The sequence below is a fragment of the Tachypleus tridentatus genome, chromosome 13, assembly GCF_004210375.1.
Source record: "Tachypleus tridentatus isolate NWPU-2018 chromosome 13, ASM421037v1, whole genome shotgun sequence".
Classification (NCBI taxonomy): Eukaryota; Metazoa; Arthropoda; class Merostomata; order Xiphosura; family Limulidae; genus Tachypleus; species Tachypleus tridentatus.
Window position 1 is genome coordinate 54512063 of NC_134837.1, and position 227561 is coordinate 54739623.

The 227561-nt window shown below is 31.7% G+C and overlaps 3 protein-coding genes and 1 long non-coding RNA gene across 11 annotated transcripts; 3 read left to right on the forward strand and 1 right to left on the reverse strand.

Moving 5' to 3' along the window:
• Nucleotides 1–1178: 1178 nt before the first annotated feature.
• On the forward strand, nucleotides 1179–11458 carry LOC143240223 (uncharacterized). 2 transcript variants are annotated; one of them, XR_013021641.1, is made up of 4 exons: nucleotides 1179–1327; nucleotides 2257–2339; nucleotides 4156–4243; nucleotides 11111–11458. It is a non-coding gene; the product is annotated as an uncharacterized LOC143240223 (long non-coding RNA). The 2 variants fall into 2 exon arrangements; XR_013021640.1 differs by lacking the exon at nucleotides 4156–4243 and adding an exon at nucleotides 7586–7721.
• On the reverse strand, nucleotides 11202–18735 carry LOC143240224 (ATP synthase F(0) complex subunit k, mitochondrial-like). 3 transcript variants are annotated; one of them, XM_076482345.1, is made up of 4 exons: nucleotides 18580–18630; nucleotides 15730–15838; nucleotides 12246–12342; nucleotides 11202–11482 (listed from the first exon to the last, which is right to left on the reverse strand). In XM_076482345.1, the coding sequence occupies exons 3-4, from the start codon at nucleotides 12330–12332 to the stop codon at nucleotides 11390–11392; spliced, it is 180 nt and encodes a 59-aa protein (XP_076338460.1). In that variant the 5' UTR covers nucleotides 12333–12342; nucleotides 15730–15838; nucleotides 18580–18630; the 3' UTR covers nucleotides 11202–11389. The 3 variants fall into 3 exon arrangements, with proteins under 3 accessions (XP_076338460.1, XP_076338457.1, XP_076338459.1); XM_076482342.1 differs by lacking the exon at nucleotides 15730–15838 and having other exon boundaries at nucleotides 18580–18735; XM_076482344.1 differs by lacking the exon at nucleotides 15730–15838 and having other exon boundaries at nucleotides 18589–18727.
• A 9434-nt stretch (nucleotides 18736–28169) lies between these two features.
• Nucleotides 28170–116727, forward strand: LOC143240221 (uncharacterized). Of its 3 annotated transcripts, XM_076482339.1 has the most exons (17): nucleotides 28170–28589; nucleotides 34956–35032; nucleotides 43272–43404; nucleotides 43677–43759; nucleotides 57394–57532; nucleotides 58203–58346; nucleotides 74234–76778; nucleotides 84508–84961; nucleotides 89194–90082; nucleotides 92910–93206; nucleotides 100750–100914; nucleotides 104132–104170; nucleotides 105144–105370; nucleotides 105900–106079; nucleotides 107709–107906; nucleotides 108565–109621; nucleotides 114088–116727. In XM_076482339.1, exons 1-17 carry the CDS (start codon nucleotides 28397–28399, stop codon nucleotides 114357–114359), a joined length of 7092 nt encoding a protein of 2363 aa, XP_076338454.1. In that variant the 5' UTR covers nucleotides 28170–28396; the 3' UTR covers nucleotides 114360–116727. The 3 variants fall into 3 exon arrangements, with proteins under 3 accessions (XP_076338454.1, XP_076338456.1, XP_076338455.1); XM_076482341.1 differs by lacking the exon at nucleotides 107709–107906; XM_076482340.1 differs by lacking the exon at nucleotides 105900–106079.
• A 27861-nt stretch (nucleotides 116728–144588) lies between these two features.
• Nucleotides 144589–227148, forward strand: LOC143236948 (AP-5 complex subunit beta-1-like). Of its 3 annotated transcripts, XM_076475663.1 has the most exons (25): nucleotides 144589–144967; nucleotides 147118–147212; nucleotides 148896–149019; nucleotides 149570–149710; nucleotides 157646–157788; nucleotides 158304–158334; nucleotides 160712–160870; nucleotides 163974–164048; nucleotides 165229–165372; nucleotides 171530–171659; nucleotides 178352–178505; nucleotides 178633–178722; nucleotides 179421–179562; nucleotides 179971–180106; nucleotides 180846–180952; nucleotides 182020–182089; nucleotides 189676–189742; nucleotides 191228–191295; nucleotides 197012–197091; nucleotides 200108–200186; nucleotides 205578–205622; nucleotides 205840–205896; nucleotides 212435–212498; nucleotides 224587–224751; nucleotides 225180–225617. In XM_076475663.1, the coding sequence occupies exons 1-25, from the start codon at nucleotides 144827–144829 to the stop codon at nucleotides 225469–225471; spliced, it is 2799 nt and encodes a 932-aa protein (XP_076331778.1). In that variant the 5' UTR covers nucleotides 144589–144826; the 3' UTR covers nucleotides 225472–225617. The 3 variants fall into 3 exon arrangements, with proteins under 3 accessions (XP_076331778.1, XP_076331779.1, XP_076331780.1); XM_076475664.1 differs by lacking the exon at nucleotides 205840–205896 and having other exon boundaries at nucleotides 225180–227148; XM_076475665.1 differs by lacking the exon at nucleotides 179421–179562 and having other exon boundaries at nucleotides 179973–180106.
• The last annotated feature ends 413 nt before the right edge of the window (nucleotides 227149–227561 follow it).

Here is a 227561-nt window from a genome sequence, read left to right on the forward strand (position 1 = left end):
TTTTCACTTACCAATGTGAAAAACACTTCCTGATTATTTTAATAAATATGTCCTGCTTTGCTGAAGCTTTACAAGAAGTAACATACCACACTTTTATTCAGAGAATGGCATTCATTATAGTACTAGTGCATAACTGAACTTTACAGAAGCTAACGATCTTATTATAAATGAAAACCATTTCATTCCAAAGAAAAAACATCACTGACAATTTTGGGTATGGAGCATGAATGTTGCAATAATGTTTATGTTCTCATGATGTAAAGTAAATTAATTGTAATTTTGCAAAAATATGCTAATATTTGCTGTTTACTTAGAGAAAAAAGAATATATCTTCCAACAAGATGGATGATTAACACTTTAAGATAATTTCAGTTTTTAATTTATCCTTATTATCAAAAAGGAACTAAAAAGTATCTTTAAGGATAGATAACTTTTGTCATATAATTTGTTCAAGGTAAAAAACAATATTTATCATCAAGTTACCAATAGTTTATACAGTCCAATGCAACTGATGTACAAGTGTTGTACTGAATAAGTTTATATTTTTCTTTGTTACAACTATCACTGTAAATAACTGACAAAACAAGATTCACTCACTTTCTATATAAATGACATTAGATAATTCAGTAAGTATGATTAATTGCACAATTGAAAGTGTTTTGGCTAATTATTAATGTATTTTTTGAGGTTTGATGAATACATTATTTGAAATCTTTAGCCAGGAAGGTCACAAAACCATAAACTGGAACATAAATATGATAGTTTAGATAATGTATTCAAAATATTCATGGATTCAAGTATATCTATTTCATAATTCTAGGATTAAGCTAGGGAAAATTATATTTAAAATTCATTGTATGTTTTATATTAACAACAATGATTACTTGTTGGTTCTTTCATGCCCTAAGAATTTCTCTTGATAAGAAATTTAAATTGGTTTTATACGTTTTGTATTTCTTAATTGGATTATAAGGTATTCATAACTAATACTGTAATCCCAGTTTTGAGGACAAGCAAAAACAATGTTTTATTCTCTGTCGGAAGGAGGAAGATTGTTTAGTGATAATCAGTTGTTATAAGATAAGTTCTTGTATTTGTTGTTGGGGTCATATTCTAACCTTACGTTTGACCATATTTTGGCCAAAAATGTGCTGAAGATTGTTCTATCATGTATAGGCATCAGTTGCTTGAGAAGAAATACTATGTTATTGGGACTTTTCTGGGTACATGTACACAAATTTAGCCACTATCTGTGAAAGAGCAGGACGAGTAGAGGGATGAAATTGATTTATCACCCAAATTCCTCTTCTAATTATGCCAAAAGATGGTAATGTAATATTAATTTGTGGAAATTTCTTTGATTTTTAAGTATGCATAAACCATTTTACCATTTCAATAATTTTTAACACAAAGATAATTTTAAAAGGAGAACCCACACAGAGGTGGAATACTCTTTACTCTATTTTAAAAGCCTAACAAGTAAAATGAAATTCAAATTTATAAACTAGGAGAAAATATGGGTACTGAAGCCTAAAGTGTCCTATATCTAAAACAGAAATTTTGAAGAAGTGCAAAAGAAAACAATAAAACAGTATAATGGAAAAGTTTGTCAAAAATAAACCATTGGAGATTGTAATAACTACTCATGTAAATTTGATATCACAGTTCCCATAAAGGTTACTTATCAGATGAAACAGCACATGTTATACAACATGACAATTTCTACATATATACTTGTAAGTAAATAAGGATAATCAGAATCTACACTTTTAACATTTGTAACATAGTACATTATTCAGCCTTCTAATTGTTGTATTTTTGTATATGTACTATCAAGAGTTCATGATTGAGCTAAGTTTTTATATTAACATTTTCATAGTATAAAAAAAAGGTCTTAACCTAAAATACAGCATAAAATATTTTAAGTGTCTTATTGGGATCATGAGTAATATTTGATTTCATATTTGTCTTTGCTAAAACATACTTATAAGATTATGATGTGTTCAGTGTATAACACTCTTCAGATTAATTGTTCCTGTCATATTTAGATTTTGAGCTAAGTGTATTTATTGGTAATGCAGATTTACTGAGCCAGTCATTGTAAAGATAATATTCAGTTTATAAACAAATAAGCATACAGTGTTGTGAAAGTATTACGTACTGTCTCAGTTTGAAAGTATAAATAATATATGCTGTAATCCTGTAATGTGACAGTCAAGTCTCATTAAAAACTTTGGTACTGACTTTTATTTTCAGACATCACCCACCCTATACCTGAATCGACTGGCTACATTACAGAGGGTCAAATTTATATTCACTGCAAACTTCATAACTGTCAGGTTAGTGACAGCTTAAGCATATTTTAAATTAGGTTAAGTTTTGTTAAATTCAAACTTTATTCTCTATGGCCAGATTTTTTTTTTTACTCACAGTTGTTTTTAGTTTGATAGTCAACTTTTTAGTTTCAACTGTTGTAACATAGTCTTTCTCTGTATATATTTTATTTTAATTTTATCTGGTGAAAATAATTGAATGTCTGATCCAATAACAGTTACAAATTAATTTTTGTACTCCTTTAACATTGTTACAAGCCTGAACACTGTTGTAACATAGATGTAAGCCTAAGTTTACAGCCATGCCAACTTTATTACACAACAATTAACTTAGATGTACAACTTAAAGCAGTAGCAAACACTGATAAAGTCTTTCTTTTCTGAAATAACTCTCTTTTATCTTAACTAATTCTACTTATACTAACTCTGGAGGCTCCAGTGACACATTCGTGTAATTTAAAGTCTCATTCTAGATAATTCTAGACAACATGGACTTAACATCACATTAAATCATCTTGGCCTTTGAAGACGTTTAAGGTTTTTAAAGCCTTTCTCTCGTAGATGCCGCCTTATTGTTCTTGAGCTGCATTCTGCATCCATAAGGGCCTTAATCTGGCTTGATGATCGGCTGATATCTTGCTGGACAACCCTTTGAATTCTCCTGCTCAATGCTGGTGAAATTTTCTTGGGCCAACTACTTGAAATTCTCGTTCCGTATCCCTCAGGGTCTTATAAGAAATTTGCAACAGCATGTTTACTATGCCCAATCTCACCAGCGATGGCACATTGAGAGAGACCTTGCTTTTGCAGCTTGACAATTCTGCCACGTTCAAACTCTGTCAACTTTTAGCCTTTGCCATGTTTTTACCCAATGTAACACAGGAGATGTCAGTGGAAAATGTTGACAATACTAATGCTTGAACAAAAATGACTAAATTTCGTTACGTGTTTACCGATTAACGTTTTGTTTCAGTATGGTCTTAAACTATTGACCAGCTAGTATTTAGGCTAATTTCATAGGGTTCACATTTTCCCTATTAAATGCTAAAAAAGTTTTTTATTTTTATTTTCCCTTTTCTTATTGTCATCTTTCAAAGCTCCACTCAAATAAGTGGTTGAGTCTAACAATGCAAAATGCATATTTTTTCTTTATGTTCATTGGCCTTAAGATTTTGGCCAGCAGTGTATAGTACGTTATCTTCCCTCACTCAGATAACTATTTTTGGTCAATGTTGCCATCTGTATGCAAAATGTTTTTGCATGCTACAATGCTTGAGCCTCTATGTACCTTATGATCAACTGGTTCAACTATGCTTTGCATGTAAATTATCATGTAACAACCCAACACTAATAAAAGTGCAAAACACTTTCCTGATGCACGTGACTCCTTCTTTTTGACTCTACCAAACTGTTACTTCTCGTTTGACAATACTTGTGTCAAAATGTTTTTATAGTGTTCTTCAGTTGTGTTTTTTTTTCAACTTCATAATTTTTAAAAATATTATCCTGAAGTTGATTTTTTGTTTTTCAAAAGTTAACAATTTTTGGATAACTTATTTTCCAATTTTTTTTAATTCATCAAACGATTGTGTTTAATATTTTATTGTTACACAATGAATTGCAAAGTTCATATTACCACTTTGGAAGTAATAACTTCTAGGAGTGACTCATCATTGCTCTTTCCCATATGGATGTGCTTGTCCATTTTTCTGCTCATGTTTCCAATGCCTAATTCCACACTGGGCAAAGAGTATATCTAGTACAGATGTGGTGTAGTTTACACACACACACATATATATATGATCTTCTACTGTTCTTTTAGGTTGTTCTTTGGAAGCGTTTGAGGAGTGATTCTTTGTTTTTGCCTTGCACAGGTCCCTCCACCTATTCAATGTGGGATTCTAGAGGAGGTAATGTACCATATAAGAAGTTATAATTTTCTTCTACTGAAAATACATTTCTAATAGGTATACACCTCTTTTCACACTTCCAAGAGCAAACCAGTGCTCCCATTTTTTGCCAAAGCTAAAAGTAAAAAACTCAGTAGAATGGAATAGAAGGAGTCAGAAGTGTTAAGAGAGTGTCATGCTCTTATTGGTGGAGTGTTGTCCCATAATGACTTACATACAAAATGTAGTTGAACCAATTGATTGTAAGGTATATGGGAACTCAAGACTTGTGACATATGAAAACATTTTGCACATAAAGGACATCATTGAATGACTCTTGCTAGTTATGTGAGGGGAAATAAGTATCTATTTGAAATATATTTTCAGTAAGGGAAAAATATAATATCCCACAAAACTAAAAATATATAGCTTGTAATAATAATTAATATGAATGAGATGGTGCTGACACTTCACTATATGAAAATGATTTTATTAAATGCAATTTGATGGCCAATAATTTTCTAAAATATAACAGTATGTTCTGATGAAAAACATGTAGCTATATCTACTTTGCTATTTTGCTTTCATTATCTCGACTAATGAAATTAACCACAGAAGAAGGTGTGATCATGAAAGGCCATGTTGATGTCTCGAATCAGTTGGTATATGTTTGTTTTTGGTAGTTAAGATGTAATTACAATCTGAAGTTTACATAGGATATTTTCCTTTTTCTCCCTGTACCTATACACATCGCTTTATTGTGCAGTGCTAAAATGTATTTTGGTGTACAACGTCAAGGCCATAAAAATTATTTGTTTTCAGTATTTTTTTTGTTGCTCATCCTGTGAGCAGTTTTATATTTTAATTTCAGAGTATTTGGTAAAGTAGTTTGAATAGTTAGTCCTTAAAGAAATTCCTACTTCTAAGTTTTTCTATGTTTTGCTAAATTGTATGTTTATGATGAAGATCAAAGTGGATCATTAAAAAAGAAAGTCTATGCTTTCAAAACAATTAGAAACCAATTGTTGTTGTGTCTGAAAGGTTACAACACATTTTGGTTACATACTCCAATGGTATAAAGTGAAGTAGCACAAAAAATTAAATAGAAGTTTCATTTGTAGTTGTTTTGTTGCAACTACAATGCATGTAGGAATTATTCAATTGCCCAAAATATTTCACAACTGCCAAAACCTTGCAATCCTGGGATCAAGGCAAGGATTCACCCACTGAGGCTGAAAGCACTAATGTGCTAACAAGAACCATCTTTTGTAAGTCTTAAGAGCCACAATAGTAAAAAGGAATGAGCAACTTCTGTTAACAACGTAGTTCAAATATTTTTTGGTAACTGCAGGATTTATGCACTATTACTTAAGTGTTTTATGAAAACTTATACGAAACACCTATGAAATTCAAGATGGAGAAAACTGATCATTTTTACATTTCTTTAAAAAGGTGTAATTTACGATGTAGTTCATTAATAATTTAGTAGTATGTTTCTGTCAGTATGGTTAATGATAATTGCTTCACTAATTAGTATTTTTAACAGCAATATTAATTGTACAATCAATGGTACTATTGGCAGATTCAGTTAAGACATCAATATTTCAGTAATTGAATATGTTGTGTTCAGTGAATGTAAATGTACAATAAAAAGTGATCATTAAAGTATGTATACCACCAGAAGTTTTCATCATGTTCTTTATTACGTCTATAACAACAGTGCATTGGGATAGTTATGCACTTGCCAGAATGTATTGCTATTTTTTTATTCTTATCTTTTGACCACTCAGTTAAAATGTGTTATCATTTTAAAACAGCCAAAACCTTCAAAAATATTCATTTCTGCTTCTGGTCATTTTGGGAGAACTATAATACATTGTGGTTATTGTGGGTGCTCAAGACAGAAAAGTTTAGGCTCAAGAAAATATTGTACTATTTACTAATGTAATTCTGTAATACTTGAATATCTGGGTTATTTGGATAGTAATTGTTTTCTGTTTTGTTAAGTATTTATATCAATGAAAAGTGTAAAAACTTGTAATTTGAAAATAACCAAACTCAAAATAAGTTTTATTAGTAATAAATTGACATTCAGTAGTAAAATCAGTGGAAGCTGAAATTAGCAACAAAAGTTTTTTGTCTCTACTCCTATTTGGCTTAGAAATCTTAATAAATCTGTGAACTGTAACTTGTATCACTTTGCATGGGCCAGTATGCTTGTAATGCTATTGGAGAGAATGTCCAGGCTATCAAAGCTGTTGTTAGAGAAGAAGCCTTAAGCTCAGAAGATTTACTCTATCTGGAGTTTTTGGGAAAGTTTGAAAAGAACTATATTACTCAGGGTATGATAAGAAACTATACTGTGGTTCCTTGGTTCCAAGCAATAATATTTGGTCTGATTTTGTCCAAGTTAAAATATTTGAATGTTCTGTTTACATACTTTTGTTTCTGTAAATATAACATGTGAATTAAAGAAAATTATCCACATAATCAAAGGGTATTATTTTTAGATATGTCTATATACTTGTAAATTTATTCATACTAGTAAGTCAAAAATTACTAATCACTTTTGATGCAACATAGTAGAGGTGTCGAATCCTTACTAAATACAAGTCAAGGTAAAGTGAACTCGTGAATATATTTTTATTTCACTGAGTAAAACTTTAAGTTGCATCTCTGAACACAGTGGCATTAATTCCATTTGAAATAGAAATCCCTTATTCCAAATAAAAAGCCAAGTCTCCAGATTTTTATTCAGAGAACTTCATATGTTCAACTTTAAATGAAAGTTCACTCAAGTTAATGATAGTATTTTAATATGAAAATAATAAACATTCACATAAATTCATAATAATCTTTTGAATGTGAATTTCGACTTTCATTCTAATATCATGCTTCTATAACTTTATTTTTTATTGTGTAAAGAATTTTAGATTAGATGCTCTAAAACATTATAATCGTTTAAAAAATGTTAAAAAATACAATTGTTGTAAGATTAATTTGAAAACTTGGTATGAGGTGGAGAGTTACTAGAGTGAATTTTTTTATCTAAACGATCATGATAGTTTTTATTTTTCATTTATTTAGTTCTTTTTGTAGCAGAATTCTTAACATTTTGAGGCATTTGGATTTTCTAATTAAATTTCCTGTACTTCACGTATTTGTAAGACAGTTTAACTTAAAGAAAAGTTTTTGGTATCTCACTTAGATACATTTTTACAATTATATTCAGAATTTTATTCTACTCAGAATTTTTTGTTTGTATGATGTGTTCTTCTAGTCTTAAAGATTATCTTTGACTGTATAATTTTTCTGTTTCCATGAAATTATGAGAATAGGTCAGTTATGACTCCCTTGATATAGGTTGGTAGCTTTTGCAGATCATCCCAAAAAGAGATGTTAAAGAGAATTCCACAAAAAAAACACATCAAAAAAATTTCTGAATTTTATCCAAGAGATAGTTGCCACACTAGAGCAAGTGCAAGCAAAAATTAAGCAGGTACTTCTAGAAAGTTTGTGATATTTCTTTGAAGTTATTTAAAAAAACTAGTTTTATATTTATATAGAATCACACAAGATGGTGAAATTATAAAATTATATTTTTTCATAATATATTACAATTTTTTTAATTAGTTACTTATATAATGTTAAGATTCAAATTACAGTAGTCATACTACAGAGGTTTCAGCAGTATCATGCTCATTTAGTTCTGCTTGGTTATTAAAACAAAAAAAAGGATGAAAGTCTTATAAGAGAGAGGATGGTTAATGGCCTAATTTTCTTTCATATAGCCATTTCAAATATTTTGGTATTTTCAAATACTAATTGCATTTGTTTACTGTTTAGTGATTAAAACATAACCACTATATTCAACCATTAATTAAAAAAAAACTGAGCCAGGAATTTTTTTCAGTTTATATTTTTGATATTAACTGACAGATAACTTTTTTTTTTTTCAAATATCATATTGAACAGAGGTGAAAATCACATTTATACTGATCTCTTGAATAATTCTTGGCCCTAAGAGAAAATAGCAATACTCTTAACATCCAGTGTATAGTCAGAGACATATTTGGTGTATTGATTCCTAAACAAAAATGTTCAATACTATCTTTTGAGTTCTGAATAGAAATTTAAACTCCTTGCCACATCTGGAACTTGAACTGTCCACTAGCATAGCCAAGTTCACACTAGTTTCGACACTGTGAGGTAGCAAAACTAATGCTCCACACAAAACATGCCACTAGTCACATACATTATCAATATAAATCTGGTTCCTCAACTCTATAAAACTGTTTTGTCTGCAATTTTTACAAGTTCTGTTGATAGTGTGGCCAAGAAAGTACTGTAATATGTCTACTCTTTATTACAATGGTTTCTGCTAAAAGTTGCAGACAAATGCTTATCTAATTTTGGTTGTAGGAACTAGTCTGATGTGTGAAAGATGAGGTAACAGTAGTTGTAACAGAACAGTATGACTGGCATAGCAAAGGAGGAACAGACCAGTTAATGATTTTGTCTTTGTTTTAAACAAATCAGGATCTAATATTCAACTGGTTTGTACAAGCGGGACAAACTTCATAATTTATTTTGGAAAATGCTATTGAGAGATGAGTTCTTGATGTAAATGGTTTTTTCTTTGTCAGGTTTACATGTGGAGTATATACTGGAATACACTTCAGTTGCCCACCCAGTCTCTCAAATGTGACCCCACAGTCACAGACAGGGTATTAAAATGTGAAATATCTTGTATAAATATAAGGTGCAGATAAGACAAGGATTTTTTAATTGTTACAATGTTGAAATTGAATATGTCTTCATAACAACAAGTGGCTTTTCATAAAAAAGATAACTGGCTTCTAGTAATATAGAAAGAGCTTCAAATATGTTTTCCAATAGCAAAGAAAACATTTCTAACCATGATTATGTTGTAAAACCAAAATGTGGTAAGAGATTTTTTCTGTTACACTACTTCATAGTACCATATACTCCAGTCAAATATGTGCCGATGTAAAATCAAAATTCCCACACATCTTTCTGAGTATAAATTCAAAACTATCAAGCTTACATATTTCAACATTTTGGTAATAAATTTTGTAGTACTAATTTTAACTTGTGAAATGTTGGAAGCCTATGTTATTAAATAGACAGAATTTTATATGGTATCACATTATTATGACTTTTGTACCATCATGGGTAAAACCCACTGTTGATGTATAACTAATGTATCTGTAAAAATGTTAGTACCAATGGCTGTAAGAAAAATACATTATTAGTAACATGTTGCATGTTTTAGATCATGTTCTGCTTAAATTTAATCAACATATACAGATTAGTTTCATCAGGTTTATTACATCAAGCTCATGATTGACTTTATGTAGCTCATGTACATATATATTCAGTGTACCTTGGAAATGGGTGTATTCTTATTTTTGGTTAAAGTATATACGAGTACAATAGCCTATTCTTAAACTTTTATACAGAGTTAAACAATTACTTTCTAAGCAGAAATATTTTGGTCCAATTATATTAAGTGTTTCATATTTACTTTGTGTGTGAAATTTCAAAGTTTTATATATATAGTTACGCAAAACAAACTTTTGTGTACAAAATGTTAAAGAATTGTGGATGTTTTCATGCTTAAACATAGAAGGATGTGTCACACAGCTTTTGATTAGATATTGAATGAAACTACTTTTACATGAAAAACTGAAAAAATTGAGTTTTGAAGCTCTTGTGATAGCTGTATGATTCAAAGGCTCACTGAAAAAAACAACTATTACCACAATTTGTTTTTATAATACCTTAAAATATTTATGGGGTGGGATAGTTTTTTCCTAAAAATAAATATTTTTATTTATTTATGGTATTGAACAAAGTATGAAAATACAGCTTACTTATGAGCCCATAAATGCTCAGGAACTTGTCTGAGTTAAAATAAAGTTAATTAAACAGTGATGTAGAGAAAATGTTTTACAGAGAAATTTGCTTTGGCTTGACGATTAATATAACTTCTTGAATAGCATAATGAAAATTTAAACATGAAGTCCATTAAAAAAGAAAACAAATGGTTAGACTTGATATTCATGTAGTGACCATCTACAACTACAGTTTGGAGCTTGATGGTACGTTCCTCCTTGTCCTTGAGTACAGTATTATTACCTCTGCTAGTAAATTATGTTCTCTTTTACATGTACGAAGGCAAACGTTTTATGTTAAAGTGATATCACATTAATGTTTAAATTTCATGGCATTATAGATTATTTACTTGATTATAAATCATTTTCTTCTTCTTCTGGTAGGCTATTGCTATATCTAGAGAAGGCAATTTACTGTGTTAAATCAATGTTTATTTCTATACCTGGGGATATCTTTAGGTTCTGTTAATGGCATTTTACCACACATGGACATTTAAATGTGTAAGTAATGTTAGATGGCTTCTTATCTTGATAATTGCTGTGTGAATTTAGTTTTGTTAAATGAATTTTCCTGGCATGCAAATTTGTGTGTTGATATGAAGTTTTAATCATTGAGTCTATATTGTCTGATATGATCTCTTATGACATTAGAGCATTAATGTTAGTTTATATTTTGTGCTTATTTGTAGTTATATTTATGTTGTATTGAAACAATCCTTTATTAAATTTCTAAGTTACTCTTTACGAGTTATATTATGTTGTTTATACTGATGAAAGGAAGAAAGATGATTATCTTTTCTAAATAATTTAAAGTTATTTTTTCTAAATTCCTTACAAATTCCAAAGCACAACTGAGTCAGTAAATACTTACAGTAAAGTTGTAACTATTAAAAGTTAAGTTTGATTGTTAAGTAGTTACTGATTTATCTTCTGCAGATTATAATTATATTTTGGCTGATATTCTTTTCAGGGAAGGATTGTGTGGTATCCAGGATTTTTACCTAATGCATTTTAAATGAGAACTCTTACCTGTTTCAGTCAAATATGAGAAGCACATGTGATTTCACTGTTTATTTACATTTATTCTTGCTTTTTCATATTACCTATTTGCAGTGCTTAAACAGTTTCTTTTTTACACATCCAACTCTGTTTACATGAAAAAAACAGCCTAATAAACCTGATTTATATTTAATCAACTCTGTAAGCTATTCTAACATGTCATAAATGTGAAATTAATAAATCCTTCTTTTTATTTCTTGGGTGTTGGTTCTGCTTTCTTCTTTCGACCAGTCACCATATACAGAGTTAGTAGAGCAATTCCAGCATAAGTAGCCTTGGCAACCTGTTAATACGTTAAATTATTTTTCAAACAGCCGTTGTACTCATGTTCTTCAAATAAATATACTATCTATATATTGTAACATCATCATTAACTGTAGTTCTATCTTCATATTTTTGTCAGAGCTGCTATACCTAAATTTGAGCAATTGACCAGAGGTAAGGCAGCCATCAGTAACACTTTACTACTACTCCTAAAAGACTAATTGTCACTCTTAAAATGCACTCATAATATAAAGTACAGGAAATAGTTTGTGGTACAGTACAGATTTGAACCTGGCTAACCAGTTCCAAAACATAGAGCTCTACCACATGTCCAATTGATGCTCCCTCATCATTAATACATACTGTATATGTAAAAGAAATGGCTGGTATGGATAGAGGAACCACTATTTGTTTTACATATATAATTCTCTCTACAAGTGGGTTTTCTCATAATCATGGATTATTAATACATACTATGTGATCTCACACGGAAATATTATCAATACATTATTTGATGCCAGATTTGCAGATGGTTGAACTTAGATTTTATATTACCACTGGTTGTAATAAACTGCCTAGTGCTAGTTTTGTGAAACATTACTGTTTACCAGGTGACCTTTTTGTCCCCATTTTCTGAGTATATAGTATTTTGCAGTTTTTTTACAAATACTGTCACTGTAGTCTTAAGAAAAGACCATTTAATGATTCAAATAACATAAAAGGTAAATGTTTACATTTTAGTGAATTAACATATTAAATATATTGAAGTGGAAATAACTTACATTTGCTCGCCCTTTCATTGTCTGTGAATTAAAATACTTTGACAGACCTTTAAACTGGGATTTGTCGACATGAGCATCTCCAGCCATAACTACTTGACTATATCAATAAATAGATACAGATCATTATATACTAAAAGAAATGACACAGATACTGTTTTATAAAAACTATACTAACATCATAAAATAAAACAAAAGGTAATGCATCATCATAGATTAATAAATTTTAGACTCTCACTTTACTTTGTCTTATTTGTTTTATTAGGTGTTGTAAGCTGTAATACTTGTTGGAATAATTTAACTTTGATATTTTCTTTCAAAGTTTTTCAGCAGAAAGAATGTTTTTTTTTGTATTTTTGATTTTGACAGTTTGTTTGGGAGGAATGTTTTGTGTGTAATATCAATGATAATGTCGAGCTCATTAACAGGAAACAAAAAAAAAACACTTAAGAATAAGAAAACAAACACAAATTTTAGACTTAATGATCTTAACCCTCAAGTTTTAAAAGAAGTTATGCACTACATTTCTGAGGCACTTGTTTTCATTTTTGATTGTATATCAGGCAGATGCGAGAAGATTGGAGGATGACTAACATTACACCAATTTTCAAATGAGAAGATAAGAATTGTCCAGAAAATTTTAGGCCAAATTAGTCTTACTTTTAGAATTGGAAAAGCACGAGATGGTCTGCTCAAACATTTATTTGTAGGATCATTTACTGAAGTTCAAAATTTTGTCTGTCAACCAATATACCTTCAGAAGGAGAATATCTTTTCTTACTAACCCATACACCTTTTTCTGATCATGTTACTTCTTATATGAATGAGAGTACAGGAGTGAATTTCATATACTCAGATTTCTTTTCATAAAGTTTTTGATTATGTACCCCCCTCTGAAAGATTAATGATATACATCATCTCAGTTGGACAAAGGGTCAGGTTAGACTGATAGACTAAAGTTATTATTAATGGAGGCCAGTCTAATGGAATCAATGTTAAAAGCAGTGTGCTTCAGGGATCATTGCTATTCCTCATTTACATTAATGAAAACAATACAGGCATAGTTTAAAGGTATGTATAAACTTTCTGATTGTATAAAATATTTAGGTCAAGTGGGATGTAGGCAGATGATATGATTTTACAAACTCAATTTCTTAAATGAATAAACACATTGCAGATGGCAGTTATGATAAGTAAAAGGTTATACATGTTGATTATTATTAATTACACAAGTACTTTAGATTATTAATTATGTGTATGAAGAAAAGGATTTAAGGTAATAGCTGAAACAACTGTTAAACCTTTCATTCAGTGATATTTTTAAATCTAGTAAAGCTAATAGAATTTTGGATGGCATGATGAATATTAATTGCAATGCATAAGAGGCAGTTGTTTTACATATCAGTTAATAGTCAAGCCTCATTTATAGAACTGTATGCAGTTTAATGCCTTCATCTTAGAAAGAACATTGTGCTGGAGAAAATTCACAGGAAGTGCATTATTTTTCTGGGTGCAGATTGGATGTCAGATGGTTAAAGACAGTTCTTGGTTATGTTCTGTTTAACTTTTTTCTCCTGAAAAGAGAAGGATCTGGAATGCCATAATTAAAGTATTCAAACGTAATAAGGAATCAATAAAATTAGTACATCAAACATTTTGGTGTTGAATTCTGGAAGCAGTAGAACAAGAGCTCACAAATGTAAGGTCTGGAGAGGTCAAATGCATCTTGGGCAAGGTAGTATTATTTGCCAATTGGGATGGTAAACCTGTACAACAAACTGTGATCTAAAATGGTGAAGGCCATACTTTCACTGAAGTTTATGAAAAGGGTTGATGAATATTTAATGACTGCCATTAATTTAGCAATTATTTTTTGTTAAGGGAAATTGGGAGTAAAAATATTATTCATGTTCCATAATTCATAACTTTTCTGATCAAGTGTTAACCTTAAAAGAAAGATACATTTATTTCATTTAGAATAAAAGTGTTATACCTTAAGTTATATTATTACATAAGTGAGAAGGTGATAAAAATTGTTCCCTTCCTGTAAACATAATTGCATTAAGATACCACATGGTTCATAACATCAAAAGCAAATAAAAACAACATAATACCTAACCATAACACATTTTACAATTATCCTACTCAGATAAAGAAATGATAAATAAATTACTTAAATTTATCAATATTACAGTACTGAATCTGCTAACTGTAAAGAAGATAATTGTGCTTTATGAAATAATTTAGATCCTTTGGTGAGTTGGATAAATAACTGGCAGATGGCTTTAGTAATAATAAATGCAAAATAATGAATATAGGTTACCATAATTTAGATGGGAATAATCTCAACAGTATTATGTTAGAAAAGGATCTTGGTTATTAGAGATAAGGAAAAATAAATTTCTGAGTTGTCTTTACAAAAATAGTGAATACAAGCCTAAAGAGGTGATTTCATTATATAGATCACTGGATAAGCCTAATTTAGAGTATTATGTGTTTGGTGTTAGGATCCTTATCTTAAGAAGGTCATTAAAGTATTGAAAAGAGTTCAAAGAAGGGTTACTAAATTGGTACCTTGGATGGGAAGGTAACAACCACAAGTTCAGTTTTCTGACATTTTTTTCTTTTGAACAAAAACAATTGTAGAGGATCTAATAAGGTGTTAGAGATTGTTAAGGGAATTGAAAGTACTGATGCATAAAACTTTTTTGTATTTGATGTTGAGAGTGATAGAAAAATCGAGCACAAATATAAATTTTGGCAATGTGAGAGTCACCTTCAACTTAGTTTTACTTTTCTAATGGGATAGTTGGCCTTTGGATGTGGTGAATACAATAAGTTTAAGACAAGACTCGAGGCTGGATTCAAGTTTTATTCTTTTTGAATTTAGATAAGATTAAATAAGAATTAATGGGCAAAAGAAGTTGCAATAACATATTTCTATCCAAACTAGCCATTAAATAGTACTAAATGCAGCACATTAAATGCCATTTGATCACTTCAACTTCTTTTACAATAATCAGAGAAAAAAATTTTAAAACGTATTAGCTTTTCTGTAACATCAAAATGTTTTACCAGTATAAATCTATCCAACATAAAGCATTTAAGTAGTGCTTCTAAATGCCATACATCATGTCTCAATTACTCCAATTATTACCTACAATAATCGTAATTATCTCCAAAGCATTATAATTTTTTGTAATATTAAACTCTCCAGACCAGCATATATTTGCTTGATAAGGTCAGTTCCTGACACTGAATGACACATTATTCAAGTACTCCAATTCTCTTCTACAATAATCAGAGAATCAACTCTAACATTGTTTTAATTTTTCCTGTAACATCACAACCAATCAACCAAAACCCTACAATCTAGCACAGATGAGGCAGTTAATTAACATCAGAGCTGAATAATTAGAGGAATTTGATAACCAATTAATCATAATCCTCATTAATCAACAACATTCAAATAACTGATCATTCTTACCCAGGGATGTCTAGAGGTAGGTTGGGTCTGGGGGACAGTTATGTCCCCAGGCCCCTTTTTGAAGTCTTCATAAATTCATGGCACATTCATGGGCATATGAAATTTTTTTCTGGTGGGTAAAAGCCAAGTGTGTTGAAAATTTATATTTTTTGAGACAAAGCATTTTTCCACAGCACTGCAATATTTCCTTAAGTATATTATGAAAATAAGAATGCATTATTCTTTATCCCACATTTTTGTGAGCATAAGGAGTGTAGCCCCCCTTCTCATCAGGCCTGTTCTTACCAGATGGCTAAAAATAAAAGCTTAACAGCAAAAATCAAGCTTTGATAATAGCAGTGAACAGAGCACAGATAGTTCATTGTATCCTTTGTGTTTAATAAACATAACAGCAATATTCTTATTACTCGGATAGACAGAATAATCAAAAATATTAATAATCAGAAATCTTAATTTTAATTCTTTGGTTACTTCCTTAAGTCATGGTGCAAATGTTAAGCTAAATAAGCTTAAATTTATCAAAAATAATAATTAAAATTCACAATAGCAATATTTAGGTCACTGGATTGTTGGAATAATTGGACTCAGTACTTCTGACTAGTTTATTATTTTCATGATACTAATTACAATTTAATTACTGTATAGTTAAACAAGAACTTTACTTATCTGAAACACCAGGCTATTTTTTTTTAAATAACCAATTTAAACATAATTTTGATTAATCAATTATCTTAGAAGACAATAATGTAATTAATGCCCATTAGTGATTAACATTCTAGTTCTAACTTTAAATGACACTTCATTGTCACCAAATTACTCGTCCCTACATTAATTAGAAAAAAAATTATTTCCAAATCTATTGTAGTTCTTCTTTAATAATAATAATAAATTATCTGGGCCATCATATACATTTGCTTGGATAAGGCTGCTAACTAACAGTTGTACACAAAATATGGAAGAATACAGAACATAATTTTAAAGATACAATTTGAATATAACCCAATAACAAGTTATTGGAAATTACATTTTTTTTATAACATTGGTGTAAAACAACCAATACAATTATATTAATGATAATATATATATATATATATATATATATATATATATGTATTAATACACTTTTATATCATTACAGAAGAACCTGGTTAATGTTATCTCAGATCAGACACAGTCTTCACACAGTTCATTTGTAGAGATATTTGATACTTGTCCACTAACATAATTTTCAACAAAATTTTTCAAGTCATTGTTCCAGGTTCATTTATATAATTAAATTCAAGGCAGTAATAATACTGGGCATTTTCTAATTTCTTTAATTTACTTTTACATTTAACACCCATGAAACATCTAGATCACACCAATTTAAAATTCTCTTTAATTAAATTTAACTGTAAAATCACTGCTATTCAATTGTGTTGCTGAAAACACAAAATTTAGTTTCTTAGTTGAGTTTCAGTATTTATTTAAGATGTTTTGCTGGGTGTTTGATATAATTCAGGGACAATACACATCTCTGATAATTTAATGCATAAAACTGTAATCAATGTTTCAAGCAATCAAATGTAAAAAGGAGCTGTGAATACAATGCTTACACCTTAATATATTAATTCTGAGAAATACCTTTAAAAGCCATTTCCTGGATAAAATCTAACTAATTTTATTAAGTCATTTTAATTTTAGTTTATTAATATTTTTTTAAATATCAAAAGTCAGAACATTGTTGTGGAACAAATCACATGCTTTAAGGCCAGTATCAGTTGTTTGAGGAAAACAATTTACAAGTGAATTCAGTCTAGCCCTACTTTCAAGTTTTTATTATCCTATTCAATGTGAAAGCTCTCTAATAAAACAGTAAATTATAGAAGATTAAGTAATTATCTAAAAGTTATATTTCTCACAGTAATAAACTCATTTTTGTATGCATTATGATTATGATTCTTTTTTTTTAATCTGAAGTAAAAGCAGAAAAACAATTTTCATCTAAGAACAATTCCTTTTAATTTTTAAATTTTTGTCCAGGCAAAAGTATGCTTGTCTGCAGAAGATTATTTTTATGGTTATTTTTTAGTTACAGAGTAGTTCTGTTTGATCAATATAGAAGAAATGTCGCATGTAAGCAAGAATATGCTTGTCTGGCAAGGTTTGTCTATTTGTGGAAAAATGAAAATGGATTTAGAAATTATTTTTCATTACAGTAATTTACCAAGATAATTGTAGTAGATGAATGATATCTACCACAAGTCATTTGTTAATTAAAATAACACTGAATGCAAAATGTGCATAATTTAATCAATCCATTTCTTCCTCTCAGTAAAAAGAAAGTTATTTCCAAACCTGTTTTAGTTTTTCCTGTAACATACAAACGATAACTTAAAATTATTTACAAATATATGATAGTTTTTCTGTAAATGTTAACAGTTGGGTAAGCACGTATTTACACAGGTATGATAGGCGGTAAATTCTAACAACTAAAAATATCCCCATCTGATTTTTACTAATTTTAGTTTACCCATTCTTATATGGGACAGACTTTGTTCCTACCCTTAGGTCCAATGTTATCCCTTAAATGTCTTTTGTTGTTGAGAGATTAAGAGTTGGGACTCAAAGTAATTTATATACACATATCAAATAACTGAAACATCTCAACTTAAGAACAAAAGTTATTTCGCCTTTCTGTTTCAAGTTCCATACAACCGTAATTTCACCTTGAAATTAACTTCAATGTAATCTTATACCATGTACATTACAATTAAAATAACAAAATTTACTTCCTAAGCCTACATAATATTACTGTTCTGCAATCTTAAAATTATTCTTGTTTTTTAGAATGACAAAATAAATTACAACCTTATTTACTTAAAATTGAAGATCCGTTCAGATATCGAATTAGATTATGTACTGCTTCCCAAGCACCTTCATAAGTTTTTTACTGCCAGTAGGTGGCTATTAGATTGCAAAACATGGCACTCCAAAAGTATTTTTCTTAAGTGGTAAATCATACTAACAGTACTTTGGGGTTACTTATGATATTTAAATTTCATGATTCAATATTTTCATAAGTTAAACTCACGGCTTTTTTTGTTATTAAGTATAATATTTTCTAGACGATCATAACGATTTATATTTTTCAACAAATTATTAATTTTTTTTAAACTGACTGCAGATATATTATATTTATCACTTTCTTCTTTACAAGTCATTACACATTAAAAAAAGAAAAACAATGTAACAAACTAATCACAAATACTGTCATAAAAACAGGCACTACTTATTTTACACCAAATAGGCTTTCTTACTTGCACTGGACAACAATAAATTTGTCACTGAAGAAAACTTAAATGATTCGTAGTAGTTTGCTGGTGCTGATTTCAAAAATGTAGTCAGAATTCATCAGTGATCTCTAGATTTTGGCAATTGTAATATTTTAATATTTTATCAACACTTTGTGAAATATCATGGAATCAACTCAGCACAATATATTTTATTACGTGAAATTAAGTTTACTTGTACAGTCTAATGGGCGAAAGACATGCAGTTTTTATAACTTCAAACATAGACTGTATTGTATAAGTGTAAACTTACAAATACATTGTTCATATATGCTATTTGTTCTTGATATAATCGGAGCGAATTACACCACTTTTGCTTTATTGTAACACTCACATTTCCGCCAGGGAATCATGAAACCCTCATACACTTAATTTGTTCGAACATTCAAGAAGTTCCTCAACAGAAAAGGGGCGGAGTCAAGATGTCTCTTATTCACTCAGTTGGTCACTTCACCACTAATCTTTTTCTTCATATCATACCCGCGATGTAATGAAATTCTTTGAAACTTTAATTTTAAACTTCTAGGAACAATAATTTCAATTTACCAAAGTCGCCACCAGTATTGTTTCTCACTACAGCACGCAGTATACCATGTATTCTTGTTCAAATGTTGATAAACTATTGGAAGAATTTCATACTACACATTACTCTCAAGAATGGAAAATTTTATCAACTCATTTAAAACTAGTTTCAAAGCTGTACTTTTGTACGATTGGATCACTAAACCATCGATTCATGTTGGTTACGCTCTGAACATGAAAGAAAGTTATCAAAAGATACAGATTATACATTTTTAAACGCAATTTACAATGCATAAATAAAGTAATTAAATAAAACTTGTTTTCATGATGTATAACAATATTTTGAATAAATCTATCAAAACTCAAAAACTAGAGGTAATCAGTAATTTTTGAGATGGTTTGTCAATCAATATCGTTAAATTACTCAGAAACAGTTGGAATTTCTTAGTAGCAGGGAAAATGTTTTTTTGTTTTTGTTTCCAGTGTTATCCAGTTTAGCTTTTAGGCCAACACCACAGCATTTTTGCTTTATAAAGTATTTTTTACTAGTTTAGATATATATTTTGTAGCAGGCTCTTATAACTCTATTCTATTTTTATTACCACTAGTTTGGTTTTTCGAAGTGAAAAAAGGCATTTTGAATTATTCTATTTATAGTTTTTCTTCGGTGAATTCTATCCAGCTGATTTTTCATGTAATTGGGGTAAAATATTAGCAGAATGTTAGTTAACAATATCAAATATAGGCCGTTTGGAAAGAAAGGATTACGCACAGCATGGCCAGGTGGGTTAAGGCGTTCGACTCGTAATCCGGGGGTTGCGGGTTGAAATCACCGTCGCACCAAGCATGCTTGCCCTTTCACCCGTGGGGGCGTTATAATGTTATGGTCAATCCCACTATTCGTTGGTAAAAGAATAGCCCAAGAGTTGGCGGTGGGTGGTGATGACTAGTTGCCTTTCCTCTAGTCTTACACTGCTAAATGAGTGACGGCTAGCACAGATAGCCCTTGAGTAGCTTTGCGCGAAATTCAAAAACAAACAAACAGGAAAGGGTTTATGCTTATGTTTACTTAAGATATTTATGCAATGCTACACAAGGTCTATCTTCACTAGTTGTCCCTATTTCTGAACTAACTAAGTAATGGAGCTGATAGTACTGACTAATCTTGAGTAATAATAGTTGAATAGTGCAATTTACAGTCATGTTTTTAAAATACCCACTACCCCAAATTGGCGAGCGCTATTTTGCTACAAATGAAGGTGAACTATAAACCCTTGGTTAAGCGTGGCCATGTGAAATTTATTTTAATGGCAGTTTACCTTCAATAAAATAAGCAAGAAAAACTCTTAAAGTAGCAAACAATGCATTAAAGTTTAGGTTCACTAGTACAATGTATCTCAATATTCCATGTTTCCTTTCTAACATATACACACAAAATCATGATCAGAATACTTAAGTACAACAAGTACTGTGCTTGTACTCGTGAATACTAATATCAACTATTCCTTGAACTAATAATATCAACTACCTTCTATTTACAGAGAAACCACACACTGATGTTGAGGTGAACAGCTCTCCACTAGAGTCACTGCCATAGAATCAGACAAGTATGGACAGTTTTTTCACACAATCTAAGAAGTTTGCAGCAACCAATCCACGACAGCATCAGTCAAACGACGACTTCGTGCCATTTATTGCGAGTGATACTGTACTGTTCTCTGTAGTAAACAAATTATGCTTCAGGAAGTATATCTCGAATATGGAACTGCGTTTCCATATGATTAGCAGATGTCTTCAGTGCTTCTATTCAATGCAGATGACTCAATCTGCAATGATGTCAAGAGTAACCTTGAATCAGCAGATAGCGTATGTGTTACAATTGACATATGGACTAATAGACAAACATACAGCTCCATTGGGATCATTGGACATTGCATTACCGATTAGTGCATGCATTCGCTCATGTTAGCATGCAATCTATTCACTGGTCATCACACAGGGAAAATCATATTACAACATTATACAAAAGTGATTAACTCTTTTGGCATTTTGGACAAAAATTCTGTAATTTTTGCAGACAATATCTCCGAATAAAGCAGGCATTATTTCTTCCCTGATTTTTGGAGGAAAACTCTGGTCATGATGAAAATAGTGATTCTAATGACAATGATGACGAGGAAATGGAACATATAGAAGTTGATATACTATGTCGCCCTCTGCATACATCATGTATTGCCCACTCTCTACAATTTATGGTGAAAGACAATTCCAAGGCGGTTACACAGACAAAAAAAAAAAAACTGTCTTCAAAGCCTTTACCATAGTTAATCATTCTTAGAACGTAATAGTAGCCATAAAATAACTTGAAGGTGAAAACAACTTCAAGCTGCAAAAGCAATACAATGTAATTCACAATTAATGATGGTAATATTGCTGTTGTCCATCCCAAAGCAAACAAGCAGCTTTTCGACACAGTACAACTCAAAGCTTACGACAGTGATGGGGAGCCTATGGCAAGCAGTGCCGTGTCTTGATTATTTAAACCCTAACGCCAACCCATAATCAATAAATATATCTATGATGATTATTATCATTGCCAAATGAAGCGGCGAATGATTTCTTCCAACGCGGGAGCAGTGATAAATGTTCACAGGAGACGTCTCATATTCTCTTGGCGCCAGCTTTGCGGTTGCGGAAACATGTAACATCGAAGAACACGTTTTGAATTCCTTGCAGACCCAGTGTACTCATCAGTATTTGAGTAAAACTAAAAGTAAACTGTTGGCATTAGCTTCGCTTTGCTTTATTTTTCTTTTGATGTTTATGAGTGAATACTGGATATTTAGTGATAATACCGGTAAGTATGCATTTATTTTTTGCAGTAAATATATAAATTATATTGTTAAAATCATGTTATTAGACGTGACATGCGTCTACTTTTGATCAGTTAATTAATTATAAATTTATTTTTATATCAATGACATAAATTTTCACCTGCTGTTATGTTACAGTAAGTTAAATTATCATATTTAAGTTAACTGGTGAGATATTTTTAAATTGTATCTACCCTTTTCAGCTTGTTAGAATATCAGTTCAACCAGCAAAGAAACAAAAACGTTCGAATGGAAGTAACATCGGCAGAGATTTTCAAGAATCGTGGATTGAAAGATTTGGAATGATCAAAAAGGGTGATAAGGCATTATGTATCTTATGTTCTGAAACAGTGGTGTGCAGGACTTCCTCTGTAAAGTGGCATTATGAAACTGTTCATAAATGACTTTGTGATAAGAGTGAGCAAGAACAAAAAGAACACATTTCTTTAGGAGTCAGCAACAACAATATGCAGTCAAATGTTTTGATGAAATTTGCTTCAGGTAATTCCAACTCAGCTGCTGCTAATTTTGAGATTTCAAAGATTATTGTTCAACATGGAAAACCACTTAGTGATGGGAAGTATATTGAAGAATAATGGCTAGAATGTGCTCCTTTCCTTTTTGACGGTTTTCCAGAAGAAAAAAATATTCAGCGCATTAAGGAATTGCCAGTGAGTAGAAACATAGTAAAAAATAAAATATTAAAAATGGGAAAAAAACATAGCAGAACAGCTAACAAAAGATATTGGTTCATGTAAATTCCTTTCCATTTATCTTGATGAGAGCATTGATGTTACATCAGCTAGGATAGCCATTATTACTCAAATTTGTAGGGGTGATGAGATCTGCGAAGAACTGGTTAACTGGGCAACATTACCTGAACATACAATATGGGCTGAAATATGTAAGGCAGCAGTAAACGAATTATCTATTTGACAGTTGACCTTTTAAAAATAGATTTTGTTACAACTGATGGTGCATCCGGCATGATTGGCAAACAAGCAGGTTTCTGTAAATCTGTTTGCAGAATATGTTGGACATCCACTGGTAGGTTTTCATTGTATTATATGCGAGGAGGTTTTATGTGTAAAAGCTGGCCTTAAGGAGTTTGACAAAGTGATGAAAATTGTAACCAAAGTACTAAATTTTATTTCTGGACATGCTTTGAAAAAAAGACAATTTCAGAATGTACTGAGAAAGGCGAATTCGATGTACACAGGACTACTTATGTACGATAATGTTCGTTACCTGAGTAGAGGTTCTGTCCTTAAACAATTTGTTGAGTGTTTGGATGAAATTCGTCAGTTTTTGACAAATGAAAATTTTTCTTTTCAAGAATTATCTGATGTTGTGTGGATTTGTAGATTTATGTTTGTTTTTTTACATATTTCTCCGAATATTTAAATGACTTGAACATTAAATTGATGTTATATTTCATAACATAAAAGCTTTTGAAATCAAACTGAAAATTTTTAAACGTGATGTTTACAACGACACATAATATTTCCCAAACATAAAAAAAGAAAACACATGACATATCTTGAAATTCACGAGAAAATATACGTTCGGGGCTTGCAAATGCAGTTTTTAGGTGTCATTAATTCAAATTTTGAACAATTTTCTTTAAGATTTAATAAGTTCATGCTATTTGAAGAAACTTTGTGTTTGTTTTTAAATTTTGCGCAAAGCTGCACGAGGGTTGTCTGTCCCCAATTTAGCAGTGTAAAACTAAATGGAAGGTAGCTATTCATCATCACTCACCGCCAAGTCGTGGGCTACTCTTTTTTGATCCTACTATATGCCTGAGAAACCATTTGTGCATTTATGTGAAAGGATATTTCTGCAGCTCCAAATTAAGTCCTGCTTGTTATAAAACTTGGAGTCTCATGCCTTGGTTTTCAATTGCAATTTAGAACATCCGAACAAACATTAGAATATCATCGACATAACTCAAATACTGCTTTTCTACAAACCACAATTTGAGTTCCACCAGCTGCTAGAAAGTAACTGAATATAACAAATGCCTAATAGCATTTTCACTTAAAACTTCTTGTTTTAGCTTTTCTTTTCTTTGTCTACCTCAATTTCTTAGTAGCTAGAGGCAAATTCTATTGAACTAAACCAGCAGGATCTTTCCATTGCATAAAGACATTTATTTGTGCATGTCAAAAGTGATGCATTAAAATGCAATTCTGCATTCATCCACATGAATTTCACAAAGAACTCCAGAGCATCTCCTTTTGTTTGCATAAGCACAACCTTGTAAATATTAAATAATCACTACCTTCAACATCAATTCTATCTCAATGCTAGTTATACGAAAGCTCCAAGGAAGCTTGTATGGCAGTTGCTTTAAATATAGTGTATCTCCAATGACCACATGATGCCCGGTAGGGCTCATTCTTTCCGGCTGATTGTCTTTTCTAACATTCATGTTGGCAAAAATCTATCAGTAATTTTCAAATCTCTCAATGCTGATTTGAATTGAGATTATCTGTTCTATCTTTGATCAGCAGTCTCAAGTGAGCTATTAATCTTCTTCATGCAAGTAACCACTGTTATTTCTTCTGTAATTACAAACCATACCTAAAATATATTTTGTTATCAGGGATATAACTGTGACAGCAAGCACAGTTTGTTTTTCTGCAAAAATACAGAGTGTTTCAAGCATTTTTTGTCTTCTCTTCAAAACCTGTTGTCAATTGCTTAGCAAATTCTATGAGCATTTGATATCTTGTTTAGGTACAGGGAAGAAACATTTATGTCAAAACTGAACAAACTGTCCATATATTTCTCCATCTGCATCATTGGTGTAAACATCAGGAAAGGTATGAGATATTCTTGCCAATAATCTGGCAACCACTTGGGTCAAATCAAGTCACTGAATGTTATTTGATGTTGGTGCTATCTGTTGCAGTTTTCTGTAATGTGGAATAAGCTCACTTAAGTGTTATATTTCAGGCAGTCATTGCAAGGTTATTTGACTATGGTAACTTGGTTTATCTACTTATGCTGGTAAGTTACAATGCTTACGCAGTAAAGTGTACTTTCTCATTGTGGCATATGTTTTGTTGGTATGTCTGATATCACTTGGATGTAGACTTCGTGAATAAATGAAGCCATTTCCATGGGACCGACATTGTAACCATTTTGTGCTTGCTATAGTTTCATGTTTATGCTATCCCCATTCATCAAAGTGAAGTCAATATATATTACAAGAACTATCACTGTTCTGTCTGCTTTCGTATTAACAAACAACTTGTTCTCTTGGCTTTATACCCTCACAGGTATGAATCCAGATCCATTCAGCTCTGAGAGAACTGAATTGTCCATCGAATATTTTGTCACAACCTGTCTGCATTGCTTTTTAAATTCAGTGATGAAGCTCAGATTGGAGTATGTAAGTTTACTGGATGTGTGGCGGCAGTGTTTGCCACTTATTGTTGTTTCTTGTAGACCTGCAAAACTGTAAGTTAAAACCAATATTCTTGATCACCCTGCAGCTTGGCAAAGTATGGGCACTTCTGGTTCTCTGGCACCTTCTGAGCCATTACTAGGAACTGATAACCTTGCCTACTCGTCATAGTATGAGCTGTAATATTGCTAGTGACCTAACACATCACAGATAGAACAGGCTCTTTGATCTCCTAGAGATCGAAATAATTGGGTTTTTAGTCGTCCAAAATGACCGTATTTTGTCTGTAATGACCAATGTTTACCTTGAGGTCGTCTCAGTGAATGATCTAGCGTGGACCATTGTTTTTGAAATTATACTGTTACTAATTAACATGTATGTGGGGAATATTATCATTTGTATTAAAATATTTCTAACTATGTTTTCGCCAGTATTATAGATCACGGGAAACGTGGGAAAGATGTAAATGTTTGGTTCCGATGAAAGAAATCAGTCCACGAATGCAGTTCCGTACTTGCCACCATTATCGCTGGTCGGAAAAGCTTAGTACGCTCATTTTCTTTAAAAGTGTTTAAAGTCTTCAAAACACGTCTTGAACGATAGTTTGCCAAAAAATCAAACAAACAAACAAAACTGTTCAAATATAAATCCTAAAACTTACCTTAAAATATATCAGTATTTTTTCTTTGAATGTATAAATTTATATTGTTGATCATCTCTTCAAAACTTTAAAAGATAATAGTCTGTGTCGCAAAATATAACTAACAGACAATTTCCCGTTTTCTGCTACTTTCCTTGATTTTCGTTAAGGAAGACCCTCCTTGTCTTTGAGGTCAAATAAAAATAATGAAATAAAATGCTGTCAAAGTTTGACTTTACTATTCCTCAAAAATCAAATCAAATCCGAGAACAAATGTAAGGACACACGGACTCTTGAAAAATTAATTAATTTCAAGTAAGTCAGAGAAATTTGTTTCAACAATGAATCTTTTGCTGAAGTTGTGCTCACATATCTTAGTGCTATGCTTCAGGAAAATGACGTTACTGCACAGACAGTAATTACAAATGCGACAGCCCTTACACTGATACATAAAAATTTTGATGTGGAAGATGAAGTATCTGAGTAAATGAAAGAGAATAACATTGATGAGCCAGCTCCTGTTTTGCAAATTGTAACCATGGCAGAGTGAGGTACCATAGTGAGGAATTGTCCTGATGTTGAATCTAAGCATAAAGATGGCAAAATCTAGCTTAGTGAATAAACTGCTAGAGCAAATTAACAACGAATTTCAAAATTTAATTCAAAACTCAGCTGTTAGCAATTTCATAGTATTTTACTCCCACCCACTTATAGGCAATCTATGGGTCGTGAAATTGAAACCTGACCTGAAAGTCCTTGCTCTTACAACCTTAAGATGTCATCAAGTGACTATTAATCTCACTACTAATCGATAAAAAGTAGTTTAAGCGTTGACTTTCCCTCTGATTTATCATTTCAATAGTGTAAACGATTACTGCAAATAGTATTCAAGTAGCTTTACGCAAAATTTAGCAAACAAACTGAACGAATTATTTCCATAGTTGTCCCGCGCTGGTACAGAGGTAAGTCTACGGACTTACAACGCCAAAATCAGGGGTACAATTCCCCTCGGTAGATTCAGCAGATAGCTCGATATGGCTCTGTTATAAGAAAATACACACACACATAATTTATGTAATTATGAAACTTTTCGCGAATCATCCGAAGGAAGTATGCAATCTAGTGAGGGTTTGCAAACTACAAATTCAATACCACTGCTCTAAGTTGTTATGACGTATTAAAAATAAATTGTCAGTAGAATTGAAGCTTAGAAAAATCATGTTTAGGAATTGTAGAATATATATGTGATATTTTCTTTTAACTGAGATCTAGTGTGAAATAAAGTGTGTAAAAGTTTTAAAGTATATTGGTCAAACTTACATATTGTTTAAAAGTTTTATGAACAATATTGTTACTTACTTTTCTTATTGGTATTATGATGTAATAAATCACGTTTATGAAAGTGTTATTTTTTAAAAGTTATTTTTCTTAAATTTAGTTATAAGCATGTTACAACTTTGAAAGGATATTTTGAAAGTATAATAACAGTTAGACATGCAGATTAAATAAAATATTTATGTCTTTTAAAAACGGGTAAAATAGTTTTACCTAAATCAATTTCTGAGTGAAACAAAGTGGCAGTTAATGCCATTTTGAAGTTTTGCATGACAATATTAAGATTACAAAATTTTTTGGAACAGCGCGAAACTTGCCGACATAAAAAATGTCAGCACGTGATAAAGTTGACTGATATAGTCGGTCAGGTGCCGTGAAAAGTTATTGTGAACGTATCTGTTATGTTGATTAGTGTATGATAGTAAAAGTTTGTAAAGCGAATTTAGCTAAAGAAAACACGAAAGGCTTAGAAAAAATAAGGAAATAATGTGTGTGAGACTGAAACAAATGGAAATAAGATTAAGAAACAGTCAACAGGGAAAGGAGTAGCATGGAACAAACAATAATAGGATTAGAGCCCTCAATAAAACCAAATTTTGACAGTACCCCTAATTTTATAAATATTGTTTATAAAGATGATAAAACACCCAAAAATTACAACGAGAAAGATATACTACCTGAACAAGAGCGTATAGATTTCAGTGAAGAGAACAGAGAAAGTATTAGCCCCCAAGTCAAAGATGGTAGGTACGTCTAATTATGTGATGAGGGAGGTGTAATAGGATGCAAGTTGTAATTTAATCTAACGTGAGCCTATTATCACATCAGCTAACTCTAGTGTTACGTAACTGATAATTGTGTACATGAAACATCCTATAAATTTGTGTTGCAACATGTTTTCTTTTGCTGCTTAAAGTTATATTTATATAAAGCTATTTTAAAATGATAAATGGAGCGTGCTGTATCTGATGAACTCGTCGTACTCATTTACGTGAATGATCTATTCACATATGAGTCTTTGATAACACATTATACTGTAAGGCAAGTACTTTGCAACAAGTACACATGACTGTTTAACCTAAAACTGATATCTCTTACTAGAAATAACGATTGAGGTTATGTGTGTGTATACATTTCTGTAATAGCAAAACAAATAAAATAAAATAAATTTATAAAATGCATTTCTCAGTAATGTTGAGAAAACCCACTTGTAGGGAAAATATTTATGTAAAAACGGCTCGTTTCGGTTGAGAAAATTTTTTTACGTAGAGGAGCGAACAACGTTTCGACCTTCTTCGGTGACCCTTATATCTCCATAAACGTTTAAAAAATAACATGTATATTCGCTGACGGTCACCGAAGAAGGTCGAAACGTTGTTCGCTCCTCTACGTAAAAAATTTTCTCAACCGAAACGAGCCGTTTGTACATAAATAAAATGCATTTCTGTTTACTGTACTTAAAATATGTAATAACATAAGACATTAACATATTTGACCCACTTCAAAAGTAGTGGAAGTAAGACTAGTTAAGATCGAGTTTATAATATTTGAGCATTTACCTATATCTTGCAATGGAACAAATTTGAAATTTAGTATTACAATTTTGATAACTCTGTACATTATGTAGCAGGATATTTTATATTCTCAGCAGATTATACTTATTACTATATCTTTTATTAGACAATGTGCATATCACTGTGATATCTCGATTATAAATAATTTCTTTTTCTACAGTTATTAAATTCCTTCTGAATTCCATTCAAATATTTTCAAAGGTATAAATTTACATGTAAAATCACATATAATTTGTGAACTGTATGAACTGTCATGCATTATCACACAGACTTATTTCAATTGTAGTTAACAAGCAACTTGTAAAACCATGAGTATATGTATACAAGTACATTAGTCTAAAGTAATATCTTGTAGTCTGTTATTTAGACTACTTTGAAATCAGCATGAAACTAATAGCTTGCATTTAAAATATCTGTAGACATTTTACTGTGCTTCTTAGAACAAGTAAACTTCTTTCTGTTGTGGTTCAAAGAGCCATTAAAGATATTATGATAATTGTTTTTAAAAACTAAAGACTAAAGGTGTTTCTCTGGGTTCTGTTTATAGATAGTGGCTTAAAGTAAATTTTCTTTATATTTGTAAAAAAGGTTTAAATTATTATATATAAAAAGACGTTCAAAAATGATCAGGTGACAAAAGTATTTTTGATATGTTAATTATTTCTAAAACTGTGCAGCAACTAGATTTTACAGATCCAAAATAGTTTGTGTATAGGTAACAGTACAGGAGTGGCATCTTATAAGATTTAAAGAGATGTGCAGGATTGGAAGTGATTACAGAAATGTTGAGTTAAGAAAATCACAGAAGGTAAATGTCATACAAGTACCACCCTTTTATTATGTGAAAATGAACTGGAACAGAGTTCACTTACATTTTGGTAATTTAGAAATTAATTTTTATTCAACCAATAAGAAAGTGTCACACCAGTATAATGTCTATAAAAATACAGGCAGTAATACTATTTCCATCACACTGTGGTGATACATTCATGGCTCCTTGGTCTGAAATGAGGCATGAAAAATATGTAGAATCAAAGTTTTGATTCATCAGTAATTCTCCATACAAAAGCCTGTGGTAAAAATCTGTATTTCAGTAGGAACTGTGTACAGATTGTTGAAGTAGAATACTAAATACTATTCAAAAGTGATGTTAAGTATCTTTATTTATGAGATAGATGATAGTTGAGTATGGATATTGCTAAATACGAGTGTGAATGCTACTTCCAAAAATGCTAAGATACACTTAAGCAAATAGTCTCAATGGACATGTAGCTGCTTTAAACACCACATTGAGAAGAGATAACAAAATAAGACTGAAATAGGCATCAAACCATAAAATGTAGAAAGAGAAAAGTCAGAAATCTATATTTTTTACAGATGAATATAAGATTGAGTTTTCTGGCAGCAATTGATAGTTGTTTGTATTATGGTGGAGAACAAGAAACTATTGTAGTCAGTCTACAGTGAAGGCTAGTAAGGAGTGTGTGTATAGGATAGAATATCAGCCAATGATGTTGGTGATTTTAATTAGAATTGTTGGCTGTATAAAAATTAAGATTGTAAAAAAGGTAATCAAATATCATGCCTAAATTGTGGGAAATAATAGTGTATTTAGAGCAGTATTTCTTAATTGTAAAGTAATAAACTTAATGGCAGCATAGGGTTCACGTAATGTTCTTCATAAATCAGTAAATTTGCTCGCATATGAAGTAGTAATGTACTGCACAGTTTATTCATTTTTTTTTTCTGTGATAATATTTTGCATGTTTATTAGAACTACCTCTTAGTTTCCATTACTTATTGTATTTCCATTACTTATGTTGGTAACACTAGTGTTTTCATAATTACTTCTTTTATTTTATATTTGTTGTTTTTTAAACTAATTGTTTCCTTTCCATTACCTCAGGATTCTACCACATCTAGCTGTCTGAGGCAGTACAAAGTCTTCTTTCTCCAGAATGCCATTGAATCTCTAGTTCACCCTTCTCCAGGGTGTTTGTTATCATAAAAAAACTGGAGACTGGAGGCCTGTGATTGATCTGCCAAACCTCACTTGCTTCTTGGTGCTGCTTTGTTTTATCCATGGAGTCAACTCTCATCTTCAGATGGGTTTTTTCCTCCATATTTGTGAATGACCAAGGTCAATGTCTTGAATGCCTATTTTTGTATTCCCATGTTGCAGCAGTTGAAACATTACCTTTGATTTATTCATCACACAATAGCTTATAAATTTTATACTATTTCTTTTGGGCTTGGTATGGTCCATATGGCTTTTGCCAGACTTATGCATGCATGAGGGTTACACTTCCATAATTACATTGATGATTGTTTTCTGTTGGCTTATTCCAAATTAGAGTCTGCCTGACATAAGCTTCTGCTAATTTGGATGTAGTCTGGGTCAGTTGGTTGACCAAATTGGAGGGATCCTTTCTTGGTCTTGAAGAAGTTGGACTGACACTCTTCACTATATGGGCTTTGGCTGCATATCTGGTCTTTCCACACTTCTCCAGTATAGAGTTTGTATACTGAGTCTCATGAACCTCCTCTACACCTTTGCTGTTTATAACTGTTTTTACTGTATGCTTCAAAACTTTGTTCCTTACCACAGCATCCATCCTGTGATCGAGTTTTCCTTCTTCAGTGGGGTTTGCTTTTTCAGAATAAATGGTCTGCCATTGTTCCTTTTGGCCTTCATGCCCAATGTGATAACAAACTTTTCCACATAAAACCTTCTATTGGCTGTCTTGTTTCCATAAAGATCAGGAGGAGGAAGTTGTCCTAGCTTGGTGACAACTTTTTAACTCATTGTTTTCTTTTATCTGGGACTGATGTACCGATGTGTGGTGTGTGTTATACAAAAGTCACAATAGCCCAAATTTTGCTGTTGTGTCATCATTATGACTGTGAGTGACGGCACCATTTTAGACATGTTTGTACCATGGGTTTACCCCTTATGTTGGACAGTGTTAGTGGTGATGGTGACAATGTCCACCTTTTGATATTTTTTTTTAAGTGTCATTGACCTTTTTAATTACACTTAAGTTTTTATCTGATGTTGGGCCATTGTTTTTGTTTTAACTTAATTTTGCTTTACACTTCATAATACTTTTATTGTTATTTTCTTTTTGTTTTGAGTTGTTTGATGCAGATAGTCTAGTTACTTTGTGACATAAAATGCCAAACAACAATTTCCTGCAGATTTTACTGATTTATTTTCATTTATCTATTATATTAATACTCAGTTTTTGTCTCTCCTGAAAAATAGAGGGTCTCATTGAAGGATATTGTTTCAGCAACTGTTAAATTTGTTTGGCTACTGCTGGAAATTCTTGGTGAATTTTGCAGTGGTAATAAAAATCACATGCAGTCTAAATCCATTTATTTTATAACACAAAAATACAAAAAAGTTTTAATAAGATTATTTTTTGTTTTCTTCAAAAAAATAGCATTTGTGGAAGCATCAACATTAAAAGTTTTATCTTTTAGAGGTGATTGCTACTTCATTAAAAAGTTTTCTGAGATTGAAAATACCCACTTTCTGTTGAAGTTGGTTTAATTTGTTTTTATTTCATTTTTTGAGTTTCTGCAAGTTATGTTAGCTTTCCAGTCAACTTGTAAATTCCAGTCTTATTGTTTAAAAATATTATCTATAGTTAAGGCTTTAGTTCTGAAATAAATCCATTGGCAAAGTTAAATCTTAATATTTTAGAAATGAAATGTAAAGAATATAAACAGTTTTTGGGCAATTCCACCATTTGTTTGTCTAGATCTAGTTTGTGATCCAATTTGTCCACATCCAACACCTTTTGAAACACTTCTTCCCTGCCCTTTACAATGAATTTTGTTAGTTTCTAACATCTGAATTAAAATCATTATATCTAGTAAACTGTATCTAGCTAAAATTTGATGCTCTCTTTTATCATCAGTACCTCAACTTAATCCATTCATTTCTGTTTCTTTGCCATGATATTCCTCTTCAAATTTTTATTAATTATTTATATCTTTTAATGTAAAGACATAGAAGAAAAGTTATGGCTGTGACTTGTACTGGGCTTCATCATTTTGAAAAAAAAAAGCACTTTCTTCAATTCTATCATCTGCTCCCATAATTACAAATTTCCAATTCACACACATTTTCCATTGTGTAAAAATAGTGTTTTTGTTCAAAGACTGTTTTATTATTTGTTATTTTATGTTGGTATTTGTTTTTAAAATCATTAAACCCTTGTAAAAAATATTGCAAACATTAGTAACATTTTATGAATTCTCAAAGCCAATAAAGTTTTACAAAAACTTTTCACTGATCTGGGATCTAGAGATAGGAAATGTAGTGAAATTTCCAGGGAACTTCTGGGATATATTCTTTAGATATGAGCATACTTTAGTAGACATTTTATATAACAACATATGAAAAGCTTATTAGTTTTATTAAAAGGTCTAATGCTAGGTTGTGGAATAACTTTGCAAGTTTGTTTATTAATAGTGTTAAGTTTGGTAAAGTTTAACCCTTTGCAAACAAGTTAGTGTTAATTCATTTCTTTCTCTTTACCTTTATAACAGCTTAACTGATGTTACTTCTAAAACAATTGGACTTTACAGATTTTGGTGTCTGCAATTTAGAATTATCTTTTATTATTTTATAAATCATTTATTTAAAGAAGTATTTTATTGTTGCAATAATTATACTAATTTGATGACAAATGTTGTATTGGTCTCCTGTAATATGTACTGCATGGTGAGTGCCCTATCTCAACATATTTAAATTATCTGTTTGTTTACCTAGAAAATAGATGTACAAAAATTACCATATATTATTATTTTAATTTTATCTGTAACTAATGGTATCTTTAAAGCCATGGATATTCAAACATGTTTGAAACATAGGGCATTGGCTAGCTCAAAAAACTTATCGATATAATATTCTTTTTAACATAGATGAAACATATACCAGGTTTAATCATACTAGAAACTAAAGAAACATCCTAGAAGTTTGAATTGTGAAATACCACTATGATATGGCTTTATATATACATTTATTTATTTTTATTTTTTTGTCTTTGTTGTTGCATGCTTTCCCAAACTGTTTGTATAGTACAAGAGCAGCTTGTGGATTTTTTTATTCAGTGCATCATTTACTTTGTGAAAAGGTTTTTTAGTGTAGGTTACTCCATTTTTTTTTCCTGTTTTCATTGTCATTTTGTTCAGTGCTTAGACATACTGAAAAATAAGAAAGTATCTAAGTAAATTGCATGAGTAAATACATTGAATTTTTCCTGGGTGTTATATATTAATATTAAACTTTTTAATACATTTTCTCTTCATAAGTTCATTGATGTACTTTATTGTGTTGATTAAGTTTGTAGGAAAAAATATTAGAAATTATAAGTAAAATATTTTACAAAAGATTTAATCTTTCAAAATTTCTTAGTGTGAGGTTATTTGTACAACCTCTGTTTTTAAATATTAATGATGATTGATTGCCCATGAATTCTCTGTTTATTTAATGGTTTAGCTATAGCTAATTTCATTTTTCAGTTAAGAAGTATTCAGCATGCGGGAATCAAAAACAGTTGTATGTTGCAGATGGAACTTTGTGTTGTGTACCGCATAAGGTAAGAGGCATTGCCACAGCTAAGTGTAGTGATTAAGTAATGCATAAACAGGTTTTGAAGATAAATTGTTAACATTTGTGGTGACGTTTTAATTTTGTATTGAAATTGTTTGTAATTTGCAAGATAAAGTTTTATGGCAACTTGTTAAAGTATACAAAGTTGACAAACTTCTTTAATTTGTAATCAGTCAAAGTAGTAAACTTATCTTATGTGTAATATTGATACGGAACCATTTCACAAGAAATCTCCACAAACAGTGGAATGATGAATTAAGGTATTTTCTAGAACAGAAGAGTTATTTTAAAATGTAGTTGTTGCTTTTAGTCTTTTCTTATGAAAAGTAAAATTTGCAGCCTATCCATTTGAGAACTGACTGTTTTAGTTGTAAGACTTTGGTAATTATTAGACCTATGTTATTTAACAGTCAACAAAATGTAAAGGATAATTTAAGAAATGCAGCATTGGTTTTGGTTTGCAATTATCAATAATTATATTACCTATTTATGAAGACTACAAAGTGGCTTTTTTTCTTTTGGAATAAAATTTTTTTTAACCAGTATTTTAACTGGAAACTTTAGTTGCTAAATATCACTGCAGCTTTATATGTACGAGACCAGCCTATGGATTTTTTATTCAGTGTATTACTTTGTGTGAAAGCTTTTCAATGTGGGTTACTTCATTTTTCCTATTTTTGTTGCCATTTTTTACAGTATGTGGGTGTATTATTTTTTGATATTTAAAGCAGCAATGTATCAGCTAGCTTAGTTGTATGACTCTTGTTTACAGCAATTACTTTTTATTTCATGACCTTCAGATGAAAAGAGTACATTGATAATTCTTTGTAAGAAATTATGGATAATGTTTGAGGTATAGGATATCTTGAAGAAGCATAAATGTGATAGTGTGGCCAAATCTAATTTGTTAATTTACCTTGTGTTTGCAAACCTAATGACCTTGTGTTTGCAGAGGATTTTAGAAGTTATGAAACAACATAAATTGTTTTGATGAAAAACTTATATGATAATGCTACACACATAATTTTTTTTTAAAGTAAGTATAAAGATTAATGAGTGTTTCATCATGTGTGTCTAAGTGCACATGCCATAAACACTAAAGAATGTGGTTGAACATAGTAATATGTATTTGATATCAGATACCAACTCTTCATTTTACCCTACATTGGTGATTTAGCAGTAATTCAGATTGTCTGAGAGTAAAATGCTATGCACAGTATAGAAGGTTACTGAAAACTTTAAGTATTTGAATTAGAGCCTTTATGGTACAGATTCTTTGGAACATCTGATTTTTTCTGTACAACAGATTTGTATATTTTTCTAAAAACGTTTCAGATTTCATGTAGATGTTTGTGGTAAATTTGGAAGTAAAATCAACATTCCTTTTATAATATGGGATCAGTCCATTAGACTGACCCTTTGCACATTTGTTTAATGGATGAATTTTCTTTAACAATGTAGTTATAAATGATTTAGTTCCTGCACTTTATTTCCTATAAATACACTTGAGAAAATAAAGAATCATAAATATGATATACAATTTCAAAATGACACCTGCATTATTTGTAAAGTTATTAATAACAATTGGCAAGGACAGTGACCAAAAGTTGGTATCACAGTTAACATTCAAGTAGTATTCCATTGGAACACACAGAAGAAATAGAATTTTTGTTATGCCAAGTCTGTAGAAATGAGATCAACAGAAACAAAATGACAGACTCACATTTTGTCTATAGATGGTACTATTGTGTGCAACAAATATGTTTGCTCATGCAAACAAAAAGGTATTTTAGCATAGTTGACCACTCTAAGAGAATGCTGTGTACATTATAATCTTATTTGAACATTTTAATGTTTTCTTTAAAGCATTATTTCTGAAGAAAAATTTGAGAAAATAACAGAATATCCTCATAATTTACTACAAAGCCAAATTTAAAGTTTTCAATGCTCAAACTAGTTTTTAACAGTATTCATAGCATATAAAAATATCTAAGCAGTACAAGCTAAAGAGGTGTTGAAATATGGGTATCAAATGTTAAGAAACCAATGTGAGCGTATTTGAGCAATTCAGTAGAGTACTGTGAATATAATAGTAATTATAGAGAAAGTTTCACACTCTTGCAAATGGTATGGCACATAAAAGTGAAATTGCATAGAAGTACTAAGATTACCATGGGTATGCAAATTAGACAGTTGTCACATGTTGCTTCTAGGGTTGGAACTATATCCTGATAACTGATCTATGCCATCAACTGTTGAACATGTACTCTTCCATGATCCAGAATGAAATGCTTCTGTGTAACAATGGATTTTGCAGTAAACACCTATCTCATGTGGTACATTGTTCACTTCCCAGATTGTAGCATCTTTGAGGTCATAATTGTGTGAGAGTTCCTGTGGTGCTTTTGCAACTTCAGATACTCCAATCAAATCAGACTGGGTTTTGTCTGGTGAACAAGATGGCCATTCACAATAAAAACTGTGAAAAGATTCTGTCCTCGAAATGTATATGCATGAGCACTTTATCTGGTTACCATATTGTTGGGGAGACACCATCCTGCATGAAATTTGTAGTGATTAATGATCTCTTAAGTCATTTCTCACAGTAAAAAAAAACAACACAAACTCTTAATCTTAGTCATCTTTTGCAAATGGATGGATTGTCTGAATGTTAACTGGTCATTCCATGAGAAATTATAATCAGAGTTAAAAAGCTACAAATTTGAACCCCTCTTTAATCAACATTGGTTCATGTGGTTTTCATATAGTCTATGGGGCTCTTCATTCTGTTTTCAATACCTCTGATTAGGATTTAGGATCAATATTTAAATAATTTCAAAGATTCTCTAGTCATATGGGAAGACTTTGGGAAAATAATTGGGTTACTAAGGTTTGCACTGAAATTTTGTTCTACATGTTTGGTAGAGAATGCACCTTTTGTATGAATGGATATTGAAATTATTCTGAATTTCCAAACACATCAAAACAACCAAAGTCAAATCAAATCTTATATAGTATCAAAAAATGAATCATTTGATACTGTAAATTCTGCATCAAATGATTCTTTCCACAGCAGTTATAATCTTACTTTTGATATCTGAAGAAATTTCTCTCCATTTCTGATGAAATATCAGATTGATCACCCTGTACTACCATTTGTTAGTTGTGATCTTGAGTCTATAATCAGAAATCTTCTGAGACGTGTTGTAAAATGTGATGTGTTATCCAAAGCAGAGACTGCATTTTACATTTTAATTATTGGTTTGGTGAAATTCACCCAGCTTTTTACCATAAAGGTGTCCATGAAAGTAATTATACTATGATTTTTGATAATATATGCATATGTTTATAAAAGTTTGCAGGTTATTACTAAATATTACAAAGCTTTTTTAAAAAAAGGTTTTAAATTAAATAGTGAGATATTTTAATAAAGATTTTCTTGTAAAATTCTTCAGAATATTGACTAGGCAATGTGCAAAGTAATTTTCATTTTAAGATTAAATACAATTTTATGCATGAGAAAATGTTCACATTTCATGTGTGAAATATTTATAACTTCTAGATAATTACCAAATATTTTTAAGAAAAAGATTTCTATTTTATCTGTTATCTCCACTATCAAATTGAAGTCTCTGTACATGTTTGATAGATATGACCAATCTTGTAACCACCATAAAAATTGAAGTAAATATAAATTAAACTTTTTCTTTCCATAATGACTTCAGATTATAACTTGCAAACACAAATATTTAATTTAAGTAGTTTAAATGTCATAACATTATATTTATTATTTTTATCACACTGACTTTTCAGCAATTGCTGGCTAAATTAGGAGTTGCAATGACATGGTGCATGAGCACTGATGTTATCATATCCATGCGACCTGTTGAATGCATTTTAGTGGACTAGTATTTTGTGAAATAGAATCACATTTCAGTTATAATACATTATTACCATTTAGAAATACGATTTTAAACTTATTTTTCTTAAAACATAAAACCATAAACAAAGAAATAAAGCAAACAATTCTCTTTTACTTAGGATCTTGTCGTAGGTTGCTAAGCCTTCTAAAATTTTGTACATGGAGGATATGAAACAAACTAATTTTTTAGGTCTTTTTTGTACATTTGAATAACCAAAAAGTAATAAATCACTATATCGATACCATTAAAATTCATTTTAATTTATCTAGTGTAGTAACGAAGATGTATATGGGTTAAAAAAAAATCAAACTGGCTAAAAGATCCAAGTTGCCAGCAGTAAGAAAGTAAGAAACAATGCTGTTATATTTGAAAATGGCTGGGAAAATCACTTATGGGACATTCTAAGCTTTCAGTTGGTTATTCACATGTCATATATAGAAGTAAGTGTATATAATGGACCATTTCCAAAACTCTAAGGAGTTGAGCAAAAGATCACTGTGTGTGATTCAGTACAATAGTGATATCTCATTGTACAGAAAACATAGAAGGATTTTAATTTATATTCTGGCTATTAAATAATAGTAAGTTGAGTTCTTACTTCATAGAAAACTATAGACTTTATGTTTTGACATCACAAACATCCAAGTTGAACCAGTGCTGCATTTAACATACCACATGTTGCACAAAAATTGATGTTTGAGTGTGTTTTTTGTACTACTTACTTTTGAATTAAGAAATTATATAATGTATAACATGAAAATTTGAATTATAATCTACAGTTTGATACCAAACTTCATACATAAATGTATAAAATAGTAGTTGAATAAAATTTTGAATGCGAGTCGACAAACTTGACGACATGGCTGTTGACCTGTGACCTGTAATGATGAGGTTAAATTGTTGAAAATTTTGACTTAAGCAATATGGAAAATATCAAATTGGCTAAGCATGTCAGTTTCAGATTGTATCCAACAGAAAGTATGAAATTATTGATTGTTACAAGAGATGAGTTTACATTTTGCAATGAGTGTTTGTCTGATTTGATGTTTAATTTTGAAATTGCTAGTGAAGTCTGTTAAAATACTCATTTACTCATGATGTTGCCTCTTTTTATCCTCTAAAAATGTTTTCAGCTGCAATGGATAGTAAGGCTCATTTTTAGCATGTACTATCCACTCTTCCCAATTTTAAATGTCTCAAAGCAGAAAGATGTAATTTTCTAATCAAACAGTATAACTTGTTTTTTAGCTCAGATTGCAAAGCCAAATTTCTGCATCTTTAAGGATTTTTACCTCAAAATGGATAGACTTGATTGTATTTTATTCAAACACAATGGGCCAAACTACAAGTTACGAGTCCTTGTGGTGAGTGGTAAAACTCATTTTGATATCTTCTCATGGCCAAGCAACTGTTGAAAGGTGCTTTTTTGTGAATGAACAGTTAATGCTTCAAACAGTGAAAGGTGTCTCCTCATTTGGTTAGCAGTTTATGATTATGTGCAGTCATAGGTATTTTGGAAGTTCCTTTATGTAAGGAAATACTTAATGCTGCTCAAAATAGTAGACAAATATAAACAATACCTCAATCAGCAGTTAAGAGCCAGTTGAACTGAATGAAAAAATTTGAAAAAGGAAACTTTTCCTTAAGGATATTGCAAAATTTAAGTGATTAAAACTTAATTAGCATAAAAGCTCAAATTATACCTTTATAACATTACATTCATTGAAATATGTTAAGAGTAAAGTGGTTTAATTTAATTTTTAATATAATGCAGTACCATGTGCAGAAATGAACTTAAAATGACACTGTTAATGGAAGAATTAATGAAATATTTAGTGCAGTAGTATCATTAGTATAAAAAAAGTACGGTTAAGTTTCATTGCAGTTAATAACAGCAAAAGGAGAGAAGACCCAAGTAAGTATTATATTTCTTATTTTTCATGCAAATTATTTATTTATTATTGTAAAAGTATCTAAAATGTAAAAATGAGAAACTTTTAGGTTAGATAAGGTTTGATTAAGTAAGATAAAGAATAAAATTAAAAATTTTATTTGCAAGTATCCTGTTTGTTTTGTAATTCAAAAGGATAACCTGAGCTACAGGTTTGTCAAGTAATTTGCAATTTGTGTGCTGGAAAGGTCAATATTAGGTTAAAAATTGGCAAAGCACAAAACAAGATGGATAAGCTGTATTGTGATCAATGGACCCATTTTTACCCATAGAAGTAAAGGAAATACACCTCTGATTGTAACGTGACAGCCACCGTTTTGTCAGGGAGAAGATTATTGCTAGCTTTTGTTTGGTTTTACATTTTCCATCGATATTTTATAAACTTTATCACACTTCTTCAGCTTGTATGCTGGTTTAATTGAACTTTTATTTATTTTTTTAATATATTAGTTATTTGTATCTCCATGGTTTCATTGACATGCCTGTATTGTATTGTTTGAAAGTATAGTGCGTTGAACTGCAAAATATTTTTTATAATTGCCATGTATGTACAAGATGCAATTTGGACAAATTAGCTGTGGTGTCATGACATATGATTGTGGAATATTCTTGTTACATGTTATATAAGGTTATATGGGGCCACAAAGATACTGTGAATGGCCACTTCATTATTGAATTTGTCTTGGATGCTGTTTTTTTTTATGGGTAGATATTATTTAGTTGTTTTCTATGTTTGTAATTATAAATAATATAACACAAATTTTGCTATTGGATGTTTATGACATATACATAAAATACTATCTGTAAAATAGAAAAATATAAAGTCATTAATAAAAAAAAAAGAAGAAAAAAGCAAGACTAGTGCAATAATGAAGTGTTGTTCAGGATGACATTTATGATTGCAGTTGTATAAAATGTAACAAGACTAAAGCCATAAACATTGAAATATTTCTTATATAGTTCAGATTTACCTCTTACACTCATACTAATGTATTTTGCCACCAGTATTTCAGTCTCCCTTAAATTGGTTTTACTTGGATATTTTGATATGAAGTATTGTAAGATTGCTCAAACTCTTAAAACTCAGAATTCAGCATTTTGATAAATGATAAGGAAATGTTTTACTTTTTTCTGTAGTAGATTCTCTTTCATTGTTTTCATTTTTTAAAAAAATATACTGTAAAAAATTCAATCTGCAAATAATTTCATAATCTGCAAGAAGTTCTTTCGTACTTAGTGGTCATACCTGCTAAAATGACTTTTTATAATCATTTTGTATACAATTCTAAGTATGCACACCCTTTGAATAAAATGTAAATGTTCACTATTTTTTGGTGATCCCATCGACCTGATATTTGTGTCAAAAGATAATTTTGTTTTACTATATTTCAATGAATGATAACTCTGCTGTTTTTTATTATTGATCTTGCCACTTCTTTGTTCTCATCTAGTGCATGAAATACTAGTTTTACTGAATGTTTAATTTTATAAATCATTTGTCAAAGAAGTTGGATTTATCTAGTATGTTTGTGAGCATTATAACTATTTGCCAATTAAAGTCCATTTGAAATATTGAACTAAACGTTGAGAAGAAAAGCAAAAACTCCTTAGTCAGACTAACTAATGAATGATTGTTTTTTTGTTTGTTTGTTTGTTTTAGTGGTAGAGGAAAGATGAGCTGAAAAACTTTCTTCTATTACATTATTGCATTCTTAGAATAATTTTATCTTGAGGATAATCCATTAAATGCACAAGCCAAAGTTTGAATATGAAATATAAAACCAATTTGTTGGAAAATAACAAACTTTCAATTCATGCCTGCTGTTTTCCAACCATTCATCTTTATCCAAACTCTCAAGGTGGAAAGTGAAAACAGTACTAAAGTTTAAAAAAATATATACAGGGTGTTTGGAAAGTCACTGTGCACTTATATTTATTAATAGACAAAACTGCACAGTGACTTTCTGAACACCCTGTATTTTTGTAAGGGAGAAGTTTATTGCCTGCATCTATTTGTTTTACTTTTTCCGTGGGTATTTTACAAGCTTTCACACTTTTTCAGCTTGTATGCTGGACTAATTGAATATTTATTTATTTTTTAAATTTAAGATGTACACTTCTTTTTGTAGGTTTTTATACATAAAAGTAATTGATATTATTTTTGTCATGATAATTTCTTGATTGTATGTGCATATTGAATGTTAATTTTTCTAAAAGTTACCAACTTTTTATCATGTAATATTTTTAGATATTAAAAAGGTATGTAATAATTATTTATATTTTTTATTCATATAAACTTGACATGTTTTTGTGTTAGTAAGAAATACTTAGGTTATGATGTGTACTTTCAGAATAAATGGACCAATAATTGTAAAAGGGCAAACATCAGATGTACTCAGAACATACTGTGCAAAACATCTTTAAACAAAATTCCAAAATGTTTTGTGTGTCAAAAGAAGTATTTCCTGAAACACGAGTTTCAAGGTAAATCAGTAAATATTTTTGTAGTTTTAAAATTTAATATTATTCTAAAAATATGTATTATGTTAATATCTTATTTATGTGTGCATATGTATGTGTATACATATGAATTCACTCTCACTTTGAACAGTTAATTTCCCCTTTAGGTTATTGCATTAATATGTTTTTCTTTTATATTTCTAGTAAACATTTATTAATTGAGCTTTGTTTATTAACATATCAAAAAAAGAACATTAATTTTCTCAAAGATGATGATGAAATAAATTTTGCTATAGGATGTTCTTCTCCTTGCAAAATCTGTAACCTACGAAAGAGTCAAGTCAAGTTGTATGGGATAAAAGTCTGCTTCCAGTGTGAGGTAAGCTCTGGGTAGTTTATAAATAAAGTTAAAAAAGAGTAAGCAATTGAGATTTAAAATACAGTTTGTATATAATTTAAAATAGTTTTATATAGAATGGATGTTTATAAGACAAAAACACAATCTTAAATAATTATTCTAATGATTTAAACTTAAATATTTAGGCTATTTTAAAGGAATTTATTTATAGCTAACTTATACTGACAAAATCTACTGAGTCAAGTATTTTTGTATTTTACAATTGACAAAAAAGTTTATTTATTATAGTTTAATATCTTTCAGTTTTAAAGTGATTTTTAACACACACGTTTCTTGTACGGTTCATTATCTCTGCTATTATAAATATCCTTGTTCAATGTAGCCCTCTAGGTGAAAAAAATAAAATTATACACCCCACAAGCCTTCTGGTTCACTTTCATTGGAAATGACTCATCCAGTATGTGTGTCATGCAAATCATCTTGTTACAACCCTCCACCAATGAGAATGGCACATGCTCTCATTATGTATGTAACTCCCTCTATTGAATTCTATCAGACTGTCACATCTCATTTGGCAATACTCATGTTCTAACATATAGTTTGTGCTTATTTGAGACGTCTTATTTTAATGTTTTTCAATATCTATATTAATTTCTATCAACAAGTTTACTATTTATTATACAAATGATATTTATAACTTGTTGCATTACATTGAAGTGGAATTATTTTATATTTGTAACTGGTTACAGAACTTATTACTTTATTGCAATGAACTTTTATTGTGTCTACTGACACAATTGTGTTTGACTATTCATTGTGCAATTTATGAATTTTTCAGTACTACTTTGGAGATTGCCTGTTCTGTTATAGCACTTTATGTAAGTTTCAGGCCATGATACTCTGTAGGAATATTTTCAGCTTTACTTTGTTAGGAGATTGATTGTCCTGTGACCTGACCTTCATTAGGCCTTGTCTCAAGTTTGCATGAGAGATCACTACTTTAAAATGATACTATGTTACATTATTATGGTGTTTGTATGCTTTTATTCATAACATTATTATCTGTCATTACCTGTTGGGCTTAGATTGTGATTTGATTGGCATTTTCATCTTTGTATTCTTTTTCCCATCTTCACTTCTTGGTGTCTTCACTCCTCATCTGCACCTCCCTTTTTTTTCCCTGCATGTCTACAGTGTTATCAGTGGAAGGTATATCATCTGTTTGGGACTACATCTTGTATGTGCATTTCCAATTTTCTGCTTTCGGAAGCTATTTCTTTCTTATCAAGGTACAGTCATTTGCTGTTGCCATCCTCCTCTTTCATGAGACTGACTGGATAATTTACCCTTTCTTATATACACCTCTTCTTTTTTAGGGGCATGTTCTCTGTATGCTACTCTGTAGCAAGTGGTGCCTGATCAGGTATTCTTTAACTTTTAAAATCTGCACTGTTCATACTGTCACACTTCCCACAATTCTCCACTGAAAACAGGTGCTTTCATTTTCTGTCAAAACTTGAAATGATAATCTGGTAGAATTAAGTAGAGGAAGTTACATGCATGACAAGAGCATGTGGCACTTTCATTGTTGGAGGCTTGTTGCATGATGGTTTAAATGAGACACACATTGGAATGAGTTATTTCCATTAGAAGGGAAGTGTAAACTGTTTTGCATATAAAGAGCAGCACTGAACAAGAATAGCTCTATATAAGTATGTATTGGAGATACATCTTTAGTATGGGAAAATTATAGCATTTGTAAAGCTTTTTAACCTTAATTTGACTTTATTATTACTTTAACTTGTATTAACTACTTTTGATACAATTTTTTTATAAACATTTTAAATATAAAATGGATACTGTATAAACATTTTGCCTTTAACCTTGTGGATACAGGCAAGTCATGGGTCAAAGTGCACATCACGAACTTGTTTAGTTCATTTAAAATTTAGTTAAATAACTTTTGATATCAATACCATTAAACTTGGCATCAAAACGTAATTTATAATTCAACTTTTTATCTTGTATCAAATTTTGCATAGATGCACATTCTGTATCAAAAGTTATAGTGCAGATACTTATGATGTGCAAATGTGTAGACAAACTAATGTATACTATGCTGAGTTTGTAGTGAAAGGGTTAATATGGATTTCAGAGTGTCCTACCTATTAGAAACCCAATTTTACAGGCCATTATATGTGTATATTCTGCTTTGGTGATTTACTACAACATAAAATTTGTCACACTCATCTGAAAGACTCCTCGCATCTTATCGTAGGTTTCAAGATTCTTATCTTTGCCATGTATGCTATTTAGTTGACATATTTTAACAAATATAAAAAGCATTTTTCTTTGCAACAACGTATTTTTTTAGGTGTGTGTATGTGTGACATGTGAACAAGTAGTCAGATTTTTGTGCCTATGATACTTTTTGTTCAGCTCTGAACAGCTGATGGAAATTCTTTAACCTATTTATGTCTTAGATAGAAGGTTAGTTAAATTATAGTAGTTTCACAATGTTCTTTATTATTATTATTATTATTATTATTATATTATGTATATTTAAAAGCTGTATAAGTTATTTTTTTGGAAAATGAAATAGTGAGGAAAAGTGAATTATTGAATGCCAGCAGGCCTCACTGCCTAGAGTAAGTGCTAAATTCTTTGTTTTTTTTATCTGTTTTTTGTTCATTATGTATCTTTTAACAAAGGTTATTGAAGGTTAAAAAAATATAAAATTTTTAGGTAAAATAACAAAAATTAAATAATTAAAAAATTTGAGTTTTGCAGTTGAGCTTGCTAGCCTAAACTGTGTATAACTTGAATGGTTTGTGTACTTTAACTGTATTGAGACGGAGCATGTCATCATATTTGTAGATTTACATTCAACATTTTATTTAGCTATTATTTTATATATGTATGTCACTAAGTTTGGTATGAAATTGGAGATTATAATTCAAAATTTAGGATTATACATTAGCTAGTTTCTTAATTTGAAAGTAGATGTTTAAACCTAACAATAAATATAGAATTTTATGTGTTTCGTGGCCTTCTGGGTTTGATCAGATTACAATGATGCCCACAATATAATGTCTATAGTTCTGTACAAATTAAAAAAACTAAATGCTTGATTATTGGTAAGCTAAAATATAAAAATGAACTTCCTAACTTTTCTATTTGCTGAGATATGATATTTAGCAAACACACCAAATATTGGCTCTGCCACCACTTCATCATTTGAGAATACTTGGTTATCTACACCTACACAGTTTTATGTACCGATTACTTTATAATCAATTGAAAGCTATTTAGTTATTCTACATAATTCTGTCTCTCTTCTTAAGTTATTTACTAGAAAAATGCTCTTATATTATGGAAAATTTGCTATCAAAGCTATTTTGTGAAGAGAAATTATATTTTATAGACCCAAATACAATTCAGTTATGAAGCCTAATAAATTAGTTGATTTTTGGGGTATTGGTATAGTAATTTATAATTCTTTTGTATTCAAAAATGCTTATATAAAGTTTAAATTATTTTTCTATCCAAATTTTTGAATTTGGATGAGGCTTAGCAAGAGAATTGTTTTTCAAATATTTTTTTTATTTAGTGTTTTATGTTTGAAGAAAAATAACTAAGATTTAAGTGTTTATTTGAAAACGTTAGTTTAATGTATATACATATTTAATGTATGGTGGCCATTGTGTTACTGTATTTTACAAAGGATTTTATTATTTTTCTATTCATTTACCTTGAAGTAGAATAAAACCTGGAGACTTGGCAATTCAGGAAAAGTTTATTTATGTAATTTGCGAATGTCTAAGGAATAACTTTATCACTAATCATCAGATCTTAACACATGAAAAGGAACATCATTACATAAGTTTGTAGATCAAGGAAAATTTCCATAAAAATGATTCAACACAAAACCAATATTAGAAATGAGAAAATAAATTATACTTTAGAATGTAATAGTTTATTTTCAAATAAAAGGTAATCACGTATAAGGAGAACAATTTACATTCAAACAAAACTGTTAAAAAGGTTTAATAATTCAGAAAATAGTATTGTATATTCAAACAAAAAATACTTATGAGGAGAACAATCTACATAACTGTGACATAATGAAAATTAGTATAAATGCCAATAATACATGAAAAGGAATGTTATTACATTACATATAGGGAAACTTGTGCAAAATTATTTTAACGAAAACAAAAAATTAAATAAATAAAGGAAAAGGAAATTGCAGAAACTTTTAACTTCTTTCAAGAACAGCAGTAGTATGATATTTTTTGAAGTATTTGAGACAGTGAAACTATTTACAGAGTTTACATTTAATTTATATCTTGTTGTTTGTAAGACTGTTTGCATTTGTTTTTGGCCTTTTTCAACAAGTATGGAGTATTGTCATCCAACAGTTAATCTGAAAGTTGAAGAGTCTTAACAGTTTTTGAAAGTGGTATTCTAGAAGGATCTGGTCTGAAAAGTTGAGTCTGAAAACAGTTTTTTTTTTAAAGTGGTATTCCAGAAGGATCTGGTCTGCTGTGAAGTAGAGGCTGAATAAGCCAAGTGATCAAATCCATTCTGAAGACCTTCTGGAACATTATTGGCCAGTTTATCTGCATTTTGTAGAGTATTTAAGCATTTACAATTCTTAAGTCCAAAAATAAATAAAACAATTCTTTATACTACTTTGTCTTTTATTAACTAGAATAGTAGTTGGTCATTTAGGTCCATCCAACCCATGAACTTCTAGTCTACAGTCAACTGAGATTTCATAATCTCAACATTCCTCCCTCTTCTTGTTACAGTTTTATAGTACTAGAGTGAAAGGTAGAAGAGGTATAAACCTCTTATTTGTCAGTCCATTTTATAACTGTCAAACTTCCACACTAAAAAACAAAAACTCTCTTGCTTAAGTTCATAGCTAGCAATTCCTGTGGGAAATGCAGTCTATATTTCCTGCATGTCCCACAAGCATAGACTCCAACAGACAATAATATGTCAAATTAATGAGAGGAAGTGTAAAAATTGTCCACAAAACGCTAGTGTGTTGTATTTCTCTGTCAATTTTTTCAAAACATTGTTTGTTAAACATCTTGATGGGATTTCTCCTTCTTTACCTGTGTAGATTTTAAATTTATGAAAGTATCTACACACAGCTTCTGCCAGGACCCACAGATTAATATTCCATTTTTTCGTTTCTTGGGCATGTACTGAAGGAAACCAGTTCTATATTTTGTGCCTAACATTTGCTTTAGTATAAATAGTTCCCTGTAAAGAGAGTAGTGAGAAGCAAAGGATTTCAGAAGGTCTACAATAGGTCTTACTTTGAAAAGTTTATCATAGTATTAAGAGCAGTTTTAGGTAGAGCCATTAGTATTGTTATCAAAATATAAGAATTTATGAATAGCAAAAAACACTAGTCCCTAGATAAAGATTGTAAACCAAAGAGTATGAAAAAAAAAAGGATAAGAAGACCAGTAGTCAGAAAGAAAAGGAACAGGCTCGAAACCCATAACTATAGTGAGACGAAAGTGGGCTAAAACGTCTTGAATATTAACATCAATCCATTTGTCAGTATTTTTTGTTTTCTTAATTTACAGTTTCAGTCTCTAACATGTATATATTTGTTTCATTGGAAATAAACTTTTATTTCTGTTGTAAAGAAAAATTTTAAAAATCAGCAGAATTTATAGTAATCACAACATCTCTGAGAACAGGCTCACCTATGACAAATGTAGTTTGTTTGTTTTCATCTTCAATTATTTCTTTCCATCCCCATGTATCATTACAGGATAGAGGTCTTTCTTGCTTAGAAGGAACAGTTCTAATAGAGGCTGTATCTCTGCTCCTCCCTATCTAGACTCTTTTTTTTTTTGGTGGCATTGGTTCTTCAGGACCATCTTCTCTTAGTGAACTTGCACCAGCTACATCCTGATTTGTCCATGGGACAGATTCAAGAAGAGCCAGTTTCGTATTTTTGGCCATTGATTTTTGAAGAACTTTTGTCAGAGGCATTTCAAAAGATGAATCAATTTCAACGTTCTCTGACAGGCCTTCTCAGAAGAAAATGAAATATTTAGAAGGAAGTTAATTTCTTACAGTGTGAAGACTTCTTTTTCTTTGGTTTTTAGTTGAAGCAAGATTTCTAGAAGGAAAAAAATGTAAAGCTTTATTACACATTTTTTGTTGTTATTATTACATGTACGTTACACATTCTATATCATCACATTTCTATTGATGAGAGATTCTATGTATATTACAAATGCTGATTACCTACTTGAAGATAATACTTCAAAAACACCTAGTTGAACTTGCAGTTTGCTAATGAATAATTTGTTTCTAAAGTTACAGTTAAAAAAGCTAAGTCAAGAATACTAGCTCAACCAAAATGAGCTGTATTTATATTATTGTTGGAGACTACACATTTATTGGTTACTTTGTAAGCATGACAATAAAAGATAAAGATGTCTGTAAGCATATACACACACATACACCTATACCAACACTAAATCCCATCCACAAAGTAAGATAATTGGCACATTTACTGAATAAGATACAACTTTGTACAGACCCATATCACAAGTATTTCCTCCCACTTTTATAAAGTATTTTATATAATTCCTGTTGCAATCACTGTATTGCAAAGAAGCCAGCACATTCCGTTTCGTATTCTTGGAGCCTCGACTGGCCCGGCATGGCCAGGTGGGTTATGGTGTTCGACTCGTAATCTGAGGGTTGTGCATTTGAATCCCCATCATACCAAACATGCTTGCACTTTCAGCCATGGGGGGCATTATAATGTGACTGTCAATCCCACTATTTGTTGGTAAAAGAGTAGCCCAAGAGTTTGAGGTGGGTAGTGATGACTAGCTGTCTTCCTTTAGTCTTACACTGCTAAATTAAGGATGGCTAGCACAGATAGCCCTCATGTAGCTTTGCATGAAATTCAAAAATAAACAAACAGATCTTGGAGCCATGATCTACATACTTTCTGTAGGATACATTTGCTTTTTCACTTGGACTTTCTACAAATTCATGAACATTTTATAATACTTTAGACAATTGTCATTATAACATTTTTATACTGTTAAGTTGGTAAATCATATCCCATTGTGTTTTAAACCTGAGGAAATTTTAGGAATTGTGACACATTAATTTATTTGATATTGATGGTCTCAAGGTACAGTAATGCCTAAACAGGAATAGTAAATTATTGCCTAACCTTTGGCAGGTTTAAAAAGGATTAGAAGAAACTTTCAAGAGATTTACTTGGAATTTTGCTGTGTGTACTTAAAAGAACAAAATACTATTCATTTTGTTTCTTCTAGTTTCTAAGCTAACTGTGTTTGAAAAGGTGAGTGTAAACTTTTATTATAAGTATTTTTACATTCTTTTCCAGGTTGTAGGTAAGTAATAAAAAAATAAAGGTCACAAAATAAAATGAAGTATAATGTTACAGTATAAAAAATAACTATGTAAAGTTTTACTGAAAATAAAAATATTTGATATTTAATTATGAGGATATGAATGTTCCATTTGTTTTTACTGTTTATTATTGTAAAAGTAACTAAAATCATAAAATAATTATGATATTTAATAAAATATTTAATTATAAGGTTTGAATTTTTCATTTATTTTTACTGTTTATCATTACAAAAGTAATTAAAATAATAAGAATAGACAGTTGTTAGTTAAAACAATGAAAATATTCAAAAGTACGTGCACCAGAACCTTGTGCATTGGGCTCTTTGATATGGTAACATAAACTGTAGGTGTGCCCTGTAATTTTCAGCTTCTGTCAGGGTACTTTTAGTCGGACAGTTCAAAGGTCAGTAAATCGAAAATTAATAAATATAAATAGATTTATACATGTTTGAAATTTAAGCTATTTAGAATAAACATTTGTGGTTTTCTATTACAACTTGCAGTGATTCTAGAACAAAATGGTAATTGAAATTTATTTCTTTATTTATATGATGGTCATGAGGTTGGTCAAATAATAAAAATAAAATATAACTTAATATTGAAAAAATAAGTTTTTTAATGTAAACATTTAGTAAAAAAATGTTTAATGCTTATCTAGATGGATACAGAGATTATGTAAATAAACCCTATCCATTTCTCCCACTTTTACCTTTCCAGCTCTTCTTGTCCAAAATACATCTTTTTTGGCACTCCACCTGAGTTTTTTTAATACACTTTTTCTCAATACTTTTCATTGGCTATGTTGTCATTTTGTTCTTCACGCTTGATGTTGTTGCAGTTAGGATTTTATTGGAAAGGGCTCTTTTATTTACAAATTCATCTATCTTCCCATTATTCTTGTAACTTTCAGATGCTGCCTATTCATCATCTGTTTGTTTTTGGAGATCTTCCAGTCTTTGGTTTCGTGTGCAGACTCTGTGACTGGTCACCTTACCATTTTCTTCAAGTCTTGCCTCCAGGAACTATTGGAAGTAACTATTCAGTCAAGCATGTTGCCTCCACCTAATGTGTTCATCTTCTACTATTTTCCATGTTGGGTAGTGGGTGGAATATGAAGTTCTCCTGAATGTGTTAGCTTCCATTCATTAGAGAATAGAGCAGTGGTATTCTGCTAGTGTAGATGGCATGCAGTTTTCTAATCATGCACTCCACCTCCATGCAGTGGATTCCAGAGGTTGATGGTGCACCCAATTTCTGTGCAGCTCTGTCCAGAAGGTGAGGTTGATTATATTTTCTAGATGCAACCCACTTCCATGCAGTGGAACTCGGAGGGTGGTGTTGAACTCTAGTTTCTGTTTGGTCTTATCCAGATGATGATGTTGCACATATCCACAAATAAATATGCTCTACCTCCATGTAGTGGGTTCTAGATGTTGATGTTATATGCAGCTTCTGTGTGGTTCTATCTGAAGAGTGAGGTTGCTTGTATTTTAGAGATGTAATACACTTCTGTGCACTGGGATCTGGAGGTTACTATTATGCTGTCCGCATTTTATGTCTCACAAAATTCTTTTTTCTTCATTCTTAGTTGTGACAAATAAGGGAAGCTCGTTTAGTATTTGAAATTGCTATTTAGAATGTTATATTTTTAAGATGATTCAATTTTTTTATCATGGCAAGTGCTGATATTTTCATTTTTTTGAGTTGTTTTTTTTCAGTGCAGAAAGTTCTTCAGGTAGGAACTGTATGTATCGTAGTTTATATTAGTGATTAGAGGCTTAGAGCTCTGATTAGAATTATTTTTAGTGTAAATTGGCAATGATTTTAAGTTACAGGTCAAGTGCATTGAGGAAATTAGCAAATTTAAGTTTATAAGGTAGAATGGAAAAAGTTAAACCTTTAGTCAAGGCAGGTATACTAGAAAAAATTAATACCATTCAGTTTTATAAATTCTTGTTATACATACATTAACCTTATTACGTGGAATTGAGGTGTGTGAAATCAAACTGTAAGATGTTGCAGAAGTCTTCTGTTTTTTTTAAGTTTTTTGGAGAGTTGTCTTTTCCTTCAAAATTTCTCTTAAGGTTCTTCATCCAGTAAATACTTTTGACAGTTGCAGATATTTACATTGTATTAGGAATTGGGTGTCAAGGTTTTTACTTTCTTGGTTTTTATGTCCCATTTTGCTAGTACATACAAAATAAAGGTTGAAGCCATACTGGGACTTGCTGTCACACATCTGCGTGCCCTTTTCCTGTAACAACTTCTGTGAATAAATATATGGCATGGCAATGGTCTTATTGGAACCCACTTCTAATGTATTTCCCTGCTACTCTGTACACATGGTTTAAAAATTGCTTTACTGAATTCAAACCAGAATTATATCAAAGCCATGCTGAGGATATTTTAACACTCATTCACAATAAGAGTTTGTATATCTTTCTTAAATGTCTTTATGAACAAAATAATTGCATTAAAATTACATGTGGAACAAAATCTCACAGCATTCAGTCATGTCAAGACTTGTTTATACCAGGACTCTATTGGTTTCTATATTTTTATTTATCATGAAACATGGGAAGCAGGAAAATGTCAGTGAATTTTATACTTTCATTTTCTGGTTGGAAACATCACAAATTTCATTTTGTAGACAAATTGGAAGTCAGCAAATTTTGTTTGATTCCATGATTATTTTAGGACACAGACATTATTATTAGTGCCAAAAAGTTTCATTGAGGTTAATTGTAGCACATTTAATGTCAGTATGTATATCTTACTCATAAATGTTATATTGTATACATTTGATATTTTTGTTTATCATTAATTGTCATGGAGTATGAAGACAGCTATCATAAATTGAATAAACAGTAGTTAGGTTCCCACTTAAATGAAGTTTAAGGGCTGTGGACAAGGTTTTATCTCCTATTTCTAAACATCATGGAGGATTGTTTTGCTACAGCCTAAAATTTTGTAACAAATTACTATTTAAAGATAGGCTGTTCTCATAAAATAAGTTTTGTTCCTACAGAATTTTAATAAAACAGTTCCCATGTCAATAATAACTGAAGGAACATGATATACTATGTGTATTACATAATTTACATATTTGTGTAGGAAAAATTTGAAATACACTTCCTTGATACAGTTCAATCCTAGAAGTATGCTTTATAAATGATTTGACCATAAAATACTATCCAACTCACTGTTTCACATAATTTTGTGGTATTCATAACAGGTTTTGAGTAGTGGTATCTGTGTATCTTTGAAGTTGTGACTTCGATTTGATATTTTTGCTTAATTACTATGAAATAAGTGAATTAATTTTAATATATGGTATTAAACTATTAACTTAAAGCTATTTATTAATTTTACTTTTGCATTCTGTTCTGCATTACTTGGTGGCTACATTAAAATACATGTGTTGTGAGAATCTGTTATTTTTCAAGTTACATGAAATTTATTGAGTTCTAGATGTAAATGTTTTAAATATGTATGTTTGATATTTGTTTCATGTTTGTTTTAAAATTGTATTAATAACTGTAAACAAATATTAACAGTGAAGAAATTAGTTGAAACTGACGCATTCAATAAAAATGTTAGACATCAATAAAATGCATTGCATTGTCTTGCTATAAAAATGAAGTAATGAAGTTGGTTCATACTGTACCAGGGCTACTTAGTCTTATGTTGACAGCTTATAAAACTTTTGGAAAATTACTAACCTTGAGTGTAAAAAGAAAAAAAAAAAAGAAAATCTTTGAAAATGAGTATGAAACAGAATCTTGATGTGTTCTTTTTTTTTCCACTCCCAAAAAGACTTATTTCCATGAAAAACAAAATAGGGATCTTGGTATTGGTATTAGCACTCAGGAATTTTGTTTTAATTTTTTATAAAACTAGATATATATAACTGAGCATTGCATATAACACATGATTTAATGTGCCTAGTACAGCTTATGCAGGGGTCATTGACAGACAGTATCTCCAAGAGATGGGTAGGGTATCACAAGTGACGATTAAGAAAAACCTGTGTATAAACAAGATGCTAGGAACAAAAAAAATAAATACTGAATATAAGGATGAGCTTGTTTAGCTTGACAGAATTGGATTAATGGTTTTGGTGTTTCTTGGAAACTATGACCTTTCAGGCCATTACATGTTCTAAAGATTGAAATAATAATTATTATGGATATTATGTTGTGCTAGCATGGTAAGTGAAGACATAAAGTGTTCCTTTTTTTTGCAATCATACTCCGAGTTGAACAAAAATAAATGAACCCTGGCTAACTAAGGAGTGAATGTTTGCTGCAAAATTCTTTTAAGTGCTGTAAGTGTAACTACCAGTTTGGCCACCAGTTTTGATTTCATACCTGAAGTCATTTTCTCAATCCATTTTTGACTACCCTTTTTATTTAAACCTGAGGTGGATTTGAGTTGATATCATGATTTTTGTCAATACACAACAACAAATCACAGAAAGTAAGAAAGTGACACTCCAGTAACTAATATAAGCTTTAGGATCACAACCATACTATTCAGAATAGACCTACACGTTACGGAATGAACCAGAGTCTTTAAAATATATGGTGGTAGTTTTTCTTTGTAAAATAGTGTTAATAACATCTTTATAGTATCACAATAAAAATCAGGATAACAGTTTCTTGTTATCATCCATTTGCATTCAATACAGCCATATCAAGCACTATTACTTATGCTAAGTGCTTAAGTTAATGTCAAAGATAAACAGGAGAATTTCATAAAATTTGACATTAATTGAATGTTGTAAGGTTTTATTAGTGTACTAAATTTGTAAAAAATTCATGAAAGTTGTGTGTGTTTTTCTATGCTTTTAGTGGAAAGGAAAATGTTGGTCAAAATTAGAGGCTGTATATCTTTTGGATTCCATAATGGATTGATTGAAAGTTGATATATTGCTTTAATAAATATTTAACATTTGAGATGTGTATTGTTAAAGAATATTCTGTTTTACAGCCATAATCATGTCTATTACATGTATTAAAAGTGAAAAATTAGTAATAACAAATTCTAAAATTTATACTGTAATAAAAGATTTTGGATTTCTCTTAAAATTAATGAAATGTAATTGGTATGAGCTATTATAAACAAATGTATAAACTGTCTTTGTGTATGTATGTGCTGATAAAGTATCAGTAATTTGAGAATGAAATGAGTGAAAATATTAAACATTTTGTACATGGTATGGGAACAATGATAAAAAGAAAATGGTGTCTTTACTGAATAATAGTTTTAGTACATTATCTTATACAATACTTCAGGAAATTGCCTATCTAGAAAAGCCTACATATTATGCTGTATTTCATTTTCTCTCCATTTCAAAATTGTTATTAATTGAACTGCTCTTAAATACAATGGTTATTATTCTCAAAAACGTTTAGAAAAAGTATCTCAATTTCTATAATACAATTGCATATATCAATAAAATCATCCACTGATACAAAGCAAAGCATAATTTAAATAGTCAACTCTCTGAAGTTGATCTGAAAATAGTTTTCAAACTCTACTTGTAATTAAAAGTCCATTTTTTCCAACAAAGACAAATTACCAGTCTCTAATTGACCATAACTCTCATATCTATACATTTGTGGAGACTACTAAGTCTTCTGAATTAGCAAAACCAAACATTATCTTAAATTCAGGGCTTAAAAATATGTGAAATGGTTTATAAAAACTGTATTATTACTAATTAATCCATGCTTCTTTGCTATACATCAGTGTAGCAAAAACTATAGGACATGCAACCTCTCTCTCAGATTTCACGATCTTAAGTAGCTGAATCATGCACAGAACTCTTGATAAAAGAAACTATATATCAGAAAATGCCAACCTCTACTGAATAGAACCTAGTTTTCTTTGAGGTTATATTTATTTTGTTGTGGTAGTTTTCTGTACATTTGCTGTATACATTTATATCAATGTTATATGTACTACAAAATACTTAGTTTTTTTTATTTTGATATTGTAACCTTAATCTCTTTTTATTGAATGACTGTTTACTAGTTTATATAATTTCCTGTTTTTATTTATCTGCATTATTTTTAAGCATATGATATTAAAATAAAAAAAAGCAAAATGATTGACCAATGTTCACAAATTTTGAATATTAAGAAGCTTAAGCTATCAGAATTTAGCCTGACAAGAAAAAAATAGGTTTTAAAATCAGTGTTCTATTTTTTATACAGCATCAGTTTGGTAAGCTGGTAAAAACAGATCGTGTTTGTCAGGAAGACAACAACTGCAATGTCAACAGACATACAAGGAAACCTAGTTGTCCTATCTGCTTATTGTATTATTTTTTGGAGAGAGGATTAAAGCCTGCAAGTATGTATTTTTGTTCACTTGATGTTACATACTAATATAGGTTCTCTGGGATATATTAATTTCCTTCTGTTAACTGTTGGTTTTTTATAGCCTGTTTATTGTTGTTATAAACTTTCTTTTAGTTCCAATTATTTCAGTTATTGTAGTAGTACTCTTACAGAATTAAAATTATTCATAAGAGCTGAAATTTCTAGATAGATATCAGAATATCTATATTTTATATATATATAAAAAATAATTCAGTTTAAGTCATAGATAATTATACTTTAATGAAATTATATTTTCAACATGTAGATTTTTGTTTTCATAACTTACCAACAAAACTGGGAGTTTATGTAAAAAAACAATACAGAGTTTAATAAAGGTTGTAGAATATTGTCTATTTTTTGGATGAAGTGATTAGCTAGGTTTTTAAAGTTTGGAGGGGGAAATTACCAAAGAATTCCAGCAAAATTTTTGTTTGATATTAGCTATTTGAATGTTTGTTTAACAGGTTTTGATTTATTGGTTAATATACATTACATGAGTCATTTGAATACAAATTTGTACAGTTTTATATACTTTTATAAGTCAAAGCATTTATTTTTTTTCCCTTTTTAATTAGGAGGAAAGTTTGTGATTTCTTTTCTTAATATGTATAATAAATGCTACTATCTCTTATTGTTTACAGAACCAATTATGAAACAAATTGAACAGAAAGTACAGCTCTGCACTAGATCTTTAAGAAATAATACAATTTTGAGTGCCATTGGCATGGAAAAGCAAAATGTCAGGATAGAAGATAATGAAAACATTTTTATAAATTCTTCAATAAGTAAGTAGAGTAGGTTTTAAAATATGCAAAATTAATATCCTTTTGACCTTTAATAAGTAACAGGGAATTTCATTGTTTTAATACTTGAGTCATTTTACCTGTTTTGTTTACACTGTTGCTTTTGATGTAGTACTTTCTATTTCAAAATGTTTTTAAAACCATTACATGTTTGAAAATAATGAAATTTATGTCATACTATTTTATGATGGAACTTTTGCATGTTTTTTAACCCTTTCCTTGTAGGTCACAGGTTAAGGCCATATCATATTGCATTTGTTGATTTACATTAAAAAAATTTGAGTTACTATTTTGTGAATGTTTGTCATTAAGTTTGGTATCAAATTGCAGATAATAGTCTAAATTTTAGTATTCTATATTAGATAATTTTTTAATTGAACAGTAAATATTAAAAATAAATAATAAATATTGAATTCAGTGTGTAATGTGGTATGCTGAATGCAGCATTGGTTTAAATTAGATGTTTATGATGCTTAAATACAAATTTTGTAGTTTTTACAAATTAGGAACTCAGATTACCAATATTAAAAGGCCAAAATTTAAAATGAGAACCTCCTGTCTTTTCTGTTTGCTGAGATATCACCACATTTAGTGAATCAAACATAGTAGCCCAGCTCAACTTTTTTATTTTTGAAACTTGTTTATGTATATCTGCTTCTGTCTATATGTGAATTGTCAATGACAAACCCAATGTCCCCTAGTAGCTTTCTAAGCCAATCTGAAGTTTGTTCACCAAATTCTTTCTTTTTGTATAAAAAAAAATACAAGCAGTAAGGTAAGATTTTAATGAGTTCAAAAGTTCATATTTTTTTAGACCTAAATACAACTTAGTTACTAAGCTTGATAAACTTTAACAGAATTTTATGGTTTTAATGTAGTAATTTACGATGTTTTTAATTTCAGAATGTATGTAAAAAACCTAAAAAACTTGTTTAACATCTTTATATGTACACAGTTTGATAAGCCTTAGTAATCTATGGCAAGCAGCAAACGAATATGAAGTTCATAAATTGAAGAGGTAACTGTTTGCTATACTTTATTTAATGTTCTATATTTTATGAAAAATACATTTAAGAACTTATTTCTAAATAATAAAATGTATGTACATATATATTGCATTATAACAGAAATGTGACTGTATTTTACAAAATACTAGTGCACTAAAACATATCTAAGACAGGTTAGTGTGTAAAGGCCAGTTATATATTCTTTGGTATATATGGTAGCATGAGTGCACATGTGGCACATCAATATGACTTCTGTAATGTGAACCAGGCACAGCTGAATGGTCAATGTAATAAAAATAATAAATGTATATAAATGCATAATGTTATAAAATTTCTGGTACTTGTACTAAACATTTGTGTTTTCATGTTATAATGTGTAGTCATTCTAGAACAGAAAAGCATAATTTATTATTTATTTTCCATTTTATTATGGTGATTACATGGTCAGTCAAATCAACCCATTTTGTACAGAGAAACAGTAGTGAGAATAACAGATACAATTTAAAGTTTTTCTAAAAAACACATAACTATCATTTTAGGTTATAAAGATTTTTGCATATGAAATTTAAGAAGGTTCTGTTGCACAAAAATATTTTTAATTTGGTTGTTGCTATAGCATAAGACATGCATTTGTTCATTGTTGAAGAATAAGAATTGTAAAAAGTGGTTTTTATACGTTTGTTTTTTAGATAATGGTGTGTCTTCTTCTTACCCATTTAAAATGATTTAAATGAGAAGGAGGTATTTCAGCAGTCTGTGAATTTTTCAGTATTCTGTGTTAGAAGTTTAAAAATAATTGTTCAAGACTTCATGTTTGAATATCCTTGTCCAGTCAGGCCTCTCTTATGTTATACATTTGCAATTTAACTAGACACATTCAATCCTCTGCATTGGTACTCCATGAGAGGGTAATGCCCTCTAATTGTGTACAGTTGATGCCATTTGGTAGCTGAAAATGCTTTAGCAAGTACTTACTTCACCTCTGTCTTTACATCATTGTATAGTATGAGAGATATTGGTGGTAAGACACCATTTCTCCACATGGTATCTACTAACTTCAATAAGATTGAGCAACTCCTTAGGTTTTTATTTTATCTTAAACTTATTTAGGATTTTTATTTATTGTATGATCTGAGAGTTGTAATACCCATTTTTGGGTCTACCTGAATTATTTTTATTCTTCTTTGTTGGCCAGTGGTAAGTTTGTTCTTCTCAGTTTTAGGTGAAGGATTTTGTACAGTCAGGATCATGCCCAGTTATTGATCATTATTCATATTGTCCATTCATAATCTTCCATTATAAGTAAAGGGCAGTGCATTTTGACCACACCTCACAATACACATAGCTCCAGGTGTGTACATACCATCCCAAGCCATTTCATATAAAATGAAAAGTGTCTAAAATCATGAGGTGTCCTACTCCAGAGAATAATTTCCTTCTAAGTGTTCAAAATTTGGTCTAGTCTCTTATCAGCCTGGTCTGCTTTACATGATTCTCCCCTGAATCCAGTACATTGGATTTTTTTGACATGATTCTGAGTTTCTCTCAGTCTCTGCTTATTCGCTTCTTTCAGTTGTTATAGTCTACATTGTTACTGTGCTACCTAAGAGCCCAACTTTTGATAAACCCAGTGGTCCTTGTGATATTTTTCAGTTATTTTCTCCATCTCACTGTGGGGTTGCTTGGGTTTTAGTATTTCAGAAGCAAGCCAAACTGATTTGAATTTGACATTTCTAGATGTTAATTTAAATCAAGCAGTTACCTCTCAAATGTCACTAACTACCTAACCACAACTGGGAAAGTTATACAAGTTCATCATGACTGCAAACAAGAAGTCAGGTTCTGCTTTCCCACCAAGAGTCAATGTACTATGGTGATCCTTATTTTTTGTGTTAAGATTTACATTTCACCTGTTGAAAGTAATTCACATCAAATTTTATGTGTTGAAAAATGTGGTGGTTGCTTAAGGTAGTTGAAATTTTGATAGCATGGACAATAAATGCTATGTGGAGTAGGAACAGCAGATCTTGGATGAAAATTGTTGGAAATCAATGGCCTTTAAAACTAATCAGAGGGCAATAAGAAATCTTATCACTCCCAATTTAGAAGTAGTTATGAACAGAACAAAGTTGAGTGTCAGAAAAGCAACATTTGTTCTGACTGTCATAGCTTTGGTCATGATAATACACTTAACATTTTTTCATTTAGAAACTTGACGAAAACTTAAAGGTACAGTTCCAGCTAATAGTCTTATTGTAGTTCATTTGGATGACAAACTCTTTAATGGTCTCACAGGGAAGAATAAGTGGATCATCTGCCAAAGATCCTGTCTAGAGAGTAAGCTAACTTCTAGGTGTTTCAAAGCTGATTTCTAGTACTTGAGAGATTGATGCTTCTGTTCTGAAATATTTGCTGAAAGGGTGTGGAGTTATTGATCATGTAAAGGCAGTTTACTTTGACACAAAAGCAAACAACACTGTTAATGGAAATGAAGTATGTGTGCTATTAGAACAAAAAATTAAGCACAAATTTTCTGTATGTAGCATACCAGAACGTGTCTTAAAACATGTCCTGATGAGGTGTTTTTAAAATGTTTTCCTTTAGTTTAGATATTGCAATTTTTAATTGAATCTAGCAGTTTTGGGAATATGTGGATCAGCCCCACCATGAAACTGTAGATGATCATGATGAAGTAGCAAAAGCTATAGAAGTTAAGAAGAGTGTCACTGAGTTTTCTGCAGGAAACTTCAGGTCAGCCAACTTTTAATGATGGTTATTGAGAATATGAACTAGCCATACCCCTTTCTGGTGGCATCTCTCTCTTGTGGAGTGTGATTTATATCACCTGGAACATTGCATCTTGCATGATAGATGGCAAGGGTATTATATGCCCTCCAGATCTGGGAGTTTATAGGACAATTTAAGCCTTCTGGCTGTGAGGACTCTGGGCCATATGTATTGTCTTTGTCTGAGTCTGTCTTAGTGCATGATTCTCTGCTCTTAATGCCATTTCTGCTATTGGAAGTGATTTTAACTTTCTACAATGTCTTACATTTAAGAAGGTGAATTATGCTCTTTAAAAATATGGCCAACAAAATTTGCTGGAAATCTTATTGAGAAACTTATTGGTTTGGCATTCTTTGATTCAGCTGTATCTACAGTAACAAAATGAGCAATGATGAAATTACTGAAGGAGAAGAAAGGCATGGATAAATTTTCAAAGTGCATTCAGTTGAATATCAGGAAGTCTGAAGACATTCCAGTTGAATATTTCATCAGAAAAAATCTGTTAGACTTTTTCAAGTGCCTTCAAATGTTATCTGGATTTCTGGATTATAACAACCAGTTCAGCAATTGTATGTGGTAAACAGCAGTGCAGAAAGGAGTGTGGCCTTTACTGAAGAGTATAGTGCCATTGTAACAAAGAAGGGAGAACTGAAAGAGTTACTCTTTCAGTTGTGAAGGATCATATAAGACAATTTCCTTACAGCTAAAAGGAAAAATAACAAAGCAAAAGTGAATGACCACACCAAAGTCATATATAAATCATATAATTATGTATCAGTACTGCTGTACATGCAATAAAATAACACATCTTCAATAAATATTTTATAATGCTAAAATAATAGGTTTTTATATCACATAGCTCATGTGGTACCAGGCCACTTCCTTCTACAACTCCATTCTTATTGAGCAACCTTTAAATATAGGCCCAAATGGATGAAGTTTGACAATTTATATACATATACAGTAAAACAAAATTAGGGGATGAAAGCTTTAGAATTTTTAATGTGAAAATTTTACCTGTTAATAGGGATAACCATGCTATCTATTTTCTCATTACACTTCAAAATAAGTTGTGTGAGAGAGTGGAAGACTTTGGGTTGTTTAAAACTCTTAATGTAGGTAAATTAATATGCAGAATTATAAACAAACTTTTCTCTGTTAAAATACTTTTGTTGCTAGTATTTTTGGCCCTCTGCTGGAGCCTTCATTAGGCAATAGTGCACTGAGCCAAAATATTTGTTAAATTCTGGAACACTGCTTTACAATATGTATCTAGGCAGTAGTCATAATAATGACTATCATATGATATGTATAGAATTATGATAAATATAGGATGTAAATCAATTGCTTTGATATTATAAGCATAAGGAAAACAGTTATAGGTAATATATATAGAGAAATAAAAAAAATAATTAATTAATAAAATAACGGAATTTGTAAATTTTAAATAACACGTTGTAAAGTTAAAGGTTTAATTTTACTTCAAAACCACAACATATAATATGCTTTGTCTGTTACTGAAGTACATGCAGTATTGAATAGTTGTGGGCTATTGTTTTTGTTAACACCCACTAGTCGTTCACTGTCTTATGCTTGGGTAGTAGTAATGATCTAGAGTTGTTTACATTTGATATTTTCTTCTTTGTTTATTATTTTGTCATTTTTTATGTCACTAATATGGTCGTTTTTCTAACTATGAAGAGCTAAAGCTGATGTGTTTATAGCACATTTTTTGATCTCTTTGTTCTTTGTTTCCCCACTTTATTGTTTATTATACTTACACCTAGTGCTATAAAACCACACTTTTTGTAATAGCATTGGGAAGCAGGTATTTTATCTTTGTTATATTATTGCTTAGTGTAGGAGGACTTGAAAAATACACTGATGTTAAGTTTATTTGTTATTCTCTGAAGCTTTTCTCCAAAACTTTTTCTTTTTGTTGTGATTTTTCAGGTTGTGGTTCATTAGTAGCTGAGACAGACTGAACTGTATGACATATACTGAATTGTTTTATTTGGATAACTGTTATTCCCGTAAATCTTCTTAAGATGTTTAAGTTTTTCATCCAGGTAAAATGAGGAGTATATACTTGTAGTTCTAGATTTTTGTGTTTTGATAATCCCATTTTTACAGCTATTGTATTTATGGTGTGAGTAAAAATTCAGATATTTATTTATTTAAATATTCTACCAATAAATGATTGTAGTCAACTTCACACAAATTTATTTTATGGACCCACACAGAGGAAGAGCTCAAAAAATAAATGTGTTGTCAACATGTTACCCTTATATGAGGTTGATGAAGATATGATGTTAAAATGGTTCTTGATAACGAGAAAAACCCACTTCAAATAAAAATGTATCTCAGAACGGCTAATGTGGGTATCAACACTTTTATTGATAAGAAGAGAACAGTGTTTTGACCTTCCTAGGTCATCTTCAAGGTAACAAAGAGTTTGCAACTGACTGTTGCTGAACATATATTAGGGACTAGAGTATAAACAGGTACGGGATTGTAGGGGTGTTGCAGTTGGATTTAGGCTATTAATTAGTTTGGGTATAAAGGTGTTCCTTTACATTGGTTTAATGTTGGTTTTATTTGCTGTATAAGTAGGGCTTCTTTTGATATTTCATTTGTTTATATTTGTTTCTCTACTTAGTATCTATATACTGTGTAGTGTGTGTGTGTGTGTGTATGAAAGTATTCTTCTAAAGTAAGTTTAATTGGAAGGTCTATCAGACAATTGCAATCTTACAGATTTGCTTCTGAGCTCACTGTTTCACTTGGTTTAGCTTGTGTGCATTGCTAGGCCTGACCCACAGGATCACACTTGATGATCATAGGATGGTAAGCCCCTCAAAGTGGACTCCTGTATGTGGTGAAATTCTGTATTTTCAGCTTGCCTCCTCTGGGACCTGAACATCTACCTATGTGTGGTAATCCATGAAGGGGAGAAGAGGAACCTGGTAGTTGAGGGATTCTCCTCCTAATAATAAAAAAAAAATGGCTTGGTCATAAAACCAGAGGTTCTACACCTAAGTAAAAATGGCCACTTTGATACAGTGGAACTGTCAGTGTTTCCATTCTAATGTTGATGACATCAAGGCTTTGGCTGATTCCTATCATCTTGTGTTTGTTTTATGTTAAAAAACAATCTTCAAATCTGCCAATACAGTCCCATTTTAGGAGTTTTTTGTATTAGAATAACAGATTGTGTGATGGATGAGTGCATGGGGGATTGGCTCTGCTGGTTGACCAGCACATGCCCATCCTGTCTTTGCCACTTGATACACCCTTGGAGGCTGTAGATATCTGTATTTCCTTGGTTTTTACCACTGCTGTTTGTTCTTTCTGCCTGTATCATGGAAAGACTTGTGATCAATCAGACATTAATGTTCTCATTGAACAGTTGCCATCTTGATGGGAGGGGCTGTTCCATGGAGTGTATGCTCTCAGATCACAACCTTTCTGTTTTGAATACTGGTTCTTATGCTTATTTTCATGTACCTAATCAGTCTTTTACTGCCATTGATCTCTCTATCTGCTCTTTTTCACTTTTCTCTTGCTTATTTTTGAGGGTTAACAGTGACCCACAGGGCAGTGATCATTTTCTTGTCATTCTGAAGGAGATTTGCCATGGTCAGTGACCTTCAACCACTGTGTCTAGGTGGAAGTTGGACCAAGTCAACTGACTCCCTTTCACTACTGTTTTGGAAATTGATTTTGCCATTATTTGTTTGCCATAGATTGACGACTGTGTTGTAGCAATGACTGATTTTACCATCCAGGCAGCTACCCAGACTATTCCTAAGGCCTCAACACATTTTTTATGGTATCCTCATTCATGGTGGAGTCCTGTCTGCTGAGAGGCATAGTACGTTCGGAAATGGGCCATGGATACTTTCTGACAGTATCCTTCTCTTTCTAACAACAATTTTTATCAGCAGGCCTTTGTCCATGCCCAGCACTTTAGGCATCAGTGCCAAAAGGAATTTTGGCTTAGGTTTACAATTAGCATCTCTTCTACCAACAGCTCCAAAATTATGTGGGACATGATTTTTTAGGTCAATGGGAGGTATGCCTCCAATCCCCTTTCATCTTGCTCTTTAGTGGTCAGGAAGTTACTGATGTACCATCACAGGATGGTGAGTCCCTCAAAGTGGATTCATGTACATGATGAGGGGGACCTCCAAGGAAAGGTTTTGTATTTTCAGTTCACCTCCCTTGGGATCTGAACATCCATCCTTATGTTTAATGTGTATGGTGACTCATTGAGAGCTTTTCTTGTGCATCCTGCACTTCTTTCTTCCTACACCTTATTGGACATCAAGTCTTGGGAAAAGCAGTTTCCTTTTCTGTTTGTGCTGATTGTCTCAATGACTATAATCACCCGTTTATGGAACTCAAAATTGCTCTTCATTGGACATAATGATGTTTACTTTAAGGTGCTGCTCCATCTCTCTCCTGCCTCCCTTGTTATTCTTCTGGTCGTTTATAACTGGATCTGACTGATGAATGTTTCTTCTGATGCTTGGCACTTGGCTTTTATCCTCCCTTTCTCTTAATTATAGGAATGATCCCAAGATTCCTTTTAACTGTCATCCAACTGCTTTGACCAGCTCTCTCTGTAAGATCTTAGAGAAAATGATTAATGCTTGTTTTGTTTGGTTCCTCAAATCAAACAACCTCCTCTTGCCCACCCAGTATGGGTTCCATGTTTAGGAAGTTTCTCTGATCAACCTGATTCAAATTGAAAAGTTGATTAGAGAAGCTTTCTCAAGAGGGAACATCTTGTTTTGTCTTCTTTTACCCTGTGAAGGTTTACAACACTACATGGAGATACAACATTTTGCAGGACCTTCAGGAATTTCATGGCAATTTACCCATTTTTTGTCTGGAACTTTTTACAGGACAGATGATTTCATGTCCATGTAGATTTGACACTTTCCTGTTTGCTTCCACAGGAATTTGGAGTCCCTTATGATTTTTGTCTTGAGCATTACATTTTTCAGTTTCAAGATTAATGCTATCATCTTATCTTGTATTGGTAGTCAAACATGATGTTTATTGAGTGGCAGCTTGAGACTGCCCTCAATAGCTTGCTGAAATAGACCACAGCAAATAGTTTTATCTTTTCTTTCTCCAAAACTGTTTGTATGCACTTTTGTCACCAGTGAAGTATATTCTCTGATCCTGAGCTCCATCTTGGTAATTTTGTTCTTTTCATGGTCCCTGAGGTAAAGTTCTTGGAGCTTATCTTTGACTTTAAGCTGACTTTCTTTCTTCACAACAAGCAGCTATGTGTCATGTGTACAATGGCACTGAATATCCTCTGTGTCCTTTCTTCTGCCTCTTGGGGAGCAGATTGATGTTTTGTGCTCAGGATTTATCATGCCATATCTCATTAGCTCCACACTGGACTATGGGTCTCTGATCTCTGGCTCTGGTAGAACATCAACCTTGAAGATGTTTCACCATCATTGGCTTCAGCCCTGCATAGGGTCTTTCTGCACTTCTCCAGTCCATGATCCTCCTCTTCACCTCCACCTTTTGCAGCTTTCTTAGCAGTATGCCATTAAATTTTGATCCTTACCACAACATCCCATGTGGGTTTGTCTTTTTTTCCTTAGTGGGCTCTCCTCTCTCAAAATAGACAGTCTGCTGTTCTTGTTTTTAACCTTTGTTTCCAGGTGCAGCTGGCTAAGTTGGGTCTGTCATTGGATCACGTTGCTGTGTCCATTGATCAGCTCATCCTGCCATGGTTTATCACCATCTCAACCTATGATCTTTTTTTTTTTGAGTCATCTGAGGAAGGTGGATACTCCTGATTTGGAAGTACTGTCTTTGCTTTGTGGATTGTCTTTTGAACCATTCTTTCATTGTTATTTATACAGATGGTTTGAAATCAGGTGACTCTGTGGGATGTGCCATGGTTTGTTATGGTTTGATGATTGCTCACAGTATCTCCTCTACAGCTTCTGTGTTCACAATTGAATTATATTCCATTTCTATTGCCCTGGATCACGTAGAAGCTATGCAATTGTACTATTTACATTGGGTCTCTTAGCTCTGTGCTAGCCTTGGAATCACTTATGATTAGTTTTCATTGATATTCAGAATTGACTGACCCATTTTTCCATATCTTCTGTTTCTGTCCACTTTTACTGGATATCTGACCATGTTGGGATTTGTGGGAATGAGCTCACTGATACCATAGCTATGTCTGTCTGATCTGATGAAATCACAGCCCTGCCTATCCTATATGTGGACTACAGTCCTGTATCGACAGTTCAGTTTCTTGCCAATTGGCAAGTGACTTGCAGTGACCAAAATTGTAAGAAGTTTTTCCAGCTCAACCTTTCTGTTCTTTGGCCATCTTGTCTCTGCAAGGATTAGAAGGAGGAAACTGTGCTGGCTAGGACATGCATTGGTTAAATTTCTTTAATCCATCATTTTCTTTCATCGGGAACTGATTCACCAATGTGTTGCCTTTGTGACACTCAAGTCGCAAGTAGCCCACATTTAACTGTTGTGCTGTTGCTATGACTCTGAGAAACAGCACCATTTCAGACATGTCACTTCTGTGGGTTTATTCTTGACATTAGACAGTGCCATGGCCATTGGTGACACTATCCGGTTTTAAATGGGAAGATTTAAATATAAATACTAAGTGATGATGTATACAAAAAGTAGGTATTATAAACATCAAACCCCTACTAAAGAAACTTAGTTTTTAAAATAAAGTAAGAAGAAGAAGAGAAAAAAATCAGACTGAATTTTTTTGTAGTATAAAAATTAGAAATGTAATGTCTGAATTTATTTTCAAAACATTTAAAAAGTACAATAGTTAGAAAACCTAATTATCCACCACATATTGGCTGTCTTTAGTAGAAAGAAAGCTAATTTCTTTGAAGATTTCAACAAGTATACTACTCTGCAAAGTGCCTTCTACACAGATGAACTTTGCATTCCATGTAAGTCATCCTAATTACAATTGTACAGAGGTACAATGTGCACCTTTTCTTTTCCTAAACATTTACTGGGAGGTGCTTTCCAGATGAAATCTTTTAATGTGTGTCTGCCAGAACTGGTGATTAAATACTTAACAAGCAAAAAGACCCTCCTGTACTTTGAATCAGTTGTTTCACAAGGGATTCCATTAATTGTAAGTGAAAGTTATTATTTTGTACTTTTTTAATTACCTATTTTAAAAGTGTGAAAGCATTAACAATAGACAGTTCAACAAGTCTAAGGATAAGCATCTTATTACATTTTACTGTCTTACATGGAATGGAATAATAGCTGAGAAACTGATCATTAAGATCAACTTCTACCATAAAGTTGTTGTAATCCACTATTAGCTGAGACTTGCTAATCCTGTCAGTAATAGAGTATTACTGTGGCATTATGCATTGTCGAAAGAGCATAAACATATCTTTTATCATTTCACTTGCCCTTGGAATGTGTAAATCTAGTTTTACTAGAGTATACTGTGAAATGACAGCATCCAGTCATAGCTTCTGCTAGAACCCACAACTCAAGCCTCCACTTGGTTGACTTCTTAGGTAGGTGTTGTTTAAATGAAATTCTACCCTTTGTTCCCAACATTTGTTTATCAGTAGATAGGTCTTTAGAAGGATTTTGGTGAGCTGGGAAAGCTATTACTAGGTGAATTAGTGTGACCCTGATTTTGAAGAGTTAATCATGTGCAGCATCTGCTTTAGGTAAGTTATTAGTATTGCTATTGAAAGGTAGAAATAATTAGCGATTTTTCTCTGGAAAATATTGAAAGAAACCAGAGTAAATGAAATGGAGTCGAAGACCAGTAAACTGTAAAAGATGGTAAGCAGTATATATGTTTGCAGCAATAGATACACCAATATGAGATAAAAACTCTTTGGGAATAACAGCATTTCTTTTTCTTTCTGATATAAATGTTTAGGTGTTCTTGCTGGTCTGCAAATCTGTTTATTTCTTCAGCAATTTTGGTAACAATGCTGAGAGTGAAAGAAAAAGTTGGAAAAATGAAGAGAAGCCTGACACCTGCTTGCATGGTGAAAAACAGACTGTTTTTGAATGAAGTTATATATCAGTTTGGAATGCTAATCTTTGAGTGTTTCACATTTCCACTCTGGGCTACAGGTCAGAGATACTTGTTGTTTTTGGTCATTGTGGGAGGACCATCGATAGAATCCCCATGAGGAAAGTCATATTCTACCAATGAAATGTCAGGTTTCTCCTCCAGAATAAATTAACTAATATTGGTTCTTCTGTCTTCTTTTTTTTTCTTTGTTGTCATTATGGCTTCCTCCTCTGCCTCAGAATAAAAGAATCCCTTCTTCAGAGGAGAAAGGAAAAGAGTACCAGTGCTTCATCTACAGATAGATTACTCTTCTTAATATAACTCCCATTTTCTGGTATAAACAGTGGTGAAGATAGGAACACCAAAAGGCCTTTTCTTATTGTTTTAAAGAGTTGCAGTGATGAGTAGATCTATTCTTAAACAACCTACTTTACCTATCGATATCATGGTGATAATTTCTATTTTCATTCATTCCAATAATCTTCCTAAGTTGTATTTGTTTAGCCTACTATTTTGAAAATTGCACATACTGAAGTTTAAAAATGTTATAAGGTTTAATAAAGAACTTTGTTGTTGTGTAAAAGTATGTATTGTATCATAATCACACAACTGACTCAAAATATATTTCATAACTCTTCTACATTGGACATAGCTCCTAAACTTTGGGGCTGGCTCTTAGATCTGAAAATATTTGGTGAGGTCTGGTTTAGACTTAAAATATTTGATAATACATTTAGTAAATTCATTAACAATTATACTTTTACTGTTTGTACAGTTAAATATTTAGACAGGCTAAACAAAATATTCTTATTGATGCACATCATCTGTATTGTTCTAACAGACTATACATTACAACAGCATTTATTACATACATGTACTGTCTAATTATACATAAATTATAGTACCTAATGTATATAAAAAAAGAAATATCCATAATGGTTGGATGTTAACACTATAAAGCAAAAACAAATATATTTCACAAAATATAGAAGCTTTAGAAACTGAAAATAATCTTACCTTTACAGGACTTGGAAGATTTTGTCCAGTAAAAGAATAAAATAAAATGATGTTCTTTCTGTAGAGTAGAATATTGTATTAGTTACTGAGATTCTGGAGATTTCATAAACACAATTTTTTTTTGTGCGAGTGCCAGATAGAACTAGTACATATAAGTAACTTTTTCATTTTGCCCACAGCATTATAAGTGTTTCACGCGTTATATTATGTAAACATAAAATCATGAAATGCACCGAAAACAATTTTCAACGAAGTTAGATTGATTAATCTTGTTTAACTATTCATGATATTTAAGATAAAACATCCAAAAATATTTATAAAGAACTTGTGATTTGAATAAAAGCATTTATCTTATGTGAGATTCCCATGTTATGTGTTATATTTGCACAAATATAAATTCTTGTATGCCCAAACACTGACAATGCCCATCTTGAGTTTTTTTTTTAGTTTAATTTTGAGTTTTTGGTTAATTACTTGACCATAGTTTAATCAGTATATGTGGGATATGGTAGAAAGATACTTTTCTACAGGTTTCACACATTGACAAATAAAAGTAGTAGACTGGCTCATTTTTAGTAATTATAAGAGGGTCAAGATGTCAAACATTTTAATGTTTAATTACTCCATTGTATGTTGGTCAGTCTACATGAGGATTGGTACAGATACTTTTTGACAGATACCATACATGTACTTAAAAAAATTGTAATATTTCAATTTTTAGCTGTTTTAGGGTAGGGGAGGCAAATGGTTAAATAACTCATACTTTTATTGGTTTTGATCAGTTACTTAGTCTTATTTCAACCAGTTTACATGGAATTTGGTAGAAAGATGTTTTTCTAGAAGCAGCACAGTTTGACAAACTAAAATGCTGGACTTGACATGTTTTAGTAATTATGGGTCAGTGAAGATACCACATAAAGCACTATTTTGCATAGTTTTTGTTTTGATAATTAATCTGCCATATTTTGGCCAATTTACATTGTTTTTGATACAAAGATATTTTCTTACATGTCCAAAGCAAAGGTATAAAGAATTTTGGAATTTTTGTTTTTTTTATTCAACGTTTCAGGGAGGAGAGCACAATTTGGAAATTATGAACTATCCATGTGCTTGTCAACCAAACTGCATGGATTTGCTACAGAGATATCGTCTTGCTAATCCCAAGCAATTACAAATACAGTTTTTGATTTTTTCTTGTGTGTAAGTTGGTCATGTTGGAATTGTGTGTTGGAAAAGTGGTGCATTCTTATGTGAATGTTAGCCTAATTAAAGAATAGTTAAAATTGGAGTGTTCAAAATAAAATATCTTCACATGAAGCTTATGAAGTAATTAATTTTTATGTTGATTATTTTTATGATGTGAAATAGTTTTTTCACAAAAGAAAATATTATAAACCTGAAAATTGAGATAGCTATTACCTTGATTAGTAAGTTGGGGAAGAAAGTTTTAATTTCACTAATTTTAAGTTTTAACAATTTGTAAAAGAAAAAACAGTGCTTGCATATTTAATGCACAGTAAGAAAAAAAATGTATGTGGTATAACTGTGGTTTTCTAATAAAGGATTCACATTTTTACTATTATGAATAGTTTCTGAATAGAGATGACTGTAATTATAGGACTGATATTATTTTAACATAAAATGTAATAAAATTAATTTTTTTTTTATTTATTACAAGTTATTCTCCAGTTTTATATAATGTAGTTGTGTGTGTGTACTACAGTACATTTTGAAAAATAAATCATGACTGTAAATTAGGAGGAACATTTATAGTGGTATGTTTGTCAATGTAGAGACATTAAATTTATTCTTCAGTGAGAATAAAATTTTTGTTTTGAGTTTGTATTTTAGTAAGTAAAATTGCTGTTAAATTTTCTAAATAAAAGTAGTTTTGCTTTAGATGCTGATGTATGTTGCATGATGGAAAATGCTAATGTCCTACATCACTATTGCACAAATTCACACATCCATACTGGTAATGAAAAATTATTTTGAATTTAGCATACACAACTAACCAGATAAAGTCCATTGTGTAATGTGCTTTCATTATTTTAGTAATTCAAAATGTACTGTACTTGATGTAAAATTGTTTTTTTTGTATTAGTGCTGCATATCAAGCTTCAGATCTTTGTAGTACCTCACATTAAATAAGCAATGATAGATTAAAATTGATATCTGTATGGCAATAATAATCAGTGGTAAGGTTTTAATGATGCACAAAAATTATGACATCTTGGTATTTATGCTTCACCACAAATTATGATATATATATATATTTTTTTAATAAAACAGTTTTTAATTTTATTCAACCTGTGAATACAAAAGTGTGTGGGTGTGTATATTTAAGATTGTTATTAATTAACACTACAACATACTATGAAACATTGAAGCTCCAAAGTACCAGTTTCATATTTCTCTACACATCTAGTAATCATCATTTCCACTCATTTTGAAATATAATTATAAATACATTGAGGAGCTTATTGTGAAATTAGGTTACTCCTAAGTATTTTGACAGTAAAAGTGATATATCTATCAAATTGTCTATAAAGTAAAAGGTAAGAGATATTTAAACTGGCAATAGCATATTATTATTAGTGACTTGTAGAGTTACCATTAGATGTGATTAAAAACCAGTTTTTATTGGCTTCTGGCATGTGTAATGCATTGGTAATTATTTAAAGAAGAAAGTTTGGAAAATGGGTCTTGTGAAAATGGTCATGTTTGAATATTTGTTTTGGATTATTATGAGCACTTATTATTTATTGGTTGAAACATTGCTTATTCATATGCCTATTACTTCAAGGATAACTGAAGTAAATTAGTAGTAACATATAGTAGATATTTGTATATTTATGGGTATGTATAGTTTGTGTGTGTGTTTCTGTGTATATTTTTATTTATATACATAGTATATATATGTGTGTTTATTTTTGTATATTATCAACTTGCTGATCATCAAAAATTAATTTCAGACAGTACACCTGCTCAGGTGAGAGAGATAACTCCACACAAACCCTGCACAGTCACACTGGAATATCTTTCTCAGGAAAAACTACCTATGTGTACTTCATCTTCCCAAAGTGACTACAAAATAACATATAAAGGAAGTGATTTAAAAAAAAATACAGGCTATTCTAGTTTACATAATAGAATACCAACTCAAGAACAGCTCTCAACATTGCAACTAGAAAAAGTGATATCATCTTCCTCTGAAGTATCTGAGGGTGAGTATGATGAATTCAGAAGTGGTAAAGAAATTTACAGTGATGCTGACATTTCTAGTAACAACGGTGAAGAAATAGATAATATAAAGAAAATAGAGAGAGCTGATGTTCTAAGGAGAAAAGAAACGCCACTGTATTTCAGAAAACGTTCAGACGTTACTAAAGAATTTCCTGTTACCAATGGTCTTACTATTCAGCCAGATGCATCTTTGCATGATACTAAATGCTTTGGTAAGTTGCACTTTATTGATCATAAATTGTTTTTAGAATTTTTGGAATTCATGAAGACAAAACAAGGACAAAAGATATTCTCAGGTACTGCTGACAGCAGCAGTGTAACTACAGTTCACACAATGCAGGAAATAAGTAAAAGTATAAATGAACAGTGCCATAGTGTCAAGGAAAGCGAGAATATTGTTCATGTGAATAATGAATTTTCTCTTCAAAGTGGCATAATATTAGACTCAAGTGATGTCTGCGAAATATCATTAGTGTCTGAAAACTTGTTGAAATCAGCCATTAACAGTGAATATGTAAAAGATTTACAAAAACATTCCTCTCATGAAAGTCAGGGAACTTTTGTCAGTGATAAATGGAATTTATCAAGTATTACTCATGAAGGGTTGTGTTCTGAAGTTCAATGCACTGAAATGACAACCAACAAAGATAATTTATTAAAACTATTTAAAGAAAACCTGTCATCTGTAGAAAATCACATGCAGAATAGATTTCAAAATGGCCCTGAACTTTATTCAGATGCAGAACAAGCACCACATGACCTTAACTCAGAAAGTGAAGTTTTGACAAATATGTCTTGTGAAAAGACAAATAAATTATTATTTAGTGATGATGAAAATGAAAACTGTAATAATGATGATGCACAGCAGACTGCTAACTTTCTGAGGAAGTCGTCTACAATGGTGACAAATAAGTGTCAACTGGAAAATTCTTCAAATTTAGAATACTCTGAAAGAATCTCTAAAAACAGAGATATTTGTAAGAATTCTGAGCTTCTTAAAGGGTTATATACAACAGATGTTATGCCACAATATGAGTTAAAAAATATTTGTCAAAACCAGTATGGAGTTGGTACATCTTTTAATGTCAAAATGCTTAAAAATATAAACCTTTTTCCTGTTGTGAAGATTAAGCAACTTCCATTTTCCGTAATAAAGTCAATCACTGTAAAATCTGCAGACAAAATACAGAAGCCATCATTGAGCATTTCTGGTGGTAGCTCTACTAGTGGCAGTTTAAAGTCTGTTGACTCTGAAACAGAAAGTTGTTACTTTCCTGAAAAAGAGAGTAAAAGAGATTTGGATTTTAGTAGGAGTTATAGAAGTACAGATGATGTGCATCCGGCTGACAAAGATAATGTGCTTGATTCTTATTTATCCAAAACTTCACAAACAAGGCAAACCTATGATCATTTGTTGTCTTCTTCAATATTTAAAGAAAGACAAAGTAATGTTAGTGTTTTAAGTCAAAAATTATCATTTGCAGAAGAATTAATATCAGAAGATGTGAAGAAATGTCCAAGTCACTCCAAAAAATCAAAACCTAGTGTGTGTAATGTTAAGTCTTTAGACATACATAATATTAGAAACAACCAATGTGTAGAAGTTTCAGATATTAAAAATGAAAGTCTTGCAAAGTGCTGTGAAGATGATCTTCACAAAGAGGTCAAGCCAGTGTCACCTACAAGACTACCAATGAATAATGTGGGATCATTTTACCTTAATGATTTAGATACTGAAATACTTGATTATGAGCCAGAACCTCAAGATATAAGCTTAGAAATAGCTTCAGTCAAAACCTTAGAATTTGAAGATTTGATGATATCAGGAGTAGGTTCCCATAGAGAAAAATATAAAACTGCTGATCTGATTAATTCAGGAGCCCCTGAAGGTAAATTTCTTGAAACAGATATATCAGCCACAAACGATATTGAAAGATATATGAAAACTAACATAGATGATGGTACTGAGGCTCAGTCAAGCTCAGAAAGAATAGCAGTTGCAGATGAGCAAAATACAGATAATGAAAGTGGAATATTTCGATGGATAAAGAAAACTCGACAAAGAAATAATAATAAAACTGTTCTTAATACAAGACATTCTAATGATTTTATAAAAAACATTGATACACAAATGCTCTTAAAAGAAAATCACTCTGTGAATCTTCCGACTGATGATGTAGGTGTTAATGAGGAAGATACCCTTTCACTTTGTCCCTCTTCATCTTCAGTTTTAATGGAAGATTTGAGTAATAATGAAGAAGAACCTAATGACAGGTAAAATTGTGTTAATTGAATCATCAAAGCCAAAAGTGTTTTAAATAAAAACTTTAAAATTTGTTATATCTTCATTAATGATAATATTTTAATCAACTGTAAAATTCAAAATTGAAGCTATAAAAGTTATCTGAAATTTGTGTTAATCAAACTATAAATTAGTTTATTTCATACCTGAGTTGCATAATTATTTTTTTTTGTATATACATATAAGTTTACATATTAATTTTTTAACAAATTTGAAACATTATAATGGAGGTTCATCCAAATGGAATTTCTTTGAATTTATGCTTGTTTAAAAGTACATTTATTCATTCATTCTTGTGTTACTTACTGTTCAATACTTTTTGTACAGTGGGCTGAGAATTATAGGTATCTTAGATGAAAAATGATGTTGTAACAGTAGGACATTATATCTCCTAAATTTTTTAATGTATGAGGTGTTTGTGCACATTAGAATATTTAAATCCTTATAGTTTAGCTTTAAACAGTACATACAAATTGTGTAAAAATGGATGCTGTAAGAGTTTTTTAGCAGCACTCAAATAAAAAGAACGATAATGGAAATACCATACTTTTCTGAAAATATTTTTATTTCAGTGTCAATTTCTGAAAGCATGAATAAAATTGATTGAGTGTAAGGGTCAGTTGGAAGGTCAAACCTCAACATCCAAGGTCAAGAAACTTTGAAGGTTTATTCTTTAACATGAGTATTTCTATTCAAAGTATTTGTATGGTTTTGGATATTCAGGTGATTACAATCACTTGTATTCAAGTCCTTCTTGTTGCAGATAATTATTGTAAGGTGTCATGTTGTCACCTATTCATTGAGGTAAGTTCTTACTATGTAAAATAAATATAAAAACAATTTTATATATGAATGGGATGAGTTGGTCTATATGAATAATTTACACAAAATATCTTTTTTTGTACAGTATTTGTGACTGATTTTTCTAATTTTACTTTAACTATTAATACTGTGAAAGACTTAAGTTATTGTTATTATTTATATCAAAATTCTTACAAATGCTTAGATTGGAAAACTTTTATTAAGAACTTTTAAACAGACTTGCAAAGTTTTAACTTTATATATTAAGCTTTAACTTCCTGGTTGACCCTCACAATCTTTAATTGATTTTATTAGTGTCAGCAATTGACTTTGAGATATTAAAAAAAGATATTTTTCAACAAGTATGACGTTCCTATTTTGACTGTTTTGTTTTTGTAAGTTACTGGAAAAAAATTATCACAAAATCTGAGTTTTCACAATTTTGATGCATTGCATAAAGTAAAAATAGATTTGAGTGAATTCAACCAGTGTGTGTGTGTGTGTGTGTGTGTGTGTGACACCACTCCAATCATAACTAGTGCCTTCTCTCATCTTGCACATATTAATTACTTCATAATTGACAGTCCTACTGATTACAAGTGTTTTTACTTAATTTATTTTCTATTTTTGTTCTGTTGCAATAACTCTGGTCTTTTTTTTCAATTTTGGAGTTATGCATTTGCATCAGCAGAACTACCAACCACATCCAATTGGTCACAACCATGATTTTTGGCCCATGAAGTGACAACTCTGGTCTGTTGGGAGTTGACCAATGTCATGCATTAACCAGAACACTGATGATGTCGTAATAAGGTTATCAGTGATCCTTTAGTTTAAGATTTTTTACACCCTCCTGTATATGTCAAGTGTTGTTTTGAGGGATTTGATAAAATTTTTTTTCCCTTTGGTGGATTTGTTATTTATATATGGTGTGTTCTGTGTTTGTCTCCCATTTCCTGTATTTCACCTGTGCCCTTATTGATTATTTCAATCCTTTCATATCCTTTGCCAAGTGAGAGTTTTCTGAATGTAAATGACATATGCTGCCTCCATTTAGGTTCCTAAGTTCAGTTGTTTCTTCCATGACATCCTAACTTCTCCCACGATTTTTCCCATCATCCTTCTGGGTTGAATTGACTAGTTCATTTGCCTGGTGTTTTCTTCACTTTCTTCTGATGATTGTTGCTTTTTTTTCATGTTTACTTCCTATGAAATCTGTTATCATTGTGGGACATCAGTGCTGTAATTTTTTATCTGTGGTGATAAGTACTCCATTTTTCTTTGTAGGGGTCTTTATTGCATATTTTAATCCCACTTTGTGGTGTGTGTTGCCTAACCAGGTATACTTAGTCTTAAATTTGAACTGTATGACCTGTGAAGATGGTACTAGATGACTGTTGTGTTGGAACTTTTTCCACATACACCTGATGTACCATTTCAGGTGTTGCTACATGTTGGTTGTTCAACTCCATTCAGTATATTCTCTTTACATTCATATTAAATGTAGGAAAAAAAGAGACAACATGCCAAATGGCCATTTTATGCTCATTGTTAAGATGGGGTGTTATGCAGAACCTTTTACGGGTGTACCTTGCAGTTTTATGCTTCATAAAATGTTTGTCCTTGGACTAACACAAGTAATGCAGACATGGATCGTTGCTCAACCGACTAAAGATCTGATATAGAATTACAGATGTCATCAAGTATTGGATGATGCATTACATCAATGTACTTGATTTGGTTTTAGGTATAGGGTATCATGGTCACCTATTGCACTTTTCCCTGTGCTTTAATCCTTCAGACTCTCCAATACATTATTTCCCTTCTTTTCATAGTAAAGTGTGGGAGTCCTTGCCATTTTCCACTTCCTAAGTACTGGGGTAGTGGACCATGGAGGCCTAAATGGTAAATTCACAATAACACCAGATTTTGTACTGGAGATGGTACTTCAAACTTACAGCCCTTTTCTTACTGTATGCTGGATGTTGGTTTCCAGTGGATCTTGTGTTGATTGTAGCTGGACGAAACACACTACTTCCTGCTTGTGTAAAGCTTGGTACTGTCCTCTTCCCATAGATTTGATATCAAAACTTCTATTACTGCCAGATATTGGACCAGAGGTGAACACCTACTTGGGCTCTGCTTCTTCTTATCCTCTGACAGATGCTGGTTCCCTGTGGGTTTGTATTGATTCTTTGCAGATGTGGAAACGAGTTCTTGGTGAGGGAGCTTCACTTTTCTGCTGATACCTGTATCTGAGATGAAAAGTAAAGGACTTTCTTCATATCACTGACTTGATGTATAATACCAAATGCTGCTAGATGTTGGTTGAGGTTGAACTCCCATTTATGGACTTTTGTGAACAAGCCACTCTACATTAGAGAGGTCCCTTTATTTCAATATTTTTTGGAACTCCTCCCAATTACCACTCTAAATTTTGGAGACTCAACATTCAAGGACAAATAGTACACCAGGCCTCAGAAGTGGTATGGTCACCCACTGGGATGTTGTTTTTAATTACGTATCACTCCTCATGATCGTCCTAAAGGGCCATAATCTTCTCATTGGCCATCTGCCAGTTCAGTGTTAAGTAAGATATTGTATCAGAAGTTAACATTTTCCTAAACTGAAAGTGTATATTTGATAGATACTTACCTTCTCTTACATTTCTCATCTGCCCTCCCCACTTCTTGTATGATTTAGTTTGGTTAATTACAACCAGTCTTGGAGTGATTGACATGTGCATAATTAGATATAGTGCTAGTTATGGTAGGGGTAGTTTTGCACTCTTGTTGGTGGAGGATTTCTGCATACTCATATGCATATTAGTATGCAGTAATAAGTGTGGGAATAGCAAGGTTAGTGATTAGCAAAAATTTGTGATAAGAGAGCAGTACAAGTCAGAGTTTTTTTGTAAGCAGATGTAAGTCTGTTGGAAATATATTTTCAGTTTAGAAAAATGTTAACTTTCATGAATTTCTAACAAAGATATTTCATACATTGAACTTGGCTCAAGTAAGGTAATTAACTGAGGACACTAAAGATACAATGTTTTATTGAAACAGTGCCAATTCTAGTGAAAAAATGTATCCTTGTTATTCTTGGCCTAATGATCTAGGTAAAAGAATGTCAGAGGAGCTAATTAGTCGGTACAAAGGGTTGATAAAGGCATCTGAAGAGAAAGGCCATTAGTTAATTACATCAAAGATATACTGTTGAGAATTGTGGATCAAATTATGAATACATTGAAAAGTTTAGCATAGACAATGAGTATAGAAGTAGTTCTTAGGATAGGGTTAATTGTTACTGTTGCAATGCTAAAGTATAAGAAATAAACTGGATGACTTTAGAATGTTAGGAATAGAGAATGTTGGTATAATTGGAATAACTGAAATGTGGATGATTTTGATAACAATTTGTTTACAAAATGCAGGATTATAGGTCATTTAATAGTGATAGAGTGCTAAAGAGAAGGGAAGGAGTGGCTTTATATGTAAAATGTGAGCTATATTCTGTTGAAATTCAGGATATCAAAGATAATAGCAAGATTTTTAGTGGGAATTTGTTACAGACCACCACATGATACTGATGAAATTAGGAAAAAACTTTACAGTGAGATTGAGATTTTAGCTGTTATTGTGGTCATAATTATGGGTTGTTTTGATGTCAGATGTATAACTTGTGTAATTCTAGAGTCAAAATCATGAAGGAAAAGTTGTCTGGAAACTATTCAAGATGTTTTTTTCACCAGTTTGTCAAGGAATCTACTAGAAACAATGCTATTTTAGATTATTATTATTAACTTCAAATTTAAAAATTGTTGATAAGGTGGAAACTGTTACTTTATTAGTTTCATGTTTTACTGCATATGGAGATCGTGAATAAAGATATTTTGGTTACAGATTTTATTGAAGATATGTGACAAGCTTTATCTGTTGTGTATTGGGCAGTTGATTCATGTAAAATGTTGGAAATTTTTAAGTATTCCAGAAAAACATATTCCTTATAGAAAAAAAGGTGGCTATAAAAAACAGGTTGGTTCATTAAGAGTATGAGAAATAAAATTAAGGAATAGCATTGTACATTTAATAAGTTTAAACTGACTGGTAGGACAGAAAGTGAAGAAAGTTGGTCAAACAGGAAATTAGGGCATCAAATATGATACACTGAAAAAGTTGGAAGTGCAAAAATTAACAGAGAGGATTTCTTTAAATACATTAAGGGTAACAAAAGGAACCTTAAGGAATAATAAAGGAAAGCTTGTAGCTGATGATTACAAGGTGGCTAGGTTATTAAATTCTGCTTTTTCTTCAGATTTTTGTTTTACTGATGAAGATTTAAGCAATATTCATCATCTTTAACAATTGATAGATGAAAAAAAAAAGTTGAATAAGATTATTACATTACTTCTGAGCTTGTTAAGAAAAACTTGGGAACTGTAAAGAAAGATAAGGCTCCTAGGCCACATAATATTTCTCCAAGTTTTGAAGGAAGTTAAGGATTGGATATATGAGCCACTTGCTACTATTTTTGTATTGGAAGTTAGCAAGAGAGGTAATAAAAATTATTTTAGTACTTTTAAACTTATTTATGTTATGTCAGTTGCAGGAAAAGTTCTGGAATTTCTGATAAAAGATGCTTTGCAAATTCATTTAGCAAAGTTTGGAATGTTATTAAATAAGTCAACATGATTTTATTAAGGGAAAATCTTGACTTACAAGTCTTGTGACATTTTTGAATAGGTTACTGCTTGTGTATACGAGGATAAGGCTATAAATTTGATGTATATAGATAAAAGGCTTGTGAAATCATTTATTTTCATGGGTGTGGGGGATAAGAATTGGATAGAAGAGTGGGTGGGTGGAAGAAAGCAGAGGGTTGTTATAAATGGAATGTAGGCAAACTGAATTAATGTCACAAATGAATTATCTTAAGACTCAGTGTTAAGACTTATTTTGATTTACATCAATGATACTAGATGGAATAGATGTAGCAATGATCAGTGAATGGCTTAAAATTTGCTGATGATTTTGAGGTTTTGGGTGTTGATAGCTGTGAGAGGATGGTACTGCTTTATTAAAGGATTTAGGTATTTAATGAGCTGTGAAGTAAATGGAGGATGTTTTAATTATAATAAATGCAAGTTAAATCATGTAGATTATCATAATTTGGATTGGAATAACCTTAACAGTTTTATGAAAGAAATGGATCTTGGTGTAATAGTTAATCTATTAACTCATTCAAGCAGTGTGCTTTCTATAGTGATAGGACAAACAGGATTTTAGGTTGTATCTATAGAAATATTGAATGTGTCTAAATATTTTATAATTTCATTATGTAGGTCATTGGTTAGGCCAGATTTGAAGTATCATATTTAGTCTTGGGCTTCTTACAATTGGAAAGCATTGAATGGTTGGAAAGGGTTCCAAGGAGGAGCTATGAGAATGATGCTTGTGATGAAGGGTTTCATATGAGGAGAGGTTAAGATCTCAGAAAAAGTTAGAGGGGATACGTTTGGGGGTGTTTTAGATTGTGAAGAGAATCGATTATAGTGTTGATTCACCATTTTTTTTTTCATACTTAATGACAAGAATAATAGATATAGTGGACATAAATATAAATTTTGCCAAGGTTGGAGTCATCTTCAGTTTAGACATTTTCAATTTTCTAACAAGGTGGTTGGCTTCTGGAATGGCTAACCATCAGATGTTGTGGAGGCAGTAAGTTTAAGTGCATTTAAGAGAAAAATTTAACTATCTTAGTGATAAAGGCTGGATTTATGATGATTTCTGTCGATTTTTAATTTTATTTATTTTGTAGTTTTAGTTTTGTTTGGAATAGTGTTTCACAACAAGTGGTTTACAAACCACTTAAAGCTGATTTAAGTTTAAAATTTAATTTATTTTTATTTTCATGATAATTTTTATGAAATTGGCTGTGGGCTAGGTGATCCAACAAACTGTTGGATCAAAGTTTCATGACACTCCCTCTTCATGGTCCTCTTGGATCACTGTCACTAAAATCATAATGGGCAGATAGTAATCAAACTATTCTGACTGGTTAAATGCACTTTGGCTTTTATGATATTCTATCTCGAGAAATCAAGCATGATGTGACGCATATTAGCTTTTATATAGCTTTAATCTTAAAATATGAAAGAATACACCTACCTTTAAACTAGTGTTAATTCACAACTCAATTTTTACAGCTTAATGTCGATTTTTTTGTGCTCATAAAATCTTTAAATTTTACACTAAATCATTTTGTGCTTAATTTTGTTTTAAATAAGTAGATTTTGTGGTTTAAAATAGTTTATGAATATTGTATTCATTTAGAAAATATTAATAGTTTATGAATATTGTATTCATTTAGAAAATATTTCAATATCTGTTGCAAAATTTTATTTAACACTGGAATATGGGAAGAAACTTTTACAATGAAATAAAGATTTATGACTAATGACTCTATTCAGTAAAAAATAGATGCCAGCCTTAGAATTATTTGAGTAATATTTGTTAAAAACCTTCTGTTTATTAATAATTGGGCTTAGTTACAATCAGGGATTAGTCTTTGATGTAATTGATTTAGCATTTTTTAACAAATTGGCACTTTGAATGAAAATCAAGTGCAACTGGTTAATATTTAAGACAATTATGACAATAAAAGAAGTTTTTAATAATAATGGCAGTAATAATCACAATTTGTTATCCTGTTAGGAAGTTCTAAGTCTATAACTAAGTATCTCCTTGTTTACTAATAGGTCTGCTGTTAATTTGCACTTTAAAACCTTGGCATGGTGTTTTTGAAAAATCCTACATACCCATTTGAAAATTAATCTTGTCTTTCATGTAGCAGTGCTTATTTTGGTATACATAGTGTTCTTGAATTAAATAATTCTAGTGGTGCTGCTGAGAAATCAAGAATGAAGTTTTCTTCAGAAGAACCATTGTCTTCAAATAATTTTTCTTGTGTTGATCCCTATTTAACTTCAGAAAGATTGAAGAAGAAAATCCGACAAAGTGACAGAATTTTAAAGCAGGAAAGTAACAGCTCAAAATATATTATGAAGAAAATAGGATACAAAAACATTTTAAGAGATCTTGGTGAGAAAAATATGATAGTGACAAAATCACAAGGTAAAAGTCAAGGATCTAATATCTTCAGCAGTAAAAAACCTAGGAGGAGAAATAACACTATCAGAAGTACTATGTTTACTCCAGAAGGTTACTGTCGATCTTTCTGGTTGCATGGACAGTGTAATCGTAATCGGTGCAGATTTATTCATATTCTTGGTTTCGGGAAGGAGACCTTTGAATGTTATGGAAGGAGTGTGAAGAATTCATTGCGAAGCAAGGTATATGATATGCAACTTTTTTTTTCCTTAGTTGGGTTTTTTTCTAAACAAAATGGTGAACTTATATACTTATCAAAATAAAGGAATTTCATAACATTTCATAAAAAAAATTTTCACAGAGTTATGGTTATTATTCTACAATTGTTTAATAGGTAAAAAAAGTTATGGTATTAGAAGAACATTTTTGAGGCTTACTAAAAATTAGTAGTAAGTGATGGTAGCTTGACTACAGAAATGAGATTGGAACATTGAATTAACTACATATTTTAAAAGCACTGTATTTTTTTACTTGGTTCTTCCCTCTGGAAAGTGTAAAAAGTAATTCTTTGCTTATTTATTCAGCATATGTATATGAATTTATAAGTGTTTTTATTCATTTCACATTTCACTAGTTATTACACTTACTTTTCAATTCTGACAAAAGTTATCAGATTTGTCAGTAGGCTTACTTAAAATTTCTGAATATCAAACCTGTAGTTAAATACTGAAAATGTTACTACCATGGAAATTTCTTGGATGTAAGACATGGCAGTTTTTATTCAGGTCATCAAAGAGACCAATATTGTCATGCCTACATCCCCTAAATTCTGACACAGTGTAGTCAGGGTCAACCTGTTGCTGTCTCCTTTTAATGCTGGCAGCAAGTTATAATATAGACTGATGCCTTGCAGACATTCCATGAGACTGAATGGTCAGGATCAAGCAAAAGTTACTGTTATGAAGCATATACCTGTAAATCTTCAATATGGCATAAACCAGGGGTCTCCAATACAACATAACTAATTTATTTCTGTTAAGAATACATACTAAAAATATTTAAGATGTGCAATCATCTTTTTTATCATTAGTGAGAAACTTGAAACTGGTGTTTTTCTGACAAAATTAAACGTAATTGAGGTTTAAAGTTAGTGCTCCCTATCATCAAAAGTGATTGCAAATATACATCAGATAAAGCTGATCTGTAACTAGATATCATAGTGCCAAAAACTGCAATTAATCCATAAGCAAAGTTTTTAAAATGAACATATTGATCACTTGAAAGGCATTTATAGAACTCTGTCAGTTTCCATTCTTTGTATTTATCCTTCAGCATGTTTTTGGATTACAGACAATCATCTACATTTGAACTTTAAGTGGCAGTTCATCAGTAGCACAATCAAAGGGGTTTTGGAATATCTTTATTTCTGTTGCATTTGCATCAAGATCAGAAAGATGGCCCTTGAATTGTTGTTTGAGGTCAGAAAGAATATTTTGTGCAAACCTGCATGGGAACAGGGATTATGCTTCTTGGTTGAACTCTTCACATGGAAATTGTTTAAAGCAACTCCTCATTAATTGTGACTCAAAAAAGAATTAGTTTTTGCCAAAATGCTTTCACCTCAATGTACATATCTTAAAGCATGGTTTTGCCTTGTAATCTAAGATTGAATTAATTTAGGTACATGGTCAAATTTACAGAAAAAAAAAATTCCAAAGCCATTTGCTGATTGTGAGTAACAGTTGGGGGTGATACTTTTAATTTAAGAAAATTTCAATCTCAATTCTAAGCTAAAAAAAATTGCGACATAAAGGACAATCCTACAAATAAGCCATCGAACTGAAGTGTGGTTGGGCAAGTCGGAATATGTTGCTTCTATTTATGCCAAAAATTCATGAAATTGATGATGGTTCAGTCTATGAGAGCAAATGAAGTTCACTGTTGAAACTACGGGTTTCATGACACATGATAGATCCAGATATTTTCCACACGGTGCCTGCTGCTGAATAATGCAGTGAAGAATCATAGGCTTGGAACAACCCACACTTTTAACAGCTTTATAAATTTGCCCAACTAAACCTTTTCCTGCACCACACATTTTTACTACCATCTCTTGTAATGCACTTCAGTCTTCTCCATTGCATACTGTACTGACTTAATTATTTTTTTACCTTTTTGAAAATGTCACTCACCTTTGGTTATTGCATACATACTGTGCACAGACGCTAATTCATCAGTCATTTTAAGATTAATATTGACTCATTGAATGAACAACAGCAATTTTGAAATGTTGGACACATCTGTTGACTTGTAAAGCATGATGGAAAAGCACTTGAACTCTTTGGCCTTGTCTTTCAGCTGAAGCATAATGTTGCTTCCAATATCCTCAACTCTTTGAGCAACTCTATTTGCTGAAGGGCTATTAGTCTTAAAAACTCTTTTTTCTGGGCACATTTCTTTGGCTGTTTTAGTGATACATATTAGTTCACCATCACTAAATGGTTTTCTTCACTTGGCTAACAGGTGTGCCACTCAAACTTGCTCTTGTTGCAGCTTCATTCTCAGCTTTCTTCCTCTTAAATACAAACTTTTGTGACAATAAATTACATTTCAAGGTTTCAGATGTGTCTGAATGTAGCTTTACCATGAACTGAGAATAGCTTGAGTGCTTGGTTTTATAATGTCTGTGAACACTGTATTCTTTTAGCACTGCAGTAGTCTCATTTGTTATCTAAATTCAATAATGAAGTGGTTCACTCCACTGTTCTTTAAAAACATGACCTTCAGAGTCAACTTTTCTTCCCTTGTCCTGACATAATAACTAGGAATAGCTATGAACTCAAACATAAAGTAAACAGCAGCATTCACTGACACATACTGAGGTACACAGGGCAGGTATGGGCAAAAACATGCTGCTTCAAGGCACTGGGATCAATAAGCTAGATGATGCAATACCAAGTAATACAACATTTTCCTGCAAAGATAAAAAAAGTGTATCACACCAAGATTGGCTTTTGCTCAATTACATTTTATTTTTTTATTTTTTATATCATTGAAAATGTTAATGATATCATTATATCATTTTATTACTTTAATCAACTGTTGGCAGGCTATTTTGCAACTAGATTGGCTTTTGCTCAATTACATTTTTTTTTGTTTTTATAATATTAGAAAACTTTATTACTTTAATAAACTGTTGATGGGCAGGATAAATCAAAGTTGCGAGCTATAGTTTGGAGACCCCTGGCATAAACTAACTTTATAGATATTAAACTTATAAAATCTTACTGTGGGAGCTTGCCTGTTTTTTTGACTGTTCTGGCAAAACTTTGGTGGATCCATTGTCCTTTGTTCAGGTAACAGTATTTAACAAAAAAAACAAACAATTTTTAATGTAATAATGCAGATTAAAATACATAATTTCATTGAATAGTGACAACCTTTGGCATTGAATATGTATTATAGTATTTTATTATTTTCGTACTCTTCTCTTTCTTGCTATTTGAAACAAATGCAATTTTATTTCTACCATACATTTTATCCAAATTCTTCTGAGAAGTCTTAGTCTAGTTGCAAAACAGTTTGTATATACAAGATGTATTGTAAGAATTGTACCTCCAGTTAATACTAATTGTTTTGAACCTAAAAAATGATAGTGTTGACTTTTTTGGAGTATAGTGTGTGACTGTTAGAAATTGTTTTAATGTGCTTTTATATCTTATTTTCACCAAATCAAGGTAAAAGGTCAAATTAGTAGTGTTACATGAGTAATGGTATATTATCTTCTTGTTGGATAACAGCTTTAGTATTGTTAATAATATTACACGAAAAATGGTGTTTTATGTCATTTTAGTATTGTAAGAATATATTGATAGATGGCATTGTTATTTTAGTAAATATGTTGATAGATAGCATTGACATTATTATTTTAGTAATAGTGTTTTATATTAATGTAGCATAACAGTGATGTCATTAACAATGTTTGTCTTTGCATGAGTATGGATACACAAATAATATTTTTACCATCTCCTTTTAACTTTAATAGTAACAGCATTGTCATTAACAATCTTTATTGTGGTATTTAATACCCTTGTAACATATCCAGAAAAATGTCATTAACAGTGTTTCTGTGTGGTATTTTTAACCATTGAATGAGTAATTGTATTTTTTGTCAGTAATGGTATTAGGTTTTTTTTGTGAAATTAATAATATTACATAAGTAATGATATTTTGTTTTTTTATTATTGTCCTAGCAATAATTAAAAATTTTGAGAACCCATTAATGAATCATGTCCACAGCTTTCAATTGGCTGGATATAATCTAATGAGGATTTCATTAAGTAGATTCACAAAATGTTTTATGTTTTAATGGCACATTATTAATAATGTTATTAGCAATTGTTTTATCAGTTAACTTAAGATAAAATTAAGAAAAAACATGTACTTTATTATATTTTGTTATATTCCTTATTAGAATCTTGCTCGTAAGTCTGAGGCAGTAATTCTTCAACACATCAAGAAGTCTTGTAAGCAAGGTACTTTAAATAAGGCCTTTCAGGATTTCCAAAAAGTACATCTAAGGCAAAAAGTTCACTTCATCAAACAGTTACTTCATATTTTGGCTAGTTCTGCTGTGAAGTTGAAGCAGCCAGGACGAGTTAAGGTTATAGTGCAGTATATCCGAGAACTTTTTCTTGTGGATAGTAGTTTTTGTAGTGAAATAGTTTTGTTATGTGAAGAATGTATGGAGCACACTAAGGATGCACTGTGGGAGATCTTCCAGCTGTGTTCGGAGAACAAGATTAGTCTTTATCAAAAAGCAGTTCAAATCTTAATGCATGCTTTCATGACATACATGCGAGACTGGAGCAAAATTTTTCCAATTATGGTGTATGGTGTCATTTACTGTCATATTCAAATTCCCTTTGATATTCTAGATCTTGGTCTTCAAGAACTACATCATAATCCCCACCTCTTGAATTTTCCTTTGTTTCTTGTAGACAGACTACTGTCTTCAGATTTTATTGATCTCAGCTTAGATGGAATCAGAAACTTTATATCAGTTCTGAATAAAGTTGGGAGATATGCTGATGCCAAAAACATCCATTATAAAGTGAAAACATTAAGTAACCAGCAGCGTAGTCAGTTTCTTTCAAGTAATAATAACTCGCATGAAACAAACCTACTAACTATGATTCACAAATTTGTGGATAAAGACTCTTGGGGTAAAGTGGAAACTATTTTTAGCAAAAATGGATTAGAACAGAAGGATGGAAATGTCATTTTTACTATTTATAATGCTATCTCTAGACATGCAGATAAGGCTGGAGAAAAGTTTTCTTGTTTTGTTCGTACTGTGACTTGTAAGTTGAAATGAGATATTCTTTATTTATAATATTTTTAAAGCTTACAAAATGCTGCATATGAAAAAAAAATTTGTTTTTACATTTCATTTATTTATTGTCTTTCAGTATTATGCTTTTGTTTCAGATAGTGCTTTGTTAATATTAAATGTCATAAGATAAATGTTAAAATATATTATCCACAAAAAAGTAAAAATAAAAATTTCATAATATTTGTTTTCTTTTAGGTATATCATTAGGAGGGCTAAGCAAGGTCCAGCAGCTAGTGTGCTGAAATGTGGATCTGGGGTTGCTAGCAAAAAAAAAAAGCACTCCACACTTTATTGCTTTGTGTGCAACAGAAGAATGATAGTCAAATCTTGTTACTTGGGCTGACAAGAGTAGCCTAAAAGTTTGCAGTGTGCTGTGTTGATTAGCTGCATTCTGTTTGGTTTGTCATTTCAAAACAAGGGATGGGTAGTGTAAATGGCCCTCGTTCAGCTTAATACAAAATTTAACAAATGAATCATCCTTAGGCACAAATTAATAAAGTTTTGTTTTTATGTAAGTTTTGAAAAGTCCTTGACTTTTGACAGATCAGTAAATACAATATTTACTTTAATTAAAATTAGTGGCTTTTAGACTGAATAATTTTCAAGGATAATTTCAGGCCTCTGATATTATCTAAGAAAAGCTCAACTGGGCTATAGTGACTGTGAACCAGTGGGGAAACTTGTCTTAATTATGAATTATGTTGACTTCCGACATAAAGACCCATTTCCTTGCAATGAGGTTGAGAAACAAGTATGTAACAAAATTATAAAAAACATATTTTTGACAAATAATTTTTCATTGATTATGGGAAAATCATAATCAAATTCTTGTTAATTTAACTGTAATGACCAATCTTTGATTATTCTGATTAATTTTCACATTACCAATTCGTAAATGTACATATTTAGGGATACTGCTGTGTTACAGACTCATTCCTGCTTAAAATTGTTTTAGTGGTTGCAGAAATATGGTACAAAAATGTTAAATCTTGGGAAATGTGTTTCAATTATTGTGGGCAAAAAAAAACAAACATTGATGTCAGCCTGTTTGAAAAGAGATCTCTAAAAATTCTTGAATGCACCAAAGGAAAAGACACTGATTGTAAAATATAAAGCCTTAAATATCTTGCCTTATTTTTACAAATGTTTTTGTATAAAAGGTGTAATTATTATTCTAAAACATACCATTTGCTAACATTGTAGATTTTCTTCAACATTGGCCTTGCCTATTTAAGCATTGGTCTCATATTCTCCAGTATTTTTATTTCCCATTTAGATGCTCTTAGAATATCTAATTTTCAAATTTCTCCTCCTCTTGGGGAATTTGCAGATTAGATATTGCCAAGGGCATTTAAGTGGAGTATAAAAGACTGGAAAAATGTGAGACCAATGCTTAGATAGGCAAAGCCAATGTTGAAGAATGGTAGTATTGTCAGTGGAGGTAAGTATTATTGCAGATACATTTACAGTTTATTAAAATGTTAACTTACTTTGTGGGATATAACCTTACAGTGTTAAAAACAACACATTTTTGTTACAAAATTGCAACTAGTAACAAAAAATGTAAAGCAATGCCAATTATTTTAAAGATTGTCTTGCATAATGAGCTCCTGCATTATTGAAAAAGCTTGTTTGAAATATAAAATAATGTTTGTTCAAAATTTTTATTTTATCACATAATTATTATTTTTCTCTTTTTCTTAAATAGTCCATTTGCAACAGTTTTAGTTATGATTGTTTTGATGATAAACATGTTTATTCAATACAATATACAGGAAACTATTTACACACCTGCATAATAGATATTGTTACCATGAATTATTCTGAAAAATTCAGTTTTTAGCAAAAGTATTTTTACACTTGTATTTACTTTGGCATATAGAAGCTATTGTGAAAGAAAGGATCGATACTTTTTACTACATCGAGGTGCTTCACACCTGTAACCATGTGGCAAATAGATTCATTCATGAATATCAGGAAAGATTTGTGCTCTTTGGTGTATTGAATTATTGTATGTCTGTACTTACACAGAAGAAGTCTTAAAAGTGATATATCTATACTCTTTGTGTTGAAATAGAAATCCAAATATATTTATTTTTAAACTGCATTTGTAAGTGAGTTTTCAAATAAAAATTATTATAATGGTAATTCACTTAAGTAATATGATGAACACTATAACCGTCATTTGTTCATGAAAATTGACAATTGTAATGTCCAGACCACTGCTATGTCTTTTGTATCCCAGCTAACCTGATAAGTTCTGCTAATGGGTGAAAGGCTTCTTTGGCACTGAATGTTATATATGTAATGCTATTGACTTATAAAATTCTTTTTTGTTGTTACTTGTAGACTTCTAGAATATGTGAAGTTTGAAAGACTGAATAGCTTTTCATATAATATGGTTTGTAAAAATGAGTGCCTAGAAAATTGTGTTAGTCTTTTCCTCATTTTTGTTTTACAACTTGCTAGGTCACAATTTTATTTTTGAAAATTTATTTACCTTAATTAGCCAATTATCAAAAGTATAATTAATTTTCTCTGATGCTTGTTTGTTACTGGTTAATTATGGTACTCTTCCTAAAAAGAACTAGGTAAATATTGTTCATTAAAGACATTGAAAGAAATGTCTTAAAAAATCAATTGAAAGTACAAAAGTTATTTTGAGTCACTAATTGTTAAATAAGAAAGTATCAGATGGATACATTAATAAAGTTATTATCAAATCTTTCAAGTAAATTCAAATGAACATTTTTTATTTTCCCTTTCATTATCTCAGAAAAGTTTGTATACTTTAGTAAATACCAGTCATCCACCTGATAAACCTTGCCAATACCTGCTAGCTCAGATGGGCTGTGGATTGCTGTTGGAAAACTATCAAATTAACAATCTCAGTGTAACATTTGAAGTGCTGGAGACCATGCTAGACTACAAAATAGATTTCTATCAGCTTTTACAACATGACACCGTTCCAATTATTAACACAATTGGGATCCCACCACTTGTTATCAAATCTCCATCCCATGTTGCACTTGTTGCTGTAGAAATATGCTTGACATTGGAGAAGCTGAGAGAAGCACTGAAAATATTAACAAGTGAGTAGGAAAAGTACTTTTATTGTAGTTATTTTCTGGTATAAAATGTTTGCTATGAAATATAGAATTTTTTTGTTTAGTGAAGTATTTATGAATTGGCCTGTATTTATGTAAAGTTTGATTGTAAGTTGAGGTTGAGGGACCTTAATTTGTAATTTTATTGTCTTAAAGCAAAATTCAATTGAATTTAAAAGCTCACAAGTCCAAAACTTGAAAATAGATTGTGCATTTGTAGTTCATCAGAGGTTGGTCAAATAAACATAAAATTTTAGAGAAATGACTTTATCAGTTTGTGACTGTGTGTCCGCCTCCTAAACTGAGCTCAAAATCTTCAGACTTCTGGCTTACAAGATTGTAATTTCTGAGACAATATTTCACCTCTGCATGTAAAATAGCTACATTTTGTGTATCTGCCTGTGAGTTTGGATGTCTCTAGTCTCAAGCTAACTTTCACCTAAAATTTGCCTATTTAATGAGTTGTGCTGGTGCATGATCAGTGACATTATCAAACAACAGGAGGATGTCATAATTTCCATATGCAGTAACTCATCTTAAGGTCTTGCACTCAAAATGGCATCTTTTTTCTCCTTGAATTTATCTAGAAAAGATTTTATTTTTTTAGTATTTGTTTAAATTATTGAGATTTAGAATTGTTAGTGAATATTTTGTTTAAGTTCTACCTTTGTTTTTGTTTCCACAATATTTTTTAATACATTGAATTCTCAAGTGATGTTGATTTCTAATTTGTCCTGTGAAGGTAACTGAGTTATGAACATGAAACCTGTTTTTACTGTCTGATGGAGGATTGTTGTTGTTAGCAATTATCACATGTTGTGGGTTTGCTCATGCATAGGGGGCCTCCTTTTCTCTTCCATTCTCTTTGTGAATGCCCAGAGGACAACAAAATTTAACTGACTGTATCCTACACCCAGGTATGCTTTGGGGACAATTGTAGTGTTAAGAGAAAATTCTCAACCTTTTAGTGTCTGTCTTTTGATGCTTCCTGTTTTTCATTCATATGCAATTTATTCTTGGAATTTTGTTTTTCTTCCACCTGATACCAGAGTTCATGTTGATTCCTTTCTGAAACAACTCCAAATTTGTACCCATATGCCCTATCTTGACTTTCTTTTGTCCTAACTTCCAATCATTCCATTTCTAGAGTACTGGTCTCTGGAATCTCTTTTGTCTGCCTTCAGAGCAGTCCCCTTTTTCTCTGTTTTCTTATTTTGTCTCCCATTTTATCACCACCCTCTTATATTCCTTTTCCTCTCTCCATCTTTAGTCTGAGTCTCATTGGACTCTAGAGAGGTTCTTTTCCTACTTTTAACCATCTTATTCTGTACTTCTTTTTAGTGCTCTGTACTTCCTTTTTAGATTGTGATGCCCTCTTCATTATTCTGCACCTGCTTTCCTTCATATCTCCAAGATATTTTTTGGGCTCCCATTTTTCACTCAGTAGTCTCCATTGGTGTTTGGGTTTCTGTGGAGACTGAGGCTGATTTAGTCATCATCAGTAGTCATTCTTTTCACTAGTCCTTGGTATTTCTCAACATTCCCATTTTCCTTCTAATCTTTGGCTCAACAAGTCTACATTTTCACCCTTCCCATTTTTGCAGTTAGGACTTCTTCCCATTACCCTATTACTTGATGTCTGGTTTGTGACTCATCTGTTTGATTATCCTGCCAGATTTGGCTGTGTGGTTTTCTGTTTGTCTTGCTTTACTTGCTTTGTTCTTTTTTACCAATTTTCATGTTTACATCTACAGCCTTTCTCCATTTCCTTCCTGTTTCATTTTCTCTTCTTTCTGACCTTGTTTATCTTCAGAGGCTTATGGATTCCGTTTTGGACCTTTCTACCAAACATACCATTGAGAGGGTATACACTTGTTCCTGGAGTTTTTTCTTTCACCTATTTGTGGCCCCCATGCTGACCTGGAATTAGTGTACAGTTATTAATCTATCATTTTTCGATTGGCTTCTGGGTGAAAAATTGCTTTTCTCTCTTTTGGTTTGTTTCAGTTGGTCCGTGAATGACTGTTTGCCATGTCAGACACCTTCTTATCTATCTTGATTATCTCATCATTCACACATTTGTTTTACATATCATTCATCAGGATTAAGTCTTTTACTTTCCTGCTCTTTCCTTTGGCATGGTGTCAACTCTTTGTCTTTGATCCAATCATGTAGGTTTTTACAGACTGAGGCTGTTTCTGTTTTTTGAATCTACCTTATTCTACAGGAGGCTACTCAGTTGGGATGACTTTTCGAAGTCTTCTCTCTTCTGTACATAGTGTTTTCATGCATATGGACATTTTTGTCTACTCTCCTTTCAGTCAGGTACCCATATGCCCTATCTTGACTTTCTTTTGTCCTAACTTCCAATCATTCCATTTCTTCACCTTCAAGATATGGAATTTCTGATCACTGTAGTTTGCATTTCTCATTCAGCGCATGACGTTCTTTTACTTTTGGGAACTCTGGCTTTTATGGAACCATGCATTCCTTTTGGGGGTTGCACACACATGAGCTTTCTCTATTTAATTTGTCATGACCAGTGGTGGAAGTTTTCTCTCCATTTCCATTGTCATTGATTGTAAGTCTTTTCAATCACCTTGATGGTTAGATTGTGGATCAATTAGTCATGAGTTACTTTGACAGTTCATTGGTTGTTTCTTATTTTACTTGTCAAGGGAGCACCTGCTCTGGGACTCTTTGCTTTTATTTGTTGGACTTTCCCTTCTGGGCTCTTTTTTACTGAGTTTATCTTGTCATGTACCAGGGGCTTTAAACCTGGTGGTGGATTGTTTCTCTCAGCCAGACCTTATTCTGCCCCTGGGATGCTCTCTTTATTTTCAGGTTTTTTTGCTGGTTTTTCTCTTGGTCAGACACACCTTTCGTAGATTCTTTTTCTATTCTTTTCCCACATTCCTTGACCTTTAGTTCTGGTTGTTGATATTACCTTTTGATGTATGCCTAGCTTTCTCTTCCCTCAGATTCTTGCTTTGATACACAACACCCCCATCCTATTCATGACACCTCTTTGGCCAGCTCAGCCCTGGTTTACTCTACCCAGTGTTCTCTTTCTTTTGCTTCCATCTTTCAAGACTCTTGTTCATCCAGGGGTACCATCTGTTCATCTCTGCATGTAGGATTTTTCTGATCCATTGTACTTGTGGCCAGTCTTTCCAATCATGTAAAATTCTTCTTATATTGTGCTTGTTACTCTTCCACTTTGTTTATCAATGAAAATGGTGGGTTCCTTGGATGATCTGCCACACCTTTTCTCCAAGCTATCTTAATATGATCAGTTTTTCTGTATTTTTACATGGTTGTTCAAAAATGCTTTGTTGGTCTCCACCATTGCTGGTTATTGGGCAGCTTTATCCAATACATTTCACTCAAGTTACCACAGAGAGTTTTCTTACCCTGTCCACTTTGTTCCAGTCCTTTTTTCTTCTCTGATCCACTTGCTCAACTCCAGTGCCAAACTTTGATTCTGATATGGTGTTAACCTTATAGTACCACCACCATTTTTAAACCCATTCTGTATATGTTACTGAGTTACATTCAAAATTTAATTAAACCACTTTATTGTGAATATATTTTAATGAAATTACTATTAAGTATGATGTAACTTATTTGTAAGTAAGTATGTTATCAAGTCTTGTATTATCTAGGTTTCATTCCTTTATTTTAAAAAGAAACATCTAAAACAGCAATTAAAACTTCAGTTTTTGCTATCACTTGACCTGGTTACTGTTACAAGTCTGACTTTTATGAGCTATTATGTATGGTGCCATGAGAAAATAATACTGTTGACATAGAAGGCCAAATTAAAGTTCCACCTGTTTTTCATTAGTGTCTGGAAAAATTTTCAAGAATTTCTAAATGGGAGTTTGACATTATAATATTTCTGAGCTTGATGTCAGCCACCCTGTCAAAGCTATGTTGCAAGGTGGTAATATGAGGTTGAATAGCATACTTATATCCAATGGAAAAAACATATTTTATAGTTCATTTATGTCCTGAAGAAGCCTATACCAGTGTGGATCTGTAGAATGAGATAGAAAAGATGGTTAATCCATTGTTCTTTTGAGGGGTATATAGTGCTTCTCACCATATGTATTAGTTTGCAGAACATTTAGATTGCATTTAGGTTTTACATTTATCTTTTAATTACTTATGTATTACTTGTATTTTAAAATGCATATTTTATTGTGTACATTTTACTTGATATAATTTGACTTGTGGAAGTGTCAAAGAAAGATGACATTGTTTGCATATGAAAGCTTGAGTGAAAGAATTTGTGCATGACCTATGCCCTATAACAGCTATGTAACACTATAGGGACAGGTTGGCATACCTGCATCAAGGATGAAAGACAAAGAATTAGGAAAAAAAATTAAAAATAAACTGTTAGTGAAAGGATAAAAATGTGAAATTACACATTGGATGAAAAGAAGCTATATAGTGTTCTAGAAACATTTAAAAGGTGTGCACATATTTCTATTTCTTAAATTTAATTAAACACTTTATTGCACTCTTTGTCTGATAATATATACTTAATGATATAACAGAGAATATGGAAAATGAAATATAAACATTTATTTTTAAGAACATTTGATATTCATTGAGAAGGTTTTAGAGATTATGCAAATGCATTGTGAAATTATAAGATAAGAAATATTATTTTTATACTTAAAATAAAAATCACATTGTATACTATTCAGAGTCTGAACATAAATAAGTATTTTATTATGAATAGTAAAAAAAAAAATCAAATTAAATATCTTGTATTTCTAAACTACATAATCTTAGGATTGTTCAAGTCGTATTTAAATTATTTTATATGCTAATTTCATTTTTATGAAGAACTTTCATAAGAGCTTCATATCTAGTTGCAGTATAAGTAGGTCATGGTTGTCATCCTGGTACACTCCAAAACATATCTTATACTTGCTCTTTTGACTTGTATCCTTTGCTTTCTTGTTAGTTGTTGTCATCATTCAGATATCTATGCTATTGGTACTTTTCATACTCTGTTTTACCACACTTCTCACTCTGATAATTTTTTCCTTTGTCCATCTTCAGCCTTTTAGAAGGATGACCATTCTTTCTCTCCTGTCTCCCTTCTTTCTCTCTAACTTCTCTACTCATTCTGATCTGGATCAGTTCTTATGTATACTATGGACTGTTTTGTATTTTTCTTTTACCCTGAGGCTCCTTTTCATCCAGGGACCTCTTGTCTTCTACTTGTACCTCTTTGGTTCATTAGCTCCTCAAGTTAGTGTATTCTTCTTTGGATGTTGATGCTTGCAGGATCTTTCACTTTTTGTCACATCCTTTGTCACTTTCTGTTTCTCATTTCTCTTGGCCCTTAGATGTTATCCTTCAAGTGAGTACTCATACATTCTTCTCTCATTATTTTTGTCATCAGATTGTTTCATCTCCTGCTGGATTTTTACTTCTTTCATTTATCATTCTTCAATTTATACACCATTCTTGAGATGGGTCAGGGTGTTTTTCTTCTTCTTTATATAACAGGATCCTGCCAAGTGGCTAGTGTTGCCTTCCAGGCTATGTACCAAGGGTAACATAAAATGCTCAGATTAACTGCCCTGGCTCTATCAGTGCCCAATTTCGAGACTGAATGATCTGCAAGACTACTAGAAGTATTCTTGTGATATAGAAAATTTATTCAATTGCTCAATCTAAACCATACCATTATATGGGCTATTCTAGCAAAAACCAGCACCAGGGAAGAAACTGTTTGCTTTTTTGGCTTATGGTTAACATCTTTTAATTGCATTGTTTCATAGTCACCCAGTGCACTATCCCCAGTAACATACCTGCTATGCAAGCATCTAATAGGGCCTCCCAATGCAAATTCTTCTTGTTCTTCAAGAAGTACAAAAAACTCTTGGAGTGGGGTGTTACTTATGAGGGTTCCTCACTTATCAGACTTAGCATAATATGGTGAAAAATGTAGTGGTGATACTGTCAGTGTGGTTCAGGTTACTCCTAAAACAGCTAGGATACCCTTCTCCTGCAACTTGAGTCAAGGTGAGCACATCCCTTATGGTCTGATCGTGTTCTAACCACACTATACTTACTAGCTCATTGACCAGTTGTGTACAAGTGCTTGGATATACATGTTCTTATTCTGCCTATACCTGTGGCACTTGAAATTTATTTACCTCTTGCCCCTTTACATTTAAGGTGTAGCGAAGATGTTACATGGTGATGCTATCATGCACCATCATATCAATCATTAAATAAATGGGAGTTAGCTCAATGCTAATGGCAAGTAACTCTCAGACAGACATGGAGGAAATATAGTCATTCTGTGAGAAGAGGTATCTTTCAGAAACATGTTTTTTTTTAGATTGAGATAATGATAACTTTGGGTACTGCTTTAAAAATATTTTTGTGTTTATTTATTTTGTTTAAACTCACCAGTATCCTGGCTAGTAAGTTTGAAAACTTTTCATTTTGCTTTTATACTTTATTATAAGTTTTAGTTACATTTGTGGTTTATACAAACAAAACTAACAAGCTCACTACTTAATGTTCATGTTGTTATACGAGTCATTGAAACCTATATTTGTACACCAATACAAATACTTTGTTGACTTCAATATTCATATTAAACCCAATATTGTATTATTCCAATAAATACTCTATTTCCTATTGGAAGTAAGTGCCTGATAAATTTCTATTTCTTGAGGAAATTAAATCTCCATGATGCATTTAAACCACTGTTGTATATATTTTCCGCAGGAAATAAGTCAATTTATTTTGTTCAATGCTGTGTTAATGTTAAATGCTTTCTATAGTAAATAAGTCACTGGTCTAGTTTCTACAAGAATTAAGTCATCACTAGGTCAAACATCAAAATGAAGTTTTATTGTAATGACATCAGTATCTTATGCTGTTAAGTCAGTCTTCTGGTACTTATTTTCTGTTGCTTGCATAATTTTTTAAAGTATAACTTTTTTAAAGTTCTTAGTTTAAATTTTTTTTCTTGATATTTCCAAATAGGTTTACTGAAACTCATTCTGGATGAACTTGGTAGAATAATTTGTTAGCTTTTCAGCTTTAAAAAATAATTTTAAAAATTAAAGTGGTATATTTAATTTATGGTCACTTTCTCCAATCTTTTATAATGTAAAGAAGAATTTTTTTTATATTTGGGTATAACTTAAAAATCACTTCAAACAGAACAAAATAAAGAGCTGAGCTGTTTGAAATATATCATCATATCATACTTGATGTTTTAAATTCTAATTCAGTATATTTATTATGCATTTCTTTTGTTACAAATTTTATTCAAACTTGGCATTTTATACATTTATACCATACAAACATGTGTTGAATTATCTATTATTGTTAGTTTTTAATACAAAGTGTTATGTATTAACCTGATTCTGCAAAGTGTAATTATATTTTTCATTCACAATTAACAATTTTTCTCTTCAGTTGAGAAAAATGCTTCAACATTTCAGTTTATGCATGAATGTCTTTATCTCTACTCATTAAGTGGCTGATTGGGTTATAACTACCAATCAGAACTCTGACCTACAATTACAAGAACAGTTGTGGAGAGCACAGCTACTTAAGAAGCTTTCTACTCAACTACTGAAAATTGAACAACTGAGAAATGGTGCCTTGGTTCTGAAGAAACTCCTTGAAACTCTTAAAAATGGTAATATTGATGTTAATAAAAAAAGTTGTTTCATGATATGATAAAAAGTTTAGATATTAATAGTAAGTCTAGGAATGTACATAAACTGAAAATAATTTATAGAATTACATAATAACTAGCTCAAATACCCATTGTTTGCTTGGTGAAAGGTGTGGGGCCTTCCTTGGTTGACCTGAGAGGGAGGAGTTGGCTATGAATAATTTAATTTCCTGGGGAATCCTAAGAGATTATGCCAGGTTTGGTGACAATCATTTCAGTTGCTCACCAGTTGCAAGTAGAAACACACACAGATAGTTCAGATAATATTTAACAAACTTTTTGTTTTTAAGTGTAAGAAGCTGGCTTAAGTGCTTTCAAAATTTAAACTTTATATAATATATGTTATGTATACTAACTGCATATGAAATTGTAAACACATTCTGATTATTATATGTTTACATATATGCTTGTTTTACATATTTTTAATCCATTTCAACCTGGTATATTGTTTCAACATTAAGTTTTAAAAACTTTGTTTGATCTCTACTTCCAAATCACCTAGTAAACGAAACTATAACTGAAATATGTAGGTTATAATTTTGTTTTGATATAAATTTTAACATTTGTTCTGGATAATGTAGTAAACATTCTAACTGGTAACGTGACTTTTAAGTTCTATGAATAATCAGAAATATTTACGTTTCTCACTTGTTTGGATAAGTTAACAAACAAAACTGCAAATCTACAGTCTTTGTGTGTGTTTCCTGCTTGTGTTTAAATAGTTTAGAAAATGAAACTGTACTCTTTATTTTACAGTTGTAAACCTTGATTGTTCTTATGCTAGCTTCACTCTGACATAAGATAAAATAATCTTCTCTTTTCAACTTAGAAGAGATGTACAGAAGGAACTTTTATCAGTAAGATAAATATCTATTCATATTACTTTGAACAACGTATAAAGATATTTTACTCATGAATTCCATCAACAGATTGGCTAGTGCTAATAAGAGTTTTCTGTAGGCATGATAATATGTAAATCAGTGTATTTGTATACATATTACAAAACAAATTTTATATTTAAAGTTGTAAATTTACTTTTAGACATATCAGAGAGAAGTTATTCTGCATAACTTCTGAACTGGTTTGTGATTCTAAATGAAGCTATTTATGATTTGTTTTATGTTATATGCCAAGAAATACATTGGGGAGATGTAAGATTTTGTTTGAGTATACTTACATAAAAAAGTCTTGCTTCTCATTTCAAAGCCCATGTTTATATTTGCTAAGAAAATCGTTTCTCACTTGATTTTCCTTTCCTTTTTCTATTTCTTTTATTACTACATTTTGTTATAACTTTTTATGATATCCCGTCATGTGATTTAAAGAGTAATGAAGATCAGCTTTATAATAGGCAAAGTTTAAACACATTGGATATATCAGATTATAAACTGTTTTCAGCAGTAGAGAGTGAATAAAGTGGTAAGAGCAGTAACAGGTTTGTGTGAAAATGATTAGAAGTAGATCCTGCAGGAAATAACAGTGGAATGTTTTGAGAAGCTTAAGACTTAAGAACAAACCATACAATCAGGGTATTTTTTTATAATTTCTTTAGACATTGTTTTTGTTCCTCAAAATGTTTTTGTACTAGATTATTTGTTTGAAACTTTTATTGTATCTGCTAAGCCTTGTTAAATTTAGAGTATTCTGAAAATGTTCTGACACAAATTTGTATTTATTTAACAGTATTTTTAAGTTTATTGTAATCAAACAACATCAATAAATAAAGAATTTATAGTTTATTTAAAATAAGCTATCTTAATTAGAAATAGATTAATCTTGACAGAGAATATTGTAAGCAAAAAAATATTTTTCCTAGCCTGATCTGGCTACATTGTTACAAGTCGAGTCATAGGACATTAAATAATTGTCATTCTTTGTTGTTGTTTTTTAAATGGAACTCTCTTACAATAAGAAAAAATAAAATAAAATATCTTAGGTGTCTTTCTATTAAAAATGTTTTACAAGATTTTGTAAACTTTATAGTAAAAATGAAAGAAAAAGTAAATGAAATTATTTGATTTTGCTAAAACAAAAACTAGATACTCCACAATGACCTAAAATAGTCTTAAATTCACTATTACAGAACAACACAGTTTGACACTTTCAACTTTCTGTTCTGCAGTAGTAGATCTAAACTTTATTTTAAATTACACAGTATTATGCATTTATCCATTACTACATAATGAGTTTTTTATATTACGTTTTGCATAGTTTGCTGAAGTATTTCTATTGTGAGAAGGAAAAAATCAGGTGTGTCAATAACACCCACCTGGTTCATAAAGAGTTAAGTCATACTGCAAGGATAATTTTGTATAAAAGTTATGTTTAAATATTGTGCTTAGTGAAAAAGCTTTGAAAAAAGAACTTGTTAAAAATTTGATTATAGAAAGAAATTTTAGTGTAGTTATTTGGTGTTGAATTTAATCATTTTATATATACATGTATATTTATATGTATACAAACACGTTTTATCATTTTTGTATTTAAAAATACAATGTGAACATGATTTGTTTGAGCTATAAATATGTTTCACAAGGTTGATGTGCAAGATAGTAGATGATGCTTTAAACTAAAGTGCAGGTCTTATTAGCAGTGTTTATTTATGTTAATGTTTTTTCAGTACTCTGATACACAGTTTTTTAATAAATACCTGGTATTTTGATATGTGAAATAATTGATAACTTCTAATTAAGTTACTTTGCATGATTTATCAATGTAAGTTTGTAGTTATAACAAACTTTGTATTAGTAAATGCAATATTATGCTGATTTTTCATTTAATACACTTATTATTTTTAGATTACAAAGTGTTATAAAACAATACAGGGTGGCACGTAAGTCTCTACCCATCCATGTATTCTATGTATTCAGTGTATCTGTGTGCTGTCCCTCATTCTTGCTGCATAATATTATGGAATTCCATGTTCTGTAAGACATTTTCTTCAACATGGGCTTACATTGGCCATATTTCTCTGAAAAAAGAGAGACAAATTTATAATACATGCGTAATTGAATATAACATAATAACAGTACTTTAATACATCAGGCTGGCTTTACTAAAATACAAGAAATACAGTTCATATATTATTTAGAAATAAATAAAAAAAACTATTAGTTTTTAGCTTGATTTTTCTTCATTGTGAAAAGTGTTTAATTTTATTTGGTTCTTTAATTTTCAGACTTAAGTGATCCCAAAACCCAACAGAACAGGACTGAAGGTAATTCAAGTTTTATTGGTATTATTTATGCTGTTGACTTTACTGGTAACAAATTTATGTTGTTCTGTATGTTTAGCCAAAACACTTGTACTAGCAGACAGCATTGCTATTGAAACAACAACAAAAAATGTTTTTTTAACTACACCCACCATTTTGTACTGTAATACGTATAATTTTTATATATGATAGTTTTTTTTAATGTTGCACAATGTTTTCAGTGGTAAATTGCTGAATGAACAATTCTTGCTTTACAGTTAATATTCTCTTATTTCAAACTATTTTTTATAATATATTTAAAAACAAACAAAATAATTCATGGTGACTAAATTTATAAATTAATTTTATTGAACAAATTTTTTCTGTCATTTCATTATAGAAGTTAGTATTTAAAGTTTTTATAAAAACAAAGTATTGTTTTTTGGTAACTTGGAACAGTTTGGAGAATGTATTTTTTTTATATATATTTTTATCATAAACATCCGTAAGTGGGACCAGGCATTGTTTGGTGGTTAGTGTACCTAGATTTTAAATCTGAGGTTTCATGGATTTTGTCTTCTTGCCACAGAAATGTGCTTTACACTCTGGGGTTTTGAGTGTAAATAAGAATGATGGTCAAATCCCAGTATATTATTTGATTAGATTTTGCTGTGGTTGTCTAGCTACCTTTTATCTAGTCTATCAGTTCACAGTTTTGTGTAGCTTTGCATGAAAATTGTGAAGCAAGTATTTGTGAGAAGTGATCTCATTAGAAAAATGTAGATTTTGTTAACATTTGAATAACATTCCTAATTTTAAGAACTAAATTTGTATACACTATTCCATGTAGAAAAAAGAATTGCATTTTATTTAATGATTTTACTAATCAGTGTTTTTTTAGAGAACATCAGATTTGTTTGAAGTGTGCTTCCTTGACTTTTTCAGATTATGATACAACTTGATGGAATTAGTAACCTTTATGGTTTTAATGTTTCAGGAATCAGTGGATTGTACAATCAGTACATTGTGAAATTACTCAATTGGCGTGACATGAATGAAGCTATTGCTTTGTATGAATATTTTCACCATCTTGGAGCATGGTTAGATCTGGATCGCCCAATCTTACGAGCCTTGATGATCACATGCATGCAACTAGATAGGATCAAGGAAGCCCATGAACTCTTTAAACGTTGCTGTCTGATGGGTGTCTATACAATGCAGAAAGTAATTGACTGTTATTTACTTTCATTTGTAGGAGACTTGAATTTGATAATCTGTATTAGAAGGCATGCTAAGTGAAAAGATATTCTTATGTTGGAGATCCCAGATGTGAAGATTCTTTGCAGTTTCTTGTTTAGTTTATAATCTATTACTATTTTTATTTTCTTAATATGCTTTAAGTTGCAAAATGCTGTTTCTTGATATTTCAACATAACAGTGAATTCAATGTAGCAGGATAAAAGAAAACACAAATAGGATGATAAAAAAAATAACTATGCATGTACTTTGTAAAGTGATTTTAAATTGGTTTACCTTGAATCAAATTTCTTACCTTTTTTTTTTTTTTTTTTTGTTAATCACTAAGTTTTTCAGGAAGCATAACATTGGTAAACATCCAAAATTTAGTTCTGTATATTTAGACATTTCTTTTAATTTCTTTAGATTATGCTTTACATTTAAGAAATAGAGAAAAAAGTGTTTCTTTGATGTTTTTTTAGAAGCTGAATTGGTATTTTTATTTCACATCTACTAGCCAAAGCCATTTTCTTTTCCACATTGTATCAAGATTCAAAGTTGTCTAACAGAGGAAGAAATCCATTTAATCTTAGAAGCTTATATTGAACAAATCTATAATTTGGTTCGAGTTACTCAAATCCCAGAACAGAAGTCACCTGAATTTGAAAATTTCTTCTCTCTGTATATTTATCTAGAGGTAAAAGCAGTGAATAATTTTCATAGCTATAATAATTTTCAAAACCAATTAACCAGTAAGTCTTTTAACATCAGATTTATATTATGACTTAGAACTAATTCTGATATGAGGCTTTTTTGAATCTTTCTAACATGTTTGTGTTATGCACATCTTAAAACATGTAGTATTGTCACATTTAGTTGGATAATTTTAAAAATCAGAAATATGGAATTGGTTTTTATAAGTTTTAATGTGTTGTGGTTGATAAAGCTTCAATAGGCAAGTTAACATTTGTATTTGTTTGTTATTCTCATATCTGTACATCTGATGTCCTTGTAATTTAACTCCTAGAGGTCTCTTGCCATGGATTTTTAACCCTCTTGCTTTGTGGATCACACTGACTTTGTGACTTCAAAGTGACTATTGGAGTTTTCATACAGTAACCTTAATATGTTTTGTCTTCATGAGATTTGGCAAGCTTTCATTAAACATTAAAAAATCCTTTCCTCTTTCATCTGTAACTTTTTCTACCCTGCCTCCATATACTTTCAGTCAATTTGACCAACTTTATAACCACCATAAGAAAATATAAAATAAATTAAAATTAACTTCTTTTTATAATCACTGCAAATTGTAACAGGAAATTACAGTTATTGATTCAAAATAGCTTAAGAGAAGGGAAAAGACCTAAATTCAAGGTGTTTTAGATATTTCCTTATAAGATTAAAAATTTTAAACGTTGTATTAAAATTTGACTTGGTAACTATGTTTCAATGCTAGTTTTATTTATATGCAATGATGATAAAGTAGATTAATTGTGAATGCAACTCTTAAAAAGTGATAACATGCAAGAGAGTTCAGTAGAAATTGAAAGCTTTTATAGTAAACCCGTGATTAAGAAATCATGTGAAATCTTTTTTAAAACAAAAAGAACTATTAGAAATAGAGTAAAGGAAACAAGCTTCAGTTGAAAGTATCGGAAAAAACAAGTTCTCTTTTAGGATCGTCTTTGAACATTTGATGAAATATTACTGCTATTAAGTTAGTTTTTGTCTGCCTTGTTTTACACTGCTTTACTTCCAAAAATACCTTTTTACATTACTGCTTTTTTTATTTAAAGCTTTTATTTTTATAAATTAATTATATATTTCTTACTAACTATACTTTATAGAATGAAAATACAGATATATTTAGACTAATTGCATTAGTATATAGAAAGAAAAAAAAAAAAAGAGCCAGTACATAAGAATTTCATAAAATTTAAAAGAAGAAAGCAGACATCTTAATATAATGCTCAAATATCAACCATTTAAACCTTTTTTTCCCAGAAAATAGATCTAGACCTCTGGATTCTCCATGAAACAAGGTTTAACCTAAATGTTTTTTTCATTGTTGTTGAGGTTAATTAAGTGTATCTCTTATCAGTGTAGCTTGATATACCAGTTGTTTTTGTGTTATGTAGTAAGATTTGAAACTTTTAAGTACCTCATTTTCAATTTCAACATCTGAGGCATTTGTTCAGATTTTTTAAATTTTCTTTTCTTTTCTCTGAAGTTCTATGAAGATAAAATATGAAAAACTTTTAAATCAGACCACTGTTTATTTGGTCAGAATTTAAATTGTTCTGTAAATTTAATTCTCTTTTTTCAGGAAGTACAAACTGAAGATACTCGTGGTATTTTGCTTCTTGAAAGTATATCTTCAGCACTCTTTAATGTTAGAGAAAGAGTTAGCTCTGTTTTAAGCTGTCGGCTGACACCTTCTCTTGAATTATCATTACTTGGAACACAAAATGTGTTGATTGTTAACCCTTATTGTTTGTATCGACTTCTTAAAGCTTGGGACAGTGTGAGTGTTATAAAGTTTATCTTCTAAAATTTAATTTCTAAGCTTTGATAGTTTTACCCCTGAATGCCCAATAACATTAATTATTGCATATGGGAGTTAGACATTCATAAACAGATGTGTAGATTTATATTTTACTGTATCCCTGAACAAACTATGTATTCTTATTGATTAGTGTCCTTATAATGGCTAGTTTAAAAATTAAGTGCAATAAATTTTAAATTTAAGGTTTACTTGTTTAGAATTTATAAGACAGTTGTTTCCTAAAACAGAGTATAAATGTTTATTCAGTTAAGAAAAAAAGTAAATTTTTAAGCCCTATAATCATGTTCAATTGTTAGTCACTAAAAATATCATTTTGTATTGATATGTTAGACTAGAATAATTCCAGGAAACTGATTTTTGTAACATCATATTACACAGTATATTAATATTAACTGATTTTATATCCTTCAGGTGAGGACTATTACTATTTATCCACTTCATCAGAAAAGTTACTTATCTTTTGTACACTTTTCTTTGAAAATCAGTCATTGAATTAACATTTCATCACTTACCAAGTTTTACCAGATTTGTGATCATATACTACTACTAAAATTTTCTTTAATATTTCCTTTATTTCATATTTTTGATAATTGAATTTCTTATCTCTTAATGACAGTTGAACATATTTGCACATCCATTTCCAACTTTTCAAACAAGGAAGTTGCATGCATCATCAGGGCAGTTGCAAGTGGTTATGCAGGATTCTACTGAGGCTCATAGTTTTGGCAAAAAAGACACCTACCCATCTTGTGAAAATTTAGAAGTTTATTCTAGAGATGTTGAGAGTGAAGAAAATACAAGAAAAATGTGTACCTCCAGAAGTAGAATATTAGACTTTATGGGCCCGTCTTCAGGCTCTCCTTTAAAACTAAACATTTGTAAGAAAACTGATTTTCTAATACCTGCTCCAGGAGATTGGAGAAGTAATTCTACTGATTTTACAAGTTCTGGCATGATGGAAGTGGGAGTTAATGTACCATACCATTTAGGTAATCGAGCCATGGTGCCTGCTCTCTCTCTCCAGTTAGGAAAAGGAACATTAAATAATACATTGAAGAATAAGAATTACAGAAACAAGATAAATAAAAAGAGACTTGTAAGAGGTCATTTTCCTGTGACTAAAGTGGATTCAGTACAATGTACAAATGAAACTGCTGTAGGTGTAGAGTCTTTAGCAAACTTCTGTTCAGGAAAACCAACCAGAATAAAAGAGGTAAGTAATAATTTATCGGTTGCACCTAATTGTGTGAAAATAGAGAAGAGTGGTTTGATGACAACCCAGATGAAGAATAAACAAAATAAACCTGCACTAGAATCTTTAAAGGTTCATTTGACTTCTTCACATTTGGGGGCAGCAAGGATGGTAACAACTTCGGAACAATGCGATTCCTTACCTAATGAACATTTGGCTGTAAAACATTCTGGTCCTGATGATCTCAGAAATATGGATATGTCAGTTAAGAATCATTTATCTTATTCAGTGTCACAAATGAAAGATTTGTCAGCAGCAAATATCAGAAGGCAAAGTACAGTTTCAAAATGTCAGTCAGTGAATAGAGCATCTCGGATATCTTTCTTAACAAGAAAAAACAGTTATGTTACAAAAAGTGATGTTTCTAAGAAGGCTGTGTCTATGAGTCACCCATCTACTAGTACAGCAGGACAGTCTATAGGTATGTTGTATGAATATTCTGATAATTATATTTGTCTTAATATTTTTAGAAATATTGCATTTGTGTTTAATATTTTTTCATCTTCTATAGTATTAATTTTATATCTATTTTGAATTGCCTATTTTTGCTGGTGCTTAAAGGTGTTTTAACATGTTATTCACATGTCATATCTGATGTAATAAACATTTGTCTTTCCCCCCTTTAGTACATACATGTATAGAATTTTATCATTAGTGGTTAGGGTAGGTTGGTGTTATTGAGTATAAGAAATTTTTGTATGTGCAGTGGTCTAGGTTGAAGGTCAAAGTTTCAGTAAGTGCTGTTCATATAAAGGAAACAATCTGTGAGAAGATATAGATCATCATCAGTTTGTGTAAAATGTATATTTGCGTGGAATTTTGTAATGAAGATCAGAGTCAAAGTTTGTCTTTCATATCTTATAAAAGCTAAATAAAATTATGATAAAAGATTAAATTATGTATCTTATCTGTGTTTTGATAGTTAGCAGATAACTATGTTGAAGTACCAGAAACTTTGGGAATTTATTCATAATATCAGAAGTTCAAGATAACCAGTGGGACCCTGATCTTATTTTCATCTGCAATAAATAAGCACAGAATAATGAATGTTACAGGAAATGGATGTAACTGAAATTTGACTTCAGTAGTCACCCATATATTTGAAATATCCAAGTTAAAAAAGTGTAGGTCATTATCTGATTGAAAGATTTGTATTACCACTGTTGTGGTTTTACCAATATTTATATTAAGTTGGGATGCATAGACTTCTCAAGGTTAATGTGTTAAGTATGAGAGAGGAACAACAGCTGAAACCAACAAGAAGTAATATGTTCCTAATGGGCTTATCATTTGTTTTTACTGTTTAGTTTCTACATTTTGGTGAGGTTGCTTTCAGGTTGTATAGACCAAAAAGTTTTAAAAAAAGAAATACACCGTAAATGCTTGTAATAAATGTGGTCTTCATGAAAGAGGGAATATTGTATTTGGAATATTTATAACAAACTTTCTGCTGAAATATGCTTGGTACCTTTCAGTCATTTTGCATTGATTGAAAGCCATCAAAATTAGTTGTTTTTCTTTCAAAACAAAAAATCACCAAAGTCTAACAATTATGTGCTCAATCGGAACAGGCGAGTTATAACAAAACTTGGATTTTTTTTATGGGTGATAAAAAATGACTCATTTTGGACTAAACAATAAGCTACAGTTACCTGAAGCAGTTTGAAGAAAATATGAAAACCTAAACTACTAATTTGAAACTGTTGCAGGTAGATGAAGCTCATTACATTGTCTAAAATGAAGTTTAATACTGACGTTACTTGAAACAATTTAAGCATTGGATCACTTTGTCATAGATGTTATAAAAGATTTGAAAAAGTCACTATTTTACTGACACTTTTAAAGAATTTTTATTACTTGTATCACATTTTTTGCGTGTGTGTGTGTGCACGCATGTGTTTGATGGTAATATATTTACCAAAAATTACTTTAACAAAAGGAGATTTATTTTGTGATACTGTTTAAACCATTTAATATATTATTAAAACTATACTAAGAGAATTTGTAAGATTAAGCAAGACTTAAAGTATTTTAAATTTTAGCTGATAAATTACGAGGATAAAAGCTTAGAACTAGAAATCTACTTTTCATTGTTGTTTTTTTAAGCTAATAATTTTCATCATTGATTTCCCATCCTTCTTCCTAATTTTATGTTTCAAATATTCCTAAAGTTTTTTCTACTGAAATTAAAATGTTATCTCAGCAGGTTACACATCATGTTTCTTCTACTCATACGTCTGCGTGTTTCAACTTCTTCTGAGACAGGAAGAACATATACCAAGAGAGTGTGTGTCTAATTCTGCTGCCATATATGTATATGTATTGATGTTCTAGTTATGTAAATTGCTACTTATTTGACAAAGTATTCTCTAAATTTGTTTTGTTGGGTGGTGGTTGTAATTTACCAGCATATAAAATAGTAATACTATGCTCCTAGGTCCTCTCATGATTTACAGACCCCAATATACTGATTAAGTTTCTTCATTATCTTTAATTACTTCTATAGCTATACAAAGGGGGCTCCATACCTCATAACAAACCTCATTAAGACACCTGAACATGGTTCATGATAATGAGTAAGGATATGGCCATAGTTCAAACATGGTGACCATAGGGTACTGAAGGGGCCAGGAGCACAGTATGGGATATAAGATTCAGATTTCAACAACTTTGACAACCTACTCCTAGACTTCATCATAGTTGGATACTCTTTTAGGTACACTTTAACCCCTTTTATAGTTACCTCAAAATGTGTGTTTGGGTGATGGGGGAGTCATAACTAAAAACCCACTTAGAATGCCTGTGGTACCTGAACATTTGTGGCATGTTTAGTCACATTAGCTTGTGAGTGAGAGTATGAATGGACATAATTTCAAACATGGTACCTCCAGGATACTTAAGGATGCCAAGAACATGAAGTACAATGCCAGATTAAGATCCAGCACTCCTATAAAACTGCTTCTAATTCATCATCATGCATGTATTACATGTTAAATATTTTAGCCCACCAAAGATAAGACTCTCAGTGAGCAACACCAATTTTGTATGCAGATTTAGTCCTACCAACTCTGAAATTGTTGAAGTTTTTGTTGTTGACCATTCACAAATATGTAATGGAATTAACATATGGTAATGTTTGTTTATGCTTGCAATGTGATACTAGAGTATTAGAATCCTTTCTTATCTGTTTATTATGTTGTATAGTTAGGCGACAATATAATGATCATACAAAAGTACATTTTGGTGGTGCTTCTTTCTTTGAATTAAGAAACAGAATTATTGTTTATATTGTTAGAAATCTGAAAATTGGCCTAAACACCTAAAGCTCACAAACATTTGAAGAGTTGTCTTTTCTTCACCACTTTTCAGCACTAATAATTTGGGGTATTTTTGTTTTTTTTTACTTTTGTCATCACTTGCATTAATACAAGCAGCTGTTCTACCTTGTAGTGCTTTAAAGTATTATTTTACTTTGAAAGAGGCAACTAACAGATACAGAATAAATACAAAAACCAAGATGTGCTATATTAGTAGTTTTAATGATTAAATGTTATCTGTGTGTTTAATACTTAGTTCATTTTATTTATTGTTAATAATTTAGTGAAATCTGCTTATACTTAAGCAATTCCTTATATTGATGTATTGCTTTCTAGAACCAATGTGCATACAAAGTCTTTTTCTGTTGCTCTATTTGATCAGTCAGATGTGTTTAAACAATAGCTGTAGAGGTAAATGCTGTTCACTGTGTATAACATTGATAAACATAAGGATCTCATTAATTTCAGAAGTATTATGGTAGTGGAATCCTGTGATGCAGGATTATTCCCAAAGAAAAAGCGAAACAAACAAACTTGTTTATCAAGATAGTTTCTCAAGTTTATCTGGAGTAGAAAAATTGGGAAAAATGCCCGCTAGCAAACAATAGTTGGACAAAATCACACTATACCTACAAAATCAATGCACTAGGATTGCAAACTATTGGATTTGGTATTTGTTTACCTTTTTGTGAGCTCTTGGTCTCAGAAAAGAGCTAAAAATTTGCTTGAAGTGGTAACATGACTAGAAAAATTATATACTCTAGTTCAATGAAAGAAGGATAAGTGGTGTGAATGAATCCTTTATCATGCTATTGTGAATAGATGGGAAGATTAAGATGTGGCAGAAACTAATGCATCATTTGAAAACCTTGGTTGGTGGAATGTCCAGCTAAAATGGCTTAGGACCTCTTATTCCCTTGAAAGGAGTCGATAACATTCAAGGAATATCTAGGCATCCTGGCCAGGCAGGTATACCCAACAGTGTGGTTTTAACATATCCAGACATAGGTGGATTGTTTTAAGACACATTGCCATATCTTTTGGCTTGTATGATGCAAGCTGGATTTGGGGATGTGACATAGATTACACTCATCTTTTATGGCTATCCCAATTTTTTTTATATGAACATAATTGAGCATTTCAAAAAGTAGTGGTGCTAAATATTGCCAGACGTATCATCACTGTCATTGTTAAAGACAGATGGTTCAATCTCCTTTTGTTAGGTGCATTCTGTAACTTTTATCTGGTTTCCATTTTAAGTACACTTGCACTAACTGTTTTAAAGTTTAGTACTTTTATATCTCTAAAGCAAGTTCTAATTGTTATTCTTTTCTGGGTAACTGCATTTTCCATGTTAGTACCATAATTATGTTGTTCTGTAAACTTAAATAAAATTTATATTTTAAAAAACAAAACTATGCCACTAAACATTTTGGTTTGATTGATCAGTTTAACTGAAATAACTTTTTCAAACATTTGAAATAAATACCACATAGATGGGAGTAACTTCTATTTAAGTGAATGTGTGGTTTGTAGTTTTTATTTACATACATACTTTTGTTTGTTACAGGAATGAAGACCATTCCCTCACCTTCAAATTTTATGTGTACATTGTCTACTGCTAATGAACGAATTGTATTTGATAAGACTTTTAATTACTTAAAAACACAACTGCTTTGTCGTTCTGCAACCAAGAAACCTGAGGCAGAACTTGATGTTTGTGCTAAAACTTTAAGCTATCAGTTTATTACCATGGAGAAAAAGAGAGGTCCTTTAATGGTACAGAAGAGTTTGTTTAAAAGGTTAACAGATTTTTGTAATGCAAACATTAGTTTTGAATAAAAGACTTTTGTGCTTGTCAAATTTTGGCAATTAAAATACATTAAAATTGAAGCTGATATGAATCTCATGAGAAGAGCATTTATATAGAAGCTCAATATTTGTGTTCATTTTTTGTAGCATTTGAACAGAGCTATAAGTATTTGGTGCATTTTTCTGTATTGCTATTTGTTACGTACAGTAAGGTAACTATTAAAGTATGTCAGGTGCTCTGAGAATATGAGTAATATTATTTCCTATTATTAAAGTTTTTATTTTATTTTATAACACTTTCAAAGCAGATTGGTTACTTATGATACTTATGTAAATGTGAGTCAAGACACCACATTCATTTATAAATTAAGGTTATACTTAAATGTGGCTGTAAAATTTGTTTTATAAAGAAACTTTGTCCAACCCAAAATGGTTTAATATAATCTGTGTAAATGTGTTATATCATCATTCACTATAAGAAACTTAAGTTTAGTTTCAGTTGATTTGAAAACAGGCAAACTGAATTACCATATCAATCAGTTTCATAGGCTAGATAACAGATCTTTGGTCAAAATTGAATTAGTTGATATATGCAAGAAATAAAACAATGCAATAAAATTATTTTTCATAAGTCATAATTTTAAAGGTTCAGTATGCTTTAAAATGGTAAATAATAAACATTTTAGGCTTAAGTCACTTTAAGAACATGGCCATATGCACTTAATTATTTTTATCTAGAAAAATCTGTGACAGGAAATAGTGAGGATTGTACTTTAAATTCAAGAGGTATCTCATTAAGAAATTATCAAAAATACAGGACGTGATGAACAGTTAAAAAATAATATTGGAGAATTAACTAGATATCATCAAGCAGTGGATGGTTAACTAAAAAGGAACATCATAATCTGCTTTCCATTAAAACAGGAATTAAAAGCAGTAGTTTTCATTTGGCAATCTCTTTTGCATACAAAATTATAGTGAAGTGTCAAAAAGTAAGGTTAAAAAGATACTATTGTGAATTAGTGTGGGATAAATAAAATTGCTATTAGTAAGGATTGAATAGACCATTGTATTCTCAGACATCAATTTAATTAAAAAACACAACTGAGTTTGTACCCAAAGTTATATTAACTACCAAAGCTTTTGCAGGAATGTGCAGTTACTTTTAGAATATGTATGAGAATAATATGCCTTTCCATTAAATAATTTCCTATTACATTCGAAACCTTACTGAATATATAATATCCCTGAAGTGTATCTCTCAAGTAAAGTATTTTAACAAAATAAATAAGATTATTACCATACATAATATAATTTAAAGTACCTTATCTTTCATATATTTTCAGAAAGAAACTTTTGCCTCTTCACATAGCTTTACTGTCATTGATAGAGTTGGATCATTGTAAACATTTGGTGAATTCCTAGATTAATAGCTTAAGAAAGCTTAGCGTAAAATTTGAAGAAATCACTATTGTTAATAAATAACATGCATGGCATAACTGTTATGAAGTCTGTGAAAACCAGTAAGAAAGATAACAGACTTGTTTTTGAAAATGGTTTACTATGAGTAATTTTGTCAAAACTTCTACAATTCTTTTAAAAGTTACCTTTTCGAAAACTGAATTTCTCACTCTCTGTTTTCGTAAACTAAAGTTTTATCGATTTATATTGTAAGTTTGGATGTACTGCATGCTCCTAATACTGAATTCAGTTATTTTTTTATTTTTTGCCTGAAATGGTGTTAGAGTAATGTCAAAGTAGGCTTTTTTTATAAGCTAAAATTTTCCATGGAGGAAGTAAAGTGTATAATATGAAAAACAAACTTGTAGGATACAAATTATTTTTGTTCATTTGAAACTTTAAAATGTTAGCACATTTAATGAAAATGTGTAATAAACAAGTTTCTTCTGGTTAGATTAATTTTTTTTTTAGTCAGGTGGTGATAAAAGTTTAACAAGAAGTTAAGCTTTTTTTTCAAGTATTCAGGCATGTGTGTTTTACTATTGGTTTTGTAATCTTATAAATACAAGCAGAAATGAGGTTAATTTGTTAGATCTAATGCAATTGAAATATAATAAACATAAAATTAGTTTATAACAACTTTGGGTTGCTGTACTTTAAGATATGACTGTTGTTCTGTAGTAAAGGCAGTATTTGCATCCTTACGTCAATATTCATAATGTATTACTCCGATATAAAATATTCACCTCGAATTTTGTACTGATAAGTTAAGTTTTCATTTTAGTGTCATTATTTTCTATATGCCATTATTTTCACTTTTTGTTGTTTTTTTATGTTAAAAGGTAGATAAGTTACCTGTTCATACATTTGTATCAAAAGAGATGAGCATGTTTGTTTTGTAAAATAAGTAATAGTAAAATAAAAGAATGTGATTCATATTAAACTAACATTGATGACAGAATTATTTTGATGTCAAGCTGAAGCATTTTGGAGCTTTATCGGCGTTTGTGGAACTACCGTGTTTCTCCGATAAAAAGACCTACCCATAAAATAAGACCTAGTGTGATTTTTGGGGATAGTTTTAATATAAGCCCTACCCTTAAAATAAGCCCTAGTTAAGAGTGGCAGGAAGAGGAAAGAAATTAAAAAAAAATATATTAATTAGTTTAATAGTTAGTTAATTAGTTTGTTTAAGTATTAATCAGTTAGTTTAATAGTTTGATAATAGTTTATTTTAAATGGTTAGTTTAATAGTTTTACTTTATGTAACTTCATTTTTTTAATATATCAAAATAAGACATCCCCCGAAAATAAGCCCTAGTGTCATATTTTGGAGTGAAAATTAATATAAGCCCTGTCTTATTTTCGGAGAAACACGGTATCAGTGGCGGATTTATCACATTATTTTCTTAGTGTTTATTCTCCATGTATTACGAAAAGAACAATGTGTATACTTTTTACCTCTTTACTTTTGATAAATGACTTAGTACTACTTCAGTCCATACACTAACTCTAAAATTATCCTATTCTTTGGAAAACTTAAATATTTTGAAAAAGACAGTTTTGTGTATCTATTATTTAAATAATTCAAAACTTAATGTTACATTTCAACAATTCATATGCAACAATAAGCTTGTTAACCTTTCAGGGTTCTGTGGAATTAACGTGTAATCATATACATTCTCCCCACTTAACGAAGGCTTACCGAATATCTCGGATTATCTACAAATTTTTGGCTAGCAATTAGAAACATTTTTGTGTACCATGAAATAAATAAATAGTCATATAAAACTAAAGTATTACATATATAAGCTGAAATGATTTTTTTAATTCTTGTACATAGAGCAAAAGTAAGTATAAATTCAAATAGATATTGTTTACAAAAGAGTAGAAAATTAAACTTGTTATTTTTATATATATGCTTTAAATGTTTGTTCTTGTTCTGGAAATGGTTTTCTTTAAATACATTGTTATCAACCTTTCACTTACATATTAACTTTTATATGCTTACAATTTTTAAGTACTGTATATAAATTATGAAATTTTTTGTAATGAATTTACTGCAAGCCTCTAAAGCTATACTTGTGATTAACGCTTATTAATCAGGATATCCAAATACAGAATTGGAGCAGGAACGTTTACAGATTTTGAGCATTATAAACTTCAGATGTTAATTAGTATTTGTACGAAGACATCGCATAACTTCAACATAAAAACTGGCATGTGAAGAATAGAGCTAACTAGCATTATCAGTTAACTAAAACGTATCTATCAACATAAAAGTACTTCGCGCCTCGTGAACCTGGACCGTTGATAAAATATTCAAAGAACACAAAAAGTCACCTTCACACGTTTTCAAACACTGCAAATCAAATGCGACATAACTATAGAGAACACCCAAATACTAAATAAAGAAACAAACATAAATGCAAAATTAAAGAAGCCTTACTTGTACAACAACTCAAGCCCAAAATAAACCAATACAAAGAAATACCTTTATACCTATATTAATAAATATATCAAACATCTAAGCAAGCCCTCTACATTCCTACACTCAATTACACAGCCGCCTTCAAACGTGTGGTCAGCTATCAGTCAGTTACCTCTTTGTGAACCTGACGATGACCGAAGAAGGTCGAAATGTTGTTCGCTCCTCTATATGGTGCTTTCTCTATTCATATCAGCCGTTTTTACATATATAATGAAATATTCTGTTCCAGACCATATAGAAAACTGAATATTATTTGAGAGTTTGTAAAAAATGTTATATATACAAAAGTAACCGTTAGTATAAATTGTATTATTGTTTGTATATTAAAATATATTTGTGTTAAGAAAGAGAACTACATGTACCAATCTTGTTGGTAACTATCGTAAATTTGATATATATTAACATATAATTAATTCCTAAATTCCTGTTAAAATTTCCGGTTATTTGAAATCTTAATACGTAATTATATAACATAATAAATTGGGGCGGGAGGGACTAGTGTCGGAGATCTGAGTCAGAGACAAAATTTGTTATAAAATTATATTCAAATCATATTTTAATTTATATTTATCAATACCAACAAGAGTTGATCATGTTTGATTATCAAGGTTTCCTTGAATCACCCTCCATGGGACAACTATAAAAAATGTAACTAAAGTGAATTGCCAAAATTTCAGAATTAGAGGTTAAAAAATCAATGAAAAAATGAATTCTAAAAGTATATTGCTGGAATACTTGTCGATGATGGTTTGTCTGAGGGGAATGTTCTGGTGTTTCTACTAGCCAATCACAGTTGAGTGACAAAGATAAGTTAGAAATCCAGTTGAAACTCAAATATATTGTGCTTGAACAAGTTTGCATTGAAGCCGAGAAAGAAAAAGAGTAAGTCCATGTTGAATCAGAATAAGTAAGTAAACGTCTCAGGACCAAGGAAGTTCGTATCGAAGCCGAGAAAGAAATTAGGCTGAAAGAAATGGAAATTAGACTTAGCTCCAATCGTCTTAGCCAAAAGGACAACTTGACAAGTTGATATATTAAAGTACCACCATTTAATGAAAATGAAGTTGATAAATATTTCCAACGTTGTGAGAAAGCTATCCAAACCATCGAATGACCAATTGAAGAAAATGGCCATTATTATTACAATGTGATTTAACCACTGCTTTCTTTATAGAAGATTGTTTGGATTATGAAAAGGTTAATGGACCTATTATCAAAGCATTCGAGCTATTACCAAAACTTATCACCAAAAAATTCAAGGTTATTGCAAGTAAGATAGTCAAACTTATATGGAATTCAACATATGGAGTAGGTTCACCAAATCACCCAGTGTTGATGATTCGGCCACTGATATAAAAGCTGATGTTATTAGGGAGAAATTTAGACCTTTTATGTCTGTTGGTTCTGTGTATTTGGCAAATAACACTGCTAATCTCATATCCATAGGTATTTTACACGATAATGCGGTAACTCGACATTAAAGTACTGCCCTTGGTGAGTCTGCTATTGCTCAGAATATTGAGGGTGACTATTAATATTCCTTTTCATAACATTTAACATTAGACCTAGTTTTGTGATCAATTGTGGTTGGAGTAAGACCTACTCTGCCAGTTCAAGGGTGTATCATTATTGTTGGGAAATGATTTGGCTGGGGTAAAATTATTACTAAACCCAAGTTGGTCAGTGAGCCGATCACTGTTTCATCTAAGGATGATGTTGTTAAGGAGAATCAAGAGGTGTTTTCCTCGGGCAAAGAAATTAAGCCAAATATAAATAATAGACATTTACTCGGAGGACGATATTGTAGATTTACTTCAGAAATTTTTTTTTTTTGGATCCACTGTTATATATTTATTTTAATATCTGCGTTTGTTTCAGTTTGCTGCATGTGACGTGTATTGGTGGATGTGTATTGCCTCAAGTCTTGCTTTTTCTCTAAATTTGTGAAAGATTCTCGAGATTAAGAAACAACAATATATGTTTTATGAAAACACTAGCGTATTTTCGAACATTGTTGAGCTTTCGAGAAACTCGCCTAATTAATATATAAATGTAAGCCAAGAGTCAGTAACAGAAAATAGTTTGATCGTTGCAGTCAGTATACTATAAACCTCAGACGCTATAATTGTGATTAACGTTTGTTAATCGGAAAACTATAGAATTGGACCAGGAACTTTTACAAATTTCGAACAATGTAAACTTCAGTGAATTATCTTCGGATGTTAGTATTTTTACGAAGCCATCGTATAACTTCAGCAGAAAAAATTCGCGCGTGAAGAATATACGTCAAGTGAAGTGATCAACATTAAAGTACTTTGTGCCTCGCGGACCTGGACCGTTCATAAAATATTCAGTTCTAGACTAAATAGAAAACTGAATATTGTTTGTGAGTTTGTAAAATTTTTGTATATAAATAATTATTTGTAATAATCGTTGTTATTGTTTGTTTATTTGTTTTGGAGTTTCGCACAAAGCTACTCGAGGGCTATCTGTGCTAGCCGTCCCTAATTTAGCAGTGTAAGACTAGAGGGAAGGCAGCTAGTCATCACCACCCACCGCCAACTCTTGGGCTACTCTTTTACCAACCAATAGTGGGATTGAACATCACATTATAAAGCCCAACGGCTGAAAGGGCGAGCATGTTTGGCGCGACCGGGATGCGAACCCGCGACCCTCAGATTACGAATCGCACACCTTAACGCAGCTTGGCCATGCCGGGTCCTATCGTTGTTATAAAGTGTATTATTGTTTGGAAATTAAGATATGTTTGTGTTGGGAAAGAAAATTGTGTGTATCAATCTTGTTGGCAAATATCATAAATTGAATACATATTAACATTTAATTAACTTCTTAGTTCCAATTAAAATTACCGACTATTTGAAATCTTAATATGTAGTGTACATCAGAGATAAATTATAATATGTAACACTTTATATATATGCACACATATTTATATCCAGGAATTATATTTCCGAAAGTGTACAACTTTGTACAACACCCATAACCACCGTTGTTTCGATTGTTTCAGTTACAACAAGTTGCAACATCTTTGGTTGTTTTGCCCCGACATGTTCAATTAACTATCCATAAGGGAAAATAACTACTGCAAATGCCTTACTGTATGTTAGGGGTAAAATTCAGCAAGTATAGGTATTTAGTGATATTTATTTGTGAAATTGATTTTTTTTTTTTTCATTTCAATCACAGTGTAGTTTTAGAGAAACGAAAATGATACACTAGTGCGGTGTAGAAAAAACCTAGTAGCAGAAAGGTGCAATTTCTCGTTTTCTGTTTGTTTGTTTTGGAATTTTCGCACAAAGCTACTCGAGAACTGTCTGTGCTAGCCGTCCCTAATTTAGCAGTGTAAGACTAGAGGGAAGGCAGCTAGTCATCACCACCCACCGCCAACTCTTGGGCTACTCTTTTACCAACGAATAGTGGGATTGACCGTCACATTATAACGCCCCCACGGCTGGGAGGGCGAGCATGTTTGGCGCGACTCGGGCGCGAACCCGCGACCCTCAGATTACGAAGCGCACGCCTTAACGCGCTAGGCCATGCCAGGCCTTCTCGTTTTCTGGAACACAATGAGACAGAATGTAAAGGAATTAACTCATTTGAGGAAACAACTTACGGAGAAGATGTTAGCCGGTAAATCTTGTGATGATCAAATAAATACAACCTCAACTATCAGTAATTATCTAATTCGAAATCAGACTGAAATTGAAAGTGCGATCAAATTTTGTTAGGTTTTTAGGTTTAATAACCTAGCGGTGATCAGAAATTAAAGTTATTTCTCTTCGTCCATTTCATGGTTTGTTGACAACTTCATAGCTTGATATGGTAACACCTGTTTGTTTCCGTGAAGTTTTGGCTATGATTAGATGATTTGCCGTTGTCAAGCGAGAGGAAAACCTTTGAAACAGACAAGAAGAGTGTTTATCTTCTTGTTGTTGTAGGTGGGTAATGGAGGAAAAGCTTCAGTTCTAGAATATACGATCAATGAATCACGAGTATTGACACAAGACAGTTAACGCCCTTTCCTCGGAGGATCGTCGCTGAAAGTGAAAAATATTCAAGCCCTGTTCTTAACTACTCATAGGATATTGCTTTATGGGAAAGTATAATTCCCGACAAAGTTATTAACCATTACTTCATAAATTAATCCAAATATAGTAGAGTTATTAGAGAATTAAAATGTTGGTATTGAGATCATAACAGAAATTATTTTAAAAGCCTGGAAGAACAGCGTTTTTATTGTCTGAAGTCGAATGGTGAAAAAGGAAAACATAAATGGCTTGTCTGTAGCACTACAATAAAATGTGTGTATTGTTAGGTTTGAATATTATTTCCAAATAAGAAAATAAACCTTGCAGGTAAATAAATTATAGGATTTTGTAACTTGGAAAACATAATAACAAACTGATTTAGAATGAGATATTTTTGAGACCACGTGTCTACTTTATGTAAATTTTCAAGGCATTGTACTAATCTAGGTCGTATTACTTCTGAAATGAGAAAACAAATAGTGAAAAAGACATTAGTATTCAGTTTGTAAACGCGTGGTGATTACTGTAAGACTATTGTTTAAGTTAGGATGCAGCTTATCCACATCTCGTTTTGCCAGTCCTTTGAATCAATCATGACCTGAGGCAATATTTGTAGGGTAATTAAAGAGGTTATCTATGCTGATGATATGGCGAGTAAATTCTATTTGTGTTGATATGGGTACACACTTCCAAAGCTTTGACTTTACTTCAAACATTGTTGTCTGCTGCAGAACCATAAATAACAGCAAAACTCGGCTACTTATCAAAACATCATATGCATATATCAAACATCACCTCCCATTGCAATCCATTCAGGCATAATTATGCTCCATTAATCTCTCAAAAGTGGTTCAAGTTTTATTCAGGCCAAATGGCATGTATCCAAACTCAAACAAACCAATTTAAATGCTCTCAACATCCAGTTTAAGTTGTTGGTATCTGGGGGCCAAGCCTTAAGTTAGATTCCTTCAAACATGTCCAGACATTCGTCTGTGCATGACAATGGAAAGGTGCCAATCACATTATGACATTTCCTAGATGGATGTAAGATGATGCTTCTTTTTGAAAATCTCCATCAGAGATTCTTAACCAGAATCACTGAGACTTTGGCTCTTGCTCTCTTATATCTGCTGTATAGTTAGATGGAATGGAGGATTCCATCTGTCTTGCTAACTGAAAAAGTATGGACAATTTGTTCATAGTTGCTTCTACAGCCAATTGCTATTGTATTCCTTTATAGAGTGCCAGCCAGGTGGAGGCAGCAGTTGCATCTGCAGTAGTACAATTATTGGACTACCCGTTTATCCTTGTTCATTCACTGAATACCAGCTTGTTAGTGTTGTATCACTGGGAGATATTGGCTGAGGTTTCATTTTCAGTTAGGCTCAAGATTGATGAGAAAAATGGCCCATGCTGAGAGCTACCATCAAAGACGTTAATGTAAGCTTCTTCCTCTTAATCCTTATCACTAAAAAATCTCATCTGTCAGGATATGAATATTTCATACTTCACGTGGTGTTTTGTGTTCTCACTTGGTTGCCCCTCAGTAAACTTATAAATAAAGTTTTCTCTTGCAATGTGTTGATTTTTTGCAGGGTACGTTTTACCATGAAATTGGCAAAGGTAAACTGAAAAGACACCAAAGTTATTGGAGGAACTCTACCCTTGGGGCTTGAAATTAGCCCGGTGAATGGCTCATGATCCATCAGATTGAACCATTAGACATTGGGTTGCTAATAATAACTAGCCTAGATCACCTTAAGAAGCAGTTCAGATCCTCTTTAACTTCCCCATTAAACATTGAGAAGGGATCAGTTTTGTTTCTATTATTATAGCATGCTATTTTAATTTACTTTTTCTCAAATTCATTACGTATTTTATCTTGGATTGGGATATCCTTGTACAATGGGAATGTCTTTAAATAAGGTAGTTTCATTCTATCGAATGTCAGCTCCTGACCATGAGGTTGCAGAATAATTAGCTACATGATAATGCTCATCCATGGGTCCTGCAGAACCTTAGGCCACTAATCGACCTGAGGTTTCTCCAACAGCTTGCCTCCTATCACAGGGAGAGTTTTTCTGCTTCTTGGAATCCATTTTTCACTTATGAATACCTGTTTTGTCACCTGCTGGAGACACAGCTTCTGATAGTTATTGTTATTCACCGGTGGTATCTAGCTGCTGGCACTCAACTCAATTTGGTTCGATACTTTCCTTCATGAAAAGGTTTTCGTCTGTCCCTCCAATCAGCAATATTATTAGTGAGTGTCTACTATCCACTGTTCTGTATTTCAATAATATAGCTCTTGATAGAGATTGTTATCCACCAATGGCACCTTGTTATTGACGTTTAGTTCAACAGCATGTATTCCTTCATATAGAATGTCCCCGTCTTCTGATCAGTCATCACCATCAATCTAACTTGCAAGAGCGTATCGCTCACCAACTGGTGAAAAAGTCCTTGTTCATGGTTATTGTCCACCATTGGCACCTCGTTGCTGATTCTTCACTTAGGATTTTTCTCTACTTCTATTATCACTTCCTTGCTGAATGCTCACTGTCTTGTTGAGAACACAGATCATGTTGGTGAAGTAGCTGATACAATGCCAATATACTTATATAATACCTGACACAAAACCAATTGAGATATGCAACTGTTGATATAACACCAAAAGAGGAGTACAATAGATGACATAAAATCAATAGATAATTATAAGAATTGACACTACAGCAGTAGGTAAACACTGCAGCTAAAAATGCACCAATGAAGTTATATAATAGCTTACACAGCATTGGAAGCAGTATACAACAGGTGACACAAGATCAATAAAAATAATATAGCAGTTTACACAATATTAATATATATATATATAATAGTTGGCACTACACATATAGAGATATTTAGTAGTGGACACTATGCAAATTGAGATATCTGGTAGCTGAAACAAAAACAGCAGAGATATATAATAGACGATACAACGCCAGTAGAAAAATACATTAGTTGACACAACTCAAATAGAAATCTACAATGGCTAATGCAACACCAATAAAAGTATCCCTGGTTGTGACAACATCAACAGAGATATAAAATAGCTCACACAACACAAATAGATATATTCAGTGGTTGACCCAATACCATTCGAGATGTATAATAGCTGAAAATAAACTAATAGAACAATACAGTAGATGACACAACTTCTGTAGAAAAATACAATAGTTGACGTAACGCAAATCGCAATATACACTAGCTGACGTAATACCAACATATTATAAAATAGCTGGCACAACGCCAATGTAGTTATGTAATATTTCACAAACATTAATTGAGGTATACAATATTTGATATCACACCAAAAGATAAGTACAATAACCGAGACAGATTTAATAAAGAAATGAAACAATTGATACAAAACAATAAACACTATATCTGAAATAACACCAATAGTGCTATATAATATATGACGCAACACTAATAGATATATATATTAGCTGATACAACATCAACAGAGAAATGCAACACTTAACGTAACACAAATAGATATATAATAACGGATGTAATGCCATTAGTGATATAAAATAGCTGACACACAACCTATAGAGAAACATAATAACAGATATACAGTAGTTGATATAACACCAAAAACTAAATACAATGGCTTACAGAACGCCAATAGAATAATACAAAAGCTGATACAACACCAATAGAGATACACAATAGTTGACCCTGGAAAGCACAGGCGGTAGAATTTGGGTGTAGCAATTGGTGCACGTGGCTCCTCCAATTTCGACCGGATTGTGAACTGCTCTTTAAATGGGGAATAGAGATTTCTTTATAGTTATCACGGAAAATCGTTTTTTTGTTTTTCAGATTTGAATCCAAAAGTCACGGTTAGCATAGCAGATTATATGTTCCCATTTATCGGTACCCTCACCTCTCCTAAAAAAAACTAAATATGTTTTTCCACTACTTTCTGAAAGGATAGTTGGTTTGTTTTTCAGTTCTTCGTTTTGCACATTATAGTTACGATATTGTTGTCAGGCCAAAGGTTTCTTCAGTTAACTCAGGCCCGGCATGGCCAAGCGCGTTAAGGCGTGCGACTCGTAATCTGAGGGTCGCGGGTTCGCATCCCCGTCGCGCCAAACATGCTCGCCCTTTCAGCCGTGGGGACGTTATAATGTGACGGTCAATCCCACTATTCGTTGGTAAAAGAGTAGCCCAAGAGTTGGCGGTGGGTGGTGGTGGCTAGCTAACTGCCTTCCCTCTAGTCTTACACTGCTAAATTAGGGACGGCTAGCACAGATAGCCCTCGAGTTGCTTTGTGCGAAATTAAAAAAAACAACAATAATAAAGCGACGAATTTCTTTCATCTTAATTACCTTTCTTCGGGGACTCTTCCCATATATAGTAGCACTTATACTTGCTCGTGGAAACGATTACTGTAAAGAATATCACATTGTATAAGAGTGGGAAGTGATCTTTTCCACTATGTTACGTTATATTGTTAAGATACATTCTCATTTATTATTCAGTTGGCATGCCTTGGGGTAACATAGGGAGTGTATGTATTTTGTAGAGCTGTGTATAAAATATTGTAGTTTCTATAGTGTATAGGAAATCTTAAATGGTTTTCTGCAGACTTACAAATATTTTCATCACCTTTCAACAGACTTACAAAAATGTAAGGTTTCTGAAAGCACCAGTAAAGTTACAGTCCTCCATTTACGCACTCATCATTTTGATTGTGTTTGAGAGTTAAGCTGAGAGTGCTTTCATTCAGTTTTACAATGGGTTTTCTAGGCTCTTTCGTTATCCTTAACTCAGTCAAAAATCAAGAGAATTCCATTTAACTGTTCAAATTGTTTTTTTGTCTAACCCTCACTAGCTCTTATCGATCAGGCCTTACCCGGTGAACTGTAAAGAAATCACAGTAAGCAGGAAGAATAAAGTTTTGTGCAATAACCACAAGATTTGTTTTGCAAATTTTCTTTGTTTCTTCTGACAAGTAATTTTTTTACTCTTGTGTTATCAAGTTTGAAACGTTTACATTCTTGAGGTAATGACATTTTCCACCATTTGAAAGATTTATACCAAAAGAAATATTAATTACTGATGGTTGGATCTCAGAGAAGCTATCTGCTGAATGTTAAACTTTTGACAATGCTACAGAGTTCTATTTTTCACTCTTGCTGCAGATGTAAACTAAAGAGGAGAGTAGATGGAAGCTGGTACATCCAAAGTTGTTGATTATTGTTATCCCCTTAGAATCGATCTCAGAATGTATATATCATGGATGAATGAAGGTTGTCATATGACTAGTAGTCTAGTGAGTCTGAAACTATATGGTGTGGTCTCTACAAAACTCTCAGACATTTGCTGACCAGAGTGAGTCAACACTGCTGTGATCAATACCATTTGAGATCAGCTGAAAAAAAACTGGTGATGCTCGTGGTGCTTTATATATAGCAGCCTGAGCTGTTTTGTAAGCAAGCGAAACAGATTGGAAAAATTAAGATCCTCCCTGTAATGTGAGGTGTGTTGTTAAGGCGATCATGAATAATGAAGAAACTTGAGATCAAGTAGAACTTATGCACAGGTTGTCTACAATATTTTGCCATTCGACTACCTATGGACAGAGATCTAATACTCATTTCAATGTAGAGGATTTGGAATATATCTATTACCCCATACTCAATAAATTTCAGAACCTTCATTCTGATGTTAGCTCACACGCCATGGGTAAAAGTTTCTACTGTAATCACAGTCATCTGTGAGAGTTCTCGCCCGACTTTTAAGAGTGTGAATGAAAAAAATCTGGACCATTTCTTAGATTATTTCAAACAGTTCCCCATTTGAAATGGGTAGATACTGGAGCAATCATTGCAATAGTTCCTTGAATTTTAGTTGGTATGATCTATTCTTTGACTAAATCGAGCACTTGAATGAGAAGTAGGCTTTGGATTGGGAGTTTAGGGTCAAATTGTGCAAGTGTTTAAACTTAGTGAGAAACAGAGATATCCACTGGGCTGAGTTTAAGAGTCAAAAGAAAAGTCCCACAGAGAGCTTGATTTATTATATGAATAATTTGCACTTTTTGCACGAGAAATCATACTCTGCAATATCTTTGGCAGATTGCAAGATTATTATCATAGACAAGTAAGGGGATGAAACATAATTTAGATGTGAGAGATGTTCTTATCCTGATGGATGTGGTTTCTGCTGCTGATGTTGAGTCTGTGGTGGCTCTAGGATACACAAGCATGCAGTTAGGAAAATATGTAATTGCTGACTGTACACAACTCAAAACGATATACCTTAATGTGAAAAAAAATCTAAGCAGAGAAAGAGGAATAAAATAAATCTCTTTTAAAACATTTTAAACAATACATTAATGTTGAACAGAATGAAATCCATTGAAATTTTCGAGAGGTAAAATCAGTAAATAAATACTTTTATTTTAATGTATCATCACAATTAGTTAATACTTTGATCATTCACCACACAAGCATCCTCACATCTAACCTTCATTGCATAAGTATGCTAACTTGTACATCTATTCTCTATGTACGTATGATAATTTTTTCTTATCTAGCGTTATGCTATTCTTTCTTGGAAACATTATTATAGTGTTTTACATATCAAATCAACACACAAACTCTCTATAGCGTATTCCTGTAATGTTGTGATCTAATGTGTAACTATGCCTTCCATCTCCCTAAAGTTAATCAACCACTTTAAAACGGCATGATCTGCCCAGGTAAAAAAATTCACACCAAAATAACGCCAAAAGTACTTAATTAGCATCACTACTACATGTAGCACTTTTAATTATATAGTAACAGTGTTTGATTGGCTTGAGTATATGATTGATTGATTGATTTAGTGTTTTATGGCACAAAGCAGCGAGGCTAGCATACTCCACACTATCTTTTGATTGGGGTAGCACTCTTCACCTTCTACTGTCAATTGCATATGTACCTGGATGAATGGGATATTACTTTCAGGATAATTTAACACTAAATCATTAAACATGCACGTGTGGTATATTTAGGTCAAAATGATTTTACGTAGAACAATGAAATAGGTCCACTGAATAACAGGAGATTAAACTTCCACGAATAATTTATTTGTGAGAACTAAAGAAAATGGGCACAATGCAAATACAATGAATAATTTTTATTATATAAAAGTAAAAAAACAGTAGCCACTTTTACCGGAGTGAAACTGTTTTCTATACAAAACTAACTTTCTCAAGAATGACACTCTCTACCCAACAACTAGCATCAATGTTATTATTCTCATATAGAAACAGACTCTTCTCGCGTGTATAGCTATTTTAACTCAATGGTGCCTTCTATATGCTACATTATTTTCGCATGCCACCAGCCTTGAACTCCCACATACCCCATGATCAACATATTTCAACTACATCTCGCATGTACGTCATCATGTGGCAATACTCTACCAATAGGAGTGCGATATACCTTCCTGACGAATATGACTCATTCTATTCGATTCTGTCAAACTATCATTTTGAAAAAGAAAAGAGAAGCACCAGTTTTCAGTGGAAATTAAAGGTGGGAACTGTGAGGGTAGGTACATATCTTTTGAAAATATATTTTATTATACAAAAGTAATAACTTCCAATATGGTACATTACCTCTATTCACATATATAGATAAAATCTCATATTAAATAGGCAGAGGGACTAGTGTGAGAGATAGAAATAGGTATCCTTTGAAAGTGTCTGAAGAACATCCATGAAGTGTGATCTCTATTTGGAGAGAAAAACATATAGGATACTGCATCACTTTTGTGCTCAATGTAGAAATAGGTGCTGCTTGTATGGGTGGAAAATAGGAGTAGCATCACCAATAGGGACAAAAACCTGGTTGGTTCGAATCCAAACCACAATATACCAGAATATCAGTTCTAGTGAAGAAAGGCTGTAGAAGAACTATATGCAGATAGGGATGTAGAGAAAGCTAAAATAGGCGTGCTTAGTGTAGAGAGTTTAAGGTGTGAAGGATCGTACGTGGTGAGTCAACTCCAGTCCAAAACCAAGCAGCATTGAGATTACTAGATCCGACCCATGGTAGGAGGAGAGCCCACACTGTCTTTACCTGAAATTGGGAAGAATGGAATTAAGTACATGTCAACTTAACCTAATAAATGAGGTACATATGTGCGACTCAACAACCACCCATACATTTAGGAACTTTACATCCTGAATGATGATATGAAGGAATAAGCGAATGTGGCAGTCCACATCAACCATTTCCAAGATAATTGAGCCTCTCAGTGCAAGAACGACCTCAGGCAGGGAAAAGTTTGAGGTTGAGTGTCAGAAGGAGAGCCTTTGCTCCAAACATCGTCATTTACTGGATAGGACCACACAGAAGTTGGAGTGCTCGTGTACATAACATTAACTTTCAGAACTCATTACATGGAGGTGAAGAATATGAGGTAAAAACTATGAAATTTGAGTGAAAATGAGGAATCAATGCCATCAAATGTGTGGGGATTTATGTTTATTATTACAGCTCTCATCAAAAACCACTAACTGAGAACGCATTTCAAAGTGATGGAAGGACAATGAGACCGAATTGAAGGGGTAGACTACAATGTGACTCCAAAGCAATATCATCTTCTGGATAGAACCACACAAAAGCTGGAGCACAACATCAACTTCAGGGTCCCACTGCACAGAAGTGTTTTTTTTTGTTTTTTTTGTAAAATATATGCGACCTTGCCATTCAGGTAGAACTAACAGAAGTTGTGTACAGTATTAAGCACCAAAACCCACTGCACAGAGGTGAACATATGTATTTGGAAATGTGCACAACAGAATCTGGGTGCAGAATCAACCTCTTAAACCCACCACATGGAGGTGAAGTACATGATTAGAGGATTGCATGGCATATATACCAGCATAATACCATCATCCTACTCTATATTGGATAGAAGTGATCACATTCAGGATTAACTGCATGGTCCACCACGTCTGTAGCTCAGAACTGAAAAGTAGCAAGAAGTTTCATACACTAGAAGAATAATAAGAGTAAAATGTGGTGGAGAGTCTAGAGGAATGTCAAAACCAGTGGTGGTAACAAATGACCATAAAATCCTCATACTGAAGGGAGACATGGATGAGTAATTATCGTATTCTGCTTTAGCTGTGTAGGTTTATGAGTTAGTACAGTCTAAAAGGAGCATATTAATAAAGCAAATATATCATGAGGAAAGACCTACAAGCAAACCTGTGGAACTCCCATCTCAACAGTGCGCATGATTGGTCATGATAAGCACATATATTGTATTTTAATTCATCTTGGAGCACATACTGGACATAGAAGTCTATCTGGAGGAAACAAGTGGGAAAGAGATGAAAGAGAAAATAACTATGAGAAAATTAACCCTCAAGAGCCACTGAAATTTTCAGTACAAAACATGTATCTTGAAGAACCACACAAAGAAGAGGACAACGTATGTGAAAGAAAGTAAATGGAACTAGCTGATCCAGTTCTAGCTGAGAAAATCCATTACCAGGGTCTAAAAATGATAAACTGGAAACTAAAAAAGAGGTAATTTAATGCTGAAGTAAAGTGGTAAAATCATCCAGATGAGAGGTATTCAACTGATTGCATAGCCACCTGAAATTCTGAGGGTCGAGAAACCATTTTTGCAGGATAAACCTGTTTGGGTTTTGAAAAAAACAATCCACCACGAGATGAAAAGCATCTCGAACACGAAACACAAGGAGATTTATCCACAGTGTACGGGTCCAGAAAAGGAGGGAGATCCAATGTTCAACCACAAAGGAAGCATTAACGGGCGTCTCCATAGTAATTGAAATGGGCCACAAGGGTGGAAGTTTTGGAACAGAGATTTTGGACTGTGTTGGTACCGAACCAATGGAAGGAAATAAGTCAAGGGATACGAAATAAGTTTCCGTGTACTATGCAGATAACTCTGAAGAGAATGCATATAAGAAGATGCATATGTATCCAATTTAAAAGAACAAGGGCTTTCATAGAAAACCAAGTATTCAAAAGCAACAAAATCTTTTGTGTAGAAACTTATGAAACAGTAAATGCATGGAGAATTGAAAGCAATGGTGAAGAGGGAAGAAGTGGAGAAGGAGGGGCCCAAACGAGGAAGTGTTGAAAAATACAATCAAGTGGATGATAACATAGGGAGTAAGCAAAAGAAAAACTTCACCAACTGTAGAATACAACCAACAAAAACTGCGACTGTAAACAGCAAATGCGTGTGTTAAGAAGTCTACAGTTCAGAATGAGCTAACAGGAGCAAAACGTTCATGTAGTGGTTTAGACATAACCACAGACCATGGAGAAGTTGAGCAAAAATTGTGACCACCCAATAAAATCATATGATGCTGAAACAAGTCTGAAATATCAACATTAAACTGATACACAACCCAATATTAGACAAATGAAAGATAGCATCTGAACTGTTAAGAAATATATATCTGGAGATAGGTATTTAAGTTTTCTACTTTAGTCATCCGTAGTTCTGGAGAAAAATCCCTGTTGAGGGCGATAAATAATGTACTCCGTTGGAAGTCAAGGAAGATCCAGAAACTGGTTAAGGGAGGACAGATGAAGCACAGGACAAAACATCTAGAGTACAATTCTGGAGAACTTTGGCCAATAGGTTTGATATTGTTTGTGATGGAAGGGTCAATACAAACATGGATAAACTCAGAATGGATCCTGAGTTAATGGGAAGGAATTTAATACAAGATACAAAAGGATGAAGAAAGGGTGGAAAATTCTTCTGACACAACTTGGACCACTGAAAAATTGGTCGTGAATAACTACCACAGGGGAATAAAATTTACCATACCTACTCTCATTGGACCGGAAATAACCAAAAAGTCACGGGAACTGCTGACAACAATGAATTTGACTTTGGGACACGATAAAATTTCGAACCCCCAGTGGTAGGAATTGGTAAAGGAGGGGATATCGAAAGACAAAAATAATTTTGGAAGAGGTCATGATGTCAGAATAAGAACAATGAGCAATCAACAGCTAAAACGCGAACTATTTTCAACCATGAATCGCTTAGAGTACAAATATACAAATACTACACTTTTCGGTATGCAACGGCACGTGAATTTTAAAGCCTTCAAAATCCACTTATAGAGCGTTCCGTCTATATTTTGTTTAATCAGAAACGATCTATGGACTTTTGTTATGCTTAAAGTGCATAACGAAATGAATAATCAATTTTAGTCAAAATAAAATTTGGGAATGGCCAACCCACGTAGGTAGCTGGAAAGCATTTAGGGTGGAATCTGTAGCAATTGCTAGTTTTGCTATAAGAATAATCCGGTACTGCACATGCGCCTGAATAAATGATATTGATATAGTATTTACACCCTATACACCAGGGGTCACCAAACTTTTTTCACAGGGGGCCAGATTACTTGGGGAATGAGAAGCGCGGGCCACATGATCATTATGTTCAATACTCATAAGCTGGAACGAAAGCTCTCTGTAAATGACTTAACACTAAGTTTAGGATGCCACATTAGCCATGTGGGAGTAGAATGCAATACAAACATATAATAAAAAACAAACAGAAATACAACCAACATTTTTATTTACCAAAAGGTTATCAAAGAAGGTGACATTAGCAAAAACAATTGTCACATCGCACATAGTGAGTACATATCTGAATTTCACTAAGCCGCAAAAAAGTTAGTGAGATTTATGAAACTGGCGCTTGGCTTTCAAAATATCTTCAATGTTCAGTTTTGAATTGCTGCATCCAATCATTAGAATTGCTTTCAAATGTTCAGCAGTCAGCCTTGATCGATGTACCGACTTCACATACTTCATTTTTGAAAATGCTTGTTCACAGACATAAGTTGTTCCGAACACTGATGCCAAACCAGATGCGGAAAATCATTTTCAGGTATGCAGCTGTAATATTCAATAAGTTGTCCCTCTCTGTGTTTTGCTTTCAACAAGTCATTTCATTTGCAAATCGATTACCTCCAGCTGAAGTTCCACTGGCACGTCATCAGTGACACAATCAAAAGGATTTTGAAAAAAGAAAATGTCACTTTCGATTCTGTCGAGATCCAAAAATCTCTCCAAAATTGCTTATTTAAATCACCAATAATCTTTTTCTGAAACTCCAGGTTGACATCTTCTGTGATTCAAGCATGAAACTTATTGAAACACTGAAAATGAGAGAGGTTTCCTCCTTCCAAATGTGCTTCAAACAATGACAGCTTTCTTCGAAATCCTTTAATGATTCTATAGAGATCACAGGCAAGGTTATTCTTCTCCTGAAGTTTCAAGTTCAATTCATTCATGTGTGATAAGGCAAGTCACAGAAATCCGAATCAATTTCTTCAAGAAACGCCTTGAACTGGTGATGATTAAGTGCATAATCCCGAATGAAGTTCACTGCAGAAATGACTGGTTTCAGTATGCAAGAAATATCTAAGTCTTTTCCACAGAGTGCTTGCTGATGTATGATGCAGTGTATGAACAGAGCGCATGGGAGTTGAAGATCTTCCAACTGTTTCCTGATCAGCCCCACCAGATCCTTCTTTACTCCAACCATGTTTTTACCTCCACCAACTGTTACACCTCTAAGCTGATTCCACTGAAGGTTATAGTCTCGCAAAGTTTTATGCACTTCCATGAAAATGTCTTCTCCAGTTGTTTTTCCGTGCATGCTGCAAACTGATGCCAACTCTTCCGTGATCTGAAAGTCCAATTTAACTCCACGAATGAACACGAAAAGTTGTGACGTACTCGAGAGATCAGTAGACTCATCCAGTTCCAGAGAATACCATAGGAAGTTTCTAGCTTTTTGGCGTATCTGTAATGCGATGTTCTCTCCAAGTTCTGCTCTCCATACAACTGATGTTGCTGAAAAGCTGATACTTTCAAACAAATTGGCTTTTTCAGGACACAGCTCATTTGCTGCTTCCATCATACACTCTTTGATGAAAATGCTGTCAGTAAAAGGTTTTCATCGCTCTGCCATCCTATGCACTATTTTGTAACTTGTACGAGTGACAGATTCATTTTCAGCAAACTTTCTCGTGAAGAGATTATTTTGAGATTCAAAAACACGTTTCATGGATTCAAATTTCTCAGAACGGAACTTTCCTGAAAATTTTAAATATGTTGATAGATGTTTTGTTTCATAGTGACGCCAAAGATTGTACTCTTTCAAAACTGCAACACTTTCGGTGCATATCACACTGGTGCATTTCTGGTTTTTTGTTTCCACAAAGAAGTACTTCTCTTTCCATTTTTCATTGAAAGCACGACACTTAGAGTCCACTTTTCTTCTTTTAAAAGCAGCCATAACGATGGGTGAAAAAAACAGGATTTGAAAATGAAAAACACAGAACGCTATGAGAAAAGTATTGTACTGGTCCATGAACGCACAAACAAAATATATTGAAACGTACGTTTGCCACGACACTTACCTAAGAACGAGTTACGAAAAGCGCATAACCCGACTACTAAAAGAAATGAGCTTGCTGAAGTGGTAACCCTAGGCCGCTGAATTAACAAGACGAGTCGATAGGACGAGGGTTAAGTCTGTACTTGTTTTCGAAATCCTAATGCTTTCATAAATACGTGCCTCAATATGAATAAACAGGCAGCAAGGATGATAGAAGAATTTTCCTATTAGTTAAAAATGCGCGTGACAGCCTTGTTTCTTTTTATCATAACGTCTTGTGTTTGCCAGCTTAAAGCGACCATCGGTGTGATTTATTTTGTTATGACAGTCGGACATTTGATGAAATGTCACTTTTTATTTCCAAGCGGCTAGCTGCTGGCGGGCCGGACAAAATGACCTCGAGGGCCGTAGTTTGGTGACCCCTGCTATACACCATTTCAGAAATAGGTTTCACTACCAAACAGAGGCAAACTTTGTTTTTCTTCTTTCACCACTTGACAATAAAAAGTAGTTCAATTTGATTACATTACAATGATCTAATCATCTCATAGTCCACAGCTCTTTGTTTTCAAAGCTTTTGTCTTGTAAAATTGTATTAAATGTTACCAACTCCCTAGTATTTACAAGCCGAGCTTAATAAACTTTCTTATAAGAGCCCTTCCCAATAACTTCGGTATTAGTATAAATTTGTTTGTTTGGTTTGAATCTCGCACAAAACTACACGAGGGCTATCTGTGCTAGCTGTCCCTAATTTAGCAGTGTAAGACTAGATGGAAGGCAGCTAGTCATCACCACCCACCGCCAACTCTTGGGCTACTCTTTTACTAATAAATAGTGGGATTGACCGTATCATTATAACGCCCCCACAGCTGAAAGGACGAGCATGCTAATTCCTTATCCCAGAAATACACCAATCCACTACTAGCTAGTTATTATTTTTTCCAAACGGAAATAGTGGGCTATATTGCCTTTAGAACCACCAAAAAATCATGAGAGTATCCATACTATACATTTTAATGAAGCGCATATCTTTACGAAATGTGCCAAGCTTTCAGTATACATTACAAGTCATTTGTATACAAAAGTTCAATTTTCTATTAAATATTTTTGATTGAAGATTAATACATGAATATACGGAAGCAGAGTGTTGACTGCTCCGAGTACAAAGTGACTTTCTTGTTAAGGTTAAAACTACTTTTCTTAATCCGAAAAAATCGAACTTCATTTATGTAATTCTGCTATACAAGTTGTAAATCGTTATGTTAATTCCTGATTAAAAAGTTGCTGATGAGCATACCAAGAGGTGTGTTATTATTATTATTAAATCTTTTCTTACCTAATATAAACAACGCGAAGTTGCGAAAACTGAAAGAGATTTCCATTGTTGATAACATATCCTTCTATCAATACTTTTTGATATATGAAATAATGAAGGGAGATCGAATATTTCAATAAAATTTAACAGAAATATTCTATTGGGTCCTTAGTTAAGAGTCTAGGTATGATATAAAGCCTGGTTGTTTTGACAACTGCATTTGGATTTTTTTTAAGACTCCCTTTGTGGTTCATTTTTTCATGTTGTCTTAAGGATTAGCTGTAATTTTTCCAGTCTTGGAAACCGTCAACTGTGAATGCCAATAGTTAAGTAGTTTCAACAATATGCAAAAAATGTATTTCCTTCACTCTACAGAGAGTTATTCAAGGCAGTTTGCAGACTGCACTGTTTGTGTTCACCAAAATATTCCTTTCCCTTGTGCCCTCTTTGTTGTTTCCAGTACAGTGGTGTAGGCTGGTTGGTATGGCTCACTGAAGTCTAGACAGCGTTCGAAAGAACACACTTCAACTGACATGACTAATTGTATTTCATTTTCTTCAAATGCACTTAATATATTACTATTTCATTGTCATGTCAAAGCACTGCATTTATATGTGTTTTACGTAGTTTGAATGAATATAACATAAATTATTTATTGGTTTATTTCAATGTTTCATGTTTGTTACCATTTGAAATGCTCTTGTTGGATTTGGTGCAATGAGTAACTGGCTTGATGATGCAAAGAGGAAGGAATCTGGATGGAAAAGCCATAGCTATGGACCGTAAAAATATTTGTATAATTCTGAGTCCAATGTTTTCATTTGCGTGTTTAAAAGTGATTGAGGAATGGTCTAAGTGAACTTTCTTGCCTCTATGGCCTGCGGTCTAAAGGCAAAGAGGATTTTTTTTAGAGGAGAGGAAATACATAGTATGCAGTTATACTAATATATTCGTATTTAAAAGTACAAAATTGGCCAAGGAGTAAATAAGGTCATTTTGGCATAGTTACTTTTATTGTGGAACATTTACCTTTGATATTACACGAGCTTTCCACAGGGAAAAGTTTGCATTGCTGTAAACTAGATTGAATTGAGTAATGGCATGCAGCAGTTTTTTCCAATGATTTGTCAGAGTACTTTGTTCCTCATTTTTTGTTTGGTTTGAATAACAATAGTGATGTAGGTTGCATCTTGAGAAAAAATACATTGTAGAATTGTATATATGTTGCTATGGTTTTACGGTCTGGAACATGTATCACATTTAAGAAACTCATAGAGATCTGCAGATTTCTGAAATTTCCAGTAAAGGCACCATCTTCCATTTATACACACATAATTTTAATTGTATTTAAGTGCTGAATAAATATTGTTTTCATTTGGTTTAGATTGTGTCAAGTCTCTTTCATTACTCTAAGCTCAGTCAAAACCAAGAAAAGTCAGTTTAACTTTGTAAAACATTTTCTTTCGAACCTCATATTATTGTACAGGTTCTTCTTGACTGCATGAAGGGAAGAAGTGAGCCTGAATATATCACAAAATGAATTAGATAAATCAAAGAAAACGGCCGATTACTCTTTATTAATCATTTTACCACACTAGGTTTTAAAATAACTTCTGAAAGTAGAGGTATTTTTCTATGACAGGTTTGAAATAAAGAATGAAGACGAATGGAAAATAATAATCAGTGGCGGTGCCAGGATATTTTCGTTGGGGGGGGGCTGAGGTAAACTGTGGAGGGGCTTCTCAAAATGCCATCAATATGAAGTATAGATGGTAAATTATAATAATGTAAATACCAAGGTACATTTCAGAAAGGTGTGCTATTTTTAACTGCGTTTCAATGCAGTTTACATTTGAAACTCATATTCTGATTAATAATTCATTATTACAAATTATAAACAATCTGATTTTGAAAATATGCCTATATGTAAAAGAGAAAGCTCACCTAAATTCCTCCCAAGGTAATACATAATAATAAAGAAAATCAAGATTAGCTTAGATTGAACATTTAATATACCATTAAAAGTAAAGCTACAAATCAAAAGAAATATAACATAATGACATAGCTTACACAGCAGAAACGAATTATCCCATGTGAAGTTAACACATTCTGAGAAAAGAAAGGCCACTATCAAGCTAACTATATTTCATCATGTTGTGTTTATAGTCAATATTACTTCAAAACAATCCGCCTGTTCTGATTTTTGGCAGCAAATGTGTCTATAACAGTATCAGTATCAAGTTGATTTGTCATCCTGGAGTTTACTTATATGACAGCAAGGTTGCTGGTGCGGTTTATACCACTGCTGTTGTGCAAGTATGTCTTGAGAAGCTTCAGACATGAGAAACTTCTCTCACAGGCAGCTGAAGTGATAGGCAGGGTCACAGCAATGCATACAAGTTTGTGGAGATCCATGAAGGCATCCTTGTATGGCTCCAGCATGGTTGCAAGATCCAATGATGTGGATACTTCCTGCCCCTTGTCTTTCTTCCTGGCAATTAGCTGGTTTAACTGGTGGACCTCCAATGCGAGGTCATCCTCTGCCATACCATAGTTTGCTGCCATTCCTAAGAGTGCTTGCTTGTCCAGAAATGTGGAGTGTTTGGAGTTCAATGCAGTTGCACCCATCAGAACACTGCAGGCATCAAACGAGAATCTTCTATTCAGCTCGTTGAGCATCCTGTCTATGATGGCATAGAAGGTGTGTCTCCTGACATCTGGTGTTGATTCATCTCTTTGGCCAGTACTAGATGTGATTATGAATTCGTCCAGGTGTCTGGGGACAGATCGCTGTCCACCTTGACGCACCGTCTCAGTGTGTATTCCCACTTTATTACATATATCCTCAGCAGACTCTTCCAAGTCTTTCCATGCTGCTTCAGTTTTCATTTCTGAGAGACCAGAGATGACAGATTGTACTAGGTCCTCTGCAGAGGCCAGCTGCAGGTCAGGTGACTGGAGATGGTCTGATAGCTGTTTTGTCATCAGCAGTAGTTTTTATATGGCCACTAGACTGGTTACGAACTGCTGATCAAGGAATCGCGCGTTCGAACAAAGCAAACACGTGGCCTAAATATTGAATGGTCATAGTAGCACCAAAAACAAAATGTCTAAATTGCAGTTGACCTTCACAGAAAGGCTGGTTTCTTTATAAGTTTACATTATTCGAACAGGCCAAACTGTAATTGTGATATTGTTCTTATCATCATAAGTGTGACAAGCACCTGTTACAATACTGTAACTACTACATTACATTAAATTAGGCATTTCTAAATAGCCCAATGACAATTTCAAAATTCATTCTAGATTTGTTCAGAAATATTATTTGGTCAGTTAACATATAAGGTTATTATCTAATCATAAGTATGTTTGTTTGTATTTTGAATTTCGCGCAAACATACTTGAGGGCTATCTGTGCTAGCCGTCACTCATTTAGCAGTGTAAGACTAGAGGGAAAGCAGCTAGTCATCACCACCCACTGCCAACTCTTGGGCTACTCTTTTACCAAATAATAGTGGGATTGACTGTAACATTATAACGCTCCCACGGCTGGGAGGTCGAGATGTTTGGTGCGACCAGGATTCGAACACGCGACCCTCGGATTAACATGCTTGGCCCTGCTGGGCCAATCATAAGTATAACATTAATTGGATTGTAAGTCACAATTTTAAGTGGATGCCACAATCATCAGTACAATTTTGGATGGCTGATACATAATGCAAAATGATCTCACAGAGGACACAACACCAGCTAAATACTTCATAGTTTTAACCTATACACAATACACATATACATGTTTGCTATGTTTTACTTTTCAATAAAAGATAAATTAAATTAATGGGTAAATACCTGTGAAACCTTTGGTTTATCAAGTAAAATCCCTGACGATATTTTGTAACTTGAAATCAACGTGGTTGTTTTCATGATAGAATGGCATTACACAGGGAGCGGCAATACAGCGCATGAGTTTCAGTGTATTCAGTACGTTGCTATGGGACGCATAACACATACTTCCGTCTTAATGAAGACGTTGAGTTCTACAGATCAATGTCCATTTGATGTTAATTGTTAAGCAACAACGACGATTGTGTTTTCCATATTTTCTGAACATATGTAGGTAACAATATTGGGGGGCGGAGGGAGCTTGGCTCATTTGGGGGAGGCTCAAGCCCCCCTTGGCGTTGCCACTGATAATAATTATATATTTTTAAGGTAGTTTCACGTGTGAAACTTTATACATTAGAGTAGCACACTATTCAACAAGTTAAAAGAAAAAGGTGACTCAGTAATGATCTTGTCTTGTGCAGAAAAAACAACCAACACACTATATTGGGATAAAATAATTGTCTGGATACTTCATACACACAAAAGTTTTGACCTAGTAAGCCATTTTTTAACGATAAAATATTTTGGCTGTTGTAAAACCCTATAACATATAAATATAATCTTCGGTTATTCAGGAACAATGCCTACGTGTAACCTAGTCAGTAAGTTACTGTAAGCCGGGTATTGGGCTCAGAATGAATGACCATTCAACACATGAAAATGTTAAGAAAAATGTCGATAACATTTTACTATCACTTGTTCTTTGCTTGTTTCTAATAAAACAAAGCAATTTTTAATTGTGTCTTTATGTCTTTTTACAAATTTGACGTTACAAAACCTTCTAATGGAGAAAAACATCACATAAATTTTTATTTGTTTTCTAAGCCTCAGTTTCGGAGATCGTCAAAATATTCAAAGGTGTTCAAGTTGAAACATAACCTGTACTTCTGACAGGAAGTATTTATTTTTGGTGCAGACTTAGAATCAAATGAAAAAAAAGCAGACGCCAGAATCATTCTCCATATTGTATAAAGTGTAATCAGTTTTTCATAGTTACCGCTAATAATACTGATCCAATAGTCCTTTGCATTTATTATGCAAATACACTCCTGAAGGGTCTTTCAGAATTACTGGTACAGACTGAACTCTACAATTAACGAAATTGTAGGGTGTTTCTGATTAGCTCAGTTTCGATCACTACTTTTCAACCACATATACCCATATTTTGAAAGTAAAAAATGGTGGTTAGTGGCAAGCAAAAAGGTCAACGTTGATACTTTTGAAAATTCGTAAAAACTTCTGACTCATTTCTCACTAATGAGGTTATCGATCAGACAAGGGACTTCTTGATTGTTGTATACACAAAAAATATAGAAATGGCCGGGTCTAGTCTAGCAAATATCAGAGCCGTTAAACATCTCAACAAGAAGACTACATTACTGATGTTATTGCCACCTGCTGAGGATACCTTTATGCAACACCTAGAGATATGATCTGGCCATAATAATTGATAAGACAGCATACATAATAAAAGTGATAATCCCACATTCTATGGGCATAGATGAACCCTAAGTGAAGTTCAACATGAATCAATGTCTGTAACCGCACCGTTGTAACCACACAATATGTCAAAGTCAGCCTCAAGTTGAAGCAAAAGGAGTTGCAGTAGTAATTGTTCCTGCGCCAAGAAACAAGTACCATATTATCAAGGGTGCAAGCGTCATAAATTAGTCGTAAATTGTTCCCGTGTACAGTTTAATTAAAGTAATGATCGCATATTTGATGTAAATGACAATTGATCTCTGAGCTTTCTTTTGTTCTTCATCGGTATGTGATGTTATGTGCTTATATTTACATTTGTTTTATTTTGAGACTTGCATGTAAATTTATCCAGATGAGCAATTATTTTTTAAGTTATAAAAGAAAAACAAACAGTAGCTGGGATTTTTGTTTGTTTAGAATTAAGCAGAAAGCAACACAATGACCCATCTGTGCTCTGCTCCTCACGGGTATCGAAACCTGATTTCTAGTGGTGTGAGTCTGTAGAAATACTGCTGTGGTACTAGGGGAACCGGTAGCTGGGAATACTATATATGGTATTCATCCTAACCTAGTACTAGTGGATATTTTCCTGTTGGACTGAACCTAGTTATCTCTTTGATTTGTTATTTGCGATGTTTCGACTCAATATTTTCAAGTATTATCGTTTTCAGTGTGTTAGATGAAATATATTTTGCTGTTAAATAAACACATTTTACTAGTATCATGTTATAATTGTCATCTACGATATTTTCGTTGGACAATGTAACTTTAAGATTTTGAATTTATATAATATTAATGTGTTAAAACAGGTTTTCGTAAAATATTTTACAGAACTTACATAACATTATGTAAACTAGTAAAGGTCTTTGATCAAAAAAGATGTGAGAAAATAGTTAATGTTAAAGTTTGAGGTTAATAAAGACATCTGTGACAATTTTACATTTTGATATATGTCATCTGTATATAGTCAAAACGTAGACAATCCAAGGGTAAAACCTACTGTCACAGACCATGCTCTAAACAAGCTAGAGTGCTGTCAGTAGCTGATCCAGCGGGTTATTCACCTAAAATGTACTCTTGTGTAGTACTACTAGTAGAATTGAAATATAAAATTCGCATCTTTTTAAACATGCTCGCCCTTTCAGCCGTGGGGGCGTTATAAAGTAACGGTCAATCCCACTATTCCTTGGTAAAAGAGTAGCCCAAGAGTTGACGGTGAGTGGCGATGATTAAGCTACAGTTTTACACTGCTAAACTAGGGGCGGCTAGCGCAGATAGCCTTCGTGTAGCTTTGCGCAAGATTCAAATCAAAACCAAACTAAACCTAATCCTTTTATATGCCCTGAAAAGGATCGGAGTAATATTCAGTTCACTCTGACCCCAAAATGAAGTAAATATTATCCATCAAATGCTGCAAGACCACATAAGTACGAGGAGGAGGAAGAGGTCAAAGAGAATCTGACCCTCCAGGGTACAAACATACAATACCCAAACACCGAGAGAGAAATCCTTTTATGTCTGCTCAAATCGCCTCCAAGGGGCCCGGCATGACCAAGTATGTTAAGGCGTTCGACTCGTAATCTGAGGGTCGCGGGTTCGCATCCTGATCGCACCAAACATGTTCGCCCTTTTAGCCGTGGGACGTTATAAAGTGACGGACAATCCCACATTTCGTTGGTAAAAGAGTAGCCCAAGGGTTGGCGGTGGGTGGTGATGACTAGCTGCCTTCCCTCTGGTCTTGGCCTGGCATGGCCAAGCGCGTAAGGCGTGCGACTCGTAATCCGAGGGTCGCGGGTTCGCGCCCGCGTCGCGCTAAACATGCTCGCCCTCCCAGCCGTGGGGGTGTATAATGTGACTGTCAATCCCACTATTCGTTGGTAAAAGAGTAGCCCAAGAGTTGGCGGTGGGTGGTGATGACTAGCTGCCTTCCCTCTAGTCTTACACTGCAAAATTAGGGACGACTAGCACAGATAGCCCTCGAGTAGCTTTGTGCGAAATTCCAAAAAAACAAACAAACAAACCCTCTGGTCTTACACTGTTAAATTAGGGACGGCTAGCGCAGATAGCTCTCGAGTAGCTTTGCGCGAAATTCAAAAACAAACAAAACAAACAATTGCCTCCCAGTGGCAGTGCGGAATGTTTGCAGACTTACACGACTAAAAACCAGGTTTCGATACCCGGGATAAGCAGAGCATAGATGACCCTTTGTGTAGCTTTATACAAATATTCAATCAAACAATCAAAACTGTTCCAACTCCGTGGCGCTCTCGTTATCATAAAACACAACAATCGTTTATACATTTCAAGTACTGTGTGATTAGGTTTAGCTTCATATGTGTTCTAAAGTGTCATGGCGACTTCAGTTAGTAGACGTGATGTAGTATTTGGAAAATATTGGTTATATGCCCTTACCGTCTGGAGACAAAATCCTGAAGAATTCTTGTGTAACTTAAATATAAAAGCAGACACCTTTCATCTCGACATTCTGAGAGTATGTTATTACCATCAGTTATGTTTTTAAGTATTCTAATTTTTATTGGTAATGGTAATTAGTACTTAGATACTGATAGTATTGTGGATTAGTAAACATGGGTGTATTATAAACTTAAATTTTGAGTTATTACTAGTAGTGGCATTTATTCAGTTGTTTAGGATAATAGTAATATTGAACAGTAACACAGGCTTTAGTATTTATATTCATGGTATTAGTAGGCCTATATAAATTAAAGGCTGAAGTTTTAAGTTTAATATTAGTTCTAACATAATGTAGGAATCATACGTGACCACAGTTGCACGGTGTCAAATTGTCAGTTTCGTCATACAAATAGATCGTTTAAACTGGAAACCAGACATTATACCATAAAATATATGATGCGTGATTTTTTTATTTTCAGTTCTGTTTTTATTAATTTAAGCAGGATTTTTTCATAGTTTTAAAATCATGACCAAGTAACTCTTAGAGTCAGTAAATTATTTTGATGTGTTCACATCTGATATCTATGTTTACACAGAGTATGAAGGCAGAAACATAGAAATGGTAGAGACTGTGTTATTATGGGAAACTCCTACACCTTCTATTTAACCGTTATGCACCTATTTTTATGTATGCAACAGTTCAACCTCATTTCTAACTTAATTTCTTATAAAGAGTTAAAAAAACGATTTTTGGCACAATGGAAAGTAAAATTTTTATTAGAATTTCAGCCATGTAGTTTCAGTAACATATTTACCATTGTCAGATGTTAGTTTTCATTTGATGAAAAATAACATCTAATAACAGTAAATATGTTACTGTCTTATCATCATTTCTGATATAACAAAACTTCTGTCAATATACATTTGACTGTTAGTGACAAAATTACAAAAAAATAAATTTTAAAAATACCTTTAGTGAGTTATCTCTTTTTTCATTAGCCAAAATGTGTAATTTTTTTATGCAGTTGTTCAATGCAATGATTTTTCTGGCAGTTACTATATTATTTTTTAACAAAGATCATAATTAAATTTGTTCGGAAGTGCTTATAGTGAAATTAAGTAAGCAGTGTGTTAGCTGTTACTCTCAGAGAAAACAAGTGAAATACTCCATTACTTAATATGTTTGTTGAATTTGAGAGCATCTGCAAAACCTTTTCTTGGTGAGAAAAGTTTTCCAGGGATAGGCTAAAGTAGCATGAAATTGTGAAGTGAGTGAAAAATTTATATACATATGCAACATGAATGAATAAAGAACTATGTTTCTCATATTTCAGGGGAGCACTTGTCCCCATTTATTTCAGTAGATGCCATTGGTTCAACTTCTCTGGTAAAATTCAGAAATGTATTATAATCATAGTGTCAGATATTTGTTATAATATGTCCATATGAGTACATTTAACTGTTATCCCTTGGATATGAAATAATTGTGTATGTATTTGGTTAGGAAACTCAAGATTTTAATTATGTTATTGTGCACTATATCAGCCTGAAAAACTTATGTTACAAACAATTTCAGGCATAACAAGTTCTTTTATTGACAGTAGTGCAATGATTATGAATAATCTTTCATATTTTTCACTTTTATTGAAGGATCTGACATGGGTATTATAGTCAAAGTACTGCAAAACATACATTATACATAAATACGAGGTATGTAATGTAATAAAGGCATAGAATTTACAAAAGAATTATAACTCATCACAATTAATAGTTGTAGCTTACACAAAGTGCTAAAAGAGGAGTTATATGTAAATTTAACTGAAAGTACCAAAAGAATATACTTTGTATGAAGATGTATTCCATCCAGTAATATGATCACGTAATTGATCAGCACTATGGTGAATGATGTTATGGCAAGTCATATGGCAAGTCATTCACAAAAATTACCATGTTTTATTAATACAGTTGTAAATTCACCAGTTTAAAATAAACACATTGTTTTTAAAGATTTTGTGAGATGATAATCTGTGGAAATCAATAACACTGAACACAAAGTTATGAATAACATGTGTTTGTGAAATGTAATAAATTTTCAGGCTGTGAATAAATATTCTGTAAACACAAAGCATTCTGTCCAAACTGAAGATTCATATATTGTATTTTGTTTATGCTATTTATTAGTTTTGAAGTTTTATTATATTCATAAATATATATATATTTTATTAGGATTTGTGCGATGATGAAGTTGATGATAGCTGTAAGACTTTTTTACTTACTTTTCTGCAAGAAAATGTTACACTCTTGTTTACTGATGAAGACAGGTAAATAATAATTGTTTCTAATGAACTTTTTTTTTATAAGATTCTAGTTACAGTTTGGTTTATGTGTTATTAAATCTTATTATTTTGTTAGTATTAGTGATCTTTTAGACAAAATTGAAAATGTTAAAAATGTAATTGGTATTGTATGAATAGAAAAACTTAGATATTTTAAAAGTGTGTAAAATGAAATGAGAGTGTGTATAAACAAGTGGCAATCAAATGTAACTGTCAGTTACACATTGAACATAGAAAATGTAAAATGAAATTACATGAAACTAATCCTGAGATTGTAAACCACATAAATGTGACAGTAAATGTAGGAAAATGTTATGCTATATGTTATTTAAAGCTTTTTTTATATAATATGATGTATTTATTTTGAAGTAATTGCATGTCTCATTTTATCTTTCAGTTGATTAATGTTTAATTGACAGATCTGTTTAGAACTTATTTTCATTTTTTATGCTGTTTTGTACTATTATCATGTTTTTATAATTGTTAGTGAACAGTGACAGACACAGATATTTGCCATAACATGTTAACATAGAAATATAATATATGTCCATCAAAGGACTGTTTTTATCTGTGAGAGCTGTCTTTATATGCCCACATTTCAAAAAGTACATATCTAAACTTAACCTGTACTTTTCAAGAAATCATTGATTCTCTTATTAAATTTTTATAAAGTGCTTACCAATGCTACTTTTGACAGCAACTGAGTCCATAAACTAATCACAGTTAGGAAAATAAAATTGTTTTTAAACTTATTTTCTTTAGTGCTGTTTTATATGAATGGATTGTAGCTCAATAATTAAATTATATAACAACTACAAGTAAATCAATGGTAGAAAGCTGTGTAGGCCATTGCACTGAAATACAAAATTAAATGTAATGCATAGAAATTGAAAAGCCAACCTTTTCCCTATTTTAGAGCATTCACTACTTGATTCTAAAAGTAATATAGAAAATATATTTTCTAAAAATATCAAGTTTTATTATTAGTTTCTTATCATACTTTTCTATGTACATTTAAATATATTTGTGTATTCCATCATTAAGTGTTTTCTAGCATCAGTGTTTAGTGTTTTTTCACATTTGTGATTCAGATTGTGCTGCTGCTGTAGAATTCTTACAGTGTTCTTTTATTTCTTGGTACAATGCTTCATTTTAGAAGATAGTAGAAGAAACACAATGATTATAATTCTCTCTAGTTGTAGGTCAAAATATGATGAATAACTTTCAAATGTTATGTTTCACTTGGTAATTTAACCAAGACTCAGTTTAATTCAATAAAAGCAACTTGTAAACAAGTTTTCTTTGCAAAGTTTACAGTTGTTAGAAGGTTTTTCTTAAATTTTTAATTTTTTAATTGTGGTTTCCTTATGCATATGTGAAGTCTGAAGTAGAGTTAAATATTGTATGAGCACCTGGATTATGGATGCTTTATTACAAAGATACAAAATGAGTGTTTGTTATTGTACATATACTGATTTGTTTTCAGTTAGATACAGTGTTGTAAAAATCTTTTAGTGCTGTTTAGCTTAAATCAATAAAAGTTTACAAATATTTATTTTTTAACAACTGTCACAACTTAAACATTTATAAGTTTTTAGCATGTATAATTTAGTCACAAGTTTTTAACTTAGCTTTCACACTTGATCAGACTTGCTTTCTCTGTTACAGGTTAGAACAAACTGTAGGCTCCCTGCACAGTGTTTTTCACCAGTTGGTTGGAACTGAAAAAGTTCGACTGAAATGTCAGTTTTTGATTACAGTAACAACCATTTTACTTGGTGGTGAATTTGATGTGAGGTTATTTTTTATCTTTACAGTGTTCTGTTTATTAACCTTTTTTTGTAATGCATTATATTTTTTTAAATTATATAATAGAACCTGTAGTGTTTCAAATGCATGATGTAAAAAAAAGTAAACTAAGATTCATAAGGTTATTCATTCCAAGAAATGCAGAGTTGTGGGAGTGTGATATGAAATATATTTTGAGAGATTATTTATTGATTCCTTCAATAGACTTATATAAAATTGTTTAGTTACATGCAATATTTAAAATAAAAAAATCACTAACTTCCAGACATATTATTTAACCCATTCCGTATGCAAATTATTGCTATTCAGCTTAAAATGCTTTGCACCTGAAACATGTTATTTGCATGCCATTATAGTCTATATTTGTTTCATGTAATTAAAAAGAAATGAAGATTGATGTTATAGTTTTTCTTACTTAAATAACCATTAACACCAGATTTCTTAGTTTTATTGTAATAATTTATATTAGATTATTTAATTAAACACATTTTTGAATATAATTGCTATTTTATCATTTTTTTGTTTTTTTTAAGTTAAGCTCATCTACAATCAAGGGCCAATTGACTGCTTTTGTGGATCTGTTACTTGAAATTGTTTGTAATACCAAAAAAGAGACTCCTTTGTTGCGAGGAACAGCCTGTAAATGCCTGCAAGAAATTGAAATCTCTTATCCTGTAAGTACAAATGTGTCTAAAAAGATAAGCATTATTGTGAAATTAGATATCTTAATGAGTAAAAAGTGTTATGTTACATCATGTAAGACTAACAGTATTTTTTATGATATACATCCTCATTTTTCTGGTCATGTGCAGTCTTCAATTAACCCTACCACCATGGACATCCTTTACTGTGCATGTTATAAGGTTTAGTGATTTATATTCAAACTTTTATTAATCTACGTTTTGGTTATGTTAAACCATTTAGTACAGCATAAAATCTTAGCTAAAAATCCATATTTTAATAATATAAGTTTTTAGTTTTTAATTTTATAAGGCAATATTTAAGAAAATCCTGAATTTCCTCTAGTGACATATTTTCTCTATGCATTTTCTATTCTCTGTTTCATCCATCACCTTTCCAATAAATACAAAATTCAATTTAAATTGTTCATTAGAAAATCATCATTACTCAGACATATCCTGATTTGTATAGCCTGTAATTTTGTTTTATTGCAGAGCCATGAAACAAAAAATCATACACTTCTTACCACACTCATCCCTCATATTCTCTCCTTGTCAGTAGTTCTATCTTATGTTTAATTCTATATTATTCATAACTGATAGAAAGCCAAGGTTTTCATCTGTTAAAAAAAAATGTGATATTTTTTTCTGAATGAAGAATTGTCAGTTTCACTGTTAGTACAAGTTTTGTTCATATGGGAAAGATAATGACTAGCTTGTATGATTTGATAACTGATCTTGTCACATAGTTAGAAAGCCAGAGAAATTGTGGTAGCTAGGGGAAATTGTTTACTTTTCTTGTATTTGATATTTTGTATTATTTTATTAAATAAAAATTATTTAGTGTATTACTACAATGAGTATAAAAAAGTGGGATTAAGTGTCAATGATAACCAACAGGAAGAGAAAAGAAGATTCAGGTGAATTATTTATTTCTTGTATTTCATATATATTAACTTATTATTATAAAAGTACCTAAAGTGTAAAATTTGGTTAGTTTAGGTAACATTAGTAATAATATAGTAAAAATATTTTAACAAATGTTACATGGGGCATACATTCTTGCAGATCATGGGTAATGTAATTTGATAGTTTAAATTGAGCTCCACATTCCCAAAATGATTTACAACTTATAATGATGAGAAAAGTTGTTAGAAACAATTCAAAGGACAATAAAACAATAAATTTCAATTATAGATAGATATATACTGTTAGAAGTTTAAAGCTACTTAGGATATGTGAATGTAGTTTCATGTTACAATTTGAAGTCATTCTAGAAAGAAGAAAGGATCATTTATATTTTAGATTTGTTTTGGCAGTTACAATGTTGGTCAAATTGACCAATCTTATATAGAGTTAAGGTAGAGAGAATAACAAAATATAAAGCTTTACTGGAAAGAAAACATTTTATATATACTAAGGAGGTTTCAAAGATTATACAAATCAAATTGAAGATTTTTGAGAGGAAGTAAAATTTTTTAAATTATAATATGGAAATCACTTTGCATACAGACTATTCAAAATACGTAGCTCATGTATTCAAATACGAATCCATTTTTTTAGTTTGCTTAAAATACTAACAACAAGTATAATTTTTTGTATGTGAAAGACATAATTTTCACTGAAAGACTGCCAGATTTTTTGAAGATATACTTTATTAATGGTAGGAGTATCGGACATATAAAGATTTTATAGGAGTACACACAGATCGTGTGATCAGTCAAATCAACCTATTCTACATTTAGAGAGCTATGATTGTGTAATAGTATTCCCAGTGTATATTTTGTGTTGTTTTTTTGATGTTGCCCATGATGCCTGTTATCTGATATCAGTTCTTATTAAATTGATTTGGTTGGATTGTTTAAAGTGTTAAAATGTTGTTTAGATTATTATTGTTTTGATAGAACTTTTACCCAGTTTGGTACTATACTTTACTGGTTTATGCATTATAACCATTATTCTTGATGTTTTATGAATAACTGAGGATGTAATATCACACTTTACTAGCCACTAATGTATAATAAGCATGTTTGATTGGTATTCTCTCATTCCAAATAACTGTACCTGTACGTCTATTGGAGAAATTTTTCATCCTGCACAATATTTATTTTAGTCAACACAGTTAGTATTTTTTGCTAATTAAAAAAATCCGAATGAATATTTGAAATACACTAATAGGTTAATGGTATACATTTTAACAGCATTCAAGCTATGCTTAGTTCTATTTATGACTGCTAAGCCTTACATTCCATTTGCAAGCTGTCACTTTACTTTCAGTTCATGCTGTGTTAATGAAACAAGGCATAGCTTATCTACACTCAAATGCTGTGCATGGTTAGAATTTGATTGCAGTCCACTCACTTTCTCAATGGAACTATCCATCTTATTATGTGCAATCCATATTTATTATGTCAAGATATACAGGACCACAGGCCAATGAATTATGTGGCAACATGTAGCTCACTTTTCACTATTCTACTCCGTGAATATTTAACTTTTCAGCATTAGGCCAATGACTATTGATTATCAGCCGGCCAGTCAACTTGCCTCGATGCAGTGCAAGTCAGTTGAATTTGTGTCACATATTTTCTCTGCATATAACTTTTTCTCACAGTTTTGCTGATAGATCTAGGCCTATAAAACTTGAATAAAATTTTGAGTTAATCATAACTTACATGTATTTTGTAAATGTTGGTTGTGCAAAAAAAAATAAACCTTCCACCATTGTAAAAAAATTGCAATTCACTTTGCAAGTTGGCCTATTCAAGGGGATTCTCCCAACTAACATTCCAGACCAAAGATACTATGCACTCTAGGCCTATGCAATTCTTTTTTTTTATTGGAATGACTCACTGATTTTGTTTTCTTGATGGAAGTTTGCCTACCTACTTCTTAAGCTTTTTCTCATCTGCTACGCTAGTACTGTAAACACAGCTAAGAATGGTGGCAGGTCATTTTTCATCATTTACAATTAAAATCATGTTAGAAAACAAGCAGAAATTTGCAGAGGTGTGTGCTAAATATAAAGCACAGTGTAATGATGCTGTTTCATCTTCATCAACATATTGTAACTAATGACAAAAAAAAGTAAAATAAAACCTCACAGAAGTATTCCATTCTAAGGTGGTTAGAGAAATATTTACTTTCCTGAAATATGTAAGTTCTTTTGATGAAAGGTTTAGGAGAGCTGTACAACTGGCAAGAAGGTGTTATGACAATATAAAAAGAAAACTTGTGAAGAATAAAGACGATAACTATGCAGCCAAAATGATAAAGAGATTTAGAGATGTGGTGGTGGAAAGGTGCATAATGGAGGCTGATCCTTACACTAATGATGAGCTCAATTCATTCTTGAAAAGCAAACAACTTGACCTTACACTGCTTGACAACAATAGTGATACATCTATAAATACAGATGTCCCCTTCTTAAATAAGCTGGGAGAGTTGCTTGAAAAACACAACACCACAAAACTCTTCAGTCCTTTCAGTTGTCAGTTCTGGGACACTTACTCTAAAGCTAGGAGAAGCATTAAGAAAATAATTCTTTCTGATTACAATATCTGCAAACTCCTAGCAGCAGGTTTCTCTTTTGGAAACAAACAAACAAACAGAAGACAGCATTCCAGAGCCATAAGAAAAGATAGAGACTGTTCGTGAAGGAAACATTGCAAGCAACCATAGCATCACCACAGAATCCTTTGTCCTTGTGAAGACAGGAAAACATCTTCTACTAGTGTGCATCATTAGTATCAACCCTTTGTCTGTTAGATATTTTGAGTTACTGCTAAGGCAAGATGGACAATAAATTCTTTGAAAGTGTCTTCTTTTGTACTTCAAGAATACAATGACAAAATTTTTGGTGAATTGGGCATTGCATATGTTGAATCAAGAAATCTGTTTTATAAATTTAACCTGTGAACAATCATGTTATTTGTCACTAGGAGCATTTGGTTCTTAAGTTTCTTTTACTGCAGTTAATTTTCTGCAGTGTGCAGATGAACAAAGGAATTTAACTTGTTTAGTGCAGCAACAATAAGTAAAATTATAGATATTCAGCACTATAGAATACAGAATAATAACTTGCATAAAACAGTGTTCCATAACTATCACAGTTTTCTAGCTTTCTAACTATGTGTCAAATCCCTTACAAATTTAGCAAAGCTCATTAATGTTTTCCCTGTGGAAATATAGTTCCAAGTGGAAGTGAAATAGACAGTTATGTCCAAAGAAAAAAAAGTAGTATAATATGTCATTTGATAGATTAAAACATTGACTTTCTACTGTTTATAAATTGTGTAGTATTAAAAGTTAGAGACTTTTAACTTATTTTAATTTAATTTCATTCTTCTGAAAGAGAGAATGTGACAGATGAGCATGGCTGGTGGGTAAAGTACTATAATACTGTTAAAGTAAATAATCATAATATTTCACTGAGATCATTATTAAGATTGTCAGTTTTTTTTAATATTGTATTTGGTTGAATTTTATAATCAAGTATGTAATTAACGTCACTTGTGACTTTAGGTTTTTTACAAACAATATAGTTATTCATTACTCCTTTTTATTTCCTAGTTTAGCAGAACCCCTATGTGTGTATTTGTTTTTAGTATATATTTTATATTTTGTTGTTTATGTATGATAAGGTACATTTTATTGTAAGCTGCAATACGATTATCTTCTTTCGTTGTTCTTTATTGTCATCCATAAGAAAATAAAACTTTGAGATAGAGTGTTTAAAGAGTTAAGGAGACATTCACTACTTGAAATTTTTAGTGTGAATGTTTCTTAATTATGTATATTAAACACCCTCATGGAATTTCAGAAGCACAACTTCACAAATAAAAATTCATAATCACTTTTATGTAGAACTGCCAAAGACTTGTCAATTTCACTGCTTTTTACAATACGTACAATTGGGGATTTATTATTTGTATTCCATGTAACCTGTAGTTCCAGTATAGATACCTATTGTTATTTTTATACTCAACTGAACTTTCAGCTCTCTGATTACATTTGTCTTTGATTATATTTTGGCCCTTAAAGTCTCAAAGAACAGGTGACTATTTGTTGCCTGATGTGAACAAATTGTAGTATAGTTTACACATAATCTGTTAATTCCTATGAAAAGTTGCACCTGCTTGTTTGTTGATATGAGTATATTGTAACATAGCCTACATAAAATCCTATCAATACTCATGAGAAGTACCCTGTGCTTGTCTGTGGATTAGAATATATATGGTAACAGAGAAAATGACACTCAGAAACTCAGAAATGGCTTAAAGAAGATGAGTGTTTGCTCAACAAGTGTTAGAGATGCTCACAGCTTTGTCAGAAAATAAATTTGGTGTGGGGATGTGAGCGTTCACGAAAGCAATGATTCCTGGATTTCTGAAACAGACAGTCCTGAAATTGAAAATGAAGAAAGTGCTACTTCCACTGAAACAGCTCTCCAGATGCATGAGAACTTGTAACAGAAGCAGCAATTCTAGACAGTTTTCTATGATTTCAGCCACTTTGTTCTGGTACAGTGCTAACCACTGCTACTCCAGCTGTGTCACTAGTGTGAGTTGGCACACAGGAGATTTGGAAGGATGGAACAGTTTGTGAAATTATGAATTTTGGTGGTGGAGTTACATAAAATGTTTTAACAGAAACTCCAGGTTCTGCACTGTATGCAAAATGCAACATTGATAACCCTATCAGTGCTTTTTATTTATTGATTTATATGTGATTGTTACACCACATTCAACATTGTAGTGAAGTAGAGGCAAATAGTGTGGAAAACAGTGTTTTGTGTAAAATATCTTTGAAGGAATTATAAGTATTGATTTTACTACTATTTGCTCATGGGAGTCTATGGTGACAAAAGCATTTACTCAGAGAGCTTTTGGTCTGTGCAATGATAATTCATTTTTTATGGCAAGAATTCCATGAAATCAGTGTTGAGAAGCTTAAAAGTTTTGCATTTTGACATAAAAGCATTGAGAAATGCCTGATTTCAAACAAACTTGCCCTTATAATCAGAAATTTAAAATGGTTTCATTTAAAATAGTATTGTCTGCTACATGGTTGAATAGAACATTACTGTGAATGAGGAGCTATTTTTACACAAAATTGTGATGTTGCTGAATGCAGTACATGTCAAAAGTAGTGGATGAATTTGGAATAGAGTTTTGGCTGGCAGAATATGTTGTCTCAAAATACATTCTGAATTGTTTCTCTCCTATGTGAATAAAGATGAAATTTGTACAGCACGTCAAAGACTAGTAGACAGTGTGGTAGTCAGGCTGTTGGTACCTCACTCAGGAAAAGAGAGGGATATGATTGATTACAGACAATATTTTGTACTTCACTTGAATTGGCAAATGAGTTGCAGAAAAAAAACAAACCCTAGTTGAAATAGTGTACTCATCAAGAGGAGAGCTTCCATGATTTGCACTAAATTCACAGCCAGAGCTATAAGCCAGTACAATGTTGAAACACACAGACTTTGCCACATTAATTATTTATAAATGCAAACTGAGGAAGAATGTTTGCATTGTTAGTTTGCTTTATGTGTCAATTGGGATTAACATTACTAAGAAGGATAAAAGCTAACAGACCAAGTACTGAGTGGATGTTACATACCAGATGACACATTAGTACTCAATATAAACTGGTTCTTGTTGTAACCATTTGCTATATTTTACAATGTTCTGGATGTGGCAGCCATCAGTGCCTTTGTTTTGTACAAGGAATGTGCTGGAAAAAATACAAACTTGAATAATTTCATCTTGAAACTAGTCTCATAGCTTTGTGTATGAGAAAACTGCAAAGCACCACACATTTTAGCCTAAATTCAGTGTTACATTTAAAAAAATGTAAAAGAAAACAGTTTGAGGTAACTAAAATGCAATGAAAACAGTTTCAGATGCATGTGTCCTGCGTGAAAGATGTGTGTGTGGTAAATGCACAGCAAATGTTGGAAAGCATTTCATATACGTGGATTATGCCACTTAGGCTACTTTATAATTAGAGCTGTGTAATTTTCTTCTCAGTTTTTTTTTTTTTTACAAACAATAGTGTTTGTAATAATTTATCTATTGTTACTAGTTTATATTTAGAGTTATGTACGTACATATTACTGTTTATACCTGCTTACAAAATTGTTCCTTTTGATATGTTTATTTTATTATAGTTTTTAAATGAAGTTTTGTTGTTTTCTCACATAATTGTTCATTTTTATAGTGTTTTGGCTGTAATTATCTTTGATTTGATGTTTCAAAAGAAATATTTTGAGTTGTATCTTTTACCTTCTTTTGTTTTAACACTGACTTTGCAATATATAATAGTCAGAATAATGTCAATGTGGCAGTTACAGGTATGTGAAACCCTAGCAGTTCTAGTGTTAATTAACATATTAAAATATATTTCTGTAAAATTTTAGAATATATATAAAATTTTATTTGTAAAATAAAGTATTAAAGTCAGTATTAATACATTTAGTATGTTATAGAAAAAAAATATTTTTTTGTGAAATGGTTTATTATTATTATTATCAAGAAAGGGAAATATTAATGTTGTATTTTAGAGAAATAAGTTTCAAAGCAGTTACTTTCAAGATGTTATAATTACTGAGTATACAATTTGAAGACCTGTGGGTACATTATTTTGTACTTGTCCATCTAAAGGAAAGTTCTTGAATTTAATTTTAATGCTAAAAATATATAGATAAGATGATACCAATAATAAGGCTTTGGCATCTTTATTTATTTTAATAAACATTATACTCTCAGAACTATGAAATATGTCATTTTTTAACTTTGTAATTTTACTGCAAAATATTTTCTATAAGCATTTTGTTAAATATTATTTGAAAGTGAGACACAAAATTCCCAGTATTCAATAGTAAAGTATTTAATTATATATATGAATTGCCTTTTTTCTCAGGGTATTATTGAGCCACATGCTGAAGCAGTGTGGAATGCCTTTCAGCAAGATACATCTCCAGCTTTTCAGTCCTGTGCCTCTCTTATCAGTGTCATTTTGACCCATTTAGTACAGGAGAAGAATCATTCAAGTACAAATACTATGTATGGATTATATGATAAGAGAATTTAAATAAATTATTTTAAAAATGTTCTTGTATCAGTATTGACTAGAATACAAGGTATTTTGATGAGTGAGTGTCTTTGAAACACCACACTTAAACTTGTTGACTAATGTGATTTTTGTATCTGAGTATTCCATGTTTTGTTAATGTGAGAAGTATAAATTTAATACTGGGTTAATCATATTTTATGCAGTTTGAATGATATTTATTTTCTTGGTAAAATAATTAATGTTGTTCTCTTAAAAAATGAATTGCTTGAAAGTTTTCTCAAATAGTGTAATATCTTTTTTACAGTTTTTTTCTTCTTTAGACAGGGAATCATCTTCTCAGGGAAAGCCACATTTGACTTAAATTATTTGAGGCTTAGGTTTAAAGCTTATGCTATAATATTTATTGAGCAGTTTTAAAAAAAAAAATTTCTAAAAGTTTTAAGGGTAATCTTTTATAATTTTATATTGCACAAAATTTATGTTATACATTTTTATTTTCTTTCAGTGAAACCAAGAAAACAGGAAGTTCAAAACAAGTGAGTATTTATATGTGTTTAAGAAAATTTTTGTATATTTTTGTGGATGTCTGGATTGATCCTGTGGTAGAGTTCTGGATTTTGCGTTTGGGAGCTGGGTTTGAATCCTTGTGATATTTCAAAATATTCCCTGCAGTTTAAGTTGTGGGTGCTTTATAAGATTGAAAGTCAGTCTACGTCGTTTATAAGAGTGAAAGTCAATCCTTCAGCATTGGTGGTGGTTGTAAGGGTGCTGGTGATGGCATGCCTTTCTTTGGTTGATATTCAGCATGAGGTTGGCAACTGATAGCCTAAGTAGCTTTGCCATAATTCAAAATTCAAATGTATACCTGTGAAATCTAAAATTTCTGTTTTCTATAAAATTGTAATGATTTAATATTTAAAAGTGTAGAGAGCTTATGAGATTGTACTTAATCCATAAAACCTTTAGGCTAAGGTATTAAATAATCATAATATTTTAAATTTTATTTTTCATTTTCAGATGCAATTTCATTTTACATAATTTTGGAAATAAAGGCTCTTAAAATTGACAAAAAGTAGTTACCATTACATATATATATGTAAAAGATGTAAAACAAAATAATTTCTTTAGGTTTTATACATACATTTTGAAATAAAAAATCATAAATTAATATATTATTACTACAGAATTTTGTTATAATTTATCAGGTTTGGTAATTAAGCTGCATTTAGGTCTAAAACAATATAACATTTTGAGCTCTATTATTTCATACCTCTCTACTTTGATTCTACCATGAAAAGGAAAGTTTCCTGCATAAGCACCATAGGGGGGACATTCTAACCTTTTGATTGCTTATAAACATGCCATATAGTGAAGTAGGTGTACATAGAAAGCATGTGAGTGTGTCTAAAAATGGAAGAGGTGGTTGGGACACCTTGGTTGATTGAGTAAAGATAATAATATTTTAGAAAATAGATGAAAAGATAGGAGATTTTTATATTTTATATTCTAGCTTGTCAGTGTTGATAACTTGAGTTTCTAATTCATAAGAAACTATAGACTTTTTACTTGGACATCACAAACCTTTACTTTTAAGCAAAGTTACATTCAACATACCATGTGACATAAGAAAATTGATATTTAAGACTTTTGTTTTAATATTTAATTTTAAACTAAGAAATTGTGTATGATATGTATAATTCTAAAATTATAATTATAATCTTTAATTTGGTACCAAACTTATTGACAATTTTGAGGTAGATATTTTGGATATAAATTATGTATGTGATACCATGCACTATAACCTCCACACGTAGTGAAAATATTAATGAAGAAAATATTCATAATCAAGTTTCTGTGTAGTTTAATAGTGTAACTAGTATAGAAAATGGAAAAATTAAATATTTAATATATTATGTATTTAGGTGGATATTGTAGTGAAGTACAGGCATATCATGCATTTTCTATCTCCTTAACTGCTATATAATTTTTTGTATTTTCAATGTGTTTTTGTGTTTATTCTTAATATTGAATATTGATGTGGGTAAACTACTAACTTTCCCTTATCATAGTTGTTCATGGACTTGTCTAAGTCACAGAGAGCATCATGTCTTTTCCTTTATAAAAGATCATTGTAGCATGAACAATGCTTTGAATAGATGAGTGGTCTGTTCTATCAGAACACCATGTGATTATTGGGATATGACCCACCTCTTTTGACATGAGAATGTACCTCAGTCACGTAGATAGTACATGCTCTTGGGAAGAGTGAACTCTATATATAATGTTTTTCTTTATTTACAAATTTGTACTAGTATTTTTTGAGATTCAGACTGAAGACTGAAATATAACTTGCATTTTTTAGACATAATTAAGATTTTAGGAATTGAGACTTAGTAATTTCTAACCATACAGATTTACATAGATGTACTGAGAGTTTGCTGAGATACCTTTATTTAAGAAATATTTCTTGTTAGACATTGGAATTGCGAGTAGCACAACTTTAACCTAGAACTAAAATGTGAAATAATTTGGTTTTGTTTCTGTTGTGATAAAGATTGTGATTGTTTATACCCTGTATCCAGTCTTTTTTATTTGGAGTTTAGACTTGATAGAATCAAAAAAGAAAAAAAAAGGTAGAGAGAACCCAGTCATTGCACTGTAATACAGTATCAGGTGTATTATCATTCTGTTTTTGCTGTTATGCAGTCTATTCTGAGGGAAATTAGGGCAAACTGAGAATACCATAATATGTAGGGTAGGAGACAAGGCGGATTTCTTATAATGTAAGTGCAATACTTCAGGCCAAAACTGAAATAAAACAAATACAAAATAAAATTTTGAGGTATTGATGGTGATTAAAATTAGTATTCCAGGAAATAAAGCCAATGACTTGAAAATTTTAATTGCTTTTAGATACTAGTTCCATCACCTATATTGAGTAGTGAAATTGAAGTTTTTCCTGTTGTCATGAATCTGTTGGATCAACTGAAGTGGATGTCATCAGCCTCTGTGTACTGTGTGCTCAATAACCTTGTGGAAGTTGTGAAATGTACTTCAGATCTTTTGCCAACTGTAAGTTTGTATTTTATATTCCCTCTCAAACAGAACAAAATTTTTATTTGAATTAAATGAACAAAGTGGTCATAACCAAGGTAGGAATGAAAACTGGTTTATGAGTAAGGCTGTAAGTATTTACTCAACTACTTGCCTATGGTGAGTGAAATTTGCAAACTGGCGTGTAATTTGTCATTAAAGGGTATTTAAAATTTTAGTCAAACTTCTTATCATACATCTCTGATGTATAAGTTTCAGATCATTGCCACATATATCTTTCTGTAACATTTTTTTCACAATTTTATACAATTAATAATAAACTAAATTTCATAGCTACCTACATAAGAATTCTAATAGTTAATAAATCTAAGCTTCTAAACTTATTCACATCTAACCTCTAACTAGCTGCTTACTTTCACTCCTTGCTACCAGTCTTTACATCTCTTGAGCAGAAGAAATATCAACACAGGCTATTTATTGCATATTAACAACAAAACAGTCATGTTGGTCTTATAAACCTATAACTGAGTATAAAAAGTAGTAGTAGAATATTCAGAGTATTTTTGTAGATCACTTTTGTTTCAACAATGAGAAAAGTGTATAGAAGAGTATTGTACTTACGAAACACTGAATGTAGACTGTTTAAAATCATCTGTTTTCTGTTATTATACAGTTTTGACATCTTTAAAAATTTTTTTACTTGTGGAAACTAAGTGTTTGGCAACCAAATGATTAATAAATCTTTATAGTCCCATCTAAGATACCAAGAACTTGTAAGACAATTGTTGTTGATAGATGTTGAATTTAATTCCTTTTGAAACGAATATAAAAAAAATCTCTACAGGCTCTGTCTTCAGTAGCAGTAGTAGCTCTTCATTTGAATAATATACTTCCAGAAAGTGTTTATACTCTGTGCAGTATCAATTTTTAAATAACTACCTTATCATATTCTCCATCTGTACTTTTAGTATTTTAATAATACCATGTTACATGCAGGATATTTAGTGTTTTCAAAAATATCCAAATGATTTTCTTTGATGTTTTTCCTCTTATCATTTTACACAGATTGTTTAAATTCCACTTTTCCATTTTTTTTGTGCGCATTGCTCTTGTTTATGATAAACATAAGTTTTTGTCATAAATTTCTTTGGAAAAGGGTTTAATTTAATTATTTTTCATTTCTGCTATAAAAGTAATAAGTTCAGTTTTTCTTAACAGGTTGCTTTAATCTTTCTTTAAATTTATTTTGTAAGCTTATCTCAGCAGTTTAGACTTCAGTTTTTGTACCTATCTTCTCAGCATCACATATTCTATATCTCATATAATGAATTCTATATATACATACCCCTCCAAAAAAGAAATGCAAAAGGCAAAATTTGAGACAAATTGTTAACAAGTTTATTCCGGGTAGTTCTGTATGACATGTGTGAAACTTTGCACATTCACTGCTGAACAACCAAAGTCTGCAAAGACGAAGTCCACGCTCACTAGTTGAAGTTTAACGTCACTCAACATCAATAACGAGTATGCTCCCCATGAGCATCAATAACTGCTTGGCATCTCCTGCCCATGGAAGCGATGAGATGACGAATCACATCCTGTGGAATGGCTGTCCACTCAGCCTGCAAAGCTGCTGCAAGCTGAGGTAGAGTCCGGGGTTGAGGTTGTCGCCATTGCAGACATTGGTCCAACTCGTCCCAAAGATGTTTGATGGATTTAAATCTGGTGATCTGGAGGGCCAGGGAAGAACGTTGATGTTGTGGTGTCTCAAGAAGACAGTGGTGAGTCGGGCTGTGTGAGGAGGGGCGTTGTCATGTTGAAAAACGTTGTTGACGTTCACCATGATGGGTTGCACATGGGGCCTAAGAATCTCATAGACAGTTGCGTACAGTCTGATCGGAAATCTTATGCAGCCCTGTTATGGTTGAGGCAGTAGACGTCGCAGTGGTGGTCCTATCCCGAAGGTGACGTAACCAGATGTAGCGATCTTGTGCGGGCGTGGTTACACGAGGTCTGCCAGATCGTGGACGATCACAAGTTGATCCATGTTGTTGGTGACGATTCCATAGCCTTGTGGTGGTGCTTGGATGGACATTCACAGCTCTGGAAACATCTGATCGAGATTCGCCTGCTTCCAAGCGACCAATGGCGTTGTTGCGTTGTGCTTCAGTCAGTCTTGGCGTAACTGTATTGCGTGTCGGTGGCTTAACACTGAGCTATGGAAACTGAGAACCCGTCACTTTTATAGGGATTTTGCCCATGTTGCACTTGCAGAACATGCAGATCTCTCAAACAAATTTATTGGACACGAATGCATTTTGGCAAAAAACCCGATGTTTTCCTCTGTTTTCAAAGTGCACAATTTTTATTGTCATTTTGGTCTGACAATCAGTGCCTTAACACGTGTAACATTACATACTTTGAGCTTGTAACGTTATTACATATATTTCTTTTTAAAATAAAAAAAATATCCCTTTTGTATTTCTTTTTTTGAAGAGTATATTATGCATATAGGTATTTCTTGATTTATGTGAATTTATTTTATGCATTTTTGGATTAACATGATTAATGGAATAATAACATTTCTCAATTTACGTGCTTGTGAATTTTGATTAACACAATTTTTGAGCAATTTTTGTATTGTAACGGTACAAACAGAAGCATTTACTCACCATATACTTGAAGGTTTAGCTATTGAAGACATTTTATTATCATAACATCTGCAATAATGCAATAAAGGATAGTTGAAATGATTTTACAGTGACAATAACATTATTGTTATCTTTGCATTAACCAGATGGTTGAGGGGTCTATTTGGTCATATAATGAAGTCATTAAAATTAATTTATCATGCTTCACAGTGGAATTGATATTTCCTTAGATATGTTATGTTATTTATGTGAACATATGCAGCACTCCTGCAGAATGTTAGGGCTTGACTATTGGCATTCCCAGTGGAATTGAACGCATCATGTATACTCTATTGGAAGTACTATTTGATTTACGTGACTAATTCCTGGAACATAATTATTCCATAAATCGAGAACTACCTGTATTTACAAAATTTGAAGTCAAAGTACTCCATTTTTGTGCTTTTATATTTCTTATGTTTTTCTTATAGATTTTTAAGACCTGGCTGCCAAAACTTACATGGACCTCTTATGTTCCACTCTTTCATTTGGCTTTCATATTACAGGTAAATCACCTTATTGCAAGAGTCATGTAAGTAATTTTCAGTAATGCAAGATTTGCATACTCTTACAAGTGGGCTATATCAAGAGTGTTCATTGTAGTAAAAGTAGAATACTTTATATTTTTATGTAATTTTTAACTTCTTGTTTACTGAAATATATTTTTCAAGCTTGTATTTTTATAAATTTTATTAAATTGATTTTGCATTATCATTTATATTAGATGTTTACATGTGGTTTATATTAACATATTATTGTCTGTATGTTTGTGTTAATACATTTTGGTTTGCAGTTAGCCTGTCTTATATAGACTTAAAATGTACTATTAAAAATATGTTTGCGTAAATAGTTATTCTAATGTCAACTTCACAAGCAAAATGTAAAAGAGAAAGATGTGTGTGTATTATTAAATCACATAAAGTTATTGTAAATATCATGTTTATTTTTATCTGTAAACAGTATTTGAACCTAAAATTTCTCTTATGCAAACTTTTTTAGACATAAAACAGTTAGGTAATATTTAAAAGTAAACACAACTACTTGGTGAAGCAATTGAAAATTCAAAGAACTTAAATGAATATTTACTTACCAGAAAATACTAAAAAACAGTGATAAATTATACATTTGAATATCAGTTTGTTTTTGTAAACTACGTTGTTTTTTGTCTAAATATTGTGTGAACTTCAATTTAGCTTTTGGATAAACTACATTGTTTTCTGTCTAAAAATTGTGTGAATTTCAATTTAGCCCTTTTTTGATAATCTTGAATGAGTAAAATTATCTCTGACTAGCAAATTAAATCTACTGAGAATCCATCTGGCTGTAAGAAGCTTATTATGGACTTTACATATTATTTTGACTTATTATATTATTGTGGTGTCTCTCTTGAGTGAATGTATTGATGAACCAATTAGTTACAAAAAGCTTAAAGTGGAAGCATTTTGAAAGAGATTTTATTATATGTCATATTATATTATATTAACTATTTAACTGTTTTATCTTATGAAAAAAATCTGTGGTTTAAGGTGCAATTTTAAGTTTTTGATCGAAAGAGGAGATAAACATTTTCAAGATGTTTCATAATTACATAAAATTGGAAACAAATAAGGTTTGTAACCTTTGAAATTAATTTATTGCCATTTAACAATAAAAGTTAAGAACTTTCTCTTTGATTTCTCAATCTAGCAAGAGTTTGGTTCAGACCTCTTCACCAGCCGAGAAGAACAGATGCTCATGGAACAACTAATTTCTTGTGCAAACCATCCGCTATTGACTGTGGCTCATCGGTTATTATTCTTAGACTGGGTTCATGTATTTGTGGAAAACAGAGTATGATTCTGGTCAAATGTACTTTGTGTGTATAAATGTGGTTGTTGTAGTTATTGTTCTTTGCCTAAGTATAAAAATAGTTTTCATATTCATCAGAAATTTCTGGCTAAATAAACATTCTGCCAACTTTAGTTTAAGTACAAACTATTTGTATGTTAAATCCATTTGTTTTTTATATCAAAAGTTCAAGATAAATATTTAAGCATAATGTTTAAGTTAAATTGATATAGCAAAATGTAAATACCTGTTAAATTATTCTGTACTTGGTTGAAGTTCAAATAAATGTGTGCTTTAAAATAAACAATTCTGCATTTATATACTGTATAGATGTTTGTGCATTTGGTAAATGTTTTAGCAGGACAATTTTTAAAAGTAAACAACTTTAAATTTACATAATATATGAATTTTTATTTTATTACATCAAAGGATTGCTGATCTAAATTTTTTTTTCATTTGTCTTATAAACTAACATACCAATTCCTTCCTGTTTAATCCAAAATTTTAAATTAAAACATATTTTCAAAGTGATATTTTCATTGCATGTCTACCTGTGAGATTTGCATGTTATTAGCCTTAAGCTAACTCTGACCTACATTCACATGTTTAATGTGAACTGTATTAGTGTATGTTGATGCCATTTTTAAAAATAGCCATCCATCAGTAGAAGGGCACCATGTATTTTATGTGTGCTAGCTCTCTGTATGCACTTGCATTCTTGATAATTTCATTTTTTTTAATTGGTACTGCAGCGAATGTGTTTTCTAAATTATTATCTGTATTCAAATTGACAAGATTTGCATTTTGTAACAAAACCTTGATTTCTTTATTTTTCTTGGCTTTAGTTTTTATCATAAATTCTCAGGTAACAGTGACTTCAACTTTGTTCTGTGTGGTTGACAATGTTGCAAATACAGGCCCAGTTTCTTTTATGGCTTTGGGTAGCTCATTGACTGTGGAGAACATTACTGCCATTGTATAGGATGTTTGGAAATCCATTATGCACATTGGGTGTTTTAGTCTCATCTACTTCACTGAAATTCCTTCTCTGCTATTTCAGGTTGAACAAGAGAAAGACTAATATGATAACCTGTTCCTTCTGCTTTTATTTGCCTTGGGAACTTCTTTACTGATAAAGGAAAATTCTCAACCTTCCATGTTGTTTTAATTCTGAGGCTTAATTTCTCAAGTATGTTCCTTTTTCTCTCTTTTACTTGTGTCTTATGATTTCTTTCATTGTTTCCTTCATGACTCTAACCCTTGTGATTATTTAATGTTTCCTACCTTGTCTGGCATTCAAGTTCATGTTGCTTCCTTGCTTAAACAGCTTTGCACCTGTACACACATGCCTCATTCTGTTCACATTCTCAATTCTCATGATCTAGTGTACAACCATTCTTGGATTCTCATTCTTTGGGATTTTATATTTTCTTAGAGAGCAGACCCCTTGTTTTCTTTCACTTTCAGGTGTCCAGTTTTTGCATCATTGTTTTCTCACCAAGCTCTTATGCTACCTTACACCTCTGCTTCTCATATAGATAAGTTTATCAAGTTATTACTCATGGTCTTTCTTTGTATCCTCTTTTTCTTCCTCTTTCCATTTCCTTTTCTCCTCCTTCAGACCCAATTTATCTTCATTGTATGAAGGATATGGTATCGTATATTTTATTCAAAAATTCCATCAAGAAGTTGTATAATCTTTTTCCAGGATTTTACTCTCTTCTCTTTGTGATTTCTAATAAGACTGGGGATTGGCATCCAGTAATTTATATATCATCTCTCAACCATTTTATTGTTGTTTTATGATTTAACATAAAAAATTTTCTCCCTATCTGATGATCCTTTTCACTCAGGCTGTGGATGACTAAGAGTAATGTGTCAGATGCTTTTCTCTACATCATGATTCTTCCATCCTTCAGAAATTTTCTATGATTCATTTTTCAGAGTTCCATATTTCAATTCTGTGCTCTTTACTTCAGCCTCTCAGTGTGGAATCTTGTACATGGTGAGGGGATCTTCCAGGGAAGGTTTTGTCCTTTCATTTTACCTCCTCTGGGATCTAAACATCCATCCATGTGTTTGCTGCCTGTGGTGACTCGTGAAGGGGAGGAGAGGATCCAGGTAGTTGATGGGTCCAACCCTAACACACCACTTTGGCCTTGAATTCCTGTAGACAGGCAGCCTTGGGGTGGCCCCCTTGCATCATTTGGCTGGTCCACTTGGGCTAGGATCAACCAAGTACCAGTATTGGATGTTTTCAGCAGGTGTTGTGGACATTATATGATGCTGGTGCTTTGGTATAGTGCTCACGAAACCATGGCATTGCTTTAGTGCTCTTGTTTGGCATTGTAGTGCATCCCCTCATAGGGCTCCATGGTGGGTGGGGTCAGTGGACACTGAAATATTCCATTTATTTTTTATTATGGATCCTCCAACTAAAAATGTAAATAAAATTGTGAAGAAACAGTCCATAGGTAAATGACCACATCTTGAAGATTCTGAGCAACAATCTCCAAACATCTGTAATACCTGTTGTACCTCATTTTCTTATACTACATTCCCTTTCAGACAAACCTTTAGGGCAGGTGTCTCCCTTTTTCATTCAGAAGGGACTAGAGGGACTTGCTGGCTCTCTAAAGTCAGTAAAGAAGCTTCACTGTGGTGACAAATTGGTGGAAACATCCACATCTCAATACAGTGAACTCCTTTTGCATTCAAAGGCGATTGGGGATATACCTATTGAGGTTACACCTCATGCTACTTTGAATTAATCACGAGGAGTTATTATTGAGAGAGAGTTGAAGAACATTGCCTGAGTCAGAGATTCTTGCTGGTTTCTCCACCCAAGGGGTTCCTGCAGTGTGGTGTGTCTCCACTTGCAAGGAAGGAATTATGTTGCCTACCAATGTCCTCATTCTGACATTTACATTACCACATCCACCTACCACCATCAAGGCAGGTTATCTTAATTGTAGGGTGCAGCCATACATTCCAAACCCTCTCAGATGTTTCCAGTGTCAGCTGATTAGTCACTCAAAGATGTCATGTCGTGGTTCTTTGACTTGTGCTTGTTGCGGTAGCAAGGACCACAATGCTTATTAATGGAAATGGACCCTTATTGCATCAATTACAATGGTTCTCACCCATCCTACTTTCGTTCTTGCCCTAAATGGCTGGAAGGTGCAGCATTTGAAGACGATTCAAAACATTATTTACCCTGAGGCTTGAAAGTTACTGTCCACCACATCATCTCAGATGTATGCTGCTGCATTTCATTCCACTACTAAAGTGGGAGTGCAGACATATCTCTCTGTTCCTCCAAAATAATCGTTCTCAAACCAAATGAAAAGTCTTTTGACTTTCATGGTTAAAGATGTTGATGAATTAACTTCAACACCCATCTTTGTCCCTAACATACATTCCAGGAAATCCCAAGATCTGCTACAAGAACTTGGAGTTCCTCAGGGCTGTGTTTTGAGTGTCACACTTTTCAGTATAAAGATTAATGCCATCACTGAACAACTCCCTCTTACTGTTGCAAATGGGCTCTATGTTGAAAACTTTCACATCTCACATCAGTTGTCAAACATGAGACATATTGAGCAACAGCTCCAGACTGCTCTCAGTCATTTACTGCTTTGTGCCATAAAATACTAAATTAACCAACCAACTAGTCTTTTACTGAAGTGGACCACAGCAAACGGCTTTAACTTCTCTCTTTTTAAAACCATTTGCATGCACATTTGTCGCCAATGGGGTATTCACCCTGAACCTGAACTTCATATCAGTGAAGTTGTGATGCCTGTGGTTCTGGAGACAAAGTTCTTGGGGCTTATCTTTGACTGTAAGCTGATCTTTATACCACACATCAAGCAGCTATGGGTCAAATGTACAAGAGTGCTGAACATCCTCTGTGTCCTCTCTTTCACAACTTGGGGAGCAGATCAGTGTTCTGTGCTAAAGATATATCATGCTCTTATATCATCTGTTCTGTCCTGAGACACCCTATTCTTTCAGGAATTTCTCTCACTCAACCTTTACTGGATGTTTTCTGTCAACTTTTCTATTTGATATAATCTTCACATTTTTTTGCAAAAGATTTGTCATCTGACTCACTCTTTTGCTTCTCACCTTTACTTGCCATTAGATATAATGTTCCAAGCAGATGTGTGGGTGACTCCCCATAAGTTTATCACTTGTTGTCATTTTCATCTTGCTGTTTTGTCACCCACAGGAGTTTTATTTCCCCCAGTCACCACTCTTCAATCAACTCATTGTTTTTGAGATGGGTATGTTTTTTTCCTTTCAAATCTCTCTCTCTCTCTTTTTTTTTTAAATCATGGTCCTACTAGGTGATTGGTTTTGCCTTGATATGCTTATCTTTCACTCAGAGATAGAAGGTTCTATAAGACTGCTTGAAGTATCCTTAACTGTCCTATCTAGATTGTACCATTTTCATGGGCTCTAATGGGAAAGTGACTGCTCACATTTTAGCTCATACTTGCCAACTTTGTAAAAATATGGTGTTGCAGTCACCCATTGTGCTATCTCCAGTGAAAGACTTCTAACTTGTGGTGTAATGGAGATCTGAGCACATTTGGGTTTCCAGAACATGAATTCTTTGCTCTTTTTTCGGGTAGTTACTGGTGTGGTGTACAATGAGGAATTCTCTCAGGTCACGTTTAGTGCAATACAATGAGAAGTAAAGCAGTGATGACACATTTGGTATAGTAGAGGTCACCCTTCAAATGGTTACTGTATTCTTCTGCATCCTGTCTGACCAATAGAGTTGAGATGAGTATGCATTGTACTGTTTGATCATTCTCTGACTTTGCTACACATATTGGCTCACTGACTGCTTGTCTGTAGGTACATGGTTAGCTGTGATTTAATTTATCCTATCCATCTGTTTCTTGGGATTATTTTGCCTCTCCACTTTCTATTTCCAAACAGATAGTATAACCTTGTCAAGAAATGATGTAGACTACCATTGGTGTGCCCCTATGGAGCTCCTGCCATTGAGTATCACACTGTATGGGATTCCCTTTGTGTACTTTCTGAAGGGAGCACATCTGTATAAGTTTTTGCATTAGCTCTCCACCACTTCAGTGTAGGAATCTAGCATTTTTGTCTGTAAAGGTAAGTTATTATCTTGGAAAGATGTTGCTGTTGTGGTTGATTAGTCTCTCAGTGGTAGGGCAAATATGATTTTAAGTTTTATCACAGAAATATTGAATACAAGTTTAAAGATATTAAAATTTTATTGTATATTAGTCACTGGTTAGGCCAGTTTGGGAATATTGAGTTCAGTTTTGAACTTCATACTTTAGGAATTCCATTGAATTGGTAGAAAGATTCAGAGGAGGGTTACTAGAATAATATTTGTAATGGAAAGGTTGTAGTAAAAGAGAAGTTATAATTTCTGAAATCATTGTTTTCATGAGCAAAGAAGAGTTAGAGGGGATCTGATTGAGGTGTTTATGATTGTTGAGGGAATTTATAGCATTCATGCATCATCTTTTTTTGTACATAATGGTGAAAATAGTAGGAGTAGAGGATACAAATATAAATTTTGGCAAGCTGGAAGCCTACTTCAGCTAAGACTTTTATTTTTCTAACTGGGTGGTTGGGGATTGGATGTTGTGGAAGAAGTAAATTTAAGTAAGTTTCAGACAAGGCTTTATAAGTCTATGAATGGTATGGACTGGGTTTAAGAAGTTTTTTCTATAGTTTAGTTTAGCGAATTGGATAGCTTAGAAACTTAGTTAACCAGTATGTCCACTGCTGTCCCTCAGTATTAACATTTTTCTAATTTGGAAATGTATTTTTGATAAATTCTCTCCTCCATGCACATTCCTACTCACCTTACTTACTTCATGTGCATCTGTTTGTTTTCCTTGCCTTATTAACATGTGAAGTTATCTCAAGTGCTTAGAGGAGAATTACTGTGCATTGAGAATGTGCTGCCCTGCTCTTGATGGAGGACTATTGTTGCATGATGTCATTATCATTCCTGAGCTCAGCAGGAATTAGCTCAAGACTAGTGACATACAAATCTCATTGGTAAACACAGGAAAGAAGTAACATTTATGTTTGAAGTAGTGAACATCTGTTAGAAATAAGTTTTCAGAATAACAAAATGTTAACTTTCTTCATTCAGGGCCAGTTTTCCCCATGGAAAAACATTTCACCTGGGTTAATAGATGTGTTCTTTCCCTCACCATTTGATGGACCAGATGTTCAAGGGAAAAAACTTTGGATTCTTGCTTCTTCAGAAGAGTATAGAACAGGTAAATGTATTTATTTTCTGCATAGCTTTGGTATAACTAGTTTATTTTAATAATATCTGTAAGGATACATTAAAATGTTTCATTCAGTGAAATGAATACAAAAATAGAAAAAATAGTTTTATAAATCTTAGTGGCTGAATGTGTAAAATTTAAATAAATGAATGATTGAAATTAAAAATTAAAGATGGCTGAAATAATAATAATAAAATAGATATGAGTGACTGAAGGGTTAGAAGGAAAAAAATGAAATTTCCAGTAAAAGAAAGAAACTTGTGTAGACATGTACATTATTCCAACTCAGTAGTAATGTAGCAAATAATGACTTAAGCTTTACAAATTAATTTACAACTAAAAAAACAGAAATTAATTAGTAAAACTAGTGAGTAGCTTTCCAGTGTCAAGAATGCCTCAAGATAACCTAGAGGGCATTGCAACATGTGGTGTTTGTAAGTGGAAACTATTGATGGATTTGATAAGCATATTTTAACTCTACATGCATGAAGTCAATGCACTGTGCCAAACCTGTTTTTGAAATTTTGTTTAATATAGTTCAGAATTTATTATATGTGTCTTCACAAAGTTTGGCAAGCTTTTAGTAAAGTGAAAATTCTGTTGTGCACAAAGAGTCAGATTCTTGTTTGATAAAGTATTTTTATTAAAGATTTGTCTGTGAATGTATGAAGTTGGTCTGGCTTTTTTCATCTTACACTTTTTATATTTCATTTAAATAACCTTTATAATCTCCAAAATTAATATAAAAGTTTTTTTTTTTCCTTAAACTTTATTTTATTTCATAACTGTACTGAAACTGTCTCTAGCAAAAATTGAAAAATACCAAATTAAACCAAGCGTTTTTTTTGTTTTTTTTGCAGAATGACTGTTAATTGTAACTGACAGTTACAATTATTTTTCAAAACAGCTTTAGGATACTTTTATTTTAGTACTTCTTTACATATGTTTGTCCTCCAGTGGCACAGTGGTATGTCTGCAGACTCACACCACTAAAAACCAGGTTTCGATACCTGTGGTTGGCAGAGCACAGATAACCCATGGTATAGCTTTGTCCTTAATTCTAAACAAACAAAGAAATACACATGCTTTAATGTAATTTTATTTTTGTAATGCTCTGAACCATGTCTAACTATTAAACTAATGTAACAAAACACAAATTACCTGGTTAAAACATAGCTTAACTTATAGTAAAGTATTGTATTATATAATGCACAAGGAGCTGGTCTCCACACCTCACGAAGTAATTTAGATAAAAAAAATTATTTTAAATAAACAAAACAATTTTTTGTTTAAATTTCTTTGCATTTCAGTTTTTTTCTCTAGTCTTGTAATGTTCTAATTTTTACATTTTAGTTACTTTTATAACAATAAATAAGAAATTGTAGAAAGAGAAAAATTTAGTTCTTATATGTGGGTTTTGTACCATGTAGTCAGTCTTGGTAAAGGTTAATCCTAATTCTTGATAGGATTGTTGTTTTATTAGTTTACTGAATTTTTATTTATTTCAAATATTTATTTTAGAACACAACAACAAGAATAAAGAATACAATGGCTTATAACTATTATAATTTAACTGGACTTTTAATTTAGTTGGTCAAAATGACTTAAGACTAAAACTGTGGACTGAATAATTTAAAATCTCTCATTAAAATGAGTTAGGCTTATAAGGAATTCAGTAATATATTTTCTTTCTGTTGGGGATCAATAACCCAATAACAAAGTGAGAGAGAAGTATTGAAATTGTTTGAAAGACAGGATGTAATAGGATGACGTATCAAATGAGTTTGACACTCTGATTCATATCTCAGTGAAACAAAAGGATTGGAGGTTAAACTTTATGTCTTAACAACCAATATTTGTATAGTAATTGTGTAATTTGAATTAAAACTTAGAAGTTCAATAGGTATGGAAAGAATATCTAAAATTGGCTTGCAGGGGGAAGAAGTGTCACATGAAACATGTTTAAGAAACAAGCTAAAAACCTGGCAATGTTTCTGTAGAATTGTTTTGATAATCGTTTCATTCCTGATAATTTTAATGTGTTATATTATGACTCTTTGAAAGACATAGAGTAATAATATTTAAGATTAATGAGTATGGTACTTATGAGTTCTGTGATGGCAAACTATTCAGATGGTAGAAAACGTGCTTTTTTTATTGTGCATGTGTGTATATATATAAATTACAGATTTTGCTAATTGGTGATTTGAATCAGCACTATTAAACAAAAAATAATTTTTAATAATTTAATGCATTTCTATTTCTGGTTAGTTATCTATAGTCATAATGGATTAAAGCTTGTGGTAATGGCACTTTAAAACATTTGGGATATTCCATCAAGTAAAACCCAAAATGCTGAAGTTAAGTTGACCAACATGGAAAATCAAAACAAGGGTGTGAGGGTGAGTGTTTAAACCAACAGCATCTTACCTTCTACAGCTTTTCCTTGTCTGCAACTGGATGTGGGAAGGTACTTAAGTTTTAAAAGTAGAAATAGAGCCATCCAAAATTTTAACAGTATAGATCTCTCAACCACCACCCATATAAAGATCTTAAAAAATAAAAATGAAAGAAAGAAAACTTGTTTACAAATTGTCAATGTTATTTATCTTTTAACTTGTAGTATACATGCGATCTTAAATATGTAGGGCAACTTTCTAATTTTTACAACGTAGGATTATCCTAGGTAGATGGCAAAGTAAAAAGGATATCCTCCTAAGATAGAAATAGATCTTCTGAAACATACTTACCATCTGCTGACAATATAGCTATTTGTCGACAACACTCTATTGTAGCAAAGCGTTAGCCAAAGTTTTCTTCGACAACACATGACGCTTAGTTCCGTTATTGATTGAGAGTTTCCAATTGACTTGTAGATTTCAGTATAATTATAGTAAAAAAATAAACTAACTAAATTAGAAGTGATATTTGCAGGTATGAATTCTAAATTACTATTGTTGACGAGGCAGATATTCTAATCTCCCAAATTTTTTCATTGTTATCTTGTGTTTCTCTTTGGTGGAAGGGGAGTTACTTTGTTTGGAGTTGTCCATATTTTTATCTGCTGAGAGATTTTGAAGTTGTCTTATTTTGTTGATCCTGGGAAGAATTTACTTTCTGTTTTTCCAACATTTTTCTTGACTATGTTGGCTTCTCATGAGTCCAGTGTGGATCCTACTCCTTTCTTCTATTCATCATTTGAATTTGTGATATTGTGGGGCTCTTCCTTATCTAATTTGTGGGAGGGGAACTATTTAATTTCTCCTCCTTCCTGGTTTTTGTGGTTTAGGCTAACTGATTCACTGTTTTATGATGTGACAGGATAGATTGATTTTGTATCCTCCTTGTCTGTTTGCTTGCCTTAGTTTTCTGCCTTCTGGTGGAAGTATATACTTTTTTGACTGCTGAAATGTTGATGTCATAAGTAGAAGTTGTTAGCATGTTTTTAGGACTTTTTCTCTCCTTTTAGACCTTATTATGTTCTCATAGTACCTTTCTTTATAAGTCTATGGTAACTAGAGAAGGGTATACATTGGTCTTTGCTATTTTTTTGCTATCTGTGTTTCAATTCTACAGTTTATTGTAATTTGATAATTAGTTTTAACATGTCAGGCCTGGAAGTGTTATGTAGCCCATTTTACCTCATTTTGTGGTGATTATCTCAACTGTATGTTCCTTGGAATCCTTAAGTTACCTTTGATTTCTCCATTTCTTTAGAGGTGAATTCCCAAATATATCTTTTGCATGTTTGGTCTTTACAGGTGAGGTATATTCTGATTTACATTTTTTGTACAATATTTTCCAGGGTCCCTTTCATTTAATCTCACTGGATCCTGCTTTGTAGTGAGTTTTACCTTGATAAGTGTGCTTTTCTCAATGTAATTCCACACTAGCAGTGTATTTGATTATTCTTACCCCTGGCCTAGCATGGCAAGGTGGTTGAGGCACCCAACTCATAATCTGACGGTCACTGGTTCGAATCTTCATCACACCAAACATGCTTGCTCTTTCAGTCATGAGGGCATTATAATGTGACAGTCAATCCCACTATTCACTGGTAAAAGAGTAGTCCAAGAGTTGGCAGTGGGTGGTGATGACTAGCTGCCTTCCCTCTAGTCTTACACTGCTAAATTAGGGATGGCTAGTGCAGATAGCCTTCGTGTAGCTTTGTGCAAAATTCCAGAAAATGAAACCAATTCCTACCCCTGGTTTTCAATAGGCTCTGTAGAAATGAATTGTTCCAGAAGACCATCTAGGTGCTTCTTTACAGATGGTATTATTATATTATCATGGACTGCTAGACTACTACAAGTAATGCTAAAGAGAATTCTACCTGTCTCTGCTGATTATTGGATTGAACAAATAGGGGTTGGCTTTCTTTTAATAATTTAGGGAACTTTGTTCTTATATTGCATTGTTTTTCAAGACTCCACAATGCACCTTACCTCCCTCCCTTCCACAGATTTTACTAGTGGAGCTAGGGTGTCCTTACCACAACCAGTTTCTAGTCACTGGGGTGGTGGATGTTAGTAGGAGTTGCACCAGTCTCCATTGGAGCCTACTTGTAATTCTTATTCCAATTTGACAATACACTACTTGGCTCTTCTGTTTGATTAATATTGGTTTCATATATTGTTCATATAGGGAGATCCACTATCTCCTTATAATTCCAAATGTGGAATAGTCCCATCCTAGGCCCTTGGATGAGTGCAGGTTGCATGTTCTCTACATAATTTTAGAGGCAAGAAGAATACCCCTTGTCCACTTGTTTAGGAATTTAGAATGAGTGTTCATAATTCTTGACTGGATGGGATCTGTTCCTTTGGTTGAGTACATTGTTCGTGATCTCATCATTCCAAGCATGGGGTGTTGACTTTTAGACTTCTTCAGGTGAAGGAGAAAGTTTGTCCACTTCAATGTTGCTTCCTTCTTGTGATTCCAGTGGTGCTGAAATGTATTCCTGTGGCTACAGGATAGAATCCAATCAAAAGTATATATACTTGCGACATTGCAGTTCAATAGCCTTAGTCACCAACATGGGATATGAGGATCATGACCCTTTAAGTTCCAACCATGAGTTGTGCTGCTTTGGCTATCTGGTTGTGGCTGGACTAGAATAATTATTCATGTACTATTCAACTATTGATACAGGAACTTTGTTCTGGGTGAAGAGCATACCTGTTTTAGATGTATTGTGGGCTCTTCTATTTGAGTACCACTTTTATTTTTGTACGCCACTGTCCTATGCAGATGCTTTCTGTCTTTATGGATTATGTCTACACCAGCCCCTCCACCTTCTCAGTGTGAGATTCTAGCTATATTGTTAAGAGATGATAAGTATGTTTTTGGAAGTTAACATTTTCCTAGACTGAAAAGGTATTTCCAGAGATACTTACCTTTGCTGACATCTTCTTGCTCTGCCTTCTCACTAGGAGTTGGTTTAAGTATTAAAAAAGTAATTATATTATCTAAGTGAGGTGTTTATGTATAGTACCAGAACAGGGGCTCATTGACAAGGATGGTGAAATTTGCAAATTAGATATTGCCAAGGGCATTTAAATGGTGCAAAAAAAAATGAAGCATATGAGACCAGTGCTTAGATAGGCAAAAACCAATGTTGAAGAAAAGCTATGTTGTCAACAGAAGTAAGTATTATTGGAAGATCTATTTCTATTGTAGCAAGAAAACCGTTTTCTACTTTTATGATCTATGTAGGATAATCCTAAGGTGTAAAGGATTAGAAGTGTGAGTATGCCCTATCTATTTTATACCATATATGCTACAAGTTTAGAAAAATATTAACTTTTGAACTTATTAAACCCAAAAATGTTAACTTTTGAGCTCATTAAACCCTTACCTTACTGCTCTGAACCTAACATGAAGAGATAGAATATGATGCTCAAACACTTTAAAGATGCTGATAAGTCTACTAGGAGGATATTCTGAGTTTTTAATTGGTTATTCACACATCATAGACAGAAGTAGATGTATATAAGCAAGTTTTTCCAAAAATAGAAAGATGTGAGTAGGACCAGTGTTTGATTCAAGGCATGAGTAATATCTCAGGAAATAGAGGAGATAGCAGGTTTTTATTTTATATTCTAGCTTGTTAGTATCAGTAATTTGAGTTTCTAATTTATAAAAAACTACAGACTTTGTATTTGCACATTGCAAACATCCAATTTGAAAAATGCTGCATTCAGCAAACCATATGACTCACAAAACCAATATTTAGGGTTTTTGTTTTACTTTGAAATTATGAAATTAACTAAAGGGTAATACTAAAATTTGAATTATAATATTGAATTTGAGACTAAACTTATTGACATACACTCATAAAATAGTAGTGCAACAGAATTTTGAATACAAGTTAAGAAACATGATGATGTGACCTTTGACTCATGACCTACATCAGTAGGGTTAATTGAAAACTATCTAATAAAGACTGCCCATTGTTTATCATTATTTCTAAGCTTTTATTGTTGAAAACAGCTCTGATAATAAAATTACTCTCATATTTAATTGAATGAAAAGACACTATTAACATAAAATATCCTGAAGTTTTAAAGCTCATTAGTGTTTTCTTTATTTATTCTTTGTATTTCAGTGAATGCCATTGAAGACAAACTTTATTTACATAATTATGTAAATTTAAATTCAGTGATGTTATTTTTTTGTAGATGGACAATTTCAATTGTTGGTGGCTCACTTAGAGGGGATAAAGAAGCTTGTACTTTCTGGTGATGGCTATCGTCCAGTAAACAGCTTTTTCAGGACTCTCTTTTTTTTCTATTCAAAGCATGGAAGCCCATTTCTAGAAATTGAGATTCAGAAGTAAGAATTATAAAACTATTTATTTCCAATTTATTTTTAAATTAATTTATTTTAAATTTTGAATTGTATAAATAAAATATATGAATATTGAATAAATTTATGGCTACAAAATATTCCATATTTACAGGTTGTTGTTGACAGTAATGTTTGCAGTACCAGAGCTCTCTTTTCGTGTTGTAGATTTCATTGAGTGCTTGCAAGAACAGATACCTCACAGGTAGCATATTTGTTTCTTATTACAGTGAACAGAAAATTTTCTTCTTTTTTTTTAACAATAATCAGTTGTATTGGTACATAAATATTACAAACAGATATTTAGGAAATACACTTTAGATCATAATTGTGGAACAACAAGTTTATATTGAAACAAATTTCAACAGTTTGATGTCTTTAGTTCAACTTTTGTTGTGAAGAGTACTCATGAATCTGTTGAAATCTATTGTTCCATAATAGTGAATCTGAACTCAGTTTTAGATTATGTGGTATTCTGTGTTTACCAACTATGTTTAGAAAATGTCTGAGCTGCACATTTATGTCAGGTCATTGTCTTTTACATGTATATAGTTTTTAAGTCCTTCCATGGGACAATGGTAAGTCTACAGATTTATAAAGCTAAAATCAGGGGTTTGATTTCCTTTGGTAAACAGCAGATAGCTTGATGTGGCTTTCATACAAAACAAACACATATACACAGATTTGAAAAGTTCATTAAAATAAATTATAGAGTTGATCATTAACATATTTTATATCTGATCTCCTTGTCATATTTTATGTGGATAGTTTAGACTTATTTATTTTGCCACATTGTTTAATGTTTATTATGTGATTTCAACATATCTCCAACTTAAACAGCCACCAATTTTTCTTTTACCAATTACTTATTTTGCTGATTTGTAAAATTGACGATTTTGACAGCTCTCTTCCTGAAACACTGGTGAGTGCCATAGTGCATTTTGTTTATGATCTACCAGTAAGCAGTGTTCTTCTTCATCTTCACTGTTATTTAGAGCTTCTCAGAAAAGCATCCACATTACCAGCAATATTTTGTTTCCCTAAGGTAATAATTGTGTTTGTTTGCCTCTGAAAAAATGTAGATTATAGAATATATTCTGAAGTAAACTTTATATATGGTTTTATCAATTAAATATTGATGCAATAATATTTTTATTACATTCTTTAAATAATAATAGTACCTCTTACTGAAAATCCAGGTTCAAGGTGTTTTTTTGTTGAAATAGGTAGTCTTATGTGTATAATGGCTTCTAGGTTTATTTTTGTTTGTTTAAACCAAAATATAAGCAACATTGGCTGAATAATGTTAAATACTTGAACTTTTTCTGGACAACATTACAAACACTATAATGAGCTGTGAACTGTTATCAGTATAAAAGTTTGTAGTACATATTTATTTATTTTTTCTTAAATGTTGTAATACAGCTAGGATACTTTTGGTTTTCATTTTAAGAGGATACTTAAGTTTCTGATGGAAGTTATCAAGACTTTAAGCTCAGAAGATAAAATGAACTGGTTGCTAGGTAACAGATTGCTGGATGTATGCCAGAGCATCATACAACACCACAATCTCAGTCTTTTATACAAAGGTAAGAATAAAATTAGTTCTCATTTTTATTGTTTTGCTCTAAACTTAATCTTTACTTTGTTTAAAATCTCGATGTTTCATATACAGGTATGTATGGATTCATATTTTATTATTTTGCCCATAGTCATCAGTGCTTGTGTAGTTTCTAATATCAAATTTTTATAAGAAGGCATGTGTATGTTAATATGTTACCGTTGCTCAACACCGACAACAAATTTCTCTGAAGTGTATTGGCTTAAAAGTTTTAGAAGCAGGTAAATGTACATCTAATTCATATTACTCTAGTTGGTATTCTGTTCTAACAACTCATTTCTTGGAAGTGTGATATTTTGCTGGTGTTTATAGACAGTACATGTATCTTTCACCTTAAATCATAAACAATTTAGGTGATGAACTTTTTTGTGAGGGCACATGTTTTGAAAACGCAATTTATATAACACCAAAAATTGTATTAAAACTATTTCCATATATTATTTAAGCTGGTTTGTGTTAACCTTATCTATTTGAAAAGGAGAAAGATTATCATACAACTATGTTTACCTTCTGTCAGTTTAGCATCCTAGCATTGTTCCATATATACTTTCTGATGCAAAATAATCAGCTCCATAAAATCTGCAATATTATTGTTAAAAGAAATAATTTATATAGGTTTGTTTACTTAATGAACTAAATGTTATAGTATAGAATGCCAGTTTTGCAACTACAATATTTGAAGAAATTCAAATTTCTAATCATCATAGAAATTGGAGAATTACTCTACCTCATCATGATGACTTTCAACGAAGTTGACATTAAAAATCGAACCAAGATGTATTATGCTGCTGTTACTTCTTTAGCTTCCACAAAGGTAGTGCCTTTGTTGTTAATGCCATATTTTTTTTAATAGATTGCAACTCATTAAAGCATCAGATCAGATTTGTTTGAGATAGTGGATAAATGTAAAGGTAATTTGACTGTGTGCATGTTTCAACACTTAAGTTTTATGCTATGATATGTAAAGTACCTTTGAATGTTAAGATCAAGAATGTCTCTTATGTGTTTTTTACTCCTGTTTTGATTCACAAAACCCAATTATTGGTAATAGGAAATAGTAGGCATAACCCTTCACATTATTGTTCTCATTACTGATTAACTAGAACCATTCTTTGTAAATGCTTAATGTAGAAATGAACTGGTAGAGATATTCTTTTCTATTACATGCATTTTTGTATGGTTAATAAAACATAATGAAAAAGTCTCTGTCGGAGATAAGATTTTACAAGTGTAAAAGTTATAACCAATCAAAAATATTTCTTATATGAAAATGAGGAAAGGTAAAAAATCATAAATGAATAACTTTACCCCATTAAATCTTGTGAAGTTCTTCAGACTGAAAAGAATGATTAATGAACATGTTCAAAAGCTTTTATAATACAGATTAAAATATTATGCACTAGGTGAAAGTCAGCTAAGGTGCTTTATTTTCATTGTTCTAAAATAATAATACAATTTGTATAATGCTTTTAAATCTAAACATTTTTTTTTTGCTATGGATAAAGAATACTTTCATTTAGTAATGCATTGTGATATGTGTTTTCTAACCTGTGTGTTAATGTTTGTGGCAGTTTTAATTATGCTGATCTGTTAGTATTGCAGTAGTTTCCAATGCTCATGGTATTTGTGTGTCACCCATTTATCTGATTTTAAACCACAATTTTTTGAAAAATTAAAGAAACATTAACACAGCATAGGCTTTAGTTTAACTTTCTGTAGATCATACATGTTTCATCAGTTTATTCTATTTTTTCTCATCACTGGGCAAACAGGTTAATTATATTTTATTGGGATGTGTATCAAATGTAATTAATGTTTGGTTGCTAACAATATTGCACTTAAATGAATATTTAGTCTTTCCACAGTTATGTATTTCTTTAGGTTAAACAGATATTTCAAAACTCAAGCCACTCACAAGTAGTCACTCAAGCACTTAGTAGTATTGTAGATGGTGAGTATTGTTTATCCTAATGATCTTTATGTTATTGCTAACATAGTGATGAACTTAAACACTATTGATCATTTTTACCTTATTTTTTACAAGTAAAAAAAAGAATTTATTTTAGCTGTTATAATGTTTTTTTATCTGTCATTATTATTATGAATTGTTAGGCTACTACATTCATAAAATTGTTTAACTGTATTACTGAAGAAAACTGAGTCAGAATAGTAATTTTACAGTACCATATGTTGAAGTTTATGAGACATCAGGTAGACTTCAGTGTTTGAATACATTTCATTATATTAAAATGGTTGAAAGATCTTGCTTATTTAGTATATACATTGGGAAATGTTTGAGTCAAATCTGAGAGAATGTTTTTTTAAAATTGTTAAAGTTGGTTTTTCTTCAACAATTGGTTAGGGAATCTACTATTTTAGATTTACTGGCTGATAGAGTGTAACATGGAAAATGCCTTGGTGAAAGTGATCTTTTCTGAATTGGATTGGAAGTTTTGCTGTCTGTGGTTCCAGACTTCAAAAAAGTACATTTTGAAGAGATGTAACAACTGAATTAGTTGGAAATACTGTTCAAATATAGAAAAAAAAGAAGTTCATAGGTTATTCAGATAGGCATGTTTCTTATAGACAAAAAGGGTGGCTGCAAGTTAAAAAACCAGATGGGTTCACAAAAGAGTTTAACTTAACCTATGTCAATCAACTACAAAGATAACAGCACTCTTGTCATATTTCATTTAAAAAATAAAACTAATAGATGAATTTGTTTAAAATTTGACAAGAACTATCCTAAATGTATGTAATTTACAAAAAAAAACTTTAGATTTGATGTTTTGTACTCTTTTTGATAAACATTTGTCATTTAATGTAATATTTGCATATAGACTCTGAATTGTTCACATGTAAGGTGATTTTGCATCTTAAGCATAAAAATACTACTTATTATACTACAGCTTTGACATTTCATTTTCATAATCTCTAGAAATACCTAAATAAACAGCAGAAGAGTTTTTAATGGAAATGTTTATATTTTATTTTCTGTTTTTCTCTACCATATTACTAACTCTAGTTATTATGACCAACATACAGTACAATGAAATGCTTAAAGATGTCTGTACCTTTTATTTCTTTGTTGAATAAACTTAAATATATTCTTGGAGTCATATGCATGATTTCATGTTTTTATCTTTTCACTTTTATTTTAGACATTTCAATTTCATTTTCTATAGTTTTATCTCTATTTCTGTTAACACACATTTTTATAGTGGGTAACTTTCTTGGCTGTTGTTGAGCAAGGCAAAGATTTTAATATATTTTAAAAAAATCATTAAACTTTTCAAGTATGAATTGTAAAACACAAATAATACATAATTAATCCTTCTGAGATGGGTCTGACAGGTCTTCCTATAGTCACAGGTCATAGGCCATGTCATGATGTTTGTGGACTTATTATATTTAAAATTTTATTGAACTATTAGTTTATGAATGTATATCAATAAGTTTGGTATCAAGTTATAGTTTATAATTAAAATTTTAGTATTATGTATTAATTAGTTTTTTTATTTAAGAGTAAATAATAAAAAATCCTAAATATTGATTTTTTTGTATGTCACTTGATATGTTGAAAACATCATTGGTTCAAATTACATGTTTATGATGTCCAAATACAAAAACATATAGTTCTTTTACAAATTAGGAATACAAATTACCAATATTGACAAGCTAGAACATAAAATAAGAGCCTCCTATCTGTTCTGTTCTCTGAAATATTGATAGATTTTGTGAATCAAAAACAGAAGCCCCATTCACCTCTTTACTTATTTAGAAATTTTTACATTCACCTACTTCTTTGAATGATGTGTGAATAACCAATCATAAGCATAGAATACTCCCCACATGGTTCTCTGAGCCTGTGTAATATATTTGCATGGGAAAAAACCATTCATTTCATGGCAGATTCCAAATGTAAAGGTAAAACATTACTAACCTAAAGAAAAACATATTTTTAGACCAAAATACAGCTTAGTTACCAAGCCTGATAAATTAGTGGAATCCTGTAGTATTTACATAGTAATTTATGATTTTTATTATTACAAAATGCATATATAAAACCTAAAAAACATCATGAAATTTGTGTGAAATTTATTAAGACCTAACAAATTACATCAAGTAGCAAAGGAGTACAAAGTTCACAACTAAAAGAAATCACAGCCCACTTTGTAAAGGCCAGTTTTATATTATTGGATGTTGTAACATGAGTGCATGTGTGTCACCTCATTCAACTTCTGTAATGTTAGTCAAACACTGTTGAAAGGTCAATAAAATACAAAATTATTATTTTGAGATAAGAGATTTAAGTTATTTAGATTAAACATATATGGTTTTGTGTTGTAATTTGCAGTAATTCTAGAACAACAGAAGCTTAACTTACATATATATTTTTTTTTATGGTGGTTACAAGGTTGGTAGAATCAACCAAACCTATACAATGATACAACATTGGAAATAACAGATGAAATATAAAGTTTTTTGAAAACAATGTTTGGTAATTACCTGGAAAGTATAGGAATTTTGCATGTCAAACTTGACAATATTCTGATATATAAAAGTACTTTTAATCTCAAAGTCAAAATTTCTTTGCATGCTGGGTAGTCAGTATTTGAAAATAAAAAATGTATGAGTAAATAATTAATTACAAAATGTTAAAACTTAATTTTTAAATCTGATACTTTGTGTGCAAATTCCTTGTAGTGTTTACTGATAACCTGTAAAGTTTCATGAAGATTTGTATACCTTTTAAAAAGTTATAGTATAACTGCTTTATGATTACTTTTGGGAATATAGGCTGAGTGGAATTCATCCACCCATATTAGGGGTTGAGTTAAATATTAAAGTAAAACTTTAATGCAATTTAACTGAATCAAACTAATATGTAGAAGTTAAAATAAATAAGTGCTAGGGAGGTAGAAAGGTAGTGGCGAGCCTTGAAATTTGTACCAATACAAAGGTACATTTGAGAAAAGCTATTTTGTAATGGGTGGTAAGTATCTATCCAAAATACATTTTGGTTTAGGAAAATGCTAATGTTTAGAATGTTAGAGTTGAGAACTTTATTAAGAATCTTTTGATTTTGTACTTTAACATTGTTTTTAGTGAACCTTTTGTTAGTGTAGTAAAGTGATTTTAGCATCTTCTTATTGTAACATATGAGGTTTATTTTGTCATTATCTGTTAATGTTATCAAAATTTCTGCACCATCTATTAAATAACACCACAAACAAACATTCATAAAACTTTCACTCTTTGAGTATTCAAGATTAGGTCAGTTATAAAATAACTGTGGTATGTCTAACAGTAGTTTCTTTATAATAGAACATAATTTTAAATAATATTACTCTCCTCACAACAAGAACTCAACTTTCACTAGGACTGTATATGACAGTTTGATTATATCTTAATCAATGTAATTTTTAGATATAGTATTAAAAAACTGAAGTTTTAAAAACTTACTTTTTTCAATAAATGATACTATTTTTAGTATATAAAAATATTACAATTTATGTCAGTAAAATTTATGAAAAATTTGAGTTCAGCACTTTGAATCATTTTGATGCAGATAAGCTGCTTGTGACTAGAAAGCACAATCCAAACAATTTTTTCATGAAATACTTCTCAGAAAAAATTTCTTTTTTAGAAAATGTATACTTTTTTCTAAATTTCTTTCAATGAGATGTGAATGTTAGTATTAGTAATTATAATAGTACAGCCAGCTGCTTGTAGGGTGGCATTTATTTAGAGGGAGGTAGAGTTTTTTTTGAATTACTACTTTATGCATTTAGATTATTTTTTTCATTTTAATTTAACTTATTGGAAATAATTTATTTTATTTTGAGATTAATTATTATGTAACTTATAAGACAAGATCACAGTGAGTTGTTAAGATAATTTATTAAAGATTTTTCACACATTTTCTAGACACACTTGCTCTTGTGTTTGTTGTGTATTGTTTTTTATTTGCTCTTGTGGGTAATAAGTATTATCTTTGACTTGAATTTGTGTACTGTATCTTTCTGTGTAATGAACTTGTGTTTGAGAGGAAAAAACATTCCATTACTTGGTATCCATGAATAGATTACTCTGAGGTAAATCTACAAGTCAAAAAATATCACAATGCTCTATCAGTTAGATTTAATTAGTATCTCCTTTTAAATGAAATAAATATATGTATATTGTACATTAAGTGTTATAATAATACTATATTGAATAATAAAGTTCATTTTACAGTAAATACTCAGAATCTTCCAGTTGTTTAGCAGGTCCACTTGTTAAAGTATCAACACTCAGAAAAGCCATAAATTCATGAAACATGAAGAAAATCAATGGGTATTTATTGAGATGGTTCTGTTACTGAGTAGGTTATATATTCCCTGTACAGCATGCTCATGAGCCATAATAGATGGTTCTAGTACATGATATCTCTCAAAAGCAGTATAAACATTTGCTGAACAATGTTGTAAGCAAACTTCAGTATTGTCAATGCAAGTTTGCCATATGTTGCTGGAATATAGAGAATAGTACACATGAAAATTGTTGCATCAGTGAGGCTTACAATTACCACATCAGACTAGCTGCTACCATTGAATTTCTGTTCAGTTTTTCAAATTAATGCTGTTTATCAGTTTTTCTTATTGCTTCATTTTTGTGATTGAATGAGAGAAATATATCTGTTAAAGAACGCGATCAAACTTTACCATTGTCAGGTTATTTTAAAGCCAACTGTAATGTAAGTTATCCAAGTAAGTCTTTAGTGCAGCTAATTATCTTTAGTTTTGGGTCATTGGGTCTCACTGTAATTTTGATTGTATCATGACTGGAATTCTAACTTTTTTCTCTCATGATTGGTTTTTCAGATCTGTCTGAATTTTTTTGACATTCGTTTAGAAACTTGAACAAAATTTTACCTTTCAATAATCTCAGGTGGTGATGCCTTATCAATGAAGATAAATGTTTCTTTGATACAATTAACATCCCTTTCAAGATTATTCTTGTCTCTTATCACTTGGTAAAATTTTGCTTTAGTTGTGTCTCCTCTTTGCTCGAGTCCAACTATGTCTAGGAGGCTAATCTCTAGAACTCTAAATTAGTGAAGTGATTCTCACCTCTTTCATACATTGATACACTGTGAAGAAAGATGAGTTCCCTAACTGATGAACCAAGGAACACTCATCTTCAAGTGGAAACACTCATGATATATTCTGTGTTTATCAGATTTAAATGGTTACTTTACTGCTAAACTTGTTGGTTGCAGAAAACATGGGTAAATTTAATCAAGAGTATAGATGAATAGTTCTTCATCATTTGTTTTGCATGCTGATCCAGTATGAAGTGTACTAACTGTATGTAGGTTGTTCGAGATTGAGCAGTGGATATATGCTATTCTAGTGTCCTTGTTGAATATTTTCTAAGATCCTTAAGCTGTGATGAAAGGTGGAGAATCTTTTGTTGTCTTAAGAAGTTCTGATGCTATCTGTTCTATTAGTCAGTGAATACAGATACAAACTTCTCGGTGTTAACTGTATTTTAAATAACACTTAATGTTTAAAATGAAAGGAAATTGCTAATGAAGGTTCAAGTGCTTGTATGTTAAGAGCTCATTCATTTTTATAGATTCAAAGATTCCTGGGTGACAGCAGATTTTTGGATTATCAGTGAACCAAATTGCTATTTGTTATGTGAAATGGACCAAAACATAAAGCATTGTCAAACTTCAGTACATCTTGAGATTGGATTTATAATATTGGTTTTGCTATAGCCCAGACTTAATAAACTATTATAAACTTTTCCCCACATTCTTGGGTTATTTTCTGTGAAGTGATCATTTTTGTTGCATAACACCTATTATATTGTTGGAAGCTTCATGCTTTCCATAACCCATAAGTTGTGGAAGATGGTTAAAACTGATAAAAAAAATTCCATCCATATTACATTGATGTATTATAAATTTCATCATCCAGAGACATTCCATCCTGTTGATGTCTTGTGGATTAGAAAATAGATAAGAAATATAATGTATACAGGAAAATTGCTGTGAGCCTTTTGTATACTGTACTTCATAAACTCCAATAGATTGTTGGGATGCTCTACTTCTCTTCTCTGAGTTCTGTAGCTGTAAACTAGAACCCATTGTATCAGTGGCCTGAAATTAGAGAATGGCTGCACACATAAGCATTGTTAATTGTGTGATTTTTATTTCTACAAATATAAGTGATATTTCTCAGTATAGCTTCCTTTTTTGACAGTTAACTATCAAAGAGTACAAGTATTTGTTTCTTGTTGACTTTATCAGTGGTCACCTCAATGAAAAATGACTTGTTATATTGTCATTTTTATGATGAAAAAGGGTGAATTAGTATTAGATGTATTCTCAGAAGCTCACTGTATATATATGTGTGTGTGTGTATTATGTTACAAAAAGTGTTTGTTAAATAGGCATCAATCACTCTATATGTTTATATTTCTAAACTTTTTTATATAGTCTCTTTTCCTTTAAACATGCTCGCCCTTTCAGCCGTGGGGGTGTTATAAAGTGACGGTCAATCCCACTATTCGTTGGTAAAAGAGTAGCCCAAGAGTTGGCGGTGGGTGGTGATGACAAGCTGCCTTTCCTCTCGTCTTACACTGCTAAATTAGGGATGGCTAGCGCAGATAATATAATTCACATCCTTGGAGTGGAATCCAATTTTGTCAGTTTTTGCAGGTTCCTGGTCACTGTATTCTGTATGATCATATTTGCAGCTCAACAATGCTATTTTCTTTCTTGGTTTTTTTAGAAGTTACATGAACTGGACATACTATGCTGAGTTATTAAGGGCTTATCGTGAAAGCCCAATAAGTACATGCTAAATCTGTGAAATCAGTGTACCTAGGAAATCATAACCTATAAATATAAAAGTCTGGGCTATTTAATTTAGGAACCTAAGATTTTGCAACTAAAATTAAGCTTGCACATAATTTGATATTTTTAGACTAGTTTGTTGGAAATAAGTTGAAAATTAGCTGAAATACTATTGATGCATAAATAATTCTGAAATGTAATAGAATAACAAAGAAAGAAATGATACATTTAGTTTTCCAAAGTATTCTTACTTTCCAAATTTTCAAAACAGAAATGTGTAATAGCTGGTTTGGACCAAGAGCTTTGATTGATACTCCACATGGTAATTCTTACAATGATTATACTCTGGAAATTAAATAGATGATAAATAGACTTAATTCTGAAGATCATTTGCCTCCAATATATTGTTCTATCACTAGGTGTACCTCAGACATAGTTATTCAGGTATTCCAGTGAATGCTTGTTACAGATACCAACTAAACACGTAGATGTTTTATGCATATAATGTTTTTTTATGGATTCTGGTTTAGATCATTTTCACAGATTAAGAAAACAGGTCTGTTTTATTGTTAAAGCTAGGTGATTACATTTGACATTTAGAAATCATAATTTCCTTTCCACTGTGTTAGTTCAATAGGCATATATATATATATTAATTCACAGTTGTTTTGTGTATATTGTGACAGAGGGACCAGTATTTGCAAGAGTGATGACTATTCAGTATTTGGATGTTCCTGTCTTACAACTAAAAAGGTACTTAAGAGTCTTCTAATGAATGAAGTTAAAAATACATGCTATGAAATAAAACTATCAGAAAACAGTTTTAATGCTCCACTTTAAGACATTGTTTTTGCATGTCTATATTAAGTCTCTTATATTTTATTGACTAGATCAGTGCAGGTTATGACTACAGAAGTGCAGGCTTGCTTCTGCATTTGTTTATCTTGATTTATTTATGCATCCTTACATCTTTCATTGTAGAGAAAAGATTAAGAGTTATTTTTTTAATATACTTTGTTTTTAAAATTTTAATTGTACTAATTCATTATATCTTATTGCTCAAGGTATTTTGACAGCCTAATCTTGTTTTATTGCTAAGAGTACATTTAGTGTTTAAGTAGCTATAACAATCATTTGCTAATACTGTAACTGTGAAGTGGTGAAAGAAAATACTTTAATATGGTTGAAGGAATTGGTTTAATATCTTAAAACCATTTTAGAGATGAAAAAGATTAGATGTTAAAAGAAAACGTACATAGAAACTTGTTGAAATTGTTTGTTAATATCAGGATGTTTTTGGTGGCTACCAAATTAGTTTTTATGTACCATACCAAACACTATGTAATGATTTGTTTTGATGAAGTAATGCATATTTTGTAACAAATAACAAGAAAATCTAAAGTTATTAGTGTAAATACTGTTTAACAAAAGTAAACGTCTGCTGTTGGTTGATAGGTACCTTTAAACATGCAACAAGCTAAGTGATGGTATTCTTTTTGTGTCATAACCTGGTGCTGTTATTGAAGAATCTTTAAGGTTGTTATTTATATTAAATAAATAATTGCACAAAATTTATTATAAATTACAAAAAAATCAAAGCTTCCATTTTCTCAAGTATAATAGTATTTTATACCGTACTGTAATAATCAATACTGATGATTTCATAAATTTGAATTTTGCCTTCATGAATATTGATCACAGATGGTTTTCACACCCATTAGAAGTTTCTATGATCAGGAATTATAACAGGCTTCATTTAATATGACATTAAGCTAATTGTGACATAAATTTCAAGTGTTGTTTTTTTCTAAGAGAGATCAAAAGCCAGTTGTTGAGAATTTTTTGTTTCGTTGTTATAGTTTTCTTTGTACTCATTCAGATGGGGAGTGTAAAATATTTTACTACTTTTGAATGATTTTATGTGGAATTAATTTTGTATTTTGTGTATATGTTATTAACAATAGTTGGTTAGGGCTATTTATTGTAGCTCCACAGTTAACTAGTAATTTTTATTGTTTTTATATGCTTGTCTTAGAAATTTCATATAATTTTATTTTCTTGAATTAATATTTTTGTATCTTTGTGCACTTGATTTGTAAGAAATGAAATACCATGTTGAACTGTTTCCATCAAATTAGAATCTTTATAAGTGCATTGTGGCTAGTTATTCTTTGTAATGAGTTTGTATTTCTATTACATTTTTTAAACAATTAAATACCTTTTCACATTGTATTTAAGGATTTCAACCTTAGAAACACAAGTACAGGATTATAAGAATTCATTTTTTCCCAAACTTGATTCTGGAAGTAAGTATACACATTGTTGTTTTATTTTTATCTTGTTCAATATTTGCTGTTGTCTTTCTCACTTATGCAATATTTTTTTTGCACTTACTATTTAGACATATTTTATTATTTTGACTGCCTTTTTTATTTTCCAGTTTTTCTAACACCACAACAACATTTTTATGGTTTCTGTATCTACATCTTTTTCTACTATTTAATGTTTGTAAAAATTATGAAAATGTGGTTAGAGTTGGTATGTGTATGTTGTTGTTAATCAGTGAATAAGTTAAAAAAAAGGAATGGATGAATTGAAAAGAATGTATTATTTGCTTGCTTATAATTATTTTATAATTTTTTGTTATTTTCAATGGATAAAATTAATGCCTAAAAAGTTATTTCCTACATTGTAACATGATCCTGAAATTATGATGATAAGAGGTTTTAATCCTCTTTTCTCTGTAGGATTTATTTCAGCCCTGTTTGAATAGTCCTATTACTGGATTGTATGGATATTTTACATAAAAAAATAGTTATGTGGATCAGAACTTTGTCCAGGAACTGCTTTATAGCCTTTAAATAATTAATTCTCAAACTTGTCATATTTGTGAAATGTATAAAAGTCTGGTTTTGGTAACTTATGAAAAAAAAATGAAAATGACTGTCATTTAAATTGAAATATCTACTTATGCATCATTAAGAAAAGTTTTGTTACATAATTTTTCTTCAGAATTTTTACAAAAAGGCTTTGTACTGGTTACTGAATTGCTTTGACAAAATCATGAAATTATTATTGTTTCCCTCATAGAATGAAGTCATATTGCTACATACATTTTGCAAATAGCTATACTTTTTCAAGCATATAACCTAATTTTAAAATATATGACTTTTGGCTTTGGATGTTAATGTTTTTTGACTTTAGTAATATTTATTTTCTAGAAATATCATTTCTGGTTATTTTAACATTCATTGGTGAATATTAACTTATTTAAAACTTAAACATTTTTAAATTTTTTTATAACAAAAAAGTTATCAAATGTAACAAGAAGAAAATGTTTAATTGAAAGATAGTTATAATTTCTTATACCTGATATTTGTGTGTATAATTGAGAGTCTAACAGATAGATCATGTTAAAAAGATCATTTTCAGACTTGGAGCCCCCTTATGGGTCAGCAATAAGTCTGTGGATTAACACACTAAAATTAAGGCTTTGATTCTCCACAATGGGCACAGCAGATAGTACCAATGTGGCTTTGCTTAAAAAAAAAAGAAGTAAAAGAATCTTGGAAAAACTACCCTTTAAGGTTGAGTATATTATATTAAAATGAGTTAGAACATGGAAATTTATAAATTGCTTCTAAACCAATCAATTGCATCATTTGATTCAGAACTACATTTTATCATTGTTTGGCAATTTATAGATAGTGATGCCATTGAAAACTGATAACTTTTTTGGAAAATGTAATAATCTTTTTCTTGCAAAGTATTCAGATATTCATTCTATAAAGATATGTTCAGATTGGGTATTTATAACTTCCAAGATGGGGATATCTGTTCTACTTAATGACATACAAAAACAAATGAATATTGATCGCATTGGGTAACAAGGATCATCAAGAAATGGATCTAGAACGAGTTATGTCATGGTAAGCAAAGTGCAACATCTTGTTACAGTTGAGAAACCAAGAAAATAAAGCTTAGTTCAAAAATTGTCCATGTGCTTCATGAAACAGTATGAAAAATAATCAAGAAAGTTCTCCATTTGAAAATGAGGCCTACAGGGTATGGACTCACCAAAGTAAGGATTACAGTCATTCCTCAAGTATATGGAGAATGGAATGAGTATTTGTACTATGCTATATGCAAAAACGAGGTCAAATTGCCTGACACACTACTTATATATTTCTGTGTAATCAGACTACTGAAGTGGGCATTGGGAAACTGTTGGATGAACTATTAAAAAGCATAGGGATAAGTGATGTGATTTGGACCTGACACTCATTAGATGGAGCTTTTTGCAATGGAAACTATGCTGCTGAGCTGTTGTACCAGTTACAGATGCACAGTTGTCAGATGGAGAATAGCCAAATTTGATGACATGGACTGTAACACTTTTCAATTCCCAAAATCATTTTAATATAATTCATACTCCACCTTTGTATAAGAAGGTGTAGGCAAACAATAGAGAGTATTACTTGTTACTTTGAAAACTATTCTAAGATTATCCTGATTAAAGTAAATTATTGCCACATTTTGGCATGAGTAATTCAATGTTCTCTTAAATTGGTATTTGAAATAAAAAATTGTATCTATAATTACTTACAGTTTTAGTAATATCTTCCACATAATACTATAAGAATTAAATTAATGTTTAAAAGAGCATTGTTTCAGACATGATACCATTGTTTTAAATGTGTTTTTATTTCATGTTTTATTTCTCTGTGTGTATGCATACAAATATTATACAGAGAGAGAAATATAAAATTTGTGCATGTGCAGGGTTTCATCTACAATTTTAATATCTACAAATCCACAGAATTACAGTACAGTTTTGGCAGATATCAATTATTGTCATTGTTAATAGTGAATTCACCTTAGTCAAATCAACTAGTTACCAGTTAATAATTAGATATATATAGAAAAATATTACAATAATGTATGAAAAATTTAAGATTTTGCAATGAAGCCACTGATCATTTTTGAATATCTGATTATGTTTACTTTTGTTCTAGAAATGTTGTACTAGTGATTATAATTTGGACAAATTATCAAATTAACTACTACAAAATATTAACTCCATATAGGTACTTTTATTATTGATATATGAATTTCTCTCAATGTAGAATTCTTAGTTAATAGCTTTTATTTAATTGAAGTCTAAATGTATTCCTCAAATCAAGTGTCTATAATTTATGTATAAAAATGATTATCTTTCAGGAGTATAAGTTGCTAGATTTTGTATTTTTGTGGTGTGTACATTCCTAATATCACTAGTGCCTATAATTTTGTATCAGAGTGATTGACTTTCAAGGGTTTCAGTTGCTAGTTTTTGTATGATTGTGATACATGTATTGCAGTTTAACTGGTGTGTATAATTTATCTATAAGAATGTTTGCCTTTCAGGAGTTTCATATACTAGTTTCAACATGATAATAGTGTGTGTATTGTCATAATATAATAACAAGGACATTGAATCCATTTGAATTTCTATTAGTGAATGTAAAGGGAAAAGACTTTTAGTGGGAATTTGTACAGACTACCAAATGATACTGATGAAATTAGTGAAAATTTTACAGTGAGGTTAAGGTTTCAGCTGTTAATAAAGTTATAATTATGGGTGATTTTAATTTCAGGCATATTGATTGGGAAATGCTGGAGTCAAACCATGTGGGAGAAGGATATTTGGAAACTGTTGAAGATAGTTTTCTTCACCAATCAGCCAAGGAACTTACTAGAAATAATGCTATTTTAGATTTATTGTTAACTTCAAATATAGAAATGATAGAGAGGGTGGAAATTGGGGAACATTTGGGTGCAAGTGATCATTGCTCTATTGGGTTTGATGTTTTGTTGCATATGGAGATAAGTAATATAATGATAGTTTGGTTACAGATTTCAAATAAGCAAAATTTAAATGATTGTGACCAGCATTATTTGTTGTAAATTGGCCAGCTGAGTTATATGAAGACACTGATCAAATTTGGAAAAATTTTAAAGATAAAATTTTAAATATTCAAGATAAACATATTCTTTATAGAGAGAAAAGAGTAGCTAGAAGTAAAAACCAGGTTTGCTTGCAAAAAGTAAAAGAGATATAATTAAAGAAAAGCATTATAAATTTCAAGAAACTTAATTTGATTGGCATGACAAGAGATTCAGAAAAAGCTGGTGAAAAAGCAAATTAGGACATCAAAAAGGATGCATGAGAAAAGGTTGGCTGAAAATATAAAATTAAAATAATGATTTCTTTAAATTCATTAAGAATAAACAAAATGTTTATTTTTGTTTCAAGGGTAGGACCCTTGAGGGATGATAAAGGAAGGCTCATATCAGTTATTAAATTTTGCTTTTGTCTTCAGTTTTTTACTAAGCAGTATTTTACATCTTGAACAATTGATAGAGGGAAGCGAGATTGAACAAGATGACTGCAATAATCTGAGCTGGTTAAGAAAAACTGAGAAGTTTAAAGAATGATAAGGGGCCTGGGCCAGATATTTCTTCAGGAGTTTGAAAGGAGGTTAAAGATTTGACAATGTGAACCTCTTGCTACTATTTTGTATCAGTTTTTGAATTATGGGCAGGTACCAGAGTATTGGAAATTAGCTAATGTAACTTCTATTTTCAAGGAAGGTGATAAAAATTGTCCCAGTGATTATAGATCCATTAGTCTTGCATCAGTTGTGGGAAAAGTTTTGGAAAGTTAATTAAAGGTAATTTGCTAAGTCATACAACAAAATGTAGAATTTTATTGGATAGTAATCATAGTTTCATTAAGGGAAAATCGTGCCTTGCAAATCTTTGGACATTCTTTGAAAGGGTTATTGCTTATGTAGAATAGGGCAAAAGTGTAGGATTGGTGTATCTAAATTTTCAGAAAGCATATGACAAGGTGCCATATAAAAGTTTTGTACAGAATATAGTCTATATGTATGGGGGATAAGTCAGCAAATTTCATAGAAAAGTGACTGGATGGAAGATGGTGGAGATTTGTTACAAATGAAGTTCAGTCAAATTGGATTAATACCACAATTGGGTTACCTCAGGGCTCACTTTTAGGACCTTTACTCTTTTTGATTCACATTAATGACATAGATGAAGGAATGATCAATAAATTACTTAAATTTACAGATGACATTAAGGTCTTGGGTGTTGCTGGCTGTAAAGAAGATTCAGCTGTTTTAGAAATGGATTTAGATTGTTTAGTGAATTGGACAAATAAATAGCAGATGGGTTTTATTTATAAGAAGTGCAACATAATGCATGTATATTATCATAACTTGAACTATAAGTATAATTTGGATAGGAATAATGTTAACCATGTCATGAAAACAGGGATTTTGGTGTAATAGTTTATTGGTTTCTATATTCATCCAAGCAGTGTGCTGTTGCTAGTGGTAGGGTAAAGAGGATTTTGGTTATATGTACAGAAATATTGAATACAAGTCTAAAGAGATTATCATTTCATTGTATAAGTTCCTTGTTAAGCCACACTTGGAATACTGTATTCCAAGCTTAATAAGTATATGAATGATAAGGGCTAGCTTTAAATTTTTTTGATATTTATTTATTAATAGTTTTAGTTTAGAGAATGTTGTCCTAAAACATTTTTTATGTTGACCTATTTATCAGCATGATTGCCTTTAATGAGTTTCAGTTGCTAGTTTTGTGTGATCATAATTTTTGTATGCTTCTTCTGGTATCACTGATCTTTATAATATTATATTTATAAAAATGATTGTTTTGATGATTTTTTATTGGTAGTTTTGTTTATGTTTGTGCTGTTACTATAGTCTATACTATACCTAAAATAATAATTCCTTTTGAGAATTTATTATTTGTAACATAGATTTTTAATTTCAGTTTTGAAAGGAGATGTGATCTTTCCAGTGGAAACATGACTATGTTTTACACATTACAGCATAATTATAAATGTTTTAAAACACATGCAACAGCATCAGTTGTAAAATTTTGTGTAATAAATGATTAATAATTTATTTGTTGTTCATTTTAAATACTTAGACCTAATAGAAGATTACCAATCCTTTCTGAGGTCAGAAACATTCACTTCTCAAGTTCAAGTTTCTTTTCAGGTTTGTTTGGTAAGTGTTAGTTCAGTAGACCTGAAGAATTTTATCAAAAATGTTTAAGTTATTAAAACCTGAAAAATCGGTTTCTGTCTTTAAAATATTAATTTTGTTATTACCAATTTCCATTATTTTTGAGATTTTTAATAGCCACAAGGAAATATTTTTTGTTGTTTAAATTATAAATTATCAATATTTTGTTCTTAATGTATCAATTTTTAGTTGAATTATTTGGAAAGCAAATAAGTAATTTGCAATAAATGGAATGTGGTTTTCATTTGTTTAGTTTTATCAATTTACTACTGAAATATATCTGTAAGAGTAATTTGTGTCTAGTTTACTATCTTACATTAAAAAAGTAATCAAATTATTTGATTTACTAATGAATTTTATAATGAAGCTGCTTCAGAATAGCTTGTTTCATATACTAAAATTGACACTTTTGGCTACAGTGTTTTGTATGGATTTATCCTTTTTTCTCAATGTATAGTGAATTTTTAAAAGCATTTGTGATTAATTGGTGGTTTTATTTGCATAACCTTTAGTATTTATTGAATTAATATTGTCAAGTTTTGTATAGGGGAGGATGGATTCTTTACAGTAGGTGTCTGTAACTTGTTGGCAGTAGGTTTTGAGCAATGAAATAGACAGCACACAGTTTATTTGTTTTTAAATAATATATTCAAAAGAAGTCAAATCTATATACAAATATTCTTTACATAGTTAATCACCACAGTTGTATCCAGAATCTTAAATAATCATTTCTTATTGTCAAGTGTCTACACAGGACTAGTTCAGTTACTTTTGAACCCAGCTGACAAGACAAATTCTTTTCTTCTATGCTATTGCAATACAATCATTGATAAGTTCATTTCAATACCCTGTTATTGAAACAGTATCACTGTTTACTCTTACTCTTAAATAAGAGTAATAATGACTTCTTCCAAGTCTGGATTAAAGCTGAATCCAGAGCTTTAAGTAATTCTATTTTATGTCAGAAATCCACATAGGCTGGTTCATTTACTTTAGAAAGCCCTTTGAAAAGAAAATTATTCAGTGGGTTTGAACAATGAAACAGACAGCACACAACCCATTTACTTTAAAAGAATGTGTTCAAAAGAAGTCAAATGTATATACAAATATTCTCTGCATAGCTAATCACCACAGTTGTATCCAGAGTCTTAAATAATCATTTCTTATTGTCAAGTGTCTACTCAGGACTAGTTCAAATACTCTTGAACCCAACTGATAAGACATCTTATTCTCCTTTATCTATGGTAATTTCACTTTAAAAAGTGCTATTATTTATGGCTGAACTCATAAACACACAATTTATATCTATTTGATTATCTCTCTTAGTAATATTGTTTTACTTGGACTCACTTTACATATCGCCTGTTAGGGCTAAACGAAAAATTACACAGTCTAATTTTATTTACAACAACTTTTTTCTGATTTATTTTCACATGCAATCACTATATATACATTTCCCATCTAAAACCTACAATTTTCCATAAAGTATGAGACACTTTGATGTAACAATACTTATACTCACTTAAAATAAGGTACGATTCCTACTAAGTTACATAACACAATTTGTCCTAAGTATTGCATTTAAAATAATTACTGTTAACATTCTTGTTGTGAAAACTAATTAATCATTGAATATGAGATCACTAAATGAGCTAAATAATAACTTTTCTACTCTTGTATATCCAACAATAAGCCCCTCTTCAAGAACAGTAGTTAAAATATTTTTTACTCTATACAGAAATATTCTTAGTTCACACACTAAGTTTCCTTGTGTAGTCTGCAACAACATTTGCATTTCCCTTGTTGATCGCTCATTGCATAGGGGATCTGGTAGGGCTTAACCTTAATAGGATCTATTGTTTTTGTCTGGTCCATCTGTGAAGACATTTGTGTATTAGCACATTTGCTTTTGATAGTTTTTCTTCTGCTTGCCTATCATTTCTTTACTTATGTTGATGTTGTGAATTGTCTCATCTCTTCCAAATGGTCTCAGGCCTAGTAGGTCTTTCATCTTCTAAGACAAAGTTATTGGCTTCTGGTTTTGCATCTATGACAGCCTTACATGCAACCTCCATCCCAATAGCTGAATCTGGTAGGTCTTCTTCTTCGTTGAAGTACCTCTTCCACAGATTGAAATGCTAGAACTTTGTCTTTTCATCCACTTTCACTTTATAGTACATGCTGTTGACTGCTTCCTCTACTTCAAAAGGTCCTTTCCATTACAGGGTGAGTTTGTTGTTGTTAAGATCTTCTGTCCTATCTTGAAAAGTTGATCCTTGGTCTTCACATCACAGACGTGTTTCCTTTTTGCCTTTGATATGTTTAGTTTCTTCAGTGGAACTGCTTTCATAGATTTGGTACAATACTTCTTTCCAGTCCTCTGTTTTGTAAGTCTCTTTTCATTTTGTATTGTATTTTCATCTGTCATGAGTAAGCTTTCTTTCAAAGTTTAAGGTCTGAAGATTGTGTTGTAATAATGGAAGTATTGTTGTATGAAAGTTTGTGACCTGTGACTTCAGAATATGAATAAATAGCTGGGTGCCTGGACTTAAGTAGTGGATAGCTGGTCATGTTGGGTAAACCTAAATGCTAATCAGCTATATTTTTAAGTGGCATTTATTTTGCCAGTGTTTATGACCTTAATGTCACTACAAGTATACTTATATGTGAACTGTGAACTTTATATTGAAAGAGATATGTAATGCAGAGGCATGGAATATATATATATATGTATATATATTAATCTAGCTCAATTTTAAATCAAGAAGGAGAGTTGCTTTTTAATTCATGAAGTTTGTGACCTCATAAAGCGGAAGCAAATAATGAGGGGAAATTTAGGGATGCTGTGAAAGTAGCCAGAGACTGGTATTTGTTGTTTAGAAGTGTGCATGTAATATTTGCTAGAAATTCAGCTGAATTGCTATTGTTTAACAATTGTTTGTGCAGAAGTATAATTTTTTCATATAAGATACAGTAATTATGAGATTTTTTTTTTTAGTGTGAAGATGCTCCTTTTGATAAAATCTGTGGTGTGATACTTCAGGTTAATACTTCTCATAAGTGTAAAAACATACCAAGTAAGTTTGCCATAGCTGTATTCTTCTATTATTTTTTTAATTTAGTGCTTATTATTGTATTAGCTTTCAGATCAGTGTTTCTTACAAATATAGATAAGAGTAAAAAGATATATCTGTATTATATTAATATTTTAATCTCAATTCTTTATTTGTACATAAAGTATTGGAAATAATTGTGGAAGCAGCAAAATAAAATGATATAAAATGCAAATACTACAGAAATTCAACACTTTATTTTGTGAAAAAGAAATTCACTTGGGTATCATAACATGTTGATAGCTGTAATCCAGCCAATTAGAAAGTGCTATCCCAGTTTTAAATCCTATAAAGTGCAAGCAGTCATACTGTGACAGGTAATAGTAATGTGAACTCTGTCATGTCTTCCAAAATGGTAATACCACATGACAGGTATGCAGAAATCAATGTTTTGGCCAATCAAGGATACTTTGTGCAAAACCTTGAAGCAAGACTTGATTTTTAAGTGGAGGCTATACACAAGACTTTGAAAATAGTGTATAAAATTGGGCATGTTAATAATAGAGCTGTAAAGGTAGGAAACCAAAACTTTCCCAAAATGTGATTAGGTATTTTGAGCTGTTTTCTTTACAAGATAGACAGTGTTCAAATACAGGTCTTCCAATGATCTTGTTATTATAGATATGATTGTTATCTCAATAACAATAAAAGCGCATTAGATGTGTGGTTGCTTGAACACTACTGCTGAGTAGAAATAACCAAACCAAAAGTTGAAATGGGCAATGAAACACAATCAACAGTGGAATGAGCAAAGCTTGAAGCATGTTTGTTCCAGTTGAAACCAACTTCAAATTGATGGACCATAATCAACAGTTGTTTGTGTCCTGGCAGAGAGGAGGATGGTATCGTGGGTGGAGATAGTACAAGTCTGGAGCTATGTCTCTTCCAGTAGTAGTAGCAATGCACTTGAAATTAATGACACCCTAACTACTGACAAATACCTGCAAATTTTGATCCATCATGCCATTGACAGAGGTAAACATTGCATAGGGCTGGGATTTATTTTCCATCAAAACAGTAGTCCCAAGTATACAGCAAATATGAAGAAATAATTCTTGATGGTACAGAAGCTGATGGGACACTGAAAACCATAGTGTGACCTGCAAATGATCTCTGTATGAATATTCCTAAGTTTTATGATATCATATAAAAGCTTAGAAGGTTTTAAGTGATCAAAGAACTTGTTGAATTGTGGAAAGTAATGAAGTATGCTTGGAACAGCATTCTACAACTGTGTATTGAAAAATTGTATTGCAGCTTGAAAACGAGTTGTAGTGTTTTATAACAAAGTGACTCATGTACAAAATACTAGTGCATTTAAATGTATAATGTACTTTATTTGTATTTCCTCTGGTAATGGTTTTTTATCATTAATAAATTCACTCTATAATTGTCTTTACTCATTTTTTCTAACCCTAATATGTGTATCATTTGCATATTTTGTAATTGTTTCTATCACTAAGCTATATGGAAAACAATTTCAATTTTGTTAAGAGAAGCTGAAAGGAAAGACTGGTTTGTGATTTTGAATATAAAACTAAGTATAAATCATTTTACACATACAGTCATGTGAAAAAATTAGGACACCCTATGAAAGCCTGTGTATTTGTGTAACATATTTGGATATATAGATATTTAATCTCAATTTTAACAATACTGGGAAATTATAGGAATATAACTAAACAATTAAAACTGAAGAAAAGATTTTTCAAGATCTTCTGTAAATGTCATGTTACAAAAATGCATATTCGAACTGAGAAAAAATTTAGGACACCCTACCCCCTTTGGCTGGAAATAACTGCAGTGGGATGCTTCTTGTAGCCATCTATTAATCTTTGACATCAGTCTGAAGAAAGTTTGCCCCACTCCTCAATGCAGAATTCTGTCAGCTGTGAGATGTTTGAGGAGTTTCTTGCATGTACAGCCCGTTTCAAGTCGCCCCACAGCATCTCAATAAGATTGAGATCTGGGCTTTGACTTGACCATTCCAGGACTCTTCATTTCTTAGTTTTAGGCCAGTCCTTGGTGGATTTACTGGTATGTTTTGGGTCATTGTCATGTTGCAGGGCCAGTTCTGCTTCAGCTTTAATTTTCTTACAGGTGGTCTCACATGATCCTCAAGCACCCTCTGATACACAGAGGAATTCATGGTGGATTCTATGATTGTGAGCTGCCCAGGTCCTGCTGCAGCAAAGCAGCCTCAAACCATGACACTTCCACCTCCAAGCTTCACAGTTGGTGTGAGGTTCTTTTCTTGGAATGCTGTATTTGGTTTATGCCAAACATGTCCTCTGTTCTGGTGTCCAAATAATTTAATTTTGGACTCATCTGTCCAAAGAACATTATTCCAGAAGTCCTGGTCTTTGTCTACATTCTCTCTGGCAAACTATAGTCTGGCCTTGATGTTTTTCTTAGAGAGCAAAGGTTTCCTCCTTGCACACCTCCCATGCAAGTTAAACTTGTGCAGTCTCTTTCTGATTGTAGAGGCATGCACTTTCACATGAACAGTAGCCAGAGCCTGCTGTAGGTCCCGTGATGACATGTTAGGGTGTTTGGAGACCTCTTTTAGCATCTTGCGGTCTGCTCTCGGGGTGAACGTGCTTGGACAACCAGACCTGGGCATGTTGGCAGTTGTTTTGAAAGCCCTCCACTTGTTGATTATTTTCTGGACAGTGAAATGGCTGATTTCAAACTCTTTTGAGATCTTTTTAAATCCCTTACCAGACTCATAAGCTGCTACAAATTTCTTTCTGAAGGCCTCAGACAGCTCTTTTGCTCTCACCATGGTGCTCACTCTTACTTCAACAGTCAGGAGCACACCAAACTAAATGTCTGAGGTTTAAATAGAGCAAGCCTCATTCACAGTGCTGAGTAACAATCTTCTAATCACGTGCACCTGGTGTGATACACCTGTGTGTGAGTTGAGCCATTTTAAGTGGGAATAAATCTGGGGTATCCTAACTTTTTCTTCAGTTAGAATATGCATTTTTGTAGAATGACATTTACAGAAGATCTTGAAAGTCTTTTCTTCAGTTTTAATTGTTTAGTTATATTCCTATAATATCTCAGTATTGTTAAAATTGAGATTAAATATCTATATATCCAAAAATGTTACACAAATACACAGGCTTTCATAGGGTGTCCTAATTTTTCACATGACTGTATGTAGAGTTGAGTATAATATACCCAAATGATTTTGAATACGCAAATAAACAAGCCATGCTAGAACCAAAGTTCATATAAAGCCCTGGTGAAAAGATGTGCATCTGCACTAAAGTTTGGAATTGTTTGTCATTTCATAGGTGGTATCATGCCACCAAATTCTTGTGTGGGTTTTAAGAAGAGTATGTAACAACCCTTTTCAATTTAAAATATTCATATACTCAAATCATAGATATGTGTTCATATCAGGGATTTAGGATTTCCAAGATGGTGGTATAATATGTATTTAATGGCATTGGTAAACAAAAAGATATGGATGAAGTATGATCACCAGAACCATTCAGCAAGATATGCAGAATAAGTCATACCCTAGCCATGGTAAGCAAAATGCTGTCCTTTGTAACAGGTAAGAATCCATGAATGCAAAGGTTAATTGTAAAATCCATTTACCTGTTCTAAGGAAAAGTATGTAACATAATCAAAATGGATATTTGCTTTTAAAAGTGAACAGGTTGCCTCCCTGACATATCAATCCAACTTTTGAGTATCTTAAGCAGCTGATGAGTGAAATTGGTATTCCTGCTATTCTGCCATAAAGACATGCCTTTTAAGTTGTCAGACTCTGTCTATGGACTTCTGTGTAACTTGGAGTATTGAAACAGGTGATGGAAACTCATCTTCCTCATATACAAGATAGATTATTAAAGGTAGTTAGGGTGGAGTTGTATGCTTTGGACTTGAAAGTCTTACATTAGAGACTTTTACAGTGGAAACTATGCCTAAGACTATTGTTGAGATGCATGGTCATCAGATAAAACATGATTGGATGTAGCGATACTGACTGTAACAACATGATGAGGCTTCAGAATTATTTTTAATGTAATGCACTCCTTTTTGTTTATAAAAGCAAAATACTGTTTTATGGATGTTACTAAGAATAGTAAACAATATTCCAGTGGAATTGTAGAAAATGACATTTTTCTAAGTGTGTGATATTTTTCCAGTTCTACTAGTTTTTGTTTGTTTATTAAATACTTTATTTTTCTTTATATTTATTTACACCAAATCTCTGGATTTTTCTTTTTTTTTACTATAATGAAATTAGTTATTTTAGTATTGTCTAGCTACATAGAGTAAATAACATGTAAGAACCTGTGCATAATGTTTGCTGGGTAAAAACAGGTAAGACATAAATTGTGAGCATATTTAGTTATGAGTGAACACAACTGTAAAGTTGAAAATGAGAAAACCCTTATAAAACCATATGTTTGTCCTACAAGCTAGTATAGAATTGGTATTCCTTCTGCATCTTTTCGTTTGTGTTGGCCTGGCATGGCAAGGTGATTAAGGCACTTGACTTGTAATCTGAGAGTTGCGGGTTTGATTCCCTGTCACACCAAACATGTTCGCCCTTTCAGCTGTGGGTGCATTATATTGTGACAGTCAATCCCATTATTTATTGGTAAAAGGATAGCCCAAGAGTTGGAAGTGGGTGGTGATGACTAGCTGCCTTGCCTTTAGTCTTACTCTGCTAAATTAGGGATGGTTAGTGCAGATAACCCTTGTGTAGCTTTGCAGGAAATTAAAAACAAACCAAATTTTTGTGTTAACTTTAGATTCAGTAAAGAAATACATTTATATTTCTATGAACTAATACAATAATGTAAAAGTTAAAATAAAATCAAAATAAATAACTGTTGAGTGCAAGTTCATTAACACTTTGATGATTGATTAGTTGTGGCTTCTTTTAAAGAAATTGAAGAATCTCTTTCATGAATTTCATCTATAACATATCTGATTTTCAATTTTACTGATTTCTTTGAACATTTCAGGTTCAGACCACATCAATTTCACCTACTTCATGTCAAAAACACTTGAGCTATCTTTGAACTTTAGGATTAGAGTGTTTCTCTAAATTATCTTCAAGTTTTTTGATAGTTGAACTGATGTAGCACACTCACATGTACTGTAGTAGAGGTTTTGAGTGATATATGACTTGATAAAATGGTATTTGATTTTTAAACTTGTGAATTCTCAATAGAGGTCCATACAAGGCCAAGCTCCCTCTTATAGATGTTTTTCTAGATAACCTTGGTTGTTTTAAAACCAGAATAAGAAAGTTTCTTTCAAAGAAACTCTTGACAATTATTTTACTGTAACTTTGGTTATGCTAATGTTTTGTGTCTTACCTAGATGCTGAATTTTCAATACTGGAAAAACCTGGGATTAAGGATGTAGGTAAGAAAATATTTAAGGTTTTAATATAGAAAACTTGTAAACAAATATTGTAACCTGTTAAGTTGTTTACCCAGAACATAGTAGCAGGTAAAAGAATCTTATTTTAAATTTTATCATTCTAAGTAAAATATTTAAACATTGTTTTTCCAATACTTTTGTTTTTTGTTGAATGAGCTAATAGAAACGGTTGTGAAAATGCATAATCCTCCATTCTTAGGTGATTTATCTGTATCCTTAAATGAAGTTACAGTGGAAAAGAATTATTCTAAACATAGTAAGAGAAAATTTTCTTAATTGTATATGATAATATTGGTGAGTTCAATTAATACATTCAGAACAGATGTATAAATGAGCAATTTTTTTACTTATAGCCAATTCACAGAAAAAGGGGAGTTTTTTACATTTTCTGACTGACTTTGAAATTGACTTATTTGATTATTTTCTACTATTTTTGTGTTGTTTATGAAGAATGGATTAAGAAAATTTTAGGTACACTCTTTTGTCATGGAGATATTACCCTCTAAACATGGGATTTCTACAAAGATAGTCATCATTTTTCAGAGTAATAAGCCAGAAAGTATTAGATAGAAAAGTCAGTGTTGATTATAGTGTACCTGAATATAATACAACAATATTTATGCTAAAACAAACAAAAACAACAAGTTTTGAGTTTATTTTTCCAAATTTATGGGGAGGTGGCTTTATTAACTACTAGGATGGTATGGAGAAATTGTATTGATAAAATAAAGAATTAAAATATGCATTAAACTTCACATTAGGAAGTTTTTCAGTCACATTATGCATGCTGTAATGCAGTGAAACATTGGTTCAACTTGAGGCTATCTTGTTTTATACACTGATTCTGTCAGAGGCATTGCAACAGAAACATCAGCTTTCTTGTCTCCTGATTCCTCTAACAGAATACCTGTTTCATCAGAAGATAAAAATATATTCACTAGAAACTGTATCTCCAGCTTATAAGAACCGTTTATTGAATTTTGTTTCCATTTCTAGAAGAAAAACATTACGTGTATATTACATATGGCCTCCATTCTGTATCATTACATGTATATATATCACATATATTATTGTGTAACATTATTATCTGTATATTACATGAATATACATGTATATGTATCATAGTTTTTAGAAGCAGTGCATTTTATGGTAAAATAAAGAAACAGCTACATTGGATTTTGGTTAAAAGCTATGTACTAAAAATGTTGAACAGAGATTTGACATGTACTATAAATAATAATTACTTCTAAGTAAAAGTCAGTAGTGAGGAATATGTTTCTAACAGGATGTACTTACTTGGTAATGGGTCTTTTACGTTTTCCAACAAAGTATAGCAAAATATCCAAAGTCAAAGTACTTGATTGAATATGAATGTTTTTGAAATAATAACCAGATTTAAAACCTAAATTTTTATTGGTTGATGAATACGTTTGATGAAAAAATAAAGAGGATTTCACAACCACACACACAAATAAAAATTATTGTACACTTATGCAGTATACCATTAGATTCCAAACAACCTAGAAAAATTACCAATATTCAAAGAATTGTGATTTTTATTGTATTCACACTGAACCATATAACAAATGTTTTCACAGATTCAAAGTGCAGTGTTATTACTGTGGATAATTCTTGTTGATACATACTTACATTGTAGGATACATACATAAGCTACTATTTCATGGACAAATTTTCAATAAAAATACTTCATTAAAAACTGATCTTTTTTGTACAAATATGTAATATTTAATAAATGTCTGCCAAATTTTATGAAGATACATCCATTGTATTAAAAGTTACAGTATTTATGAAAGCTATGTACAAATTAAACTAGTCACATGTTTGGCCCCTGGGAATGAGCTTGTGTTGAGAGAGATGGTGAACAGAGCAAATCTAGTGCATTGTGTGCTTAAAAACAAACATACTACTATTAGTGTGTATACGTAATAATCAGAAACCCTAATTATGGTTACTTAGTTATTTTCATGAGTCTTGATACTAATCATTGAGACTAAACAAACTTCAATTAATCAAAAAAAAATAACGAGAAAATTTTCAATTTTTTTATTTCTAGGTAGTTGAAATAGTTGTAAACACTATTTGATTATTTTTGTGATACCTGTAAATAATTTCATGGGATACCAATAAGCCTAATCAGTAGTTCCAGTTTTATTGTTTTTACGGAAAAACATATTATTTTTCTATTATTTCTTCTTCTTCCAAACACTATTCAGTTGACCACCATTCCTGCATTTTCTTGATATTTGATAGAGTTATATCTATGTTCAATATGCTCAGACATCTTTTTCATTTTTTTGATTTAGGCCTCTTTGAGGATTTTAGGAGGTCAAAGATCAACTCCAAAATGTATATTTTGGACTTCTGTGTGATCATATTTACAGCAGTCAAAATGAAAATTGTTACAAATGTAAATTTGTATGTTGAATATAATGTTAAAAGACCAATATAAAATAACCAAATGAATGTTGTATTGTCAATTTCATTTTCATTCCCCTGCATGTTTGACATTTGCTGGGCCAGTGTAGTTTTAAAACACACTGGGTTTCAAATCAAAACTACCATGAATGGTTAGAAAGGGATTTACACTCTAGAAGAGCAAGATATAAACCATGCTGAAGTTTATTTAACATCAATGGCATAAGAGAAGTAGCCTTAGGCAGTTATATTACAAGTAAGAAACATGCAAAAAATATGAAGACGTTGAAGCAGTATCAAGCAACAATAATATATCTACATATTTTTGAAGCTACTTGAACAAAATATTCATCTTAAAGAAACAATTACCACTGTTGTTATCATCAATTCAACTTCCAGCATCCACTCATATGTTTCTTTTACAGATGTTTTGAAATCAAAAGTTTTATGGACTTTGAAAGCAAATGACTGTGATGGTTCACTTCATTCAAATGAAACAATCATAGAACTTTTCAAGAGTATGCTCCCTGATAGTAAGGTTGCCCAAAAGTTGTCAGATAAAACATCACAGTTAGTAATACATGGATTAGCTTTGTATTTCACTTCTAACCAAAGTAGAAAATCAAGAAGTCTGAGAGATATATTCTTTTGTTTGACAAGAGCTTGAACAATTTCTTTAATATAAAACTGTGTAATAATATACTTTTAGGATGTATGAAGTCTAGTCTACACAAGATATCAAATAAAGAGTTTTAGGACATATACTGTCACTGATCTATTTGACAAGCTATTCCTTGGCTTCAAATACTTTGGTTTTAATAATTTATTATAGGTATCTATGGGCAGCTTCAATGTTAACTAGAAATTACATTAAATATTATCACCTGAAGTTAATAAACTCAATTCAAGAAGACTTGTTGCAAGTTTTATGTTCTATCTCACACACAATTTCATAATACTATTAGCAGTGGGTGTTAAGTAGCTGATTGAAAGTTTGAAAAAACTGCTATTTTTTAGAGATTCACAAACAAGAACTGATGTCTTCATAATTGAGACTGGATGTTCAGATGTTACATCAAACTTTTATAAGCACTGATGGCTAGAGAACATCAGAGTTATAAAAGAGTGTTTATCTGTGCTATCTCATCTTAAAACATCTGTGGGTGTGCATAAAAACCCACCAAAATTAAAATCATTTGACAGTATTCATGAAGTTTTTAATTCTAATCACCAAAGTACTGTTTGTTTTTTTCTCTCATTTTCTAATGAAATATAACTTTTTCTAAAATAATTCCAGGATAATAACCCAGTGTTACCTTTTATGGCTTCAGATCTTTGCTTTGTCAGGGGTTTCCTTTACAAATCTGTCACTTCAGAACAACTACAAACATAATTGGACTGCATCATGTTTGAAGTCTGGATTTAACAGACAAAACATATTTTAAAAGAACCTTGGAAAATTAATACTGGTTTTGTTACAAAGAAAATCTGTAATTTTGAGAGGATTTCAAAAACTAGTGATAAAGACTTTCTAGGATTTAGACTTGAATGGAGACAATTCCTTAAGGCTGTTGTGAAAATTATCCAGAAGTTCCCTCAGCATATAGCTTGGTAAGGAACATGAACTGCTTGAATTTGTAGGTCATGATGTTAAATGCATCATCCAGTGCTATTATTTTTTGTATATTGTTTAAAACGTCTCTTGAATGTAGGCAGAGTGGAGAAATGGGATTGTGACAGTATTTTTAGGCAATACAAAGAGTTTTTCATAACATCTCTGCAATTGCCTAATTCAAGAACTTGTATGTTTTAAAGAAAGCACAGACTTGATACTCTATGTTTCCATTTCCTGTTAGACAATAAAAAACCTCAAATGTTTGGGAGAGTTTACAAAACTCTACTTTCCCTGTCTCATGGACAGGCTAGTGTCAAAAGGGGCTTTCCCAGTAAATAAAAAACTATTATGCAAACTAAAAAAGCTTGCCTTTTAATATTAGGAAAGCTATGATTGATCATATTACACGTGCTTGAGTGTCCTGCACATAAATAAATATAAGTACTTAAATGCTTACGTTTGTTGGAAAACTGGAGATAAAAATATAGGATGTACTTAAGACATGGATATACAAGTTTCACCAAAATTAAGATTCTCTTTTGTGAAATAATTGAAATAGAAGCACTGTTGCATGTGATTAAAATGAGTTTTAATATTTGAAAATATAATGTCACACAGAAGATGATTTTCATGATTAGTGGTATTTGCTAAGTGATAAATCAACAGCTTCATCAATCCATTAGTGCAATGTTCTTCAGACATGGGTATGTACAAGTAAAAGATGGATAAATAAATAGAATAAAAAATGTTGGTACAACTGCCAGCCATTTATCTTCCATCCAATCAGCAGTTCAACAACTTCAGTTACAAAAAAAGAAAAAAAGGCTGGTGGTGAGTGATACCAGCTAGTTGCCTTTCCTCTAGTTAATAGTTCAAAATTATTGATAATGGCAGATAGACCTAGTAGCTTTGCTGTAACACAGACAGAATAAATTTGGTGATAGTATTTTAATTACATGGAATAAATTACAATAGTAAAAGTTGTAAACTGTAATTTTGATTACTGTATGACAGTCATTTTAATCATAATTTCAGTTAAGCATTTGTTAGAATAATCAGAAATACTGATTTTGTTCAGTTCATTATTTTTTGTATAGTTGCAGTCATTGTAATTGTAATTTTAATTAATCAGTTTAATCACAATTTAAATTAATTGATTTGTTTACTTGACACTAATCAGTGTAATTTTTCCTCATAGTTAATAAATGACTAAATTGCTTAGCTGTACACAGAATATATGTCCATATAAGTTGGATATATAAATGCTTAAATGCATTTAATACATGAAATAATTAGTCATCACACATTTGCAATTAATTTTACAGAAGACTAATTTTGTTAATAAATGTTAGGAAAACTTTAATTTCATAATTTTCAGGACTAAACCCTTCTTCACGTGATGTCATTAATGAAATTATTTCTAGAGTTTTTATTTCTTCATAAGTTATCTGAATATCGTTTGTGTGATTTTTATTTTGTTTTTCCTGTTTTGGGAGAAAAATACCAGCAACAATTGGGTAGTGTCATCTAAAGTTAGTTTGGAAACCTTATGCATGTATATAGATAAAAAGGTTGATGACAAAAATTGTACTTATTTAATTTTTTTGTGCTTTTACAACCAAAAGTAATGTTGAAATGTAGGACTGGCCCAATAAATTTTCAATGTAAGATTTTATTTGCACTTTGAGAGCATATATTATAATAATCTTATTTTTTATTGTAAAAACGAATCCATTGTCTTTTCAAAATTAGACAAACGTGAGTGCTTTTTCTCTCTGGTAGTTCCAACTAATTCTTGTAATGTCTCAGAAACAATGTTGCCACATTCAAGGTTTACCATTGTTAGTCTGCCTGGCACAAGAGAAGTTGTTTTATTAAAACCTTTTAAATATGAATGAAAAGACAGTTATGAGAGAAAATATAACAAGAAAAGCTTTAAAAATATTTATATTGTTTTATTTTTTAAGCAAATGCTTGATAATATGTTTGCCTATAAATTAGTGGCAAAAAATTGGCTTCTATTCTGCTCAGACTAGATAAAAAGCTGGGAAACATTTAAACAATATAAAAAATAATGTTGAAAATAAAAAAAAATCAAGGTACATTTAGTTTTACATTGACAAATAAAATTCCATTGATAGATTTAGATGTGATTACTTATAATTTCTTAATATAATTAGTTATGTTGTTGGATAATTCTAACATTTTATTCAGGAACTTGTAATGGTTTAATTTATTTGACAAAGCCAAAACTGTATTGCTAAGGTCTTCTGTGATTACATTTTTGTGGCTTTAAGCTTCTAAAGCATGGTTTCTCAAAAATATTTTGAAACAAAAGATGTGGTAATAATGAAGCTGTTTTTGTTTTGTGGAAAAGTATACATGTCTGCTCTCAGAAGGGTGGCTTTAAAGGATAATAATAATAATATGCCTCTATAAAATACTTATCAAGTTACAGTAAATAGTATTCCTATATAATTTTGTTAACTGAAGAGTAAATGTCAAAATCGTACATAAATCATATCCTTCACTGAGATAGTTGTTGAAATGAATTTTTGTTAACAGCTGCAAAAACTGACAGTAATAATCTTCAAAGTATTTGTGTTCAATTCAATGTTATCATAATTAGGTTTCACTCTACACTCATAGTTTTCTGGCTTTGTTTTAATAATTTAATGGTAAATGTAGTGAACATATATGACCATGGTAAATTTATTTGCAAACATTTTTTTCTTTAATATAGAACCTGAAAACTTTACCATCACTATAGCTCCAGAACTGTCAACTGCTTTAACCCTGTATTTCAGGTGAGGTACTGCCCTACACAGCCTAAGCATGAATTATTGTACTCTTCATGGAAGTTTAATGTTTGTGAAATATTTAACAATATTAATATTGCACTACACAATAATAACTATTTACTACTTACCTTATTTCTTCTCTGAGTCATTTCATAAGCTTGAATTTAAGTGTAGGGTAAACTTTAATTATTTATCTGTTACTTTTTGGTCAGTTTGAGGTTAAATGTAACTAAAATTGATTTCTAAGATGTATTAATATATTGACCTGATTATAAATATAGGTAAATGCATTATATGTATTTGTTCAAACTCATACTGGGAACCACTCTAAGCATAAATTCATGAGTAGGTGTTAATTTTTTTTAACAAAAAATCTGATTGCCAGTAAAAAAATCATATTGATTAGTGGTCAAATATTTATAATTATAGAAGTTAGAGATGGAAACATTATATCAAAATATGTATTTATGAATTTTAAATATTCAGTGTTACATTAATATAATCTTTTCAAAGTCAGCTATAATTTTATGAAAATATGAACTCCTTAATGTTAGAAAACCCACAATGTTTGAAAAAGAATCATTATTTTATGCACAATTCTAAAAATAAGACAGTTTTCTCTCTTAAAATACCAATAACTTACCATACAAGATTAAAAATCAGTAAAAACCCCAAAGAAACTGAAATACAGTATCATACACTCTACATATTTTCAAATGTATCATGCGTTTTCTTTAGGAGTGTTATGTTTTGTAAAAATAACTCTTATTTATACAATTATCATAAGACCAATTTACATATTAAAGAATTTTGTGCCATCTACTGACAACATTTCTATCAAGTCCATCTCTCTTATTTAATAATTTAAATTTATTTTTTTATATTTAATTATCTTAGTAGATTCACATATATTCATACTAACTAAATTTCCAAGTTGTGCTAAAATAATCGTTTTTTCCCATTTAAATGTGTGATTAGTTTCACTGATGTGTTCTGCTGAAGGTGAAATAGTAATATTATTGTTTTTAACATTTATTTTGTGTCATACATTTCAGAATTTTAAATTTATTATAGTATGTTCTATGTAAACTATTACATACACATGATTTTTTATAAATAAAATTAATTTAATGCAAAAATTTGGTATCTTTAACTGTATTAATAATTTGGTTAACTTTGAACTTTGTTTATTGGTGTATTTTTTGGAATTTTTAAAAAAAATTTTCATTATTTGACAGGATAAGCCTGTCATAAATGTCATTTAAATAAATGACAGTACCAAATGTTGTTTTAGCAGGGTTTTGCTGTTGAAAATGAAGTTTGTTTTTGTTGTTGTAAATTCCAAAATGGAAAGAAGAGTGTGTTGGGGATATGAATTAAAGGGTTTATTACAGTAAAGATCAAGTGCAATATTACAAGCTTTTTTGACTGGAACTTTATTGAAGAGTAATAAAGTATCAAAGCTACCCATTAAGGCTTTAGGGTTGAAATGGTTTAATGTGTATCTGAAGAAGACAGCTTTAAGAAAAAAACCTGCAGATGTTACATACGGTGTGAGGAGCCCAGGCTATGTATTTACCAAATTATAGTGAAATGAGTCATAAGGGGAGAATATAGGTTGGATAGGGCAGTCTTCTTTGTGTGGTTTGGGAATGCCATAGTTGTGTGTGTCAGTTTTCCTTAAATAAAAATAAGTATCTTTAGTTATTAAGTTATCTTTCTTCATTTGTGACAGAGTTTAGTTGTTTTTCATGTGTGTTTCTTAGGTTGTTTAGAATTGGTACAAATTTGTTATTGTCTGAAAAAATTGTATTCATTTTGTTGATGTTTTCAGTGTATTCATGATAACAGAAGTGTTGCCTTTGTCAGTTTTTTTTTTAATTTTAAGGTTGCTATTGTTTTACAGTTGTAGATGCAGTTTATCTTTCTATTAATGAGATTGGTCCTCAGAATGGATTTGGTTAACTACATTAATGATTTTGCTAGGGAATTCTTTGAAAAATTTGTTTAAGATTCAGTTTTTGGAAACCTTAGGAAACCATATTTTGTTACAGTTACTTATCATAAAAGTCTGATGATTGGACTTTTGTATTACTTCTTCAGTTGTACTCTCTTTACTAACCTGAAGATGATCTAGGAAGGTTGAAAGGTTGTTCTCTGCTTATTAATAAAAGTGTTAATACCCATACCAGCTGCTCTGAGATACATTTCTTCTTGTTCTTTGCTGTATAAGATGGAAGTAGTCTTTTGTTTTATATTGTGTATATACACATATATCTCTGGAAACTACTTGTACCTGAGGATGACAAAATATTTTTTAAACTCTGTACATTTATAATGAATTTTTTTTTCATTACACAATCAAGCTGTCTGAAAGCTTTTATTTAGACTACTTTATTATAGGGGTATAAAAATAAACTTGATTAATAAGTTAACTTTTAATATTATATAAGTTGTAATTTCTTAGTATCAAAAGGATTTATTATATACATTTTCTATTTCTGCCTGGTCACTGTAATGTAAATTTTAATTGCCCTGATTTGCTAAGTTTTAATTTTTTAATTACCCATCTGTAGTGTCCCAAGTTTAACATAATTTACTCAATATAGTACAGATATTACTAAAGTATAGTTTAAATTTTTATAGGTTTAGAAACTTATTAATTAGGTGAGATAAGAAAAATAAAAAGAAATTTATGCAAATCATGCTGGTGAGTAGCTCGTGTATTACATTTTTCAGTACCATAATTTGAGCTTCACATTTGCTGTGTATTTAGGGGAGAGTGGGTACAGTAAGACATGAAAGTTGTCTCTCCTCATAATTTTCTAATTTTATGTACTAATTAACTCAAAGTAAGTTCAAGTCTAAAAATAAATGATTGGACACAGACAGTGTCTGGCACAAAACCAGTGTTTGTCTGGTACAATTTTGTCAGTACTGGATATTCTGTTTGGCATGGAACTTGTAGCCAATATTTCAATTTGTAATGCTGTTTACAACTATTCTGACCAATTAACTCTGAAAACAAAATCAAAAGGGTGCAGAATAATTAGCAGTGAAAAGTTCCCAAGGAACATAGATGAAGGTCTCAAGCAGTTAATGAACATGCACTCAAGCATGAAACTTGCAAGAAAAATGTAGGTACGAAGTTGTTGATTTCTGCCTCACTCTCTCTTCTGACATTTGCAGTGTTTTCCTGAATTATTGTGTTTTTTTTGTTATTGTTCAAAATGCTCATTTAAAATGTTCTTACATTACAGTGATACATATAAAGACTTGAAAAGTTCAGAGCTCAGGATTCTGTTACAAAGAAAACGTTTGTACTAAAGTTAGTGACACTACAAAAATGGATTAACAAAGACCTTACAAAAGAAGACAGTAGTATTTAGATAAGTTATGATACTGACAAGAATGGACACATAGAAAGACTGTATTACATTTTTTAAATGCCTCAATTATTAGCACTGAGAATTTCTAGTTATCCAACCCAAAAGACCATTCCAATACAAACTGCCTCCTTTAAGCTTTCTAGCTCTATGTTAATGGTGAGTTTAGATCAGGAGAATGAGTACTTTTACAAGAAAAACTAATACTTGATCCACAGCAACCAACTGTTGTTGAGGGATTTACTCACTCTACAGATGTGTAACAAGAACAATTGAGGAAAGTTTGATGTTGCAGAACATGAGCTGCCCTTCACTGTACATGAAGACTCAATTAAGTTTTAGAAAATCATGGCATTGACGTTAGTGATATGTACATTAATTGCATCCAGTGTGATGAGTTTGTCAATTTTCATAGCAAATATCTAGAACAGAGGTTCCCAACCTTTGGCACTCGCGACATGAGAATGTAATTGATGAAATAAAATTAATGTTATCCCAAGCTACTTCTAACAAGGCTACGCGACTCCCCTGCCAAGGCTTCACAACCCCCCTGCCAAGGGTTCCCACTGGTTGGGAACCCCTGATCTAGAAGATAAACTGGGGATGGATTTTCAATGAGCCTAGATTTTACAATGTGTTGTTAGAGGAAGCAACAGACTGCAGTGTAATAAAGAAAGAGGTTGTCTGTGTGTTATATTATGACACACAGTATTTTGGAGGGCATGTTGGAGTCAAACTTTTATTTCTTCGCTTAACTGACATTAAAAAAGCACATGCAGCAGGAACTAAATCAGCTATTGAGTGAAGCTTTTCTTTACTAGACATAACTTATAATCAACTTTATTCAAAACTTGTTTGATTTATTTCAGATAGAGTGTTAGTGAATAGTGTAGATAAAAGTAGTGTGAAGACCTTGCTTCAAGAGAATTCACTATGGTTAAATTTTCAATATTGTATGGCTCATCTATTAGAATTGGCTATGAAAAATGTTCTTCAGGCAAGTTAACCACCTGCTCACAATCCTGTAATATATATCTACCATAAATCCCCCGTAGAAACTACAGGAACTAAAGTCAGTTTGTGAACTTGTGAAGAGTACATTTGACTTTGTAAATAGATCAGTAAAACCAAAACAGCATGTGGAAATACTATTAATTTCATTGAAACTGGATTAGTTCTGGATAAATTTGGCATTTATGTGATGCATTTGGAAAATCTGGCTGCTCAGAGAGGTAATGATGAAATTGCTGGGTATTAGAAAAAGTAAAAAATCAGTGATATGTTGTTGCACATTTCACTTTTTCATTGATATGTTAAGTCATTTGGCAGAATTACCAAACATTTTTCAGAAAGAAAGAATCAACATTGTCTGTGCTATTAGTTTTTAAAAAAATTAAAATGTAAACTTGTGATACAGTATTTCCCTCCACTTACAATATTAACTTATCTCATTTTGAGCTGCCTTCTATATGCAGGCTTTTATTTTTATAATGCATGCCACAAGCTTTCTCTCTCATGCAACTCACCATGTGACATCTTTCCACCAATAGGAAAACACTACTACCACATGATGGATGTGACTCCCTCTATGTGTCACAGTGTCTTTCTTTTTGCTCCTTGTTTCTCAAAGTGATTTAATTTTAGTTAATTTACTTTATTTTAAGAATTTTGTTTTCCACTTTATTTTCAGAAGTGTTTGATTTACCTGCATTTCACAGCAAAAATTTTCATTTGTTTGTTTGTATCAAGCATAAATTCCAAAGTAAATGTTACTTTGGTACACTTTAGGTACATCTCATTCATCTAATACCATACTATAGGTCATGGGTGTGGGTGACTCATTGAGGGATTTGTTGGCCTTTATTTGCAGGGAGGGTGAGCATTATATTGGACAACCTTTGTCTCCTGCTGTTACCCCTCTTTATCTTGAGCCTTTCAAGCCTGGCCAAGCTGACAAGGATTTTGATCATTTGTTTTTTTCCACCCTAAAGTTTGATGTGCCATTTGAAGCTCTATTTGAAGATTCTATTAGACTTTCATTGGCTTTCTTGGATTTCATTTATTGAGTATGTGATGTTTTGTCTGTTGCTTCTATTTATTATGACCCATGCCCTTCCCTATTACATTCTTAACCTTCATTTTCCCTGTCTCCTGATATTTGAGTTTAAACTGAATGTTTTGCCTCTCAGTTAGGTGACAGTGTTAGTATGCGTCGTTCCCCATGAATGTTGGATTAGTTAAACCTCTGTTATCATAGGACTGTCTACATCTGGACCAACAGTTGTTAAGTTAAATTATGCCTGGTTTGGGGGTAGGAACCAAATCTCCTGTTCTTCTTACCAATGCTCAGTTTTTCTGTCATCATTTTACCCTAGCAATATTTTTTTGGTACCTCTTCTCAATCCATCTCTTGTTGGAGGCTCTTCACAGGATCCCTGATGGTTTTCTGGGAACATCCTCTCCCTTCTCACTTTTATATTGCCCTGTCTGTCGTCTTTGGTTCTGGTCCTGTAAACATGGTTTATTTGTTGTTGGGACCTTATGGGTCATGATGCTACATTGTCACAGACCTTTCTCCTGGTTCCTTATCTTCAGGACCTTCTTGTGGCCCCATAGATGTTTTGTGTTTGAGCCAATTCTAGAGTCTTTGGAATCAAGGGTAGCTTCAGTCTATCAAAAGTCTGCTCCTTCTCATCTGAGGACCCATTTGTCCCAGTTGGAGTGAAGCATAGCACAGATACCTGTCTCCTGATCCTCTTCTTCCCTGTCCTTGCCCATTCTTTCTTCCTGCAGTGCCACTCTTTGCCATTTTTCACAAAGATGCATGGTACACCAACATTGGTTCCAGTGACAGTTTAGAAGGAGTACATCTGACAACCTGGAGTCCTTTCATCTCCAATGTTTGAGTTCACCAACTTTTGACAGAGGGGTTTTTATATCAGTTACTTTTCCTCCCCTGTTACATGTGCCTGTTTCCTTTGTTTCTCCTCAGAATCCCTTGTCACACCAGCATCTGTCCAAGGTGGTTCCAGATTTCTTCACACAACAGACTATCAAACCTGGTCCATGTGATTTTGCAGATTTACTCTCATCTGTTTGTAGTTTCCAAAACAACATGGGACTGCTGACTGGTCATTGACCTGTCTCATCTCAATTGATATGTTCACACCCCATATCACCTCAAAATCCCATATTACTTTTTGGTGGGTTTTTCTCCACGTCTTTGGATGACCAAGACAGACATCTCCATATACTTGTCTGCGTATTTCCACATCAAAACTTTCTTGTATTTATCTTTGCTTTGTCCATAGTGGGATAATGTACCAGTTTTTGGCTGGTTTTGGTGCTTTACATTTTCTGTGAAGTGGTGTGAACCTTCTCTCTTTGTCTTCAGGTCATGGGATTGTGCTTTCACTTTTATGTGCAAGACTTTTTTCTTTTTGCTTATTCCAAGTGATAGTTGGCCTGTCATACTCATCAGCTTCTACTATAAGCTGCTCGAGTGGGCTGATTGATCTAAATGAACAAGTCCTTCCTTCATCCTACCCAGTATCTTGTTCATCTGGGTGTTATTCAAAACCCATCTTGGTCAGACCCAACCTTTTCTTCTGTATCTCTGTTCTATGGAACTGGTTGTTTGGAATGCCCTATCTGCTCCTTCTCTTTTTGTTCATGAGGATCCATCACTTATGGGGATGTAATTTTTAGGATTTCTTTTACATCCTCAGCTAGGCTCATATGCAATCCTTTCACTGAATCTTCCATTATCAAAGGAGCCTTGCCCAGGATCTCTCAGATGCTCCTATAACCCTTCTTTACTACATTGTAGCTGATCTACGATGAAAGTTGAACAAGGCTCATACACTGGTTGGAGTCCCACTTCCTTCTCTGCAGCCAGATTTATGTCTGTTCATGGATATTTCCCTTCAGGGCTGGGGTCTATGGGTAGATCACCAGGAGGCTTCAGGTCATTGGCCTTTGGGGGAATGTTCTCTTCACATCAATGTTCTTAAACTTGCTGTTCATCTGACTTCAGATCACTTTTTTCCCATCTCCAAATATCATCTGGTTGTGATCTATTCCAACGATTCAACAGTGGTGGCTCATATCAGTCACCAAGGTGGCACCCAGTTGAGATTGCAGTATTTTCTAACATTGGATCTACTCTTTTGGCCCACAATCATCACATTCATTTGATGGTTGTATCATGTATTGAAGTGTTTTTAGTGTTATGGTAGGTTGTCTTTACTGACTCAACCAGAATGGTTTACACAACCAAATGGTCTCTTCATCCCTTTGTACTTCAGTGGCTTTGCAATCAGTGGGATGTTCCTTATATTGATGCATTTAACACCACCTCTAACAACCATTACTTTTGTTTTTGTCACTGGTTCCTCACCCTTGGGCTTTGGCTTTAGATGCCTTCAGCCAGGATTGGATGCCAGTACCTTGCAGGCTGGTTTTGAATATTGAGGAAACCAATCAGTTTAAGTCCTCACACAAGTCTGGGGTTTTCCTGCTTCCTCCGTCAGTTCTTCAGATGTGTTTGATTTACCTGTATTTTGCAGCAAAACATTTTAACTTGTTTGTTTGTATCAAGCATGAATTCCAAAGTAAATGTTACCACTTTGGGTACATCTCATTCTTCTGATACCATAATATAGGCAATGGGTGTGGGATGTTTCTGTTTCTATTCTCTGTATAGGTCAGCATAGGAAAATTGTAACTTCAAACATTCAGTATAGAAAAGTTATAAGATATTTCAGTTATAAAATATTTTTGAGCAAAATGGAATGTTCAAATAGAGCACAACATAGATGTTATTGACCTTTGGATGTTCTAGAACACTCTCATGGTCGTATGAGTTGATTGCATATGATGGACTTCCCTCGGATACTGGATGACACATTTCTAGATCTCTGGCTCATTGTTACTTCTGTGTCATACATTAAGTCAGTGTTTTCCTCATATTCATGATTTTAGGGCTTGAGATGAAGCCAGTATGATCCTCATCCTACCCTCTCACAAACGAGGAGGTTTTGGATGTAGTTTACTTACCAAGTACAATCTTCTATGTCCTAACCATTCTACATCATGGAATATATTCATCTTACTCACTTAACTTCTCTGGGATTTTGTTTCCATATTTGTCTGGTTGGAATCATTTTCCAGTTCCTTTCCTTTTCAGCCATGTTTCTTTCTAGCTAGTCATGGCGAGTAGATATGTGGCTCGGAAGTAGTGTGATGTTCCTCCTCCAATCATCTAATCTGTTTTTCTACTTTACAGAAGTATCTTCCAGACATCTGTTTTTCTCTTGCACTAATCTCTCCTTCTTTTCAGTGTGTTATTTTAGCTAGTCTTGTGAGAGGAGGAAAGTACAGTTATTGGAAGGTATAATTTTTTGAGAGGAGGAAAGTACAGTTATTGGAAGGTATAATTTTTCTGTACTGAAAATGTATTTTTGGTAGGTGCTTCCCTCTTCTCACACTTCCTACCCTTTTCCACATGATCTTCTGGTGCTTATGTCTTTTGCCAATCTTCGAAGTGGTGGTCCGGTAGTGGCGCATAGAGGGAGTCATGTGTATCATGTGTTAGTAGTGTTTTCCTGTTGCTGGAGAGATGACACTATGATAATTTGTATGAGACATGTTCAAATATTTGATTCCAATTGTGAGTGCAGAAGGCTTGTGGCATGTATTATAAAAAAATGTTTATGTATAGAGAGGAGCACACAATGGGAAAAGTTAATCTTGTGAGTGAAGAGAAGTAACTATTGGAAATACATATTCAGTATAGGAAAATTATAACTTCAAACATTCAGTACAGAAATGTTATAAGATATTTCAGCTGTAAAATATTTTTGAGCAAAATGAAATGTTCAAATAGAGTTCACACGTACCAAGGTATTCAATTAAACTCTGCCAATTTGACAAAAATCTGGTATTATTGGAATCAAAGAAAAAAGGAACAATTGAGTCTGTATCCTCTTGCATATCTTTCTGTTTAGATGACTATGGAAGTTCTTTGTTATAAGAAATTGCTCTTGTATTGATCACTAAATCATGAGTAGCTAGAGCTTAATTTACCATGGCAAATGAAGACAGAGCCTCCGTCTTCTCCAAATTGAATGAAGGACTTTTTTATTCTGAAATAAGTTAATTATTTGAATATTTTCAAGCTTTCTTGTGTAATGCTCCCATCAAATACACCTGTATTTGATGTTATTGATGAGTCACGTTACCTTCAGTATCAGTTACTTAGAACCTTGTACACATAACTATAAGAAAATATGGAGATATCTTTTTCAGTCCTCCTATACAGAAACAAAATGAAATGGAAGAACATGGTAAAATTTACTGAATATTTTTTTCTGTTCCAGTCTCAAATGCAAAACTAGAAATAATGTTTTCAAATTACAGTGAGTTAAAGTTGATTCTAAGTGTTTAGTAAGTTAGAAAAGGGTAACATATTTACTTGAAATAACAGAAGAATGTCCTCCACTTTGTTCCTTTGGTGTGACCTCATTAATTAAACTATAGAGTGTAAGAAACATTAGGGGATACAATCAAAAGGTAAAAATACAAAAAGCATAAACAAAGATAAAAAAAAATGTTACAATAAGTATAACTACACTGAACTTATGTTAATAGGCAGTAGCAGCACAGAAGTTGATGGAGATGTGATCACCAACTGCTCTAATGTAAATAGCCAGGCTTCAAGTTCTGGGTCTGAGGCTGAAGTGCAGTTACAGATTAACAATGATGCATGTTGATGTATTGAAAATATTTTTGTTAGTGATGCTTATTCAGAAACATAAGAACTGTTTGGCCTTTAAACACTGTGCCATTTCAGTAACTTCAGTTTACTATTATGTTTTACAGGGCAGAGTGAAACAGTACGTGGGTCACAATGAAATGCACACTGCAATCTTGTGTGGGTGTCTTTGAGGTTTTATACCTACATATAGCATTGCTGAAGGATGAACTGTTATGCAGAGGTCTCCTCCTCAGAGATTTGAGGTGGGCAATGTCCATTTCTCTTCAATTACTTGTTCCATGTTAGTTTGAGATTTTCTGTGTATATTTCCTGAACAGTCTTCTGTAAGGTGTCTTTGTCTGACCTTCAGTTTTTGTTTTTTTTGGCTTTTTGTAGTGAGATTATCAACTGTAGATTCAGTTATAGATTAAATGAAGGGAGTTTCAGGCTGATTACAAAGTTCACAACAATCACTTAAAGTATTTGATAATTCTTCAGATGAGGATGGTTGGTTTATCATTGCACTGTACAGCAAGTCTGCTCTTCAGGATTATGTGGAAGTATTCCTGCCTTCTGGAAATCTCAGTGATACTTACTGGGATAATGGCATGCTGATTGGCAATACCAACACAACTTGCAACTTCATTCATTGTTAAGGTCTTTTGAGAATCCTGTTTCATCCAGAGGTTTGTGGCTTATTGTAGTATATCATGAATGGTTTATAAAATGCCACATCAATTGGTTACATCTTGTTTCTAGAGCAGGGGTCTCCAAAACCTTTTGGACAACGACCAGGATATAGCATGGAATACACTAACAGTTTGAATTCCTGCCATCTTCTCATTTTTTCAGTTTTTTAGCCATATAATATTATTAATAGAAGCCATTTCAAATGTTCACTGCATTTGCCTGTTGTGAGCTTGTTAAACATCTTAGCACATGTCAGAATATGCTCACAAAAGTATTCTTCGTGAGCACTGTTAACGATTTGTTGACAGACATAGCTTTTCATTTGGATCTTTTCACCAGGATTCTGTGTCTGCTTTTTCATAAATATGTGATAATAAATAGAAGTTAACATAAAAATGGGCTTGACATTAAAACTAGCTCAACCTTAGTTTTGTCAAACTAGAGAAACACACATTTTTTTAGAAGTAACTGTAGCCATGCACAAAAGAAAATAATTCTTTGAAATAGTTTCTTAATGCTACATAGGCTTTTAGAATCAATTTGTAGCAAGAAAATAGTCTCAGTGGCAATGTGTTCTTTTGTAATAATGGGAAAAATGGTCAGCTACCCATTAATTACTTTTCTCAAGATGATACAATTTGTAGCCTGTATGTGTATGGTGAATACAAAAGACATCTTGGTACTAAAAATAAATGACCTGTACTAATCAAACCTATATTGTGCATTTTACATATAAAGTAATAAAGCTTATTGTTGACAAAATTGTGTCTTAACAAGTCAGACAGACTGCTTGAAATGCACAGTTGTTAAATTAGTTGATGAGAAAAAAATTGATTGAAGTTGTCAATTGAATATTTTGAACAAGAGAGAGAGAATTTTTTCTTTGTCATCTTGCAAGTTTCATAAGTTCTTCAACCTTATATTGAATGGAAAAGTTGAATTTCCTTCAAAAACAAAGTGAAAAAGCCCTTGTAATTAATTTATTAAACATCTCACGAGAAGTAACCTGTTAATTTTATGATTTTCTTATTAGAAAAATATTTCCTCCTTTGTTTTTAACAGAGATAGTATAAAGCTGTAGAAAATATGGATTGAGAAATACACTGTAGTAAATTTCATTCTGATAGAAAGTTTTTGTGTGGTTGGTACTGAAGTGAGGGGAGATTAAAAGTGAAAATATTTCTCTAAGTAAATATACTTTTCAACCAAATAATTTTATGAAATATAACTTAAAATGGGATACTTGTTTTATGGTTTTCAGGTCTGAGTTTACTACTGAAGAAGGAAGAACATATATTAGCAGTCCACTTCCTCACGTTATTTCATTTGAAGATTTGTTCCTTCCTCTTCTAGTGAATGATTGTGCTGGGAAAATAAAAGTTTTTGATTCTCTGTGGAAAAGCATTGTCTATAGAGCTAAACAGGGGTAATATATATATATATATATATATATATATATACACACACACACATACAGATGTAATTGTATTATATACAAAGAGTATTTATTAAGCTAGTTATTTATGAGCAAATTAAAATATCATGCTTACAACTAACAAAACATGCAATGTTTGATTTTTATATTATCAGTTTTTGTTGTCAGAACTGTCATATAACTTTGTAAGCATTTTTGTGGCTTTATGTGCCAACTTATTCTTCATTCCAGTTTGTTTTTTGCACAGTAACTTTAAACAATATAGAATTTTTTGTGGTCTTTGAATGTATGTATTTGTGGTGTGATGTGGTGGTATACATCAAAGTGTTACTTGTTCATTTTTAAAGTCTGACAGTTTCTGTATTTTAGAAAGTTTGGCAATAATTTAACTTGTTTTTTTTAATGTTCTTGTATTTCAGTCTTAAGGAAAGTAGTTGTCAGGAATCATTATGTCATATGCAATTATCAAAGTCAGCTCTTAAGGATCTTGTAACCAAGAGGTGGCACCAGTTTTGGGTTCAGGCAAACCAAGTGAAAGATGTAGAAAAAACAGTAACTTCCTATGATGTGGGAGTATTCTTACCATCACATGAACACATCCTTATGAAACTGAGTTACCAAAATGAAGGAACACTTGTTTATATTGTGACGGATAACTGGAAGATATTTCCTTGGTTAAATGAGGTTTTGAAAAGCCTTGAAATGAAATAGAAAACCAATAAAAAATATCCCATAGTAAAAAAATTTTGAACTTTTTTTTATAATGGTTTGTTGATTAATGCTGCAGTGTTAATGATAATAATAACAAAATGTTTTCTCTTTAAAAATAAACAAACATGGAGCTAATTAATGTCATCCATAAAGAAAAGCTAGAAAGTTAAATCATGGTTTGTAACTTTCAAGTGTTAATAATACATTAAATTGTTTATCATATCCAAACTGCTATTATTATTTAAACTTTAAGTTTTTTTTCTTTATAAGGGAAATTAAAGTAGTTTGGCCACAAAGAAAAAAAATACATAGTTTGATAAAGGTGGCTTAATGAGGATTGTTTTTTATGTATATTTATGCAGGGAAGATTTCCCTTAAAACAAGTAGCATTGAGGAAATAGCATAGCAAAATATTCTTACAAGTGAAAGATACAGTTCTAAATCTTAGTGCAAGGTGTAATTAGATATTGAAAATACTAGACTTGGTTTTGTATAAAGAAGAGTAACAGTAAATGATATATTCTCCCAAGACTCATTATTCATGGATAGCTTATTTTAAATAAAACTTTGATATGATGGATCTGGCTGTGGACAGTTTGTAAAGACTGCTCAGTTATTCATAAGCTTTATTTATTCTCAGTAAACTTTTATGATCTTCTAACCAAGTATGTTAATTTCATTTATTAAATGAAAACTAATGTTGAATGAAGTTTTAACAAGATGAAAGAAAAATTAATTTTGCTTAATATCAGTGGACATAGCTTTAGTTTCTAGAATTAGTACAATTTCAGGTCAAAGAAAAGTGATTAACTGAAGATTTCTTTTTCTTGCATTCCTGTTAGTCTGTTGTTGATTTCAAATCCGTTATTCCCAATGGCTCATTTCAGACAAAAGGTAGATATCAAATACTATTTTTTAAAAAATCTCTCATGTGAAATCTGTTATGGACTAGAATACTGAAGAAAAATTTGAGAAAGAAACATTTGCATTCCATCACCAGTTTAATTACTTGTGTAATCTTAAGGATTTTCATTAGCTTACCATTATAGATGTTTTACACCATTTAACATAAATCTTATCGGTGTTCGTTATGTATGAGTTTTGTAGCTAATTGTCTTGTGAACAAGTACATCAGCCTCCATATATGATACATAGTTTTATGAAATGGAACAGGTTGAATTTTTATGTCTTCAAAGACCACATATAGTTTTTTATAATTAGTGCAATATTTGCAGTATTAAATATTTTTATAGTTTTGGTGAAAGTAGAAAACGTAAAGACTGAGTACTGTACAAATAGTTTAAGGATAATTTTTATTTTTATTATTTTCTGGATAGTTTCAGTTTGTTAACTAATTTATGATTAATATGTCTTCTTGATTGATGATATATCTTACTCAATATCCAGATTTTTATTAAAGTTACAAGTGATTTAATGTATCATATGTATAGTCATGTGTGAACACTACTGTACAATTTATTTAGAATGTTTTGCTAAAGTTTATTTGGTACAAATATGCAATGAATATATATTACCTGTATTTGTTTACAACTGATCATAACATCTTATTTTCTATATTAATAATAGGAGAAAATGAAATATTTCACTTTTAGTTTTATTTCCTTCCAACTCTCAAATATTTTGAATAAACAAAACATAGCATGCACAGACTATAAAGAATCATGTTTATTATCTGTTCTCATTTAATAACACTAAGATGATCTACAATTGCAAGTTTTTAACTTGGTTCTTATTGTTTAAAACACGAAAGTCACAAACTGTGGGAAAAACTTAAGTGGGTTAAGGCGTTCGACTCGTAATCTTAGGGTCACGGGTTTGAATTCCTGTCGCACCAAACATGCTTGCCCTTTCAGCCGTGGGGGCATTATAATGTTACGATCAATCCCACTATTTGTTGGTAAAAGAGTAGCCTAAGAGTTGGCGGTAGGTGGTGGTGACTAGCTGCCTTCCCTCTAGTCTTACACTTATAAATTAGGGACGGCTAGCGCAGATAGCCATCGTGTGGCTTTGCGCGAAATTCAAAAACAAAAAAAACAAACCATTATAGACCCTTTACTTAAAATTTGCTT

Excerpts from the sequence above, each read along its gene's own strand:
- LOC143240224 (XM_076482342.1), bottom strand. The coding sequence starts at position 12,332 with ATGGCTGGAGATGCTCATGTCGACAAATCCCAGTTTAAAGGTCTGTCA. Across the intron at positions 11,483-12,245 it reads CAATGAAAGGGCGAGCAAAT|GTTGCCAAGGCTACTTATGC; the intron begins GTAAGTTATTTC and ends ACGTATTAACAG.
- LOC143240221 (XM_076482339.1), top strand. The coding sequence starts at position 28,397 with ATGGAACAAACAATAATAGGATTAGAGCCCTCAATAAAACCAAATTTT. Across the intron at positions 84,962-89,193 it reads AGAATTCATTGCGAAGCAAG|AATCTTGCTCGTAAGTCTGA; the intron begins GTATATGATATG and ends ATTCCTTATTAG. Across the intron at positions 109,622-114,087 it reads TACAGCAGGACAGTCTATAG|GAATGAAGACCATTCCCTCA; the intron begins GTATGTTGTATG and ends TGTTTGTTACAG.
- LOC143236948 (XM_076475663.1), top strand. The coding sequence starts at position 144,827 with ATGGCGACTTCAGTTAGTAGACGTGATGTAGTATTTGGAAAATATTGG. Across the intron at positions 147,213-148,895 it reads TTGTTTACTGATGAAGACAG|GTTAGAACAAACTGTAGGCT; the intron begins GTAAATAATAAT and ends TCTCTGTTACAG. Across the intron at positions 182,090-189,675 it reads ACTTAGTAGTATTGTAGATG|AGGGACCAGTATTTGCAAGA; the intron begins GTGAGTATTGTT and ends ATATTGTGACAG.